Genomic DNA, 222,315 nt, shown 5'->3' with positions numbered 1-222,315 from the left:
AGGAGGGTACAAAGCATTTTTTTTTAACACTCCTATACTGGTGTGCCCTGCCCATAGGGGAAAGGGAGGATGGGGACCCAAATGCAGCCCAGGCTATTGGCTGAGCCTCTCCTTACCATTGGTAATTGATGATACAGACATGGAAGGGTCTCGTTCTCTGCATGTGAGACCCACGAGTGGGTACAGAACTATTAAACTCTAAAATTGCAGGAGGAATAAAGCTTAGCCTTTTAAACTCAGTAGCTTCAGGCAAAGGACATGACTTTCTCTCATTAATTCCTGATTTATTTCACTTCTTATAGTGCTAAGATTTGTCCATATCAGTGCACATAGCAGTAGTTTGTTCTTTGTATTTTCCTTTTGGCTGAGTAATACTCCATTATATGTGTAGAACACAACTTGTTTATCCATTCTCCTTTTGATAGACATTTGGGTTGTTTCCAATCTTTGTCTGTTATGAATAAAGCTGCCCGAACAGGCGAGGAGACATTTGATAGCAAAGTATAGGAATGACCTGGGAGGCATGTCTTCTAGTGGATGAGAGTCTTTCTGGCAGCTCATAGCTCAGATGATACCTTCTTTTTTTTTTTTTTTTTTTAATTGAACCCAGTGTTTATATTTAATTAATTAATTAATTTTTATTTATGGCTGTGTTGGGTCTTCGTTTCTATGCGAGGGCTTTCTCTAGTTGTGGCAAGCGGGGCCACTCTTCATCGCGGTGCGCGGGCCTCTCACTATCGTGGCCTCTCTTGTTGCGGAGCACAGGCTCCAGACGCGCAGGCTCAGTAGTTGTGGCGCACGGGCGCAGTTGCTCCGCCGCACGTGGGATCTTCCCAGACCAGGGCTCGAACCCGTGTCCCCTGCATTGGCAGGCAGATTCTCAACCACTGCGCCACCAGGGAAGCCCACGATGATACCTTCTTGCCACCTGAAATCAGCGTGGTCCAAAAAGCTTGCTTCCATTCAATGGCAGAAGGCATCTATAATAGGCATTTCCCACCAGATGGTATTATGAAACTGTGATTACACTGAAGGAGAGTAGAATAAACTTCTGCAATAGCTGCATCTATGGATGTGGAAGCCAATGAGGCACATCAGTGTGGTCAAGGGCTTCCTGCTTTCTTTGAATGATTTCATTTGATTGTCCCAACAACTATCTAGGGCGGAGATGGGGAGAGAATTATCATCCTCAGTTTTCATATTGGAGAAACCCAGCAATGCTGAAACTGAAGGTCACGACGCTGGGCTCTCGGATGAAACGTCCACAACTGTCCTCTATCTCTAGAGCCTCTACATCTGCAGGGATTCCTTCCATACATTCAGTTATTCATTCAACAAACATCTGTTACATAACCTTCATGCAGTGTATTCCAAATGTTTCTACAAACATGAATTAGACCCAGCCCCTGTCCTTCGGGATCTCGGTCCAGGGGGAGAAAAGGTATGAAAGCAGAGAATCACAGCCCAGCACCCCTCAAGGGGCTCCTTGTGGCTTCAGGTTGGATGAATCTCAAACCTTCATCCTCAGGCCAGGTTTTTCCCCAAAAAAACTCTTTTTTACCCCCAACAAGAGTCTTCTTTAAAAAACTCTAAAAAGTTTAACTTCTTTTTGTAATCTCAGGATATATATATGTGACTGGGATGAAAAAGGCACAGAAATTTTTTTAAAGTCCCCAGGCAACCAAAATAAAACTCTAAAATGAAACATGGGGAAAAAAAAAAGACTCTAGGGCTTCCCTGGTGGCGCAGTGGTTGAGAATCTGCCTGCCAATGCAGGGACACAGGTTCGAGCCCTGGTCTGGGAAGATCCCACATGCCGCGGAGCGGCTGGGCCCGTGAGCCACTACTACTGAGCCTGCGCGTCTGGAGCCTGTGCTCCGCAATGGGAGAGGCCGCGACAGTGAGAGGCCCGCGCACCGCGATGAAGAGTGGCCCCCGCTCGCCGGAACTGGAGAAGGCCCGTGCACAGAAACGAAGACCCAACACACCCAAAATATAAATAAATAAATAAATTTATTAAAAAAAAAAAAAAACTCTAAAAAGTTTAACATATCTAAGGAAAAATGGACAAATCGTAATCCAATTTGTACATTCTTCACAAACTGAATAGAATCCAGCACCTGAGTATAGAGCAGAACATTCCAAGCACCTCAGAAGCTCCCCTCGTGCCCCTTCTGGTCCCTGATGCCCCCAAACCAGATAACCACTATCCCATATTCCATCACCGCAGATGATTTTGCCTGTTTTTGAACTTCATGTACGTGGAATCATTCACTGTGTGTCTGGCTTCAACATCATGTTTGAGATTGTTCCCTTGCGCTTAGCAGTAGTTCATTCATTCTCGTTGCTATAAGTACTCCATTGTGTGAATATCCTTTCTACTGTGGATGGCCATTTGGGTAGGTTCCAGCTTTCAACTGTTGTAAAGAGTGCCGCTATGATCATTCAGTGCCTGTCCCCTGGTGAGCAAATGGGTGCATTTCTGTTGGGTGTATACCTTGGAAGGGAATTGCTGGGTCCTAGGGTGGCCTGTGTTCAGCTTCAGTAGATATTGCCCAAGAATTTTGCAAAGTGATTGTACCAGTTTACCTTCCTCCAGCAAAGCATGAGCGTTCCAGTTGCTCCACGTCCTCGCCTGTGTTAGTGATTTTTATCTTTTGTGGAGTCATCATATTGTGGTTTTAATTTACATTTCCTTGATGACCAGTGAAGTTGAGCTCCTGTAACTATACTTACTTAGTTTGATTTTTTTTTTCACACACACACACTGTATTTTATTTTTACAAGAGATAAATAGACTGACACCAAGCATTGTAAATGGATGACCACAACAAAAGCAACAATGATTGCAATTACCAAACACGAAACACACTCATACTATGTCATAATATTGACATTCAGTCCAGTAATCCTCCACTGTAACAGCTCCTTTACTTTGCAGTGAAAATTGATTTGTATATTCTTTGCCTCTGAGTCCTTGTGGGATTTTTTTTCTTTTTTTAATTCAAACAGAAAGTCACAAAAATTATAATCATCCTCATCAGTTCACTCAGTCCCATGTAATTAAATTTTTTTTCATCTGGATCTTTTGTTAACACTTTTATGAGTTCATCAGTTTTTCATTAGAGTTCTGAAAATGCTTATTCATTCAGTTCAGCAGTACAGTTACCAGAAACCTGTACTTGTCAGAGTCTTTTCCATGAATTCCTTGAAGATGAAACCCGTTTATAGGAACATATTTGCAAAAGCATCAGAGTACACCCAGAACTGTCTGTAAATGACAAAAGACTTAAAAATGACCACGGTTAAAGATCTGATGAAAGTTCATAAAAAATGTAATTGACAAGGAAATTTAGTTATTTCTGAGTTATACATTTTAAAGTAATAACTAGAATTATGACTTATAACATTATACCAGAACATATAAGATTTTTAGAAATTTCACGTAATGTCTGAAACATTTATATTAACATATTTCCATACAAATAACCCAATGAAAGTTTAGTATTAGTTGTTTTGTTTGTTTGTTTTTTTATATTGCAGGTTCTTATTAGTCATCAATTTTATACACATAGTGTATACATGTCAATCCCAATCGCCCAATTCAGCACACCACCATCCCCACCCCACCGCAGTTTTCCCCCCTTGGTGTCCATATGTCTGTTCTCTACATCTGTGTCTCAACTTCTGCCCTGCAAACCGGCTCATCTGTACCATTTTTCTAGGTTCCACATACATGCGTTAATATACAATATTTGTTTTTCTCTTTCTGGCTTACTTCACTCTGTATGACAGTCTCTAGATCCATCCACGTCTCAACAAATGACTCAATTTCATTCCTTTTTATGGCTGAGTAATATTCCATTGTATATATGTACCACATCTTCTTTATCCATTCGTCTGTTGATGGGCATTTAGGTTGCTTCCATGTCCTGGCTATTGTAAATAGTGCTGCAATGAACATTTGGGTGCATGTGTCTTTTTGAATTATGGTTTTATCTGGGTATACACCCAGTAGTGGGATTGCTGGATCATATGGTAAATCTATTTTTAGTTTTTTAAGGAACCTCCATACTGTTCTCCATAGTGGCTGTATCAATTTACATTCCCACCAACAGTGCAAGAGGGTTCCCTTTTCTCCACACCCTCTCCAGCATTTGTTGTTTGTAGATTTTCTGATGATGCCCATTCTAACTGGTGTGAGGTGATACCTCATTGTAGTTTTGATTTGCCTTTCTCTAATAATTAGTGATGTTGAGCATCTTTTCATGTGCTTCTTGGGCATCTGTATGTCTTCTTTGGAGAAATGTCTATTTAGGTCTTCTGCCCATTTTTGGATTGGGTTGTTTGTTTCTTTACTATTGAGCTGAATGAGCTGTTTATATATTTTGGAGATTAATCCATTGTCTGTTGATTCATTTGCAAATATTTTCTCCCATTCTGAGGGTTGTCTTTGCGTCTTGTTTATGGTTTCCTTTGCTGTGCAAAAGCTTTGAAGTTTCATTAGGTCCCATTTGTTTATTTTTGTTTTTACTTCCATTACTCTAGGAGGTGGGTCAAAAAAGATCTTGCTGTGATTTATGTCAAAGAGTGTTCTTCCTATGTTTTCCTCTAAGAGTTTTATAGTGTCTGGTCTTACATTTAGGTCTCGAATCCATTTTGAGTTTATTTTTGTGTATGGTGTTAGGGAGTGTTCTAATTTCATTCTTTTACATGTAGCTGTCCAGTTTTCCCAGCACCACTTATTGAAGAGACTGTCTTTTCTCCATTGTATATCTTTGCCTCCTTTGTCATAGATTAGTTGACCATAGGTGCGTGGGTTTATCTCTGCGCTTTCTATCTTGTTCCATTGATCTATGTTTCTGTTTTTGTGCCAGTACCATATTGTCTTGATTACTGTAGCTTTGTAGTATAGTGTGAAGTCAGGGAGTCTGATTCCTCCAGCTCCGTTTTTTTCCTTCAAGACTACTTTGGCTATTCGGGGTCTTTTGTGTCTCCCTACAAATTTTAAGATGATTTGTTCTAGTTCCGTAAAAAATGCCATTGGTAATTTGATAGGGATTGCATTGAATCTGTAGATTGCTTTGGGTAGTATAGTCATTTTCACAATATTGATTCTTCCAATCCAAGAACATGGTATATCTCTCCACCTGTTGGTATCATCTTTAATTTCTTTCATCAGTGTCTTATAGTTTTCTGCATACAGGTCTTTTGTCTCCCTAGGTAGGTTTATTCCTAGGTATTTTATTCTTTTGTTGCAATGGTAAATGGTAGTGTTTCCATAATTTCTCTTTCAGATTTTTCATCATTAGTGTATAGGAATGCAAGAGATTTCTGTGCATTAATTTTGTATCCTGCAACTTTACCAAATTCATTGATTAGCTCTAGTAGTTTTCTGCTGGCATCTTTAGGATTCCCTATGTATAATATCATGTCATCTGCAAACAGTGACAGTTTTACTTCTTCTTTTCCAATTTGTATTCCTTTTATTTCTTTTTCTTCTCTGATTGCCATGGCTAAGACTTCCAGAACTATGTTGAATAATAGTGGTGAGAGTGGACATCCTTGTCTCATTCCTGATCTTAGAGGAAATGCTTCCAGTTTTTCACCATTGAGAATGATGTTTGCTGTGGGTTTGTCGTATATGGCCTTTATTATGTTGAGGTAGGTTCCCTCTATGCCCACTTTCTGGAGAGCTTTTATCATAAATGGGTGTTGAATTTTGTCAAAAGCTTTTTCTGCATCTATTGAGATGATCATATGGTTTTTATTCTTCAATTTGTTAATATGGTGTATCACATTGATTGATTTGTGTATACTGAAGAATCCTTGCATCCCTGGGATAAATCCCACTTGATCGTGGTGTATGATCCTTTTAATGTGTTGTTGGATTCTGTTTGCTAGTATTTTGTTGAGGATTTTTGCATCTATATTCATCAGTGATATTGGTCTGTAATTTTCTTTTTTTGTAGTATCTTTGTCTGGTTTTGGTATCAGGGTGATGGTGGCCTCATAGAATGAGTTTGGGAGTGTTCCTTCCTCTGCAATTTTTTGGAAGACTTTGAGAAGGATGGGTGTTAGCTCTTCTCTAAATGTTTGATAGAATTCACCTGTGAAGCCATCTGGTCCTGGACTTTTGTTTGTTGGAAGATTTTTAATCACAGTTTCAATTTCATTACTTGTGATTGGTCTGTTTATATTTTCTGTTTCTTCCTGGTTCAGTCTTGGAAGGTTATACCTTTCTAAGAATTTGTCTGTTTCTTCCAGGTTGTCCATTTTATTGGCATAGAGTTGCTTGTAGTAGTCTCTTAGGATGCTTTGTATTTCTGCGGTGTCTGTTGTAACTTCTCCTTTTTCATTTCTGATTTTATTGATTTGAGTCCTCTCCCTCTTTTTCTTGATGAGTCTGGCTAATGGCTTATCAATTTTGTTTATCTTCTCAAAGATCCAGCTTTTAGTTTTATTGATCTTTGCTATTGTTTTCTTTGTTTCTATTTCATTTATTTCTGCTCTGATCTATATGATTTCTTTCCTTCTGCTAACTTTGGGTTTTGTTTGTTCTTCTTTCTCTAGTTCCTTTAGGTGTAAGGTTAGATTGTTTACTTGAGATTTTTCTTGTTTCTTTAGGTAGGCTTGTATAGCTATAAACTTCCCTCTTAGAACTGCTTTTGCTGCATCCCATAGGTTTTGGATCGTCGTGTTTTCATTGTCATTTGTCTCTAGGTATTTTTTGATTTCCTCTTTGATTTCTTCAGTGATCTCTTGGTTATTTAGTAATGTATTGTTTAGCCTCCATGTGTTTGTGGTTTTTATGGTTTTTTCCCTGTAATTCATTTCTAATCTCATAGCGTTGTGGTCAGAAAAGATGCTTGATATGATTTCAATTTTCTTAAATTTACTGAGGCTTGATTTATGACCCAAGATGTGATCTATCCTGGAGGATGTTCCATGCGCACTTGAGAAGAACGTGTAATCTGCTGTTTTGGATGGCATGTCCTATAAATATCAATTAAATCTATCTGGTCTATTGTGTCATTTAAAGCTTCTGTTTCCTTATTTATTTTCATTTTGGATGATCTGTCCATTGGTGTAAGTGAGGTGTTAAAGTCCCCCACTATTATTGTGTTACTGTCGATTTCCTCTTTTATAGCTCTTAGCAGTTGCCTTATGTATTGAGGTGCTCCTATGTTGGGTGCATATATATTTATAATTGTTATATCTTCTTCTTGGATGGATCCCTTGATCATTATGTAGTGTCCTTCCTTGTCTCTTGTAACATTCTTTATTTTAAAGTCTATTTTATCTGATATGAGTATTGCTACTCCAGCTTTCTTTTGATTTCCATTGGCATGGAATATCTTTTTCCATCCCCTCACTTTCAGTCTGTATGTGTCCCTAGGTCTGAAGTGGGTCTCTTGTAGACAGCATATATATGGGTCTTGTTTTTGTATCCATTCAGCGAGCCTGTGTCTTTTGGTTGGAGCATTTAATCCATTCACGTTTAAGGTAATTATCGATATGTATGTTCCTATGACCATTTTCTTAATTGTTTTGGGTTTGTTTTTGTAGGTCCTTTTCTTCTCTTGTGTTTCCCATTTAGAGAAGTTCCTTTAACATTTGTTGTAGAGCTGGTTTGGTGGTGCTGAATTCTCTTAGCTTTTGCTTGTCTGTAAAGCTTTTGATTTCTCCATCAAATCTGAATGAGATCCTTGCCGGGTAGAGTAATCTTGGTTGTAGGTTCTTCCCTTTCATCACTTTAAGTATATCATGCCACTCCCTTCTGGCTTGTAGAGTTTCTGCTGAGAAATCAGCTGTTAACCTTATGGGAGTTCCCTTGTATGTTATTTGTCATTTTTCCCTTGCTGCTTTCAGTAATTTTTCTTTGTCTTTAATTTTTGCCAATTTGATTACTATGTGTCTCAGCATGTTTCTCCTTGGGTTTATCCTGTATGGGACTCGCTGCGTTTCCTGGACTTGGGTGGGTATTTCCTTTCCCATGTTAGGGAAGTTTTCGACTATAATCTCTTCAAATATTTTCTCTGGTCCTTTCTCTCTCTCTTCTTCTGGGACCCCTATAATGCAAATGTTGTTGCGTTTAATGTTGTCCCAGAGGTGTCTTAGGCTGTCTTCATTTCTTTTCATTCTTTTTTCTTTAGTCTGTTCCGCAGCAGTGAATTCCATCATTCTGTTTTCCTGGTCTCTTATCCGTTCTTCTGCCTCAGTTATTCTGCTATTGATTTCTTCTAGTGTAGATTTCATTTCAGTTATTGTATTGTTCATCTCTGTTTGTTCTTTAATTCTTCTAGGTCTTTGTTAAACATTTCTTGCATCTTCTCGATCTTTGCCTCCATTCTTATTCCGAGGTCCTGGATCATCTTCACTATCATTATTCTGAATTCTTTTTCTGGAACGTTGCCTATCTCCACTTCATTTAGTTGTTTTTCTGGGGTTTTATCTTGTTCCTTCATCTGGTATATAGCCCTCTGCCTTTTCATCTTGTCTATCTTTCTGTGAATGTGGTTTTTGTTCCACAGGCTGCAGGATTATAGTTTTTCTTGCTTCTGCTATCTGCCCCACTGGTGGTTGAGGCTATCTAAGAGGCTTGATGGGAGGCTCTGGTGGTGGGTAGAGCTGACTGTTGCTGTGGTGGTCAGAGCTCAGTAAAACTTTAATCCACTTGACTGTTGATGGGTGGGGCTGGGTTCCCTCCCTGTTGGTTGTTTTGCCTGAGGCAACCCAACACTGGAACCTACCTGGCCTCTTTGTTGGGGCTAATAACAGACTGTGGGAGGGCTCACGCCAAGGAGTACTTCCCAGAACTTCTGCTGCCAGTGTCCTTGTCCCCACGGTGAAACAGAGCCACCCCCCGCCTCTGCAGGAGACCTTCCAACACTAGCAGGTGGGCCTGGTTCAGCCTCCCCCGGGGTCACTGCTCCTTCCCCTGGGTCCTGATGCGCACACTATTTTGTGTGCGCCCTCCAAGAGTGGGGTCTCTGTTTACCCCAGTCCTGTCGAAGTCCTGCAGTCAATTGTCACTAGGCTTCATAGTCTGATTCTCTATGAATTCCTCCTCCCATTGCCTGACCCCCAGGTTGGGAAGCCTGACGTGGGGCTCAGAACCTTCACTCCAGTGGGTGGACTTCTGTGGTATAAGTGTTCGCCAGTCTGTGAGTCACCCACCCACCAGTTATGGGATTTGATTTTACTCTGATTGCACCCCTCCTGCTGTCTCATTGTGGCTTCTCCTTTGTCTTTGGATGTGGGGTATCTTTTTTGGTGAGTTCCAGTGTCTTCCTGTCGATGATTGTCCAGCAGCTATTTGTGATTCTGGTGTTCTTGCAAGAGGGAGTGAGAGCACGTCCTTCTACTCTGCCATCTTGGTTCCTCTTCTCTCTAGTTTGATTTTTTTACCTGAACTCTGGACCTGAATTCCCATCTGTCTGCATCTCCGTCCCTGCCTGATGAATTTGTGTTGACTGTTCCATCTGCCGGGAGTGGTTCCCCCACATGTTTGCAAGGTGAAATCTTGCCTCCTTCCAGTCTTTTCTCAAATGTCACCTTCTCAGTGGAGCTGACCCTAAGAATCTTGTTTAAAATCGCTCTCCAGGACCTGCCTGGAGATTCTCCTTACCCTGCTCCACTTTTGGTCTTTTTTGCCCATTATCCTAATAGACTTAACTTACCACATAATTTGCTACGCTTGCAAATGATTACTACTATATTGTTTATGGCCTGTAGAAGCCCAGCTCTGTGAAGGCAACTCACTCATGCATCCCAAATGCCTACACCAGTGCCTGGCACACAGCGAGTGCTGCACAGATATGTGTTGTGTGAGGATCTGAGTAAAGAGCGTTCGACGCACAGGGAGCAAGTAGATTCACAGACCTCAGTATGGAGACAAAGTGGATAAGCTAGAGGGGCAGACAGGAGGCCTGTGAGGCGGAGCACAGAGAACACAGGAGGAAGGACCTGGATTATTCTGAGCACAGTGGGAAGGCCCAGGCCACTGCCCTTCTCATATCATCCTCTTTTTCCAGCAAGCACAAAGGTCCGTATCATATATTTAGTTTTTTTTTTTTACATATATCTTCACTATAATTTGCTATTTATTTATTTTTTTAATTGAAGCATGGCTGATTTACAATGTTGTGTTAGCTTTATGTGTACAGCAAAGTGATCCAGTTTTATATATATATATATATACACACACACACACACACACACACACATATATATTTGTATATATATATGTATTCTTTTTCAGATTCTTTTCCATTATAGGTTATTACAAGATATTGAATATAGTTCCCTGTGCTATACAGTAGGTCCTTGTTATTCATCTATTTTATATATAGTAATGTGTATTTGTTAATCCCAAACTCCTAATTTATTTTTATTTTTAAAATTAAAAATTTTTAATTGTGCTAAAATACACATAACATAAAATACACTACCTTGACTATTTTTAAGTACATAGTTCAGTAGTTAAGTATATCCAAAGTGTTGTGCGACCCTTCTCCTGAACTGTTTCATCTTGCAAAATGGAAACTCCATACCCAAGGAATAATAATCCCCCACTCCCTTCCCCCAGCCCCTGGGAGCTCCCATATACTTTGTCTCCGTGAATGTGACGATCTAGGTATCTTGTTATTTCTTTATTAGTGGCCTGCTCTACAAAAATATATTCTTCATTAATTTTTACTTTTAGTCTTTTCTTCATCATTTGTTTTTAATCTGGTTCAGGTGAAATATAAATATTAAAATACAATTTTTGTCCATGGTTCACAAACCAGTGTTTATCTTTTTCTGTCGTTGTAAGCTTCATAGGAATGTCCTGGTGAAAAGTACATAATCTCTCAAAACCCAGAATTTATATTTACCGTTTTAAAAAAGTAACTATTGTTTAATTATACAGTGAATTTCATCAGTTTAGGTCTTGTTCAGGAGAGTTTTGGTAAAAAGTATTTATTGTACACATGAAATGATGTAGGAATTTGGCTTGCGTGGTTTTATACAAGTTTGTTTGATCAATAACATAAATGCTTTCTAGCTTGTCATCTTGTCGTTTATCTCAAAGCACCCATCTGATCTTAACTGAAATCCATCAACCACCTCCAGCCACTAGCCCCAACGCCCCCTGCCAATAAGAGCTAAATGTGAGGGGAGGAAGAATGTACCCAAGGAAAGGGGCTTCTGAATCAGAACAGCCCAGGCCTCTGGAGAATCTATGTCTGATCAGCTTTAAGTCATTCCTAGTGAATTTTATTTCCTCCTCCATAACTTTCTGTATCCACCCCACCCCCAAATAAGTATGTATACTTTGTTAATTAGGAAAAATACGATAATTGTCTTCAAAAGATGATTCAGGGCTTCCTGGTGGTACAGTGGTTAAAAATCCGCCTGCCAATGCAGGGGACACGGGTTCGAGCCCTTGTCTGGGAAGATCCCACATGCTGTGGAGCAACTGAGCCCACAAGCCACAAGTGCTGAAGCCCGCTCGCTGCAACCAGAGAAAAGCCCATGCAACGAAGACCCAACGCAGCCAAAAACAAATAAAATAAAATAAATTAATTAAAAAAAAAAAAAAAGATGATTCAGACACTGTACGCCTGAATTCAGACAAAGCCATAGACTCATAGTGTTGAGTCCAGACTTTAATCTGAGGATTCCTACTTGCATGTCTTTGGGCAAAGCACTAAGTTCTTAGTCTCAGCATTTTCACTGGACATAAAGATAATAACCCCTTCTCACAGGGCAGTTCTGAGGATCGGATGGGATGAGACAGTGACTGTGAGCCCACTAGTTTCATGAGATGTTCGTAGGAGTCCCTTGAAAAAGGATTCTCTGGTCAAAGCAAAAGTGTCCTTTTATTGCAGGACTTATCAGAGCCTTTAAGATGCTGTTGAGCATGGTGCCTCTCCAAGAGGGGGATGGAGTATTAAGTTTTCTCCCTTTTTAAGTGCACACAGAGAACAGGGCTGGTGTTCTACAGCTCATGCTGAAGGAAATTCTGAGCTATAATAGTAAAAAGACTTTGTTTACAATTAAACCAAAACAAATTTTAGAAAATTGTAAGTCTTATTCCTTTGAGTGCCAAACAGTAGAAGATGTCTCGTGCTACTGGCGTGTGGGGAGGAGGCATTCATCCTGCGAGGATGTAAGATAATCCTGCCTGTCACCTTCCTGAAGGAGGGACCGCGCCCCTCTTGTTACTGCCACCCCAGGCTGCAGCACAGCCCCATAAATGTTCGTGAGCTGGACGCCTAAAGCATGGGTTTCACCTCCTTGCTCAAGGCCAATGGCTGCCACCGGCTCACCCTCTCCATCCTGTTTTCTTCACCTTGACCCCTACTAGGCCGGTCCCTTCTCACCCCTCCCCTCCCCACTCACACCCACCCACTGCCTGGCCCCCGCCCCCATCTCCCCAGACTTTCCAACACAGCTCACCCTGCAGGACCAGCCCATGCCCTGCCCCTCTCCTGAAGCATCCTGCACCCAGCGGGCCTCCTCTTCTCTCCATGGCTCTTGTGCTCAGAGGCTGCCCCACCTGCTCAGGTGCCTGAACAAAGTGCCATAGCTTGCTCTGTGCTCGTGGAGGTCAGGGTTCACGCGTCATACTCTTGTGTGTACCCCCTCCAGCATCTAGCCCAGCAATAGGCCCAGCGCAGTTGGTAGGTCAACACTTACTAACCGATGACCTGACAGTTGGCTTCAGAGATGCCTTGTGGTGAGAACACTGCAGGCAGGATGCCCCACCTTGCCTCCAGCCCCACCCTCCCAAGCGCTGGGGCTGTGGGCAAATCTCCGAACCTCTTCAAGTCTTGGTTTCCTCGTCGGTCATGCTGGGTTGCTTCTCCCCGGCCTTCCCATCTCAAGGCTTATTACAAGGGAAAGCAATGCTGAAACCACAGAGCGCTTCGCAAATGTTAGCCATCGTTACCATTTTTCAGAGTTGACAGCCCCTGACAGATGGAGTATTCACTGTGCCGTGGCTCTCTCGCTCGTGTCCAGCTGCTGACAGCTGGTGCGGAGTCCGAGGCGGCGGGAGCAGGGGCCTCCACCTCATGGGGTTCCCTGCTCCGCGTCCAGTATGGCACCCACCCAACCATCTGATCTGTCCCCACGTGCTCGGCTCATTTTCATTCATTTCCCAGAAGATGTGGGGATGGATGATGGATTACAGGAGACAACTCAAGTTTTCTGACACTGGTCCAGGGTTGTAGGCAGTAAATGCCATGAATCCCACTCCCCATCATAGGCACAGGCCAGATACCCAAGAGGAGGGCTGGCCTGGACTTCCTCCTATTGTCAAACTCATGGCCCAGGGGATCCAACATGGGTCATATAGTGAGGGGCTTGAAGGGGATCTGTCTTGGAGCTGAGGTGATGTAAATTTTGTTTGGGAATTGGGTGATGAAGTAATTTTAATGTGAGCAGTTTGTAATTGGGAGCCAAACATGTTCATTCAAGTGAATCATAAGGAACTTCTCAAAACAGGGTGAAAATTGGGGCCAAAACTTGGAAGAAGAGATTTAGTGGGATAAATGTGAAATAGACATCAATGCTGGAAAAACTCATCTGTTTACATACAGGATATGGGATACCAGGCCTCTCAGGAACACATAAGAGAAAAAAATAAGATTTTAAATGACTTTGAGGTTGATGTAAGTCAGCAAGAGTTGAGAGAAATAGATATTCAGCTATTTCAAAACTTGGGCTGCATCAGCAGAAGCATGGTGAGCAGAAAAAGGGAGGTGACAGAGCTCCTGCAGTCTGTACCACTGAGCTCACACCTGGTGAAGTATGTTTAGTTCTAGGTGCCTCTGATTGAAAGAGTAAATTGCAGCTTAGAGAGTGCCCATGTGTGTGAGTAGGGTGGAGAAGGGTCCAGAAACCAACAGGAAAGAGTAGTGTTTAGTCCAGAGCAGAAATCACTCATGGGGATGGGATTTCTGCTGACAGATGATATATGAAGAGCTGTCATGGGGAGCAGTGTTAGTTTTTTTTTTTTTAATCCTAGAGAAAGAGGCAGATTTCCATTCACCATCTAGAAGCTCTTATTCACAACTGAGCTGTCTGGCTCTGGAGGTCCTCGCTGAAGACTGAAAATTCACATTGTTTAATCAGAGCCTGGGTAGTCTGTGCTGAACAGAAGTACCGCAGAGGGGGTCTCCTAAACCAGGTGACTGGTTGGACCCAGTGACCTCTGACATCTCTCCCAAGTCTAAGAGCGCCTTAACATGAAAAATTTCTCCACCTTGTTAAAAAGTAACTTAAACTGATTTTGCTGCTTAGATTGCTTTGGTTGGGGGAAAGAAAGAACATTCCATGCGTGCTTTTAATATTAAGAACTAAGAACAGGAAACATTATGTTCAATAAATATAATAAGTAATAATAATAAAGATATTTTGGCTACATGTCATGCCAGAAAGAGAGAAAAGGAGAAAAAAGGGAAAAAGTTGAAGAGAAATTGAGAAAGAATTATGGTGGTAAAAGAGAGGAAAACAAGGCAAATAAATGGAAAAAGAGAAGAGGAGGGAGAGAGGAAGGAAGGGGAGGGAAAGAGTGAAGGAATCAGACAGAATATCAAGTGATAGAATATTTTTCTTTCTTTCTCCCCCTTCCTGAAGCACTGGATATATATCACAGCTAGTGCAATATGAAGGTTTTCATCCTTTAATTTAGATTTTACATTTATCAAAGATATGCATGCATTTTAAATAATTTTTAAAAATAATCAATTAGTTCTACAGGTTTATTATGAAACAACAGCTCCCTAAATGCTCAAACCCAAATCCTAATTCCCATAGGCACCCATTTGCAGTCTTTAAACTGTTATTTTTTATATTTATTTCCATCTTTCTAAATAACACAGTTATACTGCTATTTCCTGATTTTTGTGTGTTTTATGCATTATCCATTCCCACTGTGGAGAAAAGAATTAGCTTTCCCTACCTCCCACCTCAAACACATTCCTTCCCCTGCCCTCGTAGTAAAACCATATCATACTTCTGTTTAGACCGTTTTTCAGCTTATTTTATTATGACTATGTAGATACTATTTACAGCCAAACCATGTGATATATTTTCTTCTACAATATTTGATTTTCCGTGGAGTTAGTAATTATCTTATTTTTCTGATTCTGTAGTTTTCTATTTATGTATCACGAATTCTTCTCCAATCTCCACCCATCCCCCAGCATCATTTGCATCCCTCTCTTCTAGATATAATCAAATACATCAGATATCCTACTAATTTATATTTCTGTAGATATCCCCCCCAATCTTTCTGATTGGCTTCATGTAGACCAATTGCACTCTACACCTAGTTCATGGCTATTATCCAGAAATTTTCCTTCACTTTAATCCTGGAGCTTCTCCTTGATTCTGTTTTGGGTTGGAGCCTCTGCTTTCTTATTATCCTGCCTTTCTCTTCCTTGTTTGGTGGAGCACATTTATGGTAGAATACTTTTATGGAGACTTTGCACAGCTGAAAATATCTTTACTTTTACTTTCACCCTGGACTGATAGTTTGTCTAGGTATAAAATTCTAAGTTGAGATATTTTCTCCTCCAAATTTTGAAGGCATTCTACTATTGTCCTCTAGCTTCCAATATTATGAAGTTCAAAACCATTCTTATCCCTGACCTTTACCTATGACCTTCTTCCTTTCCTCTTTAGAAGTGTTTGAAACTTCCTCTGTCCCCAGTGTTTTGAAATTTTACAAAGATGAGTGTTGATATGGGTCAGTTTTTACCCATTGTTCCAGGCACTAAATGGGACCTTTCAATCTGAAATCTCAGGTTCTATATTTCTGGGACATTTTCTTGAATTATTCCCTTCACAATTTCCTTCCCTCCCTCCCCCCTGCCTTTTCTTTTTCAAAACTCTTCTTATTCAGACGTTGGACTTCCTGAACAAGTTCTCTAATTTTCCTAGCTTTTCACTCCCAGCTTCCATCTTCTCATTTTTTGTCCTACTTTTGGGGACATTTCCTTGAATTTATCTTGCAAATGCCCTTTTTAATTTTAAAAACTTTCTGCTAGCAAATTTTTTAATTTCCAGGAGTTTCTTACTGTGTGATACATTTTAATCATAGCACTTTCTTTTCTCATCAGTGCAATATCTTCACATGTCTCCCTAAAGATATTAATGATAGTTTCTAAGAAATATTTTCTTCTCCCTATAATTGTCTCTGTTTCCTCTAAGCTGCTTATATTCTCTTTGTTTTGGTCTTTATCTCTTATTTGAGAGACTTTTCTCTAAAGTCTTGATTGTATTTAAGAGCGGAGGACTGAAAAAGCTATTTGAAAAATCTGTGGATGTGGGTGGGTCAACTCAGGCTTTCATTGTGGGGGTGATCTGAATGGGCTGTTTTACAAGGGAACCCCCAGTATTTGTCTTTAATATTTTTTTCTTGTAGTTTGATCATCTTCAGCCTTCTCTCTGGAGAGTCTAAGACTGGCAGTCAATTTTCTGGGAGCTGAAGGGGAAAGAGGGCTGACAAGTGGGCATCAGCATCCTGCTGTGTACTTAATTTGTTTTCAGTATGCTATCAGTATGATATAACCAGGCTTGATGTTCCTCAGTCTAGAAACCCCCGAGAGACCAGCCCACAGTTTTCTGTTGGAGAAGGGAAGGAACAATTTCCCCAGAGTATGGAGTCAGAGAGACTAGCTGGAAGTTGAAATGCTTAATATACAGATTCTCAAAATCATCCAGTTTTAAGCTCTACCTTCAAACCGGTTCGAAAGGTATCTGGTGCTGTCAGTTCCTGAGACTCTGGGGAGTTTTATGGTTTGTATCAGTTACTATTGCTGTGTAACAAACCATCCCAAATCCTCATAGCATGAAACTAAAACCATTTTAACAGGTTCATGGAGTCCATGGGTTAGGAATGTGGGCAGGCCAGGCAATGATGTCTGGAATTCAGTTGGGCAGACCCAGATGGCTAAATGTGACTCAAATAGCTGAAGATTGAAACAGCTGAGGCTGGAAGATCTACTTCCAAGATGGTTTCATTACTCATCTGGTACTTGGGCTGCAATGATTTGGACTGGACTCAGTCTGTTAGGTGGGACTCAGCTGGGACTCTCTACGTGGTCTCTTCATGTAGTTTGGTCTCTCACAGACTGATGGCTAGGGTCCAAGAGGGAGCACTCTGAGAGCAAGCATTCCAAGAGAACCAGGCAGAGGCTGTATGGTCTTTTATGAACTGCTTCAGAAGTTCTACAGCATCACGTCTGCTATTCTCTACTGATTGAAAAAGTCACATCCTTCCAGATCAAGGAGAGAGGACATAAATGCCATCTCTTACTGGGAGGAGTGTCAAAGAATTTGGGGGCTGTGTTTTAAAACCACCACATTAGTTTTCAAATCAGATTGTTCCTTGGCCTCTCTGCCTTCACAATTTAGGGAATTCAGTTTTCTTTAATCTTCGTTTTTCTGCTTTTCAGCTTCTAGAATTTTGTTGATGTTGTTTTCTCTCCCATCCATTTCAACTAGGTTTGTGCCTAAAAACAACAACAAAATACCAAAACCATTTTTAGTTGTTTTAGTGGGGTTCTAAAGGCAGAGGAGATAAATATTTATATTCAATCTGTCATATTTAACCAAAAGCCCCATTTATTTAATTTTTAAAAATTCTTTGCACATGTAATTTTACACTAGTTCATTATTGTGATTGATTCATCCATGATTGTTTTAGCCAATCTTTAAACACTTATTGGGACTTTCCCTGGTGGCACAGTGGTTAAGAATCTGCCTGCCAATGCAGGGGACGTGGGTTCGAGCCCTGGTGCGGGAAGATCCCACATGCCGCGGAGCAGCTAAGCCTGTGCACCACAGCTACTGAGCCTGCACTCTAGAGCTCGTGAGCCACAACTACTGAGTCTGCATGCCACAACTACTGAAGCCCACACACCTAGAGCCTGTTCTCCGCAATGAGAAACCCATGCACCACAAGGAAGAGTAGTCCCCAGTCACCACAACTAGAGAAAGCCCACGTGTGGCAATGAAGACCCAACACAGCCAAAAATAAAAATAAATAAAAAATAAAAAATAGGGCTTCCCTGGTGGCACAGTGGTTGAGAATCTGCCTGCCAATGCAGGGGACACGGGTTCGAGCCCTGGTCTGGGAGGACCCCACATGCCGCGGAGCAACTAGGCCCGTGAGCCACAACTACTGAGCCTGCGTGTCTGGAGCCTGTGCTCTGCAACAAGAGAGGCTGCGATAGTGAGAGGCCCGCGCACTGCGATGAAGAGTGGCCCCCCCCGCCGCAACTAGAGAAAGCCCTCGCACAGAAACGAAGACCCAACACAGCCATAAATAAATAAATAAATAAATTTTAAAAATAAAAAAATAAAAAATAAACACTTATTATTCTATGTATGGCTTTGTATTTAGACTCTTGGCCATCCTGGTCATCCTTCTCTGGACCTCCTCTTCCTTCTCAAAATATCTGTTGAGATGGACAACCCAACATTGGTCTGCAGGTCTGTAGGAGTATAGCACTTTGGGACATTGCCTCCTTGCTCCAGACACAACTCTTTGCTGTTGCAGCCTGAGACCAAATGACATTTAAATGCTGCTTGACACTGTTGACTGAGTCACCCAAACCACTTTACATATGGGTTATTAAACCAGGTTTTCTCCATCTTGTTCTTAGTAGTTGCCTTACGGATTCTGAGTGAGCATCTACTTTACATTTATCCCCAGTTACATTTTATCTTGTGAGCGTCAGTTCATCACTCCAGCCTGTTGAGATTTTTTGAATTTTGATTCTATCTTCCATAATATTAGCGAATCCTACCTTTGTGTCATTTATAAATCTGACAAGCCTGCCATCTGCTACAACCAGGCCACTGATAATATGCTGAAAAGCTCAGGACTAAGGCTTTGGATGACCCTACTGGCTCTCTTTGGCCCCAAGATGATACCGATGCACTGGGCAAGTATGCTTGGCTCTTATAACACAATCTATATCTCTTGGCATTCAGCCCATATTTCTCCATCACGGCCACAGGAATGTCATGAGTCTTTTTGCTTCTCTATGTCAATGGAAATTGTTTTAAAACAGAATGTGGGGCTTCCCTGGTGGTGCAGTGGTTAAGAATCCTCCTGCCAATGCAGGGCACACAGGTTCGAGCTCTGGTGCGGGAAGATCCCATGTGCCGCAGACCAACTAAGCCCGTGCGCCACAACTACTGAGCCTGCGCTCTAGAGCCTGCGAGTCACAACTACTGAGCCCACGTGCCACAACTACTGAAGCCCGCGCACCTAGAGCAAGTGCTCCGCAACAAGAGAAGCCACCACAATGAGAAGCCCGCGCACCTCAATGAGAAGCCTGCGCACCACAACGAAGAGTAGCCCCCGCTCGCCGCAACTAGAGAAAGCCCACACGCAGCAACGAAGACCCAACACAGCCAAAAATAAATAAAATTAATTAATTACTTAATTTTTAAAAACAGAATGTATTAATAGAAGATTTGAGGTAGGGTAAGGCCAACAGATGAGGAGGCAAGTGCTAATGAAAAGATAGTTTGTTGCTCAAACTAAGAAAAAGGGGGCGGGGCAGGCCACACCAGGGTGGGTCAGGAGGCAGATGGAGTGGGGAAAATGTGGGCAAGAGCCTTCCTTGTGATTTCCCTGGGAAGGAACAGGTAAATCAGGGTAAGCAAGTTTAGGATTAGCTATTTTGAATACTTTCAGCAGGCTCTGGAGCATGGGGGCTGTCCCTAGTGGTCTGGTACCTGGCCCTGGGCTGATTAGGGGGGGTAGTGACCAGAGTCAGAGCCCAATAAAAGAGGTGGCGTGGGGGTGGGCTCTGGACTAGTTGGTTTGCATTTGAAAAACACACCCACTGGAAGGCAAGTTATTTACTAGCTGTAGGAATTGGATAATCCTGAGGCGGGGAGGAGGGGGCCAAAGTAATGAGGGGCAGTCCCTCCAGGGTCAGCAAGGCCCCGGATGTCAAAGTATCAGAAAATAGAAAATAAATGATGTGGGTAATGCACAAACACAGTGTATTAAGACACAAACATAGTGGGCCAACGTTGATTCCAGGCAAGTCTGTGGACAGTCTCATGGAAGTCCTGCCTTGGGGCTCATGAGGCTACAGGTCTGCTCTCTCTCTAGCCCAGATATTCTCTCTTTTACTTTCTTCATCCAAAAGAAGAAGAGAAGAAAGTGTCGGAATCATCTGGCCACATTTCCACAGACCATTCCTCTCTGCTCATGAGCTTTGGGGGCTCTGCTGGGGTTAAGCCGAGGTTCAGGGTGCAGGGAGTGGCCGGCACTGGAGATCCCCTCCCTGGATCCCTCAGCGCGCTCCTTGGAAAGTGTGTGTGCGCGTACGTGTATTTCTCAAGATAGATTCATCCTCAGATCAATAGTTTTCCCCCTTCCCCAACTCATACTGATACCTATTATGCATGGAAACCTCAAATCCAAGGTAAAGACAGTGAGTTAGAATGAAGACTGGCTGGGATTAAGTGTCTGCTCCTTAAGAGCCACTAGGACGAGCTCTTGGCAAGGCTGAGTGAGCATTCTTGCTGTAGGGCATCTCTCCCCTTCTCTGGATTGCGTGCGTTTGGCCACCTCCCCGGCCCGCACCGGTTCTCCACACGCGTGCCTCTCACAGAGTGGCCTTCATCTCCTGAGGATTTTAGCATGTGTCAGGAACAGGCTTGTGAATCTTGCTGTCTTTCTCCGGAAACTCTTCCAGTCCCTTGCATTAATAGAAAGAAGCTGGCGGGGACCCAGACTAGAGGCAGATGGTCAGACCTCAGCCAGAGGCAGGGGCTGAGCAGGGAAAACCGACCAAGAGCACTCACAAGCCTACCAGATGAGGGCAGCGGGCCAGCAGATGCCACATCAGTGTGAGCGTGGTTGACTCTCCATTTGGTCACACTGCTCCGGCCACTGTCCACCGCCACAGAAGACAGAAAGAGAAAGTCCCTGCGGCCACGTCCTCCTCCTCCAAGCCTGCATTCCCAGAAGGCGTATCTTGGATCAGAGATTCATCGGGAGGGATTTTACGGTCCCTTCCAACTCTTCTGCTCTCTGGCAGCATCCCTCTTTTAGAAACCAGCCTGCCTGGCAGCCAGGTCTGTGTTCTTGTTTTCTCCTTTGAGGAGTCCTCTCTCCAGCCTCGTGCCCTGAGCTTGGGCACGCACAGAGCCCATTCCCCCGCATGACTGCATGGCCGGGCAACAGCGTCTCCAGAGGCTACAGGCATTTTGCCAAAGGGTTGAAGCCCAAGCATCCAGGTGCCAACATGCCAAACGCACACCCTTGACCTCTCTGCACCCTGGTGATTCCCAGGGCCCCTCTGGTGCTGACATTCCAGTATTCAGTTGGGCACATTTGAGTGCGTGGTCTCATATTACAGCACAGCTTGGCGCACATTCAAAGCACCGAGCAGTCGCTCCCAAGCTTCCTCTTCCAGGCACCAGGCCCTTTTAGGCCTAATCTTTTCTGACGGAGAGGGGAAAGCACTTCTCAGGGGGCCGGGGGACCTGTCATTAGTGGGCAGTTGGAGGAGTATTGATCCCTCAAGCATACGGCAATTCTAAAAATTGGCAATGCATTCTACATGGAGAGGAACTTTTGTGGGAACTCAAGAGTTAAGGGAATAAACAGACATAGAAAAGTTTGCCTGGTAACCCTGGGGCTGCTCCACTGTACAAATCCAGGGGGTCCCACTCACATGCATCCCTGGAGTTGTGCAGTACTGCTATCTGCTGTGGCCTTCCTATTTCTTCATCCAGTCTATTATCATTTGGGAAAATGCCCCACCCCTTTGGCAAACTTCAAGTTAGTCTCTTAGAATGTGAGATCCAGAAGGGACCTTTGAGTTCAGTGACACACTGTTCCCTCATTTTGGAGATGAGGGGTCCGTGGCCCGAAGAAGTGAAGTAACTGGTACAGGCATCCCAGCAGAAAAGGCAGGGCTTGTAGCCAGGGCTCTTGACTTCCTCTCCCTCTTTTCTCCCCGAAGAGTGGTCCAGAGACCAGCAGCTTGAGCAGATCTGGGAGACAGCTGCAAAGGCAGCATCTCCAGCTCCAACCCCAGACCTGCTATATCAGAGCCTGCCTTTAAACAAGACTCCCTGGTCACTTGCATATACACATGCAAGTTCCAAGCACTGACCTTCACCCACCCAAGAAGAAATCATGGAGATCTCTATGTGCGCTCTTGTTTTCAAGACAACCCAAAATTTCCCCTGCCCTCTGGAAGGAAAAGAATTGATGGGGAGAAAGAGGAGAGACTAATGTGTGCATTTTCAGAATCTACTCGTCCGGGGAACCGTACCCTTCCAGGTGGACAGCCTCAGAGGGACATCCATGGGGCGTGCTCATGTACGTCTGGGGAGGTATGACCTCACGTCCTCTCTCATTCTCTTACTTGAGCAGGGTTTTGTCTTGACTTCTGCCTTATTGAACAAAGGCCCAACCTCTTGGCTCCTCGCCCTCTTGATATCAAGAACATGACCCTTTGAAGAGGGATGAGGGCCTGGAGGAGTGAGGGGCCTTGGACTTGAACACCCTCCAGTGCCATTAGCTCGGCTCAGCTTACTGTCTCCTACAGTCACTGCTTTTCAGGAAGAGGCTACAGCTACCCAGGTGCTATGGACTGAATATTTGTACACAAAATTCATATATCGAAATCCTAACCCCCCCAATGTGATGGTATTAGGAGGTGGGGTCTTTGGCAGGTAATTAGGCCATGAGGGTGGAGCCCTTTTTTTAAAAAAAATCTTATTGAAGTATAGTTGATTTACAATGTTGTATTAATTTCTGCTCTACAACAAAGTGACTCAGTTATACATATACATGTAACTATTCTTTTTCAGATTCTTTTCCCATTTAGGTTATTACAGAATATTGAGTACAGTTCCCTGCGCTATACAGTAGGTCCTTGTTAGGTATCCATCCCATATATAATAGTTTGCATCTGCTAATCCCAAATTCCCAATCCTTCCCTCCCCCACGCCCCTCCCCCCTTGGCAACCACAAGTCTGATCTCTATGTCTGTGGGTCTGTTTCTCTTTCGTAGACGTGTTCATTGGTGTCATATTTTAGATTCCACACTTAAGTGATATCATATGGTATTTGTCTTTCTCTTTCTGACTTACTTAGTATGATAATCTCTAGGTCCATCCACATTGCTACAAATGGCATTATTAATTCTTTTTAATGGCTGAGTAATATTCCATTATATATATATATACACACACACACATATATGTATATATATGTGTGTGTGTGTATATATATAAATATATATGTGTGTGTGTGTATATATATATATATATACACACTCCACATCTTCTTTTTTTTTTTTTTTTTTTTAACAACAGCTCCTGTTTATTTTTTTATTTTTATTTATTTATTTTATTTATGGCTGTGTTGGGTCTTCATTTCTGTGCGAGGGTTTTCTCTAGTTGCGGCAAGTGGGGGCCACTCTTCATCGCGGTGCGCGGGCCTCTCACTATCGCGGCCTCTCTTGTTGCGGAGCACAGGCTCCAGACGTGCAGGCTCAGCAATTGTGGCTCACAGGCCCAGTTGTTCCGCGGCATGTGGGATCTTCCCAGACTAGGGCTCGAACCCGTGTCCCCTGCATTGGCAGGCAGATTCTCAACCACTGCGCCACCAGGGAAGCCCTCCACATCTTCTTTATCCATTCATCTGTCAATGGACATTTAGGTTGCTTCCATGTCTTGGCTATTGTAAACAGTGCTGTTATGAAAATAGGGGTGCATGTATCTTTTCAAATTATAGTTTTGTCTGGGTATCTGCCCAGGAATAGGATTGATGGATCATATGGCAACTCTACTTTTAGTTTTTTGAGGACTCTTCATACTGTTTTCCATAGTGGCTGCACCAATTTACATTTGAGGGTGGAGCCCTTGTGAATGGGATTAGTACCCTTATAAAAGAGGCCCCAGAGAGCTCCCTTGCTCCTTCCGTCATGTGAAGACACAGGGAGAAGGCCCTAGCTATGAACCAGGAAGTGGGTTCTCACCAGACACTGAATCTGCCAGCACCTTGATTTGGACTCCCCAGCCTCCAGAACTGTGAGAAATAAATTTCTGTTGTTTATAAGCCACCCAGCCTGTGGTATTTTATAGCAGCCCAAACGGACTAGGACACCAGGCAACAAGCTCCCTCTCCCCACTGAAGCCCCATAACTCTTTGGACCTCTCTTTAGGTTTGGTTTTGTTTATAGAGGTCACCTCCACATCTCCATATCTCCAAAGCTAGATTGCAAGCTTTCATGAGGGGGGGCTTACTCTTGGGCATTGGAGCCCTAATCAGACTTAGTAGACAGGTAGTGCTGACCATGAATTACTGGAGAAGGACTGGTGAAGAGCACATGTCCGGAGTGTGGAGGCAGCCAGCATTGGGCCTTGTCAAGGATGCACCAGGCGTCCCTTGGTCCTGGGAAGACTGGCCCGTGGTTATGGGCTGAACTCTGTCCCCCTCAAGTTCACGTGTGGAAGCTCTAACACCCCACTATCTCAGAATGTGACTATATTTGGAGATAGTATCTTTAAAGAGGTAATTAAGTTAAAATGAAGCTGATGGGATACCAGTCCCTAATCCAGTCTGACTGGTATCCATATAAAAAGAGGAAACTCAGACACACTGGAAGACTCCAGGGAGCGCAGACAGAGGAAAGACGGTGTGAGGCTGCAGTGAGAAGGCAGCCTTCTACGAGCCAAGGAGAGAGGTCTCCAACCAACCCTGCCGACACCTTGAGCTTGAACTTCTAGCCTCCAGAACCGAAGAGAATAAATTTCTGTTGTTGCAGCCACACAGTCTGTGGTTTTTTGTTACAGCAGCTCCAGCAGACTAAGACACCCGTGAATATGTATAGCAAACCAGATTCTGACTTACCAAGCAGACATTATTTTCCATTTCTATGAAGAAATTGGAGCAATTTCTAGGCTCATGTTGAAAAACTTCTTCTATTACTTTGTTATAAACAAGTGATAGAAGAAAACAGAAGACTGTGGAGAAAATGTAAAATTTTCTCCCCACTGGAAAAGAATCTGCAGCATATCTGGTTGTCTTATGGCTGAGGTCTTTACTAGCATATTTTACAGCAGGGAGTGTGTACACTCCCTTTTCCAGGCATAATTAGATTTCCGTAGGAGCTGGAGAACCTACAGTGTAGGGTCTGATTTGATCTGTTGGTTATTAGTCCACCAGCAATATTTCTAAAACTCTATGCCTCAGGAGAGCAGCACTTGAAACACTTTTTTAAAAGGTAAAGATTGTATGCACTATAAAGTGCATACAATCTCTTTTTTAATTTCAGTTTTATTGTGATATAATTGGCACACAGCACTGTATAAATTTAAGGTGTCCAACATAATGATCTGACTTACATATGTCACGATTATCCCAACAAGTTTAGTGAACATCCATCATCTCGTATGGACATAAAATGAAAGAGATAGAAAAAGTGTTTCTTCCTTGTGGTGAGAACTCTTAGGATTTACTCCCTTAACTTTCATATATAACATACAGCAGTGTTAATTATATTTATCATGTTGTGCATGACATCCCTAGTACTTATTTATCTTATAACTGGAACTTTGTACTTTTTGACCCCCTTTATCCAATTCCCCCTCCCTATTCCCTGCCTCTGGTAACCACAAATCTGATCTCTTTTTGTATGAGTTTGTTTGTTTTCGAAATATAATTGACCTACGACACTGTGTTAGTTCCTGTTATACAACATACTGATTTGATATTTCTATACATTCCAAAATGATCACCATACTTATGGCTATGTCACCATACAAAGATATTACATAGTTATTGACTATATTCCCCACACTGAACACTTCATATCTGTGACTCATCTATTTTGCAATTGGAAGTTTGTACCTCTTACTCTCCCTCACCTATTTCTTTCCTCCCCCCGCCCCCGTTTCCTCTGGCAACCACCTGTTTGTTCTCTGTATCGATAACTCTGTTTCTGTTTTGTTATGTTTGTTCATTTGTTTTGTTTTTAGATTCCACATATAAGTGAAATCATACAATATTTGTCTGTCTTCTGACTTACTTCACTTAGCATTATACCGTCTAGATCCATCCATATTGTTACATGTTGTTACAAATGGTAAGATTTCATTCTTTTTTTATGATCAAGTAACATTCCATTGTGTGTGTGTGTGTGTGTGTGTGTGTGTGTGTATACACCACATCTTCTATCCATTCATCTATTGATGGGAATTTAGGTTACTTTCATATCTTGGCTATTGTAAATAATGCTTCGGTGAACATAGGCATGCATATAACTTTTCGATAATAGTGTTTTTCTTTTCCCTCAGATAAATAACCAGGAGTAGGATTTCTGGATCGTGTGGTAGGTCTATTTGTAATTTTTTGAGGAACTTCCATTTTGTTTCCGATAGTGGCTGCACAAATTTACATTCCCACCAATAGTGCATGAGGGTTCCCTTTTCTCCACATCCTGGCCAACACTTGTTATTTGTTGTCTTTTTTATAATACCTTTCTGACAGGTGTGAGGTGATATCTCATTCTGGTTTTGATTTGCATTTTCCTGATAACTAGTAACATTGAGCATCTTTCCATGTGCCTGTTGGCCATGTGTATGTCTTCTTTGGAAAAATGTTTATTCAGACACTCTGTCCATTTTTTAATTGGGTTTCTTGGGTTTTTTGATGTTGAGTTGCGTGAGTTCTTTGTATAGTTTGGAAATTAACCCCTTATCGGATATATCGATTATCTTCTCCCATTCAGTAGGTAGCCTTTTCATTTGGTTGATAGTTCCTTAGCTGTGCAAAAAGTCTTTTAGTTTGATGTAGTCCCATTTGTTTATTTTGGCTTTTGTTTCCCTTACCTGGAGAGACATATGCAAAAAATATTACTAAGGCCAGTGTCAAACAGCTTACTGCCTATGTTTTCTTTTAGAAGTTTTATGGTTTCAGGTCTTACATTTAAGTCTTTAATCCATTTTGAATTTATATTTGTGCATTGTATGAGAGAGTATTCCCATTTGATTCTTTTGCTTGTAGCTGTCTAGTTTTCCCAACACCACTTGAAGATGCTGTCTTTTTGCCATTGCATATTCTTGCCTCCTTTTCATACATTAATTGCCTGTATATGCCTGGGTTCATTTCTGGGTTCTCTGTTCTGTTCCATTGATCCATGTGTCTGTTTTTGTGCCAGTACTATACTGTTTTGATTACTGTAGCTTTGTAGTATAGTTTGAAATCAGGGCACATGATACCTCCAGCTTTGTCCTTTCTCAAGATTGTTTTGCCTATTTGGGGTTTTTGTGTTTCTATATAATTTTTAGAATATTTGTTCTAGTTCTGTGAAGAATGCCATTGGTATTTTGATAGAAATTGCATTGAAGCTGTAGGTTGCCTTCGGTAGTATGGTTATTGTTAAAATGACCATGAATACAATATAGCTTTCCATCTGTTTGCATTGTCTTCAGTTTCTTTCATCAGTGTCTTACAGTTTTCCAAGTACAGGTCTTTTACCTCCTTAATTAGATTTATTCCTAGGTATTTTATCCTTTTCAGTGTTATTGTAAGTGGGATTATTTTCATAATTTCTCTTTCTGATAGTTTATTTTTAGTGTATAGGAATACAACAGATTTCTGTATATTAATTTTTGTCTTGCAACCAAATTCATTGATGAGTTCTAGTAGTGTTTTGGTGGCATCTTTAGGATATTCTATATATAGTATCCTGTCATCTGCAAACAGTGACAATTTTACTTTTTCCTTTCCAATTTGGATTCCTTTTATTTTTCTTGTTAATTTGTTAATTGGTTATCACTCTGATTGATTTGCAGATATTGAACCACCCTTGCATCCCTGGGCTAATTCCCACTTGATCACGGTGTCTGATTTTTTTAATGTATTGTTGAATTCAGTTTGCTAAAATTTTGTTGAGGATTTTTGCATCTAAGTTCATCAGTAATATTGGCCTATAATTTTCCTTTTTCTGTGATATCTTTGTCTGGTTTTGGTATCATGGTGATGCTGGCCTCATAGAATGAACTTGGAAATATTCCTTCCTCTGCAATTTTGTTTGGAATAGTTTAAGAAGGAAAGGTGTTAACTCTTCTCTAAATATTTGGAAGAATTCACCTGTGAAGCCATCTGGTCCTGGACTTTCATGGGTTGGGAGTTTTTAAATTACTGATTCAATTTTATTACTGGTAATTGGTCTGCTTCTATTTTCTATTTCTTCCTGATTCAGTCTTGGGAGATTGTACCTTTCTATAAATATGTCCATTTTTCTTTTAGGTTATCCCTTTTATTGGTGTATAATTGTTCATAGTAATCTCTCATGATCCGTTGTATTTCTGTGGTGTTGGTTGTAACCTCTCCTTTTACATTTCTGATTTTACTTATTTGAGCTCTCTTTCTTTTTTTCTTGATGAGTCTGACTAAAGGTTTATGAATTTTGTTTATCTTTTCAAAGAACCAGCTCTTAGTTTCATTGATCTTTTCTTTTTTCCCCCTTCAGTCACTGTTTTATTTATTTCTGCTCTGATCTTTATGATTTCTTTCCTTCTGCTAACTTTGGGTTTTGTTTTTTTTTTTCTTTTTCTAGTTTCTTTAGGTGTAAGTTTAGGTTGTTTATTGAGATTTTTCCTGTTTCCTGAGGTGGGCTTTTATCTCTATAAACTTCCCTTTTAGAACTGCTTTTGCTGCATCCATAGATTTTGGATCATTGTGTTTTCATTTTCATTTGTCTCCAGGTATTTTTTAAATTTATTCTTTGATTTCCTCAGTGATTCATGGGTTGTTTAGTAGCATATCATTTAACCTCCATGTGTTTGTGTTTTTTGAAGTTTTTTTTCTTGTAGTTGATTTCTAGTCTCATAGCATTGTAGTTGGAAAAGATGCTTGATAAGATTTCGGTCTTCTTAGATTTACTGAGACTTGTCTTGTGGCCGAGCAAGTGATCTATCCTGAAGAATGTTCCAAGTGCACTTGAAGAGAATGTGTATTCTGCTGCTTTGGGATGGAATGTATATATACAGTCCATTTGTTCTAATATATCATTTAAGGCCAATGCTTCCTTATTGATTTTCTACCTGGATGATATGTTCATTGATGTAAGTTGGGTATTAAAGTTCCCTACTCTAATTGTGATGCTGTCAATTTCTCCCTTTATATTTGATAATATTTGCTTTATGTATTTAGGTGCTCCTATGCTGTGTGCATATATATTTACAAATTGTTATATTTTCTTGTTGGATTGATCCCTTTATCTTTATGTAAAGTCCTTCTTTGTCTCTTACTATAGTCTTTGTTTTAAAGTCTATTTTGTCTGATATAAGTATTGCTAACCAAGCTTTCTTTTTATTTCCATTTGCATAGAATAATTTTTCCATCCCCCCACTTTCAGGCTATGTATGTTTTCAGATCTGAAGTGTGTCTCTTATAGGCAGTATATACATGGATCTTATTTTTTTATCCATTCATCATTATATGTCTTTTGTTTGGAGCATTTAGTCTATTTAATTTAAAGTATTAATAATTATTAATAGGTATGTACTTATTGCATGTTGTTAATTGTTTGGGGGTTGTTTTTGTAGTTTTCTTCTTTGTTCCTTTTTTTTTCTTTTGCTCTCTTCCCTTGTGATTTGATAACTACCTTTAATGTTATGTTTAGATTCCTTTCTCTGTGTGTGTGTGTGTGTGTGTGTGTGTGTGTGTGTATCTACTATAGATTTTTTGTTTGTGTTACCATGAGTTTTATATATAACAATCTATCTATGTATATGTATATATATATACGCGATTATTTTAAGTTACTGATCTCTTAAGTTCAAACACATTTTATCAACCCTACATTTTTACTTCCCTCCTCCCATGCTTAATGTTTTGTCTTTTAACCTTCCTGCTAGCTTTGTACATGGTTGATTTTTACCTTTACTGTATATTTGCCTTTACCAATGAGCATTTTCCTTTCATAAGTTTCATATTTCTAGTTTCTTTTCTGCTTAAGGAAGTTCCTTTAACCTTTCTTATAAAGCTGGTTTGGTGGAGCTGTGCTCTTTCAGCTTGTCTGTAAATTTTTGATCTCTCCATCAAATCTGAATGATAGCCTTGCTGGGTAGAGTATTCTTGGTTGTCGAGTTTCCCTTTCATCACCTTAAATATATCATGCCACTCCCTTCTGGCCTTGCAGAGTTTCTGCTAAAAAGTCAGCTGATTTCCTTAAGGGAGTTCCCTTGTATGTAACTTGTTGCTTTTCCCTTGTTGCTTTAATATTCTCTCTTTATCTTTAATTTTTGTCATTTTAATTACAATGTGTCTTGGTGAGGTCCTCTTTGGGTTGATCCTGTTTGGGACTCTCTGTGCTTCCTGGACTTGGATATCTGTTTCCTTTCCCAGGTTAAGGAAGTTTTCACCTATTATGTCTTCAAATATGTTTCCTGCCCCTTACTGTCTTCTCCTTCTGGGACCCTTATAATGCAAATGTTAGTATGATTGATGTTGTTGTCTCAGAAGTCTCTTAAATTGTCCTCATTTCTTTTTATTCTTTTTTCTTTCTTCAGCTTCAGTGATTTCCACTGCTATGACTTACAGTGTGCTGATCTGTTCTTCTGTATCATCTAATCTACTGTTGATTCCTTCTAGTGTATTTTTTATTTCAGTTATTGTATTCTTCTCTCTGTTTGGTTCCTCTTTATATTTTCTAACTCTTTGTTAAAAACTTCTAATTTCTCACTCTGTTCATCCTTTCTTCTCCTGAGTTCTTTGAGCCCCTTTATTATACTCACCCAAATAGTGTAAATAAATGTCATTATCAAAATAATAAAAATTGAACAGTCTCAGTAAGATGTAAAGAAGTACATGCCTAAATATAGTCCTTAATTGTCCTCAATTATTGCTACCTAATGTTGGCTCTGCCCAATCTGGACTTGAGTAGGAATGTTTCAGTCACCCTGAACTGTTTCTAAGACACAGGTAGTTTCAGAGTTTCAACAATTCTACCAGGTTTTTTAAAACTTTCTACTACAGGTTTTGACTTCAGAGAGACAGAGAGAGAGAGAGAGAGAGCCAATCAATGGTCATCAGCTTTCTTTCTACCTGTCTATACTGCCTTTTCTCATCTTCTCACTCAAAGTAAAATCTGCCTTTTTCTCCATGTGATGCCAAAAGACAAAGACCACAGTCACATAACTTGTCCCCTTTCCAGCAGCAAGAACCCACATGTTTCTGCCAGAGGGAAAAATAAATGAAAAGACTTGTATAAAGACTAGGCAGCAAGATTTTAAAATAGAAATTTAAAGTGGTTCTTATTACAGAGGGTGTCTAGAACACAGTCTCATCCAGATTTCATGGCTTGTTATCAATTTTCTCTTTATCCCTAATCAGATTAAACCATGTGGCTGGGAGAAGGGAAGATATACTGAGCTATGACATGGTAGTTAGAAAGAAGAAAATAAACCAGCACACATTTGTAATTTTCTGGGTAATTCAATTGGAATGGAGAGAAATGCAAAAGAAACAGAAGAACTGAAGGTAAATTGGTAACACACACTGCACGTGGTATGATGCTTTCAGAGAAAATGAGAGGTCGCTTCTCAATTCTCTCCTTGACAAGGAAGTGCTGATGCTGTTGTATTTTGATAATAACACCTCATTTATCCCATGTTGTCAGATAATGAAGTGCTCCACAAACAACACATTCCCTTATGCCGTTTATCAGTGAAACATTTTTTATTTTTTAATTTTTTTAAACTTAAAAAAAAATTTATTCATGTATAGTTTATTTACAATGTTGCATTAGTTTCAGGTGTACAGCAAAGTGATTCAGTTTTATATATATAAAAGGCTTTGGCCATGAGCTCTGGAGCTTTCACCAGAAGATAGAAAAGGGAGGAATTCCCAAAGGAGGATGTGTGGGGCCCAAAGAGGGCTGCTGGAAAATGAACATGAGGAGGAGAGACCAAGGGAGGTCAGGAGACAGGGAGCTGCTAGTGTTCTCAGCCTGGCAGGCTCCTCTGTTTAGTGGCAAAGGTCATGCCTTTTGTCACCCCCACTGCTGTGCTCTGAGATGCGCCCTGCGCTTCAGGGGTTCAGCCGATCTGGAGAGTCAGGGAAGCTTGAGAAAGGAAGGTATTGCCTCCTGAAGCCCACAGGCTGAAATGGAGCTGAGGGTCCACTGCCTTCTCCCTGCTCCTGCTCCACATTGTGAAAGTATCTTGGCAATGCCTCCTGGTCACCAGCAGCCATGGGCAGATGACATTCCAGGTTTAAGAGACTGGGAGGCTTATTCCCAGTCCTCCTCAATCTCCCTGCCCTACACATTCACCCCCATGGGCTAGTGAGGACTGCCCTGCAGGACAGAAAGTGAGGGACCTGCTTCTAGACTTGTATCTGCTTTTAGTTTCCAGATTCCTCCCTCATTGTCAAGAGGTCAGCAGTGAATTCCGACTCTGTTCATTAAAAAGGATGAGGCACTTAAGCGGTTGTTTTTAGCCAAAGATATCTAATCCTGATCACGAAGAGACATCAGACAAACCCACATTTTATAAAACACATGGCCTGTATTCCTCAAATATGTCTGAGATTAAAGGAATCTAATGAAGTACTTGGTCCTGGGTTGGATGCTATACCGAAAAGTATTGCTTTATAAACCAACTGGACAATTGATGAAATTTGAACGTAGACTGTGGATAAGGTGATAGTATTATACTGATGTTGATTTTCCTGAATTTGGTCATTATACTGGGGTTATGTAAGAGAACATACTTGTTTTTATGGAATACACTACAATATTAGGGGGTGAAGGGACATGACATACACAACTCCTTTGGAATAGTTGAGAAAGGTATGCACAAGCACACGCATACATTCATAAAGAATGGTAAAGCAAATGTTATAAAATGTTGGCAAGTTGATACACGGTAGATGAGAGTTCTTTGTACTATTGCAACTTTTCTGAGTTTGAAATTCCTTCAAAGTAAAAAGAAAAATGTCAACCCAAGCAGTACAAGGCAGTAATATTATAAATCTGATCCCATGGACCTACTGCAGGAAAGAATAATATTCATTTTTGGTTTAAAAAAAATGGTATCACAGAATTCTCATTCCTGCTAGTAAGCAGTGTTTCTTGAAAATATTTGAGACTTTAAAATGCTCTTATACTCAGATCCTGTAATGGAATTCTTAAAAATTCATCCTGAAGATAAAAATCAGAGATGGAGACAGAGATATCTGTATAAGAATATTCCCTACTATATTATTTGCAATGGAGAAAAACAGCACCATATAAATGTCCAACCATAGGAAAATAAAGGGTAGTACATCTATACATCAGAATACTGTGTGGCATTTAAAGCTGTGTTTTCAAAAACTGTTGTTTTCCCTGCCCACCTCCCAGTCTTCTGAGCAATGTAACTTCTCCCCTGGTCTCCTGTAGAATCAAGGCCTGGCTTGAACCCCAGTCTTGCTGTTTCTGATGGTAGCATCCTGCCCAACTCTAGCTAGTGTCCCATTTCCTGGGAAGATGGATCAGCTGTGACTTAGAACCTTGATGGAGCCCGTGGGCTAGACTAAGGACCAAACGAAAGACTTTTTTTTTAAATTGAAGTATAGTTGATTTACAATGTTGTGTTTGCTTCTGGTGTACAGCACAGTGATGCATTTATACATATATATATTCTTTTTTCATATTCTTTTCCATTATGGTTTATTACAGGATATTGAATATAGTTCTCTGTGCTATACAGTAGGTCCTTTTTAAATTTATTTTATATATAGTAGTGTGTATCTGCTAACCCCAAACTCTTAATTTATCCCTCCCCCACCCCCTTTCCCCCCTTGCAACCACCAGTCTGTTCTCTATGTCTGCGATTCTGCTTCATAGGTTCATTTGTGTCATATTTTATTTTATTTTATTTGTTTATTTATTTATTTATTTATGGCTGCATTGGAACTTCACTGCTGCGTGCAGGCTTTCTCTAGTTGCAGCGAGCGGGACTACTCTTCATTGCAGTGCATGGGCTTCTCATTGTGGTGGCTTCTCTTGTTGTGGAGCACAGGCTCTAGGCGCATGGGCTTTAGTAGTTGTGGCTCATGGGCTTAGTTGCTCCACAGCATGTGGGATCTTCCCGGACCAGTGCTCGAACACATGTCCCCTGCATTGGCAGGCAGATTCTTAACCATTGTGCCACCAGGGAAGTCCCTGTTTCATATTTTAGATTCCACATATAAGTGATATCATATGGCATTTGCCTTTCTCTTTCTGACTTACTTCACTTAGTATGATAATCTCTAGGTCCATCCATGTTGCTCTAAGTGACATTATTTCATTGTTTTTTATGGCTGAGTAGTATTCTACTGTATATATATACCACATCTTCTTTATCCGTTCATCTGTTGGACATTTAGGCTGCTTCCATGTCTTGGCTATTGTAAATAATGCTGCTATGAACATTGGGGTGCATGTATCTTTTAGAATTAGGGTTTTCGTTTTTTCTGGATATATGCCCAGAAGTGGGATTGCTGGATCATTTGGCAACTCTATTTTTAGTTTTTTGAGGAACCTCCATACTGTTCTCCATAGTGGCTGCACCAATTTACATTCTCACCAACAGTGTAGGATGGTTCGCTTTTCTCCACACCCTCTCCAGCATTTATTATTTGTAGACTTTTTAATCATGTCCATTCTGACTGGTGCAAATGAAAGACTCTTGCTCCCGACATTAACCACCTGAACCAGCAGCTCTTGCTCCTGAATCTCCTGTATTCCTCTTGATTCCACCCTTCATGTGTAAGCTTTGTGTAAGCTTTCCCTTTCTTTCTGGCATCTGTTCTGACCTTCTCTCCTGGATTCTTGTTAGTATCAGCCAGGACTCAAAACTCTGCCCCAGCTTCTTCCCCATTTGTTCTGCTCTGCCAGCTAAGTGCCTTCCTAACAGACAGCTCTTGGTTATGTTCTTTAGGCAGTTAACAAACAGCCCCACTGCCAGTGCCAGCTCCGACTAACTTTCTAAGCTTTGGCTGGAGTCAACTCTACACCTCCTGTTAGCAGCGAGGTAATTTTATTTGGGAAAAACTAAGATTTGGAGGAGAGAGATATAAATCCAACAAGATGTTAGTCTGCAGACCTCACTTTGCAGAGGTTATGTAGAAGTGTGTTTTTTACTTTCCAAATATTTGGAGATTTTCCAGATTTCTTTCTGTTATTGATTTCTAATTTAATTCCACTGTGGTCAGGGAATAAACTCTGTATGATTTCAATACTTTTAAACTTATTGGGACTTGTTTTGTGGATCAGGATAGGGTCTGTCTTGGTAAATGTTCCAAGTACACCAAAATGAATGTGTACTCTGATGCCGTTGAGTAGAATGTTCTATAAATATCAATTTATAAGGTTGGTTGATATGTTATTCAGGTATTCTATATCGTTTCTGAGTTTCTCTACTTGTTCTATCAACTAACAAGAGGGGGTATTGAAATATCCAACTGTAATTGTGGATTTGGCTTTTTCTCTTTTGAGCTCTATCAGCTTTTGCTTCATGTACTTTGAAACTGTTTGTGGTGTACAATTAGGATTGTTATATACTCTTGATGAATTAACCATTATGTCACTGTTCAATGACTCTCTTTATCTCTGAAATCAATACTTTGTCTGATATTAATATAGCAACTCTAACTTTATATTAGGATTTGAAGTATATATTTTCTATCTTTTTACTTTCAACCTACTTGTGTCTTTATATTTAAAGTGGGTTTCTTCCCCTTTCTGAGAGCTTCATGATGGTGAATCATACTTCCATTTGCCACCATGCCAGGCCCCATACCCTACAAGGACATAAGCTCCATTATTCAGGACCTTGCCCTATATATCTCTTCATTTGGCTATTGATTTGTATCCTTTTTTAATAAATCAGTAATCTAGTGAGTAATAAAATAAATAAATAAAGTGTGTTTCTTGTAGACAACACGTAGTTGGATCTTGCTTTTTTCAATCCAATCTGGTAATCTCTGCCTTTTAATTAGTGTTTTAGGTCATTTACATTTAATGTAATTATTTATGTGGTTGGGTTTAAATCTACCATCTGGCTATATGTTTCTATTTTACCATCTTTTATTTGTTCCTTTGCTCATTTTCCTCCCTTTTTTAGGATTATTCAAGTATTTTTAATATTCCGTTTTACTGCCTTTAGTGGCTTATTAGATATACCTTTCTTCTGTGTTTCTAGTAATTACTCTTGGGTTTATAGTATACATCTTTAACTTATCACACTCTATCTTCAAGTAATATTATATCACTTTAGATATAAAATCCTTACAAAAATATATTCCATTTCTCCTTTTCTGGCCTTGTTCTATTGTCATACTGATACATTTTACTTCTACATATTATAAACCCTGTGATACATTGTTGTTCTTTTTGCTTTAAACAATATTTTAAATCTTTCAGAGATGAAAGAAAAGTGAGAAAGTCTTATATATTTACACACACATTTACTATTTCAGTGTACTTCATTTCTCTGTGAAGATCAAAAATTCCATCTGGTACCATTATCCTTCTGAATGAAGGACATTCTTTAACATTTCTTTTTTTTTAATGTATTTATTTTATTTGTTTATTTTTGGCTGCTTTGGGTCTTTGTTGCTGCACACGGGCTTTCTCTAGTTGCAGTGTGTGGGGGCTACTGTTCATTGCAGTGCACATGCTTCTCATTGTGGTGGCTTCTCTTGTTGCGGAGCATGGGCTCTAGGCATGTGGGCTTCAGTAGTTGTGGCATGAGGGCTCAGTAGTTGTGGCTTGGCTCTAGAGTGCAGGCTCAGTAGTTGTGGCACACAGGCTTAGTTGCTCCACGGCATGTAGGATCTTCCCAGATGAGGGATCTAACCCATGTCCCCTGCATTGGCAGATGGACTCTTAACCACTGCGCCACCAGGGAAGTCCTCTTTTTTTAAATTAATTTTTATTGGAATATAGTTGATTTACAATGTTGTGTTTGTTTCTGCTGTACAGCAAAGTGAATCAGTTATACATATACATATATCCACTCTTTTTTAGATTTTTTTTCCCATATAGGTCATTACAGAGTATTGAGTCAGGTTCCCTGTGCTATACAGTAGGTTCTTATTAGTTATCTATTAACATTTCTTATAATATGAATCTTCTGGTAATGAATTCATTCAGCTTTTGTATGTCTGACAAAGTCTGTATCACCTGGCTTTTGAAAAATGTTTTTACTGGGTGTAGAATTCTCGGTTAATGGTTTTGTTTTGTTTGTCCTTTCAGTTCTTTAAAGAGATCATTTCTCTCTCTTCTGGATTGCATTGCCTTTGATGAGAAGTCTGCTGTCATTCTTATCTTTATTCCTCTGTGTTTAATATCTTCCCCCTCTCACTGGTTTTATGATTTTCTCTTCATCACTGGTTTTTAGCAATTTTTTATGGTGTGTCTTGGTGAGATTTTCCTGTTTTCTTGTGCATGGGATTCACTTAGCATCTTGAATCTTTAAGTTTATAGTGTCTATAAAGTTTGGGAAATTCTTAGCTATTGTGCTTTTAAATGTTTTTTTTTTCCATATCTGCATCTCTTTCCTATCCTTCTGTGATTCCAGTAACACATATTTTAGGTTGCTTTATGATGTCTCATAATTCACTGATACTCTGATCTTTTTTTTTCTTCAGTTTTTTTCCTCTCTGTGTTTCATTTTGACTTATATTCTGTTATGCTGTCTTCAGGCTCACTATTCTTTTCTTTTTTTTTTTCAGCTTTATTGAGGTAAAATTGACAAATAAAATTGTAAGATATTTAAAGAGTACAACATGATGATTTGGTATGATTTGATATACATATACATTGTAAAAGGATTTCCCCCATCAAGTTAATTAACTAGCACATCCATCACCTCACATATTTACCTTTTTAAAAAAGTAATCCTTTTTTTTTAAAAAAGCATCTATTCTGCTGTTAATTCCAGCTGAACATTGAATTTTTTTATCTCGAGAAGTTCAATTTGGGTCTTTTTCATTTCTTTCATTTCTCTCCTCATTGTGTTTATGTTTTATCCTATCTTCTTGAGCATTTGGAGTAAATTTATAATAGCCATTTTAATATCCTTGTCTACTAATTCTGTCACCTGTGTCATTTCTGGGTCTGCTTCTACTGATTTTTCTCTTCACTGTGGGTCGTATTTCCCTGCTTCCTTGCATACCTGGTAATTTTTGTTTTGATGTCATACCTTGTGACATTTCCATTGTTGGGTGCTGGAATTTTTTATTCCTTTAAATGCTTTCATGTTTTGTTTTGGGATGAGTTATTTGAAAACAGTTTGATCCTTCTGAAGCTTGTTTTTAAACTTTGTTAGGTGGGTGCACAACAACCTGTAATCTGGGACTATTTTGGCTCCAATATTAAGGCAATATTCTTCTGAGAACTCTACTTGACACCCCATGTGTATGAAGGTCTTTCCACCAACGCTGCCCCTAGCTTGATGTGAGATTTAGGTATTTTTTCTGCATGCTCCTTTCCAGTGGTTCTTTCTTGGCACTTGCATCTGCTAGTCAGTACTCAGTTAAGATTCAAGGGAAACCTGCTTCATACCTCTGGAGCTTTCTCTCTGTACATCTCTTTTCTTCATGGTACTCCACCCTGTGAATTCTAACCACCTTGGACTCGCCAAACTCTGAACTCTGTCTCAACTCAGGGAGACCTGAGGCTCTGTTTGGGTTCTCCCTTCCTGTATTGTGGCCTGGAAACTCTATTCAGGCAGCAGAATGGGCAATTGTAGGGCTCATCTTTTTTGTCTCCCTTCTGGCAGGGATCCTTGTCCTGCACTATTATTTTCTCCTACCTGAAAACCGTTGTTTCATAAATCTTGCTTGGTTTTTTTTTTTTTAGTGGCTTAAGGCCAGAGGGTAAATCTGGTCCCTGTTACTCAAGCATGGCTGGAAGTAGAAGTCATCCACATTCCTCACTTGAAATATAAAAAGTGAAACTATGCAAACTGCAATGGAACTGTATGTGTTTAGAATTTTAAAATGAAGAGGAAGCACTGAGACCCACCTACATGGATGAATCATTTTTTATCTTACTCAGGGGGAAAAAAAACCCCACCAAAATAATAAGGGAAGAATTTAAATATCCTAGAATTTTAAAGACGCAAAAGATTTAAAAACCATCCAGTTAATCTCCCTCATTTGGTATATGAGAAAATGAAATCTGAGAGATGTTAAGGAATTGTCAAAAGTCATATTAGTAGTGGGAAGAGCTGGGATTAGCCAAGTATCCCAATAAACAAGCCATTAAACCATGCTACTTCTGTTCTGCCCCCAAATAATAACCATTTATCAAGTACTCTTGAGTACAGTGTGTCAAAAGCATTCTTGAAAGCATTATTTTAAACTTCCTGACACCCCTAGTAGTTTCAAGGTAGGTATTACTGTTATCATATTTTACAGATAAATAGCCTGAAGCTGAGGGAGTTTAAATGATTTGTCTAAAACAGTGGTTCTCAGGGGTTCTTGAAATACTTCTGGGGTCTGGTAGGTCAAAATATTTTTATACTAGAATTAGGACGTTTTTTGCCTTTTTCTTTTTACCATGTTGACCCTTACATGGAAGGTTTAAAAACAAAGGTAGTAAAAGCACTTGAACCTTAGCATGAACCAAGGCAATGCCACCAAACTATTCTAGTAACTATTGTATTTCTCACTATTCTGCACTTGCAGTTAAAAAAAAAAAGGCCAGTTTCACTTTAAAATGTTCTTAGTGAAATATTATGTTATTAATTCTATTCATTATTGACCCTTAAGTAGATGTCAATTTATGTGACAGAATGGGGAGTACACTTAAAGCCCTTCTACTGCCTCAAAGAAAAGCACTTGTATGGTTCAGTTGTGAGTTGAACTTGACAGTATTTTCATGGAACATCATTTTTGTTTGAAATGGCATTTGACAGACGAACTATGGTTAATCATGCTTAGTTATATGGTGGACATTTTCTTGAAAATGAACAAAATGAAACTATCACTTCAAAGAAAACAACTGACAGTATTTGTTGCCAATGATAAGCTGAGCTTTTAGGGGAAAATGGGTACTTATAAAACTTGTATCTTCCACCACGAGCTTGACAGATTCCCAATACTTCAAAACTTTCCTGGTGAAGTTGGTGGAGATATCAACAAATATGATTTTTAGTATTATATAGTGAAATGTCAACATTTGGAGGATCTGCTTAACCCAGTGAATGACTGTTTTCGAAATGACCAATGCCTGACACCACAATTGGTAAAAGATACATTCAGAATATGAGATAGAAATGTATTTTAATGTAACAGGATATAAAAAAAATTCACCAATATGATTTCAGATTCCACACTGCAACTAACCTTTAAGAAACTACCATTTGTCAAGACTGTAGTCTCAAAGAAGAATATCCAGAAATGACCTAAGAGTCTATTAAAAGACTCTTCCGTATTCCACCTCTGTATCTGTGAGACTGTATTTTTTTCATATTCATTGTCCAAAAAGATTGCAACAGATTGAATGCAGAGACAGATAAGGGAATCCAGCTGTCTTCTATTAAGCCAGAGAATAAAGAGATTTGTAAAAGTGTAAAAGAATGCCACTCTTCTTCACTAAAGTTTTTTGAAAAGTTTTTTTTCATAAAAATATGTTATTTATGAAAGCATGTAGTGGGTTTATTATTGTCATTTTAAAATGAATTAGTAAATAATTATTTACAATTTTTCTTGGTTTTGAGTGTAGTATATATCAACCGATATAACCCACATCAAAAAAGCTCTTTAAGGTTCTCAATAATTTTTAAGAGTGGGGTCCTGAGATCAAAATGTTTGAGAAGTGCTCGTTTTAGACAACAATCCTGAGAAGTGGTAAAGCCAGGTCTCTTATCTGTCTGGCTCTCAACCCACAGAACAACCCATGTTGTTTCCATGGCACAATGTTGCCTCCTTACCCAAAAGTCTCCTCAGTATTAAAATGGCTAATAGAATTGGGTCCCTAAAGCTTTATTTTGCAATTTTTTCCCACAATATTTAAGTTTTTCAATGTTTGTTTTTGGTTTTTGCTTTTTATTAAACTATAGTTGATTTACAATGTTTTGTTAGTTTCTGTTGTACAGTAAAGCAATTCAGTTACATATATATATATTCTTTTTCATATTCTTTCTATTATAGTTTATTACAAGACATTGAATATAGTTCCCTGTACAATACAGTAGGACCTTGTTGTTTATCCTTTTTACATATAGTACTTTGTATCTGCTAATCTCAAACTCCTAATGTATCCCTCCCCACCCCGTTTCCCCTTTGGTAACCATAAGTCTGTTTTCTATGTCTGTGAGTCTGTTTCTGTTTCATAAATAAGTTCATTTGTATCATATTTTAGATTCCACATATAAGTGTTTTGCTGTTTAGATATTTTTCTCCAGTAAAGCACAAGTTTCTTGTCCCTAAAGCTTTAGACCTTCGTGAGGGTTTCAAGATGACTCTTTGTGGCAATAGTAGAAAAATGAAACGATGTTGCTCCGTACTCAGCTTATGACAGAAGTAACAATAGACTGAGTTGTCTATAAAGCCCCCAAAGTTGGGAGGTGTTCTTTATTAGGTTTTAACAAACAGTAGTAAATCTGATTATTTGCCTCCGGGTTTGTACTCCATGGTGCTAAGCCCCAAGAATTAAATCTATGTTTTGGGGGGGCCAGATTTGCTGGGGGACATCCTCAGAAGGAAATCTTGCATGCCCCGACGCAGCAGTGCATTCTCAGCAACCTCCCTCAGGCTCCTGTGCAGCTTCTCCATCTCCTTGTATTCACTTTTGACATCTACAGAAGAGCAGAAAGCAAGCATTAGGAGTTAGTCCTTTTCAGAAACGTCCCCAGAAAACAAATCCCCCGAGAATCCTGTTCTGACCTCAGTCACCTGTCCCAGGATGTGAGCTTGAGAATGGAGCTTAGAGATCAGACAGTCCAGTCAATATGTGTTACAAATAGATCAATCAAACCAGGCATTCTTGCTCTTACCTTAAGGCTTATCTCAGCATAGGGGGCACCTTGAAAATAAACACAAACCTACCCATAAAAAAGGTCTGGGAAATCACTGAGTCTTTACAAAGGCCTCATAAGTGCTCAGTGGAAGGAGATACAAAGCACACCCCACACAAAACCTCCCCCAAGTCTTTTCCAGGCATCTCTCTCCTTCTCCGATCTCTCTCCCCACAGCTGTCCCCGTTCTAAGTGAATTTGCTCTTATTTTTGGCATCTCAGGTTTTTAGCCCATGATCTGCAATCAAGTGGTATCCTTTTGATGGTTAATTTTATGTGTCCACTTGTCTGAGCTGTGGTGCCCAGATATTTGGTCAAACATTATTCTGGATGTTTCTGTCTGTATATTTTTGGATGAGCTTTACATTTAAATCAGTGGACTCTGAGTAAAGCAGATTGCCCTCCACAATGTGGGTGGGCCTCATCTAATCAGATGAAGGTCTGACTAAAACAAAAGGCTGGTCTCCCCTGAGCAAGAGGGAATTCTCCAGCAGACTGCTTTCAGACTTCATCTGCAATGTCAGCTTTTCCTGGTTCTCCAGCAGACTGTTTTTGGACTTGAACTGCAAGTCCTTCTTGTATCTCCAGCCTGCTGGCCTCCCTTATCAGATTTTGGATGCACAAAACTGCCATAGTTGCATGAGCCAATCCCTTAAAATGATCTCTTCCTATATATATATATATATATATATATATATATATGGACATATGTGTACATTCTATTGGTTCTGTTTCTCTGGAGAACCCTGACACAGTCCTCTTTGAAGGGACACTTCAGACTGACCTTGGGGTTGGCTCTGGCATTGCTCCTGAAAGCCTCTCCAATCGCCCTTGGCTCTATGTGCCCCACATCATGACTCAGACTTACCCACCCTGAGCTGGCCAGTGATGGGAGCCAAGACCTTGACCAAGAAGGGAGTCAGAATCCTGAGTCTATTTGTCTTTCTCCTGAGTCTAGAAGGTCTCCCATTTCCTCACTGCCTCTTAAATCATATTTATCCTTCCAGGCTCCATTCTAGGGCCCAGCTTACTTGAAGCTACCCCAGTGTCCCAGCCCTGAATAACCACTGTCTTCTGCACTGTGGGAATAAAAGTCTGGTGCCCAAGTGCATCCCCTCCCTCAGGTTTTTGTTTACATGTCACATTCCCAGTGAGACCTTCCCTGGCCACTTGGCCCCTCCTCCGGGACCTCTCTCTCTCCTTCCTTGCTTTATTTTTCTCCATAGCATGTATTGCCCTTTGGCTTGCCACACACTTTATTTATTCTACTTCCTGCCTACCTTCTGCCCTCTGGGCTGTAAGCTCCATGAAGGCGGAGATTTTTGTCTGTATTGGTCATTGCTGTATCCTCAGTACCTAGAACACTGCCCAGCGCCTAGGAGGGGGCTGTGGTTTCTTTTTTTTTTTTTAATTAATTAATTTATTTATTTTTGGTTGTGTTGGGTCTTCGTTTCTGTGCTTTCTCTAGTTGCGGCAAGTGGGGGCCACTCTTCATCGCGGTGCGCGGGCCTCTCTTGTTGCGGAGCACAGGCTCCAGATGCGCAGGCTCAGTAGTTGTGGCTCACGGGCCTAGTCGCTCCGCAGCATGTGGGATCTTCCCAGACCAGGGCTCGAACCCGTGTCCCCTGCATTAGCAGGCAGATTCTCAACCATTGCGCCACCAGGGAAGCCCGGGGCTGTGGTTTCTTGTGGAGTGAATGCATATGATCTGCTATTGTGATTTACAGTCTTGCACATCTTGTCTTAACAACCAGCTAAGACTCAGAGCAGGCACTGTTTCAGACCTCTTTGGTACCTGGCACAGTACTCCCTACATAGTGTATATTCACTGGTAATGGGAAGAAAAGGAGACGGTCTTAAATTGTGGCAAGAGTAATTTACATCAAACTCAGGGGAACGTTTTCTGTCTGTGAGACCTGGAGAGTCGGAAGACCTTTGACCACTTCGAGAGGGGGTTCTTAAAAGAAGACATGATTGGGTGACTCTAATCTTAAAACAGGTTCAAGACAGATGGTCATGGGAAAGACCGATAAATTGCAGTGCAAGGGTGTCGTATCTCCTTCCCAGAGACCATTAGGAACAGGTTAGATGGCCGTCTCACCAGCCAGAATTGGGAGAGAACGATGATTTCCAAAGAAATACGTAAGTGCAGGACAGATCTTTAGGAGTGGAAACTGTGGCTTTTTCTTTGGAAATAGCTCTGACCACTTTCACCCTGATGGACTCAGCAAAGGCAGCAGCTCTTTTTTTTTCCCAGCAGGCAACTGTGCACACAGTTTAAAACCTAAAAGACCCAGTGCAAAGCGAGTCTCCGCCCTCCCCATTCTCCAGGCTCCAGTTCCCCTCCTTAGAGGCAACCAGTGTGACCAGTTCCTGTGTAGCCCATGGAGATTTTTCTGCATATACAGACACGTACATATGCTTTTCCTTTTTTTTCTCTCACAAATGGCAACACATTACATGCTTTTTTTTTTTTTTTTTACTTTACAATATATCTTGGAGCTTGTTTCTTACCGCTACATATAAAGCTGCTTTTTTTTTTTAACCAGTTGCGAGGTCCTCTACTAGTGGTGTAGCTAAGTGAGCTTAACCGTCACGACCCCTAAGTCTATGGATGGATCTTTGAGGTCCTGACACCATGAACAATGCTACCCTGAATAACCCTGAGCACGTGCCACTCTGCCGTGTATGAGGATATCAGAGGATAAATGCCTAGAAGAAGGATTGCTGGGCCAAAGGATGTGCACACTTTTAATTTTGCTAGAAATTGCCCAGTTGCTGTCTGCACCAGCTTACACTTTCCGGTTTACACCAGGGGACCTGGTGGAGCCCATGGTGTGAAGGGGAGATGGTTGCCTGTACCACACGCCCCTGGTGCTGCATCCCCAGCTTCCTGGTGGGTGAAAACAAACCTTCTCCACCACAACCAGAAAATGAGGCTTCTCATGGGAAGATATCAATCTAAAAGAACGGGTTTATGGAGACACCAGGACAGAGGAATGGATTTGAATTTGCCGCTTTCCAGCTATGGGTCCTCGGCGCATTATCTAAGTTTCTGCTTCTGCATCTGCAAAATGGAGCAAGAATGCCTGCCCCTGCGGGTGAACGTAAGAATGTGGTGAGACACTGTACACAAAACCCGAATATAATGCTTGGTCTCAGCTGGGTGCTCAGCAAAGGAGGGGGCAGTCATAATCGTCCTCATCATCTCCATCCCTTGCTCTCGAAACTCTTCCTAACTTAGTTTCTTTAAATCCAGCAACGAGCAACCGCAGTTTGGGGGGTAAGGGCGTCGGCATCATCACCCTTTATGCAAAGGTCGTATGTATTTACCTGCAAGCTCCTTGTAGAGCCCATCCCCCTGGGACGAAGCAAGGGTCAGCATGGTGGTGATACTGCCCTTCACCTTCTCCGTGATTCCATTCTACACGACAAAGGACGGTCATTCTGTTAGGAGGGCACAGCCTAAGGGAAAGGAATCTCATGAAAGGGACCCCACCCAATCCCCCAGCCAGAGAGTGTTAGCGACTGGGGTTGCCTTTTGGCAACTTTTTCAAAGTTCCCCTTTTGGCAAATTTTTCAAAGTCAGGTCCAAGGGTGGACCACTTGAGAATACCCTGGGTGACCAGAGTCATCAGGACAGCATTTCTGAGGGGCCCCACCTGCCTTTGCATCTCCTTTCCTAGACTCATGGAAATTGTACCTCTGATGCTGAATGACCGAATCAGGAGTAATGAGGACGCACAGAGCCATGGTGGGGGGAGAACAGCCACCGCAGAGACAGAAAAAGAGGCAAAGCGAGGGTCACCGTCCCATTGTCCTATCATGCATTTAGTCACTGCGTAAATGTTTGTTGACCTCCTGCTTTTCATAATACACCATTAATATATAACTTTCCAACTACCTGAGAAATGTCTTCTTGCCACTCTCAGTCGTTCTATCAACTAAAACCAGTTTTCCTCTTCTAAGCATCTCTTGCCTCCCTTTGAAAAGCACTGGACTCTCCACTAGCCTGACAGAGCCTAGTTTTGAACCTGCATCTCCTGACTCCAAGTCTTATGGTCTTTTCTTCAATGCACCAGGCCGGGAACCCAAAGCTCTAATCTCGGCTGCATCTGTGAACCTTGTGCTAGTACCTCAGGCCCTTGGCCTCAGCTTCCTTGTTTGTGAGATCAGAGAATGGGAACCCTCTGTGGTCTTGCCTAGTTTCACCTTCCTGCATTACTGTCATTTAAGATACATTTGTACATGCTCAACGTGCTAATCATTTTTCAGAGGAATTGTTTTCTTGGGCACCTTAAGGGCCAGTTTTTATACATTCAGTGGGGATTGGCAGCTGTAGAGTTTGGCAAATTTTCTGCAAGTATTTGTAGTCGGTGGTAATATGTTAAATGATGGAAACTAAACCACGCCTGGTAAATGAGATACCTCTTAGCCTGGTCCAAGAGATATTACATGCCTTGTATTGTGGAGAAAGGTATTTTCCAAAACCGTGGTGATGCGGGGAGAGGAGATTGTGCAGAAGCAGGTTTCAGGAAGCAGGCTGGTTCAGAGGTGGACGGAAATAGCAAGGAGCCGGGGTCCTCAGGAGGTTGGGAGAGAGTCAGCTAAGCCTGGACTGAGGCTGATGAATTTGGAAACCCTATTGGCTTGGGGCCTGGGTGGGGGGGCAGCCAGCAGTACCTTGGACTAAAACAAAGAATTTATATTACTTGGGGAGGGGTTGGCAAGCTAAGAGACCCAGGGTTGGTATAAGATCGTCCAAGCGTACTTGACAGAAGCACTTAGGTTTGAGGAAACTGTTAGGAACTGTCTTCTGAGATACACAGCGTCACACCTATATCTATGCCAGGGACTGTAATGGACTGACCTATAATAGTTGACTGGCATTTATCTATTGGTATTTAATGTAGACAAGTCATTTTCCCTCATTAAAAAAAAAAATCTGTCTTAAGATTATGCTGTTGCCGGAGCCAGGTTACCTGGTCCCAAATACCCGCTCTGTAACTTACTAGCTGTGTGACCTCTTGATACACCTCTCTCTGCCTCAGTTTTCTCATCTGTAAAATGGGAACAATAATAGTATAGTTCACAGACTTGCTGGGGATTCAATGAACTCATGTTTGTGAAGAGCTTAGGATCCCCTCTAGATATTACAGTTGTCCTAGTGATGACTCAGTAAAGAGGAAAGAGGCAGGAGAGAGCTGGAGGGGCTGCATTTCTGAAGCCACGGCCTCAGAGAGAAGCCCGAGCCAGCATGTGGTGGCAGTGGAGGCTGGCCTCCTCCCCAGCATCATGGCCATCGGTTGGGCCCTCTCTACAGAAGGCATCCGGCTCTATTTGGGCCCAAACAACTACAACTTCTTCTGTCTTCTGTACCTGCTTCCTGTGCTCCCCCAGGAGCCTCTTTCGGACTGGAATTCAAACCATGGATGTCAAATACCTTCAGCTGGTGAAATTGGTGCTGCATCCTTTCTTGAGCCCGTTCGAACATGCCCTCGGCCACCTGCTGGTCCAGCCCTCTTCTGAGGACATCTTTCATTCTTTCACATGCCTTTTTGCCTGTGATCTGAGCTGCCTCTGGCAAAAATGATAGTCACAGTCACAGCACAGCAAGGACTTGCTTAGAGACCTTTAGCATCAGAAAGACAGACAAGCAAACAAGAACTTCCCTGGTGGCGCAGTGGTTAAGAATCTGTCTGCCAATGCAGGGGACACGGGTTCGAGCCCTGGTCCGGGAAGATCCCACATGCTGCAGAGCAACTAAGCCAGTGCGCCACAACTACTGAGCCTGTGCTCTAGAGCCCGCAAGCCACAATTACTGAAGCCCACACACCTAGAGCCCGTGCTCCGCAACAGGAGAAGCCACTGCCATGAGAAGCCTGTACACCACAATGAAGAGCAGCCCCTGCTCGCCGCAACTAGAGAAAGCCCGCACGCAGCAACGAAGACCCAGCGCAGCCAAAAATAAATAAATAAATAAATTTATTTTAAAAATAAATTAAAAAACTAAAAAAGCACATTAAAAAAAAAAGACAAGCAAACAAACTATACACACACATATATTATACATACCTACATACATATACTTATATATATTCATACATGTAGCACCATTTTCTACACCGTGGAAATAGAATAACATGACACAAAACACTAACTCAATATTTAGATCATTTTCATGTTGAAAATCTAATGAGTGAATTAAGCAGAAGCTTCCAAAATTCCAAACTCACCCGCCCACCCCAGAAAAAAAAACAGTGGGACCACCAAACCAAGAAAAAGCTGGAAAGTGAGTTTACAAATACTTAAAGAAAATAAGAATGAGAATTGGATAATGGATTTTATCGTTTAATTAGCTGAGATGCAGCACGGAGAGGAGAAGCCAGGTGTCTAGATAAAGGCTGGACAGAAAGAACTAGAAACACCCAGATGGAAACGGTTCATGGCTGACCTCTCCCCACACCCTTGCAATTGCTTGGTTTTAATCTGTAGACCAAGAGTGCTATGGGGACTTAGGACACAGGAGGACAAACACTTTGAAGGGCGAGCAGCAGACAAGGATGCCAAAGGAGCCGACAGACCCCGGAGGAGGCGGAAAAGTTACTCTCGGGGGCCCACCTTCGTAACAGGGCTTCAGGTCGTTCTGAACAGAGGTGCTGAGAGATTCATAAATCCTCCTCTTCTTTCTGAGGATGTGTCCCTCCAGGCCTCCCAGGATGGCGCTTATCTGAGAATCCACGTTAACCAAAAGCCATTTGTGACAATCCCTTAATAGAAGCAGGGCAGGGGTTCCCGTGTACGGCCACCGCCTCCTCTGCCCTGTATTACCGTTGGCTGTTCACACGTCTCCGCCACTGTGAACTCCTCACAGGCAGGAACTTTATCTGAAGCATTTTTATATCCCCAAGTGCTTCCCACAGTGCCGGGCACCTCAGAAAACTCGGTAACTATTTGCAGAGTTGAACTCGGGTGCGTGCAAGCTGCTGGGATGGGGCATTTGGGGGAGGGCGGGGGAGGCACAGGCGATTTCTCTAGTGTTACCCTGTAACTTGGGCTGGGCCTGTGCTGTGGATGGAATAGTCATGTTCCCCCAGATTCTTATGTTGAAATCTTAAACCCCAATGTGATGGCATTGGGAGGTGGGGCCTTTGGAGGTGATTAGGTCTTAAGGAGGGAGCCCTCCCAATTGGGATGATTCCCCTTATAGACAAGACCCCAGAGAGCTCCTCTGCCCCGTCTGCCATGTAAGCACACAGCAAAAGGATGGCCACCCGTGAACCAGGAAGCAGGCCCAACTGGACACCAAATCTGCCTGCGCCTTGATCTTATACTTCCAGCTTCCAGAACTGTGAGAAATAAATTTCTGCTGTTTATAAGCTGCCCGGTCTATGGTATTTGTTACAGCAGCCCAAACAGACTCAGACAGGCTGGACTAAGAAACTGAGTCACAGACAAGAGTCTTGAGGACTCAAAACTGAAACATGATCTGCAAAAAAAGACACTTCTTTAAACTTCACCGCTGTGGATAATACTTCATGATACTGGCAAAAATGATAAAGAAGTCAGTGAGAATGGTACCAGTGGATTCAAATGTTTATACTTCTAAGGATTCTTTGAAGATTCTTCTTGGGAACTGGGTCTACTTGACAATCTCAGCGTTTACTGTTGCTTGCTTCTCAGTGGGACAAAGCTTGCTACGTCTGTAGCAGACTCAGGACCGCTTCACTTTGCCCCATCCCACTATGTTCTGTATCCCACAGTGCCTGCTGTAAGGTCCACCCAGACCCTGGACACTCCAGGAAAACAAGTGGGAAAAGACAGGCAACCTCCAAACTCCTGCTGGGAAGAAAACCACTACCCACCCTTGCTGCCCTCTTCTCTTTATAAGGATCTTACCTCCTGGATCAGGAAACTCTTTTTATAGCTATCATATTTCCAGCCATTTCTTATCCCAATTTCCGTCATCTTCTCCTGCAGAGAGTGCTTAAAAGCATCTATGTGGGGCATCAGAGCTGAACCATCAGTGGGCTTCCCAGACCTACAGGGGAAAGCACCATAAAATGTTAAGAGACAACGGTGGCTATTGTGGGGTTAAAACAAAGAGGAAACTAGCTGGTATTCTTTTACTCATTTTTAAGAGAAGGAGGACGAGATCTAACAGTTATAAAATTCCCATAATGAAGTCCGTGCAACGATGTCCATTTTACAGATGAGAAAGCTGAGGCTCAGAGACGGTAGCTAATGTGTTCAAAGTCGCACAGCTAGTGGGTAGCAGGGCCAGACCTTGGGCACTGATCTGTTTAACCTCAAAACTCATAATCTTTCTGCTGCCCAGGTGTTCCCACTTGAAAGGGTGGGACGAACTACACCTTAAAAGATGGGTAAGATTTAGGGACGTGAAAAGAAGGAGGAGGCGTTCTCCACAGGGACGACATAGTGAACTAGGTTTCAGGACATCCCAGGAATAAAAAGCATCAGGTGAGTAGAGGAGAGGGCAGAGGCTTGAAGTCCTAGCTCTCTACTTATGAGCCAGGTGACCCTGGGAAAACTATATGATTCCTCCGAATGGCAGTGTGTTCACTTGTAAGAAGACCAGAGCCACTTCAGAGGGTTATGGGGAGGGTGTGACGACAGGATGACTGCAAAGTGCTTAGCACAAGTTCCTGGTACATCTCAGTTGCTCTTTGCTGTCTGCAGGCTGGTTAAAGCCAGGGGTTGACACTGACAGGGGGGTGGGGAGAGATGGGAAAGGCCAGTTGGAAGCAGGTGGAATGTCTTGAAGGCCGTTCCAAGGAATTTGGAGTTTACACTACAGATGTGTAAACAGGGGTGGGTGAGCGTAGGTAGAATAGCAGGATTCCAAACAAATTTAAAGGAAGGTTGGGGGCACGGGAGTGGAGGCACTGAGTAAGAATCGAGCAAAGGTAGAATGGCTGAAACAGGAGAGGGTGGTAGGCCAGGTGAAATGCCAGGGGCAAAGGAGGGAGACTGGGGACAGGCTGGGGATTAGGAGAGACTGTTTCTGTGGATGGAGAAAAGGATTGGAGGTCAAGGAAGAAGGGAAGGACGGGGCGCTGTGAAGGTTCAAGCCCCCCACCCCACGCCACGTGTGAGCACGCTGTGTGTCAAAAGCAAGCAGAGTCATCGTGAGCCACTTTTCCTTTTCTCATTCAGGGAAATTTACGAAGGCCGTGTGTTTCCTTAACTCCACACTCTCCAACCAAAATACCCCTGTCCTGGGCTCAGATCTATAAGAAAATGGATCCCCGGTGCATGTAGGAGATATTTGAAAAATAATGGGAATCATAATATTAATCTGAAAGCAGCATCTCCAGCTGCACTCCAGGTCACCACGGGAAATTTTTAAGTAAACCAAACTAAGGCTTTTGTGTTTTGCCAAAGACTAAGTTTTCCTCCTCAAGTTGCAAGCTACTCTGGACCCTTCCAGATCCAAAGTACAAATTCTTAAAGATGAGCGTTCTTCGGATGTTTGTTCACAGAGGAGCCAAGTGAAGGATCCTTTACCTAAAAATGACTCCAAACACGGGATCAATCTGTTCATAGATGGGCTGCGTGATGGCTTCGTTCAGATCTATTCTCCCAAGAGTCCTGGAGGCATAGATACCGTTTTTCAGGCAAACTGCTTTCAGAGTCTGATGAAAACCCTGGTTTCCTCTACTCCTCTGGATAATTAAACAATAAGATAGTGGCGTTAGTAGGTGTTACCTAGAATTCACGGGATCAGAGTTGCACTGCCTTTGGCCAAACACCATTACCAAGAATCACAGGGAAGAGTAGAGACATGATCTTTCAATGTATTATTAAGCTACACAGAGAGGACAGCTGTCACACCTCAAGTTGGCGGGTGCCCCAGCCCTGGGTTCCCAAAGCATCCTCTGCTCTCTGCTTACATACAGCTTTGCATTTGTCTCTTTACTCATCAGGCTGCTAAACTGGACCATCAGCTGGTTAAGATGAGGCCCAATGTTTCATCCATCGTGATGTTCTCACCATCTGGTCCTGGTATAGGTCATGCTTGATAAGTATGTGCCAAATCAGCAGTTATTAAATGAAAATGTGCTCTGATTCTACCGCGAGTATGTGTTTTAGGTTTTCCAAGCACAGCCTCGATGTTTTACACTTTTTTTTTTTTTCTAAAGACCACATTTTTTTTTTTTTGAGCTTGTATTTTATTTATTTATTTATTTATTTATTTATTTATTTATTTATTTATTTATTTATTTATTTATTTATGGCTGTGTTGGGTCTTCGTTTCTGCGCGAGGGCTTTCTCTAGTTGTAGCAAGTGGGGGCCACTCTTCATCGCGGTGCGCGGGTCTCTCACTATTGCGGCCTCTCTTGTTGCGGAGCACAGGCTCCAGATGCGCAGGCTCAGTAATTGTGGCTCAGGGGCCTAGTTGCTCCGCGGCATGTGGGATCTTCCCAGACCAGGTTCGAACCCGTGTCCCCTGCATTAGCAGGCAGATTCTCAACCACTGCGCCACCAGGGTGTTTTACACTTTTTAAAAAATATTTGATAAAATGTAACTTGATGTGTATATCTTTGTAATATTTTCTCCCAGAGACATAAACTCACACATCGGAAGAAAAAAATAATATGAAGCTAGAGCTATAAGAGACTTGACAAATTTTAGCCACATGGTGATTGATCTTCAGCAAAGAGAATAAAAAATACATTTGCACTGACTGAAATTTCAGTAGAGGCCTTTGTGATCATTAGTCAATGATATATGTTTTAAGGGAATATGTTTTAAGTGAATGGCCATGTAGCATGGTACAACTGGCATCATACTATCTCTATCTATCCATATCTATCTTCCCATATCAATCTACTATCATCTATCTCTATTTTAATATTCTGCCAATTTTTGCTTAATATTATAACATGAGCATTTCCTGAATTCATTGTAAATACTTCCAAAAAATTATTTCAATAACCACGTAATGTCATATGGATGTATCATAATTCACTTTACCATTCTCGTATGATTAGACATTTAGGCTATTGTTACCTAAAGATATGATGTTAGTATATACATGTCTGCCCAAATATCTGATCGCAAAGGCAAGTTGCTTATGAAATAGGAACACCCTGGGTTGTGCCCATAGCCACAGAGTAAAGAAGCCATTGGAGGGCTGAGGAGAGAGGGGACGGTTCCTGGGATGAAGCCCTGGTGACAGCCTGAAGGTGCCTGTTGCTGCTCCTTCCTCCACAAGCACACTGTCTCAGAGGACTGGTCCCCACCTCGTGCCTTCACCTTCTCAGCACCCACCCACTCATTCACCTTTTGTGATCTGGGATCTTCCACCATCGTATAGAAACAGTTCTCTCCAGGGTCACTTCGTTACCTATCGCTATGAAACAAATTACCCCAAACTTCGTGGCTTAAACAACCACACACATTTCTTATCTCTCATCCCTTAGAAACCCCATATAACTATTGAATAATTAAAGGATAAAACAACAATTTGTGTGCCAAGTGAGAGATTATAGGGTGCTTTCTTACTGTGTATCTAATTGATTCTTACATCAGCCCTGTGAAATAGATTGGGCAAGTGTTTACCATCCCCATTTTATAGAAGAAAAATCCCAACAAGCTTAAGTGGGTTTAGGGCCTTGCCCAGGCCTACAGAGAGGATGTTTGGTGGGGCTGGCGTTCAAAACAAGACCCTCGGATCCTAAATTCCATTTCTTTCTGCTGCACATGTACCCTTCCCTGCGTCCTCACAATGCACAAACAATTCACTCAATATGCTTTCTTGTGTGCAATTTTCACTCTCTCCTAATTTCTTCTAGCTCTTTATTTCTTTTAAAAGCAATGGGATAGTGAAAAAAGGTGGAGAATCAGGCAGGTCTCACCGAACATCACGGTTTTTCTTTTTAGAGGGTCACTCACCACCAGGCACGCCCCAAGGATCCGTCGGTAGGAACTCCTGGCACTTTGGACCCCTTCTTGCAGAGGCTGCACTATGTGGGCAAAGCACTGGTCAATGGCCTTCTCCAGCAGCTGTATCTCCTCTTCCACAAATCTCCGCAGGCCACTCACGTGCAAGTATTCGTTCTAGAGACAAGGACCATCAGGAGCATGAGGCCAGCCCCTCCCTCAAGGCACCGTCTCCTCCAGCTCTGCTTGCTTTAAGTCTGTCACCAACACAGGATTTAGCTTGAGCAGATCACCCATGGTGGACCCCTCCCTGTCATCCCAATAAGGCATCCTTCAGGGCACAGACCTCCTTAAGCTTTGTGGGATTGGAGAATCAAACAAATATATCCTCCTGCAACTTTTCCTCGGGGTTAATCCATTAGGCTACTTGAAAGAGTAAATATTTTTAAACAATCCAATTGTCATTAAAAGAGATTTTTCCAATGACATCTGATTCAACAAATATTTATGAACTTTGTGCACAAAGCAGTTTTGGAGGATAGGGTTTGTCAAACTTTAATGTGCATAGAAATCACCAGAAGAGTTGGTTCAAACCCAAGGGCCTGGGATTCTACGTTGCTAGCAAGCCCCAGGTAATACTGATCTTCTGGACCCCACTTTAAATAAACAGCAAAGCTACAGGACCACAAAAATAAAGACTTGGTTCCTGCTTCAAAGGAGAATAGTCTAGTCAGGGAAGAAAATATCTATTCAAATAATACAAGGGAGGGACCGCCAGGGGCAGCCTTGACCTCTAGGTTCCAAACTGGAAACTCTGTAGTGTCTGTCCGCTGTATGAGAACCCCGGGGACCGCACGGTGCCTGACTGCAGTGGAAAGAAACCACACTCCTTAGCTCGTCACTTAAGGTCCTTCGTGGCCAGAACTCAACCAATTTCTCCAGCACCACCAGCTCTCTGTTTGCCCAAAAGGTCCTCCCGCATAGCTGCCCCTGAACTTGCTACCATTCCCCAAACGTGCCATCCTTTTGGTCCTTTGCATGTTCCCATGTTTGGTCCTTTGCATGGTCCTTTGCATGTTCCCATCCTTTGCTCTTCCCATGTTCTCATACTCCCAAAGCTCAAAAGTCACTTCCCATGTGATGCTCTCCCTGACTCCCCAGGCAGAGTTGGGGTGCTCTTTCCTGGGCTCCCGTTGCATTTGGGACACCCCTGCTGTGCTATGTCTCTCTCAGGCCATGTGTCTCCTGTCCTGGGCCAGGACCTTGCTGGAGAGACAGACTCTGTTATTCATGTTTGTTTATTCCCAGGCGGGGCACGGAGAGCACGGTCCATAAACATTTCTGGGGTGAATGAGTGGCGTGGAGAAATGGCTGGATAATGTAGGCTTTTAAAGTGTATTCCAAATTTGATGACAGAAATAGCTCTTGAATTGAGGTGTGACCTTACAGAGATGACTTAGCATCTCTGGATCGCAAGGGCATCGTCTGTGAAGTAAGTGAATGGGGCTGAATGGTCCTGAAAACAGCCTCAAACTCCTATACCCTGAGTCTCAGAATAGAGGAGTTTTAGAAGTTTATGGAAACTATTCCGCTTCAGGCAAGCCCTGGGCAGTTTCAGAGTTTTCACTAGTTAGAATTCTATAAGCCATACTTTCTCCCCCAGAGTTCCCTCTAGATTCTTTGGAGTTTGTGGTGTCACTAGTGATCAAAATGAAAGAAGAAAAAAGTCATGAGAAGAAACTCCACGGGCAAGATTCTCACAAAGGCTCACTCTCAAAGAATCCTTGTTGAAGAAGCAAAAGAATGATAAGAAGGAAAGGGGCTGGAAATAAAAGAGCAGGAAGAAAGGGAAAGGCTGGCATCTACTATGAATAAATGCAGGTCTCATTCAACATTGAGATCGTCATAATCAACTTCCCATTGATTCTTAAAAATAAAGACTAGATCCCTGTTCATTTAAAATCACTAACTATCCAAACTCTAAAATTTTTGGTTTGAGTCACAATCTTAAAAATTGATCCGTCACATATATTTTTAGATTTGATTTTTTTTTCCAGAATGCAAAGGAACTGACAAACTCTTGTCTTCCAGCTTTCCATCAGAGAACTAAGACTGAGACCAATATCTGAGGCCAAAGAATTTTGAGTAAGCCTGCTGGCAACTCCTTCTAAAAGGCTATCACAGAAGTGCCAGCCAGCCCCCTGCTCCATGTCTTCTGTCGCCTGCAGTCTGGCTACAAGGAGGGACTGAGCCCCTACACGGGTTGCACCTCCATACCACGCTCCAACTTTGATTGCAAATTGCTTTGTCCCGGTGTTTATAAAATAAACCAACCACACAGGGCACCACATCCGATTCGTTTTCCATCAGCACTTCCAAAAGCAATCTTTTGCTGGGCAGAGAGGCAACTTTCACCCCAAAGAATTTTGGGGGGAAGTTAGAATGTCAAAACTTTCGCTAGTATTTCAGAGGACAAAAGTCAAATTGGAAAGTCTCAGATTCCAGGAGGGTTTCTTTTTTCTTACACAGAACTAGACCCAAACAAGGAATAAGAAATACGATGAAAAGGATGGTGAATCTTGCTCTATATGGCACTTTTCTATGGCACTTTTAATTTCTAAAATGTGGACATTTGACTGACACTGCGTGGACCATCAAGAGTTGACATTGCTGGGGCTCTCCTGGTGGCACAGTGGTTGGGAATCCGCCTGCCAATGCAGGGGACACGGGTTCGAGCCCTGGTCTGGGAAGATCCCACATGCTGCGGAGCAACTAAACCCGTGCACCACAACTACTGAGCCTGTGCTCTAGAGCCCTCGAGCCACAACTACTGAAGCCACACGCCGCAACTACTGAAGCTCGCATGCCTAGAGCCCATGCTCCGCACCAAGAGAAGCCACCTCAATGAGAAGCCCGCGCACCGCAACAAAGAGTAGCCCCCGCTCGCCACAACTAGAGAAAACCCATGCGCAGCAGCGAAGACCCAACGCAGCCAAAAATAAATTAATTAATTAATTAATTAATTAAAAATAAAAGAGTTGACATTGCTTACTTTTCACACTGAAGTCAGGTCCCCACCAGCTGCCTCTGCTCATCACTCCACAGGGCCCTCCCAGGTTCACTCTCCCACGTTCTCTGGACCAGCCCTACTGGTACATTTCTCTCCCCTTTCCCTATTGTGCATAACAAGAAGTCAGACAGCTTGGCTGTGCAAATCTGATAGCTGACAGCAAGTGTGGAAATAAAGAAATACCAACCAAATGAGAACACACAAAGGCTGTTAACTTAGAGCTTGCTATAGCAAGAGTCCGTGGCCATCACTTGCGTTTGGCAGACTCTCAAAGGCAAGCAGAGGGATGGGAGTGCTTCTGGTGCCCTGATCAGAGGCCCCTGGCCTGGGGCAGCCGTAGGTGGAGACCTTGAAGCAGGGATCCTACGTGATTCATGAGGATGCATATTTATCTTTTCTTGATTGGTCCTCAGTTGGAAGCAGGGATAAAGATTAGGGAAGCCCATGAGCTAACAAGGCTGTCTGTGATGAGAGTTTCACGGGCAGCCGATTATAGTGAGGATGTGTGTGATCAGAATAATGCAGCCTGCTGGGAGACTGTCATTTGCAGAATTAAAGGCAATGCAATCGTTGCTAAACGGTTTAGTTTGGACGGGAGATGTAACCTTTCAGCCATACTTCTGTCATCTGAATTTGATGGGTTGTTTTTGTGTGTTTCAGGTTGTTTAAATTTTTTTTTCTGTTTTGTAAGAAGCCATTGCTCGTATTTTAAAGCACCTAAGAGAAATGGCAATCTCTTTGCCATAAAATATGGATGATGGTTTAAAAAAAAAGGATAAGGGAAGCTGTCAGTCATTAACAAAGGTCTGGCCGTTTGGGGCTGATTGTTACAGAAGTTATTGTTTAGCTTCTTAGATTGTTACTAGAGATAGCAGTCTAACTTCCTACAAGTTTTAGAGCAGGCTGGCTTCCTGAGCTGTTCGTTGTAGATGGGGGGTTGGTTTCCTAAGCAGTTTGCTGCAGGCTGTGGGTCAGAGTTCTGTTTTTATATGTGCTTGTCTGTTTGTATTTTCATTCCCTCACAAGGAAACAATGCAGTTGGTGATTGATTCCAGCAACAAAGTTTTCTCCCAAACTCTCCCAAACCTCGAATTTAGCAGCTTATCCCTCTTATCTTAGGGTAAAAAAAATTCATCCATCAAAAAGATAACTTTGTCCACTACTATGAAAAAAGTCATTTTTAACTGGTTATTCAGAAGAACTGCATTCTAGACCGTGAAGATAATATCTCTCCGCTGAAAGGCCCTCTTCTTTTCCTTCCTCTCACATTAGATAACCACGCTGCTCTGAGTTTGAGATTCTGACAGCACCAGGCCACGCAGGAAGTCCACAGGCAGAAGAAAGTTTTTTGGACTGTATGTGCACACATGCCTCTTTAGGATAACCAAGAACTGACATATTCCAGTAGAAGCAGACAAATCCCTCCTACCATTAAACACATTCTACCTGATTCAAGTCTCAGGAGAGGCAAAAGTGACTATTTTTACCTTTTCCTCTCAGCCCATCTGTCCTAGGTAAAACATTATTTCTTTTTTTCTCTTTTACTCAAAGGTTACAATGTTACCCCTCGAATTATCTTTCTGCTTGCTCTCTTTAGATTCTCTGAGCTTAGGGTCTTCCTCTGATGAGAAAAGGAAGATTATGGCGAGTTAATTTTCTAACTTGGTAAGAGGGAGCATTCTGCCAGGCCGGGAGGCAGAGGACACACAGCCCAGGGGTCTTCCTACCGGCAGGTTGTCCGTGCAGCTGAAACTGTCTGTGAGGAGCAAGAGGCCAAAAGCTTCAGTGACATACTTGGTCGCCATCCTCCTCTTCTTATCCAAGAGCCTCCTCCTGATATATTCTCTTAACTTGGGGATTTCTGGAATTCACAGGCAGCACAAACAATTTGAAAAGGCCAGAGCTGGTAGGAAATAGAATTCTTCAAAATTAACAGATCAGGCTGGCAGTCTGAATTAACTTCCGCTGAGGTCCTATGCGGGTGGGTTGCTCACTAAACCAACCTATCTGTTTTCCCCGGTCTAGGATCGGCAGCTATGGATGGTAGATCAGCAGTGATGCATGCTAATTTTATTCAGTGGTAGAGAACAAACTCTGTGGAAAAGTTCAGGCTGGTTAAAAAAACGGGCACTTCCCTCTGGACGGTACTTACCTGGATAGTATATAGAACCAGGGGCTCACATTTCTAGAGCCTCAGCCATTTGGTCCTGCTAGACTTTTCTATCTATATCAAATAACCATTAACATCAAAATAGCTCATGCTTGCTGTAGACAGGGTAGGACCTCTGACAAATGCAATTCCAGAGTAGACACGTATCTTAGTCCGAATCCTCTGTTAGTCGGAAGATAACAGATGTCATGCTACTTTCCCCCCATTATCCCTGTAAGTGGAAATGTTTCTATATTATTCCTTGCCTGTGCCGTGCTGATTATTTCTTTGATATCCTTGTTCAAGCAGTTCCCCATTTCTGGCAACTTTTCACATCTTCTGCTCCTTAATCACCTTTGACACTCATCCATATCTAGCGACATATAGGCCCATTTTAAACCATTTCAGCTGAGATCAAGGTCAAGCTCAGATCCTGCCTCCTCACCCAGCTTTCCTTCAGTAATCCAGTCACACAGGTCCTGGGTTCTCTGAATTTCTGCTGTACTCAGAGCACCATAGAACTAGCCTCATTTTTACTTTGATTTTTGCACGTGGCTTGGTATAGTAAGTCCCCTACTTACGAACCTTCACGTTGCAAACTTTCAAAGATGCGAATGTGCATCTGGTTCCAGCAAGGAACCAGAACCTGCGCCATCAACGTCAGGCGTGAGTGACATTGCAGCTTGCCCTCTGTCTCCTATTGCTGACGATCCTTCAGCTCTACCATCTCCCACCTCCTCTCCCTCCTCCAGTCAGTAACTCTTGTTAACTGTTCACTCCATGCCAGCCCCTGGATGCCACCTGTTGTTCTGTACTACTGTACTTTCCAAGGTACTGCCCTGTAAGATTAAAAATGTTTTCTTTATTTTTTGTGTTTGTTTTTTATGTATTATTTGTGTGAAGAGTATTATAAACTTATTATAGTACAGTACTATATAGCCAATTGTGTTAGTTGGGTACCTAGGCTAATTTTGTGGGACTTACGAACAAACTGGACTTATGAACGCGCTCTTGGAATGGAACTCGTTCGTATGTAAGGGACTTACTGTATAAGCTCTTCATGTAAATTTCAAGTTCTCTGAAGAAAGGAGCCATGTTCTCTAACCCCACACCCCCCCACCGAAGAAAAAGCATGCCATGGATACTATTTCTACCTGTCCCTGGGTGAGCAAGGACTCTCAAGGCAAACACTAAGGAAATGACAACTCATCATAAGATTTGGAGGAGAAAGGAATTGTGGTCTCAGGCACCACAACAATGCAGAGAGAAACACACATATAGTTGCTCATAGGTATAGAAACTATGGCAAACTAGAAGTGTGGCACAGAAAGTTCTAGAATGGGAAATTCAGAGGCCAAGCTTAATCCTGAGAATTGGAGTGACTGAGATGAAAATACATATATGTATAAATTACCGGTTTCCTCCTCAGTGAGGAGAGCCTGCTGCCAGTACTCCTGGGCGCTGACCGTGTACACCAGCTCTGAGTCTTCCAGAACCCTGGAGTCAGCTGGCAGTTTTCTCTGAAGTGAGAGAGGCACAAAGAGAACAGAATAACTCAACCGCCGCAAAGGCAACCATGCACACGCTCCACAAGAGCCTTCAGCAAACTTTAGCTCATTCGCTTTCAGTTCTGCACAAGCCCTGTAAGGAACAAGCAATAGTCCCAGTGTCAAATGACCTCACAAGGTCAGAGGTTGTGAGGACACTGTTGCAGAGATTCTCTTGGGAGTGAAAAAAATAGCAATTCTAGAAGGAAATGTGTAGAGAAAATAGTTCAAAAGTGTATTTAACCTTAAAAAACTAAAGATAGAGTTACCATAGGATCCAGCAATCCCACTCCTGGGCATATATCCTGAGAAAACTGTAATTCCAAAAGATACATGCACCCCTATGTTCATAGCAGCACTATTTACAATAGCCACGATGTGGAAGCAACCTAAATGTCCATCGACAGATGAATGGATAAAGAAGATGTGGTATATATACAATGGAATACTACTCAGCCATAAAAAAGAATGAAATAATGCCATTTGCAGCAACATGGATGGACTTGGAGGGCATTATGCTACGTGAAATAAGTCAGACAGAGAAAAACAAATACCATATGATATCATTTATTTGTGAAATCTTAAAAAAATGATACAAATGAACTTATTCACAAAACAGAAATAGACTCACAGACATAGAATACAGACTTACGGTTACCAAAGGGGATAGTGGGGGGGGAGATAAATTAGGAGTTTGAGACTAACATATACACATTGCTATATATAAAATAGGTAAACAACAAGGACCTACTGTATAGCACAGGGAACTATAGTCAATATCTTGTAATAACCTATAAAGGAAAAGAATCTGAAAAAGATTAGATAGATAGATAGATAGATAGATAGATAGATAGATAGATAGATAGATAGATAGATATAGATATTATAACTGAATCACTTTGCTGTACACTTGAAACTAACACATCATCAATTAACTGTACCTCAATTTTTAAAAAAGGTATATTTAAATGGTCAGAGGGGGGAAAGTACCAGGATCCGTTTTGGAAAAAGAAGCACAGCCCTGACAAAGGCAGTGATGGGCAGGAGCCAGCTTGGACCAGCTCCTGAGCCTCCATCGTACACAGCTCCTCCCGACTCTGCCCTCAGCACCAGCACATCGGTAGCTTGAAACTGGCAAGGGAGCATTTACACCACAGGAATCGGCAAATGCTACAAATTGGGCCTTTTTTGTTTTTTAAACAGAGAGCTGACTGTTAAAACGTTTATCAATTTGTCAACACAACACAACACTGGGCAAAGGTCCTATAAAAGTGCAAGTTTCTTAACTGGGTGGTTAGTCATCCTACACATTTAAATGCAGAGTAATGTTTAAATGTTTAAATGTCAAGGAATTAAGAATCATATGAGAAATTTTTTATGATTAGAAAAACATCACCATAGAGAAGTCATACTAGAATGACACATAAATGATGTTTCATAATACTTCATTCTTCTCACTTAAAAGAGAAAAGCCATAAAGAGTATGCATGTGTGTGCATGGGTATATGGGGGTGGTAGAACACAGTAGGGAGTTGTCAACAAAAAAGCTGAGTGAGTGGTCCACTGGGAGAGGCAAGAAGCTGCATCTCTGGCAAGTTGTGAGCCCATCTAGTCAAGGCTGGAATAGAGATGCTAGAAGCCCCACACTCTAGTCAGGACGAAAGTTATATAAAGGAGCTGCCAAGATTATTATTTTTTTCCCTGTTTGATAGAGTTTTGACTCTAGGAAAATGTTTAGGGAAAGTTGACCCCACTTTCTACTGGGAGATAAAACTAATGTGGAAGTAAATGTTAGTAGAGTTTTAAAATAGTTAAAAGGAAAGGAGTATTCCTAGCTTTACCCAGGTGTTTGCATTATTTAAAATTTTGCTCTAAATTTTGTATATCTTTTCTAAAAATTATTGAAGATTAGTTGACACTTCTGCTTGTTATTGTAATCCAAAGAAATATCTTTATAGTGTCAACGGGATGACTACAGTAGCAGGTTCCGTATTATTGCTAAAGAGAAGTAGAAACAGTTACAGTTGGAGGGTAGGATCCAAGAGCTAAGTAGATGCTCATCAGATTATCCTATAGAAAGATGAGCCACTGTTATCATTTACACACATGGTTTTTAATAACTATATATAGCATAATGTATTAAGTTTGTAAGAAGATATTGTATATAAGAAAGGAGAAAACCTGGAAGCTCAAAATAGAAGTGACACAAGATGGAAGCAGAATCAAAACGCATATAGTAAAGTTGGAGTTAGACTGAAATCAGGAATATAATTTGTAACCCCATTTTTAAAAAAATTTTATACAATTTTTAAAGGTTACTTTTCATTTACAGTTATTACAAAATATTGGCTATATTCCCCATGTTGAGCCTATCTTACACCCAATAGTTTCTACCTCTCACTCTTCCACCCCTATTTTGCCCCTCCCCCCCCCCCCCGCACTGGTAACCTCTAGTTTGTTCTCTATATCTGTGAGTCTGCATCTTTTGTGTTATATTCAATAGTTTGTTGTATTTTTCAGATTCCATATATAAGCCATTATCATACAGTATTTATCTTTCTCTGACTTATTTCACTTAGCATAATGCCCCCCAAGTGCATCCATGTTGCTGCAAATGGCAAAATCTCATTCTTTTTTATGGCTGAGTAGTATTCCATTGTATGTATGTATGTGTGTGTATATATCTATCTATCTATTTATCTACATATATATATTATATATATACACTGCAACTTCTTTATCCATTCATCTGTTGATGGATACTTATGTTGTTTCTGTGTCTCAGCAATTGTAAATAATGCTGCTATGAACATTGGGGTGCATGTATCTTTTTGAATTAGTTGTAACCGCATTTTAAAAAAATCTGTATTTTCTAGCTTTGTCAATAAAATGACTTTGCAGTGATATCACCCTGTCCACTTCTTTTACTTGTATGAATTAGTTGATATGCACCTCTTGCACCCCAACTTTTATTTTTAATATTATTCTCTGCTAAAAGAAACCCCAGTTTCTTTGATAGTAATAGTTCCATGCCTTGGGGCAGGGAAAAAGAAAATGGGCCTGAATATGTTCTTGTTGTCAGAGAGGAAAGATATTTTTTTTTAATGTCTGGGTAATGCTAAAAGGAGCCAGCTTAAATTAAAGGCTCCCATTGGCCAAGATGTGAACTTGAACATCAAAAAGAACACAGTAATTCTGTGAAAAGCCATGAGTTCATTATAATCCTCAAACTGAGTAAAATAATAAGGTATTATGAAGTAATAAGCTCTATCTCTATCTATCTATCTATCTATCTATCTATCTATCTATCTATCTATCTATCTATTGGTCTCTGCCCTGAGTTCCCAGCACAGGGCTCCTAAACTCCTTATAAATAGGGGGTTTCATTCTAACACTGAGTCTTTGGTCCCAGTTCCCAGCACAGAGCTCCCAAATCCCTTGGAATTTCTATGCCCCACCCCCATTCTCCAGAGAGGGGAGAGGAGCTGGAGATGGAGTTAATAATTGATCATGTCTGTTTGATGAAGCTCCATAAAATCCCAGTAGTGTGGGGTTCAGAGAGCTTCCAGGTTGTGAGCACATCCACATTCTGGGAGAGCGATGCACCCCAGTTCCATGAGGACAGAAGCTCCTGTGCTGGGGACCCTCCCAGACCTCGCCCTATGTATCTCTTCATCTGGCTGTTCATCTCTTATCATATCCTTTATTATATAGTAAACTGGTAAATGTGAGTGTTTCACTGTGAGTTCTGTGAGCTGTTCTAGCAAATAACCCAACGCAAGGGAGAGGAGGTCATGGGAACCAATTTGTAGCCAAGTCAGGCAGAGTTGTGGGTAACCTGGGGACCTACTTCTTGCAATACATATCTGAAGTGGGGGGCAGTCTTGTGGGACTAAACCCTTAACCTGTGGGATCTGACACTATCTCCAGGTAGACAATGTCAAATTGAGTTAAATTGTAAGGTGCCCAGCTGGTGTCAGAGAGAATTGCTTAGTGTGAAGAAAACTCCCACGCATCTGGTGTCAGAAGTGTGAGTGCAGTAGTCATGTGCGAGTGAAGGAGAGGGGCACTGGAGCAGTAGCACAGGTTTTCTTTACAGGTTTGCTAAAGCAAAGGCAAAATGCTGTATAATAATCAGCTCAAAAGACATGCCTGAGAACATCAAAACCCAGCTTTCTTTTACCTGCCACATACAGTTAGTCGTCCAGACCTATGGATCTGAACCCCCTATTAGTTCTTGAATGCATCTCCTCTACTCTATTTCTATGGTTACTGCCTAGTTCAGGCTCTTATCACTTCTTTTTTTTTGTCTACGTTGGGTCTTTGTTGTTGTGCGCGGGCTTTCTCTAGTTGCGGTGAGCGGGGGCTACTCTTCGTTGCAGTGCGCGGGCTTCTCATCGTGGTGGCTTCTCTTGTTGTGGAGCATGGGCTCTAGGCATGTGGGCTTCAGTAGTTGTGGCACGCGGGCTCAGTAGTTGTGGCTCACGGGCTTAGTTGCTCTGTGGCACGTGGGATCTTCCCAGAGGGCTCAGACCCATGTCCCCTGCATTGGCAGATGGATTCTTAACCACTGCACCACCAGGGAAGCCCTATCACTTCTTCTTTTTTAAACACCACCTAGGTTACAGAAAAAGCCTCCCAGCTGGTCTTTCTACATCCAGTCTTCACCAGCCCCTCTCCCCACCATCCATTCTCCATATTCCTGAGAAAATCACCTTTCTAAGATGCATAATATTTCCAAATTGAAATCAATAAGTGTAGTCCCAGGAGCCTGAAATTTTTCTTACAATATTTTTCTTAATTTTCATTTTTATAATTAAAAAAATAAGCATAGACATCTCTATGAGTGGCTGCCCTATAATCAACTTCTGCCTCATATTTTCTATGATCAAAATTAAATTTGATCCAAATGAAGGTCTGCAGTACAAATAAAGGTCTCACAATAATTCAAACTGAAAAGAAGTGGTTGGAGAATGAAGGCGTTACCTAGCCATCAGAGGTGTAGGTGTGCAGACCTAAAAGAACTTGTGCCATAAGAATCAGAACCACAGTCACCCTGCAAGCTGATGTATTGTTGCCCAGACCCTATCTTGTACATACCAATTGCCACATTTTTTAGCAATAAATATAATTGTAAATTGTGTATTGAGGTATTTTATGTTTCTGCTTCCAGAAACAATATAATTAGGTCCTAATAAAATGCATATTTCTTTAATGCCAAAAAGAACAGTTAAAGAGAATAAGAACAGCTTTACTGATTTATTGCCTCATTAAAATCAACATTCAAGAATTGCTCGGTAGAAGACTTTGGCTTGAGTATGAGGTCTGATTATTCTGAATTAGAAACAAAAGCCCTGAAATTTCCAATTCCACATTGTACGCCAGACATTTTCTGCATCAATATAATTGAAGTCAAAATACAGAAAGCAATTAAATATAGAACTGGACGTAAGGCCATGTGTTTTTACTGTTAAATCCAACACTGAAGATTTAGTTTCAGCAAAACCATCCCTTCTATCACATTATACTAAGTGTGATATAACACTTAAGTTGTTCTGTTTATATTTTATCTTCAAGTTGGTTTCAGTTTTATAGTTGCATAAGACTATTACAGGAAGGAGTTTTATGTTTGTACCTCTTTTAGTGACAGCATAATAAAAATAACTTAAGAAACAGCAAGATTCCCACAGAACAATTACTCAAGCTTTAAAAATAGAGTTCAGGGCTTTTCTCCCAACACTCCTGCATATGCCCCTTGCTGAGCTATTCAAAACTACTTGCCTATAATTCACCAAGCGTGGCAGTTTTTTTCAACTATGTTCTTCCTTCTGTATCAAACACATTTTCTCTGACTTCTTCACCTCACTCAAGACTACTGGTTCTTTAAAATTCTGCTGAAGAGGCTGAGACGTTTTCCCTGAACTTCTCCTCAACACTGCCTCCCCCAGCTGCCCGCGTGACTGGGGCATCCTTCCTCTGTGTTCCCCCAGCCCCGCTGCATCCCTCTAGCCAAGCACCCTTCAACCTGCACTGTGATTCCTGATTTTATCTGCACATAGTTCTCAGTAGACCATATGCTCATTCAATCCTTCCAACAATCACAGGCAGTACATATTATTATTCTCCCATTTTACAGATGAGAAAATGGAAGCTCAGAGAGGTACGGTAATTTGCCTAAGGTCACAAAGTAATTAATCAGCAGGACTAAGTTGTCTACTCCAAAGCTTCTGCCCTCGCTACCGCACAAGACCAAATAGGTGTTTCTCAAAATCGGAGTGGTTGAAAAGCAGAAAAATGCATAGGAGAATCTGTTAACTTACCTTTAGTTTTTCCTTGAGAACTTTATTCCTTTGTAGCTTTATCATTTCATTTCTTTCTAAAACAGCCTCTCGCTGACTTTGAATAGCTTGCTGGATTGTGAAAAGAAATAAAAGCATGGCAAAGAGTCTAGGGTTATCAAGAGTGATAAAGGGATAAGATGCACATTTTGGGGGCAGCTCTTCATCTGGCCCAGACAAATGTGCATGTGTTCGAATCATATAATACTAATCATAAAAAGTATTATTTAAGAATAACAAGTCCAAACTCATCAAGATGTTTACATTAAATATGTGTAATTTTTTGTCTATCAATTATATCTCAATTGAGCTTTAAAAAAGAAAGAAAAGAAAAAATAGCTAGTCCATACTTACACTTCCCACTTGTCTTTCCCTGAAATGAGAAATGTAACAGTTATTTATCTCATGATGTGTCACAGCAGTCTTGACTTTCCCTGAAAGCAGCATATACTGTCATGCCTTTATGCCTCTCCCTAAGCTCTTTCTTCAGTCCAAATGCTCTGACCCACCTCCAGTGTCCATTTGAAAAAAGTATCTTAATTTCTCAATATTTTGTCATCAGTGGAATTTTCTGTGACCTCACCACCTGACCCAGTCAAAATGCAGCCCTCACTCTCCGAGGTCCCATGGTACTTTACTTGTCACTCTCATATAACCTTTCATCCTCTTTTAAGACAGTGACCTCAGCGACTAAGCAAGATGCCCCTCTGAATCTGCTGCCCCTACCACAGTGTTCAATAAACATTTAATAAATTCAACTGTATTATGTTCAGTTTTAGAGCTGGCATTGGAAAGGGAGCATTTGAGATACTATTCTGTGGGAGGGAGTGGAGTGAATGGAATTGCAGGGAAAAAAATAATGGAGCTGAAATTCCAACTCAGACCATGAAAGCAAGAAGTTGGGGGAAAAGTCTTAGTCTGTTTCTTCACTGAGGAATTTTTTCTCTGCTTAGTTAGTTCCTGGAGACAGTAGACTCAAGTGGGGGGGGATACGGCAGAGGGGACAGGTGGAGAAGCTTTTGTTAGAGCAGAGAAACGCTGGCAAGGGTAGAGCCCATGACCATGTGTCCCATGTCCCCGGAACAGACCAGTGTATACCTGCCGATCCTCTGTAAAGATTAATAACAACCCCTTTCACTTTCAGAGTGTGCCAACGTGGAAGACAAGTTCCAGTTCTCCTAGTTACAGGGGGAACAGACATGTGCATGGAAATCAACATATATTAACATCTATTAAGCTCTAAAATGCTTACCTTTCATTATTTTTTGTTAGAGTATGACTCTAAGAATGCTTTTACTTTGGGCCAAGCTCTGAAACTTTGAGAACCTTGCTCCTCATGGGTTTAAAATCTCAGGAGGAGACAAATCTGAAACAGAATCTTGACACTTCAAAGCGGTACCGGGCCAGACGGTGTTATAGGAAGTGCCCACTAGCTGTGGGGTGTCTACACTTCCCATATCTGGGGGGACGGGCAGGTCCACCACTCTGTAAAATGCCAGGAGCTGCTCCTTGCATCTCAGACACCTGAGTGGCGCCCCTGGAGCTGTGTAGAGCACAGCCTGTTGGGTGTTAAGCAGCTGCTCTGGAAGATTCCCAAGACAACATACCCAAGGGTCCTGATGTCCCAGGAAGTCACCCAGACTTCTCTTTTATCCCCAGTGGTCACTTCCCTGAGTCCGCAATGCTCATGAGTCAAAGCTCCGTTGTTACCGTAGTTATGGCAGTCAGGACCCACGGAGGAAAGCCCGCATCCCTGTAAGCCCAGCACCGTACCTTAGATATTCCGGCAAGTGGAGCTTGTCGGTCTTGGTGAGCACCAGGGCCACGTCCCTGCAGAACCCCCTTTGGCAGGCTTTGATGCTCTCGTTCAGAAGGTCTTCATGGGCTCTCCCTCCAGGAACTCTTTCAATGTCACTAAGCAGCCAGATCACTGAGCATTTATCGATGGTCTGTGAAACACGACCACAGCATGTGTAAGAGCACGAATGGTGCCTCGGTTGTAGAGCATGTGCTTCCTTAATGTACCATGTCTGTCCTCGATGCTCTGCCCCGACTCTCTCTCCAACCCCACCTCTCATCCCTCCCCACCACATTCTTTTAGGCGCCAGCCATACGAGCTTCTTACACTTCCTGGGATGTAAATTGCTCATCTATCTCTTGGGGCCTTTGCCCTTTCCGTGCCTCTGCTTGACCTCCATTTGCCATCTGAGACTGCCAAGGGCCACCTGAGGCTAGGTTGGCTACCCCCCACCTCTGCATCCCACAGCACCTGGACTTACCTGCCACAGTACTTCTCAGGCAGAACTATTGTACAGGGTCGGCACTCTATACCCCACTCCCCCTCTTCACCCAGACTGTGAGGTACCAGATGGGAAGGGGCTGCACCTTTCAGCTTGGAATCCACATCACCTCAAGCACAGTACTTGGCCCATAGTAGAGGCTTCAGAGATGTTTGTGGCAGTAGTCATTGATAGAATTCAAGAAATCAGACCTCCAGTTCCAGATCCATCACGGGCTTGATTTACCTCAGCTGTCCTCTAGGGAAAATTATTGTTCTTCCAGAACTAGTCTTGGTCATGCATCTACCCCAAAGCTGTCACCACAGGGCATCATTTTGACGTCTGGCTGCCCCTGAATATTCAGCATACTACCACCAGGTGGCAGCAGGGAGCCAGAAACTGTGTGATTCAAGTTGCAAAGGCCAATGAACCTGAAATTGCAACCTACTGATTGAACACATATGTATTGCTTTAGCTAATATGCAACTTTCATGTGACAAGCAATAGTGTGTTGCCTTGTGCCATTTCTCTGACTGTATTGTTTCACTCATCTTATCTCGCCATATAAATGAAAAGCTGGTCCAACATCAAGACTGAGTTTGTTTATGGTTCCTCAGAACAGCACTTTGTACAAAAAGCTGTGACAAGTTTGCACAAAGAATTCGCTGGCCCCAAAATGTCAAAAGAGCTGAGGCTGAGAAAGCTTGATCTAGAGCAGGGGGTTTCAAACATGTTTTTAATGGTGGAGCCTTTCTCAAATGAAATCTTAGGAAGAATTCCAATTGCCAAACTTGATTTTTGAAAATAGAACTGCTATAGTTGAATTGGGGGTGGAGGGTTTGGAGTCCCCACCTGCTCTGTGTCCCGCACCCTCTGCCCGTGAACCCCTTGGCTTCATGGATCATTGTTATGAAAGCATCCATCTCAAGAGTCAAACAAACTTCATTGTTTTATAAAGAAGGTACATAACAGACCCCGAGAGGCAAAGGATCAGCTTAAGGCCACACAACTATGGGTCCTGAACTTCCTCCCCTACATGGACGGATTCAAATTCGGGCAGGAAAATAAAACCAATCGCTCCCTCCCGCTTCCCAAATTACAACAAATTTAGGGATGCTTCAGACTGTTCCATCAGGCTGTGGAAGCTGAAGCTCCTCCTCTAGGGCAGGGCCTCTTTCACTTTTATATTCCCCTGGTCCTGGTAAACTACAGATGCTTAATAAATGTTTATTAAAAGAGAAGAGAACTGCAATCATAAAGGTTGCAGTGGTTAAATTTCAGGCCCTACACAAAGCTCCCGACTGCCAGGATTTGGTAAAATTAGAGTCACAGAAAACACCGGAAAAAAGCCGATCTATAAGACAAGAGCCACTGGATTTGGGAGTGGGTAGGATGGGCCCTGCCTTCACCGCCCTCCTCCCTTCCCACAGTGAGAATGGGCCTTCAAGAGGTCAGGTGACTCAGGCAGCACGGGGACGTCTGAGCTCTTAATGCTTTTAGTTTAGGGAAGGTACTGCTGGGCAGCTGGGGAGGTGGGGGAGAGGCATTGTGTTCTGTTCTCCCTGGAAGGAGGAGAGTCTTTAGTAACTTCTCATGAGGGGATATCACAAAACCACAAGCGTGGAAGGGAGCAGCGACGAAGTGCAGAGCAGGCTGGGAACCATCACTTCGCTTCAGCCCAACCTCCTCAGAGTTCCTCTGTTCCGAGCGGCCTTTGATAAGCTGCCCAGTGTATCTGAACCGGCAGCAGCCTCGGCTCCATCCTGTGAGAGAGGCCGGCCACCTGCTCAGGCTGTCGCCCCCTGGGACTGGCCTGGAACTAGAGGAGGTTGGCGATTCCACTCCAAGAGCTGAAACCCTGCGGAAACAAAGGCTCTCCCGGCCAGGCCTGAGCAGACCACCAAGGGTGAAGGATGCTGGGACTGCCTCCACCTTAAAGAACTGTTAGGGGATGTCCTGGGGGGTGAGAGACAGAGCCTCAGCTGGGAAGGCAGGAACCTGCTCTCTGGTTCAAATTCTGCCGCTCAGTAGATGTGTGGTCTTGGGCAAATGACTTCCCATCTCTGAGCCTTCATTTCCTTATCTGTAAAATCAGGGCACAGGCTGATTATCTGTAAGCTGTCATCCTGATCTTTATTGGAAACCACAGTCACAAAGCTCCCCCAGCCCACAGTCTCATTTAGCGCAAATCTGCTGAATTTAAAGTCTACATATAACAGAGAAGCAGTGGGCCTGCAGTGAGTTTTTTGGCAGCCACTGCACTGATCATGACTCACAGACACTGGCCCTCCTTCCCAGTCCCTTCTGGCTCTGGTCCTGTGCCCCGTGTTCCCTCCCACCCTGCACTCCTCAGCTCCTTCTAAGACACCCTTTCCTTCTCTATCACTCACCCGAGTCCCTCTTGTCCTTCGAACTTCCCCAGGAAGCATGGTATTAAAGCCCACCCCACTTTTCCCAGGCTTGGCTTCTGCGCCTCTCTCCATCCTTCCCCCTTGCCCTCCACCCTCTGGGCTCCGCAAATGCTGCTCTCCGGCCTGAAACGGTGCTCAGGGTCCCACCCCCACCTGCCTTCTCTACCTGGTGGAGGCTGAGTATCTGTGTCCCCTCTGAAGCCTCACCCACCTCCCAGAGGAAGTCGTCACCTCGTGCTCTCATTTTTAAGTAATGGGGTTTGCTCATTAGTGTATTTCATTCCCTTCTGGACTATGAGCCTTCCAAGGGCAAGGACTTTGTCTCTGTCCATCCAGAGCCTATTATAAAATTGAGTAGATGCTCAGTGGCTGTTTGTTGAAGGAATGAGCTCTCTGGTTGGAGGTGATTTCGACTTTTGAGAGCTCATAGCTCCTTGTGCTTCTCTTACATCATTTTCTGCCATGTATTTAGTCATCTGCGTGTTTCATTTCTCCTAGTAGACTCTAAGCCCCTCGAGGGAAGGCTCTGCTTCGCATTAACATTGTTTTATTTTGTTTTCGTCTTTTTAGTTTTAAAGATAATACATGTTCAGGCAAAATATACAAACAATACAGAGGTGTCTGTAGTAAAGAGCGGTAGGAAACACAGAAACTGCTGTTAACAGTTGGGTACGTATCTTACCAGAAGGCAGGATCTGACTTTTGCTGTGCATTTGCAAATGTTACACACACACATGCTTCTTAACATAAAAGGTCATGTTCTGTATCTGTTCATTCACTCTTCATTTTGTGTTGTTTATCATGTAGGATATAGTAGAGGTTGACAGCAGAGAGGCTCTTGAGCCTTCTTGCATGGGTTATTAGCTATAAAATTAGCTCAGCTATCATTATTATTATTGTTATTATTAGCTATAATCTTTGCATCCTCAGTGCTTAGTACATAGTCTTACATACTGTATGTGTTTGATGAACAGAAAGCAAATTAACAAAGAGATAAATTCTTAAAAATCCCCCAGCCTCTAATCACTAAGTGCAGCTCAAACTGCCCTAGTGCAGCTCAAACTGCCCTAGTGCAGCTCAAACTGCCCTAGTGCAGCTCAAACTGCCCTAGTGCTTAACTCTCTGGCTGCAGACACATCTGGGGGGGCCCCGATCAGCTTATGCTCCATTTGCTGGGAATTTAACTCCTACCTACTTTCATCTCAACCACCCCCTTCAGGCACAGCTGACTGCACTAGGGATGGATACTTAATCCAGAGAGAGTTGATCCTTAGCTGGGCGGTAATTGATCAGATTTTCCTTCTGAGGAATTTGAACTAAAAGACATAGAGACTATAGTCAGACAGTCACAGGCACAGGAACAGCAATGTCATATAGAGACGCAGCTAAGGTGGTCCTATTCCACAACATGGGTCCTAATGGCTAGAAGAGAAAGCTAAGGGAGAAGCAGGACTCTGCAGAGAGATGCACAAAGAGAAACAGGGTCACAAGAGACCAGGCAGAGGATGAGCGAGAAAATAGCTGCTTCCATACTGATAGGTGGTCCTGGGGCCTGGCTGTGTCTCGTGAGATCCTTTGATAGCCTTTTGATTAACCCTTCTTGACTTGGGATTTGCTTTAGTGAGTTTCTAGTCCTTACAACCAAACACGGGAGCAGCCTCCTGGTTCCTTGGTGCGTGGCTGTTGGCTTCTCTGCTTTGCACCAAAATCTTGGCCTCCCTCTCCTGCTCTGTCCTTGTTTCCTCTGCTCACTCTTGGACAACTTTATTGCTGGCCCTTGTCATCTGTCACATACTCATGATTCCTCCCTCCCCAATTTCTCTGGCCAACCATATCCTGCCATTGCCCTGAGGCTTAGAACGTGGAAGAATTTAACTCCGATGAGCTCATAAAATCCTGTAAGCGGAAAGCAGAGCATTCTTTGCTGCTTTAGAAAGGGTGCTGGAGTTGAGGGGAGAGGGAACAAAGCCATATGAAAGAGAATCACCTTTCTCCACATCTCGTCCCTCTTGCTGTTGAAGTCGCCTGTGCCTGGAATGTCCACCAGCACAACCCCTTCTGGAATCAGCTCCGATTTGGGAAGAGTCACTTCCACCAGTTTGATCAAGGGCCAGATTTGTGTCTCAGCTGATCCTTCATCCCAGCCTCTCCTCTGAGTCCGGATGTAGGGGTCCAGCTTGAGAGACAGCTCCCCTGCCTGGGGAAGAGGGTCAGGTCACACACACCAGACATTCTCCCAGCACGTCCACCCTGAATGGGCTGTGACTCAGGTTCATCGAAGGTCCACTGAGAAACGTGAAAAGCAGCACCTGGGCAACAGGCACCAGGAGGCCTCAGATTCAGCCTCAAGGGTCTAGACTCAGAACCAGAAAGGACGCTGGAGATCAGGAAGTTCAGGCTCCTTAACTGACAGATGCAGAAAAAAAAGTCAGAACAGGGCTTCAGGAAAGTTATAGCTTCACTGGATAATGATTGTATCTTCTAAATTCCATTCCAGTTCTAAAATTAATGGAAGTCATATGCAATATTCTAAATTTGAGAGAGAGAGGATTCTTCCCACATTGTTAATGTGAACATGTTCATTACCAGAAAGCCCTGACTGTGGAAAATGGATAGTGAGATGGTGACCATATTTTCCAGATTGAAAATTGAAGTTGATCTTCAAAAAGATTTTAAAAATTTATCTTCCAAGTACCAAAAAAATATATTGACATATAGGCATTTCCAGGATGTTTTAATGATGGTGGGTGAGATGGGGAATCACTCTCAGCCTATTGTTTTTCACGAAACATATCTGGGTACAATGACATATTCATGCCAGCAACTATGTACGGCAGCGAATCTCTATGGGATACTTCAAGGGACAGAAGATTTGGGATGCACGGTAGTCACTGTTAATAAATATCTACAGAATGGTCCTGAAAGAAAGATAAAGTAAATTCTTAAGAGAGTTGAGATCAAGTCAGAGGATTTGTTGCAATCTGATTTAATTTCAGGGTAGGGAGTAAGAGGTTTCATCAATTCTAATCAAATCACAAGAAATTGTGAAAGAGGAAATGATAAAAGTTCTTTAAGATATTTTGATTAAAAAATAAAGGAGATACAAAAAGAGCAACATAAAAGAAAAAGCATGGGTTTTCTATCAGAAGAGGGCTCCACTCAATAAACTGGTGGAGGCGAGTCATTCTGGGAGGGAAACCCAGATTCCCTCACCCCAGCCTAGAATCCCTGACCCAAACTCTGAACTTGTGCCCTCATTCATGGAGATGGTAATTCTGTTCCTCTTGTTTCAATGGGTAAATTCGTTAATACCGGGAAGGGATATTTCTAAATACAGAGTAGTGAAGAAATGAATATTATATTGATACCTTGGTGTAAGTTGTGTGTATTCAGATAAAATAACCAGTTTTATCATCATTATGTTTCTTTGGACATGCTTGGTCTATGTTTTAGATATTAGGAACATAATGAGTTTTAACTATAATAGCCATTTAAATATAAGAAATGGCTACTACATTTGTTCCATTTTCTAGATATATAAGAGCTAAGTGCCTTGAAAGGTTTAATTCATTTGACTTCTAAGTATGCCTGGTCAAGTATTTCAATTTTTTTGAGAGAATCAAATATATTTAATTTGAACTATAAAAAGAAATGTTGATTAATTATGTAAGTAGCATTAACTTTTAAAGGAGGCTTTTCTATGGTAAACTTAGGAGATAATTGAACATTAAATTTTAGAACAGGTGTAAGTAATTGTTCTTGTTTTATACAAAAATTGCCAGATTTACAAATAGAATAACAATATATTAAAGGTGAATTTTAAGATGCAAGAAACACTAGGTTTTTAAATGTACAACATTAATAAATTACATATTAGTTGCCCGTGTATTTTGGTTTAATTTAAAATCGAATTTTAATTTAAATACAATGAATACTGATCATAAAAATGAAGAGAGCATTGTTCTACTAGGTGCACATCCAGTATCCATCCTGCCCTTCACCTGCACCAGCAGCATCCTGACTGTTTATTTGGGAAGGCAGTGGATTGAGATTAGTCTCAGCCAATCTTGGCAAGTCTGCTTCTTGTCTTTTCTAGACTCTCCTTCAGCTCAGAAAGTCCATGTGACTCAGTTCTGAACAAGAAAATCTACATGGAAATTTGTTGGGTGTGTGTCTAGGAAAGCTTTTACTTCCCAGTGAAAGAGGAGATGTGGTTGGTGCCACCTTTTTATCCATTTCTTCCTTCCATGAAGCCAGCTGTGAAGTCCAGCACTTCAGCAGCAATTTTGTTACAATGAGGCAACAGGGTGTGGAAGGTCAGGGGAACCAGAGGAATGCTGACATGGTTGAGCCACTGAACCAACCCACAAACCCAGCTGCCCCCAGACTCCTTATGTGAGAAAATGAATAAATCCCTATTTGTTTAAGCCATTAAAAATTGGGCTTATTTTTTAAATTATTTGCCACCAAAAGCATCCTTAATTAATCTTCAAGTAACTGTACACAGTCTTTCCTGTGAACAAAAACTCCCCACTCAGTCACTAAAAATTCCCATTTGACAGCCATAAGTAATGAAAAACCACTTTCTCATGGATACTTCTGATTTTGGTATCAACTTATTTCCAATAAGAACACTGTGCCTTGCGCAAATCCCCTAAATGGATTCAATTGTTATCCTTGAGACTCGTGAAAAAATAAAGACATCCCGAACCTACCTCTTCCGCCTTGAGGGTGATGACTCTGGAGGTGGGAATCTTTCCTTTGGGCTTTGCCCTTAGTAACTCCTCATAGTTCTTCCTTGCCGCCCCGTTTCCATAAAACATTTGCAGCTTCCAAATGGCTTCCTCCACTGCATCAGCCCTGTCCCAGGCGTCCTCTTCTTCTCTGCCCAGCTCCTCAGGCCTGTGCAGGAGTTTCGTCAAGTTCTTCAGCTCCTCCTTCCACTCCTGCCAAGGCAGAGTGGGGGCCAAGCCCCCCATGACACAGATACAGAAGACGCAGACAAAGAGAGAAATCCATCGTCCCTGTGGAGGGCAGGAGGCTGCACACCCAGGAAATCTAAAATCTCCTAATCCCGTCAGGGATCATCTAATCCAACCCCCTTGTTTGGTCCACGAGGAAACAGGAACCCAAAGAGGGAAACGTCCTGCCCAAGGTCCCATAACGAGCTGAGACAGGACCCACTAGAACCCCCATCTTGTTCTGTTGGACTTTCTCATTCTGTACTATGTTCTTTTCGTTTAACGAAGACGTGAGCTATATTTACAAGGAACATAATGTTAGTCTCTGAGAGGGAGCAGGAAGGAAAGAAAAGGAAGAAGGAAGAAAGAGAAGGAAGGAGGAAGGAAAGGAGGGAGAGAGGGAGAATAAGGAAGAAGGAAGAAAGAGAAGGAAGGAGGAAGGAAAGGAGGGAGAGAGGGAGAATAAGGAAGAAGGAAGAAAGAGAAGGAAGGAGGAAGGAAAGGAGGGAGAGAGGGAGAATAACAGGGAGGGAGGGAGGGAGGAAGGCAACACTTACCTGGTCGGAGAGTAGGTGGATTTTGGCTTCATACTGCTCACAGCAGCCTGAGCTCACTTGAACAATACATGAGGTACATATACTTTCTCCAGACACTGGCAGAAACATGGCTTGCTGGATGATGGCATTGATCAGGGAGCTCTTCCCAGCCCCAGTACTTCCAAATAATCCGATGTAGATTGGGTCCAATGATGGTTTTTCAATCAAGGCAAGAAGCCTGTTTCTAGATCAATTTAAAAATGCTCATTGTCACGGTCATCGAAGCATAGTAGGGAGATCATCAGAACAGAACACAAAACAACTGAGTTCTAATCCTGGGCAAGTTACCACATCTTTCTGAATCTCTGTTCTCTCCCTGGTCAAAGGGGAATATTCATCCCTGTTTACTATACAGAGCTGTCTTGAGGATCAAACGAGATTATGCAAAAATACTTGGTAATGATAATTCTACACAAACTCTACAATGTCTATATAGATGTGAAGTCTCCTTGTTTGTGTTCCATGGAAATTACATTGTCTTGATCTTAGAAATAAAGTCTATGCAGAGGTGAAGTATTATTAGGAGCAACGTTAAGAGTCTTACTGGGCAGGAGATGCAGGCTTGACACCACTCAAGTCCTTCTAGTCAGCTGGGCGCAGGCCACTGAGGGCACAGGCTCAGAGTCCCACAGCCCGGGCTGGATTCCAGGCCCTTTCACTTACCAGCCGTGTGACCTTGGTCAGTGTCTTGGCCTCTCAGAGCCTCAATTTCTGCAAAATGGGGGTGATAATAATGGCTCCTACTTTATAGGGGTATTGGGACAATTAAATGAAATCTGATATATATAAAGTATCTAGCAGATCACCTAGCCGCAGTGACAGCTCAGTGAATGGTAACTATCGGAAATAACAATAACAGCCCGTAGCTACAGAAATTTTTGGCTTTCTTTGCTCAGTTTTTTTTTTAATTAATTAATTTATTAATTTATTTATTTATTTATTTATGGCTGTGTTGGGTCTTCGTTTCTGTGCGAGGGCTTTCTCTAGTTGTGGCGAGCTGGGGCCACTCTTCATCGCGGTGCGCGGGACTCTCACTATCGCGGCCTCTCTTGTTGCGGGGCACAGGCTCCAGACGCGCAGGCTCAGTAATTGTGGCTCACGGGCCCAGTTGCTCCGCGGCATGTGGGATCTTCCCAGACCAGGGCTCGAGCCCGTGTCCCCTGCATTGGCAGGCAGATGCTCAACCACTGCGCCACCAGGGAAGCCCCTTTGCTCAGTTTTTAATTGAAAATTCCCTTTCATTGTTGGAGAAAAGCATCTACCACCACCTAAGGAAAGACATCCAAGTAAGATCTGACGGTAGCTGATGTCAGACTCACATGAGGTACTTGACACCATTAGGGATGCTGTCATCCAGGAACACAGACTGAATGAGTTTCTGGTAAGTGTTGCTCAAAACCCTTCTGGTCCGTGACTCCAGTTTCTCATCTGGAATCAATAGAGATGTATTAGCCGGGATGTACCTGGCAGGGATCAAGTACTTGGTCTCCACAAGCGGAATCTGCTCAATATTACAGAGGAAGGAAAAAAAAAAAAAAAAAAGAAATGAAAAGCCAATTAAACAAGAGAACAAGTTATCTGACATAAGAGATAATAGCTTGTGGGAGAACAATCACTGATAATGAGGGCCTCCCATGAAACCAGCCTGCTCTGAGGCTCAGTGTAACAGAAGTCAGCATATGCTTCACCATGGGCTGTAGCCCTTCTAGATTCTTCTCTCCTGTGGTCATAAAAAGAAAAAATAAAAATGCAAGGACATCATATAAATACCCATGAAAGCATCAAAACAGCCATTTTCATTCACAGTTCTAATCAAGAAGAGATTATTTTTGTAACAAGCCTCCTATCCAGATTCTGAGAGATAAACTGTCATATTACATTATCTCTGCAGAGACTAGGAGGCCTCCTTTTTTGGATCGGGATCATTCGAAGATGTTCCATCCTGCTTCTGAATGTAACCTTCTCTTCCTTTGAGCACGTTAACACATTTGGAAAAGAACAGAGCCACATTAAAACAAGTGATAGAGCCCTCTCATGACACTCACATTCCTTAAGGGCGCTTTGTTCCACAGAGGGAAACGCTCGGAACCGCTGGTCTCGATCTGACCGTCTTCTTTTTTTCATTGGTTCTTTAAATAAATCATCATCAACTAGAGATAAACAGAGGTTATATAAAATTATAGGTCTTGGGGGCATAGTATACAGTTGACCTTTAAACTATATGCAGATTTCTGACTTCAAAGCAGGGTTGGAGCTCTAACCCCTGCGTTGTTCAGGGGTCACTGTGTTTGCCTGACCTCTATCGATACACAAACCCAAAGCGTCTAGGAGGACCCCTGCCAGCCCTGGATGTCCGTGAGCTCATTTCAGAAGCAGCCCTGTTGGGCCATTCCTAATTCCCAGAGTCCCAGGACTCTGCATCTAGTTCCAAAACGCCGAGTCCAACGTATCTCCCCAGAAGATAAGTTGAAATGACATGAAAAGTTCCCGTTTGGGAATCCTGAGAAGACAAAATGGCTCGATATTCTTCACCAAATGCCAAGAGTGTAAAGAGAAGCCCAAGACAGCTCAGCGTGGGGTGGAGAAAGGCCCCTGGGAGATGTTTTCAAACAGGGAAATTGATTGGGAGCAGAATCAGAGGAAAGAACAGGCCACGTGACCAGGGCAAATCTCTTCTTCTCCCGGAGCCTCAGTTTCTTCATCTGTAAAATGAGTCGGCTGACAAAAATATCAATATAAGTAATACAAGAGTTTTGGAGGGTGCCCTCCCAGTGGACATCCTTCAGAGATTAAACTGGGGGGCTTTCCCCCCGCTTCCTCACTGAAAGACATTAGCAGCTGCTTCCTTACATGGGCAAGAAAAAAAAAAATTGCCAAGAAGCAAATCTTTGTAGTTCTGCAGAGATTTATTCACTTTAGTGGCTTCCATCGGTTATGAAGTGAAGAACTGGAAGGGTCCATAAACCTCAGGAAAGGGTGTAACCAAAACTGTGTGTTTGGGTGAGTTTTAGAAAACACCCCCCTGGCAGGATTCACCTGGTTAGAAAGGGGCAGTAGGTGGGTCTTTGGAGTCAAGATTGTTGGAAATGGTTCTAACCCAGTGCCCCTGGGGCTGGTGCTGGCGTGGGCCTTAGGAAATGGTCATGAGGTGACCTGGAAAAACAGGTGACCCCAAGAGTCATACTCTCTAAGCTCATAAAAGGGCGTGAGGCCTCCAAACCGAACATGACACAGGGTTCATATTCCTTCAAGAACCAGAGAGAGGGAGTTTCGCTCAGGGACCCAGGGTGGCAGCCTAAGCAGAAGGCCCAGCCTCTGCCACTGGCCTGCAGACGCGGGTCTCCCGGATAACTCAGGCGGCCTCAGCCTCGCATCTTCCAGCACAGATTCTGCTGTGTTCTGGAGCCGGCTCACACCCCACAGGGTACTGCAGCACAGCCTGAGCTGTCTGCCAAAGCCCGAATCTCTGCGCCCTCATGCTCTCTGTGACAGGGAGTTGAGAGAATTTGTCCTTAGACCCTCTCTCTCAGACATTCTAACTTTATGAGTGAGTTCCGCTCAAAGAAGTTATCCTGGCTCCGTCTAAGGACTGCCTTAGAAACACCAGGGGGTTGCTGGCTCAGTGGCTATGCTGGAGTGGAATGGGCAAAGAAGAAAAAATACACGCCACTAGTTAGGGAGTTTGGGATTGACATGTACCCACTGCTGTATTTAAAATGCACAACCAACAAGGACCTACAGTATAGCAAGGGAACTCCGCTCAATCTTACGTAACAACCTAAATGGGAAAAAAGAATTTGAAGAAGAATAGATACATGTATATGTATAACTGAATCACTGTGCTGTACCCCTGAAAGTAACACAACATTGTTAATCAACTATACTCCCATATAAAATAAAAAGTTAAAAAAAAAGTGGAGGCTGATAAGGTTTTCCAAAGTCCCCAGATTATTTGATTATAATATGCAAATATCAATAGCTAACTTTAATAATTTAGCTTACGTAAGGGAATACACTGTAGGTTAAACTTTTGAGCCTAGATATTGATAGTAGGGGGGTGTGACAGAATCACAGGATTTATGAGCTGGAAAACAATGTAAAATATGTATGAATTGAGATGTAGAGTTCCAGAGAGATCAAGTGACTTGTTCTAACGGGCACAGAGCTAGCAAATGACAGAGGAAGAACAAAAAGCCAAGGATGTAAACTACGAGTCCAATGTTTTTTGATGCACAATTACAGTCTCATTACTTTAAATTATTATACATTATGGTTTAATATTGTGGAAGATGTTTATAACTTATTCTTCTATTTTATCCATGATCCCAGAGTGTGGAAAAGAAAAACATTTAGAGCTATAAATATGTTATGACTGAAGTTATCAAGTGAAATTCTAGAAAATCTGCCAATAAGTTTTAACAAAATAATTTTTAACCATTAAAAAAGAAAAAAACAAACAAACCAACATGCAACTTGGGCCCCTAGGCCAGCGGCCAGCTGAAGAACAATTTAGTACGTGTTATAAACGGTGTCTTGGAATTCCAGTGTGTTTCCACCCTGCCTGCGGAAAGAAAGTAAAAGGATGGAGACTCTGTCTCGGGAACTCTTCTGTGTAAACAACGTTTGCACAGTATCTTAGCCACATGTACAAAAGAGTCTCAGTACAGCCCATGTATCCTGGCCTTTATTTCAACTTTGTAAAGACTGGCAATTAATCTGATCAAAGTTTGGAAGCTTATTTCTCAACTAAAGCAAACGCTGAGAAGTCAGATAAAACAGCAAGGTTTTAAACTTTTTCTTCAATTTCTAAAATGAAAAACCACGTGGAAAGGAAAAAGTACTTCATCTGGGATTTAAACCACTTAAGGGTAGTGGTTTTATATTAAACTGCAACCGGAATGAATTGGTGTGAACTGGCCACATTCATTCTTCCCTGTAATTGCTCAAGCACTCCCTCGCCTTTTCCAGCATTTCACACTGATTTATTCGAAGAAACAGCAGAGGGGTGAGTAGCAGTCCGAAGAAGTCTTAGTCTCTGCTGCTGTTGCTTCTTGCTGCCACAAGGTGTCGCTTTTGACAACTGCTCTCAATACAGGCTCTTTGTTGATCCAGACCGTAGCCAGAACCTGCCGCAGATCTTCCCAGCAGAACGCCCCACGCCTTCAGGGCTAACCTCAACCAAGGGGTCCCCAAAGTTGCATTTCCTTCAGTTTTCATGCCCAGCCACGTCTCAGATGCTAGCACTACCCCACTGACCCAGAAACACTGATCCCTTGCCCTGAAAGGAATTCATCCCCAGGAGTGAAGCAGTTTTTCCTCTTCAATTCTCAAAACACAAAGGATGTGATACACCCTGCTTTCTGCACATAGGGGTTACTCCCCTGCATCTTCCGAGGGAAGGTTCCCCCCTTGTCTCCGGGGGCCCTACACCCAGCCTTCTAGGAAGGGGGGCCACCCTCACGAACTCCAGTGTTGTTCACCCTACAACTCTCCTTCTAAGGAAAGCACCTGCAGTGACTCCAGGGGCTTACCTTGCCCATTCTGAGAGGGCTACCCTCAGAAAATCCAAGATGGTTTCCTGGAACCTTCTTTTAAAGGAGGGGGAAGCACAAATGTAATTGCTGGTCAGACAACCCACTGTACTATGAATAGGATATTTTAGTTGTTATTGAAATAATTGATGTTCATTCACTGTTAAAAATGTGTCGTGAGAAAGCAGCTTCTGAATAAAGAGCAAGGAACGATGACTATAGTTCAATACAGTCTCAGCTCATTTGCCCTTGATTACATAATGGTAAACAGTTCCCATTCATTTCATCAGGTGATACTGTAGGGATGTTACCTGGATGTGGCTCCTGACCCACAAAATCTTCAGTTTCTGCCATTTCCGGTTGTGTAATCACCTGCTTTTGTCCACTTAGAGCATCAGCCTGAAAAAAATGCACACAAAGTACAGGAGTGGAGGTGGGAGGGGTAGACTGCAGAAATTGTAAATACAAAGCAAAAAACCAAAAATAACATGTAATTTTGCTTACGCTTTGCCTCCCCAGTTAGATCCCAAGCTTCTAAAGGGCAGTGGCCATTCTAACTTATTTTCAAATCCATCACAACAGCTACTTCACTACACGTTGGTTTAAATATGACAAAAATCCATGTTTGACTATTGGTTTTCAACAGTAGTTGTATCCGTAGAACTTTAAACTGAAAAGACCTGAGATCTTTAAGGCAACTCACTCTGAAAAGAGAATAAACCTCTAGTGACCAGACCCTTGAAGGTGAAGTTATATAGGTTTGCTGCTTTGGGAGACATCGGCGCCCCAATCAGGTAACCCTCCAACTCCTTTGCCAGTGATATCGAGTCCCAGGAGGTCTCAGCAAGTGTCTGGGAGTTGGATGGAATATTTGATACTCCTGGGGCCCCCCGGAGTTGCCACTGAGTGGGGAGGAGAGATGCAACAACTAGGGTCTCTGGATCTTCCTCACCAGCCCACCCACCACTTCAATCAGGAAGACACCCCTACTGGGGGCTACGAGCAGCTCCGCCTCATGGGGCATCTGCGGGTGGCAGGGTGGGTGGAGAGAAGGAGAAGCCCCTCCAAAAGAAGAAGTGCCATATCCAACCTGTCTCTAGTCCCGGGCACACAGGGTTGGGCACAGAGGGAGAAGTGGGTCCGTAAAGACTCAGAACAGTGGGCCCTGCTCCCCTGGAGTTCTTTTGTCCCCACACGTTGAGGAGAATCTGAGGGACACAAGTTGGGGGGCATCTGTGCTTCTTCTCCACTTCTGAGGTTGCTATTTGGATCACTCAGCTGCGTAATTCAAAAGCAGAGAGTCACCAGCCCTTCTGAAATATGCAAAAGCCCACCTGACCTGTCAACCCCGACTAGACCCACAGGCCGTTAGTTGTGGAGACGGTGCCTCGTTTACATATTACCCCCAAATGAAAATCACCACTCGTCAGTCAAAAGAGCCTCTTACTCTTAGTTTGGCTCATGGGTATCAAACCAAACAAATGGTTTCTGTACTTGGTGGGTGTTTGTTGAATGTGGGGTGAACCCTACTATGTACAAGGTCCTGAGCCTTCACTAGAGCTCCTCATCTCTCCATTCTTCATCTTGAGGCTCCCTCTCCGACCACCCCAAACTCCTTGCAGTCCTCCGAGGCAGGGAATCCAAGAAGAAACGTGCTTCTGTGTAGGGTACCCTTCCCCTCTTCTTCCTGGTGAATTCCTACTCTTTCTTCAAGATCTTGTTTGAGTATTTCCTCTGTGCAACTGTGTCCTGATTCCCATTCATTCCCTTCTTGTGTCACCACTGCTCCAAGGACATCTGTACTATGATGCTTGCTATGCTTCCTTTATGTCTCTTCCTCTTTACTGAACCGTGAGCTATTTGAGGTCATGGCTGCATTGATTTCAGTGCTGCATTTCTATCATGAAGTGCAATGACTGACAATAAGGCTGAATGATTGAATGAATGAAATAGTGGTGGGAAGCTTTTGATGAGATTCTATACCAAAGGATGTTTTAAAATCAAATTCATTTTGATAGGACTGCTCCATAGGAACTGAGAATGCTTAGCTTGAGGAAGGGAAGACACAGGCTAAGGCAGAAGACAGGGAGAGGACTATGTAGTGGTCTTCAAATACTTGACCTTAGAGCTGCATATAAAAGATGGACGATGCATGTTTCCAGTGGTCCCAAGCAGGGAGAACTAGATCCATTAGGTGTAAAGTAAGTATAAGAAAGCACATTTTTGCTGAACATTCTCTGGTACTCAGAGTTGTCCAAAATGGAATGTAACGAATTTTCTGCCCCAGAGGTGTCTAAACCTTTACTGGTATAGCAACCTAATAATAGCATTGGACTAGATGGATTTTAAGGCTTCTTTAAATCCCAAGATGCTGTGTTCTTGCTTGAAATGGTCACCAGTAAAGCTGGTGGTGGGAGGGCTCTACGAGGTCACTAAAATTCATGAGTTTCCTGATTGGAAATGCTGAGTTAGAAATGCTAAACCACATCAAAACTTAGGCGAGTTAGGAGGAAAAAATATGGTAACGTCATCAGTAACTTTAGATGTGGAACTGGGAATTGCCCCTCAGAAAGAGATCTGTTGTTTTCTGAAGACAGCAGCTCCATGAGCCATAGTCACACAAAATGTTAGGCATCATATCACAGTGGGTTCTGGAAGCAAAACAACATGTGTGGTCCTCCCAGGGGACAGATCCACTGTAGACCTTCAGGACAGCTTATTCTGCTAGTCAAATGCCAGGAACAGATAGAGAAGCCGGATGAAGCCCCAAAGAACTAACAAGTTGATAAGTGTTACCACCATTTGAACACTGAGATTAAGGCCCTTCAGTCCAAGACGGAAGAGGACTTGGAGTACAAGCAAACGTGTTCACCAAATTCTAGAATGTGGGCAGTGGTTTGGGCTCCCTTCAGTGTCACAGGACTTTACTGATTAAATCAATAGTGCACAGTGGCCAGCAAGGGTTATTGGCATGTAACTGTCTGGGGTTAGACTGGGCTTAGCTGCTTGCAGTGCACACACCAAACCATGAGCCTCCCACCGTAAAGCACCTATGGTACCAGTATAGGAGTAATGTGTGACCCCTAACTGAAATTTGGAGAAACTGGAAATGATTTGAGTTGTGGTTGTGGTGAATTCTGCTTCATTTATTCCTTCTGCCAACGTTCCAACACTGGCAGAAAGGGACCATTTGATTGATAAACGAAGACACTGGAAAATGGAAAGGGATCGTTTACTAACAGGCTGAAGAGGCAGAATGAAATAAATGCCAAGCACTTACAAAGGAAAACCTATAGACAAACATATCATTTAATAGGGGATAGTGTGGTATAGCCCCTCAGTATATAGCCATTGAGTTAAACTAAATGATACGGTGGGAAGGGCATTAAGCTGGAAATCAGGTGTGGCAGTTTCCAGTTCTGGCTTTGCCAAAATCAAAGGAACCATAGGACTTGAGACCCATCATTGTACCACTCTGGGCCTTAGCTTTCCCATCTATAAATTGAACTAGTCCTTAAGGTGCGAATTTTCTCTGATTTAGTTGGGAGCCAAAAGGATTAAGTTCTTGTTTTGAAATGTCACTTGCCATGGAAACCAAGACTACCAATAACCAGGGCTCCTGTGTAATCAAAAGCAGCATAGCTGAGATTACGGTCATTTCAGGTTCATTTTGCTTTGAAGAGCAAAAGACCCATAGTCCTTCCTCAAATTATGTTGGGCTCCACTTTCCACCAAAGAGAGGTAGCAACAATGGTATATTTTGTGAAAATTTGTTTCTGTAGAGAAGCAATTGAAAACGTCCGAATGTATTGCTCACACGGGCAAGCTTTTTATGTGTGGTTTATTTCACTTGTATTTCAACTGTGTGGTTAACAGTTAAGTTTTGCTCTTAGTACTTATTTACATTCATGTGCACTGAGCCTAAGAATAGCATCTTTCAAATGAGACTCTCTGCATATTTATCTAGATGTGTGAAGGTTGCACAGAACCAGTTTCCTGTCAAATAATTGTGACTATTGACACTTTTTCTTGCTTCTCTTGCTCTCCTTTCCTTCTGTTTGTGTTTGCTTACTGCCTTTTCTCTTAAGAGAACATAACAGAGGCGACACAAATGCAACGGTCACTCCTATACTAGAACAGCTTCATGTAGTGGAATTAAATAATGTTCTTGAGCCCCTTCTACAGATTTGGACACTGAGGCCCAGAGAGGGGAAGCGACTTGTCCAAGGTAACGTAGTGAGTCCAAGTTCCGTGTTCTCTTCATTCCACCAAGCAGCCTCTAAGTGGTACTATTTAAACAAAGTCTCCGGAGCTTAAGAGTAGGAGAATGAGGGAACAGTGCCCACAAATGAGGGGCTCCCTCTAATGCATGATGAAGGCATTCGGGGAGTGAAGGCTGTTGAGTAGCAGGGAGAGTGGGAACTTGATAAAAATTGTGCTCAGGGACTCCAGCTGAAGCTACTGTCTGCAAATTCTTCAATGCCCTCAGAAGAAAACAAGCCAGACTGTGTGCGGGGTGTGTATGTGTGTGTGCGTGCGTACGTGTGTGGTGAGGTGGGGGACGAGTAGTACACTTCACTGCCTTCAGTCCGTGTCCGAGGCAAACTGCATGTGTTTATTAAGAATGACAAGCGTCCAGGTTTCTTCTCCTCCTTTAGTCAGAATCTCATCCCACCTTCCCTTGCTTCCCATTAACCCCTCCCGACACGATTCTTGTTTTCCTTTCATTTCTGTCCCTTACCCACCACCCCAAGGTAACACTGATAGGAAAAAATTAAAATGCTTCAATTAGCAAAGTTCCTTGAAGGGGCATTTTGATCATTAACATTGGTTTATTCCCTACTTTTAACAAATTTGGGAAGTGCTCAGTGCTTAGTAAACACTGAATAAATATTTGTTGAATGAATGAAGCATGTCATTAATAATGGCAGGAATTATATTCATTTGTTCAATAAATATCTGTTGAGTGTCGACTGTGTGCCAGGCACTGTTATAGGTGTTGGGGACACATCAGGGAAGAAAATGGGCAAGGTGTGCCCATACCCAGAGCTTATATTCCAGACTGGGAGTGGTGTAGTGGGAAGTACTCAGGTTTTGGAGTTAGAATGCCTGGATTTGGAGATCCTGCCCTGGCATTTCAATGTAACACTGAACAAATCACTTACTCTCTCTGAGCCTCAGTTTATCCACGTATAAAATGAGAATTAAAAATACTTATGTCTGGAGTTCATTGTGGGGACTCAATGTGACATTGCATGCATAGTTGGTCTACAGACACTCATGCATCTGTACAAATGTTATTGTCTTTCAGAATATTTGGTGAAGACAGTTAAACAAGAAATCAGTACTAATATTTACCAGGGCAAAGTCTATTTATATTGGGGGGAACAGATGCCACCTTAACTGATAAACTGACACCCCCATTCTTGTCCCCATTGACCAGTCACCTTGAAGGTTCTATGCACTTGGTAGAGTCTCGTCCCCTTCTCACAGGGAGGTAGCTGAAGAATGAAAAATAAGGGCAAGGAGGAGATTCTTAATAAAATGATGGAATGTTGATGACATTTAGGATTTATCTCCTTTCTGTTTTTAAATCTTAAATACCTTTGGTGCTGGCAAAATTTCCTAACCACTTTATTGGACATTGCACTGCTCTTCCAAACTAGTACATTCCAAAGGAACAATTTAAATACGTTAGCTTAGAGGCAAAAGTGAAACAAGGGCCTTCAAACCCCCAAAGGAAAAGAGTTCTGTTTTGAGCATTAATGCATCAACTAACGTGTGCAACATTAGAAGCACAGCCATGGGAGGCAGATACAGTAGAGAAGGCATTGGGATGACATGCCTCCTTCTCCCCCAGGCGAACAGGTCAGTAAATTAAGCAGATATTTTCATTACGTACTTTATTGGATTCTAAGGAAATGAACTTGAATCCTCTCATATTGCTTCCTCAAGCTTGCCAAAGTTAATGAGACTTTTAACTCTGTAATCTTCCTCCCTAAACCCATAACTCCAGTCTAATCCTGAGAAAAAAAGGACAACTCTCAATAGAGGTGAGCCCTACAGAATGTCTGACCAGGACTCCTCAAAACTGTCAAGGTCATCAAAAACAAGGTCACAGCCAAGAGGAGCCTAAGGAGACATGACAACTAAATGTCATATGGTGTCTTGAATAGGATCCTAAAACAGAAAAAGGACATTAGGTAACAGCTAAGAAAATCTGAATAAAGATAGCCTTTAGTTAATAATAGTATTATAAATGTTGGTTCATTAATTATAATAAGTGCATCATACTAATGTAAGATAAGAGGGGAAACTGGTTGTGGGTTCTATGGGAACTCTCTGTACTATCGTCTCAATTCTTCTATAAATCTAAAGCTAATTTTTTAATCAACCATAAGTTACAGCATAAATTGCATAAGAGAAACAACTTACCAGATGTCACTTTTTCTGCTTCAGCTCCAGAATTCCAAAAAGAAGACAGTGGCAGCTTCTTTGCCTTGGTCTCGGTATGTGGAACCAGCCGGGGTATAGAGCCCTTTGTAGCCACAGTCACGAAGCCACATTTACGAATAAGCAGAAGTGAAACTAATTTGTCATCAGAGGGCTATTTATGATGACTTCCTCCCTCAGAAATTGATTCACGCTATTTGCCTCTTTCATTTAAACTTAAATTGTATGTGAACTGGGGCTCTTATATTCTTTCTTCTCTGCCCTATCCCTACAGGTTAGTCATTTTTCCCTTCCAAATAGATTGCAGGATCCATCCTGCAGCATTCTTTCTTTGAGGATGAGAATTATTCAGATGGATCTGACTTACATGAGCAAGAGAGGAAAAATGCCCCCATCCCAAGAGAGACAAAGCACTCGTTTCCCCTCCCCCACGCCCCCGCCAAATACAAGACAACTGGGAGAGATGGATAATATGAGATGATGAAGATAAACTGATTCTTGATACACAATCTTGAAATTTACCAAAACTCAAACAACATTGGATTGTTTGATTGTAGAAATGAGTGTCATATAGTTTTAAATAACTCTTTCTGGAACTTAAATTTTACATCCATATTTTAAAAACAAAACAGAAAAACAAGTATTTTTAAAATGCTGTCCAGGAAAAGAAAGCATAACCTACTCCACATTGCTGTATCTGACAACCTAAACAATCACATCAAGCACAGGGGAAAAATACGTTTTTTAACCTGCAGCTTCAGGTAGTGTTTGACCTTCAAAGACAGTCAGTCATTACTAGGATAACCCTCAGTAACTGTAGGTATGTTTTTAGCCCAAAGTGGGGATTCAGAAAGCAAAAAGGTCAAAAAGAATGTGGTCTTAAAAATTGCTTTGAACTTTTAGCAAGATGGGTGCCTTATCCATAAGAAAACCATAGAAATACCAATATAAAGTTCAAAACAAAGAAAATCAGCGTGAATAACATGGTTAGTGTTGGATCTTCTACTTATCTCTGGGCAAAATCATACCTTATATTCATGACATATGTGCTTAGCTCTCCCTCTACTGGCTGTTTCTCTGCTTCAACAGGTAACTATTCTTAATCAGAGGTGCTACTAAAGTACCTAATAACTGAAATTAATTTTGGTCCTTTTTAAAGCTGCCTGGGTCCTTGACACCTGCTGTTGGACATCTGAATGCTAGGTCCTGAATGCTTGGTTAGAAGTTTGGGCAAACTACCAGGCTGAATTTTCACTGAGCTCACTGGAACCACTGACGCAATTGAAAGAGAACTTCCACAGAGCCCCACCATCACACCCAACCACCTCTCAGGATCTGCCTCACCTGCTCCACCTTCCAGCCTGTAAACAGATGAACTACCTACGCATATGCCCATCAAAAGCTAATCCCTTCTCTCGTGCACCAGATCCCACCCGCTCTCTCCAACCGCAGGACAAGGTAGAGTACTTTCCCCTCTTCGGTCATCAAATTTTCACTCTCCACTGGATTATTCCCATCGGCACACAGACATGCTGTTATTTATTCCATTTTAACAAACACTCCCTCTGACCCCGGTTTCCCTGCCAGCTACTGTCGCATTTCTCTGTATTTTATGGCGAACCCCCTCAAGAGTTGTGTCTAAACTTACTGTCTCAAATCTCTCTCCTTTCAATCATCAACCCACTCCAGTCAAGCCTTCACTTCTACCATTCTGTGAAACTCTTCTTGTCAAAGTCCCCGGTGACCCTAGTTAATTTTCAACCCTCCTCTTTCTTGACCCATCAGCCGCATTTTACTCAGTGGATCACTCCCTCCTCCCTAACACACTTTTTCCACTCGGCTTTCAGGAACCACATGCCTAGTTTTCTTCCCAACCTCCCTGGAGGCACCTCCTCAGCCTTCTTTTCTAGTTACTCCTCTTTCCTGCTGATAATAGAGAAGTAAACTAGAAAAGAAGGTCTTAAAGCTTAATCTTTGGTCTCTTCTCTTTCTTTTCCACGTTCACCCTGTTTCATGGCTTTAAATATCACCTATATGCCCACAACTCTCACTTGAGTATCTCCAGCCCCAATGTTTTTCGTGTCTTACTGCTCACTAGGCATCCCAAACCCAATGCATCCAAATTAAGCCCCCCACACTCCCCCCCAAACCCCACTCCACCTACGATCTTCCCCATTTCAGCTCAGGGCAACTACACGGTTCCAGTCCCTCAGTCCAAAAGCTTCCGTGTCACCCCTGATGTTGATGCCTGTCTTTCTCCCACATACCACATCTGGCTGTCGGGAAGTCTTCTTGAAATCTTCCAAGCGTATTTAGAATCAGAACACGTCTCGCGTCTCACTGCCTCCACTGCTTACTACCCTGATTCAAGTCATAATCATCCCTGGCCTCATTCAGTGGTTCCCAAACTTTGCTGCATTTTGAAATCACCCAAGGATCTTAAAAAATACTAGTGCCTGGCTGCCACCCCCTTGAGATTTTGATTTAATTGGTATGGGATGTGACCTGGGCACCAGGATTTTTCACTTCTCTCCAGGTGATTCTCATGTGCATCAAAGTTTGGGAATCCCTGGCATAGGTATGATAACAGCCACCTAACTGATCTCCCTGCTTCTACCCTTCCTCACTACAGTCCATTCTCAACACAGCAAATAGAGGTACTTTTAAATTATAAATCAGATTATATCTCTGCTAAAAACTCTCCAATCGCTCCTCACGTGACTTAGAGTAAAAGGCAAAGGCTTTACACTGGCCTACAAGGTCTTACATGAGCTGCAGTGTCCCCCATTGCACCCCATCACTTCTCTGACCTCTATTACACTTCCTCTGGTTCACTGCTCAACTGACAGCGGCCTCCTTACTTTCCTTGAATACACCAGGCATCCTCTCTCCCTACGACCGTTGCTCTAGGTGTTCCCTCTGTCTGAAATACTCTTCCCCCAGATATCTGCATATCAAATATTAGCTCAAATATCACATTTCCAATTATAAGTTAAAATCTACAAATGTACTACCCATCTCTTTCTCTTGTGTGAGGTAAAAGAAAAGCAAAGTTCCTTTTGGGACATGTTAAGTTTCCGATACATATCAGACATGCAGATCTAACAAGATGTCAAATAGGGAGGAAGTTGGAGCTGGATATAAAATGGGAGCAGACAGATGGTGTTTAAAAGCTCTGGTACTCTGGGGATCACGTTGGGGAAGACAAGGCTGAGAAGTGACCCCTGTGGTACACCAATATTTTGAGATGATATACAGCAGGATTGAGAAAAAGCAGAAGAAAAACTCAGAGTGTGGAGGGTCCTATCATAAAAGACTTCCTAGGTAGCTAACTTATGTCACTTGGTACTAGGATGACAATAAGGACACATAAATGCTACTGAATTTGTCCTGCTGGGCAGTCACAAAAGACCAGGACAGTTTCAGTGTCATGGTGAGGTCAAAGACTTGGAGGTACCTCAGTTCTAGTGGAAAGTAAGGAACTGGAAACAACACAGATTCCTGTCTTTGTTAACGAGAGGCGTTCTTAATTTCTGGTCCATGAACAAAGGAGATCATGGACGGGTTTCAGGAAAACATGATTCCAAGTCCTGCCTCCAAACACTACAAAACTTTGTGCGTGTGTGCGTTTTTCTGGAGAGACCTCCAGAGCTTTCATGATGGTTACTGATAACGCGCCATTCATCCGAGACCAGGGGGATCCACTGGCGTCAGAGCCTGAACCTCAGATCGTTACTTGATTCCTGCATGGTCTCTTCCAGGCTCTGAATCTAGTTTCCCGCGATCCCCACTCACGTTCCCGCCCAGCCACCCTGGACGCAACGCACCCTGGGCTCTTCCACCTTTATTTAGAGACCGCCCACATCCGCCCTCTTATCTAGGTTTCCTGGCACAGCCTCTGTCCATAAGCTCTGTCCTGTCGCTGTGCTGCCCAGGTCGCGGTTTCTAATGCTCAAGCTGCCCTTGCGTTCGGACCTGGAGACCCTACAGCCCTTACACTCCGGGCTGTTTCGCCCGGGCCGCAGCTTTGCCCCGCCTCGCGGAGCTCCGCGAGAAGCTGCTGGGATGCGGGGCGGACCCTTTGCGCGCGCTGTCTTCTGGGAACAGCTTTACGATATATTGATCGTCATTTTACGACAGGACAGGGTTGCTTTGTGGCTGTCAATTTCCCCAGAGGTCCGAGTGGGCAGAGCTACATGGTCTGGGGTGGCTGCTGCTACGAGAGCGGAGAGATGAGGCAGAAGCGGAAAGGTGCGAAAGGGAGGGGGAACGGGGCGGTGGTAGGGAAGGGGCGAAACCCGGGCCCTCAGATGCTGAAGCCAGTTTTTCCCGCGGGAATCCGCTACCTGATCCAGTCTCCCCAACCACCTGTGGTCCGTCTGTGGCCTCCAGCCCCCTGCTTTCTCGTTTCACCTGTTGTGCTTTTTGAACCAACCTATCCTTACTCTTCCTTTTTGGCAGTCACTTGGTGTCTTTTGCATAAGGGACAAAAGCTCTAGTCCAGGGTATGCCATCCAAGAAGTTAACGTGGTCGGTGGATTTAACACGTTCTCGGACTCTTAATTTGCTAAGTTTCGTTTTACGACACATTTCACGTGCTTTTTTATCTGAGATTGTTTTAAAGTTCTAAGTTAAAAAAAGAAAGAAAGAAAACCACTGAATTATTCTTGGATTCTGTGGGGGGCAGTTAGGCAGTTATTCCCATTTGTATTACCTCCTGAGTTAGCGTGGAGCAATTCCATCTTTAGTTTTTCAGCCGAATGGAGTCAAATTTCAAGTATTTTCTCCCAGGTTCTAGTGTTATCTCTGTAAGCTCAATTGAGCAGTCGGTCTAATAATAATGATGGTTATGATAATTATGGCTACCATTTATTGAGCCTTTGTTAATCATTCTTAGGCTGATATCGTCCCCTTTTCACAAATGAAGCCGAGATTAAAAGAGTTAAGTAACTTTCCTAGCCCAGAATTATATTTAGGAAGTGGAACTGGTTTGTCAGGCTGTCTCTATGAACCCCAAAAACATAAAATTAAAAAAAAAATCTGTTCCTTAATCACTGTGCCTCTTGGCATCAGCTGCTCCAAGTATCCAGGTTACCTTCAGTTACTTTGTGGCATCAAATTCTACATGCCCCTAATTGATTAATCATCTTCTCCCTCTAACGTGCTCCTCCTCCATCTCTACAGCTTTAAACTTTTGACCTCATTTATCACCAAGTCCTGTTACTTCTTATACAAATTGCTTCTTGAAATAGTTTATTCCTCATCATTCTAGCCACCATCCCCCTAACCCACCTTCATTAAGAACTGATACTTGAATAATACTTTGGCTTTCATATATACATTATTTTTGTTGATTCTTACTGAATCTTGTGAAAGATATGTATGGATTATCCTAATTCTGCAGACAAGGAAATGGGAGCTCAGAAGCCATTCGTCTTCCCGTTATCACACAGCCAGTAGGGTTTGGAAGCTAGGGACTGAGTCTGTCATCCAAGTTTTTTACTGTAAATCTGTTTTGTTTTGTTTTTTTAACAATGTTGCCTTTCAAGAGCCTTTTACTTATTATCCAGAGGATGTGTGTTCTTTTCATCTTCTGAATCATTTTTTTGTATCCTCTTTTTCTTTAGTATATTTTGTATACAGTTGACCCTTGAACAGTGGAGGGAGGGGGTCGGGGGCACTGACCCCTGCACAGTTGAAATTCTGAGTGTTGCTTATCTCTGCCTGAAAAACAAAGGAATTGATAAATGACTCACCCAAGGGCAGGAAGCTGAAACAGTTGGATAGAATCAGGACTCAGATCCTCAAACACAAACTTTTCCCCACACTTAGTTAATTTAAGGATCTGTAAAATAAAAATACAGGTACTGTATTTATTTGAAAAAATGTGCATATATGTAGACTTGTGCAGTTCAAGCCAGTGTTCAAGGATCAATCTGTACTTATTTTCTTTAAACACTACTTTCATCTTTTTACTCCCAAACTTGAGAACATATAATTCTCCACTGTGTATTGCATCCTATTTAAATGCCTTTGCCTTGTAGCCAGTGTACCCTGTAATTTGTTCTTACTGAACCCTGTCAAAAAGCCTCTATTCTATTTAGGCAGTACACCTACACATAAAGATGATAGGTAATTCCTATACCTAACATTGTTCCTTCTGGATTGCCCTCTGTTTTGCTTGTCCAGATCCTGCCCTTTAAAGATCCCTGTGTGATTTCCTCCACGAAGCCTTTTCTTACTAATTTACTTCTCTGGTTAATTCTTGATATACTCAAGGGCTGTACAAGTGTTTTTAAAATATTTATCTTCACGCATACCTCGTTTTATTGCACCTAGCTTTAGTGCGCTTCGCAGATACTGTGTTTTTTACAAATTGAAGGTTTGTAGCAACCCGTTTGAGCAAGTCTATCAACTCCATTTTTCCAACAGCATTTTTGCTCACTTCATGTCTCTGTGTCACATTTTGGTAATTCCCGCAATATTTCAAACTTTTTCATTATTGTTATGTTTATTATGGTGATCAGTGATCTTTGATGTTACTCTTGTAATTGTTTTGGGGCCCCACAAATTGCCACATAAGACGATGAACTTAATTGATAAATGTTGTGTGTGTTCTGACTGCTCTACCTGTTGACCATTTCCCCATCTCTCCCTCCCCTCAGGCCTCCCTATTCCTTAAGACACAGCGATATTGAAGTGAGGCCAATTAGTAACCCTACAGTGGCTTTTAAGGGTTCAAGTAAAAGGAACAGCCATACATCTCGCACTTTAAATCAATAGCTAGAAATGATTAAGCTTAGTGAGGAAGGCATGTCGAAAACTGAGATAGGCTGAATGCTAGGCCTCTTAACACCAGTCAGCCAAGTTGTGAACACAAAGTTCTTGAAGGAAATTGAAAATGATACTGTAGTGGATACATGAATGATAAGAAAGCAAAACAGTCTTATTGCTGATATGGAGAAGGTTTTAGTAACCTGCATAGAAGATCAACCAGCCACAGCATTTCCTTAAGCCAAAGCCTAATCCAGAGCAAGGCCCTAACTCTCTTTAATTCTTTGAAGGCTGAGAGAGTTGAGGAAGCTGCAGAAGAAAAGTTTGAAGCTAGCAGGGGTCGGTTCATGATGTTTAAGGAAAAAAGCCATCTCCATAGCATAAAAATGCAAGGCAAAGCCCCAGGTGCTGATGGAGAAGCTGCAGCAAGTTATCCAGAAGGTAGTTAGTGAAGATAAGATAATTAGTGAAGGTGGCTGCACTAAACAACAGATTTTCAATGTAGACCAAACAGCCTTATATCGGAAGAAGATGCCATCTAGAACTTTCATAACTAGGGAGAAGTCAGTGCCTGGCTTCAAAGCCTCAGAGGACGGGCTGACTCTCTTGTTAGGGGCTAATGCAGCTGGTGACTTTTAAGTTGAAGCCAATGTTCCTTTACCATTCTGAATTAATGCTAAATCGACTCTGCCTGTGCTCTCTAAATGGAACAAAGCCTGGATGGCAGCCCATCTGTTTCCAACATGGTTTACTGAATATTTTAACCCCACTGTTGAGAGCAGATTGCTTTCAAAATATTATTGCTCATCGTCAATGTACCTAGTCACCCAAGAGCTCTGATGGAGACGTACAAGATTAATGTTGCTTTCATGCCTGCTGACACAACATCCATTGTGTGGCCTGATCAAGGAGTCATTTCGACTCTCAAGTCTTATTATTTAAGAAGTACATTTTGTAAGGCTATAGCTGCCATAGATAGTGATTCCTCTGAGGGACCTGGGCAAAGTCAATTGAAAACCTACTTGGAAAGGATTCACCATTCTAGATGCCATTAAGAACATTTGTGATTCATGGGAAGAGGTCAAAATATCAACATTAATAGGAGTTTAAAAGAAGTTGATTCCAGCCCTCATGGATGACTTTGAGGGGTTTAAGACTTGATTGGAGGAAGTAGCTGCAGATGTGGTGGAAATAGGAGAACTAGAATTGAAAGTGGAGCCTGAAGTTGGGACTGAATTGCCGCAATCTCATGATGAAACTAATGGATGAGGAGTTGCTTCTTGCGGATGAGCAAAGAAAGCGGTTTTTTGAGATGGAATCTACTCCCGGTGAAGATGCTATGAAGATTGTTGAAACTACAATTAAAAATTTAGAATATTACGTTAAACTTAGTTGATGCAGCAGCAGTAGGGTTTGAGAGGATTGACTCCAGTTTTGAAAGTTCTGTGGGTACAGTGCTGTCAATCAGCATTGCCTGCTACAGAGAAATCGTTCATGAAAGGAAGAGTCAATGGATGAGGCACACTTCACTGTGGTCTTATTTTAAGAAATTGCCACGGCCGCCCAGCCTTCAGCAGCCACCCACCCTGATCAGTTTGGTAGCTAACATCGAGGCAGGACCCTCCACCAGCAAAAAGATTATGATTTGCTGAAGGCTCAGATGATGGTTAGCATTGTTTAGCAATAAGGTATTTTTTAATTAAGGTTTTTTTTTTTTAAGGCATAATGCTCTTGCACACTTAACAGACTGCAGTACAGTGTAAACATAGCTTTTATATGCACTGGGAAACCAAAAAAAATTCGTGTGACTTGCTTTATTGCAGTATTTGATTTATTGTGATGGTCTGGAACCGAACCTGCAGTATCTCTGAGGTCTGCCTGTATTTTTATCACCTGAATCACCTTTTCCCCCTCCAAATAAATTCTTATGCAGAACTTCAGCATATAAACAGATGAAAGCCAAGCTGCTTTGGTTGAAATGGAGAAAAAGAGCCTCCCTCTCCCTCCCCTTCCTCCTTTACCTTAATCACCACCAGCCCTACCTCTGTTACATGGCCCCACAGGCACCTTTGTAGAACTCTGAAGGGCTGAGTTACATGGTTTAGAAAGCATTTAGCCTTTGACTGTAGATGGACTTCTTTTTCTCTCAAATTGTTTTGTATGTGTTAGCTTTACCTCATTAAATTAGACATGGCTTGGTACAGTGGGAAAAAGCATGTAAGTTGCGGAGAAAAGACCTGGATTTGAGTCTTAACTATACCATTTACAATTATGTCTTAACTGGCCTTAATTTTTCACATCTGTGAAATGTGGTAACAATACCTACCTTCCAGTGTTGTGAGGTTTCAAATGAGATAAAGTAAATGAAAGGGCTCCATGAGCGCCAGGGCTTTCTCATCTGTGTTTCTCTCTGATGACATCATTATCTTTGCACACCAGCTTTCTCTGCAGGCAGGAGGCAGGCTTGCTAGTAGCTCCCAAGCTGAAATCTCACAGCTTTTTATCACTGGAGAGGGACTGGTGTCTTTTGCCTTGAGAAAAAGAGCTCAGATTGGCCAGACCTGGATAAGTGCCCATCCTTGAACCAGTCACCTTTAACTGGGGGGATGGGGTCATGTAAGAACATGTCAGCTTCTGCTGTTGCCTTTTAGAGGAGAAGGGTAACCTCAGTTGCCAGGAGAATGTTGCGATGGCGGACAGACTATATTTTACAGATGTGTTAAGATCCCTAGGCACATACAGACCCATGTCTTTGTATTTCAAAATAGTACTACATTGCTTTGTATTTCAAAATAGTATTAACATTACTTCTGTGGATACCTGGGTTTGAGTTTCAACTTCACCCCTTGGTAGCATTTTTATGGGACAGGCAAATATTCTTGTTCCATCTACCTCACTGTGTTCTGAGAATCAGATGAAATAATGCATCTAAATGTAATTACCAATCTGGAGATAAAGGGAAGCTGCTTTAACTACTTTGGTCCTTTCCTGTGTGATTAGGTTCTTTTTCCTCATGTTTGTCTCTACTCTTTCCTGCATCTGTCATTCTTTAGGTGTATATGCTTCTAAAGTGAACTCTTCCCATATATAGGTGAAGCCAGGTTTGTTTTAAAATTAAAGATATAAAATATATGATCAAATTGTAAACAGTAGTGTCTTGTGTACTTGAGCTATCATTTTGACATGATTGGAATGATTTTGGAAGGAAAACTCCTAATAAATACAAAAACCTTTACTGAATAATATGATTTTTTTAGTGTCAAATATTATCTTTTCAGGAGATCTCAGCCCTGCTGAGCTGATGATGCTGACCATAGGAGATGTTATTAAACAACTAATTGAAGCCCATGAACAGGGGAAAGACATCGATCTAAATAAGTAAGTGGACCTATAAAAAAGAAGGTAATCTTGTTCTTGGGTAGTAGATCTCTTTTATGAAATTATAAAATACTACTGGTTCTATCTCATGTTTCATGTTTTAGTTGAGAATTTAGCTTTCTGCCCTGCCCTATCGATTATTTATGGCAAAATTGCCTTATAGCCTTATAATACTAGTAGTTTCTAACATTTCTTGGGCGTTTACGGTATTCTGGTCACTGTTAGTAGTACGTTATATGTATTGGCTCAGCTGATCCTCTCAAACACTATATGAGGTAGATATTTACCTCATTTGACAGATGGGTCCTCTGAGACAGAGAAAGGTTAAATAATTTGTTCAGGAGTAAATAACTGGTGATTGGCAGAGCTGGGATTTAGAATCAGGTCATCTGTCTCCAGAGCCCAGGCGCTGTCCTGCTGTGCCATCTCACTTCACATCCTTCCTCTCTTCCCTGTCGTCTCAGAGAGGTGGTAACTCTCTTCCAGGGAAGCCCTCTCTTTGGGGCCTTGGATCCAATCCAGCCTTTCCCTACTTTAGAACCTCCTGGACACGTTCATCCACTTCCTCTCCACAACCATGTTCAGCTTTGACTTTGCTACATCCTCAAATAAGAGTGGTCTTTCCTCTCTGCATCTATTTATTTACTATATATTTGTGATATAGATCTGCTCTAGTGAAAGGGTTCTCCCCCCATCCCCAGGTCGTCAATGGTCTAGTCACTACGCACATGACATTTTTTTAGACCCTGTCTTCTGTTACTTGAGATACTACAATGTTATATCCCTTCCTTGGAACGTTGTGCTTGATAACATTTGCTAAAGAATAAATTAGTAACTATTCTTTTTTACCACGAAGACATATTTTATTGGTTTTTCTACCATGTGTTTAGCAGTGTTTTTTTTTCCCCCATCTTTCTTGGCTATACCTCTAATTATACAAATCTTTTGTTTCTCATGAACATTTCTACTTCTTGTATATTTTTGTCATTCTCTTTAATTTAGCACATCTAAAGCTAAAGCTAGCATCTTCTTTAAAACCAGCCCCTACTCAGATGTCCTCTTTGCCTAATTGTTTTAACCTTCACCCAGGTTTGAAACTCTAGTGTCATCTTTGAATCTTTTCCCTTAGGTCCACTTAGAGTCAAAATTTTGCCTACTGCTTCTTCATTATAACTCTCTTTCATGTTCACCACCAACTTCCTCTTCCATTCCTTTTTAAACTTAAGTCTAGACTCCTGCAGTAGTTTATGCTTTCAGTCCTTTTTACTGTCTTGCTGGATTAATTTTCCTTCGTCATTTCCCTGTGCAGGAACTTTCAGCACGTTCCCAGTGCTTGTGGAATTAAACGCAGATTCCTCAGCCCATTATGTAAGGCCTCTCGGTGTGGCTTCAACTTACTTTTCCAACTTTTTAAACTTCTGTATCTTCATATTGAAAACCTTCCGCTTTCTGTTAAGTTGGTCTACTCATATTTCTTAAAATCTGTACTATCCTGTTTTTGCATCTTCACGTAAGCCAGCCTGTTGGCTCTCAGTGTCATCTCTGTGTCTTTATTGCCTGTCTGAAGTCTACTCTTTTTTCTGTGCCCATTTTCTTTCAATATCTCCCCAGCACACACTGAGTTCCTCGCTTGAGCTCTGTAATCACTCGTTGTTGTGTGTGTATTTTATTATTGATACGTATGTTTTTATTACTTGTAGATTTATTTTTGTGCGTGCCTGTCTGCAAACATGCGAACATAAGAGCACGAAACAGCTATGCCTTACACCTCCTGACGTACCAAGTACTTAGGTAGTCTCTTGTACCTATCAGGTACTCAGTAACCATTTGTTGAAATGATTTGAACACCCCATAATATTTCTAGATGGATTAAAGTGAGAAGATAAAGTGACTATTAGGATTTGGTTAGCAGCCACAAAGGAAGGAAAAATTGCTAAATTATAGAGGAAAGCGAGGAATTATTAGTTGGAATAAAGGTTACTTCCGGGGGTTAGGGATAGGGTTACGGTCAGGAAGGGGCAAACGGGTCTTCTGAAGTGCTGATCATATTCTCTTTCTTGGAATGTGGTTACAAGAGTGATTGTTTTATAATTGTTAGAGTATATTTATATGTTTTATTGTTCTGTTCTTTATATAATATTTTGTATTAGAAAAAGTTTTAAAACTTTTAAAGCTTTAAAAATATATCTACTTTATTTCCTATTTGGTTCTGCATAGCTTTGCTTTAAATTGTTTTGTTTTGTTTTGTTGGCCTGAGGCAGTGCTTTCCAACCAGGCATGACCATCCCCGCCCCCAAGTCATTTGGCAATGTCTGGAGACAGTTTTGGTTGTTACAGCGGGAAGAGGTGCCAGTGGGTAGAGGCCAAGGATGCCGCTAAACATCCTGCAATGTACTGAACAGTCCCCCACAACAGAATTAATGTGATCCCAAATGTAGTAGCGTGGAAGCTGAGAAAAGGGTAGAATCCTTCGAAGCTGGAGCGCTACTTTGAACGAGACCTACACTGTATCACTGTCCTGGGTACCCCCCCGCCCCGTAGTCATCTGGTTTTCTTTCTGGTACTCTGGAGAACAAGAAGTCATGAATTTTGTTCTAGTTCCCTGATAGTTACAAATGTTAAAACCACTGTTGTCATCTGGTGAAGGGATAGGGGAGTGATGGGAGTTGATGGTGTTATTTATAGGTTATCCTTTTGGTAGCTCGTCCTTGAAATATTGTGATCTTGATAATGCTAGATGCTTTACTTTCAGGGTGAAAACCAGGACAGCTGCCAAATATGGCCTTTCAGCACAGCCCCGCCTGGTGGATATCATTGCTGCAGTCCCACCTCAGTATCGAAAGGTCTTGGTCCCCAAGTTAAAGGCAAAACCCATCAGAACTGCCAGTGGGGTGAGTGATTCAATTCATCAAAGATTGATTGTGTATCTCTTCCACCACAGATCCCTGCCTCCATGTAACACCTGGGTAGTGAGGTGGAAGTGGGGGATTTGGACTAATAAAATCCATATGCTATGGTGTGTGCTGGAGTGGAGACACGTGCAGAATGCTAGGAGGGCACAGAGGGGCAAAGGTCACTGTTCTTAGAGGAGTAGATGATGTTTTGGTTTTTGCTGTCTTTAAAAGTATAGCTAGATGCTTGGGGACTGTCATAAGATGACCAGTATTGTTGGCCATCTTCAGCTTGTGGCGTATAAGATTGATACTTATAAAAGGTATTTTGAAAAATTAATTGATAGTGCAAAGTCGTTCTATTAATCTATATGGTAATTGTGAAACAGTTGACACCATAGGGAGTGATATGGGAGTCCAGAGGACAGAGATGTCCCTGCAGTAAAAGGGACTAGGGAAAGCCCAAGAGGAAGCGTGGAGCTTGACTAACATATAAATGGTGCCCATATAAGCAGAGAAGAGCAGGTTCAAAGAGTAATGGGAGCGAGGACCCAGGAACTAGAGCACAGAGGTAGAGGTGAGGTAAGAGGCGTGTGTGCAGGGAACCACGAGTGTACCAGACTCACTGGGGCTGACAGTTCATTTTGGAAAGCAGCAGGACATTGGGGTGAAGAGTTAGTGTGGGATCCACTTGTAAAAGATCTTAAATGTCCTGCAAAATAACCAAATAATAGGAAACTGAAAGATTTTTGAGAAGGGGAGTGATGGGAACCAAATAGATTTTCAGAAAATTAATTTGCATACAAGATGTAGGGTAGCTTGGAGCCAAAAGGACCAGTTGGGATACTCTTGGTTTGACCTAGGTGTGAAGTGTTAAGAGCCTGAATCAAGGTAGGGCCTCCAGGATAAAAAGGATGAGTGTGAGAGACATGAGGGAAGAATTGCTAGGATTTAGACCCTCTTAAAACATGGTACCCAGAAGCGAATGCTGTGTTCCTGATGTGATCTAAGAAGTTCAGTCTGTTGTTTGGATGGGGATATTGTACTTCTAGTAAATGCAGCTTATAATGACTTGCTGGGTAGCTGTATCTCCTGGATCATATATTTGTGACTCATTAAACCCCAGAACTTTCACACATAATGTACCACCTATCCTAGTCTCTTCTCCTTTGTACTTAAGTGTTTGGGGTTTGTTTGTACCTAGTATAAAAGACTCTTTCAGAAAAACTAATAGGTCCAAACCCCTCACCTCCCATTCCCCACCCCCCCAACTATTCCCCCAGGGCAACTACTTTTAGGTCTTAGCTGATTTCTTGGCATTTACTTCCATATCCCTAAATAACGTGCTTTATGGATAAGTCTTGGATTTTCACTTTTCAGCATTGTGTGTGGGCTTGCCACCATGGAGACAAAGGTTTAGCAATGTTTCAACCTGACAAATGCACTTGGCTTTCATAATTCCATTCTGTCTTCCTCCTACCTCGGATCGTTTCTTTCTTTGACAGCTACTCTTGTTCTGCTTCCCTCTAAAAACTGATGTTTTCTGTGGTCCTGGGCCAACTGCTTTTAGTGTCATACATGCTTTCTTTGGTGATCTCATCCATTGATGTTTTTAAGTATTGCCATATGCTGACTCGTTGCTCTGACTTCTCCCCAAGCTTCACATCCATGTCAAATTGCCTGTTAGACCTTTCTCCTTTGACTGCCTGTAAGTATACCCTTAAGTATAGCATAACCAAAACCTCAGACTTGCTCGTCCATCTTCCTTGTCCACCTTAGCTAATGGTGCCCCCATCCACTCAGTTTCTAAAAGATGCGAAACGCATTGTCCATTCCTACCACCACTGGGAGGAATGTTTTGGCCTTTATTATTTCTTGTTTAGATTGTTTTAATCATTTCCTAATGGACCTGCTTTGTCTCACCTGCACCAAATCCATTTTCTGCAGTGCAGAGTGACTATTAAAAATATCAGAAGAACACAGCTGATTGTCATTCCCTAGCTGCTATGCATCCTAACCTCTATGCTTTTTAAAAAATTTATTTTACTGAAGTGTAGTTGATTTATGATATGTTAATTTCTACTGTATGGCAAATGTATGATTAAGTTATACACATATACATTCTTTTTCATATTCTTTTCCATTATGGTTTATCACAGGATATTGAATATAGTTCCCTGTGCTACACAGTAGGACCTTGCTGTTTATCCATTCTATATATAATAGTTTGCATCTACTAATCCCAAAATCCCAATCCATCCTTCCCCCACCATGCCTCCCCCTTGGCAACCACAAGTCTGTTCTCTGTGTCTGTGAGTCTGCTTCTGTTTTGTAGATAAGTTCATTTGCGTCATATTTTAGATTTCACATATATGCAATATCATATATTTATCTGTCTCTTTCTGACTGACTCAGTATTATAATCTCCAGGTCCATCCATGTTGCTGCAAATGGCATTATTTCATTATTTTTTATGGCTAATATTCTGCTCTGTATAGGTACCACATCTTCTTTATCCATTCATCTGTTGATGGACATTTAGGTCGTTTCCATGTCTTGGCTATTGTAAATAGTGCTGCAATGAACATTGGAGTGCATGTATCTTTTTGAATTATAGTTTTCTCCAGATAGATGCCCACTAACCTCCATGCTTTTACTTCTGCTGTTACTGTAGTGCTTTGTTTATATTTTTTTATAGAGCAGCTTTAGGCTTACAGAAAAATTGAGCAGAAAGCACAGAGAGTTCCCATATACTTCCTTTCCCCCTTCCCCAGGTTGCCCTATTATTAATACCTTGCATTGGTTTGACACATTTGTTATAATTGATGAACCAATATTGCTATCTTATTATTAACCAAAGCCTGTAGTTTACATTGGGGTCACTCACAGTGTTGTACATTCTGTGGATTTTGCCAAATGCATAATTTCACGTATCCACTGTTACAGTATCATATGGAATAGTTTCACTGTCCTAAAACTTCCCTCATCATTTCCTCTGTTTCATACCTCTCGCAACTACTGATCTATTTACTGTTTCTGTAGTTTTGCCGTCCCTAGAATGGTATATAGTTGGAATCAGTATGTTTTGTAGCCTTTTCATATTGGCTTCTGTTACTTTGCAGTGGGCATTTAAGGTTATGCCATGTCCTATTAGTGGCTTGATAGCTCATTTCTTTTTAGCATTGAATAATATTCCATTGTCTGAGTGTGCCACAATTTGTTTATCCACACACCTGTTGAAGGACATCTTGGTTGCTTCCAATTTTTGGCAATTACGATGGACAAAGCTGCGATAAACATTTGTTTGAAGGTTTTTGCATACACAAAAGTTTTCAAACTCATTTGGGTAAATAAATATCTAGGAGCATGATTGCTGGATCATATGGTCAGACTGCATTTACCTTTGTAAGAAATTGTCAACTGTCTTCCAAAGTGGCTGCACTGTTTTGCATTCCATCAACAGTAAATGAGAGTTCCTATTGCTCCACAAGCTCATCAGCATTTGGTGTTGTCAGTGCTCTGGATTTTGGCCATTCTGTTAGGTATGTAGTGATATCTCATTGCTTTAATTTGCAATTCCTGAATGACATACGATGTTGAGTATCTTCTCATATACTTATTTTGCCTTCAGTGCATCTTTGGTGAAGTGTCTCTTCAGATCTTTTGCCCTATTCCTAATTGGGTTGTTTGGTTTTTTTATTGTGAAGTTTTAAGGATTTTTTTTGTATAGTTAAGATACATGTCTTTTATCAGCCATGTGTTTTGTAAATATTTTCTCCCAGTCTGTGGCATATCTTTTTAGTATACTTACGTCTGTGATCCATTTTGAGTCTGTTTGTATTTGAGTTTTTGTTTGTTTTGTTGGGTTTTTTTGCTTTGAAAATCATGATTTTTATTATTCAGAGTAGTATCATTACTCATTGCAGCAGTAGTGACCATATGTTGCCCACCTGTTACATACCAGCCACTGCACTGGTGTGTTTTCTTTTTTTTTTTTTTTAAACATCTTTATTGAAGTATAATTGCCTTACAATGGTGTGTTAGCTTCTGCTTTATAACAAAGTGAATCAGTTATACATATACAATATGTTCCCATTTCTCTTCCCTCTTGCATCTCCCTCCCTCCCACCCTCCCCATCCCACCCCTCTAGGTGGTCACAAAGCACCAAGCTGATCTCCCTGTGCTATGCGGCTGCTTCCCACTAGCTATCTATTTTACATTTGGTAGTGTATATATGTCCATGACACTCTCTTAACCTGTCACATCTCACCCCACCCCCTCCCCATATCCTCAAGTCCATTCTCTAGTAGGTCTGTGTCTTTATTCCCGTCTTGCCACTAGGTTCTTCATGGCCTTTTTTTTTTTTCCCTTAGATTCCGTATATATGTGTTAGCATACTGTATTTGTTTTTCTCTTTCTGACTTACTTCACTCTGTATGACAGACTCTAACTCCATCCACCTCATTACAAATACCTCCATTTCATTTCTTTTTATGGCTGAGTAATATTCCATTGTATATATGTGCCACATCTTCTTTATCCATTCATCTGTCGACGGAAATTTAGGTTGCTTCCATGTCCTGGCTATTGTAAATAGAGCTGCAATGAACATTTTGGTACATGACTCTTTTTGACCTATGGTTTTCTCAGGGTATATGCCCAGTAGTGGGATTGCTGGGTCGTATGGTAGTTCTATTTGTAGTTTTTTAAGGAACCTCCATACTGTTCTCCATAGTGGCTGTATCAATTTACATTCCCACCAACAGTGCAAGAGTGTTCCCTTTCCTCCACACCCTCTCCAGCATTTATTGTTTCTAGATTTTTTGATGATGGCCATTCTGACCGGTGTGAGATGATATCTCATTGTAGTTTTGATTTGCATTTCTCTAATGATAATGATGTTGAGCATTCTTTCATGTGTCTGTAGGCCATCTGTATATCTTCTTTGGAGAAATGTCTATTTAGGTCTTCTGCCCATTTTTGGATTGGGTTGTTCGTTTTTTTGTTATTGAGCTGCATGAGCTGCTTGTAAATCTTGGAGATTAATCCTTTGTCAGTTGCTTCATTTGCAAATATTTTCTCCCATTCTGATGGTTGTCTTTTGGTCTTGTTTATGGTTTCCTTTGCTGTGCAAAAGCTTTTAAGTTTCATTAGGTCCCATTTGTTTATTTGTGTTCTTATTTCCATTTCTCTGGGAGCTGGGTCAAAAAGAATCTTGCTGTGATGTATGTCATAGAGTGTTCTGCCTATGTTTTCCTCTAAGAGTTTGATAGTGTCTGCCCTTACACTTAGGTCTTTAATCCATTTTGAGTTTATTTTTGTGCATGGTGTCAGGGAGTGTTCTAATTTCATACTTTTACATGTACCTGTCCAATTTTCCCAGCACCACTTATTGAAGAGGCTGTCTTTTCTCCACTGTATATGCTTGCCTCCTTTATCAAAGATAAGGTGACCATATGTGTGTGGGTTTATCTCTGGGCTTTCTATCCTGTTCCATTGATCTATATTTCGATTTTTGTGCCAGTACCAAACTGTCTTGATTACTGAAGCTTTGTCATATAGTCTGAAGTCAGGGAGCCTGATTCCCCCAGCTCCATTTTTCGTTCTCAAGATTGCTTTGGCTATTTGGGGTCTTTTGTGTTTCCATACAAATTGTGAAATTTTTTGTTCTAGTTCTGTGAAAAATGCCAGTGGTAGTTTGATAGGGATTGCATTGAATCTGTAGATTGCTTTGGGTAGTAGAGTCATTTTCACAATGTTGATTCTTCCAATCCAGGAACATGGTATATCTCTCCATCTATTTGTATCATCTTTAATTTCTTTCATCAGTGTCTTATAATTTTCTGCATACAGGTCTTTTGTCTCCTTAGGTGGGTTTATTCCTAGATATTTTATTCTTTTTGTTGCAATGGTAAACGGGAGTGTTTTCTTAATTTCACTTTCAGATTTTTCGTCATTAGTGTATAGAAATGCAAGAGATTTCTGTGCATTAATTTTGTATCCTGCAACTTTACCAAATTCATTGATTAGCTCTAGGAGTTTTCTGGTAGCATCTTTAGGATTCTCTATGTATAGTATCACGTCATCTGCAAATAGTGACAGCTTTACTTCTTCTTTTCCGATTTGGATTCCTTTTATTTCTTTGTCTTCTCTGATTGCTGTGGCTAACACTTCCAAAACTATGTTGAATAATAGTGGTGAGAGTGGGCAACCTTGTCTTGTTCCTGATCTTAGTGGAAATGGTTTCAGTTTTTCACCATTGAGAACAATGTTGGCTGTGGGTTTGTCATATATGGCCTTTATTATGTTGAGGAAAGTTCCCTCTATGCCTACTTTCTGCAGGGCTTTTATCATAAATGGGTGTTGAATTTTGTCGAAAGCTTTCTCTGCATCTATTGAGATGATCATATGGTTTTTCTCCTTCAATTTGTTAATATGGTGTATCACATTGATTGATTTGCGTATACTGAAGAATCCTTGCATTCCTGGGATAAACCCCACTTGATCATGGTGTATGATCCTTTTAATGTGCTGTTGGATTCTGTTTGCTAGTATTTTGTTGAGGATTTTTGCATCTATGTTCATCAGTGATATTGGCCTGTAGTTTTCTTTCTTTGTGACATCTTTGTCTGGTTTTGGTATCAGGGTGATGGTGGCCTCGTAGAATGAGTTTGGGAGTGTTCCTCCCTCTGCAATATTTTGGAAGAGTTTGAGAAGGATAGGTGTTAGCTCTTCTCTAAATGTTTGATAGAATTCACCTGTGAAGCCATCTGGTCCTGGGCTTTTGTTTGTTGGAAGGTTTTTAATCACAGTTTCAATTTCAGTGCTTGTGATTGGTCTGTTCATATTTTCTATTTCTTCCTAGTTCAGTCTCGGCAGTTTGTGCATTTCTAAGAATCTGTCCATTTCTTCCAGGTTGTCCATTTTATTGGCATAGAGTTGCTTGTAGTAATCTCTCATGATCGTTTGTATTTCTGCAGTGTCAGTGGTTACTGCTCCTTTTTCATTTCTAATTCTATTGATTTGAGTCTTCTCCCTTTTTCTCTTGATGAGTCTGGCTAATGGTTTATCAATTTTGTTTATCTTCTCAAAGAACCAGCTTATAGTTTCATTGATTTTTGCTATTGTTTCCTTCATTTCTTTTTCATTTATTTCTGACCTGATCTTTATAATTTCTTTCCTTCTGCTAGCTTTGGGGTTTTTTTGTTCTTCTTTCTCTAATTGCTTTAGGTGCAAGGTTAGGTTGTTTATTCGAGATGTTTCCTGTTTCTTGAGGTAGGATTGTATTGCTATAAACTTCCCTCTTAGCACTGCTTTTGCTGCGTCCCATAGGTTTTGGGTCGTCGTATCTCCATTGTCATTTGTTTCTAGGTATTTTTTGATTTCCCCTTTGATTTCTTCAGTGATCACTTCGTTATTAAGTAGTGTATTGTGTAGCCTCCATGTGTTTGTATTTTTTACAGATCTTTTCCTGTAATTGATATCTAGTCTCATAGCGTTGTGGTCAGAAAAGATACTTGATACTATTTCAATTTTCTTAAATTTACCAAGGCTTGATTTGTGACCCAAGATATGATCTATCCTGGAGAATGTTCCATGAGCACTTGAGAAAAATGTGTATTCTGTTGTTTTTGGGTGGAATGTCCTATAAATATCAATTAAGTCCATCTTGTTTAATGTATCATTTAAAGCTTGTGTTTCCTTATTTATTTTCATTTTGGATGATCTGTCCATTGGTGAAAGTGGGGTGTTAAAGTCCCCTACTATGATTGTGTTGCTGTCGATTTCCCCTTTTATGGCTGTTAGTATTTGCCTTATGTATTGAGGTGCTCCTATGTTGGGTGCATAAATATTTACAATTGTTATACCTTCCTCTTGGATCGATCCCTTGATCATTATATAGTGTCCTTCTTTGTCTCTTGTAATAGTCTTTATTTTAAAGTCTATTTTGTCTGATATGAGAATTGCTACTCCAGCTTTCTTTTGATTTCCATTTGCATGGAATATCTTTTTCCATCCCCTCACTTTCAGTCTGTATGTGTCTCTAGGTCTGAAGTGGGTCTCTTGTAGACAGCATATATATGGGTCTTGTTTTTGTATCCATTCAGCCAGCCTGTGTCTTTTGGTGGGAACATTTAATCCATTTACATTCAAGGTAATTATCGATATGTATGTTCCTATTCCCATTTTCTTAAATGTTTTGGGTTTGTTATTGTAGGTGTTTTCCTTCTCTTGTGTTTCTTGCCTAGAGAAGTTCCTTTAGCATTTGTTGTAAAGCTGGTTTGGTGGTGCTGAACTCTCTCAGCTTTTGCTTGTCTGTAAAGGTTTTAATTTCTCCATCACATCTGAATGAGATCCTTGCTGGGTAGAGTAACCTTGGTTGTAGGTTTTTCTCCTTCATCACTTTAAGTATATCCTGCCACTCCCTTCTGGCTTGCAGAGTTTCTGCTGAAAGATCAGATGTTAACCTTATGGGGATTCCCTTGTGTGTTATTTGTTGTTTTTCCCTTGCTGCCTTTAATATGTTTTCCTTATATTTAATTTTTGACAGTTTGATTAATATGTGTCTTGGCGTGTTTCTCCTTGGGTTTATCCTGTATGGGACTCTCTGTGCTTCCAGGACTTGATTAACTATTTCCTTTCCCATATTAGGGAAGTTTTCAACTATAATCTCTTCAAATATTTTCTCAGTCCCTTTCTTTTTCTCTTCTTCTTCTGGGACCCCTATAATTCGAATGTTGGTGCGTTTAATGTTGTCCCAGAGGTCTCTGAGACTGTCCTCAGTTCTTTTCATTCTTTTTTCTTTATCCTGCTCTGCAGTAGTTATTTCCACCATTTTATCTTCCAGGTCACTTATCCTTTCTTCTGCCTCAGTTATTCTGCTATTGATCCCATCTAGAGTATTTTTAATTTCATTTATTGTGTTTTTCATCATTGCTTGGTTCCTCTTTAGTTCTTCTACGTCCTTGTTAAATGTTTCTTGCATTTTGTCTATTCTATTTCCAAGATTTTGGATCATCCTTACTATCATTATTCTGAATTCTTTTTCAGGTAGACTACCTATTTCCTCTTCATTTGTTAAGTCTAGTGTGTTTTGACCCTGCTCCTTCATCTGCTGTGTGTTTTACTGTCTTCTCATTTTGCTTATCTTACTGTGTTTGGGGTCTCCTTATCACAGGTTGCAGGTTCGTAGTTCCCGTTGTTTTTGGTATCTGTCCCCAGTGGCTAAGGTTGGTTCAGTGGGTTGTGTAGGCTTCCTGGTGGAGGGAACTAGTGCCTGAGCTCTGGTGGATGAGGCTGGATCTTCTCTTTCTGGTGGGCACGTCCACGTCTGGTGGTGTGTTTTGGGGTGTCTGTGACCTTATTATGATTTTAGGCAGCCTCTCTGCTAATGGATGGGGCTGTGTTCCTGTCTTGCTAGTTGTTTGGCATAGGGTGTCCAGCACTGTAGCTTGCTGGTCATTGAGTGATGCTGGGTCTTGATGTTGAGATGGAGATCTCTGAGAGATTTTCGCCATTTGGTATTACGTGGAGCTGGGAGGTCTCTTGTGGACCAGTGTCCTGAAGTTGGCTCTCCCACCTCCGAGGTACGGCCCTGATGCCTGGCTGAAGCACCAAGAGCCTTTCGTCCACACGGCTCAGAGTAAAAGGGAGAAAAAATAGAAAGAAAGAAAGAGGCTATAATATAGTGAAGTAAAATAAAGCTATTATAAAGCAAAGCTATACAGACAAAATCTCACCCAGAAGCATATACATATACACTCACAAAAAAAAGGAAAAGGGGAAAAATTAATATATCCTGCTCCGAAAGTCCACCTCCTGAATTTGGGATGATTCGTTGTCTATTCAGGTATTCAACAGATGCAGGCACATCAGGTTGTTTGTGGAGTTTTAATCCGCTGCTTCTGAGGCTGCTGGGAGAGATTTCCCCTTCTCTTCTCTGTTCGCACAGCTCCTGGGGATCAGCTTTGGATTTGGACCCGCCTCTGCGTGTAGGTCGCCTGAGGGTGTCTGTTCCCGCCCAGGCAGAACGGGGTTAAAGGAGCAGCTGCTGCGGGGGCTCTGGCTCACTCAGGCCGGGGGAGGGAGCGGTACGGAGGAGGCGGGGTGAGCCTGCGGTGTCAGAGGCCGGCGTGACGTTGCACCAGCCTGAGGTGCGCCGTGCGTTCTCCCGGGGAATTTGTCCCTGGATCACAGGACGCTGGCAGTGGCGGGCTGCACAGGCTCCCGGGAGGGGCGGTGTGGAGAGTGACCTGTGCTCGCACACAGGCTTCTTGGTGGCGGCAGCAGCAGCCCCAGCGTCTCACGCCCGTCTCTGGGGTCCGCGCTGATAGCCACGGCTCGCGCCCGTCTCTGGAGTTCGTTTAGGCGGCGCTCTGAATCCCCTCTCCTTGCGCGCCGCGAAACAAAGAGGCAAGAAAAAGTCTCTTGCCTCTTCGGCAGCTGCAGACTTTTTCCCCGTCTCCCTCCCAGCCAGCTGTGGTGCGCTAACCCCTTCAGGCTGTGTTCACGCCGCCAACCCCAGTCCTCTCCCTGCGATCCGACCGAAGCCCGAGCCTCCGCTCCCAGCCCCGCCCGCCCCGGCAGGGGAGCAGACAAGCCTCTCCCGCTGCTCGGCGCCGAGCCTCTGTGCGGGAATCTCTCCGCTTTGCCCTCCGCACCCCTGTGGCTGCGCTCTCCTCCGTGGCTCCGAAGCTTCCCCCCTCTGCCACCCTCAGTCTCTACCCGCGAAGGGGCTTCCTAGTGCGTGGAAATCTTTCCTCCTTCACAGCTCCCTCCCACTGGTGCAGGTGCCGTCCCTATTCTTTTGTCTCTGTTATTTCTTTTTTCTTTTGCCCTACTCAAGTACGGGGGGAGTTTCTTGCCTTTTGGGAGGTCTGACGTTTTCTGCCAGCGTTCTGGCAGGAGCAGTTCCACGTGTAGATGTATTTCTACTGTATTTGGGAAGGAAGGTGATCTCCGTGTCTTACTCTTCCGCCATCTTCTCTCCTCTCCCCTCGTGTTTTCTAATTTAATCCTCAAAACTGTTTTGAGGGTAGGTAGTATTGTCTTCATTTTACAAAACAGGAAAATACACAGTAAGAGGCAGAGAAAAGATTCAAAGGTTCATCTCTCTGGCTGACTCCAAAGTCATAGCTTTTTCTACCTTATCAGTAATCTTTAAGCTGTATTCTACAAAACTGCAGGATCCGTATAAGTTTTTTAGGAGCTACTGTGGGGAATAATAGGGAAGCCGTGGGAGCAGGCCCCATCTCTACTTCACCCAGGGCTGTTGCTTTTCTCTCTTTTGTAAGTTGATGTTCTAAGTAAAACATTACTTGAAGGGAGAGTTCAGCCACTTAAAAAATGCTTGAAAACTCCTGCACATTGCTTCCCTGGTCCCCACGTCCCTCTGCCTTCTTAGCTCAGTTAACTCTTACTCAGCATGGCTGTCAACCCCTTAGGGAAGGCTTCCCTGACGCCCCTGGTCAGGGCTAATTAATCCCCTTCTTTGGGCATCCCTAGTATTTTCTTTGTGCTTCTTACCATGTGGTTTTGAAAGAGCCTATTTCTCTATGTCCTCCTCCCCTGCTAGCTTGTATGATTTCAGAGGACAGAGACAGTGCATTAATATTTTTGTAGTCTTAGGGCCCACCTGCTCTGTGTAGCTCAGAACCTGGCCTATATTGTAGGCCCTCAATAAAAGATTGGGAAATTAGATTGACCTCATCAGTGGTATACATATACCACTTGTGTCTCATTTTAAATACAAACATTTGTTTAAAAATCTAAGTTTTTAATTCAGATTTGCAAAATTATTTATTTTGGAGTTTCTCTAGATCACTAATGATTTAAGTTCAATTTTAATCATTTTTATTATTAAAAAATAATCACAGACTTACAGAAAAGTTGAAAATCCACTACAAAGAACACTTTATCCCTGAGCCATTTGAGAGTAAGTTGCAAAGCCGATGCCTTTGAATACTTTAGTGTGTACTTCCTACAAACAAGAACATTTTCTTGCATCACCACAATACAGCCATCAAAATCAGAAATTTAACACTGATACGTTATCATCCTCTAATCCTCAGACCTCATTCAAGTTCTAATGGTGTGTCAGTAATGACCCACAGGACCCAGTTCAGAATCACGTGCTGCATTTAGTTGTCATGGCTTTTCAGTCTGGACACTTCCTCTGGCTTTCCTTTACTTCATTACCTTAACACTTTTGAAGATTTCAGGCAAGTTGTTTTGTAGCATCTCCCTCAATTTGGTTTAATCAGATGTGTCCTCATAATTAGATTCGGGTTTGCATCTGTGGCAGGAACATCACAGAAGTGATACTGTGTTCTTATTATATCCTGTGAGGTGGTGCATAGTTTGTTGTCCTGTCACTGATGTTGTCTACTTTGATCAAGGTGATGTCTGCTAGGTGTCCCCTTTGTAAAGTTATTCTTTTCCACTTAGTAATTAAGAAGTTTTGTGTGGTGAAGTACTTTCAAACTATGCAAATATCCTGTTCCTTATCAGACTTCCAGTTTCCTCATTCATTTGTATGAATGGATTAAATGGTTTCCTGTTTGGTGGGTTATAATCTGTTGCATCCTTATTTATTTTGATGTACAAATTTTCCCAGTTTTGACCAGTAGGAGCCCTTTCAAGCTGGTTTCTGTTTCTTTTTTAAATGTCCCCATCATTCTTTGAGCAGTTTGTAGCTTTCAGTCATAATAAAATGTTCCAGGCTCATCTTGTACTTTCTTTACCCCAGCCCTGGAATCAGCTGTTTCTCCAAGGAGCCCTGGTTTCTTTTAGTGGAGAAGAGTATTTAGAAGCAAAGATCTGAGTGCTAGATGTGCTCAATGCCATTAGGGTGTTGCTGCTCCCAGACCCTCTCCATGGACCAAACTAGGAAATATATATGTAGATGTACATACATGCACACACATATACGTAACACATTTGCATCTATATTTGTATGTGTGTGTGTGTGTGTGTGTGTGTGTGTGTGTGTGTGTGTGTGTGTGTATACTGTGAGTCCACAACAGTACCTTTAATTTCATCCAACCCACAGAGTTCATTCTAGTTCTCTCCCTTTCCATATTTTAACTTTCTTCTCTGAGGTACCGCCTCACACCGGTCAGAATGGCCATGATTAAAAAGTCATTACAAATAACAGATGCTGGAGAGAGGGTGGAGAAAAAGGAACCCTCCTACATTGTTGGTGGGAATGTAAATTGTGCAGCCGCTATGGAAAACAGTATGGAGGTTCCTCAGAAAACTAAAAATAGAGCAATCCCACTCCTGGGTATGTATCTGGATAAAACTATTGATATAATTCAAAAAGATACATGCACCCCTATGTTCATAGCAGCCAAGACATGGACACAACCTAAATGTCCATTGAGAGATGAATGGATAAAGATGTGGTATATATATACAATGGAATACTACTCAGCCATAAAAAAGAATGAAATAACGCCATTTACAGCAACATGGCAGGTAAAGTCTGAAAAAGAAACACAAATACCATATGATATCACTTATATGTGGAATCTAAAATATGATACAAATGAACATATCTACAAAAGAGAAACAGACTCACAGACATAGAGAACAGACTTGTGGTTGCCATGGGGGAGCGGGGTGGGGGAGGGATGGATTGGGAGTTTGGGGCTAGCAGATGTAAACTATTTTATATAGGATGGATAAACAACAAGGTCCTACTGTATAGCACAGGGAACTATATTCAATATCCTGTGATAAACCATAATGGAAGAGAATTTGAAAAAGAATGTATATATGTGTATAACTGAATCACTTTTCTGTAGAGCAGAGATTAACACAACATCGTAAATCAACTATACTTCAATAAAATAAATTAAAAAGTCATAACTTTCTTCTCTGACAGTAAGAAACCTGGCTTGCATTCATCTTAGTGTATACCCTTATTTGACCAGCTGCCCCCATATGTAACCGATTGTCTAACTCTGCCATCGCGTCCTTCTCAAGCAGATGCTCTTCTTACCCAACTTGGGCTCTGACAGACCCCTCTGAGAATATCTTGCACACACTCTGAAGTCTAGCTCCTAGTTTAATAGTCTCTATTCTAAATATGGAGATCTATTGGGAAGAGTTTGAGATACAAAGATTAGGTTTAGATATAATTTTATAGAATTGCATAAGTAATTGTTCTCTTGTAGGCTATTTTATTAAAACAAATCAGAAAGAGCAAGAGAGAATAAGAATCACCGTGACTTTAAAAATCATTAATTCCTTATTTTGCACTTAATTTATTGTAAAATACAAACTAGTGTATACAATGCGTATGTACATTTTGAAGATTAATAATATTGAAAAGAGATCACCCTGGTACCCACGGCTCTGTTTAAGAAATACAGCGTTACCAGTACTTTTGAAACCCCCTGTGTGCCACCCTCCGATTGCATTCCTCTCCGGCTTTCTGAGCGATAACCACTCTCCAGAATTTTGTATGAATTATTTCATAATTGCTTTTTTGTTAATCTTCCTTTTTTAGATTGCTGTTGTGGCTGTCATGTGCAAACCCCACAGATGTCCACACATCAGTTTTACAGGAAACATATGTGTGTGAGTATGATGATTGTGATAAGTTGTGTATGTGTATGTATTTTAATTGAACCAATAAGTCCCCTAGAGCCTTGATCAATACATGCTGGTAATATTTAAAACATTTTTTTGTTTGTATTTGTTTTTTGGCCACGGCTTGTGGGACCTCAGTTTCCCGACCGGGAATTGAGCCCAGGCCACAGCAGTGAAAGCCCAGCATAACTAACCACTAGGCCACCAGGGAACTCCCTGGTAATATTTAAAACTTTGACTTAATAGATTCATAAGTTAGTTCTTTGAAACAAGCACCTATTAGTAGGATATTTCAGTGCTTTAAAAATGAAGCATATAAAGATTTTAATTTGTTGCAATATACAGTAAAAAAAATTCATAGGTTACAGAACTCGAAACAGTAGATATTCTGTTAACTTGATAAATGATACATGGAAATATGAGCTGCCTAAATTCCAAATGTCAGAAGTTTATAATGAATTTGGATCAGAAAAGTATCAAAGTAAAATGTTATCCTTACTAATAATCTTTAAACTTATTAAATTTAGATAATCAGAAAAATTAGCGGAAGAATATTCATGACTCTAGCCAGGAAGATTAATCAGGAGAAAGATTTTCTTAAGTGTAGTTACCAAGAGAGCACTGTGAGTATCAGTCCAAACTTAGGAAAACTTAGGCCCGGTTATTTGCCCCTAAAAGCTTAAACTTCTAAAATAATAGTGACTGCTGTACTCTGAAAATGACTGTAATAATGTTCCTTTATATGTTTATCTTTTTACTTGTTACTAGAAAATGTATATATTTGCAGATACTACAAAGGTACAATCTTCTGTTAGGATTCGAAAATGAAGCTGGTTCAGTCAGGATTTTATGGAGCCTGTAGATACTTGAGCTAGACTGTTGAACTAAGTTCTGTATCTGACATCTTCATTTTATTGTATTGGCAGATACTGCCCTGGTGGACCTGATTCAGACTTTGAATATTCGACCCAGTCTTATACTGGATATGAGGTAAAGTAATGTGAGGCTGTCCTGAGGAGTGTTACAGCATACTTTATTAAGAGTATGCTTTTATAAGTACTGGCTTTCTTAAAATTTTTATTTTTTATTTTTTTCCTGATGACATAAGTTATTCATGCACCAAACATTTGCTGAGTGTCTGTGGTTCTAGTCACTGGAGAATATTTATGTAAGCACTTACTATGAATATATCAACTTTGTTCTAAGTGCTTTACAGCGTTAAACCTTACAGTGGGATTTTGAAGGTAGACACTATTATTATCCCAGTTTTATAGATAAGGAAACCAGGGCCTAGAAGTCTTACACGACTGGCCTGGAGACGCGCCCCTAATATGTAACAGGGCCAGGCTTTGAATTCTGTGCTCCTCACCAGTACATTGTCCTGCCTCTGCAGCTGTGAAAAAAACAGGTCAGGTCTTGAGGAGTTTACATTCTAATAAATGGGGGGTAGACAGTAAAGAAACAAACAAGAAAAAAATATCAGGTACTAGTAAATGCAAAGCAGGGAAGTAAAGTCAAGTAAGGTGTCGTAGCAGGGTGGATACTTCAGCCTTGGAGGCTAGGAAGGCATGGTCTGAGGAGGTGACATTTAAACTGAGCCCTGAATGACAAGAAAGAGCCTTTCAAGAATACCAAGAAAGAGCATTCCTAGCAGAGAGAACAGCTGGAACACGGAGCCGGGCTCAGAATGACGGTGGGGGGCTCTGGAGCAGAGCAGGTGAGGGGAGGATGAGATTCGGGAGGCGGGTGGCGCAGGGGATTGTAAGCCAGGGCAAGGAGTTTGTTACAGGTGTCGTGAAAAGCCATCCAGGTTTAAAGCAGGGGGATGATATACTCCAGTGTCGGTTTTTAAAAGGTCATCTGATGGTTCTGTGAGGGCAGGATTAGAGCGGGGCAAGAGTGAAAGCAGGAGGACAGCAAGCAGGCTTTCGAAGCCGTCGGCCTCGTCCGAAGAGGCCAGCAGCCAGGAAACCATGTGACTGTTTTCTTATACGCGGTTTTTCATTCCTTACCTGTTTTTCATAGTTCAAATTTTTAAAAATACAAAAAGAATTTTTCAGTGAAAAGGCTCCCTCTCATCACTCTCCCCTAGCCACCCCTTTCTGCTCCAGCCCCCGAACAGACAATCAGTATCATCCCTTTCCTATACGTCCTTCAAAGATAGTATATAGATATAAAAGCAATACATATTCTTTTTTTTTTTTTTTTTTTTATATTTATTTTTGGCTGTGTTGGGTCTTCGTTTCTGTGTGAGGGCTTTCTCTAGTTGTGGCAAGCGGGGGCCACTCTTCATCGCGGTGCGCGGGCCTCTCACCGTCGCGGCCTCTCTTGTTGCGGGGCACAGGCTCCAGACGCGCAGGCTCAGTAGTTGTGGCTCACGGGCTTAGTCGCTCCGCGGCATGTGGGATCCTCCCAGACCAGAGCTCGAACCCGTGTCCCCTGCATTGGCAGGCAGATTCTTAACCACTGCGCCACCAGGGAAGCCCAGCAATACATATTCTTTATCCTAACTTTTTACACAGGAGGTAGTCTATCAAAACCTTGCACCTTACCTTTCTCATTTAACAATGTATCTTAGGGAACATTTTATATCAGTATATTGTTTCATGGCCGTAGACTATTCCACTGTATGATAGCATGATGGCTTTTTGTTAAGCCATTACAAACAATGTTGTATAGATATTTAATGATCTGGTTTAAAGGTTATTTTATCAAGTAACTCTTTTGAATGTGTATACACAGCTATGTCTGTGAGCAGTATAACAATTTGGTGACCCTGGGGATTCCATAAGGGTTTACACAAAGATATAACTATGATCCAAGGAGCTGCCTGCTGTTGAGTTGGAGAACAGCCAGGTGCTATTCAGGACATTATTTTGAACTCTGACAAGACTGAGAGAGGAAGAAAGGAGCCCAAGAGAACTTTATTTTTAATACCCTTTTGAAACTACTTTTTATTCTTAATTCAGTGTGGGCATAACAGGATACTTTTCTTTTTTCTTAGCCAACCTCCATGCGAGCTATCCGTGCTAGGTATGACCCTTATCTACAGACAAGACACCGAATAGAACAGGTAAGGTTTTAAGAAGCATTTTTACATTAGATCTTTATACTTGGTTAGAAGGTATTATTGCTTGATTTGAGTTGAACCAGAAATAACTGAAAGAATATTTCTCCCCTTTGTAAGTTTTTAATATCCATCTGAGGGAGAGGGACTATTTTGCAATACCTAGCAAGGTCAAAAACACTACTTCCTTTAAAGACTGTATTATTTTCTGTAAGGATTTTATAGTCTCTAAAGTTCTTTCAATTTGTAGAAAGTTATTTATGGTGTGAAATTTACAGAATGTGGATATGTCTTAGACAGTAGGTGGGTGGATTGAATTTTAGCTTCCATAAGCCAAGTGAGAAGTATTGTGACTGGTTTGCTAGGGTGTGAATGGGGAATTGACTGTACAGGGGGATGAGGGGCTCTTGGGAGCCATGGAGTTGTTCTGTATAATGGTGGTGGTGGTGGTAGTGGTTACACAACTCTAAACATTTGTCAAAACTCATTTAATTGTACAGTTAAAGTTAATGGATTTTATTATATATAAATTATACCCCGGGAGTTCCCTGGTGGCCTAGTGGTTAGGATTCTGGGCTTTCACTGCCGTGGCCTGGGTTCAATCCCTAGTCAGGAAACTGAGATCCTGCAAACTGCGTGGCAAGGCCAAAAAAAAAAATGTATACCTCAATATAACTGATTAAAAACGAGTACTGTTAGATGGCCTTGCTCTGTTCAAGAACTCTGAACATTAACACAGATTTTCTTTTTCACAAGTTTATTTTAAACTTGTCCAATTTCAAACAATGCAACAAGCACTGTCCATAGTTTTTATACTTACATCTAGCAGGACAACTAGAAAATCTCACATGGAAAGTAGCACATACCATAGTCAATAAGTGGCTTCTGTGCTTAACTGTTACTACGAGTGGATACCAGCCACTTCTAATTTTCACGTCATTGTCACCAAGCATATATGGATCAGGACCGCCAGCTGTAGGAGAGGACCCCACCTGCAGGGAGCCGACATAGTTTCTAAACTGACCATTGCTTCAGTTTCTTTTTTAGCCATAATTTTTTTTTTTTGGAACCCATGCCCCTCGCGGTGGAAGCACGGAGCCCTAACCACTGGCTGGACCACCAGGGAATTCCCTTAGCCATGATATTTAACTCACTTGAAGTGTTTCAGTAGAGTTCGAAATGTTTATATTTACCAAAAAGGAGCATGGGTTTTTTTTTTTTTTTTTTTTTTGATACTAGAGATTTCTTCCTCCTCCTCCTTCACTTTTTATTTATTTATTTAATTTATTTACTTTTGGCTGCGTTGGGTGTTCGTTGCTCTGCGCGGGCTTTCTCTAGTTGTGGCGAGCTGGGGCTACTCTTTGTTGCGGTGCCCGGGCTTCTCGTTGCGGTGGCTTCTCTTGTTGCGGGAGCACGGGCTCTAGGCGTGCGGGCTTCAGTAGTTGTGGCATGCAGGCTCAGTAGTTGTGGCACACGGGCTTAGTTGCTCCGCGGCATGTGGGATCTTCCCAGACCAGGGCTCGAACCCGTGTGCCCTGCACTGGCAGGCGGATTCTTAACCACTGCGCCACCAGGGAAGTCCCAGGAGCATGGGTTTTGAAAGATTTTAGAAACAACCAGAGAGTAGTGATTCTTTTCCTAACTGTAAATGCACTAGAATCACCTGAGTAACTTTTCCAAAACACATGCCAGATTTCACTGCTGAAGTTCTGATTAAGTCTGGTTTAGGGTCCAGGCAAGATATTTTGAAAAAGCTACCAGGAAGATTTTGTTGTGTATTCCTGGTAAACAACCATAGTTATAGAGTATTCTTTTAGTGTTGATAGCTATGTATACGTACTTACAGATATATATTTGCATGTGTATGCACATGCATGCCCATATGCTTATGTATCTGTAAGGATTTACATATGTATAAGGATGTATGTATGTATAAGTTATTTGCCATTTTCAGAAACAAGTATAAAACAAGGTAACTTTTTGCTCATATTAAGTGTGGACATCCTCTTTACATAATACATTAGAGTTCATAATTTGTAGTCTACTTGACCTAGTTTTTCTCAGGCCTAAGATATGGCAAGACATTTAAATACCTGTTTCTAAAAATTAGAATCTTGCCTTATTGTAGTTGAAAAACTGCAAGATCTATACCATTCTCTTCCCAAATAGAAGAGATGTCATATTTCAGACTTTTATTGTCCTTCCCCCCACCCCTGAAACCAGGCTTAAGGTGCTACCTGTACCCAGAAACTTCATAATTAATTCAAAACTTTTAATTTAAAACTGCTTTCTTAATGTTTCTTTCTAATCTAGTGTTCTCTTTCTTTCACTTGCATCAAGTCCTGATTATGTTGCATATAGTCTTCTTCGTCCCCAGTGCTGACCACAAAGTCTGGCATAAAATATGTAATCAATAAATTTTTGTTTATTCTATTACATATTGTGTTATTTGCTTTGCTGCTTTCTAATTTATATTCTTTGTATTATTAAATTTTCACTTAACTCTGTAAGTTGACATCAGACTTCTTGTTTATTATTTTTAATTCTCGTCCTCCTTATTTGAGCAATAATTTTCTTTTCAGACCCTGGCGTCTATTTTTTTTAGTCCATAGAATTTGCTTAACATGTTTGCTTCTCATTTTTAAACTATACTGATGAGAACACTGCAAAGTAAAATTAGAAATTTGCAATAACCCTCTTAGGGTAGTTGACTATGTCTTTCTAATGCTGATGAATTTATGTCTTTCAGTTAAAACAACTTGGTCACAGCGTGGATAAAGTGGAATTTATTGTGATGGGTGGAACATTTATGGCCCTTCCAGAAGAATACAGAGATTATTTTATTCGAAATTTACATGATGCCTTATCAGGACATACCTCCAACAATATTTACGAAGCAGTCAAGTAAGGAATCCTTATTTTATCATATTCACCAACGTTGGTTGTCGGTTTATCCTCCTAGCAGCAGTCTGTGAGAATTCTTTTTGCTCTATGTCTGTATTCCTAGTTCTTTTGGGGCGGGAGGGGAGAGGATGTCATTCTTTTTATTTGCATACCTTTTATGGGTTGTAAGGTTAAATACATTTTTTCCCAATTTTCTTGAGATACAGTGGACATAGAGCACTGTATAAGTTAGGGTGTGCAGCATAATGATTTGATGTCACGTATATCATGAAATGATGACCACAGTAAGTTTAGTTAACATCTATCATCTCATGCAGTCCTGGTCCTTGTAGTTGCTTCTGTTTTGTGGGAAAAAGGATTATGTTTTTAAAAAGTGAGTATGGTCCATTGGTTATTAGTATTTTCACAAAATCATTATGTAAAAGAATAAAAAGAAACTAAAAAAAAAAGAAAAAGAAAGAAAGAACAACAACAAAAAACCAAAACCAAGGGATTTCCCTGGTGGTGCAGTGGTTAAGAATCTGCCTGCCAACGCAGGGGACACGGGTTCGAGCCCTGGTCCGGGAAGATCCCACATGCCATGGAGCAACCAAGCCTGTGTGCCACAACTACTGAGCCCATGTGCCACAACTACGGAAGCCCGCGTGCCTGGAGCCCGTGCTCCACAACAAGAGAAGCCACCGCGATGAGAAGCCCCCGCACCGCAATGAAGAGTAGCCCCTGCTCACCACAACTAGAGAAAGCCCACGTTCAGCAACAAAGACCCAGTGCAGCCAAAAATAAATAAATAAAATAAGTAAATTTATTTAAAAAAAACAAAAAAACCACTGTGCAGATCTTTTCAGCTTTAGGCTGGTCTAAACTGCAGGGGTAGCTTTGATTGGACTAGGTGAGCCCACCCAAAAGAGCACTGGGAGTACTCTTAATCTGAGACATTTAGCTGCTATATAATCAACAAAACAAGTGACTTTTTTTTTAAAACATATTTATCGGAGTATAATTGTTTTACAGTGTTGTGTTAGTTTCTGCTGTATAATTAAGTGAATCAGCTATAAGTATACATATATCCCCATATCCCCTCCCTCTTGTGTCTTCCTCCCACCCTCCCTATCCCACCCCTCTAGGTGGTCACAAAGCACCGAGCTGATCTCCCTGCGTGATGCAGCTGCTTCCCACTAGCTATCTATTTTACATTTGGTAGTGTATATATGTCCATGCCACTCTCTCACTTCGTCCCAACTTACCAACTTCCCCTCCCTGTGTCCTCAAGTCCATTCTCTACGTCTGCGTCTTTATTCCTGTCCTGCCCCTAGGTTCATCAGAACCCTTTTTTTTTTTTTTTTTATGATTCCCTATATATGTGTTAGTATACGGTATTTGTTTTTCTCTTTCTGCCTTACTTCACTCTGTACGACAGACTCTCGGCCCATCCACCTCACTACAAATAAGAAAACACTCCCATTTACCATTGCAACAAAAAGAATAAAATATCTAGGAATAAACCTGCCTAAGGAGACAAAACACCTGTTTGCAGAAAACTATAAGACACTGATGAAAGAAATTAAAGATGATACAAACAGATGGAGAGATATACCGTGTTCTTGGATTGGAAGAATCAACATTGTGAAAATGACTATACTACCCAAAGCAATCTACAGATTCAGTGCAACCCCTGTCAAGCTACCAAAGGCATTTTTCACAGAACTAGAATAAAAAATTTTACAATTTGTATGGAAACACAAAAGACCCCGAATAGCCAAAGCAATCTTGAGAAAGAAAAACAGAGCTGGAGGAATCAGGCTACCTGACTTCAGACCGTACTACAAAGCTACAGTAATCAAGACAGTATGGTACTGGCACAAAAACAGAAATATAGATCAGTGGAACAGGATAGAAAGCCCAGAGATAAACCCACGCACATACGGTCACCTTATCTTTGATAAAGGTGGCAAGAATATACAATGAGAAAAGACAGCCTGTTCAATAAGTGGTGCTGGGAAAACTGGACAGCTACATGTAAAAGAATGAAATTAGAACACTTCCTAACACCATACACAAAAATAAACTCAAACTGGATTAAAGACCTAAATGTAAGGCCAGACACTGTAAAAACTCTTAGAGGAAAACATAGAGAACACTTTGACATAAATCACAGCAAGATCCTTTTTGACCCACCTCCTAGAGGAATGGAAATAAAAGCAAAAATAAACACATGGGACCTAATGAAACTTAAATGCTTTTGCACAGCAAAGGTAACCATAAACAAGATGAAAAGACAACCCTCAGAATGGAAGAAAATATTTGCAAATGAAGCAACTGACAAAGGATTCATCTGCAAAATATACAAGCAGCTCGTGCAGCTCAATATCAAAAAAAACAAGCAACCCAATCCAAAAATGGGCAGAAGACCTAAATAGACGTTTCTCCAAAGAAGATATACAGATTGCCAACAAACACACGAAAGGATGCTCAACGTCACTAATCATTAGAGAAATGCAAATCAAAACTACAGTGAGGTATCACCTCACACTGGTTAGAATGGCCATCATCAAAAAATCTACAAACAATAAATGCTGGAGAGGGTGTGGAGAAAAGGGAACCCTTTTGCACTGTTGGTGGGAATGTAAATTGATACAGCCACTATGGAGGTTCCTTAAAAAACTAGAAATAGAACTACCATATGACCCAGCAGTCCCACTACTGGGCATATACCCTGAGAAAATCATAATTCAAAAAGAGTCATGTACCAAAATGTTCATTGCAGCTGTATTTACAATAGCCAGGATATGGAAGCAACCTAAAGTGTCCATTGACAGATGAATGGATAAAGACGATGTGACACATATATACAATGGAATATTACTCAACCATAAACAAAACAAGTGACTATTATTTAATAACTACTGTTTTAATTACTGTTTAATAACTATTAAATAATTTGTTTATGGATGGGATCATTTATTTCAAATTCTAGTTGACAGAACAAAAGACAATTATGCTTTCTTTTGATACCTCATATCTCCATTTTTAGCGAGAAGAATACTAAGGTTTCATGTATAGTTCAATGATTTAAGAAGTAAAAGTCTTAGAATAGTTTTTATTTTCAGAAATTTCAGGAACAGCTGGCTAAGTTACTGTGTACTATTCTCTCGTATTTACTGAACGTTAATTAAAGGCCCACTAGGGGCCATGCACTGCCTTGGGCACTGGGAACAACATGGTGAACAAGACGGATGTTGTCCTTGCCCTCATGGTGCTTACATTCTACTGGTTTAACAAATAACAAACAGTAAGTGCTGTGATGGATATAGACGGCTGTGATGGAGAATACCTGGGCTGATTGTGCACATGAAGTGGTGACGTTTAAACTGAGATCTGAAGTATAAGGAGGGAGTCAGGCCAAGCACAGAAAACAGAAGAGGCAATGAAATGAGGAAGAACTTGAGGTGTTCCAGGAACAGAGAGGAGGCCAGGGTATCTAGATTCCAGTGAAAAGGGGGGCATATGTCATGAAGGGAGATTGAAAAGTTAGGTGTGGGCCTGATTACACATGCTTTTGAGGACTTAAAAGCTTTCGAGTCAGCAGTAGGAAGTAGATGAATGGTTTCAAGCAGGAGACTGATGTGTTCGGGTTTGTGAGAAGCTCATCCTGGTTATTGTGTGGCTAATGGGTGCAGGAATGACGTGGGAAACCAGGTGGAAGAATGTTGTATCCACCCCAGCTCAGATGAGGGTGGTGGCAGTAATGACAGAAAAGAATAGATGGATTAGCTGTATTTTTGTGTGGAAACTGACAGACTTTGGATCAGGTCCACGGTGAGAAAGAGGAACGAATCAAGGATGACACCCAGGTTTTGGTTGTAGGAAATGATTGAGACTTGTGTCACATACTGAGATGGAAAAGACAGAAGGAAGAACAGGTTTGTGGGAGAAAATCAAGAGTTTTACTTTGGCTGCATTAAGTTTGAAATGCCTAGAATACATTCAGGTGCGGATGTCCGTAGGCTATATAAGAGATGTCTGGGCTGGCAATATAAAATTGGGGATTATCAGCTCATAGATGGTATTTATAGCCATGCAAATGTATAAGGTCGCCTTATGGGAGAGTTTCAGATTTCCAAGGTATGCTACATGAAAACGCAATTCTTAGAGCAATTCTTACAATGTGAGCCCATCATTTTTGTATACGTGCCTGTGAGTATAAATGCATAGAAGAGGTGGTAGAATGGTGATCATCATAGGCAGTGGTTAGCACTGAGGAGAAAGGGACATGAGACATGGGGGTAAAGGAGGACGTATACAGTGTACATACAGTGTGCTGAGCATTGTGATAAGTATTGACTTACTCAATTCTTATAAGAAGTCTTTAAGTATTTAACTTATCCCTGTTTTACAAGTGAGGAAACTTTCATTACCCTGTAATTAAAGCAGTTTTTGGCACGTAGTAGCCACAAGCAAACTTGTGAATGAATTTTGAATGATCCATCTGTTGGTCAGATATTGACAGCTAATGACCTAGGTAGGGCTTCCTCTTGGAATTGGGGACAAGGGCCCTCTTTTTGTGCTCGCCCTACTTCTCCTATCCCCTTAACTTCTTTTGCTCTCCTTTGGCTTGGTAAAAATGAAAAGAGTAGAGAGACTTTTTCATAAGTTTAAATAAATCTTAAGGGTAGTTTGAGGGGCCTGGGTAGAGAGTTCAGCAGCTGGGAGAGCGTGTGTGAGCAGCTACTTTGTGTGATGGCCAGTAGAGGATGCGACAGGTTAATTCTATGTCCATGAATCTGGACTTAGAGCAACAGCTGGCCCAGGTGATCTCTCCATCCTGCAGGGCCTTTAGTAGCAGGATGAGATGGTACCATATTTTACTGCTCATTCAGAACCTTGATCATTCATGAATATGAGTCATGCTGAGTAAAACGCTGAAGTCTTTCAATCTTTAGAGGAGTAATGATGTAAATCCATCGCATTCTTCCTAATAATACTGAAAATCAGATGATAGCTTAGAATAAAATGCAGTTGGAGGAAGAAAAACAACCTTAATTTGTTCAAAGCCCCATGATATTAGGATGGCAGCAGTACCTCAGAGGATTACTGACTAAAATCCATTGAACTCTAAGAATTCCCTCACAGGATAATCTATTCAGACCATCATATTTTCCTACCCATGCTTATGTATTATATATTTTTTTCTCAGTGCAGCTGTTCTCATGTTGCAGACCTTGCACAGTATGTGGATTTGAGCCATAAATATCTTGGACTTGTCCCGCCCCTCCCCACCCCCATGAAAGTTTGCTGCAAAGCTTTTCAGTCTACAGTTTGGGTCCCCCGGGTCATGTGAGCTAGGCCAACTGAAGATCTGCATAATGAATTTTTTGGATGCAGTTAGTCTGACATCTCATCAACTGAAACTTTAAAATATTTGCTATATTCTTTGTGTGAAGTTTTATCTTTATTTTTGCAGAAATGGTGCAGTGTCTAGTGGTGTTTGTAAATTGCCTTTTTTTTTTTTCCAGGTGAAAATAGTTTTATTATAACTTGCGATTACGGTATGTGTGTAGAAAAAGCCCTTTGGAGAAGCAAACCTCTTTCTCTAATGGACTAGGCAGAGCCGGCGTTGTTTTGTTTCTGTTCTTGAATTTACCTCAAGGGGGCAACAAACACTTTACTTTCGGATAAAAATTTTTATGGGATTTGAGCCTTCATTGCAACAAATATCATGAATGGCTCTCGGGAAGTAATAAAAGTACAGTCTGGGAGCCATGAAACCATCCATAAATGCTACACTGAATCCTGCCAACCCATATTCGACATGTTTTGCTTTTTTACTCCTGGTCTCTATACTTTTATGAGATTATCTGGAAAAAGCCAGTTTGTGGTATCTTGTTTGCTTTGTTGAGGTAAATTTTTACTGCCAATTCCCTATAATAGAGTTGGTATTTGTTTTTCAGGGAAGCTTTGTATAATCTGAAGAAATAGTTGTCTGGTTTGTATTATAGAGACATAGAAAACTATTTTCAAATGTTGACATCTTTGCAAAATGTAGAGCAGCCCAGAGATACTGTGTTTTGAACATAATGTTTTCTTCAAAATTTTTGGATGAGATATTTACCTTGCTGTTCTCTAAGTCCTCTTGCACAGAGGGTATTCATGAAAACTGTTTGGGTTACCCAGCGTGACCCACCTCTCTCAGAGGTAAGGTGATGAATTTCATGTTTATTTTACTAGTAGTTGATACTAGTACAACTACACAGATGTAATACTGACTTTGACAAGCTTGGCATAGGTGGGGTGTTTTTTGTTGTTGTTGTTGTTGTTTTTAATAAATTTATTTATTTTATTTATTTTTGGCTGCGTTGGGTCTTCGTTGCTGTGCACGGGCTTTCTCTAGTTGCGGCGAGCGGGAGCTGCTCTTTATTGCGGTGCGCGGGCTTCTCATTGCGGTGGCTTCTCTCGTTGCAGAGCAAGGGCTCTAGGCACGCGGGCTTCGGTAGTTGTGGCACGTGGACTCAGTAGTTGTGGCTCACAGGCTCTAGAGCGCAGGCTCAGTAGTTGTGACACACGGGCTTAGTTGCTCTGCGGCAGGTGGATCTTCCTGGACCAGGGCTCAAACCCGTGTCCCCTGCATTGGCAGGTGGATTCTTAACCATTGCGCCACCAGGGAAGTCGCTAGGTGGGGTTTTTTTTTAAGATTAATTTTAAATTAAGTTAAAAGTTACGTATTGTGACAGCTGAGTCAACCGTGTTTAAGGTTAAAAGTCTTTGTTCGAATTTGTTCGAACAAAGAATTTGTTCAAGTTCTACTATCAGCTCGAGTGTGTCTCTGCTTTGCTATCGTGTGTGTCATCTGGTTAAAGTTTTGCTTTCTTCTTAAAAGATTAGGAGTTAGGGTAAGGAAAAGCCCTAACAAGGTGAACTTGGTTGTTATTTATGGCAGGTTAGTAACAAGCAGTACGTTATATCCTTGCAGATGGAAACATTGGAAAGCTGAGTGAACAGAGAGGTCAAGGACAAAGCAGGTATGATTTCTGTGAAGGCTCATTAAATCAAGCAAAGTGATAATCACTCATTACTATCAGCTAGACTGAGACCGCAGTAATCTCCAGAGAGCATCAGTTACTGGTGACTATCATCCTCTAAAAATCATAGCTCTGGAGGTGAAAAGGACCGGCAGTGGGATCTGAGTCACCCGTTCACCAGAATGCAAATGTTGCCAAATATCTCAAAACAACCTTTTAAAATAGTTTGATTCCTTTTTAATCAGCCTTGCCCAGAAGCAGTTTTGCATTCAATTTTTAATGCTCCTTGGCTGTTTTCACAAGATGCAATTTAAAAGGGTAGTTACCCACCAAGAAGTAGGTGAGTCATACCTTCTCCCTGTGGAATTTTTAATTCAGTTCTGTTCCTTCCTCTTTTTTTCCCCCCTCCATCAATGACTTTAAATCCTCCAACTATGTCCTTCTGTGTCTTGGAAAAGCTAGAGTGCTAGGTAATGCTGGGTCCCAGGCCCAGAAGATAATTTCATAGACTTGCAGAGGAATGAAGAAAGCAAAGCAACCTACGAAGGCCTGAAAGTGGCCGTCTCCTGCCTTGCTGCCCTGGCCTTATTTCTGGCAGGCCTCAGAACCTCCTGGATGTCTGGGCTTTGGCTCTAATACCCTCCCCATCCCCGCCCCTCACTTTATATGGTTGATCACTTTTACTTCCTTGGTAATCAGATTTTCGTAGATGGTGACCAGGATCCTTAACATTGGCAGTCCAACCTAGGATACAATCTTAGTCATCATAAAAAGAGGTGATATTAGTTGTTTTTCTTCCAACATTTTATTTGAAACAAACAAATTTCCAGTGAACATCACATACCTGTCACCTAGGTTCTACAGTGTTTGCTTTATCACATACTTATCCAACTAGCCATTCCTCTGTCCATCCATCAATTCTTCTTTTTATTTATTTATTTATTTAACGCATTTCAAAGCAGGCTGCAGACTTCAGTACACTTCTCCCCAAATACGTGCATTTGCACATCATTAGCTAGTTCACTGTTTGTAATATTTTCTTTTCAAGTAAATTTACATACTGTGAAATGCACAGGTCTTATGGGTACTCTTTGATGAGTTCTAACAAATGCATATACCTGTGCAACAAAAGCATACTAAGATATAGAACATTACCATCGTCCCAGAAAGTTTCCTGCTGTCTCCTCCCAGTAAATCCTCACCTGCACCTCCCAGAAGCAGCCAGTCTTCTCATTTTTTCCCTTTCATAGATTAGTTTTGCCTGTTCTAAAACATCATATGAATGGAACCATATAGCATATACTCTTTAGTGTAAGGCGTCTTTCACCGAGCATTATATTTAGAGATTCATCCATGTTGGGTATTTCAGTAGCCGTTACCTTTTTAGTGCTGGGTAGGATTCCGTTGTATGCATAGAGCACAGTTTGTTTATCCATTCTATTGATGGATAGCTGGGCTGTTTCCAGTTTGTAGCTATTATGATAAAACTTCAGTGAACATACTTATATAAGTCTTTTTGTGAATATATGTATTTATTTCTCTTGGGTAATAACTGGAAGTGGAATTGCTACATCATATGTTTAGTTTTAAAACTGCCAGACATTTTCCCAAAGTGGTTGTACCATTTTTACTCCTACCAGTAATGTATGAGTGTTCATTTGTTCCACATCCCACCAGCATAAGGTGTTGTCAGTCTTTGTAAGTTTAGCCATTCTAGTGGGTGTGTTGTGGGTTTAACTGTCGTTTTAATTTGCATTTTTCTGATGACTAATGATGTTGAGCACTTTATTATGTGCTTATGCTTTCTATATATATTTCCTTTGTGAAGTGTGTGTTAAAGTCTTTTGCCCATTTTTTATTGTGCTATTATACATCCTGGATTCTAGTCCTTTGTTAGATCTATATTTTACAAATATGAAAACCCAGTCTGTGGCTTGACTGTTCATTATGTTAATATATTTGAGCAGAGTATTTTGTTTTGGTAAAGTCTAATTTAGCAATTTTTTCTTTCATAATTACTGCTTTTTGTATTATCTCTCACAAACCTTTGCCTACTCACAAGGCAAAAAGATGTTTTCCTGTGTTCTCTTCTAGTTATAGTTTTAGCTTTCATACGTAGGCTTATGATCCATCTTGATTTAATATTTTATGAATAGTGTGAGGTAAGAGTCAAGGTTTCTTTTTTTCCATATACATACCTAATTGTTTCAACATTACTTGTTTTAAAACTTTCCTTTCCTATATAGATTGTATTGGCACCTTTGTCAAAAATCAATTGGCTAGGGCTTCCCTGGTGGCTCAGTGGTTAAGAATCCGCCTGCCAATGCAGGGACATGGGTTCAAGCCCTGGTCCCAGAAGATCCCACATGCCGCGGAGCAACTAAGCCCGTGCACCACAACTACTGAGCCTGCGCTCTAGAGCTTGCAAGCCACAACTACTGAAGCCCGTGCGCCTAGAGCCCATACTCCACAACGAGAGAAACCACCGCAATGAGAGGCCAGCGCACTGCAACGAAGAGTAGTCCCCGCTCGCCGCAACTAGAGAAAACCCACACGTAGCAACAAAGACCCTGTGCAGCCAAAAATAAATAAAATAAAATAAATTAATTTTTTAAAAAATCAATTGGCTATATAAATTTGGGACTGTACTCTCTTCTGTTCCGTTGATGTGTTTTTGTCTTTATGCCAGTACCACAGTCCTGATTATTGTAGTTTTATAGTATACCTTGAAGTAGTGTAAGTCTTCTAACTCTGTCATTGTTTTTCAAGATTGCTTTGGATATTTTAGGTCCTTTGCCTTTCTATATAAAGTTTATGCTTGTCAATTTCTATTATAAAGTGTGATAGCCATATTAACAAACTGAAGGATAAAAACCATATGATCATCTCAATAGATGCAGAAAAAGCTTTCGACAAAATTCAATGATAAAATTATTTATGATAAACACTCTCCAGAAAGCGGGCATAGAGGGAACCTACCTCAACATAATAAAGGCCATATATGACAAACCCATAGCCAACATAGTTCTCAATGGTGAAAAACTGAAACCATTTCCTCAAAGATCAGGAACAAGACAAGGTTGCCCACTATCACTGCTATTATTCAACATAGTTTTGGAAGTTTTAGCCACAGCAATCAGAGAAGAAAAAGAAATAAAAGGAATCCAAATCGGAAAAGAAGATGTAAAACTGTCACTGTTTACAGATGACGTGATACTATGCATAGAGAATCCTAAAGATGCTACCAGGAAACTACTAGAGCTAATCAGTGAATTTGGTAAAGTAGCAGGATACAAAATTAATGCACAGAAATCTCTTGCATTCCTATACACTAACGATGAAAAATCTGTAAGAGAAATTAAAGAAACAAATCCCTTTTACCATTGCAACAAAAAGAATAAAATACCTAGGAATAAATCTTCCTAAGGAGACAAAACACCTGTTTGCAGAAAACTATAAGACACTGATGAAAGAAATTAAAGACGATACAGACAGATGGAGAGATATACCATGTTCCTGGATTGGAAGAATCAACATTGTGAAAATGACTGTACTACCCAAAGCAATCTACAGATTCAGTGCAATCCCTGTCAAGCTACCAATGGCATTTTTCACAGAACTAGAACAAAAAATTTTACAATTTGTATGGAAACACAAAAGACCCCGAACAGCAAAAGCAATCTTGAGAAAGAAAAACAGAGCTGGAGGAATCAGGCTCCCTGACTTCAGACTATACTACAAAGCTACAGTAATCAAGACAGTATGGGTTGGAGGGAGATGCAAGAGGGAGGGGATATGGAGATATATTTATACATATAGCTGATTGACTTTGTTATACAGCAGAAACTAACACAACATTGTAAAGCAATTATACTCCAATAAAGATGTTAAAAAAAAAAAAGACAGTATGGTACTGGCACAAAAACAGAAATATAGATCAATGGAACAGGATAGAAAGCCCAGAGATAAACCCACACACGTATGGTCACTGTATCTTTGACAAAGGAGGCAAGAATATACAATGGAGGAAAGACAGCCTGTTTAATAAGTGGTGCTGGGAAAACTGGACAGCTACATGTAAAAGAATGAAATTAGAACACTCCCTAACACCATACACAAAAATAAACTCAAACTGGATTAAAGACCTAAATGTAAGGCCAGACACTATAAAACTCTTAGAGGAAAACATAGAGAACACTTTGACATAAATCACAGCAAGATCCTTTTTGACCCACCTCCTAGAGGAATGGAAATAAAAGCAAAAATAAACACATGGGACCTAATGAAACTTAAATGCTTTTGCACAGCAAAGGTAACCATAAACAAGATGAAAAGACAACCCTCAGAATGGAAGAAAATATTTGCAAATGAAGCAACTGACAAAGGATTCATCTGCAAAATATACAAGCAGCTCGTGCAGCTCAATATCAAAAAAACAAGCAACCCAATCCAAAAATGGGCAGAAGACCTAAATAGACGTTTCTCCAAAGAAGATATACAGATTGCCAACAAACACACGAAAGGATGCTCAACGTCACTAATCATTAGAGAAATGCAAATCAAAACTACAGTGAGGTATCACCTCACACTGGTTAGAATGGCCATCATCAAAAAATCTACAAACAATAAATGCTGGAGAGGGTGTGGAGAAAAGGGAACCCTCTTGCACTGTTGGTGGGAATGTAAATTGATACAGCCACTATGGAGGACAGTATGGAGGTTCCTTAAAAAACTAGAAATAGAACTACCATATGACCCAGCAGTCCCACTACTGGGCACATACCCTGAGAAAACCGTAATTCAAAAAGAGTCATGTAGAACAATGTTCATTGCAGCTCTATTTACAATAGCCAGGATATGGAAGCAACCTAAGTGTCCATCGACAGATGAATGGATAAAGAAGATGTGGCACGTATATACTATGGAATATTACTCAGCTATAAAAAAAATGAAATTGAGTTATTTGTAGTGAGGTGGATGGACCTAGAGTCTGTCATACAGAGTGAAGTAAGTCAGAAAGAGAAAAACAAATGTTGTATGCTAACACATATATATGGAATCTAAAAAAAAAAAGGGTTCTGATGAACCTAGGGGTAGGACAGGAATAAAGATGCAGACGTAGAGAATGAGCTGGAGGACACGGGGAGGGGGAAGGGTAAGCTGGGATGAAGTGAAAGAGTAGCATTGACATATATACACTACCAAATGTAAAATAGCTAGTAGGAAGCAGCTGCATAGCACAGGGAGATCAGCTCGGTGCTTTGTGACCACCTAGCAGGGTGGAATGGGAGGGTGGGAGGGAGGGGATATGGAGATGTAAGTATACATATAATTGATTCACTTTGTTATACAGCAGAAACTAACACAGCATTGTAAAGCAATTACACTCCAGTAAAGATGTTAAAAAAAATAAGTAAATAAAAATAAAAAGTGTGATAGGATTGGGATTGTTTTTAAACTATAGAACAATTTTGAGAAAATTACCATTTAACAATATTGTTTTCCAGTTTATGAACATAGTCTATCTCCTAGTTTCCTTAAGTGTTTTTTAATTTCTCTTAGCAATCTTCAGTTTGGATATTTTGTATGCTTTTTGTTAAATTTATTTCAAAGTATTTTGTTGATGCTATATTAAATGAAATTTTTAAAAATTATATTTTCAAATTGTTTGCAGCTAGTATCTAGATACATGGTTGATTTTTGTATATTAACCTTATATCATATGACCTTACTATAAATTCACTACTTAGTTCTAAAAGTTGTTTTTGTAAATTTGCTGGGATTTTCTTCAACAACAATCGTATAATCTGCAAATACAATGAGTTTTAATTTTTCCTTTTGGATTTTCATGCTTTTCTTTTTCTTGCCTTATTGCAACAGCTAGGACATTCTGTACAGTGTTAAATGGAAGTGGTGAGAGTGAGTCTCTCTGTCTTCTTCCCAATAATACAGGGAAAACATTTAATATTGCAGGGTTAAGTACAGTGTTACTTGTGAGTTTTTTTTGTAGATACCTTTATCAGATTGAAGAATTTTGCTAAGAGTTTTTTATCATTAACTCATTTGTCTAATGATTTCTTTGTCTGTATTTAAATGATCATATGATTTTCCTCCTTTATTCTGATAATATATATCACTTTGATTGATCTTTTAATGTTAAACTAACCTTGCATTCCTAAGATAAACCCTATTTGGTCAAAATTTATTTTTCTTTTTATATATCACTGGATTCACCTTTCTAAGACTTTGTAAAGGATTTTGTTCTTGAGGGATGGCAGTCTGTGATTTCCTTTTATGTAACTTCTTTGTCAGGTTTTGGTTTTAGTGTTATGCTGGACCTATAAAACAACTTATGAAGTGTTTCCTCCTCTATTTTCTGAAACAGTTCATGTAAGATGAATATTATTTCTTCTGTAAGTGTTTGCTAGAACTCAACAGTAAAACTGTCCGAGACTGGAGTTTCTTTATGGGAGGGTCTTAGATGATTAATTCAATTCCTTTAATAGATAAAGGGATATTCAAATTTCCTGTTTCTTCTGTGTCCGTTTTGGTAAATTATATTTTCCAAGGAATTTGTTTTATCCAAATTGTCAAACTTTTTGGTATTAAGTTGTTCATAATGTTCCCTTATTTTGTTTTCAATGCCTGTAGGATGTTAGTGATCCATCCCTCATTCAATCCTGATATTGATTACCTGTGTTCTCTCTTTTTTTTCTTTATTAGTCTAGTTAAGGTTTATCAGTTTTGTTGTTCTTTGTAAAGAATTAACCTTTGGTTTTTATTAATTAATATATTTCTGCTTTTATTTTTATTATCATCTTTTACTTGCTTTGGATTTCCTTTACTCTTTCTATGCTTAAGTAAGGTATAGAAACTTATCACTACAGACCTTTCTTCTTTTCTAATGTAAGTATTTAAAGCTTTAAAGTTTTCCCCTAAGCACTGCTTTGGCTGAATCCCGCAAATTTTAATATGTTGTATTTTAATTATTATTCAGTTCAAAATGTTTCCTAAAATTGTTTGTATTTTGATCCATGGATTATATACAAATGGATTGTTTAATTTCTAAATTTCCAAAAACTTGGAGTTTTTCTTGATTTCTTAATGTCATTGATTTCTAATTTAATTCCATATTGGTCAGAGAGGGTCTATTCTATACAATTTCAATTTCTTAAAGTTTTTTTATTGAGGCTTATTTTGTGGCTCAGCATATATGGTCCATCTTGGTGAACAAACTATGTATATTTGATAGAATGTGTATTCTGCAGTTGTTGGATGTAATGTTCTATAAATATCAATTCAGTCAAAGTGGTAGATAGTGTTGTTCAGTTGGTCCTTGTCTTGGGGTTGGTTTGTTTTGTTTTGTTTCTGTGTAGTTCTATCAGTTGCAAAGAGAGAAAGAGAGATTAAAATATCCAACTATGATTGAAGAATTATCTATTTCTCCCTTTAGTTATATTAGTTTTTACTTCATTTATTTTGAAGATCTGCTGTGAGGAATATGCACATTTATGATTGATATGTTTTCCTGGTGTATGAACTTTTTATCAATATGAAGTTACCTTTTTATCATTATGAAATGTCCTTTATTTCTGGTCTTGAAGTTTCCTTTTTTTGATGTTAAATTAGCCATTACAGCTTTTGCATATTTACTGTTTTCCCTATGTAGTATCTTTTTCCATCCATTTACTTTCCACCCATATGTCTCTGTATTGAAACTGTGTTTCTTTTAACAGTCTAGTTGGCAGTTTTATGGAAGTCTACAGTCGTTGGGTCTTGTTTTTTTATCCATTTTGACAATGTCTGCCTTTTAATTGGAATGTTTAATCTGTTAACATTAGATACCATTAATATTTGCATCTACCAATTTAGTCACTCCCTCACTTTGGTTTTCAGTAGCCAAGAGTAATGGTTTTACTGAATACCATTATTGTCTAATTCTGTGCAATGCATTTTTTCTATATCCTTTAATAGGGAATGTATTCTTGAGAGAGAGAGTCTGTCATATCTAACACAATTCCTTGAGGAGAGAAGGTATAGTAAGTCCCTTACATACGAACCTTCAAGTTGCGAATTTTCAAAGATTTGAACATGTGTTTGCATGTCCAGTCACGTAAGTTAGTTCATGTGTCTGGAATTATCTGTAAAAGTTGGGTACCTAGGCTAATTTTGTTGGACTTAAGAACAAATTGGACTTATGAATGTGCTCTCGGAATGGAACTCGTTTGTATGTAGGGGACTTACTGTACTTAAAAAACATTGTTAAATGAGTGCAGTGGGAAGAACTGTGCATTAAGAATTAGGTTCCAGACTTATTTCTGTTGTTATCTTACATTATTAATGAGGAGGCAGACTATATTATTTCTAAAGTTACTTCTTTCTGTGACGTTGTATGCTTTGAAGATTTCTATTGGAATGGGAATTTTTATCTAAAAGATGTGCTCGAAGGTTATTTTTCATCTAGCAGTCACTTTCGGACAATGACAACTTTTCTATAACGCATTTATGTATATAGCCCTTAAATTTGAATGTGAATAGAATATTAAAAGAATGTGTAATAACCATGATTGTTTTTTTCTATTAATAGTACATTGCTGTTGGCTCTTCAGCTGTCTGATTAGGAGTATAAAATGGTAGCATTCTTGTCGGCTACTGAAAGAATCAAAACCGAAACTGTTAAGGGTTGTTTTTCATATATCTTAAACCTTGTCAACTAGCATGATAAGGGACCAAAGGTCCCTGATTACTCTCTAAGCTATGTTACCAGGTGAGTTTTTCATAGGTGTACTCATTTAAAAATTGAACTTCTGTTCCTGTCTGTTTCCTCAGTTTGTGTTGGGCAGAACCTTATGTTATAGACCCTCTTGACATAACTGCCAATATCCAGGAAGCAAACTTGACCACCATCTCAAAAGGAAAAAGATAGTTATTTTTAAATTCTCAAACATTCAACTCAGTCATTCTTAAGTTTGGAATATCACTAGCACAGCATTATACAGAACATAACATTTTGTTGAGATATTTTCCAGATATGATTATAGCCCCCGCACCACCCTGCCCCCCCCCAAAAAAGCATGTGTTCTGTGGTACTACTGAGGATTTACACCAATCACCCCAGATGTTATTTGGCAAGTCAAAAAAATCTTTGGCTGTCCAAAGAAGTTTATAAATTCTCCTTACTCATTTTGAGACTGCAGATGCAAAAGAGAGTTTGTACGTTGTGATTAATGAAAATCAATCTTTCATCTACATATTACAAATATTTACGTTGTGATTTGGTTTGAGCAGGTTGAGTTTGAGATAGAGGGATGTCCATGTAGGAAAGGGTCCATAAAACTCTCAGAAATTTGGGCTTAGACCTCTAGTGAGATTTCACACAGGAAATCTAAAGTAAGACACATCCAACTTAATTAATGACAGAGGTTTTAGAGAGGACTTCAGGAGATTAATAGTAATCAGAAGTGTTCTTTGATGCCACAGCCTTCTTGGAGTGAATCAGAAACCGTTTACAGAAGATAATAAAGAGACCGTCACATCGTCTTTCTTCAGTGTCCCCCTGGTTGGGACCTTAGTGTGAAGGGACAGTAAGTAATAACAATAGATGTCACTTTTATAGGTCACTTTCTTCCTTCCAGAAGTAGAAGCATGCTTTCCAAGAAATCATTTCTATCCAGTTATATATCTGCCACTTCTGGCTCTTTGTTCTTAAGTGGTTCTTGGCTTTAGCTGTGTGTCTTATCCCTACAGCTAGACTGTTGAGCATCTCTGGGACGAGAACTACTGTATCTTTACTTTCTGTAGATTACCTGGCCTAGTGTTAAGCAACTTTTAGGGTTAACTATTTGCAAGAGGAAAGGTAACCAGTAGAATTAGCTAGAGGCTGCTATGGGAGTAGAGAGAGACCTCCTATGTCTTCGGTTATGCCTCATTCATTTACTCATTCTTCATATTAGTAATTTTTATATTGAAGGAGAGTTTCTAGTGCTGAAGCCCTTACCTCTAAATGTATACGAGCCTACTGCCTTCCAGGAGCTTCCTGTCTAGGTGGATAGACAGACATAGCCACAAATAACAAGACAAACTCCATTCAGAGTATGGGCAAGGTACTTCAGGAATGAGAGCGCGGAGTTACTGAGAGGCGCTGGGAAGATGTCATGGCAGGAGAAATGTATTTGAGCTTTGTTTTTTTGTTTGTTTTTTAAAGTTTTTTTTTTAAAGATTTCCTTGTGCCCTTTTTTCTTTTTTTTTAATTTATTTATTTATTTTTTATTTATTTATGGCTGTGTTGGGTCTTCGTTTCTGTGCGAGGGCTTTCTCTAGTTGCGGCAAGCGGGGGCCACTCTTCATCGTGGTGCGCTGGCCTCTCACTATCGCGGCCTCTCTTGTTATGGAGCACAGGCTCCAGACGCGCAGGCTCAGTAATTGTGGCTCACAGGCTCAGTTGCTCTGCGGCATGTGGGATCTTCCCAGACCAGGGCTCGAACCCGTGTCCCCTGCATCGGCAGGCAGATTCTCAACCACTGTGCCACCAGGGAAGCCCTTGAGCTTTGTTTTGAAGTCTGGGTAGCGTTTGGTTTTTATTTGCTTTTATATTCCCAGGTTACTGTCCCATCTCCCACCCCCTCCCAGCCCCAGCCCCTCAGTTAAAAAAAAAATGCTGTCAGCATAAGTTATTGGCTTAAGTTATGGTTCACAGAGAACATTAGCATCTTTTATAGTTGGTGCCAGTCCTATGGCATACAGAAACGTGTAGGATCCAACATAGCCCCACAGTGGTGACGTTTAGGCTTATTTTAAATGACCCTATAATGCCACAAAAAGAGAAGTGGAATTGGAATCAGAAGACCTGGGTACAAGTCCTGGCTTTGTCTCTTAGAAGCTCATGATCAGGGTTGGAAAATTTGGTACATTTCGTAAACGCCCAAGAATTTAACAAGTCTGCCTTTCCCCGCTCCCCAGCTGTATGGTAGTTGAACTCGGTAGTAAAGGAGAGCCACACTGTCGGATGGCTGTCTAAACAGTGTGGCGGGTTATGGCAGGCCATAAAATGCCAGCTCAGATATTTTGCTTAGATGAGTTGACAGCCTTTATGAACATACTTGCAATATTTTGAAAAACCAATCATATTGATATCTTTACATCTCTCTTTAATGAAGAGGCAAGAATTAGTGATATGTAGAACTAAATGTAGCATTAACAAAAATCCTTTAAAAAATGATCTTATACTGTATAAGATGACCTTATATTCTGTTCTTTAGAAAATACTCCATTATTTTTGCTCAAATTTGATAGGAATTTCTGCTTAATTGCTTTTCAGATGAAAATACAATTCTGAAAGAAAGATAGTGGTAAATAGAAAATATTGGCTTTTAAAAACTTGAGTTATTTTTTGTTCCTCCGTTTCTGCTCCTGCAAAAGGTAATGACATTTTCCCCAAGAGGAAAGACACTTTTGAAATGGAGTTAAATTATTGTTTGTGAATAAGGTTTGCCTCTGTGTCCTGTACTACATTCTAACTACTTATGAAGAGACCTTATCATCCTCGCAGCAGCTTTCTCTATCAGTCTTGCTTGGGCCTTTGATGATCTGTGCAATAGAGATTAGCTAGTGGATTTCTCTTTCCTCTAGACGAATTCCCATCTGTGCAGTTGCCTGTCCTCTAGTTTTAGTAATGTAAGGTACTGTTGTGCTGCCAACTTTGCTGATAACTTAATGGCATCCTTTTAGGAAATACTGTGGGTTGTTTTTTTGTTTTGTTTGTTTGTTTGTGTTTACGTACTTATTTATTTATTTATTGGCTGTGCCTTGCAGCACGTAGGATCTTTGTTCCCTGATCAGGGGTTGAACCCATGCCCCCAGCATTGGGAACATGGAGTCTTAACCACTGGACCACCAGGGAAGTCCGAGAAAATACTGTGGGTTTTATAAAAATATCAGTGAATGGAGAGGTTTTATGATACAATTTTGGAATGCCTGACTGTAAAATGTTCTCACTTACTTTGTTAAATATACTCAAAACTTAGAGTTTTCTGCTTTTTGGTTTTTTTCAGCTGTCATGCAATATGCTTTCTCCATAATACGTTAGTGTTTTCTTTTTTTAATTTTTTTAAAAATATTTATTTATTTATTTTATTTGGCTGTGTCGGGTCTTGGCTGCAGTACGCAAGATCCTCGTTGCGGCACGCAGGATCTTTTTTGTTGTGGCGCACAGGCTTCCCTCTAGTTGTGGGGCACAGGCTCCAGAGCGTGCAGGCTCAGTAGTTGTGGTGCGCGGGCTTAGTTGCCCCGCGGCATGTGGGATTCTTAGTTCCCCCCAACCAAGGATCAAACCCACGTCCCCTGAACTGGAAGGCAGATTCCTAACCACTGGACCACCAGGGAAGTCCCTTAATTTTTTAAAACAATGGTTTTCTCCAAACACAATAATTGGTATTCGAAGAAGGTGAGTTACATGTATTCTGCATGCCTTGGGACCCACCTATTTGAGAGGCGTGAGACTTTCTGATCTGATTGTTTCAGAGAAGCTAGCTGTCAGAAGCAAGATTTGATAAGATCTGTGCCCTTTTTTGTCTTATGATTTATCGTTTAGTAACTATAAACTAGTTGTTTCCCTTTAGTTCTTGCTGCCTCTAGTAATCCTATATAAAACCTTAGGAATAGGGTAATAGTGTAAAGACTTTGAACGTCTAGAGTGAAAGACTTCAGAATCAGTCCTTCAGTTCAGTGATTCGTAACCTTCTTAATAATTATTATTAAATTAGATAAGTCAGTTTTATTGACAGTTATGAATGAATGAACTTAAAGGAGAACAGTAGTTACAACACTATGGAAATTTTATGATTTTTATTTTTCAAGAAAAAAGCTATGAACTTCTTTGGAAAGAAGGAAATTAAGTGGCAAAAAAAGGCTTCCCTCACCCTGCCCGAAGAATTGAGAAAGTTGTAGAAGGGTGCACTGAGAAGAATTATTTCGTTCTAGGAGAAGTTGAAGAGAGGACAGATCTGATGTCCCATGCTGAATTGTCCAAGCCGTGTGATAGAGTGAAACACAGAGCAGGAGTTTTGAAGTCAGGCAGACCTACCTTCAAATCCTGACTTGGACTTTATGAGCTCTGTACCCTTGGACAAAGTATTTAATCACTTTAGGAACTTCAGTTTCTTTATCTGTAAAATGGGGATAATAAGACATACTTCATAGAGCTAACGGGAGCATTCAGTGCATGTGGAGTATATAGTGCCGTGCTTGGCCGCAGTGGCCTCTGTAGGTAATGGTTCCTGTTCCATCGCATCAGCAGGCCACTTAGCAAGTCATTTTCCTCTTCTAGGTTCTAGCTTGAATCTAAAGTGGTACTCATGGGCTTCCCCTGGTGGCGCAGTGGGTTGACAATCTGCCTGCCAATGCAGGGGACATGGTTTGAGCCCTGTCCCGGGAAGATCCACATGCCGCGGAGCAGCTAAGCCCGTGTGCCACAACTACTGAGCCTGCGCTCTAGAGCCCATGCTCCATAACAAGAGAAGCCACCGCAATGAGAAGCCCGCGCACCGCAACGAAGAGCAGGCCCCCGCTCGCCACAACTAGAGGAAGCCCGGCATGCAGCAACAAAGACCCAACGCAGCCAAAATAATTAAATAAATAAATAAATAAATTAAAGTGGTACTCACTACTCTGATATCTGGTTTTAGTGAAGGAGAAAAATGATTCCTAATTTTGTAAGTTGTTGCTAAGATTAATAGGCTTGACAAAAAGACTTGTGGGTATAGAAGACATTTCATCTGAATTATTCCTATGATCATTATGCATACCCTCCCCTCCCCCCTCGTTTGTTTTCTTTTATTTACCATAACTAAAATATGGAGTGGAAAATAAATAATGCAGATGGTTTTCACTTCCATGAAAAATCGTTGCTAGGAATTGAAAGTTAGGGTTTTCACAGTTGAAATCCCTGCTTTCAAGGAGATTATGGCTGCAGCACACTGCAGGAGAATAATAACGATAATGGTGATGATCACATTGCTTTGTGGCGGCTCAGTCACGTCAGTCCCATGAGGTATAGCGACTCTTATCCTCATTTTGCAGATAATGAAACCGAAGCACAGGGAGGTTAGTAACTTTCCTGTTTGCATAGTTAGGATTTGAACTCAGACAGTCTGGCTCCAGAGCCCACGCTCTTTTTTTTTTTTTAACTATTTTTTAAAATTTATTTATTTCACTTATTTTATTTATTTTTGGCTGAATTGGGTCTTCGTTGCTGCGTGTGGGCTTTTTCTAGTTGCTGTGAGCGGGGGCTACTCTTCGTTGCGGTGTGCGGGCTTCTTATTGCAGTGGCTTCTCTTGTTGCGGAGCACGGGCTCTAGGTACATGGGCTTCAGTAGTTGTGGCTCGTGGGCTCTAGAGCGCAGGCTCAGTAGTTGAGGCGCACGGGCTTAGTTGCTCCGCGGCATGTGGGATCTTCCCGGACCAGGGTTCGAACCCGTGTCTCCTGCATTGGCAGGCAGATTCTTAACCACTGCGCAACCAGGGAAGTCCGAGCCCACGCTCTTAACCACTGGGTTAGAGCCGGGAGGACAAGAAGAAGACATCCTTTAAATGAGAACAAATGTCCTAAAGCTTTGGCAAGTTGTTTACTTTTCGATTTTACTCTACAGATATTCTGAGAGAAGCCTCACAAAGTGCATCGGAATTACTATTGAGACCAGACCAGATTATTGCATGAAGCGGCATTTAAGTGATATGTTGACCTATGGCTGCACACGGCTGGAGATCGGGGTGCAGAGTGTCTATGAGGATGTGGCCAGAGATACCAACCGGTAAGACGGTGCAGATGATCTTGCACAAGACTTCCTTTTCCCCCACCGACTGGATCTGTGTTACTACCCATCTGACAGGGAGAGGTCTAGGTATTCCTCGTATTCGTTCTTCTGTCTGTGCTCTTAGTTCCATCTCCTCCCTCCTTGATTTTCAGTCTCTCTTTACTGGCTTTTTTCCAGTACTCTATAAACATGCTCGTCTCTCTTCCAGTTCTTGTGATAAATAGCCTTTCCCATGTGGAAAGCAGAGGGCAGGGCTCAGGGTTAGTAGTTCAAAGCATGAGAGAAGGCCAAGGAGAATAGGAACAAAGAAAAGGGTTTGAACAAGAAGGAAACTAGTGTGAGATTTAAGAGATTAGTTTTGGTGAAGCAAATGCCACTTGGTAGGGTAGTGAAAGAAAGGCTGGTGAGGTGATGGGTATAAACTTTGAGAAATTTGGGAGTCTAAGGTAGGAAAGAAATAAGGGTTGATAGAGCCATATGAAGTTCTCTTCCCTCCAGAAATAAAGGCAGGCTTCAGGGAGTAAGTGTGTGTTGAGCTGGATCTTAAAGGCTACTTCACTTTAATAGGATTTGGATAGACATGGTGGAGGGTTGTGCTCAGAGAAGGAAGTCAAGGGAAACTAGGGAAACACATGGGTCAGTATCTTAGCAACAACCAGGAAGAGTGCCAGGCTAACGAGGGCGGATGCTTCCCTTTAGGTAATAGAGGTCTATTAAATATTTTGCACACAGGAAGAGTCAGATGGATATCAAGCGTGAGAAAGATCAGCCTGCATAGGATGCGGTCTTGTCGGGGAAGGCTTGAACCGGGAATGCTGGTAGGGCTGCTGCAGTAACCAGGGCTATGCCAGAGAGGTACCTTGTGGGTGGAAAGAGTCTCTGGAAGAGTCTGAGTTAGTCAGGTGGGGAAGAGGAAGATTTTTTCAGGCAGAAAGGAGAGTACGAGCAAGCTCCTGAGGATAGGAGCACACGGCACATTTCGGGAAATTGGAGTGGTTTCATTTGGTGGGAGTGTGGAGCGTGAGGTAGGAGCGTGGTAAGAGGTGAGGCTGAAAGGGTCAGCAGGTTGGCCAGATCATGGGGCGCCTTAGAAGTCAGCCCAGCAAGTTTGGGCTTTAATCCAAGGCCAGGCTGCAAGCTAACTTGTGATCAAGGCATATCTGCATTTTATTTTATTTTATTTATTTATTTTTGGCTGTGTCGGGTCTCAGTTGCAGCACGCGGGCTCCTCGTTGTGGTGCGCGGGCTTCTCTCTATTTGTGGCATGCAGGTTTTCTCTTCTCTAGTTGTGGCGCGGGCTCCAAGGTGCACGGGCTCTGTAGTTTGAGGCATGCGGGCTCTAGTTGAGGCGCACGGGCCCAGCTGCCGTGCGGCATGTGGGATCTCAGTTCCCTGACCAGGGATTGCACCCGCGTCCCCTGCATTGGAAGGCGGATTCTTTACCACTGGACCACCAGGGAAGTCCTGGGGATCACAGTGTGAGGGTGGACTAAGAAGACCAAGCTAGAAGGAAGGTGAGTTCAGAGGCTGCTGCGGTAATTTAAGCAGGAAATGATGTCCTGAAAAGCAGTGTTTGATGACTGAGTGGGAATGAGGGTAAGAGAGAATGGGAAATAGAGAGGCTTGGAGGGAAGATGAGTTTCATTTTGGATAAACTAAGTTTTAGATACTTGTGGGACAACCGGTTGAAGGTTTGCTTTAGAGCGGGGCTGTCCAGCAGAACATTCTGCAGTGACTGAAATGTTCTGTACCCGCACTGTCCACTGCGATAGCACAGCCGAGGAATTGAATTTTTCATCTGAATTAATTTAAAGATAAACTTGAATAACCACGTGTGCCTCATGACTCTAATATTGTACAGTGCAGCATTAGAGTATTGGATATTTGGGCATGGTGTCAGAAGAGAGGCCTGGCCCAGTCACATAGATTGAGAAGTTATTAACAAAAAGAGATTAGAGATGGAAGCCATGGAAATGGATGGGAACCTTCACAGAGTGGGAAGGAGTCCATGGTTTGTAGGATTTTTTGGTGGTGAATGGGAATGGCTAGGTGGTGAAAGGATTGATACAGGGCTTCGGTCTTTAGTAGCCCCAAACTATTATTAGGGCTTGCTTCTTACTTGAATGTGGCACTAGAATGTTAAAATGATTTATACAGCTGGCCCCAAATGATTCTGACTTGTCACTAAATCATTCTCTCTTCTTACCTTTTTTTTAGGGCCCTCCAACCCACCAGAGTGAAATCTACTTTGTATATAGATGTATCTCTCCCTCTCTCTCTCTCTCTCTCTCTCTCTCTCTCTCTCTCTCTCTCTCTCTCTCTCTCTCTCTTCCCCCCCCCCTCCCTTTCTTTCTCCAAATGAAATTATTTGTTAAAAGATTTTTAAAGGAAAGAGCATAACAAGATGCTGCTCCTGCATGGTTTTGAGCTCATTATTCTTGTTTTTAACCTAGATATTTACATTAGCAAGCTTATTTTGGCCGATGATGCTAAATCAAATAATTTTAGTGTATATTAACTCCTGTGACCTCAGTCACTTACTGTCAGAACTTACTGTCAGAGTAAGTGCATAAGGGAATTTCTGAGAAATATCTCAGAAGTAAAATTATTTTTTTCCAGGCCTTCTCAGAGGTGGAGATGTAAAAATGACTTTCTACGATTTCTTTTTCCCCAACCATATTCTTCACTATAGAGCTACTGTTACCTGTCTTGGAGATTGTTTTCCCTCTATTCCTTGTACACACCTTGTTGCCCATTTATTTGTGTAACAGGTAGTGAATTTTCTTCCTCAGGGGCCACACTGTGAAGGCGGTATGTGAGTCCTTTCACCTGGCCAAAGATTCTGGTTTCAAAGTTGTGGCTCATATGATGCCCGATCTGCCAAATGTGGGACTAGAGAGAGACATTGAACAGTTTACAGTAAGTATTACCTTAAACCAAGCTACTTGAGAATGCCTCTGCATGCTGCTTCTACCCTCTCTGCTCTTTCTGATTATTTACTGTTGATTTTTTTCCCATTATTAAAGCAAGACATCCTCATTATGACACAGTGGAGAAAGAGGAGTCACTCACAGCCCCGACACCAAATAAAACCCTAACATGTCAATATACTCCCAGGGTTTTTTTATACTTAGGATTTTTTAGGGGATGAGGTGGGTGATACATAGATACACAAAGACATACTTACACTTACGTATATGATAGGTAATTATTTTAATAGCTTTTTCACTTAACATTATAGCAAGCATTTATTCCTGTTATAGCCTGGTCTCTGTTAAAAGGTTAACATATTTAAATATCCACTTAATTTCCATTGAACAAATATGCCATACTTTGCTTAACCACTTCCAGTTTTTTTAATTGAAGATATTATCAGTTTTTGATAATATCAAAATATCAAATAGATATTTGTAAATAGACTGCACATCAACAGTTTTATGCCTGTAATTTTTTATAGTATTTAGGGTTATTTCTTTAGGACAAATTCCCTGGAGTAGAATTATCAGGTAAAGGTATAAATACTTTAAGAATCTCACCATACTACTTAGTTGCTTTTCCCAGGGTTGTAACAACTTACACTCATTTCAGCAGGGTTATCTTTTTCCCAAAATAATTCTCTCCTATTTATGTATTTTCTACATACATATATATAAACACACACACACACATACATACAATATTTTATCTTCATTAATTTGATGGATAAAAGTGCTGTTTCAACTTGTATTTTGTAATTATAAGTAATGCATTTTTCAGGTTTGTATTTAATAAGTATAATTCTTTCATCTTTTTGGAATTGTGTGTTTTTGTCCTCTGACCAATTACTCTATTAGATATGAATATTTTTAATATTAATTATATGAACTTTCTAGGTAATGACATATTATGGATTGTTTTTTATATTTGTTAAAAATATTTTCCCCAACCTATCCTTGACCTTTTGTTTCTGTTGTCAAATCTATCTTATTTACTTACTTATTTTTTTAGTGATGATTTCTTAAGATACTTCTAAGCTTAGAACTGCCTTTCTCGTATAGCATTTCATTAAACAGTGAAAGAAAATATTCTGTTTTCTTCTGGCCTTTCTGTTCTTGAATTTTAATACCTAACTTGGAGTTCGTTTGTTTGTTTGTTTGTTTGTTTTTACTCTATCACATGTTAGCTTGATTCATGTTAGCTTTGTCTTGGGAAATGAGATTGCTCAAAACTCTTTTTTCCTTCAGATTCTCAAATAGGGAAGGTGGCTTAACGATATCCTTTTAGAGAAGAGAATGAAAATATTTATCAAGTTATTTCATCCACGAAAATACTTTTATTTTGCTCTGTTTATTAGAACAATAGAATTCATCATGCCTTATTTGTGAAGTTAATAATTCTTTCCTTTTAAAAAGTTTATTTTTATTATTTCTAAGCCAATGAATTACAACTAAAGGCCTATTTTATAAGACAGCATTAATTCACAGAGGTTATTAATTCCCCCATATTGACTATGTAATAGATTTTGAGTCTAATATCTTCCCCTCAGTAGTACTAGCCAGGTACTCAGACTTCAAGCCTAAAAGGCACCTGAAACACACTTTTCTTTAGCACAGCTCCTAGGTGGGCCAGTGGTATAGCCAGCATTCATAACTTTAAGTGCCCTTGGAAAAAATATGTCAAGTAATAGCAAATAGCTGAGTCTTACAATTCATTTTCTTTGTGTCTTCAAAATAAAGAATAGTTCAGAAATAATATTGCAGAGACAGCCCTTCATGTAAATGGATTTATCTGCTTGTTTATAATCTTTTCAAAGAAACCTACAGGGAATATGAGCAGACCATATGCCTTTTCTAACTGCATCCCAGCAAATGAGTAACAAAATAGAGCTAAAATGAGAAATCTGATTTCTCTCTAGAGAAAAATTCTCTGAAAAATTAATCTATAGATTGTCTTAAATATTTTTACAAATCAATTTAAAAAAAGACAGACCACCTAATAGGAGAATGGGAATAAAAAACAAAACTTGAACAAACACTTCACAGATAGGATATTCAAATATTCAGTAAAACTATTTAAAAGTTCTCAGTCATTTATCTTCAAAGAAATGAAATTTAAAACTACAATGCATGGCTACTGTATACTCATCAGAATAGCTAAGAATAGCTAAAATGAAAAAAGACAATATCAAGTGTTGGTAAGAGTATGGAGCAACTGGAACTCTCATTTATTGCCAGTGGGAATATAGTACATCATATTAGAAAACTGTTTGACAGTATCTACTAAAAGTGAACGTAGGCATACTCCATGACCCAGCAATTCTACTCCTTCACGTTTACCCAACAGAAATGCACACATATTTACCAAGACACAGTCACAAATTACTGAGTGTAGTATCATCATATTGGAAACAACCCAAGTGTCCATTAAAGTCAAATACATAAATATTGTAAGTTGTGGTGTAGTCAAACAATGAAATACATAAAACAATAAGAGTAACTTAATTATGACTTCATGCAACAACGTGGCTGATTCTATTCAGCATAATATTGAGCAAAGGAAACCAGATCCAAAAGACTACCTAACATACAATCCTATTAATGTGAGGTTCAGAAGCTTTGGGTGGAATTGTAGCTGGAAACAGGCATGTGGTAGGCTTCTGAGGTTTGGATAATGTGCCTTTTCTTGATTTGAGTGTCTAGGTGCTGGCTACATGATTTGTAAAAATCTATCAAGGTGTACACTTACGATTTGTGTACTTTTTTATACTAAGATGTATTTCAATAAAAGGTTTACTAAAATTTTTTTAAACTAGTTTTTGTTTAAGAAATCTTGTTTGGGCCTATTTGGAATTCACAACTTTTCCTGAATTAGTAGGCAGTATATTTTACACTTTAAAATTTTCTTTTTTCCCTACTTTATTTTATTGTCACATTATTAGCAACCCACAGATACAGTTCCCTTAATGTGTTTTATCCATAGGAAGGGTTGCTAAGTAAAGGGTCTACTTGTATAATTGTAGAAGTCTAAAAAATGTTATATCTGTAGAGGACAAGATAGCCTTGCCTGGCACGGATCCCAGCTATGTGGCTGCATGTGTTAGTTATAAATTGGCTTTGCTCTCACACCTTGTTGCTTAGGTCAGTTTCGGGTCGCTAAGAGCGAAACTGGTCATTTGCGTCTGTTCATTGCAGATTCACACTCTTATCTAGTGGTAGGTACAGAGCTCATAGCTGTTTGTGATAAATAGCATTTGCTTATATTTTTCAGTAACTAAGATTTATTTTTGAAATGAAGTTTTCTTTTTTCTTATAAAGCTGAAAGTCCTGGTTGTGATGGAGAATGTTTAACATCTTAGGAATTTATCCTCCGAGCATTAACTTCACCCTTTCCATCTGTCCTCAGGTCTCCAAAATGTTATATCATTTACTACTCAAAATAACCTTAGCTGTTTTTTGTATTTTATTCTTTTAAAATTAGACTGCTCCTGGATGTCTAAACTCAGGTTGCTGAAAATGCTTAGAGAGTGTCAGTTCCTCTTGAGGAAAATTTATCTCCAGAACCTCTTGTCAGTAATGCGAAATCTTTCGAAGTCCATTAATGTTTGCCCACCCTTTGGACACTCAGAAGCTCTTTTTTTCCCCCCACTGAGCTGTTTTTCCCAAAAGCCAGTGTGATCAAGTTACAGTTTGGCAGGTATGGTTAGAGGTGTTTGTTGTTGTACTTCTTCATTTGCTTGGTTTTCTTAATGTAAAGGCTCGATACTTAAGGTAATGTCATAGAATACAGGTAGTGTAGAATTATATCAGAAAAGACCACCTGTTCCAGCCTCCTCAGATAAGGAAACAAGACCTGACGCGGTTAAGTAACTGTTAAAGGCCATGGTGAGTCTCAGGTAGAAGCAGGCTCTTAGGAAGGCACCCTTTCTATTGCACCTTTCTGTGTTTCCTTTCTTAGGCCAAGGAAAGTCTGTTTTACGATGAATGACTATGCATGACCTGAATGATGTTGAAATCCTGGTCGGGTTGGATCTTACAGAAACAAAACTTCCGTTTTCAGTTATTTTTTATTTGTAGCAAAGGAATACAGGCAAAATTTTAAAAGTCAAATTGTACTGTAAGGCCTACAATGAAAAACAGCAGTACCCTGCCTTCCTTTCCCTTGAGTGTCCCCATGTCATTTACAAACGCTTCAGTGTCCCTGCTTCCTCCAAATCCACTGCAGCTTGGCTTCTACTCACTCCCCACTGCCCACCAACACACACACACACACACACACACACACTCTCTCTCTCTCTCTCTCTGAAACTATTCTCTCAAACATTGTAAAGTACTTGCTAATCTCCAAATCCAAAGGATACTTCTCGGCTGACATTTTATCCAATCTTAGCATCTATTATTGTTAAAGACTCTCTCCAGTTTTAAATTCTCACCTCCCTGGCTTTTGTGACTCTGCTGTCCCCTGGTTCCCTTTTTAACCTCTAGAACTATTTCTTTTCCGCTAGATCTTCTTTTTCTTCCCACCACTTAAATGTGGCTTCTGTCTTTTGCTCTCGTCTATATGCTTGTCTTTCTTCTGTTGTTCTAACTTCACCACTTACACTTCAGTGAATCTCATTTTCTCTCCAGCCTTAAGCCTTAGCTCTTAAGTCCAATTGCTGAATACTCTTCAACTAGAACCAGATGTCTTACGTGTACTTTGGACTTAACGTGTCCAATATGGACATACTTTATTCCCCCAGTGGTCTCCTCGTCTTCTGTTTCCTGTGATATTGGTGTTCCATCATCCACATACCCTCCCAAGCTAGACATTCAGTCATTCAGAAGGAAAGAGAGAATATGTGGAGCCAGACTGGGCCTAGTTTGAATCCTGGCCCCACCCGCCACTTGGTAGCAATCGGACTGCTTTGTTCCTCAGTTTCCTCATCTCTGAATGAGGCTGTTGTGAAGGTGGGCAGAGGTAATGCATGCAGCATGCTTAGAAGAATGCCTGGCACATAGCGAGTGCTCAGTACATCACTGCTGCTGCTGTTCCCTCTACCGTGGGTCTAATCTAACAGGAGGTCCTGTGTGTTACTCCCTCTGAATATCTTTCAGAGCTGTCGCCTCCTCTTCATCCCCACTGCCACAACTTCAGTTCATGCTTTTGTCAGCTCACTGCACAGGTAGACAGCTTCTTAGCTAAGTCCCACGGCCACCAGCCATGTTCCCTCCTAATGCATCATCCACATTGCCGCCAGAATGATGTTGATTAAATTAATTTTTATCTTTAGAGTATAAAAGGTATTAATTAATAAAATTATTATTAACTAGTGTTTGAAAATCCAGTAAGTCCTAAAGGGGTCATATCAAAACACAGTAGGCCTCCGCCACTTTCAACTGTTGTAGCCAGGCCAGGCCAGGGGAGGCGGGGGTGTCCCAGTATTTACCACCATGTTTCCTTCTTCTATGCTTGGATTCCTGTTTCCTGACTGTCGGTAGAGAGATCCTCTTGTCTTACTGTTATCAATACAATAGTTAAAGAGTTAGTTCTTTGAACTCCCATTGTCCCAATATTATTAGGCCACTATTTTAGTTACATGAGTAGTCAATGTTTTCATTACAGTTTTTACATAATTATTATTATTTCCATGGAGCCAAGTAATATACTATACCTACTTTCTTTCTTAAATACCTTTTGTTTTTCCTAGAGTTAACAGTAAAATTGTCTTATTTATTTGCTTGTTAGTTCTCTGAGTATCTGTAACCTTCAAGTGTGCCCATTAAGTGTTAAAAGCCCCTCTCTAAGTTCCTTTTTTAGGCTGGAGACATAACTCCCCTGAGGTCTAACCTTCCAGCTGCAAAACTGGACTGACAGTTTCTCTGTGCCTAGTTCCCAGGGGTCTTCCTTAGGGCTCCTCTTCTCCTCTCTGTAGGATCGGATCCTGTGTTTTTTGGAAACCAAGTTAATCCTTTTATTGGTTTATTCCTTTACTTTACTAAAACACATTCTCCAGCAGCTTTCTAAGAAAGGATTCATCATGGGAAGTAAGCCTTTTACATGCCCCAAAATGTCTCTATTCTAATACCTTCACACTTACAGAATTCTGTGAAATTATTTTCCCTCCTTTTTTTTTTTTTTTTTTAAACTCATTATTGACCGGGGGATTTTTGCAGAAATTAATGCCTGTGGCTGGCAATTTTTATTTCGGCTGATCAAAATTAATTCTGTTATTGCACTAACACTTTGTGGGTTATTACATTCAATAGTTACACCTGACACACCTGTAAAGTCTTCTAATTTTCATGAAATGTTGTCTTCAATCCACTCTTCTGTAGAAGCAAAGGAGCATTCTCCAGCATCGTGAGTTTCATTTTCACTTTCCGTATCAGAATCAATCACTAAGGTTTTTTGTCTTTTTGTTGGTATAATACTCACGTCGTCTGAATCAGAACTATATTCTGAAGAACTGTCATTCCTGCTATTTCTGTTCCATGCTCGTTCCGGGGACTCTGGTGCGACTGAGCTGCCCTTTCATCCGTATCCCCCTTTGCAGATAGTTTGTTTACAATTTTCCTCATTTGCAAAGTCATTTACCAATCTTCCATCCGTTTTCTGTCTTCCAAAAATTTATTGCCATCACTTATTCCCCCTCCTGTCTCCTCTGATGTTGTCTTTGTTCTTCTGGGTTTATGCTTTTTAAAAAATTATTTCCTGTTATTTCAGTGTGATTTTGGAAGGAAAGGAAAGAAACACATATTTTAATTCTCCATGTTTAACCGGAAGTCCAGCACCAATTCCATCTATCATCATTCTTATGAAAGGATTATATCAGCCCATATGTCCCCTAAATTTATTACACGAGTAACCAGAAGTACTTTACTGAAATCCTGTGTTCTAATATAGATGCAGACTAGGTAGAAAGTGACTTGCATGCATACTCTTTGTGGATGGCTATAGAATATTAAAGACCTCATGAATCTTTAATATATAAATGTTACAGGGAAAATTACATGCAATTACAGAAGAATATCCCTAAGAGCAAATGGTGCACAAAGATTATAGCATTTAAGACTGTGACAGAAATCAATGAGAGAGGTCGAAAACTCTATAGTTATATATTTCTTTGAAAACCAAGTTAAACAATGGAAAGCTCTGTAAGAATAACAGCACAAGATAAAAAAGCATTTTCACAATTCACAAGATACAGTACTGCTGGCCGTTTAAATACTAACGCCAGGGTCGGGGTGAGAAGGAGCTGTGTGAGTCCACCTTCATTCCTCTATCACGTGTCAAGTGAAATCAAGATAAGAGCAAATTAGCAGTGCAAAGTCATAGAAAGGAGAATGCCTGATGTCTCCTTTCTACATCCCAAGTAAAGAAATAAGGCAGCCAGCTGGGATGATACAGTGCAGGAAATTACTATGTCAAAATAGATGAATTAGATATATCCCTCAGTGTCCAGATAACAAATGGACTGTGTGTATCCCGGGTTAGGAATGGTGCCAGTTGGCCTGAGGACAAAATAGTCATATCCAGGGGTCGGCGTACTTTTTCTGCAAAGGGCCATATAGTAGACAGTTTAGGTTTTTCAGCCCAGATGATGATCTATGTCACAACTTTTAAAAGTTTAAACAGTTAAATATATTCCATTATTAAAGGAGGATACAGTCTGGAGGCGAAGGCAGGCATCAGATGAATTGTCAGTACGATGCGGCTAAGAAGGCAAGAGTACAGAATTCCAAAAAACATTTTTAAGTGAAGCAACTTGTATTTGAAGGTCAGGAGACCTCTCTGAAGAACTGGCATTCAAGCTAAGACCTGAGATTAGCTAGATGAAGGAAAACTGATGAAATTTCCAGGCAGAGGAAATTGCCTTTGCAAAGACAGAAAAGCAAGGTGGGGAGGGTGGCATGCGGTGACACCACAGCAGTGGACCGGGGTTGTGTTGGTTGGCAAAGGCTTGGTCACCCAGCACACACATGTTTTGCTCCACTGAGGCTGTAAAAACAATGAGTTTCTGTTCTGTCTACCTTCCCTCACTTGATGGGAAGGAAAGTCAGTCTAAGGACCATGTAGGTATGTGAGAGAAGCCAGCCCCAGATTGAAACTTCACTATGGGTAATCTCCATATAACTAATGGAGAAGTCATTTTCTCTATTCACAGGAGTTTTTTGAGAACCCTGCTTTTCGTCCTGATGGTTTAAAACTCTACCCTACCCTCGTGATTCGTGGAACTGGGCTTTATGAGCTGTGGAAATCGGGAAGATACAAGAGTTACTCTCCCAGTGGACCTGATTGAATTGGTGGCCCGGATCCTTGCCCTCGTGCCTCCGTGGACTCGAGTGTACCGAGTGCAGAGGTAATGTGTTAATCTTTTATGCCAGAAATCATCAGTGACGAGTCTTATCTGTTAACAGTTTCTAATGAGAAGAGTCTCACTGCAAATTGATGGGTTTGAATTTTTTTAAATTAAAAATGGGACACCTAGAATGCTGTCTGTAGATAGAGAGGATGGAAATGATAGGACAGCACGTCCAAGCCTCTTTGCCAGTACCACGTTTATTCACATGTTCATCTCTCCATTCACGAGCCAGGAGATGGAGGATGATGGGAAGTGGGCATGGTGTTTGGTTCCAGGAGCTTGTGATCTACATCAGCGTTTCCTTTTTCAGATCTGCTCCAACCCAGGTACTCTAGTGAGTGTGGGAGGAGGACGTGGAGCCATGTGTCTGTTATCCCTGTTCTAGAGCCTCTGAAGAGAAAAGAAAGAGTAGCAACAAGCATTCTTTACTGACATTAATGTAAATGTGGAGAAAGAGTGACATATTCCTGATAGTGTGAAGGAAATCATCTTAACTACTTTTCTAGGAGAAACTGAGATCTCATTTACAATTGTGGTCTTTTTTAAAAAAAAAAAAAAAAATAGAAACATAACACTGAAGAAAAAATTTAGAAGCCATAAAGTTACCTATTTACCTACAATCCTGACAAAGCCATTCCTGTACTTCCTGGTCGTTAAGGCACATTTCCACCACCCTGCTGAAAACTGCCTGGATTCCAGTATTACCAGTACAAGGCCAAATGGGGATCGATAAATGCATGTCCAGTCAGCTGCTGTGACTAGTATTCCACTGAGCACGAAGACTGTGCTACTAATCACATAAAGCAGGACTATCAACTAAAGGAAAATTATCAAGGATATAAAATAATGGATTTCCTTAAAGGTCAAAGGATATTTACACCACATTTCTGGCACAGTGTATTTATTTCTCAAATTTTTAAAATTATTGGCCCAACTTAAGGACCTAAATTGCTTAATGATCTCTATTTTTTAAAATACAGGTAAAAATACTAAGGAGATAGTGACTAGAAAATCAGCCACCAAAATCATTTGCATTATCCTTCCTCTTCTCTTCCACCTTTCTGGAACAATTCAGTCCAAAAGACATTAGGAGGTGCTGAGCAACGCAGGCATCCACACGAGGGACATAGGGAGCCGCAGGGCCCAGAGCATGGGGAGAAGGGTGTTCTTGGGGAGGAGGTGGTGGTGTGGTTCAGGCTGCTGCAGCCCAGATGTGTGAGGAAGGCGTTCTCACTGAGGGCTGACCTGGCACCAGATGTCAGAGCTCAGCAGGGCAAGGAGGATGTGTCCGAGGGGTGTGGAGACGGGGACAGCAGCAAAGGGTCAGTAACTTGCAGGCGGCGGATCTAATAAGTAGATAATATTAAGGATAATGGGAGCTGGGTTTTCTGTTATCTGAAAAGGGAATGACAAATATGAAAAAGGAGGAAATTAGAATGTACCCCATGGTGTTTGGGAATAGGAGATACTGGTGTGAACTTGTGGTTTTCAACATATTGGTAGAGATAGAAATAATTGTAAATGTAACAAACGATAACAAATATAATGGTGTGTGCACATGTCCTTTTCACAGTCTATTTAATGGCCATGATTTTTGCCGTTTTGTGCTGTTTGTTGGTGATTTCACTGTTTAAAATGGCCTCTAAGCATAGTACTGAAGTGTTGTGTAGTGTTCCTGAGTGCAGAAAGGCTATGCTGTGCCTTACGGAGAAAAGGCATGTGTTAGATTAGCTTCATTCAGACATGAGCTGTGAGCCATGAGCTTCATGTTAATGAATCATCTGTCTATTTATTGAGAGAGAGAGAGAGAGACACCTTAAACAGAAATACACATAAAACAAGGTCATGTTGATCAGCTGATGGAAATCCTGTGACCAGAGGCTCACAGGAAGCTGGGATGGAGTCTAGGATTAGACAATAGTAAAGTGCCAATGTTAGTTTCCTGATTTAGATGGTTGTATTACTGTTATGCAAGAGAATATCCTTGTTGTAGGAAATACTAAGAGTATTCTGGGGGTATTGGGACATCTTGTTCCCAATTTACTTTCAAATATTATACTTCAGGAATATAGTTATTTGTACCACACTTGGGAATTTTTCTGTGACTTTGAGATTGTTTCAAAAAATTAATACAATAGAAACAAAGATGCAATAAGTAATACTAATAACAACAAAAGAAAAATAGCATTTGCATTTAACTCACTGGGGCAACCAGAGAACAGTGAAGACACTACTTCCCAGCAGCAGAGCAAGGCAACCGATAACACAGAATAGATAGAAATTTCACAGCCATAGACACCATAGTTTTCCTACCAAGAGTAACAAGGCATAGATCACATGGGCAATCAGATGAAGAATTTGCATTCTCCCCATTCATTTTTAGCTTTAAATTTCTTACTGCTGTAACCAGCGAGTCAAAAGCAACAAAGACATTGCTATAACATTAAAAGCTTAATTTTATAGGCTTTATGAAATACCACTATGGGACATTATCCTGGCTTACCACCAGCTGAAAAAACAAGGATTTCGAGAAAACAGGAGCAGCAAATATAATCTCTATAGGAAAATTGTAAAGGGGTCATGACAGGAAGAATTAAGAATATGTATATTATACAACCAAAAGGGTGTACGAGGAGAAAGGCATGATATTATGGATAACGAACATGAGGCTGATTAAAGACACCTCCCCGTTCCCAGTTCTCCTGTCATGACCCCATTGCAGCTCTCTGGAGAGCTGTCCTTGTTCACATAGTACACTTAACACTTAATAACAATTTGGTAGCTGTGTTCTGGTAAAACAGCTTCATATCTCTGCATAAAAACTTTATGCTCCATTTACTGATGTTTTTAAAGTTATATTCAGATATAGCTAGAACTTGGTATATCTAGACTTCTAGAAAGAAACTTGTATCGAGGGCTCGATGGTAAAATGTTGAAAAAGAAGTGCTAAGGAAAGTGTTAATGGGTAACTCAAGGTTTACATACAGATGTGTACAAGAGAAGGCTGAGTGTTTAGACAGTGTTCAGGGGCTGAGAAACCTTTTGAGTTGGGAAAAGAGAATCGCAGTGTTTCGTCTAGCTTCAGTTTTAAACTTTTAGAACGATTTTGAAAATGTAGAAAACTGATAGTGGTTTAGAAGTGCAGTTAAGTACCCTCACTCTATTAATTTGGAAGCAGTTGGTTATGTCTTGCTGGAAAGAAGCCATTGGCAAAGGAAAAAGCCTCCTCTTAGGGTGTTTAATCCAGGTGATTTTAATAATTATAGTTTATTTTTGTTTTAAATCATAGTAAAGGAAAATCGTGTGTGTCTTTTTGTTCTGTGCCTTTAGAAAATCTGGCTATCTCTATGTTGGTTCACCTAGTGACAGCTTCTACTAATTACAAGCAACTTGCTTAGCGTTGACTAGCTAATCTAAACTTATATACATGGAGGAGAAGATTTTAGGAATGATTTTTTTTTTTATAAATTTATTTATTTATTTTGAGCTGTGTTGGGTCTTCGTTTCTGTGCGAAGGCTTTCTCTAGTTTCAGAGAACGGAGGCCACTCTTCATTGCGGTGTGCGGGCCTCTCACTATCGTGGCCTCTCTTGTTGCGGAGCACAGGCTCCAGATGCGCAGGCTCAGTAGTTGTGGCTCACGGGCCCAGTTGCTCCGCGGCATATAGGATCTTCCCAGACCAGGGCTCGAACCCGTGTCCCCTGCATTGGCAGGCAGATTCTCAACCACTGCGCCACCAGGGAAGCCCTAGGAATTATTTTCTAGACAGGCATCAGAAGGAAGGAGCAAAGGAAGGAAAGTGAGAGGGAAGATATTTCAAGTGAAAACACAATGTTTTACACTTGTCTTTTTTTAAAAAAAAAATACTATAATTTACTATTAGATTACCTGATTTTTTTTAATTGGCCATTTTCCCCACCCCACCCCCCTTTTTTTTCTTAATTAATTTACACTTTAAATTTTGAGTCAATACCATTTTACCGGGTGTTTTTATGAAGTAGCATCCCAATAGATTATTCTGTATTGCAGCCCTGAAGGGTGCAGTCAATGATTAAATGTACAATTCTGTCCAGGCACATGATGGAGCCACATTAAACTGCTGCTGCCCACAGGCTATTTAACAGCTGTCTGCCTTGATGTGATTTTTTTAAATCACTGTGAAGCATTTGAATAGAATACCAATTTGCAGCCAAAAGATGCTTCTGAAGTGCGAGAAACTTCAGACCAAAAAAACTCTAGACAGCACTTTGAAAGGCTTTTGATGAGCAAATTGCAAATATTAGTGCCTCTAAGCTTGAAATGTTACCTGTGAAATAGAAAAATGAGTATTCTTGAATGTAATATCTCTTCAAGCCAAGAAAGTGAAACAAATTGAAAAGCCTAAAAATAATTTTAAGTCCCACCTAGATGGATGTAGCAAGTTCAGATGGTCAGTAATCTTACCTGGGTTTTGAACTCCTAGGAGTCTGTAACAGTGCCTATTTATATATTCCAAATTGCTTAATATACTACTTTGCACATAGAAGATGTTCCACATATATAGAACTCTCTCTCTTCATTTTTAGTGAAAAAAACTTTATCACTGAAAGTGGAGATTGCCACATTTCTATTCCCTACTGAGGAAAAACTCCTGTCTGGTACGCTCCAGGCATTTCACTGCCAAAGACCATTAAAGCCATATTGCATTTTGTAGTGACAGACATAAATTTAAGGACATTTATGAACTGTCAGCATCATTATAAAGCCCTGTGTTACCAGGTCCACACTGAATTGTGCTTTGGGGTAGTCAGTGCCAGCTTCAGGGAACATGCGAACCTCTGTAGTCTCATAGGACTTTAACTTGGCCTAATGCTCTGCTCTCACCGTCTTGAAATCATTAATAATTTTTCAGAAGAGGCCCCCTGTTTTCATTTTGCACTAGGCACCACAAATTATTAGCTAGCCCTGCTGGTAATTCTGTCTTTCTGTCATATAGTTCTGCATAACAACACCATATGATAAAACCTAGACCTTAGAGAGTTTACTTGTATTGAAAATTTTAGTGTCTTTTAAAAGTACCGGTTCACAAGAGATCACTGAGGAAATCAAAATACCTAGAAACAAATCACAATGAAAACACGAGGACCCAAAACCTATGGGATGCAGCAAAAGCAGTTCTAAGAGGGAAGTTTATAGCAATACAATCCTACCTCAAGAAACAAGAAACATCTCAAACAACCTAACCTTACACTTAAAGCCATTAGAGAAAGAAGAACAAAAAAACCCCAAAGTTAGCAGAAGGAAAGAAATCATAAAGATCAGATCAGAAATAAAAAGAAATGAAGGAAACGATAGCAAAGATCAGTAAAACTAAAAACTGGTTGTTTGAGAAGATAAACAAAATTGACAAACCATTAGCCAGACTCAAGAAAAAAAGGGAGAAGTCTCAAATCAATAGAATTAGAAATGAAAAAGGAAAAGTAACAACTGACACTGCAGAAATACAAAGGATCATGAGAGATTACTACAAGCAACTATATGCCAATAAAATGGACAACCTGGAAGAAATGGACAAATTCTTGGAAAAGCACAACCTTCCAAGGCTGAACCAGGAAGAAAATATAAACAGACCAATCACAAGCACTGAAATTGAGACTGTGATTAAAAATCTTCAAACAGGCAAAAGCGCGGGACCAGATGGCTTCACAGGCGAATTCTGTCACGCATTTAGAGAAGAGCTAACATCTATCCTTCTCAAACTCTTCCAAAATATAGCAGAGGGAGGAATACTCTGAAACTCATTCTACAAGGCCACCATCACCCTGATACCAAAACCAGACAAAGATGTCACAAAGAAAGAAAACTACAGGCCAATATCACTGATGAACATAGATGCAAAAATCCTCAACAGAATACTAGCAAACAGAATCCAGCAGCATGTTAAAAGGATCATACACCATGATCAAGTGGGGTTTATTGCAGGAATGCAAGGATTCTTCAGTATATGCAAATCAATGTGATAAACCATATTAACAAACTGAAGGAGAAAAACCATATGATCATCTCAATAGATGCAGAAAAAGCTTCTGACAGAATTCAACACCCATTTATGATAAAAACCCTCCAGAAAGTAGGCATAGAAGGAACTTACCTCAACATAATAAAGGCCATATATGACAAACCCACAGCCAACATCGTTCTCAGTGGTGAAAAACTGAAACCATTTCCACTAAGATCAGGAACAAGACAAGGTTGCCCACTCTCACCACTATTATTCAACATAGTTTTGGAAGTGTTAGCCACAGCAATCAGAGAAGACAAAGAAATAAAAGGAATCCAAATTGGAAAAGAAGAAGTAAAGCTGTCACTGTTTGCAGATGACATGATAGTATGCATAGAGAATCCTAAAGATGCTACCAGAAAATTACTAGAGCTAATCAATGAATTTGGTAAAGTAGCAGGATACAAAATTAATGCACAGAAATCTCTTGCATTCCTATACACTAATGATGAAAAATCTGAAAGAGAAATTAAGGAAACACTCCCATTTACCATTGCAACAAAAAGAATAAAATACCTAGGAATAAACCCACCTAAGGAGACAAAAGACCTGTATGCAGAAAACTATAAGACACTGATGAAAGAAATTTAAGATGATATAAACAGATGGAGCGATATACCATGTTCTTGGATTGGAAGAATCAACATTGTGAAAATGACTATACTACCCAAAGCAATCTACAGATTCAGTGCAATCCCTATCAAGATACCAAAGGCATTTTTCACAGAACTAGAACAAAAAATTTTACAATTTGTATGGAAACGCAAAAGACCCCCGAATAGCCAAAGCAATTTTGAGAAAGAACGGAGCTGGAGGAATCAGGCTCCCAGACTTCAGACTACACTACAAAGCTACAGTAATCAAGACAGTATGGTACTGGCACAGAAACAGAAATATAGATCAATGGAACAGGATAGAAAGCCCAGAGGTAAACCCACACACATATGGTCACTGTATCTGTGACAAAGGAGGCAAGAATATACAATAGAGAAAAGACAGCCTGTTCAATAAGTGGTACTGGGAAAACCGGACAGCTACATGTAAAAGAATGAAATTAGAACACTCCCTAACACCATATACAAAAATAAACTCAAAATGGATTAAAGACCTAAATGTAAGGCCAGACACTATAAAACTCTTAGAGGAAAACATAGGCAGAACACTCTATGACATATAAATCACAGCAAGATCCTTTTTGACCCACCTCCTAGAGAAATGGAAATAAGAACAAAAATAAACAAATGGGACCTAATGAAGCTTAAAAGCTTTTGCACAGCAAAGGAAACCATAAACAAGGCGAAAAGACCACCCTCAGAATGGAAGAAAATATTTGCAAATGAAGCAACTGACAAAGGATTAATCTCCAAAATACACAAGCACCTCATGTAGCTCAATATCAAAAAAACAACCCAATCCAAAAATGGGCAGAAGACCTAAATAGACATTTGTCCAAAGAAGATATACAGATTGCCAACAAACACATGAAAGGATGCTCAACATCACTAATCATTAGAGAAATGCAAATCAAAACTACAATGAGGTATCACCTCACACCAGTCAGAATGGCCATCATCGAAAAATCTACAAACAATAAATGCTGGAGAGGGTGTGGAGAAAAGGGAACCCTCTTGCACTGTTGGTGGGAATGTAAATTGATACAGCCACTATGGAGAACAGTATGGAAGTTCCTTAAAAAACTTAAAATAGAACTACCATACGACCCAACAATCCCACTACTGGGCATATACCCGGAGAAACCCATAATTCAAAAGAGTCATGTACCACAATGTTCATTGCAGCTCTATTTACAATAGCCAGGAGATGGAAGCAACCTAAGTGTCCATTGACAGATGAATGGATAAAGAAGATGTGGCACATATATACAGTGGAATATTACTCAGCCATAAAAATAAACGAAATTGAGTTATTTGTAGTGAGGTGGATGGACAGAGTGAAGTAAGTCAGAAAGAGAAAAATAAATACTGTATGCTAACACATATATATGGAGTCTTAAAAAAAATGATTCTGAAGAACCTAGGGGCAGGACAGGAATAAAGACGCAGACGTAGAGAATGGACTTGAGGGCATGGGGAGGGGGAAGGGTAAGCTGGAACGAAGTGAGAGAGTGGCATGGACTTATATATACTACCAAATGTAAAATAGATAGCTAGTGGGAAGCACTAACTTGGTGCTTTGTGACCACCTAGAGGCGTGGGATAGGGAGGGTGGGAGGGAGACGCAAGAGGGAAGAGATATAGGGATATATGTATATATATAGCTGATTCACTTTGTTATAAAGCAGAAACTAACACACCATTGTAAAGGAGTTATACTCCAATAAAAATGTTAAAAAAAAAAAAAAAAAAGGACCGGTTCATTATTAAAAATATTTGTAGAGCCCATCTTCCTTTCCCTTCATCTCCCCTTCCCATCACCTCCGGAGGCAGTGCCACAGAGGTATTGACAGCAGCATGCCTGGCATCTGAAGAAATGGAGAGTAAGAGTAGTGAGTGCAGAGGTGGCAATGAGAGTAGTTGGGAGATTGGTTATATTGAGCAAATAAGTTGTTTGATTTAGCAAACAAATAAATATACTAAAGATAAGAGAGCCAGATTTCTCACTGTCCAAAGGGATTTACAGACATTGAAAGGTAGAAAGCTGAAAAGAACACTGAGGCACTGGATTAGAATTGTAATTATCAACATGATCTCACAGCTTTTTAAATTTATATATAGAAACAGTTATAATGTTTATGTATATGAATATATGAATATAAATATATATACACATATGTATATACATAACGTAAATTTCTTAGTTGTGTACACTGAAAGGGTCTAGAGGCAATGATTCCTCAATAGTAATGAGCACAATGAGTGCTCAGACCTTGGTTTCTAAATACCACTCTCCACTAAAAGGAATCAGGGATGCTTGGATAAATGGCCAATTCTAGGGCTGGGGCAGCAAACATGTAAGATCAACCTGGAACATCTTGTTGTTCCAGAAAGTAAAGAAATATTCAAACAATGGTGGGAACATGTCAGAAGGACCCCAAAGCCAGCCTAAATGCATGCCCACTGACCAAATCTAATGTAAGCAACAAAATAAATAATGTTAATATCAGATTACAGCTCATTGAATAAAATAGAAATCTATGCATTTATAAATAAATGAATAAATAGAGAAGGGAACATTCTTCCTTAAAATACAAGCTCAACTAATAAATGCAGAAGGGATGGTAGAAATAGATAATCACCGTTGTTGTCTATTCTAGGGACGGTGATACAGAAGGAGTCATCGGTGGATGCTAGACTGGTAGTTGGAGGGTTGGTGAGGAACAGGATATTGGCATGATGCAGTGTACTTGTTTCAGCTCTCATACTGTAACAAGTGTCCTTTCACCGTCCATTTAATGACACAGTTTTCACATTTCTATGCTTTTTGTTGATTTTGCTGTTTAAAATGGCCCCCACACGTAGTGCCGAGGTGCTATCTAGTGTTCCTGCGTACAAGAAGGCTGTGATGTGTCTTACAAAGAAAATAAATGTGTTAGATAAGCTTCATTGCAGCATGAATTATAGTGCTGTTGGCCACAAGTGCAATGTTACCAAATCAATTCTGTGTTAAATAAAGTGTTTTTAGCTGGAAACACACATAAAACAAGGTTTCGTGTTGATCGGTTGGAGAAAATGGACTGAAGGCTCACAGGAACCTAACCCTGCATTTTCCATAGGAGCAGTGCTTCAGTATTCGCTAATTCAGTGTTCATGGCACATTATAGGACTTCACTGCCATGAATAACAAGAATCAAATGTATCTCACGTAATGGGTACTGCCGAAACCGATAAGTGTCGTTTCAGGGGGGCTCCAAGGAGCCCGGTCTTTTATGTCTCAGTGCAGAAAGAATTCAGCGAGAGTCAAAGTGATAGATAAGCAGTGATTTATTAGAATAGGACGCTTGTGAGGCTTACAAGCGGGTGGGCGAGAAGGTGCCACGCCCTGAGAACTTAGTGGGCTACAGTTTTGTAATCAAAGGAAAAGTGGGGAGGGTGAAAAGACCACCTTCTTCCTCATTCTTTTTTTTTTTTTTTTTCCACACACGCACACTGTATTTTATTTTTACAAGAGATAAATAGACTGACACCAAGCATTGTACATGGATGACCACAACAAAAGCAACAATGATTGCAATTACCAAACATGAAACACACTCATACTATGTCATAATATTGACATTCAGTCCAGTAATCCTCCACTGTAACAGCTCCTTTACTTTGCAGTGAAAATTGATTTGTATATTCTTTGCCTCTGAGTCCTTGTGGGATTTTTTTTTTTTTAATTCAGACAGAAAGTCACAAAAATTATACTCATCCTCATCAGTTCACTCAGTCCCATGTAATTATTTTTTTTTTCATCTTGATCTTTTGTTAGCACTTTTATGAGTTCATCAGTTTTTCATTAGAGTTCTGAAAATGCTTATTCATTCAGTTCAGCAGTACAGTCAGTTACCAGAAACCTGTACTTGTCAGAGTCTTTTCCATGAATTTCTTGAAGATGAAACCCTTTTATAGGAACATATTTGCAAAAGCATCAGAGTACACCCAGAACTGTCTGTAAATGACAAAAGACTTAAAAATGACCACAGTTAAAGATTTGATGAAAGTTCATAATAATGCAGTTGACAAGAAAATTAGTTATTTCTGAGATATACATTTTAAAGTAATAACTAGGATTATTACTTATAACATTATACCAGAACATATAAGATTTTTAGAAATTTCATGTAATGTCTGAAACATTTATATTAACATATTTCCATACAAATACAAATATAAGATTTTTAGAAATTTCATGTAATGTCTGAAACATTTATATTAACATATTTCCATCCATATTTCCATACAAATACAAATATAAGATTTTAAGAAATTTCATGTAATGTCTGAAACATTTATATTAACATATTTCCATACAAATAACCCAATGAAAGTTTAGTATTAGTTGTTTTGTTTGTTTGTTTTTTTATATTGCAGGTTCTTATTAGGCATCAATTTTATACACATCAGTGTATACATATCAATCCCAATCGCCCAATTCAGCACACCACCATCCCCACCCCACCGCAGTTTTCCCCCCTTGGTGTCCATATGTTCATTCTCTACATCTGTGACTCAACTTCTGCCCTGCAAACTGGCTCATCTGTACCATTTTTCTAGGTTCCACATACATGCATTAATATACAATATTTGTTTTTCTCTTTCTGACTTACCTCACTCTGTATGACAGTCTCTAGATCCATCCACGTCTCAACAAATGACTCAATTTCGTTCCTTTTTATGGCTGAGTAATATTCCATTGTATATATGTACCACATCTTCTTTATCCATTCGTCTGTTGATGGGCATTTAGGTTGCTTCCATGACCTGGGTATTGTAAATAGTGCTGCAATGAACATTCGGGTGCATGTGTCTTTTTGAATTACGGTTTTCTCTGGGTATATGCCCAGTAGTGGGATTGCTGGGTCATATGGTAATTCTATTTTTAGTTTTTTTTTTTTTTTTTTTTTTTAACATCTTTATTGAAGTATAATTGCCTTACAATGGTGTGTTAGCTTCTGCTTTATAACAAAGTGAATCAGTTATACATATACAATATGTTCCCATTTCTCTTCCCTCATGCATCTCCCTCCCTCCCACCCTCCCCATCCCACCCCTCTAGGTGGTCACAAAGCACCGAGCTGATCTCCCTGTGCTATGCGGCTGCTTCCCACTAGCTATCTATTTTACATTTGGTAGTGTATATATGTCCATGACACTCTCTTACCCTGTCACATCTCACCCCACCCCCTCCCCATATCCTCAGGTCCATTCTCTAGTAGGTCTGTGTCTTTATTCCCGTCTTGCCACTAGGTTCTTCATGGCCTTTTTTTTTTTTTTTTCCCTTAGATTCCGTATATATGTGTTAGCATACTGTATTTGTTTTTCTCTTTCTGACTTACTTCACTCTGTATGACAGACTCTAACTCCATCCACCTCATTACAAATACCTCCATTTCATTTCTTTTTATGGCTGAGTAATATTCCATTGTATATATGTGCCACATCTTCTTTATCCATTCATCTGTCGATGGACATTTAGGTTGCTTCCATGTCCTGGCTATTGTAAATAGAGCTGCAATGAACATTTTGGTACATGACTCTTTTTGACCTATGGTTTTCTCGGGGTATATGCCCAGTATTGGGATTGCTGGGTCGTATGGTAGTTCTATTTGTAGTTTTTTAAGGAACCTCCATACTGTTCTCCATAGTGGCTGTATCAATTTACATTCCCACCAACAGTGCAAGAGTGTTCCCTTTCCTCCACACCCTCTCCAGCATTTGTTTGTAGATTTTCTGATGATGCCCATTCTAACAGGAGTGAGGTGATACCTCATTGTAGTTTTGATTTGCATTTCTCTAATAATTAGTGATATTGAGCATCTTTTCATGTGCTTCGTGGCCGTCTGTATGTCTTCTTTGGAGAAATGTCTATTTAGGTCTTCTGCCCATTTTTGGATTGGGGTGTTTGTTTCTTTAATATTGAGCTGAATGAGCTGTTTATATATTTTGGAGATTAATCCTTTGTCCGTTGATTCGTTTGCAAATATTTTCTCCCATTCTGAGGGTTGTCTTTGCGTCTTGTTTATGGTTTCCTTTGCTGTGCAAAAACTTTGAAGTTTCATTAGGTCCCATTTGTTTATTTTTGTTTTTATTTCCATTACTCTAGGAGGTGGATCAAAAAAGATCTTGCTGTGATTTATGTCAAAGAGTGTTCTTCCTATGTTTTCCTCTAAGAGTTTTATAGTGTCCAGTCTTATATTTAGGTCTCTAATCCATTTTGAGTTTATTTTTGTGTATGGTGTTAGGGAGTATTCTAATTTCATTCTTTTACATGTAGCTGTCCAGTTTTCCCAGCACCGCTTATTGAAGAGACTGTCTTTTCTCCATTGTATATCTTTGCCTCCTTTGTCATAGATTAGTTGACCATAGGTGCATGGGTTAATCTCTGGGCTTTCTATCTTGTTCCATTGATCTATGTTTCTGTTTTTGTGCCAGTACCATATTGTCTTGATTACTGTAGCTTTGTAGTATAGTCTGAAGTCAGGGAGTCTGATTCCTCCAGCTCCATTTTTTTCCCTCAAGACTACTTTGGCTATTCGAGGTCTTTTGTGTCTCCATACAAATTTTAAGATGATTTGTTCTAGCTCCGTAAAAAATGCCATTGGTAATTTGATAGGGATTGCATTGAATCTGTAGATTGCTTTGGGTAGTATAGTCATTTTCACAATGTTGATTCTTCCAATCCAAGAACATGGTATATCTCTCCATCTGTTGGTATCATCTTTAATTTCTTTCATCAGTGTCTTATAGTTTTCTGCATACAGGTCTTTTGTCTCCCTAGGTAGGTTTATTCCTAGGTATTTTATTCTTTTTGTTGCAATGGTAAATGGGAGTGTTTCCATAATTTCTCTTTCAGATTTTTCATCATTAGTGTATAGGAATGCAAGAGATTTCTGTGCATTAATTTTGTATCCTGCAACTTTACCATATTCATTAATTAGCTCTAGCAGTTTTCTGGTGGCAGTTTTAGGATTCTCTATGTATAGTATCATGTCATCCGCAAACAGTGACAGTTTTACTTCTTCTTTTCCAATTTGTATTCCTTTTATTTCTTTTTCTTTGATTGCCGTGGCTAGGACTTCCAGAACTATGTTGAATAATAGTGGTGAGAGTGGACATCCTTGTCTCGTTCCTGATCTTAGAGGAAATGCTTCCAGTTTTTCACCATTGAGAATGATGTTTGCTGTGGGTTTGTCATATATGGACTTTATTATGTTGACGTAGTTTCCCTCTATGCCCACTTTCTGGAGAGCTTTTATCATAAATGGGTGTTGAATTTTGTCAGAAGCTTTTTCTGCATCTATTGAGATGATCATATGGTTTTTATTCTTCAATTTGTTAATATGGTGTATCACATTGATTGATTTGCGTATATTGAAGAATCCTTGCATCCCTGGGATAAATCCCACTTGATCGTGGTGTATGATCCTTTTAATGTGTTGTTGGATTCTGTTTGCTAGTATTTTGTTGAGGATTTTTACATCTATATTCATCAGTGATATTGGTCTGTAATTTTCTTTTTTTGTAGTGTCTTTGTCTGGTTTTGGTATCAGGGTGATGGTGGCCTCATAGAATGAGTTTGGGAGTGTTCCTTCCTCTGCAATTTTTTGGAAGAGTTTGAGAAGGATAGGTGTTAGCTCTTCTCTAAATGTTTGATAGAATTCACCTGTGAAGCCATCTGGTCCTGGACTTTTGTTTGTTGGAAGATTTTTAATCACAGTTTCAATTTCATTACTTGTGATTGGTCTGTTCATATTTTCTGTTTCTTCCTGGTTCAGTCTTGGAAGGTTATACCTTTCTAAAAATTTGTCCATTTCTTCCAGGTTGTCCATTTTATTGGCATAAAGTTGCTTGTAGTAGTCTCTTAGGATGCTTTGTATTTCTGCGGTGTCTGTTGTAACTTCTCCTTTTTCATTTCTGATTTTATTGATTTGAGTCCTCTCCCTCTTTTTCTTGATGAGTCTGGCTAATGGCTTATCAATTTTGTTTATCTTCTCAAAGAACCAACTTTTAGTTTTATTGATCTTTGCTATTGTTTTCTTTGTTTCTATTTCATTTATTTCTGCTCTGATCTTTATGATTTCTTTCCTTCTGCTCACTTTGGGTTTTGTTTGTTCTTCTTTCTCTAGTTCCTTTAGGTGTAAGGTTAGATTGTTTACTTGAGATTTTTCTTATTTCTTTAGGTAGGCTTGTATAGCTATAAACTTCCCTCTTAGAACTGCTTTTGCTGCATCCCATAGGTTTTGGATCGTCGTGTTTTCATTGTCATTTGTCTCTAGGTATTTTTTGATTTCCTCTTTGATTTCTTCAGTGATCTCTTGGTTATTTAGTAACGTATTGTTTAGCCTCCATGTATTTGTCTTTTTTACGTTTTTTTCCCTGTAATTCATTTCTAATCTCATAGCGTTGTGGTCAGAAAAGATGCTTGATATGATTTCAATTTTCTTAAATTTACTGAGGCTTGATTTATGACCCAAGATGTGATCTATCCTGGAGAATGTTCCGTGCGCACTTGAGAAGAACGTGTAATCTGCTGTTTTTGGATGGAATGTCCTATATATATCAATTAAATCTATCTGGTCTATTGTGTCATTTAAAGCTTCTGTTTCCTTATTTATTTTCATTTTGGATGATCTGTCCATTGGTGTAAGTGAGGTGTTAAAGTCCCCCACTATGATTGTGTTACTGTCAATTTCCTGTTTTATAGCTGTTAGCAGTTGCCTTATGTATTGAGGTGCTCCTATGTTGGGTGCATATATATTTATAATTGTTATATCTTCTTCTTGGATTGATCCCTTGATCATTATGTAGTGTCCTTCCTTGTCTCTTGTAACATTCTTTATTTTAAAGTCTATTTTATCTGATATGAGTATAGCTACTCCAGCTTTCTTTTGATTTCCATTTGCATGGAATATCTTTTTCCATCCCCTCACTTTCAGTCTGTATGTGTCCCTAGGTCTAAAGTGGGTCTCTTGTAGACAGCATATATATGGGTCTTGTTCTTGTATCCATTCAGCCAGTCTGTGTCTTTTGGTTGGGGCATTTAATCCATTCACGTTTAAGGTAATTATCGATATGTATGTTCCTATGACCATTTTCTTAATTGTTTTGGGTTTGTTTTTGTAGGTCCTTTTCTTCTCTTGTGTTTCCCACTTAGAGAAGTTCCTTTAGCATTTGTTGTAGAGCTGGTTTGGTGGTGCTGAATTCTCTTAGCTTTTGCGTGTCTGTAAAGCTTTTGATTTCTCCATCAAATCTGAATGAGATCCTTGCCGGGTAGAGTAATCTTGGTTGTAGGTTCTTCCCTTTCATCACTTTAAGTATATCATGCCACTCCCTTCTGGCTTGCAGAGTTTCTGCTGAGAAATCAGCTGTTAACCTTATGGGAGTTCCCTTGTATGTTATTTGTCGTTTTTCCCTTGCTGCTTTCAATAATTTTTCTTTGTCTTTAATTTTTGCCACTTTGATTACTATGTGTCTCGGCGTGTTTCTCCTTGGGTTTATCCTGTATGGGACTCTCTGCGCTTCCTGGACTTGGGTGGCTATTTCCTTTACCATGTTAGGGAAGTTTTCGACTATAATCTCTTCAAATATTTTCTCTGGTCCTTTCTCTCTCTCTTCTCCTTCTGGGACCCCTATAATGCGAATGTTGTTGCGTTTAATGTTGTCCCAGAGGTCTCTTAGGCTGTCTTCATTTCTTTTCATTCTTTTTTCTTTAGTCTGTTCCGCAGCAGTGAATTCCACCATCCTGTCTTCCAGGTCACTTATCCGTTCTTCTGCCTCTGTTATTCTGCTATTGATTCCTTCTAGTGTAGTTTTCATTTCAGTTATTGTATTGGTCATCTCTGTTTGTTTGTTCTTTAATTCTTCTAGGTCTTTGTTAATCATTTCTTGCATCTTCTCAATCTTTGCCTCCATTCTTATTCCAAGGTCCTGGATCATCTTCACTATCACTATTCTGAATTCTTTTTCTGGAAGGTTGCCTATCTCCACCTCATTTAGTTGTTTTTCTGGGGTTTTTTCTTGTTCCTTCATCTGGTACATAGCCCTCTGCCTTTTCATCTTGTCTATCTTTCTGTAACTGTGGTTTTTGGTTCACAGGCTGCAGGATTGTAGTTTTTCTTGCTTATGCTGTCTGCCCTCTGGTCTTCCTCATTCTTGAGTTATCACGCGTCCATCATCAGCTCCTCCTCCAGATTGGGCAGGGGAGTTTTCTTGTCCCTACATGGTCGAGCTAGGTCTGTCATGGCACTATGGAAAAATTATTTCAGGTCTTTCACTTTGAAATGTCACCTTTCCGTAAAGTACTGTTTTTTATGTGTGCAGAGAGCATGTCCTAGGGATCATTGACTTACTGAGCTCACTGGGCAGGGTGTGGGTCTCATGTCACCATTGTTTTTTTTGTTTTGGGGCTTGTCTCATGCTTCTGCTGCATGGGTTTTGTTGCTAAGCAGGCCTGCTTGGCTTTGTGGTTAAGCAAACCTGCTTTCTTTTTTTTTTTAATTTATTTTTATTTATTTATGGCTGTGTTGGGTCTTCGTTTCTGTGCGAGGGCTTTCTCTAGTTGTGGCAAGTGGGGGGCCACTCTTCATCGCGGTGCACGGGCCTCTCACCATCGCGGCCTCTCTTGTTGCGGAGCACAGGCTCCAGACGCGCAGGCTCAGTAGTTGTGGCTCACGGGCCTAGTTGCTCCACGGCATGTGGGATCCTCCCAGACCAGGGCTCGAACCCGTGTCCCCTGCACCGGCAGGCAGATTCTCAACCACTGCGCCACCAGGGAAGCTCCAAACCTGCTTTCTTGAATGACCATTAACTTACAGGGGTCTCCCATACTTTCTTCTTTACTTACAATCCCCTAGTGGGATTAACTATTTAATTCCCTAATTTGTCCCTTTACTTCGTCCCTATCACTAACAGTGGTTGCCATTGGTTTTATCAGATTAATTTCATATGACGTATAACAGCGTTCAAAATTTTACTTTGTTGTGAAACTATACACATGTATTTGTGAGTAATTTATAAAATATTTCAGGGTTAAAAGGGACATTTGGAAGACTAACTTTGGCTTATATAATATGAAATAGTAAAATATTTAAAACAGTTGTTTGTACATTTCTTGCTAAAATAAACTGTACTTTTTAGTTCACTAGCCTTCTTTCAGTTTCATCTGCTTACTAATTTAAGATGAATTTGATTTTAAGAAATTATAGTTCCAAAGACAGAAAGTTTATTTTACTAGAAAGTATGAGTAAACCATATCTATTAACTAATCACTCTAAAATACGTTTTTTATGTTGCTCTCACTTTGAACTCCCTGGTATGTCTTTCTCTTAAAGAATTTTGGCTTATCAGTGCTTTATAGTTGCTTCCAGAGCCTGATAGATTTATTGTGTATAGTTTTTAATGCTAATCAATTGGCTTTTGATACTTTTTTGAGTGATTGGGGAGTATCTTATTAGAATCAAATGGATGAATTAGCTAATTGTATTTACTTAATGTTTGGAGGGATAAGTGAAAAGAGAAGGAAAAGACTCAAGCTGATTCAAAAGCAAAAATGAGAAGAAAAGATAAATGACGTATTCTTCAAGTCTTCTAAATCAACCAAATGTTAGACAAAAGAAATTGGGGATTTGTCTTTAAACCGGAGATGTGCTGAGCATATTCTTACTTTAGGTTTTTTTTTTAAACTGTCTTGTCTTTAGATACTGATTTTTGTCTAGAAGGGATAGTGAGGGCTACTAAAATGAAACTCATAATTTCAACTTTTGATTGACGTTTCCTTGATGCCAGGCACTTTACACTATATTAATGCCAGGAAATAAATTTTATCTACTCTCATCTTTAGGCAAGTTCTTATTCTTCGAATTCAGGGTCACTTCTAATTTAGATTTTTAGGAAATGGGAAAAAATTTATTCTTTGAGACCAGTTGTCTAAGCCAGGCTTTCACGCTTCCTGATTACTTGTCATTCAGCAACTGTATGGGAAAGTGTTTGTAAGCTATAAATCAGTGTGTTAATAATAATTTTTATTTCTCCTCTTAAATTGGATTTTGTAAAAAACAGTTTTATTTCTTGTTTTGTTTAGTACAGATGTCTGTCTCTTCAGCCAAAAATCATTACTAATGGTTATTGGACATTTGTTTTGTACTCTGTAATCTTATAAAGTGTTTTCATCAGATGTTTCTTACAAAAACCCTGAGTGATAGGTGAAAATCGTAATTTCATAGATGGGAAAACTGGGAGGTAGAAAAGCTGTGAACCTTGCTTTCGGGTTAGAATATTCAACCTCTGCTTTCCTGGTAGGTTTTGAGGTGGGGAAGGGGTGGTTTTGTTCTTTTTTTTTTTTTAATATCCCTGCCTTACTGCTGTAGAGAATGACTTATATTTTGCAACAGCTGATGTTTTTCTCCTACAGAGATATTCCAATGCCCTTAGTCAGCTCAGGAGTAGAGCATGGTAACTTGAGAGAGCTGGCGTTTGCAAGAATGAAAGACCTTGGAATACAGGTAAGAGTCTGACCATAACTGTTGAGATCAAAGTAACCTGAGACACGAAAACCTGTGATACTATCACATTACAAACTTACAGGTTTGGTCAAAAAGCTTTCATGTATTGAAGCCATTCTTACCGTATAACACGTTGAAATTGAAGCTAGTGGTTGCAAAGTCTGCATCCTGTCCCCTACACCCCTCTGCTTTCTTCTAAAAGAGCGTAGGTTTGTCAATTTAATGGTTGTTTTTTCTGCCTTCTCAGATTGCCAACTATGTGTTCAACTCCTTTTTAAAAAAAACTTTTTTTTTGAAGTATTGGGTGTTCGATTCTTGACTAGTGGTTAGAGAAGAATACAACATTTGAAGAAACAAGGCTTACATGCTGAAATAATTAGCAGTGTTATTGCCCAGATATACCAGTCTCCCTTGTCCTGCCCCACCCCCATGTCTATTCACTCACTCATTTATTTCACAAATATTTACTAAGCACCTCCTTTCTGCTTTCCCTGAAAGAGCCCAGGAATCTGCAATTTGACAGTCTCTGTAGATGATTCTGAAATCAAGATAAGGTTTGAAACTCAGTGCCCTAGGAGCTATTTCTCAGAGCTGCTAAAGAGAAAAGGCCAGGAGGGTGTCTAGGCCTGAACACTGATTCCTGGCCTCTGCCTTCAAAGATTCTCATTCACTCCATCTGGGGTGGAGCTGTGGGAGGTTCTCACGCATAGTGCAAACGTGGACCACACTTCGAAAGATGTCGTTGAGAGGACTGCATATCATGTTTGTGGACCTACCCAAAACATTTTGTTCTCTGTCAATATATTATGGAGAAAATTTTTCAGAAAATTGTTTGTCCATAGGAGAGTTTGTGAACATTATGGCTTATTCTACCCTCCCCCCTGCAAAAAAAAAAAATTTCAGTTCTAGAAAAACAGCAAATGTCTGTACAGTAGTGAATAGCCCCAAACACGAGTGTGCGCCTGCTCAGCTTCCCAGCCCCTCCCCGTCCTTGTCGCCCAGCTCCTCCTCCTCTTGAGGATACCGCTGCCGGAGTGACCCCTGGCCTGCTGAGCCTGCTCACCTCGTCAGCCGGCCACTGTTTTTAACCCTGTACCCCTGCTAAACCGTGATAGACCCTCGTAAGGTAAACTGGGATTGAGTCTAAAGACTGGAATTCAGTCACACCAAAAGACATCTAGTTCACATAGGCAGTGTCTTTACTAGAAAATAAGCCCACACCAATCTCTGCCTTAAAAAGCATTCCCCTCCCCTCCAAAAAAAAGAAAAAAGCGCGCAAGTGTTCATTAAGAGCATGTAATATGGGTTCCCAGGGCATGGAAATAGCTTAGTTCTTATAGACCTGAATAATGAGCTCTTATTGTTCTCATGGAATTCCATCCATATATCTACTCAATATACTATTAGTAGTATAGCTGCATGACATCATCAGATTTCCTATGGCGATCTTTTCTCACTGATGGAAAATGTTAGAATCCTGGAAATAATTCTTACAGTTCTATAGGGGAAAATATACCATAGGGCATATAACAGTTACTGTAATTATAAATGTCAGGCTGTGTAGCCTGCTCACTGGGTTGTGGAATAGAAGCAAGAGTTACATCACATAGCTTGGCCGTGCAGACCAGGCACTGCTTCCGTATCATCCACAGGCAGCTTTGTGCTTCCCAGGGACGCTCAAAGAGCCAATCTGCGACCATGGTTCAGATTGTATAATAAATAGCTCAAGCTTCTTTCTTTCCATCCTTCTTCCTTCCCTTCCTCCCTCCCTCCCATCCTTTCTTCTACAGAGCCCTTCTCTGCAAAAAACAGCAGTCTTAGCTTCCCTCTTTCTGACATTCCTAAAATGATACAAATATGGTGATGCTAAAAGTGTTAACTGCCATAAAATGGTGAAGGTTTTAAAAAATTAGGAATTCAGTTTTTACTCTTCAGTAGACATAGTTTTGGATTGCAGTTTCAGATACAGTTATATCCTCTGGATTTTCAGATTTTAGGATGTATGTTCTTTACTTTCAATATTATATATTGATCTCCTTTGGATTCTAAACTTATTTTAAAAGCAATACTGTACCAACTTCATGTATTTCTAGTTTGTTTTTCCCTATTCTCAGGTTTATTAAAGATGGCTTCATTTTTAATTCATTTCTTTTATCTCAAGGTAAATTATGTCCAAACTTAATTTTGAGCCCAGGATTTGGTGGAGAAGTTTCAATAAAAATTGAATTAGTTACCAGTTTTATATTTGCCCCCCTTCCCACCTTTTTTTCTTTCTTTCTTTTCTTTCTTTCTTTCCTTTCTTTTTTCTTGGCAGTGTCGAGATGTGAGAACCAGAGAGGTTGGAATCCAAGAAATTCATCACAAAGTGCGTCCATACCAGGTTAGTTTCTCCATTTTATAGAGAGATTGGGTCCTGTTCATTAATCTTTGTCAAGCCTGGGCCTACACCTGCTTACCAGTAGGACCAAACCCTAGAAGTTAATGAGTAAACTAAGAGCAAAGAGTAACTGAGAATGAGGTCAAGCCAGGAAAGCCAGATACGAGGGTGGCTCAACTCTAGAAGAGCCAGGTTAGGAAAACCAAGTTTGAACTTCATTGTAGATCACCACTGTCCAGTAGAACTTTCCGTAGTGTTGGAAATGTTCTATAATCTGTGCCATCTAATAGGATATCAGCTACCAGTCCCATGTGACTTGAAATGTGGCTAGTGCAAAGAAGAACTTAGTTTTTAATTTTATTTAATTTCAAGTAATTCAAATGTAAATAGCCAAATGTGACTATTGGCTACCTTCAGGTAAAGCTGAGTGTCATGTGCTTGTCTCTGTGTGCAGCTGTTAAATTATTGCCTGTTGGTGGTGATCAAGCGAATAGATCAGCCATGTCAACTGGGGTTCCATACGACGTGTTTGTGATGAGTTAACTTCTCTCCTAGAATGACATCGTGTTAGCTGTTTGCCAGATTTTCTGTGGGGGTTAGCTGTCATGTGGGAGCCCATTTGAGAAAGGCTAGAGTAGATCTGCATTGATATTTCTGTTCTCAAAATGAATTGTTTACTTGATTGACATTTTTCACATTTTGGATCTTTTGAGGAAAAAAGTAGACCCAAGCATAGTTAGTCATTTTGCCAAATTCTTGTGCAATCCAGTTATTCAGCAAACATTAAGTTGAGGAGGAATGTCAGTATTAGTCTGTTTATTCACCTCACTGTGGGTCCAGTCCGCCCATTTTCAGAGTGTATCTGGGTGTGACCCTGCCCACATATGTAGCTTTCTCTGCATGCATTTTGCTTATATTTATGCAAAGTACAAGGGACACTTGAGCAGGAAGCAAGAGTCAAAAGCCCATGTAGATTGCTAACACAAAAGCTTCCCCAAAAGCCCCTCTCCGGTGACTGGATTTTCTTTAACATGTTAATCTCATAACTAGGCATACTATTTGAAAGGTCCTGTGGGATACTTTTTTTAAAAATTCCATCAAGGAATAAGTAACTAATAACACATTTTTTCCCCTAAAAGCAGGTTTTAGTGGAGGAGGTAAGGACTAGAAAAGAAAACCATTGAGTACCTGACAGTCCTGGGGCCTCAGGGTGCTCCCAAGAGCTGCACAGGTGACATAATGTATAATTTTACCTTAGAGACTCTTCATGGAGGATCAGATTTAAATACATGGAAGCATTTACTGAGCCAAACTCTGTAAGAATCACAAAGTTAATGAGGTGCAAATATTTATGAAGTTGTAAAACTGGTTTCCTTTTATATAGTCCACGAACAAGTCATGAACTCTCGTTCAGTGCTATTGAGAGGAGACAAGTAAAAAGAAACATAATTTGTGGTTATTTATTCTTTATCCCTAATCGTGGATATTAGTCTAATTAAACATATATAATTGTAGAAACGCACTTTGTTCTCTAATTTAAAAAAAAAAAAAGGTTTTTGCGTGGCTTTTTATGAAACAGGTTGAATTGGTAAGAAGAGATTATGTTGCAAATGGTGGCTGGGAGACGTTCTTATCCTATGAAGACCCCGATCAAGACATTTTGATTGGCCTCCTGAGATTACGGAAGTGCTCAGAGGAGACATTCCGTTTCGAATTGGTCGGGGGGGTGTCCATAGTCCGAGAGCTGCATGTGTATGGAAGTGTCGTCCCCGTCAGCAGTCGGGATCCCACTAAATTTCAGCATCAGGTATCCTGTATTCCATTTCTATTTGACTATGATTAAGAAATTGCTCAAAGGAGGAAAAGAGAAAAAGAATGGGGCGAGGGTGGGAGCAGAGGAAAAGGAGAGGGGAAATTCGGGAAGTGTAGAAACAGAGGAACCAGTATAATACTACAGTTGTTCAGAGATGTTTTCTCTTTAAATTGCTCCCCTTTGGGTGTGAGGGAGGGAGGGGGAGGGAGAGACAAATTGAGACTCAGTCAAGTGGAATATAATAATAGACTGAACCATATGAAATTGCTATTTTTGAAAGTCAGAAATGGTCTAATACTGGCAATTTCGTATGATTCAACTATTTTGGGATCGAAGGAGATGATTATTTGAAAGAAAGCACTTACGAAATGTTAAAGCACTTCGTAAAGACAAGCAAGCTATGTGATATATATAGTGGAACACTATTCCACTCCCCCAAACAACCTAAATAAATAACTCACTTTTTTAAATTTCAGGAGAATAGGTTAAAACTGTTAATGGTGGATGTACCATAAACCCCCATATTGGTGATTTAAGAATATTGCCTGGTTTCAAAAAGCTTTTTAGAAATTGAAGGGGTGACTAATAATACAAGAGTACATGCCCCAGACTTTCATCACCTGGAGATTGCCTAAAACTTGTTTAAAAAGAGACAAGTTGAGAGGCAATTACCCCCTTGCTGTGACTAGATTACATCATCCACAGAATACCCTTTGATGGCTTTTGTTGCAGAGTTATTCCTAGTCTGCTACAGTGTGCTTTTGGTATAATTGAATAGTGAAACTTTTCCTTACACCCGTAAATGGTTTTTTGTCACTCTTATTTTAAAAGAGTTTAGCAGCTACGAAATATTACCCTTCTTGTTTTATGGACCCCTCTTAATGACTTCTTCCCTTCTTAATTCCCTAACCCCTCCATTGCCTCTTACAGGGATTTGGCATGCTACTAATGGAGGAAGCAGAAAGAATAGCTAGAGAAGAACATGGATCTGGGAAAATAGCTGTTATATCAGGTAACTGGGGGAGGGCAGAGTTCATGATTTGTTCACATTTTTAACTTGGTTCCACAATGAAAAGCACCTCAGGCCTCTCTTGCCCCCATTTATGATTATTATGTTCAAAATTGCGCAGAGCCAAATAGGGAAAGACTGGTGCTCAAGCACAAAGAAACTTCCTGTAAGCAGTTTGGCGGAATAGAGCTTGCAGAAGCTCTCCATCTCTTGAGTGGCAAGGCCAGTAATCTATATCCTGTCTTCCTCGTGGTCTGTCACACTGGTCTCCTGTGCTTTGTGCCCAGTTACTCTGTCTGGGAAAAATGAAATTTGATGATATGGATCTAAGAAAATCATAAGTCAGTGTGGAGATTTGTCAGTATCATTCTGGAAATTAAAATAGAACCTACTTGCCAGTATAAGATGTTTAAAGGCAGAGTTCCTTGCTGCTTAAAAATTGTTTTCAATGACTTTGTTCCTGGGGAACAGATTTCCCCTGTTTGGAAGCTTTCCCCTTACCTTGCCTAGGACATCAGATAAGTGGAGAAGTGGGCGTGTAAAGGAAGGCCTGCTGTAAGTGGAGCAAGAAATAACGCATATGCACCCTTTCACTCATACTCTAGAGTGTCATATCCTCACAAACTTTGCTATTCTCAAGAAGCTAACATGGTGAAAGCCATGATCAAGATTCAGGTTATTTTCCCTGCAGAATTTGTTTTCCCATTAGACTATGGCATTATTAAATGAAAGTTGAAACGACACTCTTTTAAAAAAAATCAGTAAGTTGTTGCCAATCAATAAATCAGTACCTTTGCCCAGATTTCAATGATTCCAAATATGGAAATGTAATGACCCAGGCTCACTTAATCGATTATTCAGTCTGGCTATGGTTTTTGGCATTATCCAGACAGATAATAAAGCATTTTTTAACATGGCTAGCTCTCTCTATGTTTCTGTGTTATCTTTAATATTCTTTTAATTGAAGTACAGTTGATTTACAATGTTGTACTAATTTCTGCTGTACAGCAAAGTGACTCAGTTATACACATATATACATTCTTTTTTATATTCTTTTCCATTATGGTTTATTCCAGGAGTTTGGATATAGTTACCTCTGATATACAGTAGGACCTTGTTTATCCATTCTGAATGTAACAGTTTGTATCTACTAACCCCAAACTCCCAGACCATCCCTCTCCCTCCCGCTCCCCCTCCCCCCCGGGCAACCACAAGTCTGTTCTCTGTTTTTTCTGTGTTATCTTTAATCACACTAAAGAAGTAGGAACTAAATGAGGCTCACCTGATTGGTGCCGATATTTGTAATAAAAAAATGTTTACTTCTCAATTGTTTAGCCTGTGGTTGACCAGAAGTCAACCTTTCCTGGTACCAGGAAAGGGCCAGACCGACTCAGAACTCTTTGTACATGTGCACCTGTGGATTACCCGAAATTTCAGTGGCCTCCTTTGCCAGCGCACTGTCAGTGTTTTCAGTACAGTACTTCCCAAGCGTTAATGTGCTTGTGAATCATCTGGAGATCTTGTTAAAATGCAGATTCTGACTCATTAGGTTTGGGGTGGGGCCTGAAAGCCTAGATTTCTAACCAGCACCCAGTGATAACCTATACTGATTGTCTTCAGACCATACTTTGAGTAGCAAGGTTTTAGTATTCTCTTCCAAATGTAGTATTCTCTTTCAAATCACTAAGGTAAAGATACTCTCTGTGACCCCGGCAGTGCCTGCATTCCCAAAGTCTGATATGCAATCAAGTGATTTTTCTGGTATCTGTGGGAACTTGATCAGTTTTAAAACTGAAGGGCATCTGTATTCTTTTTTTTTTTGGCTGTGTTGGGTCTTCGTTGCTGCGCGCAGGCTTTAGTTGCGGTGAGAGGGGCTACTCTGTTGCAGTGTGCGGGCTTCTCACTGTGGTGGCTTCTTTTGTTGCGGAGTATGGGCTCTAGGCGCGAGGGCTTCAGTAGATGTGGCGCAAGGGCTCAGTAGTTGTGGCTCATGGGCTCTAGAGCGCAGGCTCAGTAGTTGTGGTGCACGGGCTTAGTTGCTCTGCAGCATGTAGGATCTTCCTGGACCAGGGCTCGAACCCATGTCCCCTGCATTGGCAGACGGATTCTTAACCACGGCGCCACCAGGGAAGTCCCAGGGCTTTCACTTCTCCATTATATTTAATTTGCCTTCATGATATCTATCTCTTTTTAGAAATGTTACATGCAGAGAGGGGCGTCTGACTTGCCCGAGGTCACATTCAGTTGCCTGTAAGAGCCTCAGTTTCTGCTTTTTGGGCAGTGTCTTTCTACGTGGAAATCAGCATCTGTCCTCTTTCTAGCTTTTTGTTATACTCTAAATAATAGCTCAATTTCAGATCATCTGCTTGTAGAACTTTTAAAATAACAAGAAGAGACTTGCTAAAAATAACAGGGAAGAACCTTTCTGCTTATTAGTTGTCACAGTAAGACTACTCGGTTTCTGTACAGGGGTTTCTCTTGGCCAGAGGGTTTCTACAGGAGCAGCCCTGGAGTGCATTCTTGGCGCTCAAGGGAGTTCTGTGTTACTTCCTGTCTCTCTGGTCTGTGAGCCTCCCCACCACTGCTCTCTGCTGGGAAAACCAGCTAGGGCCTTGACTTGCTGTTTGACTGACGATCTGATCACTCTTCAAATGAAAACACCAAGAACATTTACTCTGTGTGTGATGCATTTTATTTCTCTAATTTAATAATATATTACTGTTCTATTTAAGTTTCTGAATCAGACATCTGAGGTGTCCATTATTCAGAACTTCAAGGAGGGCAGATTTAAAGTGTTTTTTATCATGTGTTTTTTGGTTGGTTTTTTTCTTCCATATTTGTTCAGTTGACTTTGGTCTTTCTGATTTAAGTACAATGCTGTGTGTGTGTGTGTGTGTTTAATTGGTTTTCGTAAAAAGTGAATTATTCTCCATAGGTTGATCCTTAGAATGCAGATCTCCTTGTGATAGTACTGGTGCTTGTGTGCTGCATTTATTCACAAGACTTCATTAGATGTGGTGTGTAAGAAGAGACACTTGGACAGGGGTGTTAGGATTCTATTCCTGCGTTGACAGTAGCTCTCCTTGTGATCTTGAATAATGTTGCTTGATCTCCGTGGACCTTTATTTCTTTACTAAAAATAAGTGGGTTAGGTTATCTTTTACAGTTCTAACAGTCTAGAATTCTGCCCCTTAATATCTTCATTTCTTTTAGTTCTCAACAAGACCAACTGTGTTGTACTGATTACATATGAAGTAGATTCTTTTCTAAAACCGTATTAAGAGACCCTTTAATTTCATTAGTAATTGATCTCAGTCTCATTTAGTTTGGGGTATTTGATGATAAAGTTTCCCGTAGGTAGCTAATCCTAGCCATGATTTGTGGAGGCATGTCCATTTCTGTCCCAAGTAGTGATATTTTATGACCCGTGTCCTACTTTTTTTTTCCTGACCTTGTCCTTGATTTGTAAATCCATCTTTGTTCTGGTCTGTAGGCTTTTGCATAAGTCATACACGGTGGTGGCCTAGGTATTCTGTCCTGGCATAACTAGTAGCTTGAGTAAAGGGAGAGACAGATCATTTATCATTCTGGTTTCTGTGACTGTAAGAGGAATGCATTTATGTAGAATTTTTTTTTTAAATTACATCCTGATTCATCGTGACTTCCCTTCATCTTGCCAGCAGATTTTCTGTTTTCTTGGATTAATAATCTTTGATACTGCCTCTAGACAATATTATTAACTACACAGTAGATGTGATTTGAATCACTAGTCAGAAAGACTCCATATAGTCTATTTTTCCATATTAAAAAACAAATTGTTTTTATCTGTTACCTCAATATATTTTGTTAATAAAAGGTACACACTGTATATTTTATAGCTGATTTATCTTTTTTAAAAGACTAACTTTATAGCTACATGAGAAAACTGAAAACTTGTTTATCAGAGTCCAATGAAGCACTTTCTCAGAGTGACTTTTAAGTTTATTCATTCTGCTTGAGTATATAAAATTGTCTTAGTAAGTAAACTGTGTGTTTTAAAATTAACCATCAACTCTAAATGTGAAAATTAAACCAAGCACAAATGAAATGGCTAACTTCATCAACATCAAAGTCACTACACGTATTGAGTATCTCCTGTGTGCGGGGGACATGGGCTGAGAGGGCAGAGAGAGGAAGGAGGAGATGCCACCCTGCCTTTGAGGGATGTTGACATGGGGCCAGAGCAACTCGCTCAGTCTTCACCCTGCGGATTGACCTTAACTGCAGAGGAAGACAAATTTTTCCCTACTTAGACTATTTCTTAACTCAGGATTAGTTGCTTCAGCGTAAGAAAATCATCTTTTCCTACATATAAAAATGGGTAAATCAGTAGTATGAGAACAACCAGCTTATAATGTGTAGGCAGGAAATAACAGTTAATTGCTGCTAAATATCTAAGCTGTTAATTAATCTAAGCAGTTAATTAAGTTAATTAATACTTAAGTCCAAGTACTTTAGTATCTTTCATCAACGTACTCATGTAGCTTCGATCAGCACACGTCTGTTTCAGATTAGCAGATCGTATCTACGTAAAAGCCAGGATGTTTATCTCCTTGGATGATCAGCATTCTTTCCTTCAAAAATGCTAAGATGGAGCAGTTTCTTCTCTTCCCTCTCATAAGTTGTAAAGTGCAAAGATTACACTGTAGGACTTAACCGTAACATTTGAAATGCCATCACTAATAATCACCATGGAAACTGGAGATCTCTGATGTCACACCGCCCGTACGATTTCTAAAAGGGCAAATATAACTGTCGATAGCCACTATTTAAAGAGCCACTTAATACCCCCAACAAAATGATTTTTTTTCCTTTAGGCAGTTTTGGCTAGGCATCAGATCCAATCATGTTCCTGTTTCTGTTTGCCAAGCTAATTGCTGTGCATCAAGATGAACAGCTATTCCCCAAGCTCCCCCTACTACCTTCGTCATAAGCAGTATCCTATTTGTGTTCTTTCAAGTAGAAAATTAACATGGCCATTGGCCAAGAATTGTACCAGGCTGACGGATCAAACAATGATGATGAGAAACGAGGAAAATGTCTGAGTGTTTGATGACAGAAATCACTGAAGTCAGAGGCTGATAGCCATTTTGTTTAAACCTATTAAAAAGGCAAAGAAGAGGGGAAAAGAGAAGAGCTTAAATACAGGGTGAGCAAACGAGTCACCGTGGGATGACATTGTTCTAGATCATGATGCTCAGAGTTGCATGACTCTAAAGCCACATGTACAATCCCCACTAGTGAAAAAAATCCATGTGCCTGAGACTTACAGCATCCGATGTGGCTTCCTGGGACTGAAATTAATGGTCTTGTGCCCCAGAGCCACTGATTAATCAAATGATATGTGGGCAGAAAGTAACAGTCGTTTTGTTTCAATGAACTACGAGTGACTGAGATTACTTACTGGGACCCAGAAACTTGGCCTGTATTCCAGGCTGTAACACATCTCCCTCCTTTTGAGGTGAAGGTAGTTTTATTCTTTGCATTATAATCTAGTTGGAAAAAAAGGGTACATTTGTAACTAGATCTGTCTGGTAATGGACTTGTAATCATTACCAAAATGCCTAGAAAAGCTTTTCCTTATTTTGGCTTACCTATTTGCTAATGGACGCAGGAAGCCTGCCAAATGCAAACCAGTTTGTGTCGCATGTGTTAATATAGGACTTCTCAGAAAGGAAGGGAAAAGGCTGTTTGCTCTTTTATAGCTTCTGTTTCATCCCTTTACATAATATATCTTTTCATAAATTATCCCCTAACTATTCCCTAGTTAAATGCACATTATTAGGGTTCTATATATTCCTCTGTTTCTTTCATTTTGATATTCTAACTGTGATCATACATATTTCTTTTTTGGTGCATGTTCCAGTGGGATTTTGTTATGGTGGTGGTGAATATCTTTCTTTTCAAGAACAATAGGTACAACATAAAATATTGCTTTACAACAAGAACTTTATTAATTTCATCATCTTTATTAATCAGACTAGCACTGATGACATAGAATACTACTTAGCTTGGTATCAAATTAGCTAAATGTGTGCTAAGTGGTGTCTGTATTGCTGTGGAGGCATTGATGCATAGCTCACTTCAGGACTCTTTATTCCCTGACTTGATGTTTATTCATTTATAGATGAATCAGGTACCAGTTATATAGTACATTGCATATCAAGTGCATTGGACCCATCTCTCACTTGGCATCACATGACTATATTAATTAATGCATGTTTTTCAAATATTCCCAAATAGGCCATTAGTCAGTTTCCACTGTTTGGATCTTGTGGGCAAGTGAATTTTTGGTGACGTTTCCTAGGCAGAAGCTAGTGATACCAGTAGATATGCTGACACTGGAGGAACAGGATTTGGATTTGGCACGTGCTGTTGCTCTTCCCACGTGCACGCTGTCAAGTCTTCCTGTGTCCCCGAAACGTGCAGGTTGAAGTCTTGGAGGATAGCCTTGCTAATGTGGTTGACACACCTACGTTTGTAGACTTTTTCTCCCCATTCTTGTTCCTTTTTGTTTATGGGTATTGGGAATGATAGCTGTATACTTCTGCTTGGGTAGAGGAATAGTGTTAATATTATGTGGTTCCTAATAATATGCCCGAGAGGTCTGGGAGCTTTAATATAAAGGACCGCCTTTATTGTAAAGTTACGTGCTTCACAGGCTTTTTTCTGAGCAAGGACTCCTTTTCCAAAGTGGTCTAGCCTGCACTGCTCACCATCTGCTGTCTATCACAAAGACTCTTTTGTAGTTTGTTGCAGTGTTAACTCCTTACCAGTGTAACATTCATGTGATTAGTACTGTGCTTTTCTCTAAATGTTTGACATTGCTATAACCCATTCAGTTTGATAAAGCTTTTCTCTTTTAGATCTATTAGAGGCAGGGCTTTGGCAGATTCTTCCCGTTTGGGTGAGCAGGTAACTAAATAATGCTGGAAAATACTGATGCTCCCTTTTTTTAGCAACAACCAAGATACTGATATTATAGAGCCTTTTTAGTTTGGGCATTTCTAATTGCAGCAGGACATACACAGGGGATTTCTTTGGTCAGTCTGGCTTAAACTGTTGACTCTAACCAACGGCTCACATTTTCAAGACATTAAGTGGTGGATTTAGGTTTTAGATTGTAGCCACAGGATAATGTTTCCTTATGCACCTCATCCTGTGCCTCCCAATGCATCCAGTTGTTCAGTTTGTCCACCATTTGTGAATGAATCACTGATGTCTAGTATACCAGTCAGAAGCCCCAGGTCTATACCCTGTGTGGTCTGTTACCTCTTACTGCAAATCCTACTAATTAGTGGTTGTCTGGGTTATTTATTGTGGTGGAACACACCACCCCAAAATTTAGTGTCTTCACACAACCATTTTATTTGCTCAGTGATTCTCTAGGTCAGACATTCAGCAGGGCATGGAGAAGATGGCTCGTCTCTGTTCCATGGTGTCTAGGGCCTCGGCTGGAGGGGCTTGAATGGCTGGCAGCTGCTGGGGTGGCTTGCCTAGAGTCTGTCTTCTAGCTGGTAGCGGCTGCTTGGCTGGGACTGTGCACATGAGCACCTTGCTGCTTCTCCACGTGCCTTGAACTTCTCCTAGCATGAAGGCTGGCCTCTAAGAGGAGGGAGGAAAGGCCTCGGCTTAGAAGTTGCAGAACATCTTATATGCATCGTTTATCGCTGTGTAATAAAAAAGCCACAGAACGTAGTGGCTGAAAACAACAAGCAGTTATCTCATGGTCTCTGTGGGTGAGGAGTCCAGAAGGGACCCAGCTGGCTGCCTCTGGCTCAGAGCATCTCATAAAGCTGCATCTACAGTGTCAGCCGGGGCTGTAATCATTTCAAGATTCAATTGGGATGGAAGGGTCACTTCCAAGTTCACTGTATGGTTTTTGGCAGGCTTCAGTTTCTCACGGGCCGTTGGTCTCAGGGCCACCGTTCCTCCCCATGCCATGTGGGCCTCTCCGTGGGGCCGCTCATCACGTGGCAGCCTGCTTCCCCCAGCAGAGTGATCACAGAGACAGAGTCCCTTTGACATGGAAGCCTAGTCTTCATAACCTGGTCTCAGAAGAGAGCCGATGAGTCTAACGCCACCTTCAAGGGAAAGAGATTACACATGACTGTGAATACTGGGAGACAGTGAACTTTGAGGGTCATTTTAGAGACTGCCTGCCACGATGTGACTTCTGCCCCATTTTTTTTGGTTAAGGAAGTCATTGGGCCAGCCCAGATTTAAAGGGAAAGGAAAAAATCCCACTTCTCAAAGAGAGAGGCTCTGGTAGTGACCATCTTTGGATACTAAGTGAGCGAGTACACTTTCATTAACTTGTGACTAATACGCATCCAGCCCTTTCTACAGGAAACTTCACGTAGCCTTCTCCCAGGACGGACTGTCTGTGGGCATACCTAGCGTCAGGGGTCCTTGTCCCCGTCCTGATACCAGTATTTTCATGCAGCCGTCACGCAGCACAGGCACACCTAACGCTGTCTTAAGCGGAGTTTGGCAGGCCGCACAAGAAGCACCTGCATCTGACCTTTGTCTGCCCTCTCTTCCGTGAGGATATTCCTCTGTTTCCCCTTACAGGCCTGTCTAAATGTCTCATGCTTTAGGTCTAAGATGTTGCCCATTTATGTCTTCCTTCTAGGCTATGGAATATAGAAGACCATCTTAGGCAAGGGTACATGCTTTCCCTAGGGAGATCTGACCCTAATCGACGTTCCTTCCTCTCCATAAATACCAAAGATAGTTAATGCACCTTAAAGTCTTTTTCCCCCCATTTGGGGAAGCAGTAAATTGTATACAACATAAAATTTGCCATTATAACCATTTTTAAGTATACAGTGCAGTGGCATTAGTTACATTCACAATGTTGTGCAACCATCACCACTATTTCCAAAACATTTTCATCACCCCAGACAGAAACTCTGTACTCATTAAGCAGTAATTCCCAATTTCACCGTCTCCCAAGCCCCTGGTAACTTCTAATCTACTTTCTGACTCTATGAAATGGAATCATACAATATGTGTCCTTTTGTGTCTGGCTTATTTCACTTAGCATAATGTCTTGAAGGTTCATCCATGCTTTACACACACACACACACACACACACACACACACTCTTGGGTTGTTTCCATCTTCTGGCTATTGTGAATAATGCTGCTATCACATTGGTATACAAATATCTATTTGAGTCTCTGCTTTCAGTTCCTTTGTGTCTGTACCCAGAAGTGGAGTTGCTGGATCAGTGGTCGTTCCATTTAACTTTCTGAGGAGTCACCAAATTGTTTTCTACAGCTGCTGCATCATTTTACTTTCCCATCAGCAGTGCACAAGGGGTGCAATTTCTCCACATCCTTGCCTGCACTTGTTATTTTCCTTTCTTTTTTTAATTTTTTTTTTTATTTTATAGCCATCCTAATGGTGTGAAGTGATGTTTTATTGGGGTTTTGGCTTACATTTCCTTAATGACTAAAATGATGTTGAACATCTTTTTGTGCGTTTATTTGTCATTTGTGTCTTTTAAAAAATGTCTATTCAAGTCCTTTGCTCATTTTTTAATTGGGTTGTTTGTCTTTTTGTTGTTGAGTTGTAGGAATTTTTAATATCCTCTGGCTACAAGACTCTTAAATGATCTGTGATTTGCAAATATTTTCTCCCATATATATTCATAAAGATAGTGGTCTGTAATTTTCTTTGTAGTGTCTTTGTCTGGCTTTGGTATCAAGGTATTGCTAGCCTCATAGGATGAGTTAGGAAGTGTCCCTCTTCAGTTTTTTGGATGTGTTTGAGAAGGATTGGTGTTAATTCTCTAAACATTTGATAGAAATCACCAGTAAAGCCATCTGGTCCTGAGTTTTACTTTGATGGAAGGTTTTTGATTATTGAATCAATCTCTTTTCTTGTTACAGGACTATATAGACTTCCTGTTTCTTCTTGAGTCAGTTTTCGTAGTTTATGTTTCTAGGAATTTGTCCATTTCAACTAGGTTATCCGATGTGTTGGTGTACATACATATTCATATTGTTATTCATATTCTCTCATAATTCTTTTTATTACCGTAAAGTCAGTAGTAATGTTTCCTCTTTCATTTCTAATTTTAGTGATTTGAGTCCTTTTTTTCTTTGTACTTTTTTTTTTCATACTTTGTATGATTTCAGTCTTTTAAAATTTATTAAGACTTGTTTTATGGCCTGATACATGATCTAACCTGGAGAATGCTACGTGTCCGCTGTGGAAAATGTGTATTCTGCTGTTGTTGGGTGATGTGTTCTGTTAGGTCTAATTGGTTTAAAGTGTTGTTCAAGTCCTCCATTATTGAAAATGTGTATGGTAGTCTCCAGCTCTTGTAGAACTATCTATTTCTCCCTTCAGTTCTGTCCATTTTTGCTTCATATATTTTGGGGCTCTGTCATTTGATGTATATACATTTATAATTGTTAAACCTTGATGAATTGAACCTTCTATCAATTTGCAATGTCCCTCTTTGTCTCTTATAAACTTTTTTTTACTTAAAATGTGTTTCATTTGATACTAAATCCACCCCAGCTCTCTTTTGGTTATGAGTTATTTTTCTTAGTGATTACCTTAGGGATTGCAATTAACATCTTAAATTTATAATAAGCTAGTTTGGGTAATACCATTTTAGTTTGAGTAATATGCAAATACTCTGCTCCTATACATTTCTATCTCTCGTTTACATTGTTACTGTCACAGATTACATCTTTATACCTGTCTGACCTTTGACATAAATTTATAATTATTTTATGAATTTGCCTTTTAAATTATATAGGGAAAAAAGAGGAGTTACAAACCAAAAGAACAATAATATCAGCTTTTATATTTACCTATGTAGTTATCTTTACTAGTGTTTACTTATTTCTTCACATGGCTTTGAGTTACTGCCTAATGTCCTTTTATTTCATCCTGAAGGATTCTTGTAGGATAGGTTTAGTGATAACAGATTTCCTTAGCTCTGGTTTATCTGGAAATGTCTCAATTTATCCCTTATCCTTGAAAAATACTTTTGCCAGATAAAGAATTTTTGGTTGACAGTTTTTTTTTCTTTCAGCACTTTAAATATGTCACCCCACTTCCTTTCTGACCTCCATGGTTTCTGATATCAGCTCTTAATCTTATTGAGGATCCCTTGTATGTGACGAGTCACTTCTCTCTTGCTGCTTTCAAGATTCTGTCTTTGGCTTTCAACAGTTTGACTGGGGACTTCCCTGGTGGGCCAGTGGTTAAGACTCTGCGCTTTCACTGCAGGGGGGTGGGTGCGATCCCTGGTCAGGGAACTAAGATCCCACATGCTGCTCGGCACAGCCAAAAAAAAAAAAAAAAAAAAAAACTTTTTTTTTTTTTTTTTTTTTGACTGTAATGTTCCTCGGTGTGGATCTCTTTGAGTTTATCCTGCTTGGAACTTGTTGAACTTCCTAGGAGTATAGATTCATGTCTTTCATCAAATTTGGGAAGTTTTTGGCCATTATTTATTTTTTCTACCTTTTCTCTCTCTCATCTCCCTCTGAGACTCCTATGATGTGGTGTTAGTATGCTTGATGGTGGTGGTGTAACACAGGTCCCTTATTTTAGCTATTGTACTTTTCAGCTCCAGTATTTGTTTGGTTCCTTTTTATAATTTCTCTTTATTGGGTTCCCCCCTTTGTTCATACAGTGTTCTCATTTCCTTTAGTCTTTTTTATTTTCTTTTTTTAATTGAAATAGATTTGACATATAACTGTGTAAGTTTAAGATGTAGAACATGTTGATTTGTTACATTTATATAATGCAGTATCATTGCCATTGTAGTGTTACACCTCTAAGACATCACATGATTATCATTTCTTTTTTGTGGTGAGAATAATAAAGATCCAGTCTCTTAGCAGATTTGATGTTTATAATGCAGTACTGTTGTCTGTAATCATTATATTGTGTATTAGATCACCAGGATTTATTTATCTACAGGTGTCAAGTTTGTACCCTTAAACGGCATCTCTCCTATTTCCCTACCCCACAGCCACCGGTAGCCACCATTCTATGCTCTCTTTTTACAAGTTTGGCTTTTTCAGATTCCACAAGTGGTGTACAGTATTTCTCTCTCTCTATCTGACTTATATCACTTGGCATAATGTCCTCAAGGTTCATCTACGTTGTTGCAAATGGTATGGAAATGAATTTCCACCTTTCTTAGGGCTGAATTATATTTCTCTGTGTGTACGTGTGTGTGTGTGTGAACAGTTTTTTTAATCCATTTATTCATTGACAGATACTTAGGTTGTTTCCATATCTTGGCTATTGTGTATAATGCTACAATAAACATGGGAGTGCAGATTTCTCTTCAATATCCTGTTTTTATTTCCTTTGGATATATACCCAGAAGTGGAATTTGCTGGATCATATGGTAGTTCTAAATTTTTGAGGAACCTCAGTACTGTCTTCCATAGTGGAAAAAAACATTACCAACTTACATTCCAGCAGTGGTGTACCAGGCTTCCCTTTTCTTCATGTCCTCACCAGCACTTGTTATCTCTCGTCTTCTTGGTGATGGTCATTCTAACAGATGTGAGGTGCTATCACATTGTGGTTTTGACTTACATTTCCATAATGATTAGTGATGTTGAACACCTTTTCATGTACCTGTTGGCCATTTGAATGTCTTCTATGGCCAATAGGAAAAACGTCTATTTAGTTCCTCTGCCAATTTTTTTAATCAGATTTTTTTTTATTGAGTTATATGAGTTTTTATATATTTTGGATATTAACTCCTTATCCAGTGTATGGTTTGCAAATATAAATACTTTCTCCCATTCTGTAGGTTGCCTTCTCATTTTGTTATTTTTTTTTGCAGTGCAGAGGCATTTTAGTTTGATGCAGTCCCACTTGTTGACTTCTGCTTTTGTTGTTTGTGCTCCTTTAGTTCTTTGACATGATTTCCTTTAGCTCCTTGAGCATAATTAAGACAGTTGACTTTGCCTAGTAATCACAGTGTCTAAGATTCCTCAGGCATAGTTTCTGTCAACTTCTCTTTTTCTTGTGAATGAGTCTTAGTTTCCTGTTTTTGGTATGCTTTGCAATTTTTTGTTTAGAACTGCACATACTCAAGAATTATAAAAGTCAGATTCTCTCCCTCCTCGGGGATTGCTCTTGAGGGCTGCAGTCATCCACTTGTATTTTTTCAAGCTATTTTGGCAAAGTCAGTATCCTTTGTTGCATGTGCTCACTAAAATTTCTTGTTTCATTTTCTGTGCAATCAGCCTGTGACCTGACAGGGATTTCCTTAAATGTCTGGATCTTTTTTAAAAAGGTGGTAAGGGAATATATCTCTTCAAATCTTACAATAGATACCGTTATTGCCCACCCTGGCTCCAGCTGGCCACTGTAGGATAGGGGGATGGTAGGTGGTTCACATCTGCTGCCCTCTTACCAAAGGGCAGCGGCCTCTCCCTTCATCAGGCACTCCCCTGGTTGCTGTAAGTGCCTTATCAGGTTCTGGTGTCCCCATGTAGTTGGCTTTGATTGTTGTTTCCAGCTTACTGGTTGTTTCAGTAGAGGGACTGATCTGTAGCGTTTTCTACTCTACCATTTTCCTTCTTAAAGTCTTTTTTTTTTTTTAAAAAGACTATAAATAGAAGGGATCCCTCTTCCTACCAGGTTACTGATGACAGGCTTTAACTTCTACAGAAACACACTAATGATTTGAGACATGAAGTAGTGAAAATGATCTGTGACATAGCAGACATTCTGCACTGGTGGGAATAGAGCCGCTCATTTTTTAATTAGATGACTGTGGGCCCTCCTATGTCAGACTCCCTGTGAAGAATAAACCTAAGAGCTATAGGATAACCCTCCAGCATCTCCCTACTGTAAGTATCTCCCTACTGTAAGTTACCACAGTAGCTTCTATTTAGAGTCTCTATACATGCTTTATAAGTTACTGCTTTTATTCTTTGTTCATTTTTACTTTGTTATCTTGGTGTACCCATTTCAGAAGGAACAGGGGAACCTTTAGGCTGCTGGGTAACTGGTTGAATCTCTTCTCCTGAGATATTCTCTGTATCTTCCAAGGTGATGGAGAATAAATGTACTAACGTGCTGTGTTAATGACTTGCAATAACCAACTGCTTTGAAGAGCTAAGATCATATGTGGGTAACCTTCTAAGAGTTTCTTTTTAACAGAAAAGGAAAAAAAATTATCTTTCAAAGATTTAGGGTCATTGAGTTAATTTGGCTCATTTTCAAACATTCAGAAGAAAAACCTTTCCCCAAATCTGATACCAGTGTGTATTGTTGAAGAGTGAAATATTGCCATCCTACTAAGAGATCAATGAGATGTAATAAAATCTCATTTCAGTAGCAAATGAAAGAAACTAATGAATACCTTTGCCTTGTATTAATGCTGCTAGTCATATATCAAGCACTCAATAAATAGTTGATTAATTGAACCCAAAAGTAATTAAAACAGTTTTTTGAAGTTGTTTTTATTTCACTGATTTTTTTTTATTAAGTGATCATGACTTATCTCAATCTTTTGAATCTAATCAGAAAAATCAGAGATTTAAGTTTCAAAGGATAGATTTAGCATATTTTCTCTCTTTTTTCAAGTTTGGCTTTAGGAATGTGATGTGGGCTCAATTTTAATTCAGTCCAACACATAACTAGCCATGAAGCACAGCCCTGTGTCCTAACAAAGGTCGTGTCAAGGAACAGGAATGAACCTCCAGATTTCGAATTCATTTTCCTTCTTCAGACATGAAAATGTCTGTTAGGCTAGAGTTTTTCTTTTCTTGAAGATTCCAGGAGGTAAAACTCGTTAATTTCCAGGCTCCTAGTGTATCCTCAATAAATACTTGATTAAATGATTTCTTCCTCTGTTAAGTCACATTAGAAATTTCATGTTCTTTCTTTGTCCTGTTGGAATCACTAAACCCAAGTTTTCTCATTTGATTTTCCATATGCATGAAGAATTGATTTATTTCCCCATTTAAAGAAACATTCATGTAGTTGAAATAACTTAATCTTACCTTCTCTTTTTCATTTTTATTTATTTATTTTTTCATTTTTAAAAGTTGACAGTAAACTGTAGCAAATAGACAGCAAAGTTGAGTAGATGTTAAAAAATGAACTGTTTAACCAACCCCCACTTAGGTCAAGAATATAACCAACATCCCTGTTGACCCCACCCCATCATAATCCCCTCCCCTCTCCTTGCCTTCCTCCTTCCCCAGTAGCCTCTTTTTTCATACTTTATTCTGTGTGTTTCTTTATATTCCACTACCTAACTATGAATCATTTATAAATAGTTTAGTTTTGTTGTTTTTAATTTTAGATAAGTGGGATCATTTTGTTATATTTTTGTTGTTGTTCTGGCTACTTTGGTGCAACATTGTTTGTGAGATTAGGTCACATTGTGTGTGGCTATGTCCATTCATTTTCATTGATAGGCTGGATTCCATAACGCAAATATCTCACAATTTATCTGTCTTACTCTTGCTGGATATTTAGGTAGTTTCCAGTTTGGGCTTATGAATATTCTTATATATGTATCTTAAGGCTCATAAATACACATTTGTGTGGAATATATACCTAGGGGTGGCATTGCTGGATTTCAGGGAATACATATGTTCAACTATAAGAGTCTGCAGAGTGGTTTTCCAAAGGGCTACCAATTTTCACTCCCACCAGGAAGGTATAAGAGTTTCAGTTGTTCAGTATGATTTGTATGTAGTGGTTTTTCTTTGTAGTTTTAATTTACATTCCCTGATGACTAATGAAGTTGACTACCTTTTCATATGCTTGCTGGCCATTTAGATGTCCTCTTTTCTGAAGTGTCTGTGTGTGAGATATATTTTTTCAAAAATCCACAAGACATTATTATTATTACTACTATAATAATTATTGTTATATACAGTCCATATTCATTTAGATTTACTGGTATATTTATCACTTTCTTTGCTCTTCAATCTTTGCTGAATCTCTAAGGTAGTTTATTCATTTTCATTGATAACATAGGATTCCATGATGTGGATATAGCACAGTTTATCTGTTTTACTACTGATGAGTATTTATTTGGGTAATTTGCAAGTATTGTTTTCTTTGTACCTAAAGAATTTATTTTAGTAATAATCTGCTGGTAGCAAATTATTCTAATTTTGATTGTATGAAATATCTTATTTTGCTTATTCTTAAAGTAAGTTTTCACTGAGTATAAAATTCTGGGTTTGCATTTATTTTTTTTCAGCACTTTGAAGCTGTCTTTCCACTGTCTTCTGACTTTTAATGATGCAGTTAAGAAGTCAGATGTCTGCTTTGAGGATATACTCTGACTGCTTTTATGATTTTTTTTTAGTATCTTTATTTTTAGATTGTCTTTGTTTTCTCTAGTTTTACTATGATTGTTTCTAGATATGCATTCCCTCTGCTTGAGCTTGCTTAGGTTTCCTTGGGTTTCTTTAATTGGTGGTGGGGTTTTTTTCTTTTTCTTTTTCTTTTTTAGTTCCGTGTAATTTTCAGTCTCTGACTCATATATTGATTTTATCCCATTCTCTTCCCCCTCATCCTGGGACTCCAGTTAAATATATGTTAGACCTATTCATTGTATCCATTGTGTCTCATACTCTCTTCCCCCACCCGTTACTCGGTTTCTCCATGCTTCGTTGTTGATAGTTCCTTCTGACTTAACTTACACTTTACTGATTAAGTCTAATCTACCATTAAACTCATCCATTGATGCCTAAGTTCTTATTTTATCTTTCAATTCTCTGATTTCTGGCATCTTTTTCAACTCTGTTATATCATGTTTTATAGTTTCCTGTTGCTTCTAAACATTCTTAAATTCAGTATCCATCTCCATGTATGTAGTAAGCATAGCTTTTCTACAATCTATGTCAGATAATGGCAGGGACTCCAGATTTGAAGTCTCTTATTTCTTATCATGTTGTCGTCTCTAAGTGTGCCTCGTTTTTATTATTTGCTGAGCATTTTATGAGAGAATTTGCTTTCAGGAATACTTCAAGACCTAGATGATGGTTGCTCCCCCACCTCCCTTGGAGCGTAGCCCTTCGTGAAGGGGAGTGAGATTCAGGGTGTTGGCAGCTGGTTCTGTGCCTCTGGTGGCCACGTGACTCCTCCCATCCTACTTGTCTCTGGCCGGCCTTTGTGGATCTGGCCGACCTTTCTGGGTTGGCATCACCACTGAGGCAGAAAAGGCTCTACTCCCTTCTCAAAGCTCACGTTTTCTCCTTATTCTCTGCCTGATAATTAATAACTGTTAGATCTTTGATATTTTTCTAATGGAAGCATTTTTAATTTTGTCTAAATTTTTAAATTGTCTTTAGCTGGAAAGTTGATCCTGGTCATTTAGTCTGCCGTAATCAAGCCTGAAGTCACCTTTTCTGTAAGCTTAAATACTCCTGACTTGTCTCCTCCTCTAGGGTCTAGTTTCCATCATTGTTCCATCTTTGTTGCTTTTTTTCCCCCAAACTCTACATCGTATTTCTCTTCATTTTAAAAAGGGTGACCACATTTATCAAGTTGTTATTTAAAAGTATCCCCCTTCCCAGTAGTTCTCACATTTGTAAGCCACATCTTTTAACAAAGTTTTGTGTTGCCTGCCTATGTTATCAGAATATTTTATGTAATTATTGTTTCTTACTGAGCTCTGTTAGTGAAATGGAAATAAGGTCACCATGTTTGTTTCATCTAGTGATTTATCAAACAAAGAACACTGAGAAACTAGACACAGATAGAGGAGGTAAGGTGATCGAGACAAGTCAAATGTCCTTTCTGTGCTTTAATAAAAAATGGATGTGCTGTTATCAGAGCCAACTAGACATTTAAAGCCAGAGCGGGGGAAGCAGGGTCTGGCATCACCCACAACACAGGCACCATGGCTCTTTGGGAATACTCTGCGTGCCGTGGAGACAAGCTGGCTCTGAATTATGGTTCTTCTGCTTCCCAGCCATGTGACCTTGAGTTACGACCCTTTCTGAAACTCTCGTGCCTCCCAGGACAGTAATCTCAGTCTTGCTGGTGTGTGTTGAGCATCCAGCATGCGTGCCTGGCATGTATTTAAGGGCTCAGAAAAGAGTCGTCTTACTCTAGTTTTGTACTTTACAGTCGCTCAGCTATAAAGTTGTTGCTTCTTTTGTTTTGAGATGGAGTTAGTCAGAATCACAAGCTAGGTTGAGTTGAGGCTCATTTCCTGCTCCTGACTTATTTTCTCTTTTAAAGGGAAAATGTGTTTATTTTCAGCTTCTAAGCTTTACTCTGGTGTTGGATTTATCCCCTTAGAAAGAAAGGGCTGCAGTAATGTGGAGAAGCAGAGTTTCACAGCCAAATCAGGTACCACATTGACTAGTTTATTACTCCTTTTGCCTGCTTCCTCTAAATTTATGTTAAAATAGATTGCATACTTTCTAATATAGAATCAGTAGCATTTAAACAGCTAGTTTTTTTCCATTTTCATCTTTGATTCATCTTTTTAAGGTTTTGTGATCCCCCCCCCCCGCCCCCCCCAAACACACGTACTTTTTTTTTTAGTTTTTTGGGTTTTTTTGGCTGCTTTGGGTCTTCGTTGCTGCACACGGGCTTCCTCTAGTTGCGGCGAGCGGGGGCTACTCTTCGTTGCAGTGCGCAGGCTTCTCATTGCAGTGGCTTCTCTTGTTGTGGAGCACGGGCTCTAGGCGTGCGGGCTTCCGTAGTTGTGGCACGTGGGCTCAGTAGTTGTGGCTCACGGCCTCTAGAGCGCAGGCTCAGTAGTTGTGGCACACGGGCTTAGTTGCTCCGTGGCATGTGAGATCTTCCCAGACCAGGGCTCGAACCCGTGTCCCTGCATTGGCAGGCGGATTCTTAACCACTGAGCCACCAGGGAAGCCCCAAGGTATTCTTTTTCACTTTCATCGTCATCATAGCTGGTAAAGTAGTGAAGATAAAAATATTTATCCTGCCTCCAAGAGTAGGAAAAAGGCCCCCGTGATATAGGTAGATTCAGGTTGTGGGTTCAGTAACTTGGAGGATAAAACAAAGCAAGCATGTGGACTGCCCCTCTCCTCCCCATCCTTACTGCTCTGCTGACGACTGTCGGCTCTGCCGCTAGGGCACCCTGAGGACTGCTGCACAGAGGTTACTGCTGCTCGCCCCCCAGCCCAGGGATTGGCAGAATCGCACGCAGGCGAGCAGGCAGAGAACACGGATACTTGTACAGCCCGCTGCGTGTCTGTCCTCAAGGGCAGGAGCCTGTGACACAGCTGCCCGCGTCAGTCCAGGAGCTTGGCTGACGTCAGCTGTGAAAGGTAATTGCTTTTTCTTGGCTGGCTAACAAGAGGAAAGTTACTGTGACGAGGACTGTAGGAGCCCTGCTAACCCAGGAGAGGAGCAGGCGGCAGAGTGTGGCCTCCACCCACGCCGCTGACGGTGTGTTCCCTTCCGCGCTGGCTAGCGATGCTAATACTTTCGCCAGCCTGTTCCGCAGAGTGTAGGAACGGAGGAAGAATCTTTCTTTCAAGAAACAAGAGGCACAGGGAAATACAAATGGGGAATATTTTTGTTTAGTCATTTAAGTAAGAGGTTGGAGTCCAGGCTGGCTAGAGGTCAAAAGACTTAAGGCCTCCCTGAGGGTCCGGAAGTAGACTTCCCGTCTCAGTGCATGCTGTAGCATGTTACTGAAAACAAGGAGAGGAGCTTGAAAGATATGCCTTTATTCAGAAAGGCTCATAGCAAAGCCTGAGTGCCTCTCCTCAAGGTGGTAGTAGTTTCCAGGGCCCACCTCCCGTATTAGGGCAGAAGTAGAGAACCTGAGGAGCCTACACGCTCAGGGGGAATCTGACTGAGGAGCGCTGAGTTGTACCCCAGTAAAGCTGTGCCTTTAACCGGCACACTTAGGCAATCAGGGCACTCCAGAACATGGCACTTGTGGTTGTCCAGGGGTGTTGAGTCCTGTGTTAGGTGTAAGGAACAGCTATTTATGGTAGGTTGTGACAGATGTAGGTTGTGGCATGTTTGGGGAAGTAAAGCTCTTTGACCAGCTGCACATCTTCAATCTGGTAATAACTGGTAAAGAAGATGGTAAAGATTACCATCATCTTTATTTGAAAGAGGAGAATTAAACATGTCTCCAGTGACTGAGCTGAGCAGAACCAAAAGGAAGCGTTAAATCTGTCTTGTGACTTCACATGGGTGGAGAGCTAGAAGCATTAGAAGTCTGATGGATGAACTGATAATCGTTGAAGCTGGGTAGTGGGTCTGTGGAGGTTCAGCGTACCATTGTCTCTACTTTTGTGTATTTGAAATTCTCTGTAATAGATTGTTTTAAGCCCATGGGAAATGGCATCTATTTTGTAAAATTAGAAGTATAAAAAGCCAACCTCACACCAGTCAGAATGGCCATAATTTAAAAGTCTACAAATAATCAGTGTTGGAGAGGGTGTGGAGAAAAGAGAACCCTCCTACACTGTTGGTGGGAATGTAAATTGGTGCAGCCACTGTGGAGAACAGTATGGAGGCTCCTTAAAAAACTAAAAATAGAGTTACCATATGATCCTGCAGTCCCACTCCTGGGCATATATCTAGAGAAAACTCTAATTCGAAAAGATACATGCACCCCAGTGTTCATAGCAGCATTACTTATTGATACAATAGGCGAGACGTGGAAGCAACCTAAATGTCTATCAACAGATAAATGGATAAAGAAGATGTGGTACATATGTACAATGGAATATTACTCAGCCATAAAAAGGAATGAAATAATGCCACACACACACAAAATAGAATACTACTCGGCCATAAAAAAGAGTGAAATAATGCCGTTTGCAGCAACATAGTGGACCTATAGATTATCATATTAAGTAAGCAAGAGAAAGACAAATATATGATATCACTTATATGTGGAATCTAAAAAAATTATACAGATGAACTTACTTACAAAACAGAAATAGACTCACAGACATAGAAAACAGACTTATGGTTACCAAAGGGGGAAGTGGGGGGAGGGATAAATTAGGAGGTTGGGATTAACAGATATACACTATTATACATAAAATAGATAACCAACAAGGACCTACTATATCGCACAAGGAACTATATTCAATATCTTGTGTGTGTGTGTGTGTGTATATATATATATATACACACACACACACATAACTGAATCACTTCGCTATACACTTGAAACTAACATAACATTGTAAATGAACTGTACTTCAATTTTTTAAAAATCCAGAAATATTTCTGAAAATTTTAGGGGAAGTTTTTATTAGTTAGAGGTAATAGTATAAATCAGAGAGCTGCCTCTACATCTGTAAGCTAACAAAGTAGGAAATCTATAACTAGATTAAGCCCTACCCTTCATCCCTTTTACATTGAGTCATTCCCACTACCTGGCAGCTAACATAGGGCCAGTTCTTCTTTCTTTTCTTTTTTTAAAAAATACATCTCCCAGGAGCACATTTCTTTATATATACACAACATAATGATAACCGAATACAGTACAGTAAATCTGCAAGCATTTATTGCCTGTTGATTATATGCAGACACTGTACTAAGCCCTGAGGATAGAAGTCATTGACTTCAAGAGGCTTACATTCTAGGAAGGGGGCTAGACATGCAAGTAAAATAAAGCACAGCATGACTACTGAAACAGTAGAACTCTAAAGGATCCAGCCAGCGTGGAGGGGGGGGTTATGAATGCCAGACTCTGTGGAGAGGGGAGGTGTGTGCAGCGGTCTCCTGGCGAAAGTGGCGTCCGAGGGAGGGTTCAAGGATGAATGGGAGTGCCCTGGGGCATGGGCTGCAGCACTGACGGGGCAGCGGCCAAGCCAGTGGATTAGTGAAATTATGCCTGGTTTGGTAACGCCAGACTATAAGGACTAAGGTCAGTTGTGGCAGGAACTAGAGGTAAACCAGACGGGACGTGAAAATCTTTGTGAAAATCAGGCTGAGGAATCTGAGCTCTGTGTTGGGACTTGCCAGTAGGACAGCAGCATGGTCAGAATTACCACCCTGATTTATGGTTTTAAGTGCTGACTTGACCTCATGTGTTTAATCTCTTCCTGTCCTCAAGCTCACGTGTCAGTTACAACATTTTCAGTTACAAGTAACACAGAACTCAACTCACATGGTTTAAACCCAACATGGATGAACCTTGAAGATATAAGCCAGTCACCACAAGACAAATACGGAATGATTCCACTTACATGAGGTGCCTAGAGTAACCAAATCCATAGAGACAGGAAGTAGAGCGGGGGGTCGCCAGGAACAGGGGGAAGAGGGAGCAGGGAGCTATTGTTTACTAGGTACAGAGTTTCAGTTTTACTTCTGGAGATGGATGGTGGCGATGGTTGCACAAGAGTGTGAAGGTACTTAATACCAGTAAACTGTACACCTAACAATGGTTAAAATGATAAGTTTATCTTATGTATATTAGTACAATACAAAAAAGTACCAAAACAAAATGGCTTAAACCAAACGGAAAACATTATTTCCTAACAGCTTCCTTGGTAGAGCAGCTTCAGACTTGGTTAGTTGTTGATTCAACAGTATCAAAAAGGACCCAGGTTGTCTTCAGCTGCCCCCTCCGCCGGCCTCCACCCACCTGCTTCCTCCTCAGCCAACTCCCTTCATAAGACAACTGCCCCAGTCAGAAATTTCTTTCCAACAGACTCACAGATATGGAGAACAAACTAGTGGTCACCAGTGGGGAGAGGGAAGGTAGGGGTAGGGGATTAAGAGGCACAAACTACTATCTGTAAAATAAATAAGCTACAAGGATATGTTGTACGGAGCAAGGAGTATAGCCAGTATTTTATCATAACTTTAAATGGAGTATAATCTATAAGAATTTTGAATCACTGTGTTATACACCTGAAACTAATATTATTATAAATCAACTATCCTTCAATTAAGATAAAATAAATTTCTTTCCAAAAGAGCATCCAAGAAAAGAGACCATCTAAGAGCAAGAAAGGCTTCCAAAATCACATATTCCTCAACATCCCCACTCGAATGTCTAACAGCCATTTCACCTGCAGCACAGCCAAAGCCGAGCTCCTGACGTCCTCCTCCCCGACCCTCTTCTCACCATCTTTCAGTCTCACTAACTGGCAGTTCATTCTTTCTCCAAACCATTCCTGTACTCAGGCCAAAAACCTTAGAGGCATCTTGGGCCCCTCTCTTTGTGTCCCACCCTGCATCCATCAACAGATTCTTTTGACTCTGCCTTTAAATGTTTCCAGGGTCCAGCTACTCTTCACCACCATGACTCTGCTTTGAGCCACCACCATCTCTTATCTGGATTATTGCAATAGCTTCTTAACTGGTCTCCCTGTTTCTGCCCTTGGTCACTTATTCACTCATTGAACAAATATTTCAGTGAGTACTTAATATGTGCAGGCATTGCTCCAGGTGCTAGAGGTCCTGCAGGTAAAAATCCCTGCCCTCCTGGAGCTTTCATTCTGTTCTCAAAATAGCAGTCAGAGTGATCTCTTTCAAATGTAAGTCAATCATGTCACTTCTCTGCTCAGAATTCTTAGATTTATGCTATAGTCTGTATGTGTAGGTGACGATGAGGAAAAGCACGTTTTAATCTCAGGGTGCCTGTGCCTCTGACGAATGCTGTCATGTCACAGAGAATAGTTCAGTTTGAATGTGAACTTTTAAAGTGCGGAAAAAGAAAGAGGATGAAAAAAATAGTTTCTAGCATGCGGGATTCTAGAAATAGAAAACACTGCATTGAATGACTTCAGAGGCATCTATGTGATAGAGTGATCACTCCAGTAATGATTTCTTAACCACCTGCCTCTCATCCTTTTTCCTTATTTTCCTGAATTCTTTGGACAAGTTGAGCTCTCAAAACACATTGAACATCTATTCAATGGATGTACCCCCTCTTGAGTTTTTTTAAATTGAGCTAGGACGTACATGCAATAAATTACAACGTTTTCAGTATACCACTTAATAATGTTTTGCCTGTGTATGTTCCCATGTAACTTCTAATCCAGATCAAGATATACCATTTTTCAGCACTCCAGAAGACTCCCTTGTTCCCTCTTTCAGTCCATATCATCTTCCAAATGTAACCAGTATTCTGACTTGTATCACCGTAAAATTAATTTTGCCTGCGTCTGAACTTTGCATTGATGAAATCTTTTACATCTGGTTTCTTTCATGCAAAATTAGGTCTGTGAGATTCATCCATGGCATTGCAGGTAGCTCTAGTTCTTTCTTTTTTGTTGCAGTATCATATTCCATTGTGTGAAAATACACAATTTATCCATTCTACTATTGATAGATATTTGGGTTACTTCCTGTTTTGGCTGTTATGAGTAACATGTCTTTTGTTGGCTGTAAGCATTCATTTCTCTTTTCACTCTGGGAGTATACTTGCTGGGTCATAGGATATAGAACTTATGCTTACGGATATAGAACTTTAGGAGATAGTGCAAACAATAAAGTGGTTGTACCCTCTGAGGGGTGTGAGATGTCTTCCTGGATCCAGTGGGTCTGAGCTGCTGCCTGACCCATTATTTGTTCATGTTTTTGTCTTCCCCCTGCTCTACCCCAAGCCACAGTGTTGAACAAAAGTAATGATTAGAGCACAAAGACAAGGTTGAAATTGTGCAAGACGGAATGTCAGTAATCCTTGGATTAAAAGGGAAATTCTCCAGTGACCTATTATCACATGACACGGTTCTGTTACCTTCATCACATCAGTTTCAGTTCCATTTTCTTAATACTTGAAATTTTTTTGAACGAGGTGGGAAACAAAACACGGTAGGAAACCCTATTCCTAAATAGTAAATGTTTGGGCTACAGAATTAGGCGAGACTGGAGGGGGCTTAGCAGTGATCTGATTTCATGCACATACTGATCGCTAGGAATACAAAGTGACGAACAAGATACACAGAGCTTCCACCACGTGGGGAGGCCGACCGGCAATCGCAGTGCACCGTGGGGAGAGCCGTGGGGAGGAGCACGGTAAAGAGAAACGCCAGCATCTTCCTTTACGTTACACACACGAAAACCACAACACTACTGCGCCGGAGGTGTGGGGTTTCCACACGTCACGCAGCTCTGCAGCACCAGCCGGGTGGCCTACCGTTGCCTCGGTTCTGACACTGTCTCCCTGGAGGTGGCATCAGACTCCACAGGTTACGGGTCGGTCCCGCGGGAATGACCCCACCTCAGATGCCAATTGCAAATCTAGGTTGTCACTGTGCTTCTGACCGACGAGCTCCAGATCAGAGGATCCCACGAACCCCCTTGGGTTCGATCAGTTTGCTAGAGGGCACAGCATGAGCCAAGCCTGGAAGCTAGGTAGAGCCAGACACACCGGGAGCTTTTAGAAAAGTTAAATTTTCACTGGGGCTGAAGCATAGTGTTTCAGGGGAGAATAGTAGCAAGCAGTGAAGCCAGAAATATAATCAGATATCAGACCATGAAAAGCTCTGAAATAATAACAGCAGCAGCCAATTGGTTCTGGAGGAATTGGCTTTTTCCAGACTCCGGACTAAGCACATATCAAGGACTATCTCATTTAATATTCAGTATCCTTAAAACATAGGTACGTTATTATAGATGATAAAATGTAATTAAGTAATTGGCCAAAGCTACAGCCCTTAAAATGACAGGTCTAGACCTTAAATCCATATCTTTTGAATGATCAAAAGCCCATTCTCTTAGCCACTCGTATAGATAATACCACGTAAGCCATGCTTTATCCTCCTAGGAGCTCAGCTTCTTAAATGTGATCGTGTTTTATTATAGCGGCACCATTTAGGATAATGATTCCTTTTAAAGAAAAAACTTCACAGACCTTTAGTATTGACTTAAATCAGCTAGTGTTCCTTAAATGGACGCAAGTATAAAACTGACATAAACTCCTGGTACTTACACTGCTCGTATATCAATATAAGTATACCAATTAATACCCCCCCCAAAAAAATATATATAAAGTGAATGAAATGCACATTAAGTAGCACTAATTTAATGTCACTGATGGTGATTGGTGAAAATCGTTGCTCTGGATGAGTGAGTGGCACTGACACCTCGCTTGGTCAGGGCACCCTGGCTGCCGGCGGCTGTGGGAACTCCACTTCCCATACCTGACCTCTTGTTCAACCTTCCAGGAAACCGTAATGCCGTCTGGCTTCACTTGGAGTGTGGACATCTCACACATTAGATCCACCACTTCCCGTTCACCTATAACACCTGAAGCTGTGCTGCACGGTACCCACAGGATTGTGAACCCACAGTCTCTGAAATACAGTTTATGTGTTTTAACGCAACTTGAATTCAGAATGTTTTTAAATTTCCGAACTTAATCAAGTGAGATTCGATCTGGAAAGGACTTTGGTCTGTGAATGAGAGTGGGAGAAGGAGGACGGCTAGGAGGGGCACGTGTGCTGGCTTTTGAGGGCTGCTAAAGTAATGCTTAGTAAGAGACTCTTCTGACTTTTGTTTTTCTGCTTCTTCACAGGGGTTGGCACCAGGAATTATTACAGAAAGATTGGCTACAGATTGCAAGGTCCGTACATGGTAAAAAATCTAAAATAACCGCCACACCAGCGCACCTTGATACGTATCCTCCCTGGCAGAAAACAGAGATTCAGGATGTCTTGAACACTCAGCACAGAGGCTGAGCGAAGCACATGGACCTCCCTGACCCCCTGACAAGGAGCCTCCCCCTCGCCCTCCCGCTGGAGCCACAGAGACTGGAAGCCGCGCTCAGGGCCGGGCCGGGCGTCTGCTGACCAAGCCCATGGAGCCTGGGCGCTCAGAGCTCCCGCACCGCGCCCTCCTGCATGTTCTCAAGACGTCACTTCCGTTTTCGAGGCTTAAGTCCTGTAACCAATTTCTAAATTCTGCATGAGGCCTGCAAGTGACCTAACCATGACTCAGGCACAGTGACAAAAGCAAACTGATCAACTCATTGGAACTGCACGGTTCATGAACTAAAAACTGGCTATGTCATTTGAGGAGGACACTTAGTTTCCTATCAGCAGGTTATTTTTATCCTGTACAGACAAAACGCCAGGTTGGGACATGTGAAAACTGTCACGTTGATCTCTGACCTATAACTACATATGCCTTCCAGCACAGGTCAAGAAAATGAGCTTTTGTTTTCATGGACATCATTCTGGTTTGAAATAACAGTGTGATGGGGAGAAAAGAAGCAAGATTGTAGGCTTGTGTTTCAAGCTTGAAACCAGCCTTTCTCATCTGGGCGTCTACCATCTATGAAGGGCCATTACAGACATCCATTTACAGACATCCATTTATTTCACATTTTTAATCGTCTGTACTTTGCACACTCTTGACAGTTGCAAAACACCGTGGGCGGCACTTTCGCCCAGAGAGGCGTTTGGCTTCCCCATTGGTCTGTCCTGAGCAGGCAGAGTCTGCCGTGCATGTGTCTGGGTTTGGGTGACGTCTGTGGACGTCAAGAGGCACATCCACAGGAGCTGTTACCTGCATTTTAATTCTTTAAATGGATTTTGGTTTGTTTTAAATGGAGAAAGGTCAGGGTTAAACTTTTTTGTGAAAGCAAAAAAATGGAAAACAGGCCCAAATCTAAAAATAGGAGAAAGACTGGCTTTTTCAAAGTTTCATCTTTATAGAACTGCCTTTATGTAACTTCCAGGTAACCTACTAAGGAGGCTCAGCCTGGAGAGGGTCAGTTCTTAAGAACATGGCTTAACCCTGCATCCCTTGGCTTCTGTGGCATTTTACAAAGGTTTATTAAATGGAATTGATTCTTCTAAAGGTTTGAAAAATAAAATCTTCAACATACAAGGAAGAATCACGAAAGGTTTTTTCCTCTCCCTGTAAACGCAGTGACATTTGCCATGAGTTTACAGGTTTGGGTTTCCTGCCTGTGGCACTGTTTTTGTTTCTTCCTGGGTGCTGTTTGCCATTTTGTTAAACTGCTACAAGGCAAATGGCATTGACTTCCTGTGGGCTCGCTGTGGCACTGCAGAGGCTTTCTGTGAGTGCTATTTAAGGAATTCAGCTACTTCTCAATTTTGAGCCAAACTGACGATTATAGCCTAGAAGACAGCCTCTCAGATAACTAACTGAGGAACTGCCCCAGAGAAGCATGGTTTTCAGCACAGTCTTGGGGGGGGGAAACAGATCAGCACATACACAGCGAGTCAGTATGGTCTTGGCACCTGGGAAGGAAGTCTTGTCGTGGAAGGAGTATCAGCATTGGCTTCCCAGCCAGAGAGGCATTTAATCTTGGTGTTTAACGTGGACATTCTTCTACTCAGTGTGCCCTTTTCTTTAATAATTAAAGCAGATGTACAGTGTATGTTTGATGGGCCACAAACAGGCTGTTCTGTTCAGCATCAGATTCAGGTTAACTCATGGATAAGCCAGAATGACTTCCCCAGACCTCGATATGCAAACATTTCTTTTACCAAGCCTTTCTGCCGCCAGAAGCTTCAGCTTCTCCCCTCACTGCCAAGCACTGTCCCTGGCATGTGCGGTGCCTGGCGCCTCCACAGCCTGGCTGGCCTGGCTCTCCTAGAGATACGTGCGCCTGCTCAAATGGACCACCTCGTAAGGAAGATCAGTTAGACAGGATCCTGTCGGCCTCCGCGTGAAACCTTTAAAGCTGCAGCTTGTGTTTCTGATCTGTATTGAATGACTCCTTAGCAACCATCTCAGGCCCACTCACATAGCTCTGCTTTTGACTCAAGTTTTTCTTAAATCACCTGGAGAGGTTTCGTTGTTGTTTTTAAATTATCAGAAACAGACTGAAATCTATTCAAATAAAAAATGAGACTTTAAAAATACATTATCGCCAAGTAAAGGGGCCTGGTAGGGCTCACTGTTTCCCCAACTTAGGAATGAATGTGGAGCCCTTTTAAAGGAAAAAAATGTCTGCTAACACAAAAGAATACTGAAAAGTACAACTTAAAAACCAAAGCCTGTTCTACGAAAACAGCTTTCGAATTCAACTTTTCATTTCCAAAGGTTTTTATGGGTGGTGGTTGTTTTTTAAGATTATCATCTAATTAAAAACAAAATTTTGTTCATAAAGAACTCACAGACCCTTAAGCTGATGAAAGAGCTCAAGATCTAGGTTCTGAAAACCTGGGCTCCTTTATTAACTCTGAAGCTGTGGGCAAGTCCCCTCCCCTTTTTCAGCTACACGCCCCCCCCCCCTCCAATTTGTAACATGAGAGAATCGCCCATCTGTCAGGGTAAGCACGAGGTCCAGTGGGGTCCCATTTGAGAGACGCTGCATAAACCACGACATTATGTAAAATGCCGTTACTCCAGTGAAGTGACTTCTCAACAGATGTGTGACCTCGAGCAAGAAAACTCTTGCCTCTCAGCAAGTTTCCTGTCTGTAAAGTGGAAATGATAATTTCTCCCTCGTGCAGTAGTTGTCAGGATTAAATGAGCTCACGTATGTCAGTTTCTTAGACCAGGGCCTGTGGAACGTAAAACACACTACAAGTACTGGCTATTATGACCAATATCTAACAAGTGCAGAATCTGGCCCATTTTAACATGAGAGTTTCTTATCTGTTGGCAATAGAATCTGATTTTTTGCTAGAATCTCAAACTTTTGCTACAGGCCAGTGTCAGAAGAATAGTATTGCTGGGGTCTGAGGCCTTCTCTCCCATCCTCTGATTGGTCCTTCTGTTTCATTCACATAAGTCTAGGGTTACAAATTGTCAGATCCATGCTTTGAGGGACAAGAAACTAGCTGAGACTCTGCAACAGCAAAAAGCATTTCCAAATACCACTGTAATTCTGGGGGCTTCCCGGAAAGTTGTCCAGTATTAGATTAGCATGGACTGCGGTCTCCCATGAGTGTGCACAGGTCGCCATATCCACTTACAGAGTCCCCTGAGGGAGGCTGGCACCTTTCGTGGCAGGGAGGAGGAGCAGTGCCACATCTGTGCCTTAGACTTGTGTGCCCTCTGTACGGTTGTGTTTAACTCCGTGAAGGCAGTTCCAAAAACTAAGCTTACAGACCTTTTAAAGAAACTGATTTTAACATAGACAAATAATCAAACACACGCCTGTAACAAGGGGCAAACCAGCTGCTTTCCTACATCCAAATGTGCGGCCTTATCTCTTCCGGTCTCCACATGCCTAGAATACCCTCCAAGGAGGGAACTGCCATCTGAGGCCCACCATGCGCTGCTTCTCTATCTAGGCCACCCTTATGCAGCCCTCAAGGTCAATGCTCGTCTCCCCCCCGTTAACAAATGAGGACACAGGCTGGTGTCATCATGGCCGGGCCTGAAGCCCCAGGGCCACCACGTGGCCCAGTAGAGTCGGCACCAGCCCTCAATGTCCACGGACCGCACACACAGCCACGTGAAAGGCGCCCGCAGCGCGGCCCAGCACAGAAGCCCCGAGCTCAGCTATAACACTAAGCGGGTTTAGGATTCCAACGCGAGTCACTGACGCGGCCTTTCTCCACTCCACCCCCATGTTTCCTCTTTTTGGGGAAAAATGCTTTCAGTCAGCTTATGTTTAAAGAAGACACAAGTATTGAGCAACGAGGCTGTGCTTTCTTACTATTTCATCCTCACGACAGACAACCTGTAACCTGAGTCCTGTCACCAGCCCGGTTTTCCCCAGCGCAGGTAGTGGAAGGGCACGATGTCATCAAGAGAGAACGCAGAGCAAAGGGAGAGTCTGCTCTTTCCGTTTCAATAAAAATAGCTTTTTTTGGTTCTAAAAATTATATATGCTCAGTATAACAGATTGAAATGAAACAGAAAGGTACAGAATCACCTGAAGTCCCACCATCAGACAGTGGTAAGCCCTGTGATGAACGTGCTTCCATGCGTCTCACCCACACCCGAACGCACACAAACATCAGTCACCTTTACGTAAAATGGTCACACAGTGCCTGTCGCTTTGTAACCTTTTTCACTCCACAAAATGTAAGTAACACCAGCATCTTCCCGTGTCAGTACACACGGATCTACTTCATCCTTTTTAATGACTACCTAGCTTCCCATTGTCTGCAGATCCCATACTTTATTTAAGTGGGTCTTCCCATATCTTACATTCCTTTATATCCTCATTGTCACAATAGCTAGAATTGTGTATGAAGCGTGGGGGCTGCATACACTCGTTGACTCAATACTAAGATTTGCTTTAGTTTTTTTCTACAAGCCTCACTCATCCATGACAGGCTTCTGTGTCCCTCCCTGTGGTTCTTCGCCCCCAAGCCCTTCCATCCTTCACTTGTTACCCACCTTCCAGGAGGTGGGGAAGGAGCAACCTGCCTGCGGGCTGGCCTTGCCCCGGCAGAGGCAGCAGCACCTGCGGTTGGGAGCGAGTCCCATCACACAGAATGCCAAGCTCTGCGTCACTGAGAGGCGCTGGAGCGTGAACGTACTTTCATTGAGGTCAGAGGTGACCGTACCTTATCTCATCTCCCCTGATGGAAGTTACTGCTTCAGGTCAGATTCCTCAACTGCTCAAGCCCTGCAGGGAAGGTTATCCTCTTGTTTCAGGGCCGATCTTGTCTGTGAGATTAGCGGTATGAGCTAACCTCACAACATTTTTTTTTTTAAATGGTGTTTCAGGGCTCACATGCCCTCTCTGTAACTCTATCCCTTCTTTTTTTAATTAATATTTTTTTATTTCTGGCTGCTTTGGGTCTTCATTGCTGCACGCGGGCTTTCTCTAGTTGCGGCGAGCGGGGGCTACTCTTTGTTGCGGTGCGCGGGCTTCTCATTGCGGTGGCTTCTCTTGTTGCAGAGCACGGGCTCTAGGTGCATGGGCTTCAGTAGTTGTGGCACGCAGGCTCAGTAGTTGTGGCACACGGGCTTAGTTGCTCCACGGCATGTGGGATCTTCCCGGACCAGGGCTCGAACCTGTGTCCCCTGCATTGGCAGGCGGATTCTCAACCACTGCGCCACCAGGGAAGTGAGCCAGGAAGATGATCGTCCCTGCTGTCCAGCTGGGCAGGTGGGGAGGGGCCCGGCACTTGGCCACCACCCCACCCCGCCCTCCAAGGAAGGGCCGGTGTGGCATCCAGCTGCCTGGGTTTGAGGCTGCCTTCTGCCCCCATCTAGCTTTGCAAAACTAGGGTCTTGGAGCACTGCGTGCTTGGGGTGCTGGGGCAGTAGGTAAGGGACTACTTACAGCAACCTGAGGAAGGGAAAGGAACGTTGGGGAAAGGGAAGGAGAAAGGGAAGAATATCTGAGTGGACAGGCCTGGTATTGCCCCCACAACAATCCTCCGAGGTAGGAATTTTGGCCCCCATTTTAAGAATGAGAAACCAAGGTTCCGAACGGTTAAATAATGTAACCAAGGCCACAAAGCTGGTAAGTGAAGAGCTAAGTATAAAGGCAACAGGTTGACTTTCTCAAACTTGCAAAGATTTAAGGACCCTAATACCTATGAGCAGTGGTGGTTCTAGAATTTCTAAAACCGATGGTTTCAGGCTGGCAATTGGGTTGGAAAGGGATTTTTTTTTTCTTTTTTTTTTTTTTTTTTCTTGAAGCTGTGTTTGCCTTGCAGATACTCTTTGCTCTCCACCCCCACCAACCTCCAGCCACTTCTCGCCACAACTGCCAGTGAGCTCTCCTTTGACAAACTACTCGAATAATACAGCCAAGAGACATATCCAAATAAGGAACTTAGGAATAGGGATAATACGGAAAGAGAACCAGCAGTAAGTAATCCATTTAAATAGAGAGCTGAAACCAAGTAACTCTGGAAGTTACTCTCATAGAAAAGGATGGACGCTTCTGGGTTAAAATAGAGGAGTGAATACACACATATAGTTTGGCTCCCAACCAAAGCTCACACAGACTAAAGGGGATTTCTTTTTTTTTTTTCTAATCCACAAGGACAAAAGAAGAGACAAAAGTGCTAAGATTTTGGAAGCTCTGAAGCAGATGGACAATAGTAACTCAGTTGGCAGTTGAGACTGGATAGTGGAGAAAGTTCCAGTACAATTTAAGCCACAGGACCTGGCAACACCATACACTGGAGGGGAAGGGAAGAGCCAGGGCAGGACTGATGGAGCTCCTTTAGAGGTCCTGGGTCCCTGGGTTCCCTCCATTCAGCACGTGCTCTGTTACCACCTCAGCAACAGACTGGAGGTGAATTAAGGGAGTCAAACAAGAGAGGATCTTTGGATGAGAGAACTCCAGACGAAGCGGAAGGTCAGGGTAATAGAACTGAGAACAAGGTGATGAAGTGAACCCATGCATATTAAATAGTGAGTACTGAGACTTCCCGCCGTCTTCCCCAGCTCAGTTTTCAGAATGCTGACAAGACCTCTCCCCACAGGCCAGAAATTGACAGGCTCTTCTAGAGAATAACCAGCCCGAGAGGAAAGACTTAAACATACAATCAGGGGCTTCCCTGGTGGCGCAGTGGTTGAGAATCTGCCTTCCAATGCAGGGGACACGGGTTCGAGCCCTGGTCTGGGAAGATCCCACATGCCACGGAGCAACTGGGCCCGTGAGCCACAATTACTGAGCCTGCGCGTCTGGAGCCTGTGCTCCGCAACAAGAGAGGCCGCGATAGTGAGAGGCCCGCGCACCGCGATGAAGAGTGGACCCCGCTTGCCACAACTAGAGAAAGCCCTCGCACAGAAACGAAGACCCAACACAGCCATAAATTAATTAATTAATTAATTAATTAATAAAAAATAAAAAATAAAAATAAAAAATATACAATCATATAGAGTTCCTCAAGAAACAACCCAGACGGCAACTCCACGGCAAAATCAGTAAGCCCTGCTCTGATGGGCTGAATGTTTGTGTCCCCCACAAAAGTTATACATTGAAGCCTCAACCCCCAATGTGACTGAATTTGGAGATCAGGCCATTCTGGAGGTAACTAAGGGTAAATGAGGTCACAGGGTGAAGCCTTCATCCAATAATATTAGACAAGAGACAACAGAGGACAGTGGCATCGCCAAGACGGTGACGTAGTCCATTCCTATAGGCCTTCACTCCCCCTCAGGAAGAACAACTAGCAATTATTCATGGGCAAGACACCCCTGAGAGAACCCTAGAACACAAGAGTGAGGCTGAAGCAAGCCCTGCACTGCAGAGACCAAGACACCACATCAGAAGGGTAAGAGGAGCCGCTGCGTGCTGACAGCTCTGCCTCCTCCCCAGGCTGGTCAGTATCACACTGAGGGGTCGCCCCTGAGCCTACGGCTCCTCCAGTGGGAAAAGAGAGCCAAGGGTACATATCCAGCTCCCACTGTGGGTCCCTTCTTGGGAGCCCCCACTCTGGTCATGCCCCACGGGGACTGCAGGGGTACCCGCAGGACTTGACCCCTGGGAATCTGACTGTGATGGAGAAGTGCGGAAGGCCTGGCAACAACCAGCACTCAGATCTTAGCAGACCGAGTCCTACCTGTGGTGTCTGAGCAGTTGTCCCAACGACTGCAGCCGTTTTGTTCATCTGCAGAGCCAAGATGGGCACAGTCCGGCCAGGGAACTCGGCAGGATACAGGCTTGCCTGATTTGGGCCCACAAACGAAGAGCTTTGCCAGCCCTGGAGGCTGGTCTGCCCTGGCCCAGGCAGGGGAGCTGAGTCAGAGCCCAGCCTGCTGCTGAGTGTAGCTCCCAGCCCCTCCAGCTAGAAAGCCTGACTGGGGACACCTGGGAGGCTGCATAGCCCAGCAACGCTCAAGCAGAGCAGAGGATACGGCAGGCAGAGCTGATGACCTGTAGAGCAAAGCCAGTGGCACCAACTGGCCAGGGAACTTGGGGAGTGGGTCAGCTTGAGTCAAGACCACAAACAAAAAGCCTTGCTGGGCTTGGAGAAGTCCCCTCTTCACCCAAGCAGGAGGACTAATCCATAGCCCCACCTACAGCTGAGTGTAGTTCCTGGCCCCTTCTGACCAGAAGGCCTGATCAGGAACACCTGAGAAGCAGCTATGAGCTGGCTTTTCCTCCTGCCCATGGAGGGGAGCTGAGTCAGCCCCACTCACTGCTGTGTTGCTCCCAGCCCCACCTGACCAAAAAGCCTGACCATAACACCTGGAAGCTGTGAACCCAGCAACCCCTGAGCAGAGAATACACTAGGCCGGCAGAGCTGATGGTCTGCAGAGCAAAGCCAGTGGCCCTGTTCAGCCAGGGAACTTGGGGCATGGGTCGGGTTGAGTCAAGACCACATACAAAGAGCCTTGTCGGCCTTGGAACTGGTTCTCCCACTGCACCTGGGCAGGGAAGCTATTTGTAGCCCCACCCACTGCTAAATGCTGCCCTCTGCTCATCCTACCAGAGAACCTAACCAGAGCACATGGGAAGCTGCATGGCCCACCCAACGGTCCTACTTACAGAGGCACTTGAACAGAGAGCACACTCATGGCTTTCCCTGTCTGCAGAGCAAAACCAGAGGTCCCAACTGGCCAGGGAATTCAGTGCAGTCTTACCTGATTCAAGTCCCCAAAGAATAAGACATGCAGGTCCTGGGGCCCATCCTGCTGCCCCTCCAAGACAGGGAAGCTAATTCATAGCTCCATCCTTTGCTGAGTAGAGTGCTCAATCCTGACCATCTAGTAAACTTGATAAGAGAGAGAGCTCATCCTACAACTTTGCTTAGGCAGAGAACCAAGTTTGCTCGGGCAGGGAATCAAGCCAGTAGTCCTATCCAACTGTTCTCAGCCAGTGGCACAACCCCATTCTGCCACCTCAGAGCTCAGGCAGTGGCCTCACCCAAAAACAGACCCTGCTAGCAAGTCTTACCTGCCCAAGAGCATCACCAGCACACACATTCAGAAACGTAAACTGAGCTGACCAGTGAAGACCTGCCTCTGCCAAAGGAAATGTGTGAAGTCTGGAAGAGGAGACCACGTACCCAGATGGACGAATACCAACATAAGGAATCAAGGATTATGAAAAATCGGGTAAACATGACACCACCAAAGGACACCAACAGAGGTATGATGACTGACCCGAAAGAAACGGAGATCTATGAACTGTCTGACAAAGAATTCAGAATAATCCTCTTAAAGAAGTTTAGCGAACCACCAAAACACAGTGACAACTAAATGAAATTATGAAAACATTGCATAAACAAAATGGAAATTTCAACAAATAAATAGAAAACATCAAAAGAAAACAAACAGAAATCCAAGAACTGAAAATACAATGACTGAAGAAAATATGATTGAAGAATTCAAGGGAGAGCTTCAAAAGCAGACTTGACTGTGCAGAAGAAAGAATCAATGACCTAGAAGACAGGACATTTTAATTTATCTACTCAGAGGAATAAAAGGAAAAAAGAATGAAAAGTGGTGAAGAAAGCCTACAGGACTTATGGGACACAATCATAAGAAATAATATCCACATTATGGGAATTCCAGAAGAAGAAGAAGAAAGAGAGAAAGGGACAAGAAGTATATTTAAAACAATAATGGCTGAAAACTTCCCAAACCTGGGGAGAGAAATGGACATCCAGATCCATAAGGCCCAGAAGATCCCAAATAAGTTGAACCTGAATAGGTCTACTCCAAGACATGTTATAATTAAATTGTCAAAAGTCAAAGACAAAAAAAATTTTGAAAGTAGCAAGAGAAAAGAGAGAAGATTCACATAAAGAAAACTCAATAAGGCTTTTTAGGCCAGGAAGAATGCCATGGCATATTAAAAATATTGAAAGAAAAAAACCTGTCAGTGAAGTATTCTATACCTGGCAAAGCTGTCCTTCAGAAATGAGGGAGAGTTAAAGACTTTCCCAAAAAGCAAAAGCTGAGGGAGTTCATCACCACTAGACCTACCTGACAAGAAATGCTAAAGGGACTTCTCTGAGTGAAAGTGAAAGGATACTATTTAACATATTAAAAACATAAGAAGATAGAATAAAACTTGCTGGTAATGATAAATATATAGTCAAAGTTAGATTTTGTAATATGATAATGGTGGTGCATAATTCACTTACAATTCTAGTTTAAAAGTTAAAAAACAAATGTAGTAAAAAATAACCATAACTACAATAATCTGTTATTGGTTACACAATATAAAAAATTTGTAAACTGTAACATCAATAACCTAAATTGTGAGGCATAAAGTTAGGAATACTATTGAAGTTAAGTTTCTATCAGTTTAAAATATGGTGTTATAATATTAAGATATTTTATGTAAGTCCCATGGTAATCACAGGGGAAAAACCCATAGTAATTACACAAAAAACATGATAAAGAAGTCAAAACATACTGATACCAAAAGACCTCAAAACACAAAGAAAGACAGAAAAAGAAACAAGGAACAATGGATCTACAAAACAGCCAGAAAGCAGTTAACAAAATGGCAATAATAAGTCCTTACCTACCAATAATTATTTTAAATGTAAATGGGTTAAATTCTCCAATCAAAAGACATAGAATGGATGAATGGATTTTAAAAAAAAAGGGGGGGGCGCTTCCCTGGTGGTGCAGTGGTTAAGAATCCACCTGCCAATGCAGGGACACAGGTTCGAGCCCTGGTCTGGGAAGATCCCACATGCTACGGAGCAACTAAGTCCGTGCACCACAACTACAGAGCCTGTGCTCTAGAGCCCATGAGCCACAACTACTGAGCCTACATGCCACAACTACTGAAGCCCGCGCACCTAGAGCCTGTACTCTGCAACAAGAGAAGCCACCACAATGAGAAGCCCGTGCACCGCAATGAAGTGTAGCCCCCTCTCGCTGCAACTAGAGAAAGCTGTGCACAGCAATGAAGAACCAAAGCAGCCAAAACTAAATAAATAAATAAATTTATTTTTTAAAAAAAAGATCCAACAGTATGCTGCCTACAAGAGACTCACTTTAGCCTTAAAGACAGACTGAGAGTAAAGGGAAATGGAAAAAGATATTTCAAGCAAATGCTAACCAAAGAAAGCAGGGGTTGCTATACTTAGACAAAATAGACTTTAAACTAAAAATGGTAAAAAGAAACAAAGAAAGTCATTATATAATGATAAGGGGGTCAATCCATCAAGGAGATATAAAATTGTAAATATTTATGCACCCAACATCAGACTACCTAAATGTATAAAGCAAAACCTAACAGAGCTAAAAGGAGAAATAAACAGCAATACAATAATAATTGGGGACTTTAATACCCCACTCTCAACAATGGATAGATCATCCAGACATAGTCAATAAGGAAACAGCAGATTTGAATAACACTATAGACCAAATGGACATAACATATACAGAACATTGTACCTGATAACAGCAGAATATACATTTTTCTCCAGTGCACACAGAACATTTTCCAGGATAGACCAAATGTTAGGCCACAAAACAACCCTCAGCAAGTTCAAGAAGACTGAAATCATACCAAGTGTCTTCTTTGACCATGATGGTATGAAACTAGACATTAATAATAGGAGGAAAACTGGAAAATATATGAATAATGGAAATTAAACAACACTCTTCTGAGCAACCAATGGATCAAAGAGGAAATTAAAGGGGAAATTTAAAAGTATTTTGAAAAAAACAAAAATGGAAACACAACATACCAAGACTTACAGGTGCAGCAAAATCAGTTCTAAGAGGGAAGGTCATAGCTATAAACACCTACATTAAGAAACAAGAAAGATCTCAAATTAACAGTCTAACTCTATGTCTCAAAGAACTAGAAAAAAAAAAAAGAAGGAATTCCCTGGCAGTCCAGTAGTTAGGACTCAGCACTTTCACTGCTGGGACCCGGGTCAAATCTCTGGTTGGGGAACTAAGATCCCGCAAGCACACAGCATGACCAAAATAAAAGAACAAACTGAGCCTAAAGTTGGCAGAAGGAAGGAAATAATAAAGATCAGAGCAGAAATACATGAAATAGAGAATAGGAAGACAATAGAAAAGATTAATAAAACTAGAAGTTCGTTCTTTGAAAAGATAAAATTGACAAACCTCTAGCTAGACTAACCAAGGAAAAGAGAGGGCCCAAATCAACAAAATTATAAATGAAAAAGGAGACATTACAACTGATATCACAGAAATACAAAGGATCATAAGAGGCCACTATGAACAACTACATGCCAACAAACTGAACAACCTAGAAGAAATGAAAAAATTATTACAAACAATCAACCCACCAAGATTGAATCAAGAAGAAACTGAAAATCTGAACAGACCAATTACTAAATAAGGAGATTGAGTCAGTAATCAAATATCACTCAATGATGAAAAGCCCAGGACTAAAATGGCCTCATTGGTGAATTTTACCAAACATCAAAGGAGAATTAACTCCAATCTTTCTAAAATCTTCCAAAAATCATGGAGGAGAGGACACTCCCAAATTCATTTTACAAGCCATCATTACCCTGATATCAAAGCCAGAAAAGGACACTACCAGAAAAGAAAACTACAGGTCAATATCCCTGATGAATATAGATGTAAAAAATTCTCAATAAAATACTAGCAAGCCAAACTCACATTAAAAGGAACATTCACCATGATCAAGTGGGATTATCCCTGGGATGCAAGGATAGGTCAACATATGCAAATCAGTCAATGAGATACATGACAGTAATAGAATGAAAGAAAAAAAAAAGCACATGATCATCTCTATAGGTACAGAAAAAGCATTTGACAAAATTCGTCATACATTCATGATAAAAAAAAAACTCTTAATAAAATAGGTATAGAAGGAACGTACCTCAACATAATAAAGGCCATATATAACAAGCCCACAACTAACATTATATTCAATGGTGAAAGATTGAATGCTTTTTCTCTAAGATCAGACACAAGACAAGGGTTCCCACTCTTACCACTCCTATGCAACATGGCACTGGAATTCCCCATCAGAGCAATCAGGCAAGAAAAAGAAATAAAAAGCATCAGAATTAGAAGGGAAGAAGTAAAATTATCTCTATATGCAGATGACATAATTGAATATATAGAAAATCATAAAGACTTCAAAACACCATTAGATCTAATCGATGAATTCAGTAAAGTTGCAGGATACAAAATAACATACAAAAATCAGCAGCATTTCTGTACACTAACAATGAATTATCTGAAAAAAAATAAAGAAACCCATCCCATTTATAATAGCATCAAAAACAATAAAGTACGTAGGAATAAATTTAACCAAGGAGGTGAAAGATTTCTACGATGAAAACCACAAGACACTGATGAAAGAAATCAAAGAAGACATAAATAAATGGAAAGGTATCTTGTGTTCATGGATTGGAAGAATTAATATTGCTAAAATATCCATACTACTCAAAGCCATCTATAGATTCAATGCAATCCTTATCAAGATTCCAAGGGCATTTTTTTACAGAAATGGGAAGAAATCCTAAAATGTATATGGACCCACAAAAAAAAAAAAAAAAATAGCCAAAGCAATCCTGAGAAAGAACAACAAAGTGGGAGGCATCCCGATTTCAAGCTATATTATAAAGTTGTAAACCAAACAGTAAACCAAAACAGTATGGTACTGGCATAAAAACAGACACACAGACAAATGGAACAGCATCAAGAATCCAAAAATAAACCCATACTTATCCAATCATCTAATATTTGGCAAGCGTGCCAAAAATACTCAATGGAGAAAAGACAGTCTCTTCAATAAATGGTGCTAGGAAAATTGGATAGTAAAAGAATAAAACTAGACCCCTACCTTACACACCTCACAAAAATTAACTCAAACTGGATTAAAGGCTTAAATGCAAGACCAGAAACCATAAAACTCCTAGGAGAAAACATAAGAAAAATCTCCTTGACATGGGTCTTGGCAATGATTTTCTGGAAATCACACCTAAAGTATCAATACCAGCAACAAAATAGAAATAAACAAGTGGGACTATTCAAAAAAAAAAACTTTCGCACAACAAAAGAAATGATTATCAAAATGAAAAGACAACCTACAGAATGAGAAAAATCTTTGCAAACAATGTATCTGATGAGGTGTTAATATCCAAAACACAGAAAGAATTCATATGACTCAACAGCAGAAACAAAAAAAACCCACAAAAAACCAAATAATCCAATTGGAAAATGGGTAAAGGACCTAGACATTTTTCCAAAGAATATATATAAATGGCCAACATGTATATGAAAATGTATTTAACATCACTAATTGTCAGGTAAATGCATATCAAAACCACAATGATATATCACCTCACACATATTAGAATGGCAATCATCAAAAAGACAAGAGATAACAAATGCTGGCAAACGTGGAGAAAAGGGAAGCCTCATGCACTACTGGTGGGAATGTAAGTTGGTGCAGCCAATGGGGAGAAGAGTATGGAGTTTCCTCAAAAAACTAAAAACTACCATATGATCCAGCAATTCCACTTTGGGGTATATATCTGGAAAAATGGAAAACACTAATTTGAAAAGATACATGCACCCCAGTGTTCATAGTAGAACTATTTACAAAGCCAAGATATGGAAACAACCTAAGTGTCCATTAACAGATGAATGGATAAAGAAGATGTGGCACATATATACAATGGAATACTACTCAGCCATAGAAAAGAATGAAATTTTGCCACTTACAACAACATGGATGGACTTGGAGGGCATTATGCTAAGTGAAATAAGTCAGACAAAGAAAGACAAATACTGTATGATATCACTTACATGCAGAATCTAAAAAATAAAACAAACTAGTGAATATAACAAAAAAGAAACAGACTCATAGATATAGAGAACAAGCTAGTGGTTACCATTGGGGAGAGGCAAAATATGGGTAGGGGATTAAGAGGTACAAACTACTATGTATAAAATAAGTAAGCTACAAGAATATATTGTACAACACAGGGAATATAGCCAATATTACATAATAACTATAAATGGAGTATAACCTTAAAAAAAAAGAACACATGGTTAGATAGCCTCATCCACCAGAGGGCAGACAGCAGAAGCAAGAAG

The 222,315-nt window shown here is 40.8% G+C and overlaps 2 protein-coding genes across 2 annotated transcripts; one reads left to right on the top strand and one right to left on the bottom strand.

The window, feature by feature from the left end:
• Window positions 1–41,701: 41,701 nt before the first annotated feature.
• On the bottom strand, window positions 41,702–93,336 carry NUGGC (nuclear GTPase, germinal center associated). The gene is made up of 20 exons (XM_036855590.1): window positions 93,131–93,336; window positions 89,286–89,388; window positions 83,162–83,249; window positions 79,365–79,469; window positions 78,639–78,747; window positions 77,281–77,503; window positions 76,478–76,708; window positions 73,750–73,959; window positions 68,846–69,021; window positions 67,427–67,445; window positions 67,055–67,144; window positions 60,602–60,707; window positions 58,766–58,899; window positions 53,981–54,145; window positions 51,589–51,746; window positions 49,960–50,101; window positions 48,682–48,790; window positions 47,504–47,640; window positions 45,394–45,484; window positions 41,702–41,841 (listed from the first exon to the last, which is right to left on the bottom strand). Exons 3-20 carry the CDS (start codon window positions 83,202–83,204, stop codon window positions 41,702–41,704), a joined length of 2,388 nt encoding a protein of 795 aa, XP_036711485.1. The 5' UTR covers window positions 83,205–83,249; window positions 89,286–89,388; window positions 93,131–93,336.
• A 115-nt stretch (window positions 93,337–93,451) lies between these two features.
• On the top strand, window positions 93,452–209,279 carry ELP3 (elongator acetyltransferase complex subunit 3). Its single transcript, XM_036856399.1, is given in 16 exon segments — window positions 93,452–93,554; window positions 99,356–99,455; window positions 102,208–102,346; window positions 116,863–116,933; window positions 117,872–117,935; window positions 119,950–120,018; window positions 122,762–122,916; window positions 144,578–144,739; window positions 147,535–147,661; window positions 155,865–155,987; window positions 155,989–156,059; window positions 175,173–175,263; window positions 177,578–177,643; window positions 179,220–179,447; window positions 180,384–180,465; window positions 206,957–209,279. Coding segments are annotated over 16 exon segments (1,680 nt in total). The 5' UTR covers window positions 93,452–93,499; the 3' UTR covers window positions 207,034–209,279.
• The last annotated feature ends 13,036 nt before the right edge of the window (window positions 209,280–222,315 follow it).

This window comes from Balaenoptera musculus, chromosome 6 (assembly GCF_009873245.2).
Source record: "Balaenoptera musculus isolate JJ_BM4_2016_0621 chromosome 6, mBalMus1.pri.v3, whole genome shotgun sequence".
Lineage (NCBI taxonomy): Eukaryota > Metazoa > Chordata > Mammalia > Artiodactyla > Balaenopteridae > Balaenoptera > Balaenoptera musculus.
Note: the sequence above shows the minus strand (reverse complement) of the source record. Positions and strands in the feature narration are given on the sequence as shown.

What these genes read in the sequence shown, in the direction of transcription:
- NUGGC (XM_036855590.1), bottom strand. Translation starts at nt 83,204, where the DNA reads ATGGCAGAAACTGAAGATTTTGTGGGTCAGGAGCCACATCCAG. An exon ending in TCACCCTCAAGGCGGAAGAG is followed by an intron (nt 73,960 to 76,477) that starts GTAGGTTCGGGA and finishes CCTCTTCCCCAG; the next exon opens with GCAGGGGAGCTGTCTCTCAA. An exon ending in AGAGTTTCCTGATCCAGGAG is followed by an intron (nt 48,791 to 49,959) that starts GTAAGATCCTTA and finishes GTGGATTCTCAG; the next exon opens with ATAAGCGCCATCCTGGGAGG.